Raw genomic sequence first — 272,726 nt, 5'->3', positions numbered from 1 at the left:
CACCACGGCACAGGATTCGGTAGAAACTCTTCCCAGGCCACCCCACGCGAAGAAACGAGTTTCTGAATAAAAGGACCAAAGCCACGAAGACCCGGTCTGGGGAGAACGGGGGGCTCAGGGGGACAGCGGGGGGGGCGCAGGGGGAGAACGGGGGCCGCAGGGGGAGAGCGGGGGGCGCAGGGGGTGAGCGGGGGGCGCAGGGGGTGAGCGGGGGGCGTGGGGGAATGGGGGGGAGCAGGGGGAGAGCGAGGGGTATGAGCGGGGGGCGCAGGGGGTGAGTGGAGGGTAAGGGGTGAGCGGGGGGCGCAGGGGGAGAGCGGGGGGTAGGGGGTGAGCGGGGGGCTCAGGGGGAGCGGGGGGGCGCAGGGGGAGAACGGGGGGGCTCAGGGGGAGAGCGGGAGGGCGCAGGGGGTGAGCGGGGGGCGCAGGGGGTGAGCGGGGGGTAGGGGGTGTGACTCCACGTGCGAGGCCCGGGGCCGGGGAGCCCGCGGGTTCCGGGGGAGGCCAGTCACGCGGCCGCAGGGTGGGAGGCGCTCGGCGGGGCCCGGGCGCGCATTCCGGGGCGGAGCCAAGGCGGAGCGGCCTGGAGGGCGCGGGGGGGAGGCGCCCGGGGGCCGAGGGAACGCGGCCGGCGTCGCGCCCTGTATTTGCATATGGCTCCTGGGTCTCGCGCGACGCAGCCTCTGATTGGTCGTCTTCGCCGGCGCCGAGGCGTAGTTGACTTGCGCCGGAACAGTCCAATCGTAGCCCGCCTTCCTCGTGGAGGGCGGGGCCCGTGGGCTCGTCCAATGGGAGGCGGCGTTGTTGGCGGCCACGGCGGCGCTATCCCAGGAGCAGGCGAAGCCACGGCCGCCGCTACAGCCGCAGGAGGCGTGAGGTGCGGACGCGCGTCCTGGCGCGGTAACGGCGCGGGGCCGGGGTTCGGGGCCGGGGGACGGGCCGGCCGCCCTCGGGAGGCCGCGGCGGCTGGGGCGGGGCCGAGCGCCCGGAGCGGCGGCGGGGAGCGGGCCGCCGGGAGGCCGGGCGGCGGCGGCGGATGTTCCCTCCGCTCCGCCCGCCCCGGCGCGGCCTGAAGGTCAGGAGGCGCTTTGTTCCCGCGCGGCGGCCCCGCGGAGGTTGACGTCGCGGGCCGGGCCCCGGGGCGCGCGGGGCCGCCGCCGGGCCTTTGTTTCCGGAACTGGCGCTGCCGCCGCGGGGAGCGGGCCCGGCCGGGCGGCCCCGACGCCCGTGGGCGGGGCGGGTGTGTTTACGGAGGCGCCGCGTGGGGCCGGCCGCGGAGGACGCGGGGCGGCCGGGGGGCGCTCCCCGCCCTGCCTTCCCGCCCGGCGGCCCTCGCGCGCGGCCGGAGCCTGTCCGAGCCCGGGCTCCGCGCCTGAGCGCCTGCCCTCCGCGGCCCCGGCGGCCCCCTCCCCCGGGTCTCCGCCCGGGTCTCGCAGGAGCTGCCGGGCGGATGCTCCGCTGCCCGCTGCCGCCGCGGAGGGAGGGGGGGAGGGAAGTTTTGCGGGTTCCGGTTCCCTCGCGCACGGAGCCCCGCCGGCGCCGGTGGGTCAGCGGGGGAGCGGCCGGGAACCCGGCGCCCGGGTCGGGCTCCGCCAGGGGCCCCCCGGAGGAGGCGGAGCGGGTGCCCGGAGCCGCGGGAAAGGCGGGGCCGGGGCCGCTTCCCTCGCCCAGGCCGCCGGGGGCGGGGGGGGGGGGGCAGAACCCCAGGGAGTGAGCCTTCTCCGCAGGGGCTGCTGTCGGGCTTGTTTGAGGACAGGGAACATGGTGTCTTCGAGGATCACTGGGGGAAGGAAGGCCTTTCCGGTTGATGAAAACATAATTGCAAACCCGGTTTCATAAAGTGTATAGTGGCGAGGGGACGGGCAGGTGGAAGGGCAAGGGGGGTGGTAGCCTCCCAGGCTCCCCGGGGCGCCTCTTCTCAGGGCATGGCGGAGCGCTCACCCTGCAAGTGTTCGGTGTGTGAATAACCGTGTAAGCACCAGGGCTGTCCCCGACGCCCGTTACACACACACACACACAGACACAGCGCTCACCCTGCAAGTGTTCGGTGTGTGAATAACCGTGTAAGCACCAGGGCTGTCCCCGACGCCCGTTACACACACACACACACAGACACAGCGCTCACTCTGCAAGTGTTCACAGTGTGAATAACCACACACACTGTCCACGACGTCCCTTACACACGCGTGCGCGCGCACACAAACACGCTTGCAGACCTTTTTCTCGTCTGGCCTTGTGAGTGATGTGAACTGTCTGCATCACAGCATCTAACACTTGGTGAGTTCTGTGGTTTTTCACAAAACAGATACAGAATAGCGATTGTTTGCAGAAGTTGACTTTTACCGTGTTTGGTCTGATGACCTCCATAGACTGAGTTCTGGAGAGGAGTGTTCTTTCTGTGGCTTTGTGATGGGCCTCGGGTGACCGGCTCCTCCTGGAGTGTGCTTGAGGTTCCGCCTGTGCCGGCGGCCGGTGGTTCCCATGCCCGGAGGTGTTAGCCACCCCCGGGACCAAGCCTGCCAGCTCCCGCCCCTGCGGCTCCCATTGCGGCCGGTTGGCTGCAGGTCTTTCCCCCTTTCCTCCTAAGCAGGGATGGTCTCTGGCAGAGGGGGGACCTCACATGCGTGTATGAAAGCCTTGTGGAGTCCAGAAGTACTTATTTCTTAGTTTTTCCCTTTCTGTTCTTCCTTCAAAGTTCTCAAGTGTTCTAAAGCTGTTTTGAAAAGCCATGTGGCCAGAGGACCCTCCTTATCGGGTTTGTTGGGGAGAATAGTGTCTGGGCAGAGTGAGGAACTCGGAGGAGGTCTGAGGTTGCTGGGTAGGAAGGGCATGCTTGGTTGTGGTGTGGTTTCTTGTTTTTATCCTCACCTGAGGATGCTTTTCCATTGATTTTTAGAGCGAGTGGAAGGGAGGGGGAGAAACATCGATGTGAGAGAGAACACATCAGTTGGTTGCCCCTCTCCCCATGGGACCTGACTAAGGCTGGGGTTTGATCCTGCAACTGAGGTACGTGCCCTTGACTGTAATCAAACCCAGGACAACACTAGCCACCGAGCAGAACCAGCGGGCCTTTTTGTTTTTGAAGGGGCATGCATGTAGGCCTCCAGAGTGAAAGGCTGTCCTGCCGCTAGGGTGACCTCCGAAGGAGGAATCATTGTAGATCGCTGTCATCGGGGCTCACCTAATGGGATCTCCTGGTTTATCAGGCTTGTCCCTAAGCTGCATCCTGAGATGTGTCCATGAGCACGTAGTAATGGGGAAATCCTTACTAATGGGCCAGACAACCAATGATTCTCCTCATTGATGTTTCTCTCCCTCTCTCTAAAGCCAATGAAAACATTAAAAAATAAGGTTGTTTTTAAGATGTGGTTTCTGTGTAGTAGTTTTGTGGAACAAAGATCTTTGCACTGAAAGTGTTTGTGTATAATAGTAGGTTATAAGCGTGCAGTGTGTTCTGATTTAGAACACCTGCTTGCCCAGTTCTCACCAGTTCGCTCTGTGCTTCCATCCCTTCCCGGTCAGTGATGAACCTTCTGGGTGCTAGGACCTCACGCTGAGCAAGCAGACCTTCCCTCTTGTGTTTCCACAGCAGACGGTGTGGGGGCTTCTGGAGGCAGAGGGTAGGAATGGGGATGGGGCCCTGGTGTTAAATAGGGTGAGCGGGTGTCAGGGTCTGCGTACTGGATTAAGACTTCCGGAGTTTGCCTTCCTCAGCCACGTGCTAATGAGCTCAGCACTGAGCCGAGGAGGAAATCGGAGGATAGCAAGGAAGGCCATGTGCCTTGAGTAAAAACAGAGTTTTGGTTTTTTATTTCCTTCCTGGAGACAGGGCTCGGCCTCTAGTAAGTTTCTGAAAAAGACAGTCCACGCGTGCCTGGTGGCAGCGTGACGTGGTGCGCAGACACGGCTGCCTGTGCGGCTTCAGAAACGCGCTGGGGCAGCCCGGCTGCTCCGGGTCCCTGCGCTCGCTCTTCCAGGTGACACTCGGAGCAGTGAGCGGCAGCAAGGGGGGCCGACACGCTGGGCCTCTGTCCCCGCCGAGGCCCATGCTGGGCGCGGGCTGCTGCGCTGAGCGAGGGGCAGGCCCTGCCCTCAGGGAGCTTGCTTGTCAGTGGGAAGGCGGCACCATCGATGACCTGTCTTTTAAAACATGGGAAGAAGTGGCTTCAGACACTCACAAAGCAGTCATCTCCTGTACCTAAGGCACAGCTGTGTGAAGTCATTAGTAGTCTGTTATTTAATTAATTAGTTGTCAGTTCCTCTGGAAAAATAGATGTGTTTTTTAAAATTATTTTTTAAAAAATGTTTTTTTTGCCCTGGCTGGTTTACTTCAGTGGTTAGAGCATCGGCCCATGCTCCGAAGGGCCTTGGGTTTGATTCCGGGTCTCGGTGAGGATTAAAGATAGTATCTATAGATGTAGGTAAGTATGTTTTTATTGACTTCAGGGAGAGACATAGAAACTTCTGTTGGTGAGAGAGAGATGTGCGCCCCCTACTGGGGATTGAACCCCAAACCCCGGCATGTTCCCTGACCGGAATTGAATGTGTAGGTGCATGGGATTACGTTCAACCAATTGAGCCCCACGGCTGGGCTATATGTGCTTTTTGAAATGAAATCTTTTGATAGATGCCCGAAGAAGGAGGTGTGTATATGTTGAATTAGATTATCAATCATTACTTAGGGTTGGAATCAGTTTGAATATAATTTCAGTCTGAATATGTTTAGGTCCTAGAAACCTCTTTTTTGTTGTTAGTCCTCACCTGAGGATATTTTTTCTTTGATTTTTAAAGAGAGTGGAAGGGAGGGGGAGAGACAGAAATTTCTATGAGAGAGATCAATTGGTTGCCTACCACACATGCCTTGATCCTGGATCCAACCCATAACAGATAACGTGCACTTGACCGAAATCAAACCTGCCTTTGACCAGAATGGAACCTGGGACCCTTCAGTCCTCGGGCTGAGGCTCTATCCCCTGAGCCTGGCTAGGACTCTTGTTAGAATTGGTAAGTGAAGGTTATGCTTAATGAGAACATTGACCACTGGTTTGGGAGCTTAACGTAAGTTACTTGGTTCTTGACATTTGTTTTCACTGATCTCTGGCTTACTGGTTCTCACACAATTACCTTCAAATGCTAAAGAATGCAGCGGTAGATTGGGTAAGGACCAATGATTGGAGCACCGCAAACGAGAGGGGCTGCCCCGGCGGCCAGTGGGCCAGGCTTTGTGGTGCTCCCCTCAGAACAGGTGGCTCCTTGGTCCCTTTGTGTGGTCCTGGGCCCTGGGCTGCTGGGACTCCATGGTGCGGAGGTGGGATCCCCATCCTTCACTTGGGTGAACCCAGCAGCTGTGCTACAGGCTTACTTTAATTCCATCTCAGTGGATGAGAATTGTAGACTAACGGGATTCTGGTCTGTCATTGGAGGTGATCTGAACCCGTTAACTGCCACGCATCCAAAACGGAAACCATCCCCACACGCCACGATGTTTTAAATTTAATTTAAAAAATCAATTTGCAATGAATATTATGAAAATAAATATATTACTCACAATTTGAATGTTCTTGAATATTTTCAGCTGAAAATTCTCACAAAAAATGATTTTAAAGTTGGTCAGGGCTGCCACTTAGGGAAAACTTTTATAGGCGCGTGTGGGGAGTGGGGAAGGTCCGCCGCTTGCGTCTGCTTATGGCGTACAGTGGGCTAATCGTTCATCTACCTCATGAAGAGACATCGGGGCTCTTTGACGTGATAAGACATGATAACGTGGTAAACATGTCAGTTGTGTTCCCCAGCTCACACTTCCTTTCTCTCTCAAGTGGCCCTATTGGAAATAATATTTCTCTAGCAGTAGACTAGATGATTTCAGTTTAGAGTTAAGGATTCAGCATAATGCTGGATAATTTGCCACGAAAATTTAAAAAAATTTCCCCTTGAAGAGTGTGTTGTTTGAGGTAAAAGTAGGACCGTGAGTTTGAGGACGAGAAGCACAGGGCTTACCGGTGCCTTCGTGCAGCGTGTGTGCCCGTCCACACGTGGAACGCGGGCTCGTGAGGGAGCCCGAATGCCGGTCTGCATTCTTCGAAGTCTTAGAACGTCTTTGCCTGCATCCCTTCCACCTTTAACTTGGCTGCCCTTTGGAAGGAGGAACATCTGATGAGGCTCGGGGCTGTGTTTCATAAATTGACGTCAACCTGGCATACTGAATTATTGTTGTGAATCCTCACCTGAGGATGCTTTTTCCATTGCTTTTCAGAGAGAACGAAAATAAGGGAAGGATGGGGAGGGAGGGAGAGAGAAGCATCGTTGTGGGAGACACATTGACCAAGCCCACGGCCCTTAAGTTTGTGGGCTCTAACCACTGAGCACACTCAACGGAACCATAGGGGTTTTTTATTTATTTATTTATATTTATTTATTTATTTATTTTTAAATTTTACTTTATTGATTTTTCACAGAGAGGAAGAGAGAGGGATAGAGAGTTAGAAACATCGATGAGAGAGAGAATCATCGATCAGCTGCCTCTTGCACACCCCCCACTGGGGATGTGCCCGCAACCAAGGTACATGCCCTTGACTGGAATCGAACTTGGGACTCTTCAGTGAATGATGCTCTATTCACTGAGCCAAACTGGTTAGGGCATGTCTGTGTGTCTTAAAAAAAAAAAAAAAAAAAGTTCTTGCCAATAAATGCTTTGAATTGCTCTAAAGTAGTTGGCCTGGCATAAACATATATTCCTGTTGCCAGAACTTACAAAGACAAGGCAAATTAGAATTGCTTTTATTCTGAAGGCTGGTCATTTTAGTCCCAACAAGAGAAATGTTTGTGAGTCAAGTGTGCACACACTGACAAGTACATTCCCTAATGTGGGGTTTGAGCTTTGATAAGTGTGTGCACATGGGTGACGGTGCCCCATTCGAGATTTCGGACTTTTCATCGCCCAGAAAGTCCCTCTCCCCTGCCGCCCCAGTAAGTAGCTGGCATCCCCATGGACAGTGCTAGTGGAAGGGTGCATTTGACAAACGATTTGTTTGATTGCTGAGGGGTGGTAACTGTTTCAACTCTTCCTTTACTTGCAGGAGATAAAGACATTCAGATGGCAGATAACAGGTAAGCCAGAATGAACATTCTAGTGGTGAGCTGCAGGCAAGCCTTTGGTTCCTGTGGCGGCTGACAGAGCCGCGGGGGGCGCTGTCCTCCAGCTGGGGAAGGTGGCTAGTCTTGGTCAGCAGCCGTGCAGACCAGGGTCCTTGTTGGTTGGGTAGTGGGTTTGGTTTCAGAGCAGGGAGATTATTTGGGGAAAGAAATGGTAGAGGAAAGAATGTAGAAGCTTTGACGAGGGTTGGAAATTAGAACTGTTGGGAGTGGCATGTGGGGGCCCAGGGTGAGGATGGGGTGGTTAAGTTATGTACCACATGTGTCTGTAGTTCTCGTCCATCAAATCTGAAGTCTCTATTGACGCCTCTGACGTGTTAAGTGTGAAGAACGCCCTGTGCTACTTAACTTTGGGGCTTTGTCCACAGTAACCCTTCCTTACGGAACATGTTGCTCTAGCTTTTCAGATGGGGCTCCTTCAGATTCCTCGGAAGCTGCTAAAGATGCCAGTGCTACAGGTCAGTCCCCGCGGGAGGGTGTCCCCAGGAGAGCTGGCGGGCAGGCGGGTCTGCGCCCGGGATTCGGCACCATCTGCGGCGGGAAGAGCAGCTGCTCTGACAAAGGGCTCCTCAGAGCCGGGGAGAACCTGGTGATGAGATGAGAACCAGGACACTGCCTGAAAGTGTCACGGGCGGTTCAGACTTGGCAGAGGTCACGCGCCTACCTCCTGGCGTCAGCGGTGACTCATGAATGACCAGGCTCTTTCCATCCGATGGTTCTGAAGCAGATCCCAGATCCCCATTTTTGCACAAGTTCACAGGACCCTTTCCCCTTCCAGTTCCAAAAGGCCCCCTGAATTTTTTTATGGATATATTGGCTAAGATAGTCGCTAAAACAATTTAGTGGAAATCCCCGAACACTGGGAGGATTCCTCATAAGCACCACCAGAAGCACATCGATGCGGCGGTGTGTGGGGTCGTGTCTGTACCTCCTCTTACCCCGCGGTTCCTCACGGCCCTGCTCCCCGCAGGCCTAGCTCGTGGGAAGTCTCCCAGCCCCTTCCCCTCAGCGCAGTGGCACGGTGCCCGGCGTCTTGTGGAATGCCCGTGCTCTGGACTGCTCTGCCTTCCCTCCTGAGAGTCAGGGAGAACTTTTTGCAAGACGGCCACATGGGGGACCTTGTGCAGCGGAAAGTGCAGTTGGGCCGTGGCAGGTGCTGGCGTTGGTGACGCGTTAAGACAGCGTCTGCCAGGCCTCCGTGGTGAGGGTCCTTCTGTTAAAGGCCGCGCTGGCCCCGTGGGCCGTTCTCCCGAGGCGCTCCCCTGGTGTCGGCACCATGGTGATCCTCGCTGCATCGGTAATGGCCTGGGGCTGTGCCGCCGCAGACCACAGCTGTTACTGTAGGGACGGGGGTCACTTGCCTGTCAGTGTTGAGAGTTGCTATTGCTACTCTCTTGGGTGCACGATTTGTCCCCCTGAAGAGTGGGTCCTTCAGGCTGGCTGTGTCCCATTACTTGCAGTGCTTTTTTGGAGTAGCTTTGTGCACAAGCCATGGTCCATTTTCCTTTGAACTTGCCTTGCCCCGACTTGGCTCTGTCAGTTGTCTAGGGGCTCTGTCTTTGTTGGTGGGAGAGAGAGAGAAACCAAAGTGTAGGTGAGAGGTGTGTGCACACAGTGTACGGTTGTGTGTGGACACAGTTGCGGATGTTAAACACAGCGCTTCCTGTGGTGGTTGCGTGTAGCTAACTGGTGGCCTGCTTGGTGCGCTCTGCTTGCCCACGCACGTTCCCACCAGGGCTGCTGCGCCCCGTGAGTCTGTCTGGCTGCACAGTGGCAGGAAGAGGGGCCAGCTCAGCAAATGAGTCTGTGCCGTGACCGCAGTGGCCCAGGCGGTCACAGTGCAGCAGGGTGACGCTCCCCTCCTGCGAGGGCCATGTGGCCTCTGCGAGGAGCTGGTCAGGACAGCGGTGCAGGAGGGGGTGTGCGCAGGAGGATGGTGCCGTGAGACCAGAGGGCACTTGGGAAGTCGCACCAGGGAACTGATGGGTGAGGCCGGGCTTTCCGGGCTGTGTGCCGGGCACACGTGGGCACTGACTCACTCTGAGGAGCCGTCGGTTTACCCCTGTCCTTGGCTTCTGCGCCCACGTGGGACTTGGGGCGTGGAGTCAAGGTGATGGGAAACGGCGGTGTCCTTGGTTGGGAGATTTGGAGCTTACGCAGCCACGATGAGACCAGAAGTCTCTAGGGCCCTCTCAGGCTGTATCACCCGCTCTGGGGATGAACAGACTATCCGGTGCCTTCGGAGGGCACCTCAGGTGGTGTTTTCCCCAGCCACAGGCCATGTTTAGCAGCTCAGTAGGTGAGCAGGCTCAGAGGCGGTGTGGGGATGGGGCTTGGCTGCACGGGTGGGCGTGTGGTGATTGTTCCGCCTTGTCTCCAACGTGCAGAGAAGCTCACCGACCAGGTGATGCAGAACCCCCAGGTGCTGGCAGCCTTGCAGGAGCGGCTCGACAGCGTCTCCCACACTCCTTCCAGCTACATCGAGACGTAAGTGCCTGGGCGTGAGGCGTGGTCCACTTCCGGGAACGGAGGAGGGAAGCGACTGCCCTGTCCTTAAATTGGAATGGTGCTTCCATCCGGCAGAGCCTGCTGAGCCAGGCTCTGGTTCCGGCGAGGCGTGCTGGCTCGGGTTCAGGGTCGGGCCGAGGGGCTCAGACCTGTAGAAAGCACGCAGCAGGAGGGCGCTCTGACCACTGGGCCCGTAGTGGCGATTGCAGCCTGTGAGCCAGCAGCACAGGGACGGAGTTGGCTGGACCGGGTGCCGGTGAGGGCGGAAGGCTTTCTCTCCTGGTGGCTGTCAGCTGCCAGCCACTCCTCCCGGACTCACCTGCCGCGCCTGCAGCACCACCAGCGGCTCTTCCAGGAGAGGCGTGTCGTGGAGCCGCCAGCAAAGGCAGCGCTCTTCCGGCCGGTGGCCTTCCTTCTGCAGGACGCCCCACTCTCCGAGTTCCGGTGCACGGCTCCCCGTGTTGCAGGCTGTTGGGGGGAGGGGGGCCTTAGGTCCGCTTTGCCCAGATAGAAGGCCCTTGGCAGCTGGCTGGAGCCTCTGCAGGCTGTCAGTGCTTCAGAGCGGGGCCAGGGTTTGTGGGCAGACACGCTGCACGGGAAGTGCCTGTTGTGGGAGGCTGCTGTTCTGTCGCTGCCTCCGATGGCCAGGTCACAGCAGGGACCAGTGTGCTTGGGGCCTTCGGCTCTCACTGCACGAGGAACACAAGTTAGAAAGTGATTTCAAGACGTGTAGCTTGTGCAGGGAAGCGGGCGGGGCAGTGCGTGTCCTCTTGTGAACCCGCTGCCTGTGCCCGCCTCCCGCACTCGGCCGGGGCGTGACCCCTCACGCTCAGGTGGCCTGGGTACGGCTTACCCAGCGCGGGGTCCTTGGTGAGCCACAGCAGCAGGACAGCAGTGCTTTGTCATTGACGTTCCTTTGGACGTTGAATGAGACTGGACAGCCCTAGCTGGTGTGGCTCAGTTGGATGGGTGTTGTCCCCGTACCCAAAGGTTGCTTGTTCGATACCCAGTCAGGGCACATGCCCGGGTTGTGAGGTTAATCCCTGGTGGGGACATGGTGGAGGCAGCCGATCAGTGTTCTGCTCTCATCAATGCTTCTCTTACTCTCCTTTCCTCTCTCAAAATCAACGAAAATATCTTAAAAATTAAGAGGGTTCTTCTGTGTTTGATTTTTATTTTGTGAATTATTTCCTCAGCTTCCTTCACACTGTTTTTTCTCCCTGTTGGGATGTGTGTCCCTCTTAAAATACATTTCTATTGATTTCAGAGAGGAAGGAGAGGGAGCGAGAGAGAGAAACAGGAGTGATGAGAGAGCATCGTGGCTCGGCTGCCTCCTGTAAGTCCCCCACTGGGGATCGAGCCCACCACCCAGGCCTGTTCCCTGACCAGGAATTGAGCTGTGACCTCCTGGTTCATAGGTCTACACGCAGCCACTGAGCCCGCCGGTTGGGCCTTTGTAAACGGTTTTAGCTCTTTTTCATAGCAAGGATGTTAATTCTGTGTTAACCTAAATTTATTCTATAAAACAGAAAAGCATACCACTTTGGTTTTGTAAGCATGTGGCAGTTTCTTTTCTGCTTTCTCTTTAGTTTACCTAAAGCTGTGAAAAGAAGAATCAACGCATTGAAACAGCTTCAGGTGAAGTGTGCTCACATAGAAGCCAAGTTCTACGAGGAGGTCCATGACCTGGAGAGGAAGTACGCGGCACTCTACCAGCCTCTCTTCGACAAGGTGGGCGCCCCCGCTTCGCGCGGCTCAGACCTGCCCAGGAAATGGCCCCGAGCTGCGCTTAAGTCCCAGGCCGAGTCTTAGAAGGCTTCAGCCTTCTCGTGGGCCTGCCTTTCCAAGTGATAACTAAGAAGATCTGCTCTCATCTAGAGAAGGGAGTTTGTCACTGGTGACGTGGAGCCGACAGATGCGGAGTCGGAGTGGCACAGCGAGAACGAAGAGGAGGACAAACTGGCTGTAAGTTGTGCTCTCAGTGAGCGCCGCCTGCGTTCTCTCCCGGTACAAGTCTGACCTGGCGGAGAAAGCTCTCTCGGGAAGTGCTGCTTCGCCCCGAGGCCAGGCGCTGGGGTTCTTCGTGGCTGGATACCGAGCAGCTGCGGGCCTGGCGTCTGACGGCGCCATCAGCTCGTGCAGTGGCCCAGGCAGTCTCCCCACCCCGCTCAGTGACCTGAACAGCTCTGCACTGTCTGCATTGAGATCCCAGAGCCAATGAGCGAGGTTGTCAAGCCTCAGTGACAGGCTTCGCCAGGCGTGCGGTGCTGGGCACAGCAGGCGGGTGTGGTGAGGAGGGTGTATCGGGAACTCCCTCACCACTGGCCCCGTTAGGTCAGTGGGTTACTGGTCCTTTCCGTGACGGGCCCGTCCTTCACATGCTCGCAGTCTTTTGCCTGCCGGTCCCGTTCCAGTGCCATCGGTTCACTGTCAGCCTGACCTTGTGTTTGGGAGACAAGGAGCATCTGTCTGGAAAGCTCCCTTTCAGGGGCGTTTTGAGGCGTGTGCTAGTTTTGGTAGCCATGTGTGTGGGTCTAAAGACATGCAGAGCCTGACCTGCTTGTAGCTGTGGCTGCCGGTCAGTGTCCTTGTGAATCAGGTCCTTCTGTTCAAGAAAAACCTGCCTCTGCCGTTTCCTGGGCAGGTCCCCGGGGCACAGCCCTTGCACCTTCCCGCGGCCTGTGCACACGTCTCCCTCCCTCCAGGGCCCTGTGTCTACACGGGCACTGGCCTCTCTGGTCACCACCTGGTTGGGCACATGCCTCCGGCTGCGGTGGCGGGTAGAGCCATCTCCCTGGCCATGGTGCACAAATGGCTGGCGGTTCTGGTTGCAGAAGCCACTGGAGTTCATTCCAGGTGGGGGCCTTGTGGGGCCAGCACTGCATGGCCTTTCCGGTATGTGGTCTTTGACCCCTCTTTTTCCACCAATTTAAATTCTTTGGCCGAATTGTGTCTGGGCCGAGTGCCTTGAATGCTTTGTCTCGGAAACCTTTACATCGTGCATGCAGGGTCAAAGGACACGGGTTTGCGATAGTGTCTGTGCGGGTTCTGGAAGGGTCCTCTGCGTCAGCCGTGGAATGTTGGTGAGTTGCTGCTGTGTGGTGACTACTGTCCTCACCGTTGCTCCTAGGGAGACATGAAAAGCAAAGTGGTCATCGCGGAGAAAGAAGCCGAGGCGGCGGAGGAGCCGGCCCCCAAAGGGATTCCCGAGTTCTGGTTCACCATCTTCAGAAACGTGGACATGCTGAGCGAGCTGGTCCAGGTGAGCACGCTTCTCCCGGGCGGAAGGGTGGTCTTCAGACGGGGTGAGCTGCTCGCTGGGGTTCCTCGGTGGTGCACTGTGGGTGGAAGGCACTCTGGCCCCTCCCAGGAGGGCTGTTCTGGTGCGAACCCAGTCACACCTCTGCTACTGCCGCCTGAGCCGTTGCCCTGCGGCCGCCTCCTGGGAAGGGCTGTGGCCTCAGCCAGAAAGCCTGTCAGCAGGTTCCAGCCCCCTTCCATTTCTTGTTCTTCCTTTTAAAAAAGTTCATGGCTTTTTTTTGTCTTTGTTTTGTTTTTTAACATTGATTTTAGAGAAGAGGGAGGGAGGGGGGAAGAAAGAAGCATAAAGATCAGTTTGTTCACGTATTTCTGCCTTCATTGGTTGCCCCTTGTGTGTGCCCGGCTGGAGACGGAACCTGCAGCCTTGTGCACTGACCCTGATCACCCAGCGAGGGCAGCCCTTCTCCAGCTCACTGATGTGGACGGGGGCAGTGAGGGCTGTGAATGTACGCGCGCGCTAACACGTGCTGGTTACACTTCTCCGTCGGTGGGCATTTGAACCGTGAAGCACGCCCGTCGGGCAGTGTCCATGGCAGAGACTCAGGAAAGGGTGTGAGGGTGCGTTTCCTGCTCTCCTTCAGCTGACAGGCTGCGTCTGAAGCACGTGCCTGCTGTAGCCTGTGTTCCTGCCCGAGCCCCTTCACACAGAAGTTCAGGTCGGATTTAGGAAAACCAGATCCTGCCACGCGCCAGAAACTCATTGGGAAGATTTTGTGCTCTGTGCAGACCACCCAGGCTGCTTTTTAGAATCACCTGGGCACCCCTGCCCCCAAAAAATGATTTCATTGATGTCAGAAAGGAAGGCAGAGGGGGGGAGAGAGAGAGAGAAACATCAGTGATGAGAGAGAATCATGGATCACAACCCGGGAATTGAATTGCGACCACTGGTTCATAGGTTGACATTCAACTACTGAGCCATGCCATCCGGGCACCTGGGCAGCTTTTAAAACAACAGCAAAGAAAAACAAAACAAAATTCAGTAGCAGCCTCCATGCCTCTGTCTCCACGTCACTGGCAGTCCCCGGTGTCGGTAGAAGTTCCCAGATTCTGGGGTGCCCCGGGGCGGGAAGTCCCTACGCAGAGGACTGGGTGGTGCTCAGACCTCGGTGGGTGTGCCATCCCTGCAGCACGCAGGCCTGGTTTCTCGGGTCTGGGTGGGCCTGAGGGACTGCTTTGCGGTGTGCCACTGGTGGTACCCGTGCTGCTGGGTGTGTGGCAGGCTTGTCAGTAGCAGAGAGGTGTGACTGGGTCCGCACCAGAATTTGGGGCCAGTAGGTGACTGACTATAACCTGGCTCCTGGTGCTGGGGTGGCGTGGCTGCTGCCTCCATGCAGCTCCTGGTGTTGAGGGCAGTAGGAAGCTTAGGCCTGCTTCCGAGAGGCGTCACCTTCATTCTCCCAGCACCTCTGGGGTCACCGCCTACTTTCCTGTGTGCAGCGTGTCTGAAAGCTGCGGGAAGACCAGCTGGCGTGTCCAGAGCGTTTCTCTATAGGAGGGAGAGGGAGAGGTCGTTGGCACTGACCTGACAGTGTTTGTGGCCTGCGGTGCCATTCGGGTCAGACGTTAACTCCCGAAGATGGGCTCAACGAGTGCTTGGTGCTCGGCATGGGGGTGGCAGAGCGGGTGCTGCAGGAGGATTGAGAGGGTCTGGACAGCAGCTCCCGCTCAGCCCTCGTGCCCAGGGCTGGGCTTGTGGCCCATTCGGAGCTGTCATCGGGCTCAGTCGGGACCACCGCGGAGTTCTTGTCCTCGAGGCCGGAGGGGCACGGTGTCATTTCATGGCCGGGACATGGCAGAGGGCACTGCGGGTGAGGGAGAAGTGGACGGTCCCACATGAGGGCAGCTCGCTGGCAGCATGCTGGTGGTGACGTTCCCCTTGGCCTTTGGCATGAGACACGGCACACCAGTGACGTGCAGTCTGAGCCGGTGTTCTCTGGGGGCAGTTCTGACATCTCAAACTGCCGTGGCTTTTGTCTAGACGTGCTATGGGCCTGGCTGTTGCTGTTTTGTTATTCTATGTCTATGTCAAAAGAATTTGATATTGGGAACTTGATATTTATCAGGCTCGATTCTTAGAACTTGGTGGAACCTCAAGAGATCTTTCAGTTCAGTCCCCAGGCTTCAGGGGCAAAGAAATAACTGTTTGCTCTGGCCGGTGCGGCTCAGTGGTTGGCATATCAACCTGGGCACAGACAAAGGTGGTGGGTTTGATCCCTGGGTGCATGTGGGAGGCACCCTATCAATGTTTCTCTCTCTCTCCCTCTCTTTCCTCCCTTCCTCTCATAATATCAAGAAGTCACGCAAATGGAGCACTTCTGGTTAGAATGTGGTTGTGGGTTTCGAGTCTCGTCTTCCTTTTCTGTTCTCTCTCGGACTTCCTCAGAGGAAGACGTTGGTAAACTGCGTTTGAGTGACACTCAGGGTAAACTTGTGCAGCCAGTGTTGGAAGCTCTCGGGTGATCCCTGGGCTGCAGGCCTCTGGCACGCCTCGTGGCTGTGTTGTGGGTTTGGGAGATTTAGTGCCACCTGCTAATGGCGGTGGGATGGGAGTTTGGTTGATCCAGGTGATTCTGTGATTCTGTCTCTTCAGAGTGCTCAGGATCAGAGTGCTGGCTGATGGCACCGAGCCCCAGCACTGCACTGTGAGAGCAGCCAGGCCCTGGTCTCAGTGTTGAAGGCACTGCCCCTCAGACCAGTTGTCAGGCAGCAGCTTGCGTGGCTCCCAGGAGTCATTCCTTGGCAAGAAGAGGACCCACCAGGGCCCCGCGTCCACCACCCAAAGGGACACAGCAGCAACGCGGCAAGGACGGGTGTGGTCTCAGAAAGCTCAGGTTTCTTCTTCTCTTTGTGCGTAGGAATACGATGAGCCAATCTTGAAACACCTGCAGGATATTAAAGTGAAGTTTTCAGACCCCGGACAGCCTATGGTGAGTACCGACGGCGCTCCTGGGGGGAGTCGGGGCGTCAGGCCACGGAAGGTAAAGTAGGGGCTTGGGTCCAGGCAAGAAGACAGCCCATCACTCATGTGCGTGACATGAGCCAGATGCCTCCTGAGGATTCGGGCAGCCTGGCAGGGGGGGCAGATGCAGGAGCCGGCAGGGTTGGACTCCTCCGTCCCACATGGTGTCCACTTAGGTGCCGTGGCTTCTCACTAGCTCGTGCCTCTGCCATCCTGTCCCTGAGTGGCTCCTGGGTTTTTGAGGATCTCGTGTCTTTGAAATGGTTTGAAAGGAGGTAAGGATAGACTGGTTGAGTGTGAGCAGCACTGGACAGGGACCTCCCAGTGTCTGTTCCCCCAGCACCTGCAGAGCACCTGGCCCGGGCCTGGGTTGGAGCTCATCTCGTCCATCAAGAGGTCATGGTTTCGATGCCCAGTTAGGGCACCACCCAGGCTAAGGTTGGATCCCTAGTCAGGGCGTGTGCGGGAGGCAACTGGTTGATGTTCCTATCTCACATCAGTGCTCCTCCTCTCTCTCTCTCCCTCCTCCCCCCTTTCCTCTTTCTCTAAAAAAGCAATAAAAACATCCTCGAATGCAGATAAGACTAAAAATATGATCCCCTGCCCTCACTTGTCACAAACCCCCCTTTCCAGGTCACCGAGTGTTAGTGCGTGTGGGGGTCTGCCTGCCAGTGAGGCTCAGCCAGCTCCCTCTTCTCCGGGAGCCGGCTCGCAGGAGCGCTGTTCGTGGCCTGTTGGTCTGGCTCCATTCCGGCGCCACAGCAGTCCCCACGACACGCGGCTGACTGGCTCATGGTGGCTCTCAGGTTCGGGTCTTGGAGACAGCACCTGTGCTGTGGGCTGAGGGCCTTGGCCAGGAGCTAGCCTGGCCTTTGTCCCTCCTGTCACAGAGCACCAGCCCAGGTAGGGGACGGGGCCAGTGTGACTGGGAGTTCTCTTCCTTAGGCTACAGGTGGACAGGGAGACATGCCTATGTATGTCCCTTCCCCTCCCTGCTGTGCTCCGGGAGTGACATCCGCCCTCCCTCTGCAGGTGAGGGGTGGGCCTGAGCCACAGATGCCTCTTCAGGCTGAGGGCCACTCTGGTGTCCAGGCGACTCCTTCCTCCTCCGGCAGCCTCTGGGCTAGCCTGGGCCCTCCTCTCAGCCCCTCCCAGTCTGGGCTCCTCTGTGCAGAGGCTTTGTCAGGGCGCCCCCCGGGGACCGCCTGTGGCCATGGCAGTCTGATAGATGTGAATGCTCTTTCCCGTGTGAGCACTAAGATTCCGCGAGTTTTTTCCTTCCAGTGCTTTCTCGCCTGTCACTCATCTGGATTCACTTTATTGGCGTTTCCTTTTTCGTTGGTTCCCTTCCTTTCTCGCAATGTGTCGGATGTGGCTCCCCGAGGAGGAGAGCCCGAGCGGGGAGGCCATGAGCCAGTGTTCCTCGTGGTCCTGGTGCTCACTCTGGAAACTTGGGAAATCAGATGGTCTCCAGCGCCTAGAGAGATGCCCCAGCCCGTCTCCCTCAGCCTCGTCCTGTCAAGTGTCTGAAATACCTAGGACATTAGAGCCCAAAGAGAAAGCCCAGCTTCAGAATGGAGGGCCCAGCGCCCCGCCCCCACCTCCCTTCCCCTCTCCGCGGCCACTGCCCCCACGCGGCAGCCAGGGGCGTGAAGTGAGGGCCTGAGACACTGTTTGCTGCTCTTCCACACCACGCGCTCGCTGGGTGGGACGGCATCCTTCCTGCACCTGTTGGGGTAGATGGTTCCTTCGCATTCCCTGTATGCCCACCCCGCCCGCTCTGAATGGCTGCATCGTGGTCAGTCAGCGTCCTGGAACCCGGATCTTTGTTGAAGCTTCTGACAGGCTGTTCGTGGAATGCCTGGGCCAGTGGAGGTGAGCATCAGTGAGGCCCAGAGGCCGTCAGTCTGCTCCTGCTGGCAATATGTCTTTGCACTCCCTTTTTGTAATAGCGATCTTTATTGGTCTCTATTTTGGAGTAACTCCAAGCAGCACAGAGAATCTTCTAGTCTCGGTGTGACTGTGGCGAAGACAGCAGCAGCGACTCTACTGCTGGGTAGAGATCACCATTAACAAGTGTGGGATCGGGCACGAAGGCGGAGGCCTCACCCTTGGGCCTTTTTGTTGGTCCGTTAGACACTAGTTCACCCCAGTGTCTTTGGGTCACTCTGTCACGTGTCAAACACAAGGCCCGAGGGCCAAATCCGTCCCGCCAGGCCTTCCTTGCAATGTGGCCCGCACCGCGCTGTCATCACTGCACTCCGCTGCGTTTCCATCACAATGACAGTTTATGACTGTTCAGTAAACTATTCGGCCCGCGATTTAGGCTGGATTTTAGATTTTGGCCCCTTCTCTGATTGAGTTCGACACCCCTACTAAACAGGCCACGGGAAAGGGAAAGTCAGAAAACGGGAAGAAGAGAAGTGACACTGGGTGGTAGGACCTGAGGGGAGGGGAAAGGGAAGAACTCTCCCCGACAGACTGGGTGCGGAAGGACCGAATCCCACACAGTGCTTGTTCGCCCTGCGGGCCCACGTTGTGGGCATGGCCCAGTGGTCCCTCCCATCTCCGTCTTTACGCTGGGAGGGAGGGACAGGGACCCGGTTCCCACGGCGTCCTCCCTGTCCTGCTGAGCCTGGACCCGCCAGACCAGTGTCTTGTATTTGTTGATCATCCTTCCTCTCCAGCCCCCGTGGCTCTGAAAGGCCAGGGGACATCTCCTGGCCAGACCCTCTGCCATTCCTCCAGCACTGACTGGCGCTCCCGTCTGTGCGCTTCTGCTGTCGTGGCCTCTCTCCCTTCACCCCTTCTTCGGAGAAGCCTGTCTCACTCCCCTTTTGTGTTCTGAGTGCTGCGTCCATGGATCAATCTTCAGTCGGGAGGGGGGTGTCATTTTCACTGCACAGATGAGGAAGGCGCAGAAACTTCCCAAAACCACACAGTGACCTGAGCAGTGGGGTTGCCCCCGGCAGTCTGAACTCCGATGTGGCCTTCACAGCCGCTCGTTCCTCAACCAGGACAGGCTTCTCTGTCCTTGGTCAGCGGGCGGAGGCGAGGGGACGCGCACAGCTTCCTGCGTCCACTCAGCATCTCCTCGAGTAGAAGGCCTTCCTCAGGACAGGAATGAGGTCACAGGCGGTGTCTATTTCATTACTTACTTAGGTATTGCCTAGTCACCTTCAGAAAGCTATTTACAGCCCAACCAGTGTGGCTCAGCCATTGAGCATTGATCCGGGAAGCGAGGTCACTGGTTGGGGTCCCGGTGGTCGGGATGCAGGCTCGATCCCGTGTGGGGCATGCAGGAGGCAGCCGATTCATGATTCTCTCATCGTTGATGTTTCTATCTCTCCCTTTTCCTTCCTCTATGAAATCAATAAAAATGTATTTTTAAAAAACGTATAGGCCTGGCTGGTTTGGCTCAGTAGCTAGAGTGTCAGCCTGTGGACTGAGGTTTGCTGAGTTCAGTTCAGTCCGGGGCACATGCCTGGGTTGCAGGCTCAATCCCCAGTTGGGGGCAAGTGGGAGGCAACTGATTGGTGATTTCTCGCTCATCATGATGTTTGTCTCTCCCTTTCCCTTCCTCTCTGGAATCAGTAATAATAAAGGAATATGCAAATTGTCTAGGATGCCATCACGACTAGTAGGTTGCCTGTGGCGACAAGGCCGGCAGGGGAGTTAGTGAGGGACTACCAAACGACTAAACAGAAGGCTGTGGGGTGACAAGGTTGGCAGGGGGGAGGGTAGAGGGGGGTAATAGGGGTGACCAGACCATGGGGGGCAGGCAGTTGGCAGGACGGAGGACAGTTAGGCAATCAGGCACACAGGCAGGCAGGCAGGTGAGCAGTTAGGAGCTAGCGGTTCCGGATTGTGAGCGGTAGACATCCCCTGAGGGGGACCCTCCTATCCCCGTGCATGAATTTGGTGCACCGGGTCTCTAGTGTGTGCGTGTGTGTGTATGTATGTGTGGTACATATAAAAAACATACTGGAAATTTGTAAACCCAAAACTTGAAAAAAAAAAAACAATTTGTAAAGCTATTTACCTGTGTGAGTGCTCTTGGTTTCCCAGAACAGTAGTAGACTACGTTTTATTTTACTTTTCATTTGCTCCGTGCTCCTGAGTGTGCGTGACCTCCGTGCAGGCCATGACTGCTGCTCTGCACACCGTGTCCATTCTCCCTGTGTGGCGGTGTTTACTGTCCTCCCCCCTTGGGGTCCTGCCACTTCCACTGCAGAGCAGACAGCTGAGCTCTGCCCGCACCCTGGACCCTGCACCCGGGGGGGAGAGGAGAGGGCGGGCTGTCGATGCCCAGCTTCTCCCTCAGACCCTCCACCCGCCAAGCACTCCCCCTCCACGGGGGGAGCCCCACAGGACAGGAATGAGGTCACTGGCTTCCCCTTGTGCCGCTGCTTTTGGCGGTAAAGACTTTTTTCTCATTCCGTCGCCATGCTGTTGGCTCCTGCCTGTGTGTGCTGCTGAGGGAGCTGGTCCGGGAAGCACTGTGCTTACCGAGTCCATCCTGGGTGTCTGGATGTCAGGGGCGCTCACTCTGCGTTTCTGTCTCAGTCTTTTGTGCTAGAGTTCCACTTTGAGCCCAACGACTACTTCACCAACTCGGTGCTGACCAAGACCTACAAGATGAAGTCCGAGCCGGACAAGGCTGACCCCTTCTCCTTCGAAGGCCCCGAGATAGTCGACTGTGACGGGTAAGGAGCGCCGTTCGCCGGAGGACTTGGTCAGAGAGAAATGGGCTGAAGCTGGAGGTCTGGAACTTGCCCAAAGCCAGGAGACCACAAGGAAGTCGTTTTCTGTTTGCGGATGTGATGGCGGCGCTGAGGGATGGATCACGTGGTTGCGAGTGAAGGCTTTGGGGCAGTGGTCCGGCTCCCTCGTTTTCGGGAGGGGATCGGTTCCCCAGGCCCCAGAGTGAGGCGTGGCCGTCAGCCCGGTGGTGGTGGTGGTGGTGGTGGTCAGTGCAGGGCAGTGCGGCCAGCGGCTCGCTCTGCAGATTCGGGCGCCGTGCTTGTCCTTGGACTCTGGGATGTGCACCTTGGCGGCCTCAGGGTGCCGGTCGCCAGGGAGAGCGTGTGGTCTGAGTCACTCCTCCCGGGCGTGTGAAGTGCTTTGGCGCTTGTTTTTTAGCGGTTGAGACGTTACTTGACTCACTGAACCTAGTGCTCGTCCTCACAATGCTCCCTGTTGGTGATTCAGACTCAGGCCCGGCTGGGCTCACACGGCCAGGGCAGCCCTCGGGAGATGGGCATGGCTCTCCAGGCTTTTAGTGCTGCCAGGCGCTCCCTGTTGGTCCGCGGTGATTCAGCGGTGAGAACGCTCGCTGTGCCCTGCCCGCCCTCAGCATACCAGGAGTTGTGTGTTGTGCACGGCCCTTCCTACTTTCCCTTCTCCAGCTTGTCCCGCTCAGTTGCCTTGAAAATTGGGGTTTGAGTGGTGACTTCATGGGGATGGGGGGTTGTCCAGGGGCTGCAAGTGAGCGGTTCTGGAGGTGCCTGGGGTTCTTTGCAGGAAACACGCTGCAGCCTGGGCTGACACGCACACGCCTCCAGCCCGCGGAGGGCCAGGGCGCTGGCGCCCTTGGCTGCAGAAGCCGCGCTGGCGGCAGTGCTTCCGGTCCGGGTGAGGTCAGGGTGAGGCAGGCTGCCGGTTTCGGTCTGCCTGCAGGTGAGCTTCCTGGGTGTGGATACGTGCCTGCAGGTGGGTTCGTGAAGCTTCAGCTTCAGCTTCAGCGTAGTGTGCTGTCACCACATGTCGGCTCTTCTTGTGGAGTGTGTTGACGGCTGTCTTCCCCGCAGGTGCACCATCGACTGGAAGAAAGGGAAAAACGTCACCGTCAAAACCATCAAGAAAAAGCAGAAACACAAGGGTCGAGGCACCGTCAGAACCATCACCAAGCAAGTCCCCAATGATTCCTTTTTCAACTTCTTCAGCCCGCTGAAAGGTGAGGTGGCCACGAGGCTGATGGGCAGGTGGCCCTGCTTTCCAGAAGCCCCTGTCCCGCTGCTTGGCTCTTACAAAAGACCTGCAGGGCGGCGCCTCTCACTGACCGGAGAAACGGGAGAGGGTTTTGGTTTTACAAGAGAAGGTGAGAAGGGACATAGCACGCAGCCTTCCTTTGCACAGGCCGTTGCTGGGACGGGGCACCTCGACCAGAGAGCCCCTCCCACAACCACGCTCAGCACCGTCGCCCCCAGCCCCAGCTCTGGCAGTGGGACCTGGGCTTTGCCGTGGCCCTACGCGTTTGTTAGCAGGACGCACACTGAGGTGGGAGCAGAGCCTGAGAGCTCCACAGGGGGACGCTCTCATGAGGTCGGGCGGGATTTCCATCCTCGTGAGCAAAAGAAAGACGGTGCGTGCGCTGATCCTGCCTGCAGCCGCCATCCGCACAGGCAGGCCGAGGACGCCTTGAAAGCTGCCAGGCTGGTGCCAGCAGCCAAGCGGGGACCCGTGGGTAAATGCGCCGGGTGGCAGGCGTGCAGAGCGCGTGTATCACGGCATTCTGTGTTCACCTCGTACGGGGCTGTTTTAGGCTTTGGGTGCGATTTGGTGTGATTGGAGATTGGTTTTTGGTTCTGAGAACACTGAAGACATTTCCACCTAAATGAACGATAATTGCTGCTTGGCTTTCCGCTGGCCGCCTAAGAACATGTCATAGGAACCCTCTGCTTTGGATAGCGGGACCTGTGCCTCTGTAAGAGCTCGAAGCCTCAGAGCCCAGTTCTGGTCCCTAGGCGAGCTGGCTGCTAAGGGAATGGACGGCGCTGTGCCACAGGCACTTGTGCTCATGAGGTGCCGGGGGCAGCAGGGGTCCTTGCAGCAGGAAGGGAGGCCGGGACAGCACCCCAAGCTCCATTGTAGAAAGCTCCGAGTGCCTGCAGGGACCTCCCACGCCTCCCTCTGTCCCAGGCTGCTCGCAGCTCGGCTCTGTGGCACAAGCTCGCAGCTCGGCTCTGTGGAGTGTGTTCACTGCGCACTGCGGTCACTGGCGCAGCTGCCCGCCTCTGCCTCACCTGGGCCGCGGTGGGGCCGGCGTTTGGAAATGTGCCTGTCGTGGCGCTCGGTGTCTAGGTCACCATCGGGAAAACTTGGGCCCGAAGCAGAGCTTGGAAGCTTCCGTTCTGCGTGGTTGCCCCGAGTTGTAAAATAAAGGTGGTCCAAGCAGGAAGGCGAGCTCTGACTCTGAGAGGCAGTTACTGGACATCTGAGTGTCGTTTCCGGACCCTGAGGACGTGAAGCGGAGCAGCCGCTGTGCTCACGCGCAGACACCCATTGCCTCACCTTCCCCCTGCAAACCAGCTGGCGATGAGCTGCCAGCTCTGCCGCAGGACACACAGTGCTCAGCAGCTCCTCAGGCTGAGCCTTTCCTTTTTTTTTTTTTACCGAGAGGAAGGGAGAGAGGAGAGTTAGAAACATCGATGAGAGAGTCTTCCATCAGCTGCCTCTTACACACCCCCTACTGGGGATATGCCCACAACCAAGGTACATGGCCTTGACTGGAATCGAACCCGGGACCCTTTAGTCCGCAGGCTGGACGCTCTATCCACTGAGCCACACCGGTTTTGGCTGAGCCTTTACTTTTGACCTTGTCTCTGAGCCCAGTGCCCCTTCCTCCCACTCCCGCTCCCCACGCTGTCCTGTCTCCTCGTCATTGTGGATGTTTTCTGTGGCTTGTCTTGGGGCCCAGAAGGTGCCAGTGAGCGGGCTGGGGTGTGAGAACAGCCATAAACGTGGCCCCTTAGTGTCCCTGTGTGGGAGGTCCCGCGGAGCCTGCGTGGAGTTAGGACACCGATGCGCTTTGATTTTGGGGAGTTTCCTTAAAATACTTGGTGAGGTCAAATGGAACCAAGGACACTCATGGGCGGGGTTGGTCCTTTGTGGGTGGTCCCGAGAACTGGTGGCAGCACGGCTGCACTCCTCATGGGGCGAGCTCTGGGATGTGCGTCATGACTCCATGTTGCTGTGGTCACAGCAATCACACGAACATCCCTACCCGTGATGAGCTCCATGAAAACGGGGTGCGCGAGGGGCAGGGCGGGGTAGCCAGAAAGACATCAGAATGGATGAAGTGATTTTTGAAATGAAAGAAACAAAATGGCCAGTCCAGCGGCCTCTGTCCTTAAACCTACAAAACGGGTCCAGAAGTCAAGTTGGGGAGGTCCGTGGGCTGATCCCGAGCCCTGAGCCCGGGCCCCAGCCCTGAATCTGAAACAGCCTGGGGAGAGGCGGGGACTCCAGAGGGTGGACAGGCAGGAATGAGGCCCGCAGTTCAGGGAGGGCCTCGCCCAGCACCGCTGAGATTAGGGATTCCAGTCCCTTGATCAATTGGATGTCACTGGCCTCACTGAGGTCTGGTTCCTGATCTGCCGTCACCCTCAGTCCAGCACAGTCTGTGTCGTATGTGGAACCGACTCAGCGTCATGGTTCGTGTGGAGCTGAGGTGCTCTGGGTGGGCAGGGATAGTGCCCCGGCCCACAGGGCAGTTTCTCCCCCACAGCAAGGGGGCAGCATGCTCGCTCCTGCCTCCTCGCAGACGGAGCGCAGTGCTGACCTTCGGGAGCCTCCCTGACCTCTGCTACCACACAGCCCCCGAGGCTCTGCAGGACAGGAGTCACAGCCCACTCGGCACAGTGCTCCGTGGCCACAGTCCGCGCCACTCGGCATGCCTTCACCTGCACGTTTAAACAGCCATCAGGGCCTCACGGGGTTGGCCTCCTGCAGCTGGGTGCCCACCTAGGGTGCGGGGGAGCGGGCATGGGTGCTGTGGGCGCCCACCAGGAGGCACAGGTTAAAGCTGAGCTGGAGGCGCTCCGCTGGCCGTTCTGTTGCTCGGTGTAACGGTGTGTTCTGTTTTTTCTAGCATCCGGGGACGGAGAATCGCTGGTAAGATTTGTGGCGTTATTGAGGGCTCCTACTTGGCTGATAGATCTGTTTCCTAATTAGATACCTACTTGCTCTGCGAGCTGTTCCTCTTCCCTGAACCGGGGGTGGGGGTGGGGGATGTGTGTCCACTGCCCTCTGCCCTGGGACACAGCCCGTGTTGCCCATATGGCTGCACTTCTGCCTCCTGCATTGCACTCTGTGCCTTTAAAGCAGCTGAACTTGGGGCGCTGTCACCCGGGGGGGGGGGGGGGAGACATGGAAACGTGGGCCAGTCCCACTGAAGGGAGTGACTGTGCAGCTTCCCTCTCAGGATGAAGATTCCGAGTTCACGCTAGCCTCTGACTTTGAGATTGGACACTTCTTCCGTGAGCGGATAGTGCCGAGGGCCGTGCTGTACTTCACAGGGGAGGCCATAGAGGATGACGACAATGTATGTGTCTGCGGAGCCCGGCCCAGGACGCGGGCGCTGCTGGTGGCGTTGGGGGACGAAGGGAGAGGAGAGGTCACCGCTGGGGGGAGGCAGGCGTCCGGGCAGTCCCTGTAAGCTTTGGGTGACTGCCGAACAGGAGGGACCCTCGTCCGCGGAGGTCTGACCACACCACGCAGGCAGCAGCAGCAGCAGAGCCGGCTCCTGCCGGCCTGGGGCTCTGTGACCTCGGGGGTGGTCCCGCTAACGCAGAAAGGTCACTCACGGAGGCGAGCCTCCCAGCCAGAGGGGGGTGGCCCTGAGCCAGCCTCCCAGGACTACCAGTCCCGGGTCCGCACCTGAGGCGTCTCCTCCAGAACCCAGGTTGCCATGGGTCCTGATTATTGGCCCCAAAGTTCTTTTTCATTGAGTATATAAACGTATATATCATTGACTTCAGAGAGGAAGGGGGAGGGGGGGAGAGAAACACCAATGGTGAGAGTCATTGATTGGCTGCCTCCTGCACGTCCCATGCTGGGATTGAGCCACAACGAGGGCATATGCCCTGATCAGGATCAAACCCTGACCCCCTGGTCAACACTCAACCATTGAGCCACGTGGGCTGGGCACCGAGTTCTGTTGGGTAGCATGTTGCTCCGGGGCGTTTCCGTGATGTTGCTCCCTTGCTTCTAGAGCACTGGTGGCTCCGTGCCTCAGGCTTCCTTGCTTGCGAGGCCGGCTCCCCGCTCCTGTGCTGAGGGCCCTGCTGGGCCGTGTGGTCCAGGCTGGAGGGCGTGGTGGGCTTGGGCCGTGTCCACAGCTCGGCCTGTGCTGCGCCACCACAAGTGCTTGCTGAGACTTAGGATTTAGGAAGTGCTGGTCACAGGAAGTGGAGGCGGGAGTTCTGGGCTCGTCCTGGGCCTGCGCCCCACATAGGACCAGCTCTGCCAAGTGTGAGACGGGTTTGAGAGGCCTCTGCGGATCTCCAAAGGCGGCCCCTGAAAGGGTGCGTGTGGAAGCTTCGGAAGCCCACCCCTGAGCCTGTCGGAGACAAATGACAGTGTCCTGGTTGGGCCAACCCCCAGCAGGCAGTCTCCTTTCTTCACCCCTTATTCGTCCTCTCGACCGGCATCCCATTGATGGGCAGGGCTTGTGAGCAAGCATTCCTGCAGACTGGCCCTAGCCAGCCATGGCGCTGGTGCCCAGGCTGCCCAGCAGCAGGTGGCCTCTCAGCACTTGGTCTGGTCATGCTGCCTTGTGCTCCGTCCGAGCAGGATGGCCTGCCTTCCTCAGGCCTGACCGGGACGGGGGTGGGGAGGGGAGTGGAGGTGGCCTGGACAGGGCACTGTCTGGGTCGGGGTGCCATCACACTTTCAAAACCTAAACGTGTGTTCCCTTCTTTTTCAGTTTGAAGAAGGTGAGGAAGGAGAAGAGGAGGTAAGGCCAGCTTGTATGTGGCAGCTCAGTGCCCCGGGCGGGGGGACAGCGTGTGAGCCCCGGGCCCTGGTTACATCCCTGGGTGTGGCATGTCAGACGTGGGCCCTGGTGAGAACGGCAGGAAGGTGGCAGATGCCCTCGCAGGGTCCCGGTGACCCTGTGTTTGGCTGATGAAATGCTTCTTAGGAAGTGGTGGTTCAGTCCACAGAAGCAGCGCGAGGGTGGTTTAGGGCTAAGCAGCAGAGGATACGGGGAACGGAATAGTCCAGAGGGGTCAGTAGTGTGGGGAGCGGTTGCTTTCCTCCGAGCGGAAGTGATGCCTGTCCATCCTCCGCACAGGAGCTGGAAGGAGACGAGGAGGCGGAGGAAGAGGACGATGCTGACGCCAGCCTCAAGGTGAGTTGCTCTGGGGCTGCCCGACCATGCGCTGTGCTGCTGAGCACGCCCACCCACATCGGTGAGGAGCCCGACGTGGCCCCTCCCTCCAGTTAGAACGCGGGCGGGTGTCGGGGACTGGGGCGGGACTGCTCAGCGCCTTGGACGGCGGGCGAGTGTCCAGCGCCTGCCCCCCAGCTCCTCAGGCTGTGCCCCTCTGGTCCCGTCCGGGGACGCTGTCACTGACGCACAGGCACTCAGGTGCTTGCTTTTGGAGAGGTGCGAAGATGGCACTTCGTGGGGGGGCAGGGTGTTATTTTTAAATAGCGCAATGAAAACGTAAGTGTAACTTACACCTGTACTTGGGTGAGTGCTGAAAAACTATGGCTAGATTTCTCATAATTTAAAAGTAAATGAGGAAGCTTTTTTAAAAGTGACAACATGAGTGGACAGCCCCGTTAACTTATTGTAAGTCCGGAGCTGTGCTCCTGCTCTTGATTGGCTCAAACTCAGGTGCTTTGCCACTTGCCTGGTGCTGACTGCAGGGCGGCCCTCCTGGGACTCGATCTTGTCTGCGCAGGAGCCTCTGCAGTCGTCCCTCCCGACACCTGCCTGGGCAGTCGCACTCTGGTTCCCGTGTGCGTGTCCCGTCTTCCCGGTGCAGTGTGCCCGCGGCTGTGCTGCAGAGCCTGTCTGTCGCTGTCTGTGCACCGCGTGTCCCTGTGAACCATGCTCACTGGAGTGCCTGCGGGGACGAGGGGGGTCAGGGTGTAAATGTGCTCCCCGAAATGAGCATTGTGTCGGGTTGGCCTGTCCATCATGGCAGCTGTTCCATACACCCCTGTGCTCGCCTCTGAGCCATAGCGGAGAGGCGCGCAGACCTGGGGCCGGCTGTGAGCGCGTCACCTTGGGGGACAGGAGTTGCGGGGTGTCTGAGTTAACAAAACTGGGTGGTGGTGACCCGACACTGCCACGCCGAGCCCCAGATGTGTTCTCTGCCCGTCTCACTGGCAGCGGGCGCTTGGCTCCTGTTGTTTCCTTCTGGTGTCTGTCCTCCTGTTCCCACATCCTGTGTCCTGGGGGCACGGTCACCACGCGGTCACATGACCTGGCAGAGGTAGAGGGTTGTGGCACTCACCCCATGACGTCTCGAGGTGTCTGTTGGGAGCGGGTAGTGCTGTGAGTGCTGGAACTGTCAGCCGTGAGTCAGACTCAGGCTTGTCCTTGTGAGCCCTCTGTCCCCGTCCCCCTGTCCCCCTGTCCCCCTGTCAGGGGGCACCTCTGTAGAGGCACTTGCCAGAGAGAGTGCTCAGAGGAGCCAGCACAGCTGTGTGTGGAGGCTCTGCTCTCGTAGCTGCCGCCCTTCCGTACCTGAGACGGGGCTGCTCCCTCCTGTAAGATGGTGTGCCTTCGTTTCCCATGCTGACCGTGCCTTTCAATTTTCTCCCCGTTTAGGTGTGATTTTTGTCTGTTAATCATGCGTTTCTAGGTAAGGTGGAATTCCATTCATTCCTAACTTCCAAACTGTTGATCTGTGCTTTATGACAGTGCCTGTTGTGACTGGGGCAGAGCAGGCTGCTGTGCGGGTGCCCGCGCCAGGCGGACACGGCCTCCTGACCAGCCGCCTTGTGGGGGGCTGTGTGCGCCCAGCGAACCGGCTGGCCACAACCACGCGTGGCTCCTGCTTGCCGAGCCCAGGGTTTCTTGCTGACCACGCAGCCAAGGAGCAACTGGTGTGGCGTTTTTCTCGGTGACAGGACTGCCCTCCAGGAAGAGGACAGGGGAGGCCCTGGGAGGTGGGCAGTCTGCAGGGCACAGAGCCAGAGGCCAGCGGTCCTCCTGGAGGCGGCACGCTTCCCCGCCCCTGCCGCTCCCTCAGGCCCTGTGCCCGTGCCACCCCGCCATGTTCCTGGGCGTGCATCTGTCCATGTGCAGCCAGTGGGTAGTGAGGTGGCGGAGCTTGTGCGTTTCTTATCTGGAAAGCGTCTGCCCGTGTGGGGTGGCATTAGCACGTGTGTTGCGGTCACTGCAGTTCGGACTCAATGCCAGGTCAGCTGTTGGTTTCAGCAGCAGGAGCAGCAGCAAGCCAGGGCCCCTGTCCCGTGTGGGCCGTCGTCACCGTGCTCCCTCCGGGCTCGCCTGGGACACTCACTGCTGCCAGGGCTGGGGCGCAGCGGGGGAGGTGTTGGGGCCGGAGGCAGGCACGAAGGCAGCAGGGGCCTTCTGGGAAGTCGGGGTCTATGGCCAGAGGCAGCTCAGACAGGACGTGCCTGTGAGAGCCGGGACCAGGGCTCCCTGTAGGAGACGCAGGTGCTGGTGTGAGTTCAGGTCGGCGCCTTAGAGGGTCTGTTGCACTGTCCTTTCTCGCTCGTGGGGCGCAGACCGGGCTGAAGGTAGGTCTGGGCGCTAGCTAGGGCAGGGCTGATCACATGACTGCGCCCACGTCTGAGGAGCTGTCTGCCAGGTTGTGCCCGAAGTCACTCCCCTCGTCAGCTCCTCTGAGCGTCACAAGCTGTACAGCCTGGGCCTCTGAGCAGAGGAGCGGTGTGACCACAGCGCCCCATGCCCAGCGATGCGGGCGTCTCTGTGCTCCTGCTCGGGCACTTGTCAGCCACCCAAACCCGTCTTTGGTCCCGGGATTCGCCACGTTTTTGACTGTAAGTTTGTGCCTTTGGAATGCCAGCTCCTCTCCCTTGATCATCAGCATGGAGTGGTCACGCTGCCGTCACACTGGCATGAAGCAGGAGGCTCGGCCTGCAGCCGTGTTGTCCTGTGTCCACGGCCCTCCTGGCCTTGGTGTGGGTGCAGACTCTTCCCCCATCTCCACAGCCACGCTGGGGCTGCCTGTGGGCCAGCGGCAGTTCGTGCTCCCTGCGTGATACAGTCCGCCGCGCCCCTCCGCAGCTCCCTGAGCACTCTGCTCGGCCGCAGCGCCGGCCCGGCCCACGGTCCCCCTGCAAGGACGCTGCTGGTGCCGAGCTCTCGGCCAGGACCGCTGGTCAGGCTTGTGGCTTTGGTGTTCGGGGTGAGCATGTGACGGGCCGGGCCCCCAGCCCTGGGCAGGGCCAGGCAGACACGGGGCCAGCCTGTGGGTCCTGGCGTGTCCTGTGCTCTTCCCATTACGTGTGCTCATCGGGAGCGTGGACCAGGGTCCGAGCTGCTGCTTGTCTGTATGCCCCCTTACGGGCCTTTCTCAGCCCTTAACTGAGATTCCAAAGGCCAGCTGGAGCCCAGCTCCCACCTGAGAGTGTGGTGGTGTGGTCCCAGGTGCTTCTTCTCAGCCCCGGTGCTGAGTCCATAGGCGGGCCGGTGGGTGCAGGGAGATTGGCAATCTTAGCTCGGACGGATGGGGGCCTGCTCTGTGCCCTACCGCGTTCACGGGCGCGTGCGGTTTCAGTGGCAGGGATGCACACAACACGTCACATTGAAGTGGTTCCGGGGTGGGGGACCCCCTCTAGCTTATCTGAAAGGCTAGCATCCCCCCTGGGGCTCCTGGGGTGGCACAGCTTGTCTGTGGATCTTGGTGCCATGGCTTTGCGGGCATTCATCATCAAGGAAGGGAGAGGCAGCCCTCCTGGGCGTGGGGCTGGGACAGGAGCCCCTTAGGACTCACCGGGCAGTGCCTGGGCACCCAGAGCTCCCAGCTGCTCCCAGCCTGCCAACGGGGTCTCCTGTCACCTGCTGACGAGTGAGCCGCTCTGCCCGGGCCTCCTGCTGCCTTGCCCAGAACGAGAGGGTCTCAGGCGTCTTGGAACAGAAGAGGCAGCTCTGCTGTGACATTCTCTGGGCAGTTGGCTTATGTTTGCTGCTTTATAAAATGTAAATGTTTTGACTTCAGAGAGGAAGGGAGAGGAAGAGATAGAAACATCACTGATGAGAGAGAATCTTGGATCGGCTGCCTCTTGCACACCCCACTCTGGGGATCGAGCCCGCAACCCGGACCTGTGCCCTGACCTGGATTCAATCTGGTGACCTCCTGTTCACAGGTCACAGTGTGTTGCACATGTGGTGTTGGTGGGAAATGGCGGGGGCTGTGGGGGCTGTGGACGGTCCCACAAGTCTTGTCTTTCGTTGACAGAAGGAGCCCAGCCAGCCCTCGGAGTGCAAGCAGCAGTGAGCAGCGACCTGTCGGCACGCCCACACCGGCCTTCTTCACGTGCATGGTTTTCGCTTCGTTTTCCTCTTTCCTTATTATTTTGCTTAACCTGTACAGCGGCCACTTACACGCGTTTCAGAAGTAGGAGGTTGAATCTAATCCCGCACCCTCCGCAGCCTTGGGTGCAGCTCAGTAGACTTCCCCAGGCCCACCTTTGGGGGGGCCCGTAGACCCCGTGGGGTGGGAAGGTCCCCGAGCCCAGGACAGAAGTCCGGGAGCCTCTGCTCCCATCTCGTTTGAAGACACCACACGCTCTGTCCGGCCCAGGTCCTGTCTGGCCTCGCGGGCCGCAGAGCCGTCCGTGCTGCCGGCTCTTCCTGGGTTTCCTTTCCTGGGTGGGGTGGGGTCCGGCGCCCACAGTGCTGAGGCGTTGGCCTGTGTGGTGTGTCCCCATATTTATTTGTTCCTCGTGCTGTGAGCCTCGGTGGTGCTGGCGCCTGTCTTCAGGTTTCTGAGACCATGTTTGTGATGGAGACCTGGGGAGGGCGGGGAGGAGGCCTGAGGGGGGAAGCCCGCCCTCCGCCACGCCAGCTGGGCGAGCCGTCTCCCGGACACGGGCTCCTTGGCCGGCCGTGCCGTGCGCCCGTCTTCTGTGGGAGGGCTGGGCGGGCACGGGTCCTCGTGTGTGCGTGTCGCGTCTCCTCAGCCCGTTTCTCAGCCCCACGTCCATCGTGTCTTAAAGCCCTGGGTTCAGAGCGACCTGCTCTCGGCTGGCGTGTGGGCTCCGAGCGTGTGACCTCGTTCCCTGGTCCCTGCAGCCAGCGACTCGGGGCCACAGGGAAAGTGCTCAGCCTTATTACTTAGATACATTTGTAACTGAAGATGCTGTTTTCAATTTGTACAGACAGTTAGAGTATCTATTAAAGTGGTGAAACCTGGGCCCGCGTGTGTGTCTCTGGGGAAAGGGGAAAGGGGAAAGGGGATGGGGCGGGTGGTTGCACCCTGAGGTGTGGCCAGTCCGAACCTCGGTGTCTGGTTTTCCTCCTGTTCCTCAGGCTCATGTTCTTACCTGCTGGTCTCCAGGCCATGGGGCTCCCTTTGCTGGCTCCTCGCCCTGCACGAGAGGGCGGGCTCCCCCGGGAACCCCAGCCTGAGGATGCCGCCCCCAAGGGCGGGCTGCAGAGGAGCCTGCGCTGCCCACAGCCTGGGCGCGCGAAGGGAGCTGGCTGAGCACCTGGCGCACAGTCTTTGGGGTCAGAGCGGCTGCCCAGAGCTCTGTCCCCGGCCGTCTGCAGGGAAGCCGGGCTCCAGGGGGAGCCGTCTCCGCTGCCCCAATCACGGGTGGGCTCACGTGCCACAGAGCGCCGCCCGGACGCAGGGCCTCGCCAGGGGAGCGGAAACGGAGTGGTCACGAGGGCTGGGCAGCTCAGCGTGACGGGCTGAGAGCGGCTGAGAGCGGGAGGCTGCAGCTGCTGAGCTCCCCGTGACAGAGCCCCCGCCCTCATGTGCTGCAGGCGAGGGCGCTGCGGGCACACGCCGGATGAAATGGCCAGGAGACCGGTCAGGTTGGCTCCTGCCTAAACGAGTGCCGGGGACGAGAGGGACGGTCTCGGTGTGATGGCGTGCAGGGGGGAGGGGTGGGCCTCGTGTGCACACTGTGAGGCGCGTGTGCACAGGGATTCCATGGGGAAGCCACAGGTAAACAGGAAGCTGGAGGCAGTGGGCTGCCAGGGTCAGGTGGCAGGACAAGCAGGTGCTGGCCGCTCTGCGTCCTCCGTGTGAGCCGGGCCCTGTGGGGGCGAGGACGGGCGCAGCTGCTGCCAGGCTGTTCCTGCACCGGACGGGGACAGGGACGGGCCTCCAGCGCCAAGCCCAGAGGCAGACCTCTCCCTGGCCGCCCACGGGTTCAGCCTCCTGCACCAGGCCCTCACGACGCTGTCCTCTGCCCGCCCACGGCTCCCCCTCCTGGACAGTCTCGGTGGCCAGGGGCCCTGGCCCTGCCCCGGGGGAGGCCTCCAGGACGCCGCATTGTGGAGGTTGCCCTGGGCCTTGGCACGAGCTGGGCAGTCATGGGCATGGGAGGTTTGCCCGGAGTCCCACCGGGGAAGGTGACGCTTGTAGCACTTCCGGGTGGCCACCCGCCTGGCCTAGCTGGGCCCACTGGGCCTGGGAGCTGCAGCCTCCGGCCTCAGGACCCCCTTCGCTCATCTGGTGCTGCTGTGCCTCTGTCCCCAATGGTCCCTGGACAGCCATAAGCCCAGCCACCACTCTGGGCCCAGACATCAGAGCTTTCTGGTGACGGGAGCGTGTCCAAGGCCAGCTCCCATCCCTGCGGCCCTCGGGGCCGGGGTGTTGGCTGTCACAGACTGGCCTGGATCCCGCTTCCCTTTCTGCACTCCTGGCATCCTGCTGGGAGGGGCTCGCTGCTTCCCCCAGGTGCCAGCAGTTAAAGGTGGGGTGCTAGCAATGCTGTGTACCCACAACAGAGTGGCCCCAGCATCAGGACCCCACGACACAGGAAAGCATGACCCGAGGGACGGGCTCCTAGGACCTGCTCAGCACCTGCTGGGGTGGGGCCTGTTCGGGAGGGAGTGCGGCTTCTGGGTGTGAATCACACCTCATCGGAGCCTTTTTCAAAAGCCCCACTTTGGGCAGATTCCACTTAAAACACTGGCTTTCCTCTCCAGGGGTCAGGAGTTGTGGTCACTTGCAGCCTGACAGCCTCCGCCCACCCCTGCGGCTCCTGTTGGCTGGTCTGGTGGGCCAGCCCGGCCCCTCCATCCCCTCAGCCCAGGGCTCCTGCTCCCAGGGGGGTTTGCGGAGGCTCCTTGGCCACCAGGGAGGTGGGCGGGGAGGGAGGCTGGGCCCTCGGCTTCAGCCAGGCCTGTGCCGGTGTCCGTGTGGCTGACCTCTGCCCTGCCCTGCCCTGAGGAGGCCCCTCCGCTCAGAACCTGGGTCCTGTCTCCCGGTCCCCCTGCTGCAGAGCCCCTGGTGGACCAGGGCTGTGGGCGTGGAGTCGTGCCGGCATCGTCCATGTGGGCTGCCCTCGGCTCCCCGCCAGTGTTGGCCGCACCTGGACTTCGGTCCCTTCCTGTCAGTGACTTCCCAACCTCCTTCCTCGAGGGGCAGACTCGCCCTCAACCTCAGGGCAGGTCTTGGGGGGCAGGGGAGGCTGAGGAGCATCTGGCCCCCCACCAAGAGACGCAGTGGTCCCCAACAGCAGGACTGCACCCCCTGACCCCCCACCAAGCTCATGCTCAGAGCTGGTGAGGGTCTCCAGGCACCTTGTCAGCCTTGGACCCCTCCAGCCTTTCCCAGGTCCCACGACAGCTCCCCGGCACCCCTCCCCCCAGGCCAAGTCACCTTGGTGCCCCAGACACGGCTCCACCCGCCCCAGGTGTCACCACTGCGTCACTGGCCCCGCCTGGCCATGCTGACTGCTGTGGGCGCGGCCGGATGTTACTTTCCATGGCAACCTAACAGGCCTGGCCCTGAGCCGCCAGCCGCCTGGGCTTGTGGCTCAGGACCGCCTCCAGGCCGGAGACGCAGGCAGAGCCCGGGCAGCCTCCGCTCCCAGGCTCCCAGGAGCCGGGGACCTGCCTGTGGAACCACCCCTTCCCCCGGGAGCTGGGGACCCGCGGGGAAGCCCCTGGAGCTCAGACCCAGGGCTGCCTCGGCACACAGTGCGCCCTCTTGGGGGACAGGAGGGCTGCGTCTCCCTGCTTCCCTGGCTCTGACCAGAGTGAGGTCTTGGAGGCAGCGAGGTGGACACTTTAGTTCCCCCTTTTCCCCAAAAACGTTTTCTGAGCACCTGGGGGCACCAAAGAACAGGACGTGGCCACTGCGTCTCTGGAGCTGACTGGGGCATCGCTTTCATTGGCCCCCAGGGCCTGGTGAGGTGGGCCCGCCCTCAGACTCCAGCGGCGGGGCTGGGAGAGAGCAACAAGGGACACGGCTTTGAGGAGGCCGGGCTGAGCCTGACCCCGGAGCCAGGTGGAGCGGCCTCCCCTTTCTGCCTGGGCCGCCGCCTCCCCGGCTGCACCTTCCAGCAGAGGGCGGGCCTGGACCGCAGGCTGGGCCCCGTGGACCGTAGCGCACCGCCTCTCGGGTGCTGCAGGGCCAGGCAGTGTGGGCTCTCCCTGCCTCCCCGTTCTCCCTGCTCCCCTCCTCTCCTGGCGGTGGGTGGGAGCAGGTCTGAGAGTTTGCCCTGGCAATCTAGGAGGGCTCCATGGGGGAGAGGGGCTTCCAGGCAGGGGACCCCCATGGCAGACAGTCTGCTCCTGCCCTCCACACAGGAAGGGGGTGGTGCCCAACCCCAGGCACAGCCGCTGACGCGCGCAGCCTCGGGGCTTGGCTGCGTCACTGTGGAAGTGGCCTCACACGGAGTTTCGAAGAGGCGTCTTCCTCCTTCACGGCCACCTGAGGCCTCCCCGCTGGACCGCCCGGGGTTCGAGGACCAGTGTCACTGCCTGGGGAAGGTCCCACTGAGGAGGCGAAGCCCAGTGCACCCCTAACGCCCCCACCCCAGAAGCCAGCTGCAGCGGGCCGTTCCCTGCCTGGCCTTGGGGTTCGGCGGGACGGATTGGACTTGTGCTGGCTGGCTGTGTGACCTCGGACCAGTCTCTCAGGCCCTCATCTTGTTCCCAGGAAACCCAAGAAAAGAAGCCCCACAGCCCGGCGTGGTGGAAAGGGGGAACTAAAGTGCCTCCAAGACCTCACTCTGGTCGGGTCTGTCGGGGCCTAGATCCCTGGGCGGCTGCTCCCCGGAGGGGGAGGGTGGGTAGGAAGGGGCAGTCCCCGCTGGGCAGCTATCCTGATGGTCCTCTAGGCTCCTGGCTGTCCAGGGAGGGCCCCCACCCCCACGATGTTGGACCAGCACTTTGCCTCTGTCTCCCAGGAAGTGGGCGGAGGCAGGGCCCTCCCCTCGCTCCAGGGTCAGCTTGGCCGAGCTGCACTGGGACGGAGCAGCTTCAGACACGGCTCGGACATGGCGGTCAAACCCGCTTCCTCTCTCCCCAACCCCCAGGTCTCAGGCCTGGGCGGGGCTGCTGGGAGTGAGGCTGCCTGGGTGGGCCTGGCCGGTGCCCACCGGCTCCCTCAGGGTCCTCTCCCTGGGGACCCTGCCCAGGAGCCTCTGAGAAGAGCAGTGGGCTCCCCACCCCACGGCCTGTCCTCCCAGCTCCCGCTAACGCCCACTTGTCAGCACAACCCCCAGCTTACCGCCACCCCTGCCAGAGGGCCAGGCCCACGCTGAGGAGGGAGAGACCTGGCCCCGCTCTCCCAGCCTCCCTCCCACACCCCAAGCCCCGCCTCTGGTTTCTGGTCTCCCCATTCCCTGGGGCTTCTTTCCCAGGGAGCGTGCCCCCGCGGGGCGGTCTCGGGCGGTGCACAGAGGCTGGGCGTGTGCACAGCGACCCCACTGACCTTCACGCCCTGCTCCCCGCTGCCGGGACAGTTCCTCCAGGCCCCACCCCACCCCCACGGCCTGCAGGCACCCCTCTCCTGCGAGGACTAGGACAAGAAGGGCCTGCAGGCACAGTAGGACCTTAAGCTGAGCATCCGGTCTGCCCAGAGCTCAGGTTCCAGCAGCTGGCCCTTTGGGGGGTGGGGGGGTGGAGGGGGGCAGGCTGGCACGCTGGTGGACCTCAGGGGGTCCCTGCAGAGCGGCGGGCACGGGGGTGGGGGTGGGGGCCAGAGTGGCTCCCTAGGGACGGTGACAGCAGCACCCCTGGTCTGTGCCTGGTGTCCCACTGTCCCGAGGACCAGGTCTGCCCAGCAGCCTGAGACCCGCTCAGCTCGGCACGGCTGCGCTGGCCAGGGCCGGGGTGCTGGGGTGACGGGGTGCTGGGGGTCCGCAGGCTGGTGGAGCCTTTAGCGGGGGACTCACCCACACCCCAGTCAGCCCTCTAGCCACACAGTGAGCACCACTGGCTGCAGTGGACACAGACCTGAGCCCCCACGTCCCTCCAGGGTCTGGACCACCCTCGGGTCAGGGGCAGGAGAGGCACAGCCAGAGCCCGGGAGGGGAGGAGAGGCTGGTCCAGTCCAGCCGCTCCTGCCCCGGGCCGGGCTGTCCGGGCGGAAATGCCTAATTCTGTGGCGCCGGCACCTGCATTTCAGTGGGACCCGTCCCGCTCCTGCCACTCCCGCCGGGTCACCGCTTCCGTGGGTGTGGGAAGGTGGGGCCCGGCGGCTGTGCGCCCCAGAAATCCCCTTGACTGCCCTCCGCCCTGGGGACGGGAGGGGCCGCCCGGATTTGCTCCCGCTCGGCCTAAAGGAAGGAGGTGATGAACGCCGCCCGGGCGCCGGCTGCCGGCAGTGACTCAGCCGCCCCCGCGGCCTCCGCCCGGCGACCGGCCTCCCCGCCCCTCCCCCCGGGCTCCGGCCTCCCCGCCGCACGTGCGGCCCCAGCGGAGCCGTCCCCCCCCCCTCCGCCCCTCCGGCTCGGGGTCCGGGGAGAGGCGGCCCCGCCGGGACAGGAGGCTGCGCCTTCCCCCACGTCCGCAGGCACCGCGCGGGGCTGCGGGAGCCCTTCCCGGTGTCCCTGTGCGCTCCGCACCCCGACCCCGGCCCAGAGCGCCTGCTGCCGGGGGCCGGGGGCCGGGGGCCGAAGCCAGGGGGGTCTCCCCGGGAAGGGCCCCGGGAGGAAGCGGCCGGGCGGGTGTCCGCGCCTGGAGGGCGGGGATCCGGGCGCCCCGGGTCCGCCCGGCTGCGGTGCTTCCCGGCCCCGGGCGCTGAGTCACCGCGGGCGGGGCGGACCTTCCTCCGCGGGCCGGTCCCGGGGGTGGGGACCGCGTGTCCCCCGGGGGCCGGGGCCGGGGTCGGAGGGGCGCCCGGCGGTTTGCAGACAAGAAGGAAGGGTGACCCCCGCGGGAGGGCGAGAGGGCTTGGGGGCGGGGCAGCGGGGCGCCGCTGGGCGTGGCCTGCGCGTGCGGGGGCGTGGCCTGCGGGCGGGGCTCTGAGTGGCGGAGCCTCCGGGGGCGTGTCGAGGGGCGGGGCCTGATCGGGCGGGGGCGGGGCCGTTATAAAGACCGCGCGCCCCGGCGGCCGGGCCGCACTGCTCTCGCCTCCGCCGCCCGGCCCGCTGCTCGGCTCGGCCCCGGCCCCCGCCCGCCGCCATGAGGATGCCCGGCCCCGCGGCGCCCCGGGCGCCCGGCGAGGTGCTGCGCGAGGTGCTGCGCGAGGGCGAGCTGGAGAAGCGCAGCGGCAGCCTGCTGCAGCTCTGGAAGCGCAAGCGCGGCGAGCTCACGGCCGACCGGCTGCGCCTCTTCCCCGCCGGCCGCGGCGCGCGGCCCAAGGAGCTGCGCTTCCACTCGCTGCTCAAGGTGGACTGCGTGGAGCGCACCGGCAAGCACGTCTACTTCACCCTCGTCACCACCGACCGAAAGGAGATCGACTTCCGCTGCCCCGGCGAGAGCTGCTGGAGCGCGGCCATCGCGCTGGCGCTCATGGACTTCCAGAACCGCCGCGCCCTGCAGGAGCGCGCCCCGGCCCCGGCCCCCCGCGCCCCGGCCCCGGCCCCGGCCCCGGCCCCGGCCCCCGAGCCCCGCGCCGCCCGCGCGTCCTGAGCCGCGGAGAGTGCGCCGGACGGCGACGCCGGGGACCGCGCCGTCGACGTTCCCTTTGGAGCCTCGGGGAGCCGCAGGGGGCCGGCCGGACCCGCCCCGGCTTGGCGCAGCCCTGACCCCCTCTCCCCGCAGGACCCCGCTGGACGGACGAGCCCGCAGGAGACGCCGAAGCCCCGCTCCGCCGCGGCGAGGACTGAAGGAGGGGCCGGCGGGGCTGCCCCCGCAGGGACCTCCCTGCCCGCCGCCCCGCGCGGCCGCCCTAAGTTATTGACTATGTATTTATTCTGGTGGCTGTTTGTCGTTAAACCAGGTCTTTTGTCTTAATATTCTGTTTTTTAAACCAGTGCCATTCCAATAAACCACTTGGTGGGTTCGCTTTTCTACCCGCGGGCGCTGTGCCTTCCTGGGAATGGGGGCCCGGCCGCGTCACGGGGTGCGGCCCGCCGGGCAGGGCAGGGCAGGGTGGAATGAATGGGCCGGTGGCACCTCCTCGCCCGCAGCCGCCCCAGAGGCAGGAAGTGCGCCTGTTCGGCCGGGCTGACTTCCGCTGGGGCAGGCGGGGCAGGGCCGGGCCGGACGGGCAGGGCCGGGCCGGACGGGGCGGCGGCAGCTTTTGCTCCGGGAGGTCATGTACCCGCCACTGCGGTCAGGAGCCTCCCCGGCCAGCTGCCGTCACGCCCACAGGCCACCTGCTCTGCCCTCGGACCCCACCCGTCTGGCCACACGCTCCGGGTGGTCTGGCCACCACGGAGGCCGGCAGAGCGGGCAGTGCGGGATGTGGCCGAGCAGAGGCCTCCGAGGGGCCCAGGGCCAGTGATGGGCGTGGGAGGGGCACCTGAGGAATCTGACTCCCCTGGGTGCTGGGCCCAGAGAGGAAGCCGCCTCCGGCCAGGCACGTTCTGGAACACGGGGAGGGGGGGGGGGTGCCTCAGAGGGTAGGGCGGGCCGGCCGCATGGCCCCGGGCCCCGGAGGGACCCCCCTCGTGGGGACGAATGAGCAGCCGGAGTGGATTCCGGGCCCCAGAGGGGTTCAGAGCAGCCGGACTTGTCTGGTTGGGGCTGGAATCGGGTTTAATGGCTTTGAAGGCAGCCTCGGGGGAGGGCTGGCCTCTGGGGGAGGGTGGCCTCGGAGTGGGGGGGGAGGGCACCGTCAAGGTTGTTGTCGGTCACAGCAGCCCCTCGTCTCCCTGCCCGAGCCCCTCCCCGGGAGGCAGGGGGGGGCAGGGGGAGATGGTGCACCCAGGCCTCAGGCCTCAGGCCTGGCTGCCCGGCTCCCCACTGGGCCCCCCACGGAGGGAGGCCCTGTGCCCAGGCCCTTCCCGAGCCCCGAATTCGTCTTCCTGGGAGCAGGACAACTTGGAGAATTTGTGGGGCGTGCGGGGTCCCTGAGGGGGCGCGTGGGGGCCGCGTGCTCCCAGCTGGGGCAGGAGGAGGGAAGGGGGCAGCAGGCTTCCCCTCTCTGGGGGGCACTTCTCACGGGAGGTGGGGCTGGACTTCAGGGGCCAGGCCCCCCCCCCCCCCCCCCCCCAGCGCAGCCGCAGAGACCAGGCGGAAGCCGTGCGGAGTTGGTTTATTGCCCGTGGTGCCCGGGGCCACGGTCACCGCACTTTGTCCGCCTTCCGGGGCGTGGGCTGCCGGCAGAGGGCCAGGAGGACGAGCAGGTTGACGGCGAGCTGCACGTGGCCGAAGGCGGGGACGCCGAAGCCGCGGTACAGCAGGCCGCCCAGCGTGGGCCCCAGCGTGCGGGTCAGGGGCTGCACCGCGGCACAGAGGCCCAGCATGGTCCCTGGGGGGGGACGGACGGGTCAGGCCTGGGTCCCTCAGCGTCACCCGCTCACTTCCTGTCTCCCCACCCCTCCCCCACGGCCTGTGGGCCTGCTCCCTGCGGCCACTCAGCCGTGAAGGGCCGGACTGGACCGGCCGCCCTGGGCCGGAGAGTTCCCACGCACGCCGGGGGGTGGGGGGCGGCCTGGGCCCAGTCACGGGGTGCCCCTCCCCAGGCCGCCAGGGAGATGGCGATGTGTGCAGCCCACAGAAACGGGTGGGGGTGCGCCTGGCGGTAAAGGTGAGCGGCCAGTCGGGGGCGGGGCCTGGGGAGCAGGGTGGCCACCGTCTCAGGGTCCCCCACGGCCCCCCACAGGGCCCGATGGGAACACACCCCACAAGTCCCGAGGGCTTTGGGGGCTTCCGGCGGGCACCCCCGCATCTGCCCCCCTCCCGGCTCCCCCGCTGTGGGCAGCACGTGGTGGCTCCTGTCCCCAGCCGGGAGGTCAGCGCCCGGGCCGATGGGAACCTGGCTGGTCGGGAGCCGCCTGGGAGCTGCGCAGGCTCAGGCCGGAGGGAAACTGCGGAGCAGCCTCTCCCGCCGCCCACGTGCCCCACCCGGCCGCCACGGAGCAATTTTCCGCCCCCCTGTGGCCTGGGGTTCCCAGGCTGGTGCTGGGAACCGGCCCGGCTCCTTCTACGCCGAGGGTGCGGCCCCCAGCTCCCCGAGGCCGGGCCTGCCCTCACCTCTCAGGCCTGTCCCCGGCTGCTCCTCCCGCCTCCCACGTGCCAGCCGCCCCCTCCGGGAAGCCCTCCGGGCCCCCCCTGGCCTCCCGGGACCCCAGGACCACAGGCCTCCGCCAGCACTTCCCTGACTGACAGACAGACGCACAGACCGAGCGTCAGCCAGGCTCCCCGAGCTTTCTGCCCCCGCTGCTGGGGACCCCTTCACCTCAGACAGCCACGGGAGCCCCCGACTCGGCCTGGAGCGGGTGGGGCGGGAGCCTGGCCCTGTGAGCCGAGGCTGCCCGGTTAACCAGCTGGCATTCACACGGGCACCTGGGCACCGTGCTGGGGCGGGACAGGGCCTGGCCCCCTCGGCCTCCCCCTCCCCGTCCCCGCGCCCCGCCCACCGGGCTGCCTCCCTGACTGGAGCCTCTCCCGCCCCCACTCCACATCTCTGCTCCTGGGCCAGACGCCCCTCCCTCCGTTCCCGCAAAGCCAAGCCGAAGCCACCTCCGGGGAGCCCTCCTCCCACCCCAGGTCGGCCTAGACTGGGCTGAGGGTCAGGAGCCGGCCTGCTGGTGGTCCGCCTCTCACCCACCCGGCCCCGAACCCGGATGGCTGTCGCCGGAGCCGAGCAGGTCCCGAGGTGGCCGGGCCGGGCCGGGCCTCCTCTCCGGCGGCCGCTGTGCTCACCGGTGTCCGAGGCCGAGACGGCCTTGGTCAGCATGCTGTCCGTCACCACGTTGAGCAGGCACAGGCCGAAGACCAGGCCGGGCATCAGGAGGCAGAAGTGGAACACGGTGGACATCAGCGCCTGGCACGGGCGGGCGGGGGTTTGGCAGGAGGCTCCGCCCCAGGCCCCATCCCGGGATCCTGGGAGGGGGTGGGAGGGGGTGGGAGGGGGTGGGAGAGAGTAGAAGGGGGTGGGAGGGGAGGGAAGGGGGTGGGAGGGGGTAGGAGAGGGTAGGAGGGGGTGGGAGGGGGTGGGAGGGGGTGGGAGAGAGTAGAAGGGGGTGGGAGGGGGGACGGGGTGGGAGGGAGGAGGGGGAGGGGGGAGGGGGAGGGGGAGGGGGAGGGGGGATGGGGTGGGAGGGGGGACGGGGTGGAAGGGAGGAGGGAGAGGGGGGAGGGGGTGGGAGGGGGGAGAGGGAGGGGGGAGGGAGGGTCAGGGAACAGGCCTGGACCGGCCCCCGGTGCAGCTGGACGCTCACCATGGCCAGGCCCACCAGGCTGAGCACCAGCACGCTGGCCCGGACCAGGGCGGCCTCGGAGAAGCGGCTGCTCAGCCGGCCGATGACCAGGCCCTGGATGACCTGGGGGGAGGGGACAGGAGGAGGGTCAGGGCTGCCGACTAGGAACCAGGGGGTCAGGGTTCGGTTCCCGGTTGGAGCACAGGCCCGGGTTGCGGGCTCCATCCCCAGTGGGGCAGGCAGGAGGCAGCCGGTCAATGGTTCTCTCCTCATGGACATCTCTCTCCCCCCTCCCCGAGGCCAATAAAAACCTCTTTCAAACCATCCGTGTCCTCTGAAAACCCGCTCCCTGGCCCTCGTGCACAGCTGGCAGGCCGGCCGGCGTGTGGGCTGGAGCCTGACCGCACTCCACAGGCTCTCCCACAGCACGCGCGCTCCTGGAGCCTGGCGGGGGGAGACCTCGTCCGCCTCCGGGGGCCCTGCGGCCCCCTGCAGACCCCCCAACCCCCTCGGTGTCTTGTGGAGCCCGGCCCTCCTTCCCACGCCCACACCGGCCGCCTGGGCACTCAGAGGACTCTGGACAGGAGCCCGTGGGGGGCAGTGAGTCCGAGACTGGTGAGCCGGGGGGTGGGGGGAGGGGAGCGGGGGGAGGGGAGCCGGGGGGAGGGGGGAGGGGAGCCGAGGGGTGGGGAAGGGGAGCGGGGAGCGGGGAGCGGGGAGCGGGGAGCGGGGAGCGGGGAGCGGGGGGAGGGGAGCGGGGGGAGGGGAGCGGGGGGAGGGGGGAGGGGAGCGGGGGGAGGGGAGAGGGGAGCCGAGGGGTGGGGGGAGGGGAGCGGGGGGGAGGGGGGAGGGGAGCCGAGGGGTGGGGGAGGGGAGCGGGGGGGAGTGGGGGGAGGGGAGCCGGGGGGAGGGGGGAGGGGAGCTGGGGGGAGGGGAGCGGGGGTGGGGGGAGGGGAGCCAGGGGTGGGGGGAGGGGAGCCGGGGGGAGGGGGGAGGGGAGCCGGGGGGAGGGGGAGGGGAGCCGGGGGGTGGGGGGAGGGGAGCTGGGGGTGGGGGGGAGTGGGGGGAGTGGGGGGAGGGGAGCCGGGGGGAGGGGGGAGGGGAGCTGGGGGGAGGGGAGCCGGGGGATGGGGGGAGGGGAGCGGGGGAGGGGAGCGGAGGGGAGGGAGCCGGGGGAGGGGAGCCGGGGGTGGGAGGGAAGCGGGGGGAGGGGAGCCGGGGGTGGGGGGGAGCGGGGGGGAGTGGGGGGAGGGGGAGCCGGGGGGTGGGGGCAGGGAGCCGGGGGGAGGGGAGCCGGGGGGTGGGGGAGGGGAGCGGGGGGAGGGGAGCCTGGGGTGGGGGGGAGCGGGGGGAGGGGAGCCGGGGGGTGGGGGGAGGGGAGCGGGGGGAGGGGAGCGGGGGGAGGGAGCCGGGGGTGGGGGGAAGCGGGGGAGGGGAGCCGGGGGGGAGGGGGGAGGGGAGCCGAGGGGTGGGGGGAGGGGAGCCGGGGGTGGGGGGAGGGGAGCCGGGGGTGGGGGGAGAGGAGCCGGGGGAGGGGGGAGGGGAGCCGAGGGGTGGGGGGAGGGGAGCCGGGGGTGGGGGGAGGGGAGCCGGGGGAGGGGGGAGGGGAGCCGGGGGGAGGGGGGAGGGGAGCCGGGGGGTGGGGGGAAGCGGGGGGAGGGGAGCTGGGGGTGGGGGGGAGCGGGGGGGGAGTGGGGGGAGGGGAGCCGGGGGGAGGGGGAGGGGAGCGGAGGGGGGGCTCCGGGAAGCAGGTGAGGAGGCGGCAGCACAGGCCCAGCTGCCCGGAGGCTGAGGCCCCCCCCCCCCGCCCCGGCTCCCCTCCCCCCGCTCCCCTCCCCCCTCCCCCCCCGGCGCCCGGCCTCACTCACCATCAGGAGGACCCCGAAGGCGGACATGAGGTAGCCGGCCTGGGCGGAGTCCAGCCGGAAGAAGTCCATGCAGATGATGGAGAACATGACCATGAAGAGCCCTGGGGGGTGGGGGGCAGGGCAGGGGTCAGGGGTCAGGGGTCAGGGGCAGGCTAGCGGGGTCGCCCACAGGACCGTATCGGGGGGAGCGGGTGGTGCCTGCTGGACCAGGCGCTGCCTCAGTGTGGCCAGCCCCCCCGCCCCCGGCTGTGCGATGAGCAGGAAGGGGCTGGGGGCTGGGCTCCCACAGGGGGCGCCCCAAAGAGGGCAGACGGGAGCCTGGGGGCCGGGCTGAGGGACCTGTGCCAGCCCCGCCCGCCGGCAGCCGGACTCACCGGAGGGGAAGCCGGAGGCCACCTTGACCAGGAACACGGGCAGCACGCCCGGCTGCAGCAGCAGGCGGGAGACCGCCCGCAGGTCGAACACGCGGGCCGCGGGGCCGCCTGCCGTGAGAGGAGCGTCAGGCCCCCGTCCCCCGGCCTGAACGTGGGGCTCTGCTGACTGGGCACTGCCCGCGAGGTGCCCCGCGCCCGCACCCCCCCGCCTGTGCCCGCCCGGCTCTGGGGGGCGGGTGTGGGTGGCCAGGAGCCCAGGCTTCGGGGGAGCGAGGCTGGGACTCACCGGGCGGGCCTGCCCGGGCGCCCTTGGTGCTGGCGGGGATGTAGGTGACGCTGAGGGCGGCTCCCAGGAGGTTGGCCACGAGAGCCACGAGGACTGGACACTGAATCCTGGGGGACAGCAGCGTCACCTGGGCCTGAGCCTGAGCACCTCCCCACCTGCAGCCCCACGGAGGCCGCGCACTGAGCGGCCCGCACCCCAGCCCGGGGCGGCCGGAGGGGGCTGCAGGCGCACTTCTTCAAGCTCTCACGGCCCTCCTGACCCCACCGCCCTCCTGACCCCACCGCCCTCCTGACCCCACCGCCCTCCTGACCCCACCGCCCTCCTGACCCCACGGCCCTCCCGACCCCACGGCCCTCCTGACCTCATACCCCTCCTGACCCCACCGCCCTCCTGACCCCACCGCCCTCCTGACCCCACGGCCCTCCTGACCCCACCGCCCTCCTGACCCCACGGCCCTCCTGACCCCACGGCCCTCCTGACCCCACCGCCCTCCTGACCCCACGGCCCTCCTGACCCCACGGCCCTCCTGACCCCACGGCCCTCCTGACCCCACCGCCCTCCTGACCCCACGGCCCTCCTGACCTCACGGCCCTCCTGACCTCACCGCCCTGATGACCTCATGGCCGTCCTGACCCCATGGCCCTCCTGACCTCACGGCCCTCCTGACCTCACGACCCTCCTGACCCCACGGCCCTCCTGACCTCACGGCCCTCCTGACCTCATGGCCCTCCTGACCCCACGGCCCTCCTGACCCCACGGCCCTCCCGACCCCACCGCCCTCCTGACCCCACGGCCCTCCTGACCCCACGGCCCTCCTGACCCCACCGCCCTCCTGACCTCATGGCCCTCCTGACCCCACTGCCCTCCTGACCCCACCGCCCTCCTGACCCCACGGCCCTCCTGACCTCACCGCCCTGATGACCTCATGGCCGTCCTGACCCCACGGCCCTCCTGACCTCACGGCCCTCCTGACCTCACGACCCTCCTGACCCCACGGCCCTCCTGACCCCACGGCCCTCCTGACCCCACGGCCCTCCCGACCCCCACCGCCCTCCTGACCCCACGGCCCTCCCGACCCCACGGCCCTCCTGACCCCACCGCCCTCCTGACCTCATGGCCCTCCTGACCCCACTGCCCTCCTGACCCCACCGCCCTCCTGACCCCACCGCCCTCCTGACCCCACGGCCCTCCTGACCTCACCGCCCTGATGACCTCATGGCCGTCCTGACCCCACGGCCCTCCTGACCTCACCGCCCTCCTGACCCCACGGCCCTCCTGACCCCACGGCCCTCCTGACCTCACGGCCCTCCTGACCCCACGGCCCTCCTGACCCCACGGCCCTCCTGACCCCACGACCCCTCCTGACCCCACGGCCCTCCTGACCCCACGGCCCTCCTGACCCCACGGCCCTCCTGACCCCACGGCCCTCCTGACCCCACGGCCCTCCTGACCCCACGGCCCTCCTGACCCCACCGCCCTCCTGACCCCACGGCCCTCCTGACCTCACGGCCCTCCTGACCCCACGGCCCTCCTGACCCCACGGCCCTCCTGACCCCACCGCCCCTCCTGACCCCACGGCCCTCCTGACCCCACGGCCCTCCTGACCCCACCGCCCTCCTGACCCCACGGCCCTCCTGACCTCATACCCCTCCTGACCCCACGGCCCTCCTGACCTCACGGCCCTCCTGACCCCACGGCCCTCCTGACCCCACGGCCCTCCTGACCCCACGGCCCTCCTGACCCCACGGCCCTCCTGACCCCACGGCCCTCCTGACCCCACCGCCCTCCTGACCCCACCGCCCTCCTGACCCCACGGCCCTCCTGACCTCACGGCCCTGATGACCCCACGGCCCTCCTGACCCCACGGCCCTCCTGACCCCACCGCCCTCCTGACCCCACGGCCCTCCTGACCTCATACCCCTCCTGACCCCACGGCCCTCCTGACCCCACGGCCCTCCTGACCACACGGCCCTGATGACCTCACGGCCCTGATGACCTCACGGCCCTCCTGACCCCACAGCCCTCCTGACCTCACGGCCCTGATGACCTCACGGCCGTCCGGCTGTGGCTGAGGAGCCAGTGACGCGGTGCCAGGTGTGTGGCCTCAGCGGCGCCCCTGCGCCCCCACAGGCAGCCTCCCCCCAGCTGCCCTCAGCTCCCCACGGAGGTCAGAGGGGCGCCCCACCCTCCCCCCCAACTGTGCAAGTGTCAGACCCCCCCAAACTGCACACACACATGCACACACACAAACGGCACACACACACCAAGAGGGAAGCCAGTGGGGACGAGCTCCCGGCCCCCCTCGTTCCTCCGGCCGGGACCTGCCCGGCTCACCCGGGTGCAGCCTGACCCCTCCCGCCCACATGGGCCTGGCTCTGCCCCTCTACCTACACCCCTGCCCACGAGGCCACTGCCCAGGCTCCCCCTGCCCGGCCACCGCGGCCGCTCTGTGGCCTGGCGGCTGCAGGTCCAGGCTGGACCCGGAGTGGCCCGCAGGGGCCGGCCTGTGACCGGGCAGGGACACCGGACGCTGCCCCAGAGACTCGGGGCAGATGCCCCTGCAGGGCCGGAGTCAGGCCTGCTTTCCCTGCCGGATGCAGGGGGAACGTGGGGGCAGAGCGGCCCTCAGACGGCTGCTTTGGGGGCTGGTGACAAGCAGGGTCGGGGCGGGGGCCAGGCCGCTTCTGGGGCCCCGATGATGCCTCTCGGGTGGCGGAGACAGAGGGGCCGGGACCCCCACCTCAGAGGCCCGGCCCCAGGCTGATGCGGAGCCGGAAGGAGGGACAGCCGGGCCTTTGCTCAGAGGGACTCGGGCGCCCAGGGCAGTGTGCTGGGACCTCCCGGAGCTCAGACCCAGGGCCGCCCGGATGGGTCCGGCTCAGGGGCCTCGACAGGTGGGTGCCGGCTGCCGGGCAGCGCCTTCCCCACGACTGTCCATCGCCGGACAGGAGGCTGCACAGACAGCCTCTCGGACGCCACGGAAGGGGGACCTCCCTCCTCAGACACAGAGGAGGGGCGGGGTCAGGCCTGCTTTCCCTCCCGGGACCCCCAAGGCTGCACCGGTCTCCGGGGGCTGCCTGCTGTCCGAGGCTCCTTGGGGCCCACAGGACAGTCCGGAGGGCGGGGCCTGGCCGCCTGCCCCAGTGACCGCTCCAGGGCCGGTCGCCGTGGAGCCAGCTGCCCCCCAGCGGGGCCGAGGCCTGAGGGCGGGCAGTGCCGGGCCCCTGGCCTGGCTGCAGGGGGCCTGGGGTCCCCCCTCCCAGCGGAGGGCAGGCGGGGGTCAGCTGGGACGGGGTCACCGCCTGGAACTCCAGGCCGGACCGTGGAGGGAGGGCCCCAGGGGGAGGCGACTCCCTCCTCCAGCGCCAGGTCCACACACAGCCCCCACGTGGCAGCCCGCTCCCGGCCCTCTGTGCCGCCCCCTCACTGCACCCACAGGCCCCCCGGGCGCCCACACCCTCACCCGGCCTGGAGCCCTGCACCCCAGCCTCCCCCGGGGACGCCCGACCCCCAGCCCCTCACCCTGCCCTCCCGCCCTTGATTGCACACCCAGCACCCGGCACCCCGGCTGTCTGAGGGCTGGCACCCCAGGTGTCTTAGGCCTGGCACCCGGGTTATATGAGGGGCTGGCACCCCGGCTGTCTGAGGGCTGGCACCCGGGTTATATGAGGGGCTGGCACCCCGGCTGTCTGAGGGCTGGCACCCGGGTTATATGAGGGGCTGGCACCCCGGCTGTCTGAGGCCTGGCACCCCGGTTGTGCGAGGCCTGGCACCCGGGTTATATGAGGGGCTGGCACCCCAGGTGTCTTAGGCCTGGCACCCGGGTTATATGAGGGGCTGGCACCCTGGCTGTCTGAGGGCTGGCACCCCAATTGTCTTAGGCCTGGCACCCCGGTTGTCTGAGGGGCTGGCACCCCGGTTGTGTGAGGCCTGGCACCCAAGCTGGAGGCACAGCCTGGCACGGCCGCGGTGAGCCACCCAGCACCAGGCAGGCAGGTGGCCTGGCTGTGGGTGAGTCACTCCTGCCCGGAGGCCGGCAGGACAGCCGGATGCCGGCTTGGCAGCGGCAGGGGAAGCCGGGTGTTGCCGGGCGGAAACCTGTCGCGAGATAAGGGTTTCCCACGCCTTCGCCAGCCACCGGGCGGGCCGGCTTCCAGGAGGGCCGGCTCTGCCTCCTGGTGGAGCCGGTGCTCCCTGGCCCCGGGCAGCCGGTCGGAGCTGGGTCGCTCGCCGCCGTACGGGCACGTGGGCCCAGCCCCTCCGCCGTGGCCCGTGGCCCGTGGCCCGTGGCCCGTGGCCCGTGGCCGACGCCACCCGCCCCACGCTCTCCCTCTCCCGGCCGAGACCGTGGCCGGCGGCATCTGCCGGCTTTCGACGTCGGCTGGGCACAGAGCCGGATCCCAGAGCTGTCCCTGCCCCCCCCCCCCACCAGGGACCAGCCTCCGGCCCGAGCTCCCCCTGAGCCAAACCAGTAATGCCAGCGCCCGCCTATGCCAGCGCCCGCCTATGCCAGCGCCCGCCTATGCCAGCGCCCGCCCACCCGCACACAGCCCGGCCGGCCTAGCCCGCCTCCTCCCCCCCTCCCGAGGAGGAGGCGGGGTGGCTGGGCCTTTCGGGGGGGGGGGTGAGGAGGGGGCTGGGAGGGGGGTGCCAGCCCTGGCCACGGGCATCAGGCACCTGGAGCCGGTTCCCTGGGCCCTGGGTAAGGCCTGGGCGCTCCACCGGGAGCCTGCCTCCCGCCATCAAAGGAAACTCCCAGGACATAAAGCGCCTTAGATCTCAGGATGAAAGAGGGAAGCGGATGGAATGTTCTGGAAGCCGCTGGCAGGGAGAGAGACCTGGCCCCCGGGCCAGCAGCTGGGCTGGAGAGGAAGCGGGTGGCAGGGCTGGCACGGGGGCGCTGCCCAGGGGAGACCACCTGGCAGCCACGGAGGGAGCCAGAGGGAGCAGGCGCTGGGCTGAGGGACCGGAGGGAGCAGTGCAGCGGGCCTCCTGCCCGGCTCTCAGCCCTGCACCCCTTTCTCTCCTGGCACTGGGGGCCTGCTTCCCTGGACCCCGGCTCAGCCCAGCACGGCCGAGCGCTGCCTGTCGGGCAGAATCCGGGGCTCCCCTCCGTGACCCCCTGCCTCGCGGCTCCCATGGACCTTCTCCTCGGCCCTCCGGTGCCTCCGCAGTGACCCCACCACCACCACCCGAACCGGCTCCCAGGGCTCAGAGCCACCCGGAGCCGGCTCCGCCCGCCCGACTCCCTCCACCACCGGCCCCCACACATGCACCCCCCATCCCCGCCCCATGGGCAAAACCGGGCCGAACCGGCCCTCTGCCCCCTCCCCACTCCCCGCACCCCACCCCCAGCCGCTCTGGCCCAGGCCACCCTGTCCTGCCCGGGGCAGCCGGCAGCCCCTGCTGCTCCGTGCTCTGCCCCTCCCCCCAGTTCTCAGCACGCAGCCGGCTGCACCTGCCCGCTCACGCCCGCTCACGCACGCTCACGCCCGCTCACGCCCGCTCACGCAAGCTCACGCACGCTCACGCCTGCCCGGGCTCCGGGCCTTCCCCCCCCCACCCCCCGCCCTCCTCCCTCCACGCCAGTCACACGCCTCCTGCCTCTGCCCTCACCTTCCTCTTTTAACGTTTGTCTTGATGTCAGAGAGGAAGGGAGGGGGAGAGGGAGAGAGATGGAAATGCTGTGATGAGGGAGAGCCGGACTGGCTGCCTCCCGCCCGGTGAGGGAGGTGGTCACACCCGGGCGTGCGCCTGGCAGGGGACTGAACCGTGACGCTCAGCCACGGAGCCATGCGGCCGGCACCCCCTGCAGCGAGGTGACCGCTGTCCAGGCGGCCCTGACCCCGCTCCCCGGCCTGGCCTGCAGGGATGTCACAGTCAGGGCTGTCTGAGCCACAGCCGGTCTGCCGGCCGCTCGGTCCCAGGACCTGGGTCCCCGGGCGCCGAGTGGGTGTGCAGCAAGCATTGCAAGGAACAGAACGGAGGAGGAGGCTCAGCAGAGGGGACTCCCGAACCCAGGCCCCGATGCAATGCTGGGGGCACCCCAGGGGGCCACCATTCCCTGGTCGCACCCGGGCTCGGCCATCACCAGCCGCCCGCATGGTGGGCGCGTGGCCTGGGGAAACGGCCCCCGGCCCCCCCCCCCCGGGGCCTCGGGGCTGGCACAGGGTCCGCCAAGACTGGGGGCCACGCGTCAGGGTCAGCCAGAAGCCAAGCAGAGACCCGCTGTCCTGTGTGCGAGAGCGTGTAAGGTGGGTGTGTGCATGTGTGTGGGAGCATGTTCAGTGTGTGTGTGTGTAGTTCCGACACCAGGACATCTGCCTCCTGGAGGCAGCCCTGGGCAGCTCAGCCACCACCCAGACCGAAGCCAAACCGGGGCTGGATGGAGGTGGGTCGGAGGTCAGAGGTCAGCCCCTCCTGGAGGAAGGCTGGTTTGGGCGGGGGGGCTCCTGGGGCGGGGGGCGGGGCGCAGGGGGACACTGGGCTGCTCGCCCGCGGCCTCTGCAGGGCCAGGCACCCCGGCCACGGTGAAGCTCTTCTCCCGGGAGGGCGCCGGCAGAGGCAGTCCCTCACAGGGTGGGGGTGCGGCCTGGACGGTCCCTGTGGCCGCCTGCGGGGACTGCTGGCTGGGCTCTCCGGGTGCAAAGCCGGTGCGCATGTGTGCGTGTGTGTGTGTGCGTATTTGTGTGTGTATGTGTGTGTGCACACGTGTGCGTGCATGTGTGTGCATGTGTGCACACGTGTGCGTGTGCACGCACGTGTCCGTGTGTGTGTGTGTGTGCACGTGTGTGTGTGCGTGCGGAGGGGACAGCCCTCATTCCCGTGGTCAGCAGCCGCCCACCAGCTCCCTCCCGTCCGGGGCTCCCGGCCCAGCACCCCGTCCGGTTCCCGACCCTGTGACCCTGCGACCCTGTCCGGCTGGGCTGCCCCCACCCCGTCCCCCGCCCCCTGCAGCCCCTGAGGCGGGGACGGGGATGGCACCCCCTGCCGGCTGCCGCCCGCCCCCCCGGCCGCGCCGTCCACTCACCCGCAGGTGGCGCTCAGGGTCCCGCCGAGCAGCGAGCCCAGGATGGTGCCGACGCCGAAGCAGAGGCCCAGGCGGCCCAGGGCTGCCGGCCGCTCCGCCGGGGCCGACAGGTCCGCCACCACCATCTGGGCGGCTGGGGGGACGGGGGCGTGAGGGGGCCAGGCCACCCCACCTGCTCCCCGACCCCCACAGGCCACCCCCCCTGCTCCCTGACCCCCACAGGCCACCCCACCTGCTCCCCGACCCCCACAGGCCACCCCACCCTGCTCCCCGACCCCCACAGGCCAACCCCCCTGTTCCCCGACCCCCACAGGCCACCCCCCCTGCTCCCCGACCCCCCACAGGCCACCCCACCCTGCTCCCCGAGCCCCCACAGGCCACCCCCCCCTGCTCCCCGACCCCCCACAGGCCACCCCACCCTGCTCCCCGAGCCCCCACAGGCCACCCCCCCCTGCTCCCCGACCCCCCACAGGCCACTCCACCCTGCTCCCCAACCCCCCACAGGCCACCCCACCCTGCTCCCCGACCCCCCACAGGCCACCCCCCCTGCTCCCCGACCCCCACAGGCCACCCCCCCCTGCTCCCCGACCCCCACAGGCCACCCCCCTCCTGTCCGCTCTCAGCGCCCCCGGTCAGCGCCCACCTGGCAGCGTGTGCAGCAGCAGGGCGGGCAGGCGGGAGGCAAAGAGCAGGGCGGTGCCTGGCAGGCTGGGGCTGCAGGCGGCCGCCAGGAGCAGGTAGAGTGCCGAGCCGGCCAGGAAGGAGGCGGTGAGGGCGGCCCGCGCCCCGCGCTGGTCTGCAAACCTGGAGGCCCGCACCTGAGACCCTCCTCTGCCCGCCCCCCGCCCCCTGGGGGCGCCCGGGCTGGCCTGGGACCCCACCTTTCCAGAGGGGCCTGGCCCTGCCCGGCGCCCCGGCCCCTGAGCGGGAGACGCGGAATGGAGGGGGCGGTGTGTGCGTTCTGCAGAGCCTGTCCTGTGGGCCCCCTCTGGCCGCCCCGCCTGTCTGCGGCGTTCGCTGCCGGGGGAGTCCCTCCCTGCGGACCCCAAGGAGTGAGCGGGAGGGCGAGGCCAGGGGGTCCCCGAGTCTCCCCGTGAGATCCTCTCTTCTCTGGTGGGAGTCCCGGGGGCACCCTGGGGTCGGGGTGCCTCAGTGGGCCCCTCTGTGGAACGGGAGCTGGCGCCCCCCCGGGGGGCCTGGTAGGGCAGCCTGTGGCCTCGGGGGGACGGTGGCCCACCGTACCTGCCGAACATGGGCCCGCTCAGCAGCTGGAGCGCGCCGAAGACCGTCTGCAGGTAGCCGAAGGCCACGGAGTCCAGGCCCAGCCTGCGGGACAGGTACTGGGACACGGGGTGGGTGTTGGAGGGGCCGGGGTCTGCCCCGGGGCGCAGAGCTGCGGTGAGCAGGTACTGGGACACGGGGGGCGGGCGTTGGGGGGGGTGTTGGAGGGGCGGGGGTCTGCCCCGGGGCGCAGAGCTGCGGGTGAGCAGGTACTGGGACATGGGGGGCGGGCGTTGGGGGCGTGGCGTTGGAGGGGTGGGGTCTGCCCCGGGGCGCAGAGCTGCGGTGAGCAGGTACTGGGACACGGGGGGGGGGGCGTTGGAGGGGCCGGGGTCTGCCCCGGGGCGCAGAGCTGCGGTGAGCAGGTACTGGGACACGGGGGGCGGGCGTTGGGGGGGGTGTTGGAGGGGCCGGGGTCTGCCCCGGGGCGCAGAGCTGCGGTGAGCCGAGTGCCCGCTGAGCTCCGGGCGGCGCCCCGCCCGCCCCCTCTCACTGAGGCCTGTCTGGGGAGCGGAGGGCAGTGACCAGTGTCGCCCAGGAACGGGGGGGGGAACCCCAGTCTCCTGGCCGTCAGCCCCGCCCCAGCAGCTGCTGTGCTGGGCACCAGCTCTCCTGGGGTTCTAACTGCACCCATCGCTCCCCACCAGCCCCCGAGGCCGGTGGCTGGGCCCCGTTTTGCGGTGAGGACGTGGGCCTGCCCGGCCACCCCATGCTGAGGATGGGGCCGTGGGCGGAGGCAGCTGGGCCTGAGGGGGGGTGTCGAGCTCACGCTGCCCCAGAGCCCCTGGCAGTGCCAGGATGTTGGCACTGGCGATGCCCGTTCCCCCCAGGCCCGGGCGGGGACTGGCAGGCCAGACAGGGGCACTGGCACCCCAAAGCCCCGGGCTGCCGCTGGCGGGGTGAGCCTGTGGGAGGGCCCCTGGGTGGCCTGGGCAGAGGAGTGTGGCGAGGAGGCGCGGAGTGGGTGAGCGGGGGTGTGAGTGTGGGGCGGGAGGGGCGGGCCCACAGGCAGAGCCCAGCGGCCGGCCCGGGGGAGTGGTCGGAGGGCAGTGGCAGGCCGTGCGTCTGAGCCCAGGACGTGCTAATGGGGCGCCAGGAGGCCGGTCCCGGGTCCCTCGCCCGGCGAGAGGGTCCGGGCGTCAGGCCCCGCCTGCGGGTGCACAGGGGGTGCGGAGCGGCTGAGCCCGGGGCCGGCCGGGCGGGGCTCACCGGCAGCACGGAGAACTGCATGAAGAGGCAGGTGAGGTCCAGCGTGGTCAGCAGGTAGGTGAGCAGGAGGACCCGGGGCCGGCTCAGGGCGCCCGGCCTGGAGGGGGCCCGGCCCTGGCCGCCGGGGGCCCCGGCACCCTGCATCCTGGGAGCCTGCAGGGATCAGTCGCAGGCTGGCAGGGCAAAGTCCGCGGTGCCGGCGAGGTGCTGAGTCACCGGGCGCAGGCGGAGCTGGCCCCGGGCCTGCGGGGCCTGCAGGCGGGCGGGTGCCTGGGACCCACCTGGCCCAGCACCTGGGCGGCCGGGCCGGTCTCGCCCTCACACCTTCCCTGGGGGTGCTCAGGGCAGGCCGGGGTGTGCTCACTGCCCGCAGTGGGTGCCTCCTGCCTGTGGATTGGGGTCCCCGTGCGGGGGTGCGGGGCCCTGAGGCCCAGTGCACCCCACCATGAAGCTGCTTCGAGGGGCAGGGCCGCTTTCTGGCCCGGTGACCGGGGCTCGGCCTGGCACCGTCCGGGGCGGAGCCGCCCGGTGAATCTGACCCGGGCCCATCGGGGCTGGGTGCGGGTCCCCTCCCAGGGAGACCTGAGACTCCAGCCCACCCGGGGGGACCGGGACACCCACTCTCTCGGGGGCACCCCGTGTCCGTGGCCGCCTCGCTCTCACTGGCCCAGCCTGGCACACACCCCTTCCCCCTGCGGCCCGCCCCCGGGCACCCCGCCAGCCTCCTCCCTCCGCCTGACTTTGCCGGACTGGCCTGGCTCCGTTTCTCCCGTCGCCAGGGGCGGCGGGGCCTCTGACCTCTGACCTCTGAGAGCACTGGGTCCAGGCCCGACGTGGGGTGCAGAGGGGGCGGGGAGGGGGGGGCAGGCTGGGAAGGATGAGAGGGATGGAGGGGGGGCACAGAGCCCAGAGGAGGGCCAGGGAGACGGGAGCATTTCTGGGAATGTCCCCCCCCACCCCAGGAGGCTGTGTGAGTGGCAGGATCACCGTTTTCCCGTCACACGTGTGACGCCCCGGGTTGGGGCCACCAGAGCCACTTGCTTCAAGAGGTCCCTCTGGGTGGCCGGGGGGCTGGGGCTGGGGACTGGGAGGCTGGGGGGCCGGGGGCCGGGGGGCTGGGAGGCTGGGGGGCCGGGGGCCGGGGGCTGGGGGCTGGGAGGCTGGGGGGCCGGGGGCCGGGGGGCTGGGAGGCTGGGGGGCCGGGGGCCGGGGGCTGGGGGCTGGGAGGCTGGGGGGCCGGGGGCTGGGGGCTGGGAGGCTGGGGGGCCGGGGGCCGGGGGGCTGGGGCTGGGGCTGGGGACTGGGGGGCCGGGGGCTGGGGGCTGGGAGGCTGGGGGCCGGGGGCTGGGGGGCCGGGGGGTCGGGGGCCGGGGGCTGGGGGGCCGGGGGGTCGGGGCCTGGGGACTGGGGACTGGGGGGCCGGGGCCAGGGGGCTGGGGGCCGGGGTCAGGGGCCGGGGCCGGGGGCCGGGGGCCGGGGGCCGGGGGCCGGGGTCGGGGGCCGGGGAGCTGGGGCTGGGGACTGGGGGCTGGGGACTGGGGACTGGGGGCCGGGGGCCGGGGGGCCGGGGGCCGGGGTCAGGGGCCGGGGGCCGGGGTCGGGGGCCGGGGGGCTGGGGCTGGGGACTGGGGACTGGGGACTGGGGGGCCGGGGTCAGGGGCCGGGGGCCAGGGGCCGTGGGCCGGGGGCCGGGGGCCGAGGGCCGGGGCCAGGGGCCGGGGCCGGGGGCTGGGGGCCGGGGGCTGAGGGCCGGAGGCCGGGGACCGGGGGCTGGGGGCTGGGGGCCGGGGCCGGGGTCGGGGGCCAGGGGCCGGGGGCCGAGGGCCGGGGCCGGGGCCGGGGGCCAGGGGTCGGGGGCCGGGGTCTGGGGACTGGGGTCTGGGGTGCCGGGGTCGGGGGCTGGGGGGCCGGGGGCCGGGGGCTGGGGTCGGGGGCTGGAGGCCGGGGGCCGGGGGGTCGGGGGTCGGGGGCCAGGGGCCGGGGTCGGGCGCTGCCAGCCACAGGGACCCGGGCAGCACCCAGACCCAGCTCCCTGCAGGCGGCGTTCCTTCCTGCTGCCTCCCCGGCCAGCAGCTCAGAGCCAGGCCGCGGGCTCAGGTGTGAGGACCCAAGGCCCCCCCCCCCCCGCCCCGCCCCGTGTGACCTGCAGCCGGCAGAGCAGAGAGCCCGGAGGGACGGGGCGAGGCTGGCAGACGCGGGAGGGCCAGGCAAGTGCCCGGAGGCGGAGGGAAGGCAGAGGCCCAGGCGGCGAGGCTGAGCGGAGCCTGGGCCCCTGCACCTCTCAGCCTGGGCCTGGGCGAGAGGCAGCGTGCAGCCTGAACAGCGCCCACAGTCAGAGCGGGGTCCCCCCCAGGACTGAGCGTGAGCCGCCCGGCCGCCATGCAGCCGGCTCTGGGCAGGGGCGTGGCGGCAGCATCAGGTGTCCCAGCCCAGGGCTCCCGGCTGCTTCCCACGGCCTGCCCGGCGGGGGGCACAGGGCTGGTGGGGGGCACAGGGCTGGCGGGGGGCACAGGGCTGGCGGGGGGCACAGGGCCGGCGGGGGGCACGGGGCCGGCGGGGGGCACAGGGCCGGTGGGGGGCACGGGGCTGGCGGGGGGCACAGGGCCGGTGGGGGGCACAGGGCTGGCGGGGGGCACGGGGCTGGCGGGGGGCACGGGGCTGGTGGGGGGCACAGGGCCGGCGGGGGGCACAGGGCCGGCGGGGGGCACAGGGCTGGCGGGGGGCACGGGGCCGGCGGGGGGCACGGGGCTGGCGGGGGGCACAGGGCTGGCGGGGGGCACGGGGCTGGCGGGGGGCACGGGGCTGGTGGGGGGCACGGGCCGGTGGGGGGCACAGGGCTGGCAGGGGGCACGGGGCCAGAGGGGGGCACAGGGCTGGTGGGGGGCACGGGGCTGGCAGAGGGCACCGGGCCGGCGGGGGGCACAGGGCCGGCGGGGGGCACGGGGCCGGCGGGGGGAGTCTCCAGCGCCAGGCCGGGAGGGCAGGTGGGGGAGGCGGGGGGGGGCTGGCTGCTCACCTCCCCCTCCTCCTGCCTCCTGCTTCCGCGGGGCCGGTGGTGGGTGAAGCTGGAGGGAGCAGTCAGGTCTGGCTGGTACTTACTGCCAAGAACAGGCCCGGGAGGCGGGAGTGTCCTGATGCCAGCAGAGGGGGAGCTGGGGCGGCTGGGGCAGGAGCACCAAGCCCTGGCCCGGCCCCGCCTCCTCGGGGCCAACCGGCTCCCTGAGCCGCAGGCCGGGCACACTGAGGCCTCTGGGGGGCGCTGGGAGGAGGGCTTCTCGGAGGAGGCACTGGGAAGGGCGTGCCCGGTGGGGGGAACGGGGAAAAGCCAGGCGTGTGGGGCTGGGAAAACCCCTGTCTGACGGGGCGGCCGGTGTGCAGTGCGGGAGGAGAGGGCGGTGAGGCCCGGGGCCCCGGACGGGCTGGGAGACGGAGATCAGGGTGAGCTGGGCTGGGGGAGGGCGGGTCCCCGGAGTGTCCCAGAGCCGGAGGCCAGAGGGGGCCCACCACGGCCAGCCTTGCCACACGGACAGGCCTTACCGAGCGCCACGCTGTGCTGTGTTCGCCGTGGCTCCGCCCACCCGGCAGCTGGCATCACAGTGCGGGGAGGGCCCTGCGCGTGCACGCCCGTGTTTACCTGTGCGTGCACGCCCGTGTTCGCCTGCTTGAGCACGCCCATGTTCGCCTGCGCGTGCACGCCCGTGTTCACCTGCGTGAGCACACCCGTGTTTACCTGCGTGAGCACACCCGTGTTCGCCTGTGCGTGCACGCCCGTGTTCGCCTGTGCGTGCACGCCCGTGTTCGCCTGCGCGTGCACGCCCGTGTTTACCTGCGTGAGCACGCCCGTGTTCGCCTGCGTGAGCACGCCCGTGTTTACCTGCGTGAGCACGCCCGTGTTCGCCTGTGCGTGCACGCCCGTGTTTACCTGCGTGAGCACACCCGTGTTCGCCTGCGTGAGCACGCCCGTGTTTACCTGTGCGTGCACGCCCGTGTTCACCTGCGTGAGCACACCCGTGTTCGCCTGCGCGTGCACGCCCGTGTTTACCTGCGTGAGCACGCCCGTGTTCGCCTGTGCGTGCACGCCCGTGTTCGCCTGTGCGTGCACGCCCGTGTTTACCTGCGTGAGCACGCCCGTGTTCGCCTGTGCGTGTACGCCCGTGTTCGCCTGTGCGTGCACGCCCGTGTTCGCCTGCGTGAGCACGCCCGTGTTCGCCTGTGCGTGCACGCCCGTGTTCGCCTGTGCGTGCACGCCCGTGTTCGCCTGCGTGAGCACGCCCGTGTTCGCCTGTGCGTGCACGCCCGTGTTCGCCTGTGTGCGCGGCGTGTGGCTGGCTCACGGTGACCCCGATGGCACAGGCACACGAGGCTCGGTGCAGCGCCGAGCGCGCCCCTGACCTGCTCTGAGGGCAGCGGCCGGACGCGGGGAGGGGGCAGCACAGGCCCTGCTGCCGCCACGGGGGCAGACGGTGCGAGGGGCCTCTGCAGGGGAGGAAGCTGGCCGGTGCCCTGACGGGCGGGGCCTCCAGCCGCGGAGAGGGGGCAGGGCCGGGCGGGGTGGTCCTCGGAGCCCAGGCCCAGCGGCTCCTGCAGGGGCCGTCCAGCTGCGGTCCAGTTGGAGGTCCGGTTCTGACCTCCGTCCGCCACTCAGCCTCTCCAGAGCCTCGGCCGCTGGGCCTCTGCGGGGATCCAGGAAGAGGCGGGAAGGACTTCGGAGCAGGAGGTCTCGAACCCGCGCACCCTCTGCACCGAGGGCCCCGCCTCGCCGGCCCGGTGCCTCCCTGCTGGACGGCGGCCTCAGGGGGCCCGGCCTGGCTCCTGGTGGCCGGCACCTGACCGCTCCCAGGTTCAGCAGCCGCACCACCTCTGCTCGGGCCCCGGGGACCTGGGGGGCAGGCGGGCGGCGGCCGCCGCTCAGGGCCAGGCAGCCTGGGCTCACTCACAGTGTGCAAACCGGAGCAGCAGGAGGGACCCCTGGGACTCCGCCCAGGTCGTAGCCCTGACCCGCCTGCACCCCGGTTTCTTCGCCCATTTCTGCCCCACTCGCCGGCCAGAAGCCCCTGAGGGAGGGCTCCTGAGGCCTCCGGGAGATAGGTGGACATGGGCGAGGACACAGACCAGACCCCCCAGGCCAGGCCCCGACTGCACAGCCGAGGGGCTGCCATGGTGGTGCTGCCAGCTGTGGCCACGCTGGGACTGGGCCCGCTGGGCCGGCCGGCCGTGTCCTCTTCGGCCTCAGTCTCCCCATCTGTGAAATGGGATCCCTGTGAAGGTGGAATGAGATAATTCACACAGGGGCCGGGTACGGGCACCTGGCACAGCGGGTTCTAACCAGCGCCCGCCTGGGCTGGAGCCGGGCCCGTGTGAGCGGGTGGGGGCCGGCTGAGCGTCAGCCTCTGCGCCAGACTCCTCTGAACCCGGCTTTGTGCCGGCTGCTTGTCATGCAGACCCTGCTCCGTCCACTCCCACGGCCCCGGGCTGTCGCCGGGCAGGCCTGGCGGTGGCGGGCTCTCCCGCGTGGCGTCCCTGGGCTTGGCGAGCACGCCGGTGCCATCACCGGCAGCTGGGCCTGTCTCCGTGCCGGCCGAGCTGCCCGCCCGTGGGGCTGGAGGGGGAGACGCGGCTGGAGGCGGGGCTGCCTCCCAGCGGGCGCGGCCGGGCACCGGCGGTCACGGGCCTGAGCTGCAGCGGGAGCCTCCGAGGAGGGAGCGGAGGCCGAGGGCGCAGGCCGGGAGCGGCCGCGGCTCTCCTGGCTCCTGAGCCCACGCTGCCCTCGGCCAGCACCGCGCTGGGCCCTGCCCGCTCCCCCGGCTGCGGGGCTGCCTGCCGGCAGGGAGCGGGCCACCAGCACCCTCGGGGCTGCCTCAGCACCCCCATCCTCCCAGACTCCCCGTTCCTGCCCCCCCCCACCTCCCAGGGCCTGGGAGCCTCTGACGTCCCCTCGTGGGCCCCAGCCCTGCCCGGCCTGCCCACCAGCCCCATCACTGCCTCCTCCATCCGCCCCGTCATAGGACCCGGACCCGAGCTGGACCCTCGGGGCACTGGGCCTTCCCGGCGCAGCCGCCCCTGGCCAGAGCCGGAGCCCCCTCAGCCAGCTCCTCCCGGCCGGCCTGTGCTGCAGGCCTGTGTGCCCCTCCCTCCTGGCTCCTCCTCGCCCCAAACCGGGGGGCCCCTGCGGGTTCCCCTGTCCCTCCTGCCTGCCGTCATGGGCGGCGCAGCTGAGGGCTCCAGCCTGTGCACCTGGCTGTGGGCAGCGGGAGGGGGACCCCGGCTTCCTGCTGCTGGGGGCTCATTTGGGGGGGGGGTGGCAGCGGATGTGGAGAGTGGGGCACACATAGCCCTCAGGCCTGCTTGCCTAGGGACAGAGCCCCCATTCACAGCACCTAGGGGTGCTGCGCCCCAGGCCCAGCTCCCAGCTCACAAGTGGGAGCCGGGGTTTGGGGTTTCCACGTTGGCATGGGAGGCACTGAGCACAGGTGCTCAGTGCATGCCCCCCGCGGTTGCCCAGGCCCAGGCCGGGCAGGCAGGGGGCAGGGGGCAGGGGGAGGGGGCAAGGGGCCAGAGGGCAGGGGGCCGGAGGGCAGGGGGCAGGGGGCCAGAGGGCAGGGGGCAGGGGGCAGGGGGCAGGGGCAGGGGACAGGGGGAGGGGGCAGGGGGCCAGAGGGCAGGGGGCAAGGGAGAGGGGACAGGGGGCCAGAGGGCAGGGGTTTGGAGGGCAGGGGGCAGGGGGCCGGAGGGCAGGGGGCAGGGGGCAGGGGACAGGGGGAGGGGGCAGGGGGCCAGAGGGCAGGGGGCCGGAGGGCAGGGGGCCGGAGGGCAGGGGGCAGGGGGCAGGGGACAGGGGCAGGGGGCAGGCGGCAGGGGGCAGGGGGCCAGAGGGCAGGGGGCAGGGGGCCAGAGGGCAGGGGGCAGGGGGCAGAGGGCAGGGGGCAGGGGGCAGGGGGCAGGGGGGAGGGGACAGGGGGCCAGAGGGCAGGGGTTCGGAGGGTAGGGGGCAGGGGGCCGGAGGGCAGGGGACAGGGGGCAGGGGGCAGGGTGCAGGTACAGGCAGGAGCTGGCACAGGCCTGGCTGCACTGACACAGAAGGAAGGCAGAGGGCGCTGGAGGCCGGCGGAGGGGGATCCATAGGAGGAAAAGGAAGAGGAGGAGCTGGAGAGGAGGAGGGAGAAAGGAAGGGGCGGGAGGGCTGGGGGGCTGAGGGGAGGTGGGAGGGGAGGTGGGAGGAGAGGGGGAAGGGGAGGGATGGGGACTGGAGAGGGGCGGGGCTGGCCTTCACCTTCAGCGTTAACCTCGGCCTCCGCGCCCCCCCCCCCCTCCTTGGCCCCCTGGCCCGGCCTACCCTGCTATTCCCACTGAGGTGTGAGGGACAGCCCCCAGCACCTGGGGTGTCATTCACTCATTTATTTATTCATTTAAATGAATCTGCCCCCGCACAGCCCTGCCTGGCCCCATGGGCAGACACCCCACCTTGGACTCACAGAGAGCCAGGCCCTGGCCGCCGGGGGCGGGGGCAGTGCGGGGTGGGGGTCCTCAGTCCCCGGGGCGGGGCCCAAGGCTGCTGGCTGCGCTGCCGTCTGCGGACACCAGGGGGCAGCAGGCGTCCAGCTTTGGGCCTCAAGGCCTGGGGCTGCTGGCGGGCGGGGAGTGGCGGGACGGGTCTGGCAGGCGCCCGGGCTCCAGGGGGAGGGAGGGGATGGCGCCCCTTCTGCGGAGCCCCCAACCCTGGGCAGCCCTGCCCCCGCCCCCCAGGACCGGCCAGAGCTGCTTTGACCTCCTAGCCTGTCCCTCCACACTCGGCGGGGGGAGCTGGCAGGATGGATGAACGGGGTGGGGGGGCGAAGGAGTGGGGAGGCCTCCCGATCCTGACCGTGGCCGTGGGCGTGGCCGTGGGCGTGGCCGTGGGCGTGGCCGTGGGCGTGGCCGTGGGCGTGGGCGTGGGCGTGGGCGGCAGAGCCTGAGCCTGCTCTTCCCGGACAGACTTGTCCTGAGCGGGCCAGGTGTGGGCTCACCCCACGCCCACAGTCTCCGCGGCGGCTCAGGGCGCTCTGGGGTGGGGGACACCGTGTGGGGGTCTGCCTGCTCCTCGGACCACGGGGCCAGGTCCCCGCTGGGGGGAGAGCCTCTCCCTGCCTTCCTGGCTCTCGGAGCACCACGTGGCGGCACATGCCGCCTCAGAGGGGTCCCCACGGTCCAGGAAAAGCAGACAGAAAGTCGGGGTGCAGTGGTGTGAGGTCCAGGAAGGGGCATCGGCCTGGCCCAGGCCCATTTGCTTCCCAGCAGAGTGAGCCCCCCACAGCCCCACCAGCCTGCCCTGTGAGGGGCCTGGGGAGGGGCCTGGAAGTGGGGGTGCCGGTGGCTCAGAGCCGGCCATGCCGCCTCTGAGGGGGTTCCTCCTCTGAGCCCGCGCCAGCCCCAGCCCTGGACGGCCTGCGAGGACCAGGGTCCAGGCCTCCTGAGACGGTCAGCGTTAAACCCAGAGACGTTCCCACCCAGTCTGGAGGGTCCCCACTGGAGACCCAGGCCAGCAGCCGGGGGGGCGTCCCCGCTGGGGAGACCCAGGCCAGCAGCCGGGGGGGGGGTCCCGCTGGGGAGACCCAGGCCAGCAGCTGGGGGGGGTGTCCCGCTGGGGAGACCCAGGCCAGCAGCCGGGGGGGGTGTCCCGCTGGGGAGACCCAGGCCAGCAGCCGGGGGAGGGGGGGTCCCGCTGGGGAGACCCAGGCCAGCAGCCGGGGGAGGGGGGGGTCCCGCTGGAGACCCAGGCCAGCAGCTGGGGGGGGGGGCGTCCCGCTGGGGAGACCCAGGCCAGCAGCCGGGGGGGGGGGGGTCCCGCTGGAGACCCAGGCCAGCAGCCGGGCGGGGGTGGGAGGGTCGGGGGCAGGGACGCTCTCCCTGCAGGGAGGGCTGCTGGGTCCCACTGCCCCGCCCCCAGCCCCTCGATCGGGGCGAGCCGGAGGCACCCCAGCCGGAGGCACCCCAGCCGGAGGCACCCCAGCGGAGGCCGCCCTGTAACCGGAGCCCAGGCCGGCCTCCCCGCGGCGGGCGGCACCTGTGGAGGACGTGCCTGGCAGCCGCCGGGAACAGCTGTCCGGGAAGGGCCGGGGCGGGTGCGCTGAGCGCGGGAACCGGGGGAGAGGCTCCGGCCACGCTGGGCCCGGGCCAAGCAGAGCCCCCGCCGCGGGCTGGCGAGCGGGAGGGCTCGGAGCGGCCCGCCTGGCGCTGGGCCGGCTGGTTAATCTGTGACTCCCCCCCCCGCGGGCCTCCGGCCCATTTCAGGGAGGAGAAGGGGGCCCGGGGCCGGGGCCTTCCCAGGGGGGTCTCAGAGGGCCCGCAGTCCGGGGCCTATGGAAGGCCCGCTCTGGGGTGCGGCTGGAGGCCGGGGTGGCCCTCTGAGGCCGTGTGGGTGCCCCTCCACTGGGGGGGAGAGGATGGGGGGAGGGGGACAGGTCCAGGCCTGGGGGGGAAGAGGAGGGGGGAGGGGGACAGGTTCAGGCCTGGGGGGGAGAGGAGGGGGGGAGGGGGACAGGTCCAGGCCTGGGGGGGAAGAGGATGGGGGGAGGGGGTCAGGTCCAGGCCAGGGGGGGAGAGGAGGGGGGAGGGGGACAGGTCCAGGCCTGGGGGGAGAGGAGGGGGGGAGGGGTACGGGTCCAGGCCTGGGGGGGGGGAGGAGGGGAGCCTGGTCCCCTCCATCCGGGTGGGAGGTGCCGGGGGTCAGCCATCCTGGGCAGGGCTGTGCCCCCGGATGCCCAGCCCGGTCTGGGGCTCAGGGCTGCCGGGGGAGGTTATCGGGGACCCTTGACGTTCTTACTGCGTTCAGGCCCCCAGGCCTCGAAGTCGGGGCTCCAGGCTGGGAGAGGCTCAGACCTGCTCCCTCCAGCTGCCCGGACTCCGGTTCCTCCCCCACCAAACAGGCACCCGAACGCCTCCCCCGGGGGTCCGGAGGGTCCGGGGGCGGGTGGCTGGGTGTCCAGGTGCGTGTGATGGTGAGGCCTCTGCAGACCGGCATGGCCTGGACGGTGTCAGAGGCTGCCTGGCTGGGGTGCACACACACACACACACACACACACACACACACACACACACACACACACAGACACACACATACACACTCACAGACACACACACAGACACACACAGACACACACAGACACACACAGAGACACATACATACACATACATACACACACATATACACCCTCACAAACACACACACAGACACACTCACATGCACACACATACACTCACACACACATACACACACTCACACACAGACACACACACATACACTCACACACACATACACACACTCACACACAGACACACACACTCACACACAGACACACACACTCACAGACACACACACACTCACAGACACTCACAGGCACAGACACACACAGAGACACACATACACACAGAGACACACACACGCACACACACAAACACACACACTCATACATATACACCCTCACAAACACACACACAGACACACTCACATACACACACATACACTCACACACACATACACAGACACACACTCACATACACACACACACACATTCACAGACACTCACAGACACAGACACACACAGAGACACACACAGACACACACATACACACACACACAGACACACACACTCACACACAGACACAGACACACACATTCACAGACACACAGACACAGACACACACAGAGACACACCCACACATACACACAGAGACACACAACACGCACTCACACAAACACACAGACACACACACTCACAGACACACACAGACACACACATTCACAGACACACACAGAGACACACCCACATATACACACAGAGACACACACAGACACACAGACACACACACACTCACACACAGACACACACAGATACACACACAGACACACACACTCACAGACACACACACAGACACACACAGAGACACACCCACACATACACACAGAGACACACACAGACACACAGACACACACACACTCACACACAGACACACACAGATACACACACAGACACACACACACACAGACACACACACACACACACACCCCGCAGGGTCCCGGGCCCAGGAGGGGGTCGCAGCCCAGCGGGTCTCCAGAGCAGCCTGGCAGGGCTCCCCGGCGAAGGGAGGTTTGGGGGCTCCGAGAGGCGCCGCGGCGGAGTCGGCCGCCAGGGGGCAGCGTGCGGCCAGGAAGGTGCAGCCAGCACTTGGGCGCGGGCTGGTGATGGACCTGGGTCTCAGGCTGAGAAGGGAGCGGATCCCGCCATCTCGGGCGCGGGGAGCAGGACGCCCCACAGGGGCCTTCCCGGCCCCGGGCCGTGTCACATGAGAGTAAGTGTGTCCGTAACGGATCGAGACGCAATAAAAGTGTGTTTCTGCTCCGGCTGCAGGCGGTGTGCGCGCTCTGCTCGGCGGTCCTCGGGGCTCCTGGGCGTCCCAGCCGCCTCCCCGTCCCTCGCTCCCCCGGACCGCGGCCACCCCGGGGCCAGGAGGGGGAGCTGCTGGTGGCCGCGGAGGGCTGGGGCGCTGGGCCCCTCTGCTCAGGTTTTGCGATCTCGCCTCTTGGCCGAGGGACGCACACGTGGCCTCTCGGAGCTCCGGAGGAGGGCTGTGGCCCGCCCGCGCCCACCACTCCCGTGGGGGGGGGGGGAGTGAGGAGGGCACGGGCCAGGTGCCGGCAGGGCCGTCACGCCCCACAGAGAGCTCGGACCCTGGCCGGGCTGCGGTACCGTCTCCAGCACAGACAGGATTCCCTTTGCTTCCTTCCCACACACTTTTAATGACAAAAGAGAGCGCAGTGTTTGTGTCCAGTGTGGTGTTTGCTTGCCGGGCCCCTGGGTGGCCTTCACGCCCCCCCCCGCCCCCCCGGCTCTGCCCCTGCCTTTCGGGGAGGGCCCAGCGCGTCCCGGGACCGGCAGGTTCAGTAAGCCGGTGACTGCCACTCTTGATTCGATTCAGAGTCTCACCAAAGAGGGGGTCACCTCTCTGCTGAGAGAGGAGGGTCCCACGGTGCCCAGAGAAATAAGCTGAGAAGCCGGCAGCCTGAGAGGGTCGCCCCCCGGGCTCCTTCCTGGCAAAACGGTAAAACGGGCGAGGCCTGCAGGGCGGGTCCCTCCAGCCCCCGGGCAGGGCTCCGTGTCACATGCTGCCGCGGTCACTGTCACAGGCTCACGGGTGCTGGGCGGGCGCCTCAGGCACAGGAGGGGCCGCCCGGTCTGTCCGCCCGCCCGCACACCTGCCCCCCCTCCCCCCTCCCCCCTCCCCCGGGGTGAGGGCGCCAGTCCGGCCGGTCCTCCCTCTGGGCGGCTGTGATCCCGGCCTGGGCGGCGGGGCTGTCGTTCTGTCTTTATCGTTCTGTCCGCTCGGAGGAGGGTGCAGCTCCAGTGCGGACAGAGCGGGTGGCAGGGTGGGGTGGGGTGCCCTGCCCTGTCCAATAGCCCACCCCGCGGTGGCCCCAGGCAGACCCAGGCCTCAGAGGTGCCACCCGGTCAGTGACAGATCCAGAGCCTGTTTCCCACCCGCTGGGCAGGGCTGGGGGGACCCCACGGCCTCGAGGCTTCAGCCCGGGGCTCGGGGTGTGCCCAGGGCCAGAACTCCAGGAGTCAGCGCCTCCCGGTTTCGGAGACAGACGGGCGCGGGCCCTCCCTCCCTCCCTCCGGCTCCCCCTCCTGCCCCAGGGCCGAGGGCCGGCAGGTGTGCCAGGGCCCAGGTGCGCGGCCCTCCGGGGACCCCAGCCCGCGGGCGCGGCCCTCCGGGGACCCCGCCTCGCTGCCGCCGGCACCAGCGCCCCGACAGCGGACTCGGGGTGCCCGGGGCGACGCTCAGCTGCGGCCGGGCGCCCTCGGGGGCCATGGGTGCGGGCCGGGCGCGGGGCCCGCGGTGCCAGGAGGGCGGAGGGGGGCGCGGAGGGACGGCCCCGCCTGCAGACAAAGGAGCCCGGGGGCGGCGCGGTGCGGGGTGCGGGGGGGATGGGGCGAGGGGGCGGGGCGCGGGTGTCACGTTACCGCCCGCAGCGCCTTTCCCTCGGCCCCGCCCCCCGCGCCCGCGCCCGCCAATCCGGCCGCCCGCCCCGGCGCCCCGCCCACCGCGGGGGGGCAGAGGCGCGCCCCCGGCCAATGGGCGGCGCGCGGGGCGGGGAGGGGCGCGCGGGGGGGCAGGGCGCGACCAATGGCGTGCGTGTTGTCGGAGCCGAAAATACTACTTTATGCAAATGACGGGGGGCCCCGCGGGCCGGGGGGCGGTGCCCGCGGGTATAAAGGGGCGCGCGCGGGCCGGGGCTGCACAGGCGAGTGCTCTGTGCTCGGTGCTGCCGCCCAGCCCGGAGCCACCCTGCGAGCGACCACAGCCACCGAGGGGGCGCGGCCGCCAGCCGACCTCACCGCCAGCGACTCCGGAGCCCTGCCCGGCCCGTCCGCCAGGTACCCGCCCGGACTCCCGCTCCCCGCTCCCCGCCCGCCCGCCCCGCCCGCCCCGCCCGCGCCGACCGCCCTGTCCGCCCCTGTGCCCCGCAGCTCCCGCAGCATGGAGCGCCTGGTGCCCCGCCGCGCCCACCCGCCCGCGACGCGCAGCAGCGCCTGCCGCCGCCTCTTCGGGCCGGTGGACCACGAGCAGCTGAGCCGCGAGCTGCAGGCGCGCCTGGCCGAGCTGAGCGCCGAGGACCAGCGCCGCTGGGACTACAACTTCCAGCGCGACGAGCCGCTGCGCGGCCCCGGCCGCCTGCAGTGGACCGAGGTGGACAGCGAGTCGGTGCCCGCCTTCTACCGCGAGACCGTGCAGGTGGGGCGCTGCCGCGTGCTGCTGGCGCCCCGGCCCCGCCCGGACGGCGCGGGCGCCCCGCCGGCCCCCGCGCCGCCGGCCGCCGAGGAGCCGCGCGACGGCGCGGGCGAGGCTGCGGGGGACGCCCCGGCGCCGCCCAACGGCGACCCCGAGGTGTCTCCCCCGCCGACCCCGGCGCCCGAGGCCGCGCAGGAGACCGCTGAGCCCGAGGCGGGCCCGCCGCCGCCGCGCGACCCGGAGCCCGAGCCCGAGCCCGAGCCCGAGCCCGAGGCCGAGGAGGACGAGGAGGAGGACGAGCCCGAGGACGAGCCGCCGCAGATCTCCGGGCGCCCGGCGCAGGGCGCCTCCGTGATCGTCCCCGTGGCGCTGCCCGGGGCCGCCGTGGCCGTGCTCGCGGCCCCCGCCGCCGTGCCCGCCGCCGGGGCCGCCGGGGCCGCTCTGGGCGCTGCCGCCAACGCCCCCGGGGCCCCGGGAGGCGCCGCGGCCGTGAAGAAGCTGCTGGTCGGGCCTCTGATCTCCGGTGAGTCCGCGCCCCGCCCTTTGTCCGCCGCGGGGCCCCCCGGGGCCCCCCGGGCCCCCCTGACCCGCCCTGTCCCCCCAGACTTCTTCGCCAAGCGCAAGCGCTCCGCGCCCGAGGCCAAGGCCAACGAGGGGCCCGGCGGTGGCTGCTCCGCCCCTGGCGGCGGCCCCGGCGTGGGCCCCGCCGAGCAGACCCCGCGCAAGCGGATGAGATGAGGTGAGTGGTGTCGGGGCGCGGGGGCGGGCTCGGGGTCCCCAGGCCGCTCACTCTCTCCCTCTCTCTCCCGCCCGCAGCCTCTCCCCCAGGAGCCCGGGACCCTCTGACCGCGGACAGGACACGCCGCCCCCAGACCGGCCAATAGCAGCTGCTGGCGAGCAGCGATCGGTTTTGTGTAAAAGTCTGACAGCCGTGCAATGTATTAGTCACTTCTCACCCAAACGTGCCGGCACCGAAGAGTACACTGGTCCCAAGGTGGAAAGCTTTAAGAGTCATTTATAAAAAAAGGTTCAATCTCTGCTGAAACTCAGCGCAAAAAATGATGAAAAAAGAGAAAAAAAGGATAAAAATGTATATTTGTACAAAAAAAAGTTAAAAAAAAAAACTTATACTAACTTATATTTTCTATTTATGTCCAGGCGTGGCCGCTCTGCCCGCGGCAGCTTGGCCGCTGGCTTTGCTAAGGCACGCACCCACCACCGGGGCGGGGGTCCCCAGAGATCCATCCCACAGGGGCCCCCTGGGCGGGCGCCCACCAGCCCGGCCCGCGTGCCCGCCACCGCGCGCCGCCCACCGCGCGCCGCCCTCCTAGCTTGCAGTCTCTCCCCCCAGCTCTCGCCGTCTGTCTCTGTCTCTTTCTTTCTTTCTCTCTTTCTCTCTGAGTTGATCCCCCACACCTGACATCTCTGAGAAAAAGTCCTGAGCCGGCACACCTGCCCGGCCCCTGTCCGCTGGGTCCCAATAAAGAGGCCAAAAAATTGCTGCAAATCGTGTGTGTGTGCGTTTGTGTGTGCGTCCACTCAGCCCCGCCCGGCAGCGGGGGCACAGATACTCACCGGGGGCAGCCCAGGCCCTCCACTTGTCCCCCCCAAACACACAAAGCGGAGCCCCCACTGCTCCCTGAGGTGCTGGCCTCCCGCAGGCCGGAGGGCGGGTGGGGAGGGCAGAGCAGCGGCTCTGAGGAAGGACCCACCAGCCTGGCTCCCAAGGGCCCCTCTTTGTCTCACCATGAACCGCGCGGGTGGCTTGCCGCGGGAAGGGGGTGGGGGGCCGAGGACGCTGGGCGGCCAGCAGTTTACAGTTTGGGGCGATGACCCCTCCCCCACCCAGGGACAAAGGCTGAGTCCACCCTGGACTCCAGAGATGGACATGAACTCACAGCTAATCCTACAGTGCCCGGCCCGGCCCCTCTGAGCATGCCCACCCCATGAGTGGGCCCCTCACCCTTGAGCCGAGAGGCACCCACCCCATGAGTGGGCCCCTCACCCTTGAGCCGAGAGGCACCCACCCCATGAGTGGGCCCCTCTCCCCTCAGCCGAGAGGCACCCACCCCATGAGTGGGCCCCTCACCCTTCAGCCGAGAGGCACCCACCCCATGAGTGGGCCCCTCACCCTTCAGCCGAGAGGCACCCACCCCATGAGTGGGCCCCTCTCCCCTCAGCCGAGAGGCACCCACCCCATGAGTGGGCCCCTCTCCCCTCAGCCGAGAGGCACCCACCCCATGAGTGGGCCCCTCTCCCCTCAGCCGAGAGGCACCCACCCCATGAGTGGGCCCCTCTCCCCTCAGCCGAGAGGCACCCACCCCATGAGTGGGCCCCTCACCCCTCAGCCGAGAGGCACCCACCCCATGAGTGGGCCCCTCACCCTTCAGCCGAGAGGCACCCACCCCATGAGTGGGCCCCTCACCCTTCAGCCGAGAGGCACCCACCCCATGAGTGGGCCCCTCACCCTTGAGCCGAGAGGCACCCACCCCCTGAGTGGGCCCCTCTCCCCTCAGCCGAGCCGCCCCACCCCCACGAGCGGCCCATCCCCCGGCCGCTCCCGTCCACCTGGCCGCAGGCGGAGTCAGCCCTGTACCCGGACTCCAGGCGCCAGCGGGCGGGGGAGGGGCCGCTCCCGTGCAGGCCGAGCACAGCGGCTGCCGGACAGGGTGGCGGGAGGGAGAGGGGGTGTCCCTGAGGGTGGGATCTGGAGGGTGGGCACCCACAGTCCCCTGTGAGGGGGGTCCCATGGGCCCACTCTCCCTGCCCCCCGCCACCTGCCTCCAGCTGCAGAGGGCGGGTGTGGGGCTGGCGGGGACGGGGTGACACACTCTTACCTGGGGGGGCAGGGGCAGGGGCTGGGGGCTGCCGGGAGCCTGCCCTCCAGAGGGAGAGAGCACGGGGTTTGGGGTCTCACAGGTGACTCGGGGAGCCCTTCCCCCCTTGCGGGCTTCAGCCCCCCTTTCCAGGTCCTGGGGGAGGGGAGCTCGGGGGTCAGGAAGCCCAGAGGGTCTGAGGCCAGCGCCCACACGGGGTCTGCCTGTCACAGGGACCCCCGCTCCTGGCCCGTGAGGAGGAGGAGGAGGAGGAGGGGGAGGAGGATGATCAGGACGAGGCCCCAGTGGCTCAGCTGAGCCCCGCTCTGTGCCCTCACTGCGGTCAGACCCCGAGCCCCGGTGCCCCTCTGTCTGAGGAGTCGGGGGGTCACTGCCCAGGAGGAGCCACTGACCGGCAGGGCCCAGGGCTTTGTTCAGGCCGCCGGCTCTGCTGCCTTAGGGCCGCCGGTCCTGTCCCTGGGCGGGGCCGGTGGGGAGGGCCAGTCCCCCGGACGCGGCCCCGGGGGCTCAGGGCGCTTCCTCCCGGAGCGGGGGGCGGGGGTGCGGGGCCCGGGCGAGGCCGGTGAGGAGGCGGTGTCCGGGCCCCGCGGGGAGGGTGATCGCACCCCCGACCTACAACCCCGAAGCCGGGCCGCCAGAGGCCACGGCAGGCACAGGCCGGGCCACGGCGTGCGGGGGCGGCCGCCGGGGGCGGGGCAGAGGCCCCGGAGCAGCGGGCGTCAGGCCGGCCGGAGCCAGGGTGGGCGGCGGCTCGGACTCCCCCGTCCTCTGGGCGCCCTCCGCCGGGCCTGGGCGCCCTCCGCCGTCCTCTGGGCGCCCTCCGCCGGCCTCTGGGCGCCCTCCGCCGGGCCTGGGCGCCCTCCGCCGGGCCTAGGCGCCCTCCGCCGTCCTCTGGGCGTCCCCCGCCGGCCTCTGGGCGCCCTCCGCCGGCCTCTGGGCGCCCTCCGCCGGGCCTGGGCGCCCTCCGCCGTCCTCTGGGCGCCCTCCGCCGTCCTCTGGGCGCCCTCCGCCGGGCCTGGGCGCCCTCCGCCGGGCCTGGGCGCCCTCCGCCGTCCTCTGGGCGCCCTCCCCCGTCCTCTGGGCGCCCTCCGCCGGGCCTGGGCGCCCTCCGCCGGGCCTGGGCGCCCTCCGCCGGGCCTGGGGGCTGGGCCTGCAGGCGCTTTAGAGGCCCAGTGGACGGTGCCTTTCGGGGCGCCTGTCAGGCCTCCCGCTCCCGGTCCCCCCGCTGGCCCCGGACCTTCCCGGGCCCTGGGTGAGAGGTGGGGTTTTGTCTGCAGGCAGCGGGGTGCCCTGGAGGCACGGAGGTGGGGGTGAGGGGGGTGCAAGCTGGCTGCTGGGTGCGGGGACCTGGGACGGAGTGGGGGGTGCTGGGAGCGGGGACACGGGGACCAGGGACCAGGGAGGGGCTGCTGGGTGTGAGCAGGGTCCGAGGGGAGGGGCGCGCAGTGGGCAGGGGCATGCGGCTCGGGACCAGCCTGGGCCACCCCAGCTCCGGAGCTCAGCGCCCCCTCCCCCCTGCGCCTCCCATCCACAGGGTCCCCGAGGCGGCCCAGGGCCACCTCCTGCCCATGTATGCAACACACGGACACAGAACCACACCCACACACCCACACACATGCACACACATGCACACACACACGCACACACAGGGACATGCACACACAGTCACAGACATGCAGACACTGTGCACACATACGGACACAGAACCACAAACACACACACACACACACACACACACACGCACGCACAGAGACATGCACACACGACAGACATGCAGACACTGTGCGCACACACGGACACAGAACCACAAACACACACACACACACACACACACAGGGACATGCACACACAGTCACAGACATGCAGACACTGTCCACACACATGGACACAGAACCACAAACACACACACATACACACAGAGACATGCACACACAGTCATAGACATGCAGACACTGCAAGCACACATGGACACAGAACCACAAACACACACCCACACACATACACACACGCACGCACAGAGACATGCACACACGACAGACATGCAGACACTGTGCGCACACACGGACACAGAACCACAAACACACGGACATACACACATGCAGGCACACACACATGCACACGCGTCCAGCACTCTGACATGTGTCTTTCTTTGATGAGGGGAGCCGATAGGGTTTGGGGGGTCACCGTCGTGATGGGCACCCTGAGCCCTGGGTGCGGGGCCGTGTTTCGGGGTCACACGGGGATCCCCCGGGATGTGCCCTTGGCGTGAGGAACAGAATGGCCTCGGTGGCCTGGGCGGCATCAGGAGGAATGACCCAGCCTCTGCCGGTGCCGAGAGCCTGGGGTGGTCCCGCCTCGGCCACCACCCGGGGCCGCCTGGGCTTCCCCCTGCACGGCGCCCCTCTGAGTGCGGGGGGGGGGGTGAGCCCTCTGAGTGCGGGGGGGGGGGGGGTGAGCCCTTTGAGTGCGGGGGGGGGGTGAGCCCTCTGAGTGCGGGGGGGGGGGGGCAGGGGGGCAGCTGCTTTGCTGGGGCCGAGGCCGCTGGCACCCAGGGAGGGGACCCGCCTGCTTCTCCAGAGCTGCAGCCGTGTCCGCCGGGCACCCCCCGCCCCGCAGTGCCAGCCCGGCGCTCAGGGCCGCCCAGCACCGCCCGGCGTCTCCTTCGGGCTCACAGGACAGTCCCCCAAATGAAACACAAAACAGGCTGTCCCATGGCGGACAGAAGGCCACGGAGCATGTCCTGACAAGTGCCCGCAGAGCTGGGTCATCGCGGTCTCCAGGGACCGGAGAGCTGGTCCTCGCTGTCCCCGCCCAGGCCCCGGCTCTGCCTCCCGGCGCCGCCCGCAGCCCCAGCCCCAGCCCCAGCCCCAGCCACCAGCCCCAGCCCGCAGCCCCAGCCCCAGCCCCAGCCCCAGCCCCAGCCCCAGCCCCAGCCCCAGCCCCCAGCCCCCAGCCCCAGCCACCAGCCCCAGCCCCAGCCCCCAGCTCCAGCCCCCAGCCCCCAGCCCTCAGTCCCCAGCCCCAGCCCCAGCCCCAGCCCCAGCCACCAGCCCCAGCCCCAGCCCCCAGCCCCAGCCCCAGCCCCCAGCCTCAGCCCCAGCCCCAGCCTGCAGGCCACAGCCCCCAGCCCCAGCCCGCAGCCCCCAGCCCGCAGTCCCCAGCCCCCAGCCTCAGCCCAGCCCCAGCCTGCAGGCCACAGCCCCCAGCCCCAGCCCCAGCCCCAGCCCCAGCCCCAGCCTGCAGGCCACAGCCCCCAGCCCCAGCCCCAGCCCCAGCCCCCAGCCCCAGCCTGCAGGCCACAGCCCCCAGCCCCAGCCCGCAGCCCCAGCCCCAGCCCCAGCCCCAGCCCCAGCCCCAGCCCCAGCCCCCAGCCCCAGCCCCAGCCCGCAGCCCCCAGCCCCAGCCCCAGCCCCAGCCCCAGCCCCCAGCCCCAGCCCCAGCCCCCAGCCCCAGCCCCCAGCCTGCAGGCCGGTTCTGTTATCTGTGTGTGTGTTGCAACCGACAACAGTGCGATGTGATGTACAACACACACCTGTCTACACACACACACACACACACACACACACACACGCTGTTTTCCTCTCCTCGGCAGCTCCATGTTCTCTCAGCAGCAGCAGGGTCTCGGTATCTCCTGGAGAACATTCCGGGCCCTGGCCACAGACGCTGAGCCGGCATCAGGGTGTGCCTCCGCCTGTCCGTCTGTCTCTCCCCAGCAAAGCAACCCAGACCCGCCCTCCCCTGGCACCCAGCCTTGCCCGGAGCGAGCGGGCATCGGCGTGCAGGGGCCGCGTGGACCCCCTCAGGGCGGCGGCCAGCTCTGTCCGGACACGAACCCTGGCCGTCCCAGGCCACCACCACGCCCTGGTCACCGAGACCCTGCCCGGGCCGGCCCCCAGCCTGCTCCCTCCCCGAGCTCTGCGTCTCCCGCTGGGCGGGCCGTCCCTGCAGGCAGGGGACACGCGTGTGCCACGCGGCCCGGGGTCAATGCGTTTCCGGCCTCTTGTGAGCTGTCTGTTCCCTTTGGAAAAGTCACAGACAGCCACGTAACACGTGCACCCCACCTCCGGCAGAGGCAGGAGCATGTGCTGGACTGACCGGCCAGGAGCGTGTGGTCTGCGTGTGAACACGAGCCACCCCTTTCCTGGAAGCTGCCTCCTGCCCTCGGCTGCTGCCCAGGGGGGATCTGGGTCTCAGGGGCTCCTGGGGGACAGGAGGCCATCTGGGGGTACAGGGGAGGCGGGAGGCCGTCCGGGGGGTCCTGGGGGACAGGAGGCCGTCCGGGGGGTCCTGGGGGACAGGAGGCCGTCCGGGGGGTCCTGGGGGACAGGAGGCCATCTGGGGGTACAGGGGAGGCGGGAGGCCGTCCGGGGGGTCCTGGGGGACAGGAGGCTGTCTGGGGGCTCCTGGGGGACAGGAGGCTGTCCGGGGGGTCCTGGGGGACAGGAGGCCATCTGGGGGTACAGGGGAGGCGGGAGGCCATCCGGGGGGTCCTGGGGGACAGGAGGCCGTCCGAGGGGTCCTGGGGGACAGGAGGCTGTCTGGGGGATCCTGGGGGACAGGAGGCCATCTGGTGGTGCAGGGGAGGCGGGAGGCCGTCCGGGGTTACGGGGGCTGTGGCAGGGTCTGGAGCCAGTGGTTGCCTCGTGGCTGACGTGGCCCCCACCGGAGTCTGTCCAGCCCCGCCTCCTGGGGGCGGGGGCGGTGGGGACCTGGAGGGGGTGTCTTCCCTTCCCAGGGGCTCAGACGCGGTGAGGGGGGAGCGCCTCGGTTTCCCTCTGGCGCGGGCCCTGGAGGCACCGGGGGCTGCGTGGCCACAAAGCCAGCAGGCCTCACGCCCGCCCACAGCCCGCGCCCAGCGCCACTGCCGGCCTCCGGCCCGCGTGGGTCCATGCCGAGCCGGCCGCAGCTCTGAGGATCCGCGATGCTCAGCCCCAGACGCTCCCCCCCAGCCCCGAGCCCGCACTCGGCATGGGGGTCAGGGGCCGTGGGGCAGGAGTGAGTGCCGGTCACCCCGTGTCCCCTGACTGCCGCTCTAGGCCGGGGGGGTCATGCTGCACCCCGACTCTCGCAGACAGCGCCCCTGTGGGCAGGGGTGACAGCCTCTGCCGTCGCCCCTCGTCCAATGCCCACACATCCTTCCACCTCGGCTGCTGTGCTGGGGGCCCTGTGGACCCGGTGAACCCCAAAGGGCAGCGGCTGTGTCAGGGCTCTGCTGTGCTCGGGCCCAGAGCCTGTGCCCAAACAGGAAAGAGAGAGGGAGAGAGAGAGGGAGAGAGAGAGAGAGAGAGAGAGAGAGAGGGAGACCGAGAGGTGGGGGAGAGAGGGAGGATGGAGAGGGAGAGAGAAAGAGGGAGAAAGAGGGAGAGGACAGAGAGAAGTTGGGGCATTTGTTTCTGCCAAGTCTTGTTTTTTCTTGTTTTCTTTTCGGTGGCTCATTTCAGGGGTTTCTGTTGTTAATTCATCATCTGCTATAATTTTAACTGTTTTTATTGTTGATGGTGTTACAGATATCTCCCTGCGCCCCCATGTTCTCTCAGTTTACACCTGCCTCTCTGGGGGCCCCTCGGAGGGCTCCCGGCCGGTGGCTGGCTCCCACTGCCCTCCAGCCTGCCGCCCGGAGACGCAGGGCCCCGCCCGGCGGGGACGGCGCCCGGGGGGGGGGCGGCCTGGGTCCGGCCGTGGGAGCGGGGCGTCAGGGCCGGAGGCCTGGGGGGAGGAAATGACGCGCTGGGCCCGGCACAGGAGGCGTGCGGAGGCAGCATGCGGAGGCCGAGGTGCCCGGCAGGAAGCGGACGGACAGGAAGCAGAGGCATTCTCCCGGCGCGGACTAGGGGCGGAAACGCGGCCAGGGGGCGGTGAGGGTGGCCGATGCTCCAGGCGACTACAATCGGGATGGAGACCCGGGCGGGGGCGGGAGAGCTGGGGCGACAGGTCACCCGGGCGGGGACGGGGGACCCAGACGGGTGTGGGGCCTCCGGGGTGCACCTGCAGGGGGTGGGCAGAGGTGCCTGCTCTGAGGGCGGGGCGGGCTTGGAGGGTGAGGTTCTGCGAGGGCCCCTCCCACCCCCCTGGATTGGCGTCGCCGTGCACCGCGTGGGCCATCAGCGCAGGCCTGGCTGGCCAGGCCCCGGCCCGCACACGCCTCTGCCTGGAGGAGCCCCGCTGAGTCTGAGGGCAGCAGTGCAGGGCCCTGCCCGGAGCCGTCCTGCTCCCTCCCCCCGGAGGGCGGCTGTGCCGGGCGGCAGGGGGGCCACGCCTGCCTGGGCTCCGAGGCGGCCGGTCTGCGGAGCCGAGCCGCCGGGGGCTGTGGGAGGAGGCCGCACCCCAGGCCGCCTCTCCGCGGCCGGGCGGGTCCTGGGCACCCGGCCTGGGAGTGCCTGAGGCTCCCGCCGGCCTCGCTGTGGTCCCCACCTCCAGAGGCAGACGTCCCGGCCGGAGCGCTCCAAACTCCAACGGGCCTGGGAGGCGAGTGGCCAGCCTCTGAGGGACAGCGGGCAGCGGGCAGACCCCTGGGCCTGGCCCCCGGACAGGGGGAGGCTTGGCATGCCCTTATGGAGAGCCAGGCCCTGGGCCAGGCCTGCAGCTTGGGCACGAGGCCGTGTGGTCAGTCCGGTCCCGGGGAGCGGGCACAGAGCTGGTGATGCCCCGGGCCCGGGGGCAGGGAGCCCGGACCCCAGGAGGGCGCTTTCCTGGTGCCCAGCGTCCGACCAGCATCAGTCACAGCGGAGAGGGCCGGGGTCCCAGCGGCCGGGGTCCCAGCGGCCGGGGTGCCCGAGGACACCGGCCTCCGGGCACAGAGGGCCCGGGTGCGGCTCCGCAGGAAGAGGCACCGCCGCTGTGCCGGGCGGAGGGAGCGCGGCCCACGGAGGGCGCTGCGAGGCCTGGGCGGAGTCCCCTCCACAGGGCGGCCGAGGGGGGGGGTCCGCAGGGAGGGCGGCTGGACGGCCATTCACGGCCTCTCAGGGCGCAGGTGCCTCCGGGGCCGGCACTGTCCGGCCTCCCCTCTCCCGGCGCAGCGCGGGCCTGGCAGGCCGGGCCATCGAGCACCGCGCGCCTGTGGGTCTCCGTGCTCGGCCGGTCCCCTCGCACGACTGGCTGCCTGCTTCCTGCTCCCGCGCCCTGACCGCGCCCTGGGCCGTGGCGCTGCTCCTCCTGCGCGGGGGCCGGACCACGCCCTGCGTCCGTCCGGGCACACAGGGCCCTTCTCCGGCCCCGCGGCCAGACGGCCGGTCTGTGCCAGGGCTCCGCTCGCTCAGGCGCGGTCTGTCCGCACCAGGGACAGACTCTGTCCCAGCCACGCAGAGGGAGAGGCCACGTGGAGGGAGAGGCCACGGGGAGGGAGAGGCCACGGGGAGGGAGAGGCCACTGGGGACAATCAGACTCTGTCCCGGCCACGGGGAGGGCGGCCACGGGGAATGTGGCCATGGGGAGGGGGTGACCACGGGGAGGGAGAGGCCACGGGGAGGGAGAGGCCACGGGGAGGGAGAGGCCACGGGGAGGGAGAGGCCACGGGGAAGGAGAGACCATGGGGAGGGGGAGGCCACGGGGAGGGAGAGGCCACGGGGAGGGAGAGGCCACGGGGAGGGAGAGGCCACGGGGAGGACGGCCACGGGGAGGGCGGCCACAGGGAGGGGCAGCCACAGGGAGAGGCCACGGGGAGGGAGAGGCCACTGGGGACAATCAGACTGTCCCGGCCACGGGGAGGGCAGCCACGGGGAATGTGGCCATGGGGAGGGGGTGACCACAGGGAGGGAGAGGCCATGGGGAGGGAGAGGCCACGGGGAGGGAGAGGCCACGGGGAGAGCGGCCACAGGGAGGGGCGGCCACAGGGAGGGGCGGCAACGGGGAGGGTTCACGTGAGCAGTTCAATCCGCTCGGAGCAGCTAGTTGCCGCCGTATGCGCCGCCCAGAGCCCATCGTGGACTCTGTCAGCGAGGGAGACAGATGTTCCCGGCGGCAGGCGTCTGTCCTTGAATCGCCCGGGCTTTTTAATATGAAATGAAGCCGCCGGAGCCCGGCGCCTTAGCAACAGCCCCGGGCAGTGCTGCCCTGTGGCCGGCCTCCCCGTCAGGTGCAGGGGGAACCGCTCACGTGGACGGCTCCTGCGCTCCTGGGGCGCCCTGAAGGGTGGCGCTGCTTGTGGGGTGTCAGGAACGGGCCGGTCAGAGCGGGGCTGAGCTGGGCGGCAGTGGGTCTCCCAGGCCATTTACTGAATGAATGAATGAATGATTGAAGGGAGGAAGGAATGAATGAATGAAGGAATTGAAGGAAGGAAGGGAGGAAGGAATGAATGAAGGCGGGATGGGAGCAAGGTGGGGGGAGCGGGTAGGGGAGGTGGGGGGGCGGGAGTGGGAAGGCGCAGATGGCCCGGAGGCGCCCGCCGCCTGTGAATGCTCAGGTGCAGGAGGCACACAGACGGGGGGGCTCCCGGCCCGCCGAGGGGCTGGTCAGCTGACGCCTGCTGCCCCGGGCCGGGGGGGCCCCATGCAGCCCCGCCTGAGCGAGGCCCCGGTCCCCCAGCTCAGGGGCCCCCAGGACACCCCTCCTCCCAGCCTCCTCGCACCCCAGCGCCTCCGTCCCCCCTGAGGGGTCCCAGCCGCCCGCTCGGCACAGGGCTGGTGGCCGGGCCGGCACTGGGGCTCCCGTTTCCGGGGTGCGGGGCTGGAGCCGCTGGGCGGCGAACGCAGGCCGAGGAGGTGTCCACGGCGGGGGCAGGGCGTCCATGGGCCGCGGGCCTGGCCTGGGCCTTCCCCCACTGCCCGGGGGGGGGGCTGGGGGGCTCCTGGGGGGGGTAGGATGCTGGGGTGTCAGTGTGCGGGCGCTGCTCCAACCGAGCCTCACAGACCGGCGGCTCCCGGCCTCTCTGCTGGGCGTGCGGGGCGGCTCCTCCCGGGCCCCAGGGGTCCCCGGCGTATCCTGACCCCCTTCTTCCGACTCCGTTTCCGCTGAGTCACCGCTGAGGCCCAGCTGCCGGCTGGGGCTGGGGCTCCACCAGGAGGGTCTTAGGGACACAATCCAGCCACCACCCGGGGGCAGGGCGCCCAGGGTGAGCGCTCTGTGCAGCCCCAGGACTGGCAGTGTGAGGCGGGTGGGCTTGTGGCCTAAAGGCCCCCTCCCCTCCCCTCCCCTCCAGGGAGACAGTCTCCTGGGAGATGGGGGTCCAGAGCCCCCCGCGCCCCCCACACACTGGGAACCGGCCCCGGCCCGGGGGTGCAGGGAGGGAGGGAGGGGCCGCCGGCCGCCAAGGGCCCAGCCCCTGCCGGCCTCTGAGCCGCCCCTCTGCCCGCCCAGGCCCTCAGCCCGGCTCCCCTCATCCCCTCCCTGCCCTCTCCTTCCTTCTCCTGTCACATTCCTGCTCTTCCCCCAACCAATTCCCAGAGGCCAGTGAAGGCCGGTGGAGGCTGCAGCCGAAGCCTCATTCACTTGTTCACTCACTCACTCATTCACTCATTCATTCTCTCCTCCCCAGAGTGGGCCCCGCCGCCGGTGCTGTGTGGCTCGAGGGGTCGGGCCTCTCTGGGCCTCCGTGGGCCTCGCGGTCCCGGGAGAGCGACACGGCGCTCACACACGTGGGCACCGAACACGCCACATCACCGCAAAGTAACGAGAGCCACGTCCACTGTGGGATCTCGCTGGAGCCGAGAGGCCCCGGGGGGCTGGCACGGACAGGCCAGCCCGGCCTCTGTCCCTGGGGGTGCAGGCGGAGGTGCCCCCCCGGGCCCCGGCCCCGGCCCCGGCTGGCCACGTAGCCACACCGGGGGCCCGAGGCTGATGCCGGGGCCTCCGATGTGTGTTAATCCCGGTGAGAAGCCCCCGTGTCCTCCTGGCTGTGAGTGAGCGAGCGGGACTCAGCGAAAACCCCGACCACGCGGGCATGGACTGAGGCTGAGGACGGCCCGCGGCTGGGCTCTGCACGATTTGGGGCCACGTTTACATTCTCGGCCGGAAGGACATGCTTGGCGCAGAGTTTAGAGCTTTAGGGTAAATAGACGCACGCATGCGCACGGACGGGCGGCTCGAATTTCAAAATATTTGACCGCGGGAGCGCGTCGCAGGCCGCCCGCGGCGAGGGATGGCGCGGCCGGGGCCGGGGTCAGCGGCCACTGTTGTTGGAAAGGGGCAGCGAGCCCGGCCAGCGTGGCCCAGCGGCTGAGCATCGACCTAGGAACCAGGGGGTCAGGGTTCGATTCCCGGTCAGGGCACAGGCCGGGCTGCGGGCTCCACCCGCAGGGTGAGGCGTGCGGGAGGCAGCCGGTCCACGACTCTCTCATCACAGATGTTTCTCTCTCTCTCCCTCTCCCTTCCTCCTTGACATCAGTACAAATATTGAAAAGAAAAGTGGCAGCAAGAAGAAGAGGGAGACACAGGGTCTCCCTAAGAAACAGCGCAGGCCCTGGCTGGTTTGCTCAGTGGATAGAGCCGAGCTCTGTGGCCCCTGGAGGGTGGCTCTTCCACAAAACACCACGGCCTGGGCGAGTCTGTTTGAAGAAGTGGTGTTAGAAGACGTTTAAGTTTACAAAACGTGGCTCTCCGAAGGAATGTCCACCGTTGTGCTGCTGGTCTTTGGCTCTGAGGCCGGTGAGTGTGCTGACGGCTGGGACAGAGCATCGGCCTGTGGCTGAAGGGCCCCAGCTTTGATTCTGATCGAGGCTGTGGGCTTCAGTGGCAGGCTCCTCCCGGCCCAGGCCCTGGTCCGGGGTCGTGCCAGAGGCCATGGATGTGATTCTCTCACGTGATGTTTCCCTTTCTCCCACGCTCCCTGAGAATCCACGGGAAACACCCTCGGCTGAGGACGAGCAGCAGAGATGGCCGAGGGGCCCGGCGCGGCAGCCGGCGAGGCAGCGGCTTTGGGGCCAGGACAGCTGGGGGGGAGCCTCCGGTTCAGACGATGGCGGGCCGAGGGGGCAGGCCGGTCTGCGTCGCCCGGTGCACCGTCCTACAGAGCCGCTTCCTGGAAAGACGTGGCGGGAGGCACGGGCCACCTGCCCCTTCCACAGCGACAGGAAGCCGCCCCACCCGCCCCTGTGCCATGGAAACTTCCCGGCTGTGCGTCCCCGCCCGCGCTGGTCCGCGGAGCCCGGCTGGGGTGGCTGGCCGGAGCGGCGGGCAGCGAGGAGCGGGCACAGGCGGCGCAGGGAAGGCCCCGGCGGGGGGCCCAGGGCGCGGGGCTGGGCTGTTGGCAGGGGGACCGGCCCCTGGCACCTGTGGAGGCTGCCAGCCCGTCTGCGCGGAGGGCACAGACTCCGCACCCCAGGCGGCCATGCGGCCGGCACAGGGGCCGGATCACAGCTGCGGGGGCAGCTGCCCGAGGATGCTATTCCATCGGCTGATAGAGGGCGGGGTCCCCCGGCGCTCAGGGTGGGCGGTGTGCAGAGCCTTCCCCTCCTCGCCGTCCTTCTCCCTCCCCTTCCTTCTTCCTTCCTTCCTTCCTTCGCTCCCTCATGCCTTCATTCATTTGTTCATTTATTATTCATTCATTCATTCTCTCCTTCATTCTTTCTCCTATTCAATCTCTCATGCATTCATTCCTTCTCCCATTCATTCCTTCATTCATTCTTCTATTCATTCTGTCCCAACGTTCTCCCCGCCTCCGTCCTGCAGCTCCCCTGCCTCCCCCTGCGCCCCTGCGTCAGACCAGAGCTGCAGGGGTGGGGGAGCGGAGGCTGGGTCCAGGGATGGAGCAGGAGGCGGGCTGAGCACCAGGGCCTCTGTGCTTCCCGGGGCCTGGGGGAGGGGCGCCCTGCATTCCGGCTGCTCCGGCTCCGGGTTCGGGCTCCGGGGGAGGCGGCCCGTGCCCCCAGGACTGCCAGGCCAGCCCCAGTGCCTCGGGCGGGGTCCTGGCCTGGGCAGGGCCCAGCCGCCTCCCAGCCGGGTGCGGCGCCCCTCCCCCCCTCGCGCCCCTCCCCCCGCGCCCCTCCCCCGCCCGTGCCCCTCCCCCCGCGCCCCTCCCCCCGCGCCCCTCCCCCTCGGAGCTCTGTTTGCAGAAGAAAGCGGCCAATTTGTCGTCATTCAGTCACTTCAGACCCCGTTTGGGAGAAATGAAGAGAGAAAAGCGCTTCGGAGCCCTCCCCAACCCCACCCACACCCCACCCCGCCCACCTTCCCCACCCCCACCCCACCCCCACCCCCACCCCCACCCCACACAGGCCCAGGTCCGAGGCGGCAGCCTCGTCTGCAGGGAGCACGCCGAGCCCAATTAACCGAGGGGGTGGGGGCCCCGGAATTAGCCTGTCCTGGCCATCTGGCGCAGGACCACAAAGGGCAAGGCCGGGGCAGGGCGAGCGTGCGCCGCATTGACCTGCAAATGAGCTTGGTCTGCCGTGAGAGCCGCTCCCCTGGCCGCCCTCGGCCTCGAGGCCCGGCCCCCCCACCGGCCCCATCCTTCCCGGCGGGCAGGGGCCCCGTCCTTCCCCCTCGGCCACGGCCCCTCCCGCCAGACCCTCTGGGCCGGGCAGGGCTCTGAGACGCGGCCGGGGGCGGTCTGGGGTGGGGAGGTGGGGAGGTGGGGGTTGATCCTGGGACATGCTGGCCCCCGTCCCGTCCCCAATGCCAGCCTCTGGGCAGCGACTGGAGCCTGTTCCGCCTCGAGGGACTCGGGAGTCTATGGCGAAGGCGTGATGGGCTCTGGACCGGCTGCTCCCCGGGCCGGGGAGGGCTCTGGGACCCCCTGGGGGGCAGCGTGGCTCCGGACACCCCCAAAGGCCGGGGAGTGTGGGGCGCCGGGGGCAGCCAGGGCCTCTGGGGCCGGTGGCGTCTCGGCTGCGTGATGTCCCTCCTGGCCTCCCTGCCTCCCCCACGTCCTGGCTCCTGGCTGCCCGGGGGGTGGGGGCGGGGCCGGGGCCTGTTCGGGGTACGGGGGTGGGGTTGGGAGATGCCGGGGCCGAAGGTGGGTGCTGGGTCAGGGTCCGAGGGGGCCCTCGGGGAACCCCTTAGCAGGGCCAGAATTCTAAAGCTTCCCCAGAAACAGACACCGGCTGGGCTGTCTTCCCGGGAACAGGAGCCGAGCGGGGGCGAGCTCGGGGCTGAGCGTCGGGAACCGGGAACCGGGAGGGCGCCGGTTTGACTTCCCGTCGGGTTGCCTGCCCGGGTCTCAGGCCCCACCCCCAGCGGGAGGCGGCCGGCCGATGTTTCTCTTTCCTCCATGTCTCCCTCTCTTCTCCCCTCCTGAAATCAATAAAAACATGTTTAAAGAGACAGTGAGCTGAATGGTGAGCAGGTGCCACTCCAGGGAGAATTCGTCAGCCGACTAGTTTTCCGGGAGTCGGGTCCCGGCCAGCGCGGAGGATGGAGCCTGTGGGCTGGGGGTGGGGGGCCATGGTGTGGGGCGGGGTCTTGGCCTGTGGGTCTCCCCGGAGCTGAGGAGGGGGGGAGGGAGGAGCCTCCGCCTGCAGTGCAATGGCCTCCGCGCCGGGCCCTCAGCCTCTGCCCACCAGAGGGGCCCCACCTCTGCGCCTCCCCCAGGAGGGACAGCGATCCGGCAGGCGCTCCCCGGCCTCACCCGCGGTGGGGACATGAGGCTCGGCTGACTCGTGTGGACACAGCGTGGACCGGCCCCTGTGCCCACGCGGCTGCTGGCCGCCTGAGGCTGGGAGGGGCCCAGGTCTCAGCCCCGTCCCCCGCCTCAGGCCTGTGCAGGGCACCAGGGCGGTCCCCCCCCCCCCCTGGCCTCTGGGCAGCACTGGCTCTGGGAGGCCGCTGCTGGGTGTGGGGTGCCCGGGGGGAGGTGCCCAGGACTGGGGGGCCCAGATGTGGGGGGCCCAGATGTGGGGGGCCTAGGCATGGGGAAGCCTAGCTGGGCCCAGGTGTGGGCCAGGGGCGGGCAGCGCCAGGCCGGCGGCAGTGCCAGCGTGGTGAATGGGCCTCTGTGCCCCCCCCCCCCCCGGCTGGCATCTGCCGCCGGATTCCGTTTCCTGGAAGTGGTGCAGCCACAGGTGGATCTCCGAGGCCGGTGACCTCAGAGCGAAGCCGGGGAGCCGGGAGCCGGGGGGGGGGGAGCAGGGAGCCGGGGGGGCCGGGAGCCGGGGGGGCTGGGAGCCGGGGGGGGGGAGCCAGGAGCCGGGAGCCGGGAGCCGGGGAGGCCGGGAGCCGGGGAGGCCGGGAGCCGGGGGGGCTGGGAGCTGGGGGGCCGGGAGCCGGGGGGCTGGGAGCTGGGGGGCCGGGAGCCGGGGGGGGGGGCCGGGAGCTGGGGAGCCGGGAGCCAGGGGGGGCCGGGAGCCGGGGGCCGGGGACAATGGCTTTTCCCGGGGTCGGGGCTGCAGGCAGCGGGAGGGACCGCCCGCACCCTGAGGCCTGGGCACCGGCAGGGAGGGGCCGGCGCGGTGCCAGGCCTTGGCAGGGCTGCGGGCGGCGGGCCAGTGGCCCAGGTAACCGCAGCCGCTGGACGGAGGTCTGTGTGTCGTCAGGGCCCGGCCTCACCTGGAGGCGGGGGCGGGTGGGTGGCAGGAGGGGGTGGCTGACGGCCCTGGCCTGGCCCCCTGGCAGCTCGGGGTGCACAGGTGGAGGGGGGGCTGGGTGGGGTGGGGGCAGGGAGCTTGGCGTCGGAGCAGCGCCCGGCCCCGGCCCCTCTGTGGTCCTCCCTCCGTCCGCCTGGCAGCGTTTCCAGCTGAGTCACTCATCCATTTGTGCATCAGTCTGTCCACCTGGTGCGGACACCTGGCCGCTGGGGCAGCGCCTGCCGTGCCAGCCGGGGGGGGGGGCCCGGAGCCTCAGGCTCTCTGGGGGGGATGGGAGCCTGGTCTCTGGGGGGGATGGGAGCCTGGTCTCTGGGGGGGATGGGAGCCTGATCTCTGGGGGTCCCTGGAGCCTGGGGGCCTCTGGGGGGGATGGGAGCCTGGTCTCTGGGGGGGATGGGAGCCTGGGGGCCTCTGGGGGGTCCCCGGAGCCTGGGGCCCTCTGGGGGGGGATGGGAGCCTGGTCTCTGGGGGTCCCTGGAGCCTGGGGGCCTCTGGGGGGGATGGGAGCCTGGAGGCCTCTGGGGGGGGTGCCCGGAGCCTGGGGGCCTCTGGGGGGTCCCCGGAGCCTGGGGGCTTCTCTGGGGGGGTGCCCGGAGCCTGGGGGCCTCTGGGGGGTCCCGGGAGCCTGGGGGCTTCTCTGGGGGGGGTGCCCGGAGCCTGGGGGCCTCTGGGGGGGATGGGAGCCTGGAGGCCTCTGGGGGGTCCCCGGAGCCTGGGGGCCTCTGGGGGGGGAATGGGAGCTTAAGGGTCTCGGGGGGGCTCTTGGGGTGACTAACGTGCTCCGAGGGGGTGAGGGGCAGAGCCACGACCCTGGCTCAGCTCCGGGAAAGCAGCTTTGGTCTCAGTGACCACACCTGGGACAGGGGCCAGCCCGGCCTGAGGACCAGTGGGCGGCCGCGCACTGCCCCCCGGACGGCCCCGGGCCCGGCTCAGGCTGGGAGACCCTGGGCGGGCAGGGTGTGTGTGTGAAGGGCCAGCCCTCTCCCAGCCATGGGGGCAGGGGCGGGGCCAGGCAGGGGCGGCGGCCGGGCAGGGGCGGTGGGTGCAGGGCCGGTGGGTGGCCGGGCAGGGGCGGTGGGTGCAGGGCCGGTGGGTGGCTGGGCAGGGGCGGTGGGTGGCCGGGCAGGGGCGGTGGGTGCAGGGCCGGTGGGTGGCCGGGCAGGGCCGGTGGGTGGCCGGGCAGGGGCGGTGGCCGGGCAGGGGCGGTGGGTGCAGGGCCGGTGGGTGGCCGGGCAGGGGCGGTGGGTGCAGGGCCGGTGGGTGGCCGGGCAGGGGCGGTGGGTGGCCGGGCAGGGCCGGTGGGTGGCCGGGCAGGGGCGGCGGCAGAAGGACAGATGCACGGGGGCATGGGAGGGACCAGCCTGGAGGGGACCGGGCGGGGGCGAGGAGAGGGGCTGGGAGGTGTGTGACGAGGGGGCCAGGAGGGCGGGCAGGGGTGCGGGTGGGGTCACTCATCCGATGACAGGATGGACGAGGAGCCTGTGGTCCTTCTCCGACGCTCGGTGCCTGACCCACAGCTCGCGAAGTTGGGGTGCGGGGACCCCTGAGGCTGAGAGGAGTGAGGGGCTCTGTCTGAGCCAGCGTGAGAGCCGGAGGCCCGGCTTCTGGCTCCGTTCTCTCTTCACACCCATGTCCGTGGAGGCCATTCCTCCACCAAGTGCGCATGTGTGTGCATGTGTGTAAACATATATGTGCATGCATATGTATGTGTGCATGTATCCTGTGGGTGTGGGTATGTTTGTGAGCATGTGCATAGACGTGCATGCATGTGTGCATGTGCGCATACAGATGCACAAACATAAATGCATGCACACATGCATGTGTATGTCAGCATGTACACACACATGCACAGTGCACACACGTGTACATACACACATGAGTGTGTATATGCATATGTATATATGCACATGTGCGCGCACACATATGCACATGTGCATATGCACACGTGTATATGTGTATGTGTATAAACGTGTTTGTGTATGAGTGTAGGTGTGCGATTGTATGTGTGTGTATATGTGTATTAGTATGTGTGTACTGAGTGTGTACGAGTGTGTGTGAGTGTGAGTGTGTGTGGAGGAAGGTGCCCGGTGAGTGGCAACTGAGGCTCCCCTGAGGGTGCTGCCTCATTGGGGCACTAGGAAACCTGGAGTCGGGAGGGGGGAGGGGGTGACAGGGGCCGGGGGAGGGGGTGACAGGGCCCGGGGGAGGGTGACAGGGGCCGGGGGAGGGTGACAGGGGCTGGGGGAGGGTGACAGGGGCCGGGGGAGGGGGTGACAGGGCCCGGGGGAGGGGGACAGGGGCCTGCGGGGGAGGGTGACATGACAGGGCCCGGGGGAGGAGGTTGGACAAGGGGCCGGGGGAGTGTGACAGGGGCGGGGGAGGGGTGACAGGGGCCGGGGGGGGTGACAGGGGCCGGGGGAGGGTGACAGGGGCTGGGGGGGTGACAGGGGCCGGGGGAGGGTGACAGGGGCCGGGGCGAGGGTGACAGGGCCGGGGGGGGGTGAGGGACAGGGGACTGGGGGAGGGGTGAGGTTGACAGGCGGTGCACGGGGGGGAGGGGGTGACAGGGGCTCGGGGGGAGGGTGACAGGGGCCGGAGGGGAGGGGGGGGAGGTGGACAGGGCCGGGGAGGGTGACAGGGGCGGGGGAGGGTGAACAGGGCCGGGGGGAGGGTAGTGGACAGGGCGGGGGGGGGGGGTTGACAGGGGCGGGCGGTGGCATTTTCCTGAGGGACAGGTGGGGGGCGGGGGGGGGAGCGTGGCGTTTCCCTGAGCCGCAGGTGGTGGCGGGGCTGAGGGGCATGTGGGGGCCCCGGCCTCGGGCAGACGCCTGCCTTTCCCACCAGGGGCCTCCGGCCGCCCTCCTGCCCTCGGCTTCCTGGCGCTTTTCCTCCGGCCGCTGCGCAGGAAGTCCTGCTTCTCCTCAAGGCCTTCCCGTAGGTTCCCACACACAGGTGCTCCCCGGCCTGCCCGCCTCAGTTTACCCTGTGCCAGAGGCCGCTCTGCTCTAAGGGTGCCCTCCCCTCTACTCGGTGCCCCCAGCCCCGGCGGCCCCTCCCCGTCCCTCCCCGTCCCCTCCCGTGTCCCTCCCCGTGCTCCCTCCCCGTTCCCCTCCCCGTCCCCTCCCCGTGCCCTCCCCCTGCTCCCTCCCCGTCCCCTCCCCGTGCTCCCTCCCCGTGCTCCCTCCCCGTGCCCTCCCCGTCCCCTCCCCCTGCTCCCTCCCCGTGCTCCCTCCACGTGCGCCCTCCCCGTGCTCCCTCCCCGTGTTCCCTCCCCGTGCTCCCTCCCCGTGCTCCCTCCCCGTGCTCCCTCCCCGTGCTCCCTCCCCGTGCTCCCTCCCCGTGCCCTCCCCGTGCTCCCTCCCCGTGCCCCCTCCCCGTGCTCCCTCCCCCTGCTCCCTCCCCGTGCGCCCTCCCCGTTGCCCTCCCCGTTGCCCCTCCCCCGTGCTCCCTCCCCGTGTTCCCTCCCTGTGCCCTCCCCGTGCCCCGCCCCGTGCCCTCCCCGTGCCCTCCCCGTGCTCCCTCCCCGTGCCCCTCCCCGTTGCCCCTCCCCGTGCCCCCTCCCCGTCCCCTCCCCGTCCCCTCCCCGTGCTCCCTCCCCGTGCTCCCTCCCCGTCCCCTCCCCGTGCTCCCTCCCCGTGCCCCCTCCCCGTGCTCCCTCCCCGTGCTCCCTTCCCGTGCTCCCTCCCCGTCCCCTCCCCGTGCTCCCTCCCCGTGCTCCCTCCCCGTGCCCTCCCCAGCTGCCGCGGGGATGCTGCTCGGAAAGGCCGGCCGCCGGGCGGGACGCGGGGAGACGTCAGAGCGGGTTGGCGGGGCGGGTGCCGGAGGGCAGGCCTGGCGGCCAGGAGTCGCTGTGGCCTCCAAGAGACAAGATTTCTTTTTTTTTAAATGCGTTTTTATTGATGTCAGAGAGGAAGGAGAGGGAGAGAGAGAGAAACATGAGTGATGAGAGCATCATGGATCAGCTGGGGATCGAGCCCACCCCTGGGCCTGGGCCCTGACGGGAATCGAACACTGACCTCCTGGTTCACAGGTCGATGCTCAACCCCTGAGCCGCGCCAGCCGGCGACAGACAAGAGTTCAACTCGGTCCCAACACCCCCTCCCCGAACCCGGGTCCCCAGGAAGCAAGGCCACCTTCCGGGGCCTCGGAGGGCGGGCGGCTCAGGGGCCGGCCCTCTGCTCCCCGGGTCTGCCCTGGCCCGGCTCCCCGGCTCCTGGCGGCGGGGTGGGGAGGGGAGGGGCTGGCGCAGCGGGGGAGGCGCCGTGCTGCCCGCCGGCAGAGCCGGACTCAGTGGTGCTGGGGGAGGGTCTGGCAGAATCAGGCCTGGAGTCCCGACGAGGGAATCTAGGCTCAGAGAGACCCCCCCACGGCCGGGCCTGGGGTCTCGGAGGGGCCTGGGCTCAGGGCCTTGGCCTGGAGGGGCAGGTGGCCGGGCCGCTGTGGGCCCGTCTCGGCCTCTGCCCGGGCCTGGCCGGGAGCCGCAGCCCCGCCCCAGCAGGTGAAGCAGCGGCAGCTGGCCAGCGAGGTCGGAGGTCGCCTGCTGGAGGGCTCGCTTGTCGCCAGGCGGGCGGGCTGTTGCCGAGGCTGCACTGCCCAGGGGCCTGGCAGGGCGGGGGGTCTGGCGGGGCGGGGGGGCTGGCGGGGCGGGGGGGCTGGCAGGGCGGCGGGGGGCCTGGCAGGGCGGGGGGGCTGGCGGGGCGGGGGGGCCTGGCAGGGAGTTGGGGGGTGCTGGAAGGGCCGGGGAGGGGGGCTGGAAGGATGGGGGGGCTGGCAGGGCGGGGGGGCCTGGCAGGGCGGGGGGGCCTGGCAGGGTGGGGGGCCTGGCAGGGAGTTGGGGGTTGCTGGAAGGGCCGGGGAGGGAGGCTAGAAGGATGGGGGGGCTGGCAGGGCGGGGGGGCCTGGCAGGGCGGGGGGGCCTGGCAGGGAGTTGGGGGGCTGGCAGGGCGGGGGGGCCTGGCAGGGAGTTGGGGGTGCTGGAAGGGCCGGGGAGGGGGGCTGGAAGGATGGGGGTGGAAGGGCGGGCGTCTGGTCCAGGCTCAGAGGGAGTGGCGCTCGGTCCCGCCGCCCAGCTGGGCGGATGCCTGGTGCGCTGGCTCCCGGTACCGCTGGGCTGAGAGGTGCCGTGGGCTCCAGGTGCAGCGGGCCGGGAGGTGGTGTGGGGAGCCAGGAAGGGTCCGGCCGGGACGGCCCACGGGACCGTGTGTGACTCGGCGCTGGCAGCTCCGGCCTGACGGCACAGGAGATGCTGTGGGCCGGCCTGGCTGGGCGCTGGGCGCGGGCAGCCCCAGGGCTCAGAGGGGATGGGAGGCCACGCGGAGGGTCGGCAGGCCAGGCGGGTGCAGGGAACAGTGGCGCCCGGACGCCTCTGAGGCCCCCTGGGTGCCCAGGCGCTGAGTTCACACCCTCCTGCCCCAGCCCTCCCCCCCCGGGGGCACTGGTCCTGCCCCCTCACGCACAGGGCTTCCCTCCTGTCCTGGCCACGCCGGTGCCCGTGGTGCCACCTGCCCGCCGGCCGGGAGGGCACACGTGGCGGGATGTGCAGAGGCGGAGGGTGCCCGGACGCGCTCGCCGAGAGCCCAATTTGGAGACAAAGGCCGGGCGCGCGGACCAGCGCTGTGGACGCTGCGCGTGAGCAGCCGGCGGCCGCGGAGCCACAGAGGGCGGGCAGGGCCCTGGCGGCGGGCCCACACGCCACGGTTGTCCGGGCGACGGCCTCTCCGGAGAGGTCCGCGGGCCATTGTGCAGCACAGGCCGTGTCACACCCCAGACGGCCACGGGCTGTCCCCGCCGAAGTCAGCGGCCGGCCGGGTGAAGGAATGCGGGCGAGGCGGGCGCCGGGGCCATCTGTGCTCAGGCGCCCGCTCCCGGGCGTTAACGAGCTGACTCCGTCGTTGGGCTTTATTTCAGGTGGATGCTTTCACACCCGGAGGCCGGCCGGGAGCACGGCCCTCGGTGGGCAGACGGGCCGGGCGGGGGCGGCCGGGGCCCGAGGCGGCGGGTCCGGGGCTGCCGTCCACCTGGCCCGGGCTCCGAGGGCCCTGCTCCCAGCCGGCCGCTTCCTGGGGTTTCCGCAAATGTTTACCAACACGGAAACGCGAGCCTGCCTTCCAGCAATTGTGTCCGCCCCTCCCCCAGCGGGCCCCTGCCCCGCACCGCCTGCCTCAGTCCCACGGTGGGTGCCAGGCCGGGCCAGATGCCCACAGGGGGAGGGCCCAGATGCCCACAGGGGGAGGGCCCAGATGCCCACAGGGGGAGGGCCCAGATGCCCACAGGGGGAGGGGCCAGATGCCCATAGGGGGAGGGCCCAGATGCCCACAGTGGGAGGGCCCAGATGCCCACAGGGGGAGGGCCCAGATGCCCACAGTGGGAGGGCCCAGATGCCCACAGGGGGAGGGCCCAGATGCCACAGGGGGAGGGCCCAGATGCCACAGGGGGAGGGCCCAGATGCCCACAGTGGGAGGGGCCAGATGCCCACAGGGGGAGGGCCCAGATGCCCACAGGGGGAGGGGCCAGATGCCCATAGGGGGAGGGCCCAGATGCCCACAGGGGGAGGGCCCAGATGCCACAGGGGGAGGGCCCAGATGCCCACAGTGGGAGGGGCCAGATGCCCGCAGTGGGAGGTGCCCAGATGCCCACAGGGGGAGGGCCCAGATGCCACAGGGGGAGGGGCCAGGTGCTCAGGGGCAGCGGGAGGAGCAGGGCACACAGGGTCCCTCCCGGCTACGCCCAGCCCATGGCCCTGGCAGTGCGGCCACGGGCCTAGAAGACAGGTCCCTGGCTCGGCCCCTCGGCCCCCGCCCCGGAGGCAGCGGAGGCGGTCACAGGGCTGTCGGAGGCTGGGACCACGGCCCCACTGGAGGGGCGGGAAGAACCTTCCAGCAAGAGTGCGGCTGGGCCTGGGCCCGCTGGCCACCGTCCTCCCTCCCTCAGTGCTGTGGGCAGCGCGGCCAGGGGCGGGGCAGCTCCAGGAAGGTCCGGCCTCACGGTGTGCCTGGCGGTGTGGACAGCAGGGGGAGGGCTCTGGGGGGCAGCTCCCAGGGCAGAGCCCCCCAGGAACGAGGCCGGAGCAAAGTGAGATCACCTGGTGCCGCCACGTTTATTAGGAGAAGCCGGCAGAGAGAATCAAATCACACCGTGAGGCTCATTAACACAGACTCAATCACCACAATTACTCTGATTTCGGGGCCGGGAGGCCCCAGGAGCCGGCCCCTCTTCTCTCCGGATCGGGCGGCCACCCCGTTCCGCCAGGCTTCCTGCCCAGTGAAGCGCTGGGGACGGGGACAGGGCCGGCCCCTCACAGTCCTCGGCCCGTCGAGTCAGCAGCTCGGAGACCGAGGCCCAGGGCCCAGGCCCAGGGGAGACGGAGGAGTCCTCTGAGCGGGGCATGGGCATCCTTTGATTGGCAGGAGCTGGGCCCGCCTGCCCTGCCCTGCCTGTCTCCTACCTGCCCCCGGCTGCCAGGGCCCGTCTAGGCTGACCTTGGCCTCCCCCTGGGAAGTGCCCTGGGCCTGCCGCCTGCCGCCTGCCATACCTGGGAGCAAGTGATGCCAGCATCCTTGCCCCGAGGGCCGCCTGACCCCGGCCACTGGGTCCCAACCACCACAAAAGCCACGTGGGCCACGGTCCCCGAGTGGAGGGTCACCGTCCCAGCCAAGGCTAGTTCCCGCCGGCAGGAAGCGGGGCCTCCGCCGGGCGGCAGCGTGGCCCACGGTGCCAGGGCCTCCCAGGAGGTGGCCCACGTGGGAGGCGGGGCGGGCTGGGGCCTCAGGACCCCTCCTCAGGGCCCCTGCGGGGCACGGTCAGCTGCTCGTAGGTGGGCAGGGCGTTGCTGGGCAGGAAGAGCTGGGCGTCGATGGGGCCCCGGCAGGGCTGCAGGGGGGCCCCGCCGCCGGGGGGCTGGCCGCCCGGGGGGCCGCCCTGGTGCAGGGCGAGGAGCTGGTGGAGCAGGTCCGTGATGAGCACCAGCCGCTGGTCTAGCTGCGTCATCTGCGGGGAGAGAGGAGGTCAGCTGTGCGTGCCGGCCGCGTGTGTGTGTGAACCGGCACCTGGCCCAGCGCCCTGGCCCCTCCCTCCGCACGCCTGGCGGCTGGCGTGGGCTCTGCCTCCGTGGTGGCACCGGGGGAGACCGCCGGGCCCCGGGGGATGGCCACACCTCCAGGGTCCGGTCCCCAGGCCAGAGGGCCGCGTCTTCGATTCCCCCAGACAGACAGGGGCCATGCCCTCAGCCCCCCAAGTGCTGCCGCGTACCCCGTTCTCGGCAGAACTGTTTGGAGGCCTGAACTGAGGTCTATACCACGCCCACCCCAGGAGAAGGCCTTGCCCACCCAACCCCACAGCCCCACCCTGGACCCATGCTGGGAAGACAGTGATGGGCTCAGGAAGGGGGGGGGAGAGGCGTGGGGGAGACCCCTGGGCGGCCCCCTCAGCCCAGGGCCTGCTCCTGCCCTGGAGGCCTGAGTGTGTGTGCGGGGCCGGCTTAGGGGCACACCGGGGCTCCCTGGCCCCACAGCCGCCTAACCGCGCAGGCCCGGCTCCGAGCACCGACCGGTTTGGCATCAATTAACGTGCCGAACGCTTTGCAGACGGAGCTGTGGTTTCGTAAATTTTCACTTGACGGCACTTGGACATGTACTGAGGCCCCAAATGTACACGTGGGTGTGGAGAGTTTGCAGGGTGCTTTTGGGGGAGGGGACGGCCGTGGTGGGGTGCAGGCAGGAGTGGGGCTGCTGGGCGTGGCTGGAGAGGCACAGGCCAGGGCCACTGGGGGGCAGGTGTGGGGGACACAGGGTGGGGCAAGCCCTGTGGCGCCTCCCAGCTCCACCCCAAGGCGTGCCCCCACGGCCTGGGGCCTTGTCCCTGTCTCCTCAGCGGCCGATCCCACTGCCGTGTGTGGCCTGAGCCGTGGCCGTGCAGGCCCCGGCCAGCTCTCCTGTTCCCACTCAGGGAAACACCACACCGCTGCCCATCGCTAAGGAACTGTTTCCCGAGGCGGCACGTGGTCTTCGAGGACAACCCTTCGTTTCCCGGGTTATGTATCGCCTTTAGGTTTTGCTGAGCCTTTATGTATAATATACATTTATATTATTGACTTTTTACAGAGAGAAAAGGAGAGGGATTGAGAGCTAGAAACATCGGTCAGCTGCCTCCTGCACGCCCCCCACTGGGGATGTGCCCGCAACCAAGGTCCGTGCCCTTGACCGGAATCGAACCCGGGACCCTTCTGTCTGCAGGCCGATGCTCTATCCACTGAGCCGCACCGGCCAGGACTTTGCTGAGCTTTCGATGCACCTGTCGGGAGCTCATTCTCAGACGCTCGTCCAGCATCACAGACTCCTCTCCCTCCTGCCGAGAGTACCAGCGCCTGCCAGCTGCCTTCTCCTCCTGGAGGCTCTTCCTGGTGTCCCTCGAGCTTCCAAAGGGCAGCGTGTGGAGGCCAAGCTTCCACGGCGCAGGACGGAGCGCGGGGCTGGGTATGGAATGCTCCCCTCGCAGAGCCCGGAGGCTGCCTCCCCCCGCGAAGGCTCTGGTGGCCGCCCTGTGGCTCTCACGCTCTTTCTCCCTGGACACGGGGGTGGCCGGGCCCCCGAGGGCCTTCTGGGGAGCGAGGAGAGGGGAGGGGAGGGAAGGGAGGGGAGGGACCTTACGGTCTAGCCCAAAAGCGTTCGCCGAGTCCCCTTTGTTTTTTATCACGAAAACTTATCCCTCACCCACAGCTGCTCCTGGTGTCCCCAGTACGGAACCTCTCAGGTTCAGCTCCTCTGGGGACTGAACCTCCGTCGTGGGTGGGGCTGGGACAGACAGCACCGGCGTCAGAGGCCGGGGTGTCTGGGGGCCGCTGCTGCTCAGAGGAGGACAGGGGCTGAGAGTTGGACTGGGTGGAAGTCTGGGTGGGAACGGTTTCTCTCCTCTCTCTGCTGTGTGCTGGCTCCCTCCGCCCCGGCCTGCCCGGCGTCCGGGCTGGGAGCTGTCCTGTCCCCGGCTCTCGCTCCCTCCTCCTCCAGCCTCTTGCCGGCCCTCCCTGGTCTCCACGGCCCTTCCGCCCCCGTTTCCCAGCTCTGTCAGCACCGTTTGGCTTCTCGCTCGTCTCTGTGCTCCGTGGGCCCGGCCAGGAGTGCGGGCGGACAGGGGCGGATTTGCCGTGTTATCCAGGGGCTGTGCAGCTTCTGCCCCCGGCCCCAGGGCTCCCGTTACCGTGGCCTCGCAGTGGTCACGTCCCCCTCTTCTCTCCCGACTGCCCCGATGTCCGGAGGGCGGCCTCGCCTCCTGCCCACCACGCTCGGGGTCTCCCCACGGCCCCCCACGGCCCCTTTGTCCACTGGCCACCGTGTGGGGGAAGGGGGGCTCCCTCTGCTGCTGCCCTCACCACTCCCACATGCTGGTGTCTCGGGAGCATCTGGACCGGCAGCGCCCCCCGGAGATGGCAGCGTCTGCCGCGCACGCCCAGGTTCTGCCGGAGCCCGTCCTCCCGGCCCCCCGCCCGCAGCAAAGGGGCGCGCGGAGGGAGCCGCTTTCCCAGGGGCCCTTGCGGCGAGGTGGGGGCCGTTCCATTCTGGTCAGTGGAGGAAAGGGGGGGCCGGCAGGGGGGCAGCTTAACCTCTGTGCAGCCCTCGCCCCCTCCCGTGGCGGCCACGGGAGCGGCCACGGGAGCGGCCACGGGAGCGGCCACGGGCAGGGCCTGTGCTGCAGCCGGTGAGACGCAGGGAGGCCGGGGGTGCGGGGGCCGCGCTCCGACGCCTGGGCCCTGAGCGCGCCCCTCGGCCGGAGCCCCGGGGAGGGGGCACAATCCTCTTGACCCGGCGACACCGACGGCACCGGCTCCGCAGCAGCCGGGACCAGCCCTTCGTCCGAACCGCCCGCGCCCCCCGCCGAGGGCCTCGCCGGGACCGCTCTCCGGGCGCCGGGCGCCCACCGGCATGTCGTGGGCGGGGAGGGGAGGGCGAGGGCTCGGCGCCGGAGCGGGCCGCCGGCACGGCTCCGCCCTCGCCCGAGAGCCACGGCCTGGGCATCGCGGAGCCGGACGCCGTCCGCGGGCCGGACCTCGCGGCAGGCACGTGGCACCGACGCCGAAGGCCGGCGAGCGGGGCCGTGGCCGTGGCCTGAGCGGGGCGGGCAGGGGGGGAGAGACGTCCACGGAGAGAAACCAGCCTGTGCCCCGCCCGGTCTCCGGCGCCGGGACACCCCTCCTCGCCCCCTCGCCCCCGCCCTGTGCGCTGGGCAGGAGCACGGCCCTCTGGGCGGCCGGCGGCCCTTCCTCCGTCCGGTCCCTGCAGGCTCTGCTCCCACGTCACCTCCTCGGGGACCCCGTCCGCCACGGCTCCTCTCACCGCCAGCCCTTCCCCGTCTGGGGCTCAGCACCGCCCCGCCCCACCCCCGCCGGCTCCGCCGGCTCTGCCTGCGCTTCCTGAGGAAGGGGCTGGTGGCCGGGCCTGGCGCCGCTCCAGGCGCACAGTAGGTGCTCCTGCCGCTGGTCCCCGGTGGAGGCGGGGCTGGGCCCTGAGCGGAGGGGCGCCCGGGGGACCCCAGCCACCCTGCACCCGGCTCTGCTCCCCAGGGCCGGGGTGGCAGGCTGGGCTGCGGCCAGAGGCATTTCCATGGGAGGGGCGCTGGGCTGCACCCCCTCCCGGGACCGGCAGGGCAGGGGGGGGGGGGGGACGGGCCCAGGGCGGGGGGGGGGGGGGGGGGGGCTGGCGGCTCGGCACGCGGCTCTCCGGTTTCCGTGCCTGCCTAACCGCACAGCCGTTTCCATCTGCGCTGCCAAGCGCGCTGCCGGCCCGGCCGGCTCCGATCCTCGGCGAGGCCGCTCCCTGCCAGGCAGCCCGGGGGCGGGGGCGCGGGCCGCAGGGTAAGCTGCCCATGCCCGGGCTCCACTGCCCTCGGAGAGTCCGCTGCGGCCGGCGCCCCCGCCCCCGGTAATTACTCAGGCCGTGGGCGTGCGCCAGGCGTTAGGTAACGGCTGCATGCCCCCGAGAGCCATAACTCAGGCCCTGCACATGCTCGCAGACAACAAAATCGCTTCCAGGACAGGGGAGCGGGCCTCGGGGAGAGGGTCCGGCCAGGAGAGGCAGGCCGGGCGGGGGGAGGGGCCCCAGGGGTGCAGCCTGGAGCGTGGGAGCGGGAAGCATCCGAGGAAAGAATGCGTCCGCCGCTCGCCGGCCCCCACACGCCCCACGCCGCTCGCGGCCACCCTGAAGGCGGTCCTTCCTGACGAGCCCGCGGGGCATGCAGGGCTCACCCACTGGGCGCCCGTCCGCTCCCGCAGAGGCCCTCGCCCTCCCGGCCGCGCCACACGCTCCCCGGCCCCTGGGCCGCGTGGTGCAGGCAGCCAGGGGTCATCTGCTGAAGATGGGACCTCTCCCTCACTGCATGAGGCAGGCGCCCGGGGCCCTGGCGGGCACACCCGAGGCTGGCACGGTGGACGGGGTCCCCTCCCCCTCAGGACCCATCGCCCAGAGGGAGCTGAGCAGAGTGGGCAGAGGGTGCAGACCCTGTGGGCTGGGAGGGCCTGCCTCACCCGCCCTGGGGCCACAGCCCGCATCCAGGGAACCCCATCCCGGCCTCTCCCCGCCCTTCGGCATTTTCTCCTCCGGTGGCTCTGGGGAGGAGCCTTTGCCAGGAGCCCGGCTGTGCCCACGTGCAGGCCCGTGTGGGCGGTGGAGCTGGCCCCTGGCACACCCTGCCCCTGCCCCGAAGGCCCCTCCTCACAGCACCGTGTGCCCCTCGGAGCCCTGGTGACAGGCGTGTGCCACGTCCCGCTGGGCGCAGGTCGGGCGGGTCCGCGTGGAAGAGATGGCGGCGCTGAGTCAGACGGAGCCCAGAATCCCACATGGCCGTTCCCGCCCGGCCCCTGGCCCCGGGGGTCCTGCCTCGGCCCCCAGCCTCCTGCCCATCGCCTTGTGCCCCCGGCCTCCACGCGGGCCCGGCTCCAGCATCAGTGCCAGCTCCGCCCTCTCCTGTGAGCTCACACCTCACTCCCCGCGGACGCCTGATCGCCAGCCTCCGCCCGCTCCTGAGAGAATGCCCACAGCTCCCTGGCTCCTCCTGGGACCCCCCCTCACCCCGAGCCCCACCACCCGCCTCCTCCGTGGTCCTGCTCCCTCCTCCCAGGACCCGCCCTCCCCCTCCCCGTCTCCCGTCCCCAGGGTCCTCCCACATCCCAGCCAGACAGTGCGCTGCGGGGAGATTAATTATGTGAGTGTGAGTGAGTGAGAGTGTGAGAGTGTGTGTATGTGTGAGTGTGTAAATGTGTGTGTGTGAGTGTGTGTATGTATGAGTATGAGAGTGTGAGTGTGAGAGTGTGAGTGTGAATGTGAGTGTGAGAGTGAGTGTGAGTGTGTGTGAGTGTGTAAATGTGAGTGTGAGTGAGTGTGTGAAAGTGTGTGTGTAAATGTGAGTGTGTGAGTGAGAGTGTGTGTATGTGTGTATGTATGAGTATGAGAGTGTGAGTGTGAATGTGAGTGTGAGAGTGTGAACTTGCCAGTGGTTGTGTGTGTGTGTGTGACTGTGAATGTGAGTGTGAGAGTGAGAGTGTGTGTGAATGTGTGTGTGAATGTGTGTGTATGAGAGTGTGTGTGTGTGTGTGAGTGTGTGTGTGTGTGTGTATGTGTGTGTGAGTGGGAGTGTGAGAGTGAGAGTGTGTGTGTGTGTGAGTGTGTGTGTGTGAGTATGAGTGTGTGTGTGTGTGTGTGAGTATGAGTGTGTGTGTGTGTGTGTGTGAGTGTGAGTGTGAGAGTGAGAGTGTGTGTGTGTGTGTGTGAGTATGAGTGTGTGTGTGTGTGTGTATGTGTGTGTGAGTGTGAGTGTGAGTGTGAGAGTGAGAGTGTGTGTGTGTGTGTGTGTGTGAGTATGAGTGTGTGTGTGCGTGTGTGAGTGGGAGTGTGAGAGTGAGAGTGTGTGTGTGTGTGAGTGTGTGTGTGTGAGTGTGTGTGTGAGTGTGAGTATGAGTGTGTGTGTGTGTGTGTGAGTGGGAGTGAGAGAGTGAGAGTGTGTGTGTGTGTGAGTGTGTGTGTGTGAGTATGAGTGTGTGTGTGTGTGAGTATGAGTGTGTGTGTGTGTGTGGGAGTGTGACCTGCTGGTGAGTGTCAGGGGAGAATGGGTGCTCTGGCAGCTTAACCGGGAAAAGGCCACTGTGGCCTCGGCTGTGCCGTCCCACGGGGGCAGGGGTGGGGGCGGAAAGGAGGGTGGGGAGGGGCAGCTACTAGGCAGGGCCCGATGGCCCCGGACCTGCTGGCGGGATTGCTTGGTTTGTCACCTCCCACGTGGCTGTGCCCCTCCTGCCCTCCCTCAGGCCCGGGCTCCGGCCACGGACCTTCCCCTCCTCAGTCCACAAAACAGGCCCCGAGCCCGGGCCTGGTCCTCAGCCTGCTCCCCGCCCCTGTGCGGTGACCCCGCTGGCTCAGCCCCTCCCAGGTCTCCCTCGGAGCCGCTCCCATGTCTGGGGAGACGGGCCTCCTGGGTGCGCCCTCCCCGGGCGGCTGGGCCCGGTGCTCCCTGACCGAGCAGCACGGCGAGCCGGCGTGTCTGAGCCGCGGGGCCCGCGCCCTGGCGCCGCCGGCAGAGCGATCCCTCCGAGCAGCCGCGCGGGGCCCTCGCCGGCGGGTGCTGCAGGACGTGCGGACGTGGTGGCTGGCGCCTCCCCTCGCTCGTCCCGCCCGGAACGGCCCTTGGACAGGGAGCTCCTTGGACGCCGCTCCCGCCTCTTGGCTGGTCTCCCCAGTTTCCATTGCTCTGTCTCTAGGCCACTTTCCGGGAGATTTACTTCAATTTCTTCTGAGTTTTTTCACTCGGCGGCATATGCAGTTCCAGGGGCGGCTTCTGGGCTCCGACGGGCCTCACCGCACCGCGTGCTGGCCGGACGGCCCCTCCCTGAGCCAGAGGAGGGGCGGGCGCCCACCCTGAGCCTGGCTCCAGCGCCAGCACCACGTCCGCGCGGCCTCCCAGCACCCCCTCTGCGAGCCTCCTTCTCCGCACGCTTTCGGGGCTCGGTGGCCAACGCCCTGGAGCCCCTGCCCTCACTGCGCGCCCCACGCCCAGCCCTGTCTGCCCGACCCTCTTCCTCTCCCTCTCCCTGCCCTCGCCCCAGCCCCGGCTCAGCCCCCGCTTCCTCGGCCGCACCAGCCAGGCCTGCTCCGTGCCACCCTCGGGAGCACCGTGCCTCTCCCGCCGGCTCCACTCGCTGCCTGCGGGGCCGCAGCTGCTTCCTGAGGATGTCTCTGCCGACTTCCCAGCCGGGGTCACAGCCCTGCTACGTGCCCGTGGCGCCCCTTCCGGCCGCCAGCCGGGGCTGACTACTGTCCCCCTCCCGGGGGCAGCCCAGGGGCAGGGCTTGCCGCCTTGCCCACGGCGTACCCTGGCGGCACCACGCCTGGGCTGGCGCCCCCATCCTGCTGCCGTGGGTAGGCCCCCCACACTCCGGACCATGCGTGGCCCCGGGCTCAGGGTCTCTCGCCGACACCAGGATCTCTGGAGGCACAGGACGGCTCTGCCTCCCGCCTCTGCCAGCGTCGGAGCTGCTGCCGGCCTGGCTCACGGCTGCCCCGCCAGCGCCCTGTCCCTCTGCACCTCGCCCCCATGGAGGCCCTTCCCGCCTCTGACCCTCCTCCAGGCCCAGTGAGGTCCTGGGGCACCCCGGCCATGCCTGTCTCCATCCCGACCCGATCCTGTCTCCATGCCTGTCTCCATCTCCATCCCGGTGCACGAGGCCCAGCTGGGGCTGCTCAGGGATGGGTGCTCAGGGATGGGTGCTCCAGGCCGGTCCAGGGCTGGGCACGGCTCCGAGGGACGCGCCTCCTGAGGAGACGCCGCGGGCCCGGGAGGTGTCGTCCGGGGGGCGAGGGAGGCCAGGGCAGGTGGCCGAGAACTGCCCTGGATGACAGGGGCAGGGAACAAGGACGCCAGGGGCCATGGACGCCGGGGCCGGGGGGCCTGTCCTCCCAGGGCTCGGCCTGGCGTCTCCTCGGCTTCCCGGGGACTCTCCTTTGCTCGAGCTCAGGCCCAGTGGCCTCCATCCCCTGAGCCCCTCAGCCTGGGCCGACGCCTGCCGTCTGAGCAACAATTCAAAGCACAGGGCCCCCTCCCCGGACCGCGTGAGCGCCTCGGCTGGGGTTGGCCTGGAGGCCCGGGGGCACCGTGCTCCCCAGACTCGCCCGTGAGTCCTCAGCCCCACACTCGCTCTGCACAGCACCCGAGGCACAGCCGGAAGCAGGGGCGTGCTGCCCGCCCCCCCCAGTCACAGGAGCTCACACCCCGAGAGAGGAGTCACCGCAAAGTGAGGCCCCCCCCCCCCCCGGAGGAGAGCCCCTGCTGCCGGCGAGGTCACCCTGAGGAGGCTTCAGAGTAGGTCAGAGCTGCGAAGGGTGGGCGTCTGCAGGAGGAACGGAGGCCTCAGACCTGAGCACCCCTGGGGAGAGGAAGGAGGGAGGAGGAGAGGCGAGGGGGTGGTGGCTGGAGGTGCCAGGCGGCGGTGAGGGAGGGGAGGGCGCTCACACGCGGAGCAGAGGGACGAGGAACCCTCCGCGCCAGCAGCTCCCCGAGTGGAGACATCCCAGTGGGAAAACCAGAGAAACGGCACAGCCCGCCCGCACGGCCCCTCCGTCGACGGGAAGGCCCTCCACACGGCCCGGAGCCCAAGGAGAAGCACAGCCAACAGCCCAGACCTCGGGGGGAAATGGGAAATTAGGAACAAAGAGAGACGCGCAGCGCTGGTACACCGGGAAGGTCAAAGAATGTCGCTCTAAACAAGAGCAAAAAGAAGATAAAATAGGAAGTAAATTCATCTAGAACAGATCCACTGCGAGAGCACAACATACCAGAACCTGGGGGTGCTGCCAACGGGTGTGCAGAGGCACGCTGGCAGCCGTTTCAGAAAGCCAGAAAGGTTGGAAATGAACAAGCTAAGCTCTCCACTCAAGAAGCAAAAAAAAGGACACGCAAATGAACAAACACATAAATGAACACATGAGTAAGAAAGGATAAAAGAGGAAAAATGGTTATGAAAATGGAGTTGGTCAATAAAACCAAATGCTGGCTGGTTTTTTAAAGAAAATATATCTTATTAATTTTTGCAGAGAGGAAGGAAGAGGGACAGAGAGCTAGAAACATCAATGAGAGAGAAACATCGACCAGCTGCCTCCTGCACACCTCCTACTGGGGATGTGCCCACAACCAAGGAACATACTCTTGACCAGAATTGAACCTGGGACCCTTCAGTCCACAGGTTGACACTCTATCCACTGAGCAAAACCGGTCAGGGCAATGCTGACTGTTAGAAGAACAAATAAAATAGATGAATGTTAAAGAAGCAATGAAACAAAATTTAGGAGTGAAAAGAGAATAGTAACCACAGATATAGGGTGAATGACCAAGTACCGTATTTTTCGGACCATAAGACGCACTTTTTTCCCCCCAGAAGTGGGGGGAAAAAGTCCCTGCGTCTTATGGTCCAAATATAGCCTACACATAGACTTTAAAAAAAAAAGTTTTTTTACTTGCCCGGCTCTGTGTGGTCTCTGTGTGCTTGCCTGGCTCTAAAATGGTTCTAAATGCTGCTGTTTACTTTACAGGGTTGATTACATGTGTTTATGACTGTGATGTTGGGTTTTAATGCACATAAAATATTTTAGGACACTATTTGTTTCAGAATCTTTTTTTCTTCATTTCCCTTCTCTAAAAACTGGTGTGTCTTATGGTCCGGAGCGTCTTATGGCCCGAAAAATACGGTAATTGTGATTATGATTTTTTAATCTGATGTCCATAAAATTCAAAATTTGATATAATGGATAATCTCAAGGAAAAATAAAAATTACATCCCAAGTGACTTCTGAAGCAGAAAATCCTAATGAACAGGAACCCAATGGAGAAATGGAAATGATCGCCTGCCCCGCTTTTTGGGAGCGCTTTCTGCCATGCTCTCAGTGAGCAGGTAACATGGGCCCACACAGGATGCTTCGGGGCACAGGCCAAAGTGGGATGCGGCCCAGCTCATCGCAAGAGCCAACACCAGGCCCCAAATGGGCAGAAAATCCTAGGCAGGCCACGCCCGGTCACAGACACAGAGGTGCAAACACTACGTTGTGTAGAAGCGAGGAATCCAGCAGCCCAAGAGCGTCCTGACTGTGTGAATCCCTGGAATGCAAGTTTGCCTCCGCCCTAGGCTGTCCGGCCGCTGGGGCGTGGCCAAGCTGGCTCCTGCTGCCTCAGGGGCCTCAGGTCCTCAGAGGCCTCCTGCTGGTTCCCTCGAGGCCCCTCATGCTCCTCCTTTTGTGACACTCACGGCAGCCCCCTCGGTCTCGATGCACACACACCTACGATAAAGTGTGATCCACACACGAGCCCAGTACGAGGTTACTGACAATGTCACTGACATGGGACGTTCCATCAGGCGCTGTAACACGGAATGTGACTGTGGTCTCCCCGCCCCGGTCCTCTGTACAGGTCTCAGCCACACCTGCTCCTGAGGGGGTGCGGCCGGCCCTCCCTTGCAGAAATGGTGTCACTTGTTTGGGGGGAACGGGGTGTCCCTGCCGAAGGCTTCCTGTAGGCTCAGTGCTTCTAGAACAGCACAGCGCTGTCCGTCGGACGCGCTTCTTGTCTGTCTCTCACCCACAAACGGTTTTCCCACTCAAACTAGGCACGTCTCACACGTCTCTTTCTCTCCTCACAATCTCACCACAGACCCCCGAGACCTCAGGTTTCTTCCTATATCAAGAAGGTTCATCTTTTCCCTTATTATTATTTAAAAAATACACACACACACACACACACACACACACACACACACGGAGTGGCCAGATTATGATGACCTCCGAATGCATAATAATCTGGCCACTCAGTGTACATCTCATCTAATAATAGACACACATGTAAATTGACCATACCCCCACCCTGCCCACCAGCCAATCAGAGTAAGTATGCAAATCAACCCACCAAAGATGGCAGTTAATTCGCATACACAGGCCCTCAGCAAAGGGGATGGTGGGGGTGGCATTTTTCCGCCCCACCTCCCATCTCTCAGGGCCTCTGGGCAACGTGGGGAGGCAGGACAGAGCGAAAGAGGCGGCTCTGGGGCCAGAGGAGAAAGGCAGTGCTGGCAGCCAGGAAAAGGAAGGCCCATTACTGGGCTCTAGTTTGTATGTGTCAGAGGCCCGGTGCCTGAATCCGTGCATGGGTGGGGTCTGGCCAGCCTGGCCGGGGGGAGGGGACATGGGTGGTTGGCCAGCCTGCCTGCTGGTCAAACTCCTGGTCGAGGGGACAATTTGTCTATGAGCCTTTTATTCTATAAGACAGACACAGAGTGGCCAGATTAGTATGCGTCATCTGGCCGTGTATTTATTTATTTTTTATCCTCACCCGAGGATGTTTTCCCATTGCTTTTTTTTTTAAAGGCGAGTGGAAGAGCGGGAAAAACAGAAACATCGATGTGAGAGAAACACACCAATTGGTTGCCTCCTGCACACGCCCTGACCAGGGCCTGGGCCAGGGAGGAGCCTGCCATCTCCTTGACCAGAATTGAACCAGGGACCCTTTGGCCTGCAGGCTGACGCCCTAGCCACCGAGCCACACGGCCAGGGTTCCTTTTCCCTGAAAGGAAGTGCCTTCCGGCTTCCCTGGGCGACTCCAGTCTTCAGTGTGCCCGCGGCCGGGACCCGATGGCCCAGCAGCGGGGGTGGGGGGGCGTCTGTAGCCCGGAGGCACAGGACGGGGGGGGGGGGTGCGTGGACACTCGGCGTTTGGGTGGGATATAGCCGGGCATCCCAGATGTCATCACGCGACTCAGAAGGGCGCACGATGGAAACTGTAAAGGCTTATCTGGAAATTTCCTTTTCGCGATTTAGACCACGGCAGGCCACGGCGGGCCATGGTGACGCCTCGGCGGGGCGCTGCCCGTGTGCTGTGTCCTGAGGCCGTCTCTTCCTCCCAGGCCACAGCCCGGAGCCGGAGTCTGCCGTCCGGGCCGCACGGACACCGGGGGATCTTTTCTTTCTAAAATACGTGGTTTTTTTAAAATTGATTTTTGCAGAGGAAGGGAGAGGGGGGAAGAGACAGATACATCTGTGATGAGACAGGATCACAGATCGGCTGCCTCCTGCACGCCCCACACTGGGGATGGAGCCCACAACCTGGGCCTGTGCCCCGACCTGGCATCGAACCCTGACCTCCTGGTTCCTGGGTGGACGCTCAGCCCTGAGCCCCCGGCCGGGCGGGCGGGGCTGGTCTTTCTGACGAGCAGGAGACGCCTGAACCCTAACCCTAACCCTAACCCTAACCCTGAGCTGGAACTGGGAGCCCAAGAGGAGGGGGCTGGCGGGGCTGGGCAGCCGCTGGGCCACTGCCGAAGGCGGGGCCAAGCCCTCCGGCCCCTGCCTGCCAGCGTGGAGAGGCCCCGGTCCCCGGCACGGCCCTGCGGGGGGCGGGGGGGCAGGAGAACAGCAAAGCCAGGCTGTCTCCCGCAGTTGTGGGACACGTGTTGGGGCGGCTGTGCTGGCAGCTGAGCCCCCGGGGCCCGGGGGGCATCGGGCTGGGCGGGGGGCTCCGAGCAGCTGGTGCGGACAGCCCGCGGCTGACAGGTGGGCGGAGGGGGGGCTCGGCAGCTGGGCCGGCGACAACGAGCGGGCGGGCTGCCCTCGGCAGATCCAGCCCCGGAGCTGTGTGTGCGCGTGTGTGCATGGGTGTATGCGCACATGGGTGTGGGCACATGAATGTGTGCGTGTGTGCATGGGTGTATGCGCACATGGGTGTGGGCACATGAATGTGTGCGCGTGTGCATGGGTGTATGTGCACATGGGTGTGGGCACATGAATGTGTGTGCGTGTGTGCAAGGGTGTATGCGCACATGGGTGTGGGCACATGAATGTGTGTGCGCGTGTGTGCATGGGTGTATGCGCACATGGGTGTGGGCACATGAATGTGTGCGTGTGCATGGTGCGGGGCTGGGGACCCAGCGTCGGAGCAGGGCGATGCGGCCGTGGCCGAGGGCGGTGCCTGTGGCAGCCTCGGCGCTGGGCCCCGAGGGCAGCAGGCGGCTGGGCCCCTGGGATGCGCAGCCAGAGGGGGTGGGTGGAAAGGTCAGGGACGTGCTGGCACCTTCAGTGGGGTGCGAGTGGAGGGGGACCCCGTGTTTCCTGGGCCGGCTCTCCATGACAGAGGCTTGGCGGTGGAGGGACGGTTCTCTGACTCGGGCCCGTTGGCATGAAGCCGCGGAGAGGGCGCGGGGACGAGGTCTCTGACCGCTGGGGACTCCGGGCAGCATCTGAAGGGTTCGAAGGCTCCCATGAGCCGGGATCTGCCTTCGTCACGAGAGGGAGTGGCCCTGGGTGACGGGGCGGCGCACCCCGCCCGGGTGCGTGGCTCCCACGGGCGTCCGGAGGCTCCAGGCACCGATGGGAGCCTGCTCCTTGGGTTCGGGCGTAGGGCTGTGCCTCCGTCCTCCCCCGCCAGCCGCACTCGGGGGCCCTGGGGTACGCGAGGCTCGGGTGGCGCCCAGAAACTGGCGGCGGCCACGGAAAGAGCCGCCGTGAGTTCTGTCCAGCGTAGCTGGAACCATCTGACTGCGACGGCAAAAATGCCGGCAGCACGGCTGCAAAAACACTCGTGGGAGGCGCGGGCCGGCCGGAGGGCCCTTAGCCCTTGGGGGGAGGCGAGAACCTGGCCCGAGGGCCCTTAGCCCTTGGGGGGAGGCGAGAACCTGGCCCGAGGGCCCTTAGCCCTTGGGGGGAGGCGAGAACCTGGCCCGAGGGCCCTTAGCCCTTGGGGGAGGCGAGAACCTGGCCCGAGGGCCCTTAGCCCTTGGGGGGAGGCGAGAGCCTGGCCCGAGGGCCCTTAGCCCTTGGGGGAGGCGAGAACCTGGCCCGAGGGCCCTTAGCCCTTGGGGGGCGGCGCCGGGTGCAGAGGCAGAGGCCGGGCCCCTGCGGTGGCTGAGGCTCAGGACGAGGCGCGTTCGCCCACAAAGCGGCAGAGAAAGCCCCACGGTGACCCCCCGAGTGGGGGAAGCTGGGCCACACCAGACGTGAGCCCGAGCAGGGCCCGCCCGGCCACGTGGCCCCGGGGCGCCGGCCACGGACGGACCGGTCTCCGGTTCGATTCCGTCACGGGCGGCAGCTCGGTTCCAGGCTCCATCCCTGGCCCCGGCTGGGGTATGCGTGGGAGGCACCCGATCGGGGCGTCTGTCACACCAGCGTCCCCCTCCCACCCCCCCTCCCCCCTCCCTTCCACCCCCCTCCCCCCTCCCTCCCCCCCTTCCTCCCTCCCTCCCCCCCTCCCTCCCCCCCCTCCCTCCCTCCCCCCTCCCTCCCTCCCACGCATCCTAAGCATCAACGGAAACACCCTCAGGTGAGGGCTAGCCTCAAACACAAAAAGACGAGCATGTCCCGTCAGAGGGGCTCAGAGGGGAGAAACATGGAAGATACAGGGGGTTCCCCCAGGGAGCGGCCGAATAGCCCAGCACCCTCAGCTCAGGACAAGCCCCTGCCCCAGCCCCCGCCCCATGGCCAGCGTGCTGGCGCCACAGTCCAGCCTGGCCACGCGGCCTGGGCTTGGCGACAGCAGGGGCGTGTCCGGCGGCCAGGAGCGCCTGGTCCCACACAGTCCTTCCCAGGCCCCGCCTCGGACACACGAGGGCGTGGGGCCTCTAGGCCTGTACCCTTCACGCCCCAGCACTGAGCAGTACTCTCCCCTCGAGGGTCAGCACTGCCTCTCCGAGCCAGTGTGGCCGGGCGCTGACCTGAGCCTCCGTCCCCTGCACGCGCCTCCCGGCCTCACTGCACACGCCTCCCGGCCGCACTGCACACGCCTCCCGGCCTCACTGCACACGCCTCCCGGCCTCACTGCACACGCCTCCCGGCCTCACTGCACACGCCTCCCGGCCTCACTGCACATGCCTCCCGGCCTCACTGGACGGCCTCCCGGCCTCACTGCACACGGCGAGGCCGGGAAGAGGAGCCTTAGCCAAAGGCGTTTGAGGGGCCTCTCCCGAAGCGGCCCCGGCTGCCAGCTGTCGGCGCCCATCTGGGGCGGCCCTCGCCGGGTCCGCCTGCCAGGGAGCTTGGCCAGGCCCTGCCCCGCCCCGCCCCCCACCCGACAGGTGTGGGGTGACTCAGCCTCCCTTCATGTTTCTGCTCAGGCAGCTGTTGAAGACCCCTGGGCGGCCTTCCTGCACGGAGGGCAGGGGGCTCAGCCTGAGTGTCTGGGGCCCCCTCTTTGCCCCCAGCACCCCCGTCCCCGGGAGAGTTCTGGCCTCCTGCACGCCTGGACCAGCCCGGGAACAGTGCTGGGCGTGGTGGCCTTCAGGCCAGGCCTTCTCCTGGGGCAGCAGCCGGGACAGGAGGCCCGGAGAGGACAGGAGGCCCGGAGAGGACAGGAGGCCCGGAGAGGACAGGAGTCCAGGGAGAGGAAGAGGGAGGAGGAGAGGAAGAGAGGAGGAGAGAAAGGGAGGAGGCGAGGAAGAGGGAGGAGGAGAGGAAGAGGGAGGAGGAGAGAAAGGGAGGAGGCGAGGCGCTGGGGGGGCGTTCCTGATCGGTACCAGCGTTGGATCTGCAGGGAGGCACTCAGACCGCCTGGGGGGGGCGGAGCTCCCTCAGAGCCAGAGATGCCCACCGAGCCTCCGTGGGGGGCCTGGCGTGGGGGGCCCCCGGGAGGCGGGTGGAGGGGCCCCCGGAGGGCGGTGGAGTGGCTGTGGGTCGCCCGGTCTCCGTGGGGCGCAGGTGGCGGGAGCAGAGCGGGCTGCGTTCGGGAGACCTGCCTTGGCAGGACGATGAGGGCGCACCGGCCTCGAGGGCGTGGCACCCACATTCCTGGGGGGCATCCTCGCTGGAGGCCCTCCGCCTGCTCACCCACGTTCGCCGTGGCTCCCTCCCTCGCCCGGCGGCCCCCCAGCACCCGCCCCACACAGGCGCCTGCCCGCCCAGCGTGCGGCCTTCCTCTGTCCAGTAAGCAGCGGCCACGTGTGCGTCCGTGGCAGCGACAAGGAGATCCAAGGGCGTTGGTGGTCGGCCACGGGCCTCGGAGTGACAGCCACCACCGCTGACCACAGGCCCGAGCGAGTGCCGGTCCCCTCACCACGGGGACGCTGCCACGGGCCCGACGTCGGGTCAGAGGGGCCCCAGGACGGGCCCGTGCTGTGGGCTCGGGGTCAGGGCCGGGAGAGGAAGGTGGCTGCAGGCTGTGGCTGGCCTGCACACGGCGGCCATTGGCCCAGAGCGGCGGCGAGGAGGCGGGTGGGGGAGGAGGAGGCACCCACCTCCCTGCCCAGCGCGGGGGGGCGTGGCCGGGCCGGTCAGGGTCCCGGGACCATGTGGCCGTGGAACGGGCCTCCGCCCGCACTGGGTCACATGACCCCCGCGCCAGGAGAGACGAGGGCGCGGCCTGGCCTGCGCTCACGGCTCAGGCTCTGTCCGGCATGGGACTGTCCTTCCCTGGGAGTGGGGAGCTGGGAGCGGAGGACAGCGTCCTGCACAGCCTGTCCGCTCCGGGCCGGGCGGAGGGCGCCTCCGGGAGGGGACGGGCCCGGAGGGTGAGGGCCTCAGCCAGAGCGCTGGCTGCCATCCAGGAGCGGCTCCTGTGCCTTCACAGCACAAATATGTCACAGGGAGTAGCTGGGATGCAGTCATGCTAAAAACATGAGACATTTGGGTGTCCTGCGTTGTTCTTGCTAAATCTTCACGCGCACACACACACACACACACACACACCCCGCCCCCGTGGCCCTGCGGCTGAGCCTGCAGCCTCCCAGGACGCCGGCTGAAGCCTGTCAACCCCCACACCTCACCCCCGTCCCCCATTAGCTGGCGAGGTGAGCCTGAGCTTCTCCTGGGCAGGCGGGTCTCCCCTCCACGCCCGCCCAGAAGTCACGCACGGTCCGGCTGGAAAGCTGCCCGCCGCCCGCGTGGACTTGCCACCCCACCCCTGCTGGTCAGTGAGGGCCCCGGGGCACCACGTGTCCGCATCCATGTGAGGGCATGGCCACGGCCCCCAGCACCTCCGGCCCCAGCCCGCCCGCAGCTGCCGAGGACCCTCCGTGTAAGACGCGGAGACTGGGGGCTGTTTGTTACGCGGCTCAGCTGACCAGCGCGTGGGGTTGGGCCCGGCGCCTGTGACCCTGCCTTCCCTCGGCGACGCTGACGACAGGCCAGTCCTCAGGGCGTGGCTTCTCCGTCTGCCCAGCCAGGGCCTGGGTCACCCACTGCCGTGCCCCCCCTCGCCCATCCCGCTCCGGCTGCCGGAGCCGAGGAAGGAGGCGGCCCCGGGAGGCTGTCTGTCCTGTGGTGGGAAGCCTTTCACCGGAGCGGAGCGCCAGCCACAGGGGGACGCGGCCCACACCGAGGCCACGGAGAGGGCGGAGACACGCGTGCCCGGCGAGAGGGGGCGCCCCGAGCCGGCCGGACCCCCTGGGTGGGGCCCGTGTGCATGGTGTGGGCCGCCAGCCACGGGTCTGGAGCACACAGGGGCGTGCGGCGTCTGTGGCCCACAGTCACCGTGACGGCGGAGGTACCACGTGGCCACACTGGGGGGGGGGGCGTGCTGAGCGCCTCCCCAGCCATTTCCATTCATCCTGCTCCCTGGGAGGTCCCGGCACATTCCCCAGAACCGGCTCCTGAGCCGGGGGGCGAGGGAAGGAGGCAGAGTGGGTGGGGAACTCCTGGCTCCCTTTTCTGGAGGGGGAGGGCCGGCCTCCGGACTCCTGCAGCCTGGCTGCCCTGGTGGCTGCCCCACCACCACAGGGAGGGCGCGGCCCCCGGGGGTGGCCATGGCGCTGGGCACGGAGTGTCCTCAGAAGTCCAGGCCCAGGTGGGGCCTGAAGATGGGCCGGGAACCCCCCCCCCCTCGGTAACCCCCGGGGCGGGGCTGCCTGGCAGAGCCCCCCTGTGGGAGCCATCGTGGGCCACACGGCTCACAAGGCCCGTTTTCTGCACCGGAGCCTGCACGGCGGCCTCTCTCCAGCCCCTCCTGCTGCACCACCCTCTCCCGCCCGCTGCCCCCGGGCTCCCCGCCGCACGCCGCCACCTTGCCCCCCTCCCCCTCCCCCTCCCCCGCAGCCTGCCCTGGCTGGTGTCTGCTCCAGACACCCCCACAGCAACCCCAGCCAGGAGCACTGCCGCCCTCTGACCCCGCCCGCCCCACCCTGTGCCCTGCTCGCCCCATGGCTTCACCGAGGCCATGGACCTCAACCCCGCGCTGGGAGCCACCACACCGGCGCCCGTCCCCAGCCTGCACGCCCTCGCGGGTCAGGGAACACGGAGCAGGACGAGGCCAGGAGCTGGGCTTGGGGACCGGGAGGGGACCCGGGGGAGGCCAGCGTCAGCCTGTCCCAGGCTCGGGGCTCACACCCGTGCGACGTGACCTGAGCTGTGGACACGGGCCAGGCCTTCATGGGAGGCTCCGAGCCGGCCACGGAAGCCATGCCCGGGTGGCAGGCCGGACAAGGGGGGGCACCCGGATGAGGACGTGACACTGCCCAGTGGACAGCGTGGGCATGGAGAGGCGTGGGACCACGTCCGCCCTGTCCCTGGGTGGTGGCAGTGCCCAGGCCAGGGCCACGTGCAGGAAGGCCACATTGAGAAGTTGCCTGCAGCCCTGTGAGGGCCGGAGCAGATGGAGGGCTGGGCCAGAGGGCCTCCCCCCCGCCCCCACACACACACCAAGGACTCTGAGCAGTGGGCTCCCGGCACCGGCCAGCGTCTCCCAGCAAGCTCTCCACAGCAGCTGCCTCAGCACCCTGCCGCCAGGGGTCCCCTAGGAAAATGGCTGCACCCCCTAATGACAGCCACACACCCCGAGTGCCAGCAAGCCCACCGGCCTCCAACCCCAGCCAATGTCTGCAAATGCTCAGAGTGGATGGATGGATGGATGGATGGAGGGAGGGATGGATGGATAATGGATGGATGGAGGGATAGATGGATGGATGGAGGGAGGGATGGATGGATAATGGATGGATGGAGGGATAGATAGGTGGGTGGAGGGATGGATGGATGAGTGGAAGGGTAGATGGATGGATAGGTGGATAGAGGGATTAATGGGTGGGTGGAGGGATGGATGGATGGGTGGAGGGATGGATGGATAGGTGGATGAATGGATGGGTGGGTGAAAGGATAAATGGATTGATAGGTGGATGGAGGGATGGATGGGTGGGTGGAGAGATGGATTGGTGGATGGAGAGATGGATTGGTGGATGGAGGGATGGATGGATGGGTGGAAGGGTAGATGGATGGATGGGTGGATGGAGGGATTAATGGGTGGGTGAAGGGATGGATTGGTGGATGGAGAGATGGATTGGTGGATGAAGGGATGGATGAATGGGTGGAGGGATGGAGGAAGGAGCTGATCTGAAGACGAGAGATGCCTGGGGCCTGTGGAAGGACCGGGAGCCACCAGGCCCAGGGAGAGTGCAGGCCAGGGCAAGTCCCCAGGAACAGGACGAGGCCGGAGGACATCAGCCAGAGGGCTGCTCATCTGCCAATCAGATACCCGAGGAGGCACATCAGGGCTGTGATCCAGGAGCAGAAGGAGAGGAAAGTGTGTCATGAAACATGCCTCCAGCCAGGCAGGAAGAGATGCGAGAAGGACAACAGAGGAGGTAGCACAGAGGAACCATCAGAAATGCCAGGAGAGCCCAAACTGGTTTGGCTCAGTGGATAGAGCATCAGCCTGCAGACTAAAAGGTCCCAGGTTCGATTCCCGTCAAGGGCATGTACCTTGGTTGCAGGCACATCCCCAGCTGGGGGTGTGCAAGAGGCAGCTGATCAATGATTCTCTTTCATCAAATAGAATCTTCATCGAAGTTTCTAACTCTCTATCCCTCTCCCTTACTCTCTGATAAAAAAAATCAATAAAATATATTTAAAAAAGGAAAGAAATGCCAGGAGAATCTTCCAGGGCTCCAGGGCTCCTGTCCCACCATGGCCCAGCACAGTCAACGGGCGAAGTCACCCACCCAGACCGCTGAGGCTGGACGCACGTGCTGAAATCTCCCAGGAACAAGCAGAACCTCACACACAGCGGAGCGCCCCTGGAGCAGGACAGAGGAGCCCCATGAGGTGCCGGAGACCAGGGATGAACCCTCTGAAGGAAAATCACTTCCAACCCGACATTCTATACCCAGGTCACCTACCCACAGGGCCCTGGCCGGACCAAGGCTGCACTCAGACGTCTGCGGACTCCATGGAAACGGAGGGGACGCAGGAGGACGGACACAGCAGAGCGAGGGGGCAGCAAGTCCAACCGACCAGCCCCAGAGGCAGTGGGGCTAGGCAGGAGTCCTCAGGAAAAAGCCCCGAGTGGAAGTGGGGGACAGGGGATTGTGACTAGGACTAAAGCGTCACCTGAGTCGGGACCCGGCTGTGATCTGGCCACTGGAAGGAGGATGGGAAAGCGGGCAAGAACTGCGGGGCCTCCTAGAGTCACTCCCTTGAGGAGGAAATCCGACGAATCAGAATCAGAACCGAAACAAAGACCTAAGGACCCTGGTGAGCCCGACTCCACTGGACACCGAGCCAGAGGAGCCGGGCATGGGCAGCGCCGGGTGTGGAGTGCCGGGCCAGCGTCACGAGAACAGGGACGCGAGGGGCATGCCCTGGAGGCAGGAAGGAGGGTGGGCGCAGCCCCAGTGCCGTCCAATACCACGCAAGGCCGAGAGGAGACCACGAAACCCAGTGACCCCGGCTTCTCACATTCTAGAATTTTCCCCCAACCTGAAAGTGTATAGAAACAGACCTCTCCTTAGGTAAAAACAAAAACAAAAGAACCACCATTTATCTGAATTCAATTGTTTTTCACTTTTTTTTCTGTGAAAATGAATAAATAAAAAAATAACTGTGCCATATTCATAATAGTTGCTGATGGTGTATCTCTTTATTAGTCCATCCACCCACCCACCCATCCATCCATCCATCCATCATCCATCTGCCTATCCTCCATCCACCCATCATCGATCCTTCCACCCCATTCATCCATCTACTATCCACCCATCTATCCCTCCATCTATCCATTCATCCACTCACCCATCATCCATCTATCCACCCATCCTTCCCCCACCTATCCATCATCTACCCCTCTCTCCCTCCCTCCCTCATCCATCCCCCTTCAATCCATCCAATTCATCCACCCACCCACCTACCCACTCACCAACCCAGCCACCCACTCATCCACCCACCCACCTACCCACCATTTTACAAACACACGTCCGCCTGCCTGTTCACTCCCTGCCTGTCCATCCATCTGCCCTTATCCAGGCGGTAGGCCTGGAATGATGGGAATTTCTGGGACAAGGAGGGGCCTCGTAGGGGGAAGGGAGGCCTTTCTGCACTGGGCGAGTTTTCTAGAAATTCAAATAGAACTAAATGGTCCCCAGCCATCTCCCTGCTCCCATTGAAAAGAAGGAAGGAGCGTCATGTCGTCGGCCAGTCCTGCCCGCTCCCGGGAGAGCGTGCCCAGCTATTAATAGCAGCCCTGGGAGCTATTTCCAGCCCTCCCCGAGGTCTCCCCTGCCCGCCTGTCAGGCCGGTCTGTTCCCGCGCAGCAATTACCCGGGTGGTAATTATGGGGTGTACTTCTGACGGGGCAGCTCCTGAACGCCGGGAACGCCGTTCTGTGCGGCCCCTCCAGCCCCATCCAGGTCCGGGCCACGGCAGGGCATGGCGTGGCCACGGCGGGCAGGCCACGGGTGGAGGTGGGGCGGACGCAGGTCAGCCCCCGTGGCTCCCGGTGGCTCAGGCAGATGGAGTCAGATGTCAGTCTGGCGCTTGGCAGTGGGCGGGGAAGACGAACCCACAATGGTGCCCGCAGCGGTGCCCATAGGGGGGGGACTTCCACCTTGCCACGTGCCGGGCGCCCGGCCAGGCGCTCCGCAGACAGGGCTGCAGGTGATCCTGGCCGCAGGCCGGGAGCACATCCCTCTCCCTCACCCAGGCTCCGGCGGCGGCGGGCGCGTGCCGGCCGCACAGCTGGGCGGGGGGCGAGGGTCCACGCTCAGCCCTCCGGGCAGCCCCACCCCTGCTGGGGGGTCACGGGGATGCAGGGCTGGTAGGACGAGCAAAGGGGGGCTTCCAGATGCTAATGGGGAGCACCAGGGGCCACGCGGCCAGGGGCACAGGCACAAGGGGGCGGGAGGGGTAGTGTGTGAGAGAGCAGTGGGCAGCGGGCAGTGGGCAGCGGGCAGTGGGCAGAGGTCAGTGGGCAGCGGGCAGCGGGCAGAGGGCAGTGGGCAGTGGCCAGGCAGAGAGGCTGGGACAGAGGGCCAAGGAGCGCTGACGAGCGGGGGTGGGAGCTAGGCCCAGGGCTGCTACCCCAGCTGCCCACTAGCGTGTTGGGCCCACTGGGCCCTCACAGCTCCCGGGGGGGGGGGTGTCGTTGCTGGCCCCCCAATCCTGGCTGAGCCGGCTCAGGAGCCATGCTGGTCCCTTCGCTGCAGAGTGGGGGGCGCCAGGCAGGTCAGGCTGAACTGCCTTCTGGGCCCCAAAGTCCAGGGCCATTGTCCCTCACCCCCTAGCCTGCGGGGGCTGTGGGGTGTGGGGAGGTCACCACCCCCGTCTGCCGCCCGTTCCAGGCGGGTGGAGGGCCGGGGGCAGAGAGAGGTCACGGGGCCAGTGGGGAGGCAGGAGGGAGGAGAGGGGGAGCGGGAGCTGTGGGGGAGGACCGTGGGGGGTGGGCGGGTGGCGGGGGAGGGGAGAGGCCCCAGGCTGAGGCGGGCGGGCGCCCCTGGCAGGACCAGGTCGAGCCGACCCTTCTAAGGATTGCGCCCTCGCCGGTGCTGAGCCCCCCGCCCCTCCGGGCGCCCCCCGCGGGGGCCCCTGCAGCCCTGGGCAGGGGGCCCGGCCAGGCAGCGGGGCCCTGAGCGCGGAGCCGGGGAGCGCTCCAAGCAGAGATTTATTAGTGAAACAAAAGCACATTTTTTCGGGCAGGACTGTTTGTGCAGTTACCTCCTGACACATCGCCTTGGCCGGGGGCCCGGGTGGGCGGGGGGCCCGGGGCGGATGGGGGCCGGGGCAGGCAGGAGGCCTGGGGCGAGCGGGGCCCGGGGCGGATGGGGGCTGGGGCGGGCGGGGGCCCAGGGGCCCGAGTAGGGGGGCCCGGTGCAGGCCGCCATATCTGGTCCCTGACATCAAAGTGGGGGGTTGCAGGCACAGACTAAAGCAGCCCTGACCCAGCAGGAACGGGGACCCGGCCAGTTAGCTCCACGTGGGGGGGCACGGGGGTCACAGCGCCCTGTGGAACCCCGTGAAACATTTTGCCCAAAGCTCATTACGGTAATGAACCCGCGTTCTCTCCTCCCGATGCTGATTAGCAGACTCCGGAGGGCAGAGCCGCGGAGGGGGGGCCCCTAATTGTTCCTGTGGCTTCGTCTGCGACGGGCCTGTGGGCGCCCTCGGAGGGACTGAGACTCCCGCGCCCGCCCCTCGGCCCCTCACCCAGGCCCCGCTCTGCCACCCTCCTGGCGCCGAGGGCACGGTCCTCCTGCCGCTGGGCCCCTCGCCCACCTCCAAACTGGGGGCTGGCACCCAGACCCGGGGCGTCTGGGCTCCTGGGAGGGCAGACAGGGGAGGGTGGGTCCTGCCAGCAGACAGACCACCCGCCGGGCCCAGGGTCTCCTCAGCGGGCACCCGAGCCTGATGCTCCCATGCCAGTGCCGCGCGGGGGCCGCCGAGGGAGCAAATGGGTGCCGGGTGGGAGGAGGGGAGAGCTGTGTCCCGGAGCAAGTTGCGACTCTTGACCTCTACCTTTGCAGGCTGGGGTAGCCAGACGTAGGCTGTGCGTGAGTGGACGTGGTTGTGCACCAATAAAACTTTATTTATAAAAACAGGCCGAGGGCCGATTAAACCCACGGGCTCAGAGGCCCGAAGGCAGGGGCCCTTCTTTTGTGAATGTCTTTTCAGGCTCTTTGCCGCCCTTAGTGCTCCTCTCAGAGATTAAAAAAATAATAATAACAAAAAATAAGTTTTTATTGATTCCAGAGAGGAGGGGAGAGAGAAAGAGACTCATCAATGATGAGAGAGAAGCATGGATCGGCGCTTCCTGCACGCACCCTACTGGGATGGAGCCTGCAACCCGGGCCTGTGCCCCAACCGGGAATGGGAATCAAACTGGGACCCCCGGTTCCTAGGTCGGCACTCAGCCCCAGAGCACACCAGCCCGGCAGGAGCGCCCTCTCGACTCCGCCCTCACGCCCCCTATCACCGCACCCCACGGTCCCCTTTCTTCATCACTTCCCTCCCTTCCCCAACAGTCGGCCCGAACCCGCCCAAACCAGGCAAACGCGCGCCCGCCACCGCCGGCTGGCTGCAGAGGCGAGCGCTCCAACCACGCGGCCGGCGGACACGTTCTCGGGGACGGCGAAGCGTCACCCTTCGTTTTCTCGCCAAAAGGACCCGCGTCGCCTTTGTGTCGCAGCGAGGCCTGAGCGAGCCCTGGGACTCTGCCCGCGGGGATTAGAACAGCTTCCAGCTGCCGTCCACACGCAGCCAGGAAGGCCGTGATCACGTTAACGAGGACGCGGACGGGCGTTTGGGGAGCTCGGGCGGCATCTCTGCGCTCCCAGCGGATCCCTCGGGGCTGTTTTAAGGTGACCCCAGCTGGCGAGGGGGCCGAGGAGCTACGAGCACCCGAGGAAGGCTTTGGTGGGACCCGCCTGGATGTGGGCCCGTGGCTCCGGCCCCAGCTGTGCCCAGTGGCTGGCAGCGAGCCGGGCCGCAGGTGGGCCCGGAAGCTTCTCCCAGGCCCTCCCCCTTCCGACGGCAGAGGAGAGGGGCGGCCAGGGCTCGGCCTCCGCCCTCGAGCCCCTCAACCACCGGGGCTCCGAGCTCCAGGCTGCCTCCACCCCCGTTCCCGCTGAGCGCGTTCTCCGAGGCGGCCCAGGCGGGCGCAGAGCGGACGAAGGCTGGGGCGGGCGAAGGTGCTATGGTCCCGAGAACGGCCGAGCAGAGGCAGCCGGGCCGGCGGCAGCGGAGGATGGGGAGCTGGGCCGGGCTGGATGGCCACGGGGCCCGGCCACGCCGAGAAGGGGCCCTTGAGACCTGCACGGAGTGGCCGGCGGCGCAGGAGGCCAGGCCCTCAGGCCCAGGGTGAGGCCGAGGGGGATGGCAGCAGAGCCAGGGAGGAGCAGCCGACAGGGCGGGCACAGGACGGGGGCCGGGGAGGGAGCCACACGGGGACCTGGTTGGAAGACCTGGCGTGAGACCTCCCCGAGGGATGGGAAGGTGGTCCTGTGGCCTGGCCCTGGGGGCGCGGAGGAGAGGCTCACGGGGCCTGGCCTGTCAGGTCTGCAGCCTCATCATGGCCAGCGGGCGGGGCCCGCATGCTGCCTCCCTCCCGGGCCGCCCCCCGCCCCCAGCAGGCAGCCCCCGTAAACCCCGGGCTGGTGTCTGCCGGGCGAGGGGCGCGTCACCACCAGCTCTGCAGGTCCCACCGCCCCTCGCTGGCCCCGGGGCGGTGGTCAGGCCGAAGCCAGTGAAGGGACAGAGGCCCTGTCGTGGGCACGGAGGCACCGCCCTGCCCCTCGCTCTGTCCCCACACACCGACCGTTAGGGATGCCGGCCGGCTGGGGAAGAGGACAGCCCGCAGGGAGGAGCGGCCGGCGGCCGGCTCCTGGGACACCAGGAGGCCTGCCCACGGCCCAGGCCTGGGCCACCTTGTGGGGGCAGCTCCCGGGCCCAGCACGGGGCCAGGGAGGCGCTGGGCGGTGCCTCCCGCGGTCCTCGTGGTATCAGAGGGGGTGGGCGCCAGGGAAGCTTACGTGAAACGGCATCACGCGTGGGCAGGGGTCTGTCCTGCCCGAGGTGCCTGTGGGGGTCTCCCCAGGGACAGCCAGGCCCCCTCGGGGTTTATGGGGCCAAAGAGCCCAGGGGCTCCCCTGCTACCCCTACCAGGCCCCGGGAGGGGGAGACGGGCAGGGACCTCAGGGGGCACTGGGGGCCTAGAGCTGGTCTCCCCCCCTCGTCGGCAGACAGCAGCTGCAGCCACCATGTCCCCTGCTCCCCCACCTGTCCCTGGGAGCCGTGGTCCGAGGGCCTCCACCCAGGAAGGCCCCCTGGATGTGGGGGTGCCATGCCGACCCCTCCCGTCGGCAAACACACCTGCCTGGCCAAGGTCACCTGGGGAAGTCTGGCTCCCAGTCGTGAGCTGGGGCCCTCCCGCCTGACCCTCAGTCACATCCTCAACCCTTCCCTCCCCCCTCTGGTCTCCCTGGTCCCTGGCCCCTCCCTCCCCCCGCCCCCCTCGGGGAAAGGAGGCCCCCCCGGGGGTCATGGAGCCGAAGAGCTCTCAGTACCGAGGTTCCAGCCGCCCCCGGACACATCCGAACAGCATGTGGGATCCCGCCGTGTCCACCTCCAGCCCCTCCAAGCGAAGCGCCCGCCGAGGTGCTCATAGCAGAAGCCAGGGTCCCCCTGGACACCCCGACCCGTCCCTGCACTGCACTGCGAGCTGTCCCCCGCAGGGCACCCCAATCCCACGGGGCCCTCTGCTCCCAGCCCCACCCTCACCGGCCTCTCCTCCTCTTCCTTTCTTTTGCTTTAAAATATATTTTATTGGATTTTTACAGAGAGGAAAGGAGAGGGATAGTTAGAAACAACGATGAGAGAAACATCGACCAGCTGCCTCCTGCACACCCTGCACTGGGGATGTGCCTGCAACCAAGGTCCATGCCCTTGACCGGAATCGAATACAGTTCCCTTGAGTCTGCAGGTCAATGCTCTATCCACTGAGCCACACCAGCCAGGACCTCTCCTCCTTTCCCAGGCCCCTCACTCAGCTGGCGGGTTGGCCACGCCCAGGCCTGCCTCCCCGTCCGCCTCAGGGCCCCGTGCCCCAGGGCCTTGGCACAGGCTGCTCGGCCAGACCTCCCCCAGCCCACACCCCCTTCACCCCGTCCACACTGGGGGCTCCAGGCCCCTGACCTCAACCTGGGGAGCCCTTGCCTGCTCGAGACGTCCCCTCCCTCCCACCTGTCCCACCCGTCCTGTTTGCAGGGGTGCAGCTGGGGCTCATGGGCCTGGACCAAAGTGTCATGTGGCAGAGGGACCCCTTCCTGGTGCCCCCCCTTTCTGCGCCCCGGGCCAGGCCGGAAGGGCCTCGTTTGTGGGGCACCCCTGGTCGGGGGGGAGGCGGGGAGGGGTGTGCAGGGCTGAGAGGATCCCTCGTGGGACCCGGGAGCCTAATTCCCACCCTGGTCCTGGGCGTGGCCGTTCTTATCAAAAGGGAACACCACGAGGCCGCAAAGCCGAGATGCGTGTGCGTGCCAGGAGCTCCGGACGGACCCTGCGGTGCCCTCAGCGTGGCCAGGGGACCCCCTGCCCCGGGAGGCGCCCTGCCTGGCGGGAGCCGTGGTCGGTGGGGAGGGCAGGGTGGGTCCTGCCGGAGGCGGCGTCCCCCGGCGGGTGGCAGGCCGCCGGCCACCTCTGCGCCCACACAGACGGCTCTTTATGTGCGAGCCGACCTGCGGCTCCGGCCGTGCCGCTGACCAGCCTGGGCGGGTGGTGGGGGCAGGAGGCGGAGAGGTGGGAGGGGGTGCGCCGGCCCCACGGGTCCCCTTGCAGCCACACGGCCCCTCTGCAGTCAGTTCTGCAGACGCCGGCCTCGAGCAGCTAAAAGTACAGTCGGACGAAGGCCCCCCTCGGCCCCTGGGCCCCCGCCTCTCTCCAGCCGGAGACTCCGGTGTCCCCCAGGGCCTGGGGGCTGTCCACTCTCCCACCTGCCTGCTCCTACCCGGCTCCTCCTGGACCAGACGCTCTGGCCACTCGCTGTCCCGCTGTTGCTCAGACAGACCAGGCAGGGCCCACCCAGGGCCTCTGCACTTGCTGTGCCCTTTGCCCTTTGCCCCGACACTGTTCCCTGGGACCCCCATAGGCCTGCTCCCCGCTCCACCCACCCCTGAGACCTTCCTGCAGACCCACATCCCTGTCTCCTCCCCAGAGTCGGGCCCTCATCCGACTCCTTTTGCCTTCCAGAGAGTAGGGGCCACGTAGGGGCCACGTAGGGACCTCTTGGGTCCCGGACGGAGCCTCTGCTGGGCTTTCCCGGGTACCAGACCCTCGGTGCCCCGCACAGGGTGCCAGTGCTCCCAGGGGCTCCTGCTCCCCGAGGAGGAGCTGGAGGTCAGAGCGGCCCCGGTGGAGAAAGGTTCCCGGGAGCAGGCCCTCCTGGTCGCCCTTCCAAAGGCGGGGAGGGGGCGAGCCGCCGGGCCAGGCCGCAGGCGTGAGGGAGGGAGGCGGTGGAGGGCGGGAGCGGACGCATGAATGGGGCCGGTGGTGAGGGCGCAGCGGATGAGGCGCGGGTGGGGAGGCAGCCGCTGCCAACGCAAACAGCCGGCGCGCCTCGGCCCGGCCTAATCCACAAAAATTTCCATCTGTCCTGCCGCTCGGAGCCTGGGCGGCCGGCGGCACAATGACAGCTCAGAGGCCGGCGGTGGTGGGCTCGGCGGCCATCTTGTGCACACAGTCCGGGTCCGGCGGAGGGGCCGGGAGCGGGGGTTGGGGGCCGGCTCTCCTGCGTGGCTTCGTGGCCGTGGACCTGCCAGCTTCCATCCCACCGGCCAGGGTCCCCCCGACGGCCCCCAGTTCCCACCCTGTCCCTGCCTCGCTCTGCGGACCCTGGAGGCGGGTGACCCCAAGGGCCCGCTGCCTCCTGCAGGCCCGGCCGCGGCCAGTCGCACACACGCACGGCAGGGCCGGGCAGGCTGCCTGTCCCCGCCGTCCCCTCCTGCCTCTCGCGGGACGGCTATTTTTGGTGGCCACCAAGCCGCTGCTTAACATGCAGCCTGGCCGGGGCGGCTGTGCCCTGACCGCAGGGGGACACGCCGAAAAAAGAGCCGTTTTCATCAAAATCCGTGCTGTTCTGAGGCTGGCCCAGCGGCCGGCGAGGGTTTGCCGCAAAGACCAGGCCGGGCCCGCCCTCGGACAGGACCCCGGAGCCAGCACATCCCCCAGGAGCACCCGCCGTCTGCGCCCCCCGCCCCCCACGGCCTCGCTCCGCAGTCAGCCCCCAGGAGCGGACGGACTTGAGCTACATTTAAAAAATGTGCGTTTCCTTTCTGGCCCAGCGCGGGCTATAAATAGAGCCGTTCAGGGCGGCCTGGCCGGGACTGTCCCCCAGACCGGCCGGCGGAGAGGCCCCGGGAGAGAGGACGGGCTGCCGCGGACGGGAAAGGCAGGGGGGCAGGCGCACTGGGGAAACTGAGGCTCGGACGCATGCAGCTTGTCCAGGGTCACCACCACGGGGGGGACCAGTGGCTGCCGGCGGCCCCCTGCCTCCCGCCCACACCTGTAGCTCTCGGAAAAACCTCCAGGCACCGCAGCGGCTTGGGGGGCGCCCCTCGGTGGGAGGACGGTCCAGAGGCCTCCGAGGCCACCTGACCGATGCCACATGTCTGGGATGGGGCACCACGTCCCCGAAATGGGCAGGAAGGCGACCTGACCGTGCCTCGCAGAGCTCAGATGCACAAATGTGCTATGCGCGCTGCGGCCTGTGTGCCCATGTGGGGCAGGTGCGGGCGTGTTGATGTCTGTGCACTTCCTGGCCGCGGGGAGGTGGGTACCTCCCATGGAGGCTGGGGCCGGAGCCGGGCCCTGGGCAGGCCTGGGGGTGCCACAGCGAGACCGACCGGCCCCACCTCCAGGGCCCCACGCGCCAGCCCACGGCTCGGCCTCGGCCCAGCCGCCTCTGGGAGGGGCAGCCGCCCCAGGTCCCAGGGGCCGGTCTCCTTGGCGCTCACGGGCGCGGGGACTCCCCGCCAGCGCCCGCCGGGCATGGGGGTGGCGGCGCTCCTGTGAAGGAGGCCTTCACGAGGGCCTATCTTTGGACCCGGACAAACGGGGCTTGTGTGGTCTGACTGGAGAGCCGGCACCTGGGACCTCGCTGTCCCCAGCCGGCTCCTCGGGGAGAGAAAGCACAGGGCCCAGAATAACCGGCCCGGAATAGCAGCGAGGGACGCTCTGAAGGGAGCCTTTGATCAGCCAGGCCCACCGCCTCCTTACGGCCTCACTCACCAGCAGCTCACCAGCAGCGAGGGGGGGGTAGAAAGTGGGGGGCAGGCGGGTGGGCGGGAGCAGGGCCGGCGGTGCCCCTCGGAGGCCGCCCGGCTCTCTGATGTAACCGGCCGGCCGGGGGAGGGTGCTCCGGGGGAGCCGCCGGGGGAAGCCACGGCCCTCCCCTCGAGCCAGGCGCGTAAGGACCAGAATTCCACGTGGACGGGCCTCAGCACCTCGGGAGGCCTGGCCATGGGCTCCGAGGCCTCCGGGGAGGGAATCGGGGAGACCGGGGGGTGAGGGCCCAGGAGGGGGGTGTGAGGACTAGTCCCTGTTGGGAGAAGGGGGTGAAGGGGAGGCCGGGGCCCGAAGGTGCTCCCCCACCCGGCCGGCCCCTCGCCCTGCGGCAGGTGCTCACTCATCCTCCCAGGCCTGGGTCTGAGGCCGGGACAGCTCCAGCCTGTGAGGACAGGAGGGCCGAGGCTGCCCCGTCCGCGGTCCAGCCCCCGCCTGCTGTCCAGAGCACCCAGCTCAGAACAAATTCAGATTTAAAGTCAGGCCCTGCCTCAGGCGCTGGGGGCATACGGTGTCAGCGGTGTGGCCGTTGCATGCAGACCAGCTGGTCCTGAGGAATAGACTGTGAGACACAAAAGAGGCTGCGAGGTGGGCACATTGAAAAAATAAATTGAGCCCTGGCTGGTGTGGCTCAGTGGATAGATCATCGGCCTGCAGACTGAAGGGTCCCGGGTTCAATTCTGGTCAAGGGCATGTGCCTTGGTTGTGGGCACATCCCCAATGGGGGATGTGCAGGAGGCAGCTGATCAATGTTTCTCTCTCATCAATGTTTCTAACTCTCTATCCTTCTCCCTTCCTCTCTATAAAAAATGAATAAGATATATTAAAAATAAATAAAGAAAAATAAACTGATCGTGTGAAACTCAAGTAACGGTGAATCGTGGGGTTAGAACACACACAGCTGCACGAACACATGCACCATGAAGCGTGTGCGTGGCCGGAGGCCGAGGCGGGCGGCTGTGAGGTCTTTGCTTGGTTATCCGGGTGCAGCCAGCACTGAGCTCTGCTGCACATCCAGGCAGAACTTTCTAGATTCCCCTCTCCAGGAATGGCAGCAGACTCTGTGGCTTCAAAGCGGTGGAAGGAGGAATGGAATGAGGAAGAATCGTTAACCCAACAAGAGGCAGGTAAGTGGGGCAAAATAAACACAAAAACGTCAAAATACTCAGCAAGACATTGACCCAAACGTATCAGAAACTACACTGAGTGCAAACGCTTTAACTGATTTTTAAAACCCAAGGACTGTTCACAAAAGCCACCCAAAACGTGTGTGTGAAATGAAAGGAAGGTAAAAGCCTGACACCAAAATCAGAAAGAAAAAAGAAAAGAAAAGAAAAACCCACAAGAAAACTACAGGTCAATGTCCTTTGTAAATAGCCCAGGTCGTTGTGGCTCAGAGCATTGGCCTGTGGACTGAAGGGTCCCGGGTTCGATTCTGGTCAAGGGCATGTACCCTGGCTGCAGGCTCTTCCCCGGCCCAGGCCCCGGTAAGGGTGCGTGCAGGAGGCAGCCCATCGGGGTGTTTCTCTCACATTGATGGTTCCCCTCTCTCTTCCACTCTCTAAAAGTCCATGGAAAGTGTCCTCGGGTGAGGAGTAAGTCTGCATATAACATCCTTACAAACAGACACACAGACATTCTAAACAAGACGGCACACACCAAACCAGCAACCGATAAAGGAGTCTGTAGCCCTCTGCCGAGGGGGCGCAGGAGGCTGGTGGAACACCCCAGGTCCTGACCGCATTACCCCCTTCAGAGGATGGGGGGCAGAACCCGCGGGAGAGCCACACCCTCCCGGGAAGAGGCTCCCCCCGACAGAGACTCCGGGGAAGCCCAGGCTGCCCTCACACGTGGTGGCGAGAGACTGAAAGCTTTTCTCCATCTGATTTCTCCTGGCCACTTTCTGTCCACATTCTGCTGGAAGTTCAGGCCAGTGTAAGTAAGTGGGAGGGGAGGGGAGGGGAGGGGAGGGGAGGGGAGAGGAGAGGAGAGGAGAGGAGAGGGGAAAAGAACAAGAAAGTAAAGGCGTCTAGCTAAACTGGTGTGGCTCAGTGGATAGACCTCGGTTTTGGGCACATGCATCCTCACCCCAGCCCTGCAGGGTTTGTCCGTTTGTTCGTCTGCTTTGTAGAAATGGACGGAAATGATTCTGAGATTCACAGGACTATCCTGGCCAGTGTGGCTCAGTGGGCAGGAGTGTTGTCTTGTACACCAAAGGTTGTGGGTTCCATTCCCCATCAGGGAGTGGGCAAGAGGCAGCCGATCAATGTTTTCGCCTCTCCCTCCCTCCCTCCCTCTCTCTCTCTCCCTCCCTCTCCCCCCCCTCTCCTTGGGTGAGTATTAAAAAAAAAAACAACTCAGCCCAGCATGTGTGGTTCGATGGTTGAGCATCAACCTGTGGACCAAGAGCTCGATTCCCAGTCAGGGCACAGGCCCCGGGTTCAGGCTTGATCCCCAGTAGGGGGCGTACAGGAGGCAGCCCATCCATGATGCTCCCTCATCATGGATGTTTCCATCTCTCTCTCCCTCTCACTTCCTCTCTTTCCAAAATCAATAAAAACACATTTAAAAAAACAAAACAAAACAAAAAAAACTCATAGGCCTTCGAAACGGGCCAAACAATTTGGCAAAGAATGGAGCTGGAAGGCCTTGTCGCACGCCCACCGACAATCCGGGCGCCGTGGCGTGGGACTGAGGACGGACCCGCGGGCTCGTCAGGAACGGGGCCGTGTTTGTGCCGAACTGGCTGCTGACAACTCAGCGGGAGGACGCGGCCGTGGAGTGTGGGGGCTGACGGGCCGGGCGAGGGGCTGACGGGCCGGGCGAGGGGCCGGAGAGAGCACACGGCCGTGGAGTGTGGGGGCTGACGGGCCGGGCGAGGGGCTGACGGGCCGGGCGAGGGGCGCAGAGAGAACTTCCCCGGACTTCGGCTCCCTAGGCTCCCACGCCGCCCGCCGCCCGCCGCCCGCTGCCCCCCTAAGAGTTAACACTGCCAACCTCCCAGAAGAAAACGCTCACTACCGGATCCGGCGGCCCCTCGACTCGCCATTCACGGCGGGCCGTGCGGAGCGGCCGTGGGACTTCATTAAAATTTAAAGCGTCTCTGGCCCAAAAGACACGATTAAGTGAGTGAAAGGGCCGCCCCGGAACGGGAACATTTGCAAGTCATACGTCCCATAAAGGACGCGGGCCGGCCAGTAAACAGCTCCCGGCAGAACAACGGGACCCACCGCTTAATTAGAGCATCGGTGCGAGAGTTGAATAAACATCGCGGGGAGCGGCGTGAATGGCTAATCAGCACATGAAAAGTTGCTCAACATCGTTAGCGGCCAGGGCGCTGCGAATCGGGCCACAATGAGATGCCACGGCACGCCGGCCAGCGCCCGGCACATGAAAGGGCCGGCCGGCCGCGCCGAGACGCGAGCGGGGACCCCCCGCACGTGACGGGTGGGAAACCGGGGCGGCCGGGCCTTGGGAAACGGGGGGCCGCCTGCCAGCCAGGGGCGCAGAGCCCGCCCCCCCGCCGGCCGCGTTTCCAGGAGCGGCCGCACCCCGAGCGGGCGGGCGGGCGGGCGGGACGTGTGTCCGCACAAACGCGGCTCACAAAGGTCCCGCGGCCGGGCCCACAATGGGCCCCGGCTGGGAACAATCCAGCCGTCCATCACCGGCCCCGGCTCCCCCGCGTGCCCGGGCGCACAGCGGGGCGCTGCTCTGCATTCCGCGGGCACGGCGCGGGGGTGCGCGGGCCCCCGGGCCCGGCCCTGTGAGAACGCCGGCCGGGCACGGCCAGCGTTGGACGCCGTGTGTGGGACGCGGCCGGAGGAGGCGCGGTTCCAAATGGAGGGACCCCGAGACGGAGCCGCGGGGGAGGGGGCGCTCGGGGCGGGAAGCGGCCTTGGGAACCTGCTCAGGGCGGCGGTGGGAACACTCTGAGCTGGGCGGAGGCGGGCGGAGGCGGACCGGCCGGCCTCACTGAAATGCATGGCACGCTCGCCCTGGGCTGCTTCGCGGTGCAAACAGAGTCCATTTTACGGCGTCCACGGGCCCCGCGCAGGACAGACAGGACGGAGGCCATTAGTGATGGCGGCGCCGGGTGGGCGGGGAGCAAGGCGCGGAGGCCAGGCAGGCGCTGCGGCCTACCTGGGCGGCACCCTGCGCGGAGGGAGGAAGCGGACATGGCAGGAACGCGGGAACACCGCCCGGGCCCCAGGGCCGGCCTCTCCGCAGACGGAGGGGGCGTGAGCCCCAGCGGGACCACTGGCTCACGCCCCCTCCGTCTACGGGGTCGGCATGCGGGCCCAGAAGGTTGTGCTGAGCGAGCTCAGTCAGGTGGCCGATGCCAAGGCCACGCCGTCTCACGCAGAAACGCGTGGACACAAACAGCCATGTGGCGGTTGCCTGAGGGGGCCTAAGTGATGGTGGTGACAGGAGAGGAGTGGATGCCCTGGCTGGTGTGGCTCAGTGGGTAGAGTGTCGGCCTGCAGACTCAAGGGTCCCAGGTTCTATTCCGGTCAAAGGCACAGGCCCGGGTTGTAGGCTCGGTCCCCAGGGTAGGGTGTGCAGGAGGCTCCCCATGGATGTTTCTCTCTCCCTCTCCCTGCCTCTCTCTGAAGTCAATAAAAACATATATATATTTTTTGTGATGTGACTTTGGGTTGGGGGCACACGTGCACTATACAGATCTTGTCTCATAAGAACCCACACCTGGGACCTAGGGGACCCCAGTAAGCACGGTCATTCCTGGTGGACAGCGGGGCCAAGACCCAGCGGGCAGTGTCCCTGCCCACCCCCCAGGTCCCCGTGGGCAGCAAGGGGGTGAAGATGGCACAGTCTCCCCAGACAGGGCCGTGCCTGGAGGGGGCCCCAGGACAGCGGCCTCCCCTCGGCCGACCCCGGACGGGTCTTGGGGCCCCCGGGGCGCAGCCCGGTGCAGGTGAAGGCGGAGTGGACGGGCCGTGCCCTGCCCCCTGCCCCGCTGCAGCCCCCAGACACGGGCCAGAGCCAGGCGTTGCCGGGGAAACGAGGGCAGCACCCCCGGCCCAGCCGAAACCCCTCTATTTTTAGGCCAGGACGCGATAACGCAGCCGAGCTGCTTGCAGATAAGCCCGCTCCCACGGACTTCAAAGGCGCCGGCCGCCCGCTCCCAGGCCCCGGAGGCGCACGGTCCCACCTGGGGCCCAGCGGGGTCTCGGCCGACCCCCCCGCACAGCCGCGCCCCCATGACACACCTGAGGTCCCCGGTGCACGGGCTGGGGGCGAGGGATGCTACCTCGGGGAGGGGCCTGAGGGCGCTGGAGCCACCGCAGCAAAGAGGTCACAGGTCAGGGGTCAGGACACCAGCGGCCTAGGCCTCCTGCCGCGGACGATGCCCAGCGGGGCGGGAGGGGCACCCAGGCGCCTGGAGGGCGAGCGGCCGCCGTGGGGGGCTCCGTGGGGGCCCCGGACTGGCCGCCACGGGGAGGGCGCCGCCCGGAGCCTGGGCCTCGGCCTACCTTGTCTTCCACGCGGCTCAGCCGGGCGCCGATGGTGTTGCTGCCGCGGTCCTTGCTCTTTTCTGGAGGCAAAACGTTGTGTCAAGGATGTGCGTGTTGGGGGCCGCCATGGGCCCGCCATGTTTGGGGAGAAGCGTGACTGAGGGAGAGGGAGCCCACGGGGGAAGCTGAGCCATGACCTTCTGCGGCAAGAACCTCAGAGGGTGGGGTGCGGAGGGTGCAGCGGGGTGCGGTGAGGTGGGGTACAGTGAGGTGGGGTGGGTATAAGGGGTGCAGTGAGGTGGGGGGGTGCAGTGAGGTGGGGTACAGTGAGGTGGGGTGGGTATAAGGGGTGCAGTGAGGTGGGGTGGGTATAAGGGATGCAGTGAGGTGGGGGGGGTGCAGTGAGGTGGGGTGCAGTGAGGTGGGGTGGGTATAAGGGGTGCAGTGAGGTGGGGTGCGGTGGGTGTAGTGGGGTGCAGTGAGGTGGGGTACAGTGAGGTGGGGTGGGTATAAGGGATGCAGTGAGGTGGGGGGGTGCAGTGAGGTGGGGTGCAGTGAGGTGGGGTGGGTATAAGGGGTGCAGTGAGGTGGGGGGGTGCAGTGAGGTGGGGTACAGTGAGGTGGGATGGGTATAAGGGGTGCAGTGAGGTGGGGTGCGGTGAGGTGGGGTGCGGTGGGTGTAGTGGGGTGCAGTGAGGTGGAGTGCAGTGAGGTGGGGTGGGTATAAGGGGTGCAGTGAGGTGGGGGGGGGCAGTGAGGTGGGGTACAGTGAGGTGGGATGGGTATAAGGGGTGCAGTGAGGTGGGGTGCGGTGAGGTGGGGTGCGGTGGGTGTAGTGGGGTGCAGTGAGGTGGAGTGCAGTGAGGTGGGGTGGGTATAAGGGGTGCAGTGAGGTGGGGGGGGGCAGTGAGGTGGGGTGCAGTGAGGTGGGGTGGGTATAAGGGGTGCAGTGAGGTGGGGTGCGGTGAGGTGGGGTGCGGTGGGTGTAGTGGGGTGCAGTGAGGTGGAGTGCAGTGAGGTGGGGTGGGTATAAGGGGTGCAGTGAGGTGGGGGGGTGCAGTGAGGTGGGGTGCAGTGAGGTGGGGTGGGTATAAGGGGTGCAGTGAGGTGGGGTGCGGTGAGGTGGGGTGCGGTGGGTGTAGTGGGGTGCAGTGAGGTGGAGTGCAGTGAGGTGGGGTGGGTATAAGGGGTGCAGTGAGGTGGGGGGGTGCAGTGAGGTGGGGTGCAGTGAGGTGGGGTGGGTATAAGGGGTGCAGTGAGGTGGGGTGTGGTGAGGTGGGGTGCGGTGGGTGTAGTGGGGTGCAGTGAGGTGGGAGGGGTGCAGTGAGGTAGGGGGGTGCAGTGAGGTGGAGTACAGTGAGGTGGGGAAGGGGGATGGCCGTGGCCCCTCCTGCTGCACCTCCCAGCGCTGTGGCCTGTGACCCCGAGACTTGCTGTGGGAACCCACTGCAGGCCCCCCCCCCCCCGTGGGAACACCCGCTGCCTGGGTCCTGCCTGTGGGAGCTGTGATTCCCTGTGATCTTGGGCAAAGGCGGCCTCGGGAACCTGCCCCCAGTCCTCCCTGGAGTGACCGCACCCTGTCCGGGGCCAAGCTGGGAGCCGGGCTCGCCTCACCCACTCCCGCCGCCGGCCGGACCCCTGGGTGCTGGGTGCGGTGGGCGCGAGGCCGCTGTGCTGGGCTCTGCCCTCTCCCTGCTGTCACAGCCTGGTACCCACCGGGGTGACCCCGAGGCCGTCTGCGGGGGGGGGAGGGTGTGGCGCCCCCGTGCCCAGGCGCCCGTGCCCGGACCCACCTGAGACGGCGATGAAGAGGGAGGGCTTCCCGATGGACTGGTCCAGCCTGGGGAGGGAGGGGACAGCTCACGCCGCGGCAGCAGACAGCGTGTGCCAGCGAGACCCACGCCGCCCGCCGCCTCCAGACAAGGTGCGAGGAACGGACGGAGCTGCCTGGGTGCCCCCTCCCCTGGGGGGCTGGGGGACCAGAGTGGGGCCCGGGGGGGAGCCTGGCAGGGTGTGCGGAGGGCTGGGTCGCCCACCTTCGCTGCAGCTCCTTGATGCGCACCATGAGGCTGAGGTGGCCCTGGGAGTACTGCTCGATGACGTCACGCACGTCGTAGGGCTTCCGGGCTTGCTGCGGGCACAGCACTGTCACCCGCCTGCCCCGGGCACCGTCCCCCCGCCCGGTGCCCTCCCCCCGCCCGCCCCGGGCACCGTCCCCCCGCCCCCGGGCACCGTCCCCCCGCCCGGTGCCCTCCCCCCGCCCGCCCCGGGCACCGTCCCCCCGCCCCCGCACTGTCCCCCCGCCCACCCCCGGGCACCGTCCCCCCGCCCACCCCCGGGCACCGTCCCCCCGCCCACCCCCGGGCACCGTCCCCCGCCCCCCGGGCACCGTCCCCCCGCCCACCCCCGGGCACCGTCCCCCGCCCCCCGGGCACCGTCCCCTCGCGGACGGACCGGGGCTCCGGGGGTGGGAGGAGGGGCCGCAGGTGGGCAGGCACCGCTGCCGGGGTCGCCTCTGTGGGAGCCGGGAGCCCCGTTGCTCTGAGCCGAGGGGAGGGCGGGCGCGGGCAGGGGGCGGGACTCACCTGGAACTTCTTCTTGGCCACGAAGTACTGCATGCGGCGGATGACCTTGATGGCGGCCCGGTGGTGCTCCCGCAGCCTGGGGGGGGGGCGGTGTCAGTGCCCGCCGGGCGCAGCCCTTCCCGGTGCCCCCGCCGGGCAGCGCCCGGGCTCGCCTGCTGCCCTAGCTCACAGCGGAGCCGCGGACACGGCTCTCTCTCTGCGGCCGGAGGACCTTTCAGCCGGACGCTCCGCGCCCCCCTCCGGGGAAGGGCGTCTGGACAGTGTGTGGGCTGCAGGACACGGGGCCGAGGACGTCACTACTGAGCCGCTCGGCTCTGTTTCCAAAGCTCCTTCTAGAAACGCCATCAACAGAGACACCACAGCCCACGAAATGCGATCGCAGAGAAAAACGAAGGGAAGGACTCGGGGTCCGATGTTTATTCCAACCAAACCTTCCGCTGAAACTGCCCAAAGCCGGAGCAGCCGCACGCCCCCCCCCCGCCCCCCCGGCTGCTGACCCCCGCCCAGCAGAGCCGCCCGGGAGCGGGGACCAGCCCCGAGCCTGCGGTGGCCGCCCGCCCCCGTGTCCTCACGGGGCCATGGCGTGGATACAGGCGGAATGGGAAGCAGGGCCCAGGGCCTGGGATAAGCAGGGCGCCCAGGGCACACAGACATCACGGATGTGAGGGGACCCCAGAGTGGGGGGCTCCCGCCTGAGACCCCCATCGCCTCAGGTCATCCCGTCCCACCCTGGACCCACCCTGCCGGCACCTCCTGCAGCCAGAGGGAACCGGTCCCCTTAGAGGAGGAGGTGCCAGCGCAGGGAGCCCCGGCATTGTCTCAGCCCCCAGAGATCGAGAAACGGGGGCTGAGACTCGATCCGGGAACAGATCCCAGAGGGGGGAGGCTCAGGGACGTACGTGCTCTTGAACTTGAGATGACCTTGAACTTGCTGAGAGGGCAAGAATGCGGGGGAGGGCCCGCTGTGTGTAGCTCAGGTGCCCTGGGGACCCGGGAGGACGGAGCCGCTGGCCAGGAGCCCGCTCCGAGCAGTGCACACGAGGGCGAGGCCACCGACCACCCATCCCGAGCGGCCAGCGTCTCGGCAGCCACGTGGGCCCCCCTCCCCGCCCGCCACGCCAGCAGCACCGCCTCGCCAGCGCCGTGTTCAGCCACTGACGTGGGTGTTTGCTACAAGCAGGGACTTCCGGTGACGACACGGGGAACAGACTGGGACCTCCTGGTGCCCAGGTCGCGCTCAGCCCGGCCCTAGGGCTTCGATAACCGGGATGAACAGGTTCAAGGGTCTCGCTGGAGAGAAAGCCGAGCGCTTGGCAGAGAAGTAAGATCCCTGGGACCCTGACCGGAGAGAACCCCAGACACAGGGCCATCGCGGGCGTGGAGCGCGGCGGCGCCCGGACGCAGAGCAGGGCCGGCGTGGAGATAAGGACACTTGTGAGCGGATGAAAATAGCCCGGGAGCGGAAAAAAGCGGAATGAACCGCGAGGAAACAGCGCAGCCGGGAGCCACGGCCACAGTCCTCCCCTCGTCAGGGCGCGGGCCCAGAGACACGGGGCGTGGGTCCCGAGGACGTGGGGGCGGCCGTGCCCCCCGCTCCGGCTGCTCTCGACACCCACAGGGAGACCCCGGCCCAAGGAGGCTGAGCCGAGGAGGAGGCCCGGGCGTGTCCGGAGCAGGAGGCCGGGAGGGGGCAGCTGGCTTGTCAGCGGGAGGAGGAAAGCCAGATGGCATCTTCAAAGTGCTCAGGGACAATTATCAACTCAGCGTTCTATACCCATCGCACGGGCCTCGTACGCGGGGGTGCGAGTGAGAGAAGCCAGGCCCGGAGGGACAGACCTGCCGAGCCCCGGGAGGTCCCCTCGGGGTCAGAGCCACAGAAACAGGAAGCGGCGGGGGCGCCAGGCGGGAGGGGCCGGGGACAGAGCGTCAGGCGAGGGTGCAGGGGGGGGGTAGGACCGTGTGAATGCGCCTCTTCCTGCCGAGCTGTGCACTGAGCCGGCTCAGACGGGGCCTGTGTGCGCTGTGTGTGTACAGACGAACGGACACGCACAGAAAGGTGCAGCCCAAACCGAAGCTTCCAGGGAGCGGCCTGAAGAAGGAATGGGGTCCCCCGCCCCCCTGCCCCCAGACAGAGAGAAGGACCCCAGAGGAAGCGTGGAGGCATGGGGAGGGGCTGAGCGCTCAGGGTGGGACGGCGGGCAAGGAAGCTCAGGTGCGTGGCCCCGGCCACCATGTTTCCTGAGGTCAGGCCTGGCTGGTGTGGCTCAGTAGGTAGGGTGCCGGCCCGTGGACAAAGGTCCGGGCTCAGTTTCCGTCCGTCCAGGGCACCCAGCTCGGTGGCAGGCTCCTCCCCGGCCCGGGCCCTGGCTGGTCTAAGGGGCTGCGGGCGGTGCCCGGTCAGAGCCGGTGTTGCCGGGGGAAGCCCACAGACAGGCGCCTCGCGGGCCGCGGAGCAGGCACTCGGGATGCGTGGTGGCTGACGCCCGTCTCGGGGTGAGGAGAGGCGGCCTGGGGCTCCAGATGTTAAAAAAAGAGCGAATTTAAAAGCCAACCACAGAGACAAGAGCGTAGCCAGGGCGTGAACACCCGGGGGCTTCAGGGCATCCGGCAAGGGAAGGGCCGGTAGCTCACTGCGACGGACTGGGACGGCGGGAATCAGAAAGGAGCCTGTCCTAGACCGACAGGTGTCTTTTCAAACCCGCCCAGAGAACCTGATGTACAAAAGTAATTCTTACAGTTTAATGTATTTTATTGGTCTTTCACAGAGAGGAAGGGAGAGGGATAGAGAGCCAGGAACATCCATCTGCTGCCTCCTACACACCCACCACTGGGGATGTGCCCGCAACCAAGGCACATGCCCTTGACCGGAATCAAACTCAGGACCCTTCAGTCCGCAGGCCGACGCTCTATCCTCTGAGCCACACCGGTTTCGACAATTCTTATGCTTTAGATTAGAAGTAGATGAATAACACACAATATATGAAAGGAGACACAAACAAGGGGATAAAAATGTCCAAATGGTCCAATCGCAACGAAAGCCATTAAAGCGGAAATGGGACCATCTCCCCATGCCCACGCTGAAACCTTCCCGTTCTGACCGCGAACCTCCGGGTGGGCATCCGGGGACCCGTGTAACCCGACCGCGGGCGGCCAGCCGGCTCAGCACCGGAGGACCCGTCGTCTCGCTCACCACCTCGACGGAGCCCGGGAGGGGAACATATAACCAACTCAAAAGATGCAGAAAAGCGTCTGATACAGCGGAGGCCCCACTCCCCACGAGAAGCACGCCCGCAGGCCGTGGGGCGAGGGCAACAAGCCGGACGCCAGGCCGAGGAACAGACCCAGTGCTGGCCGCCCGGCTCCTGGGCAGGCACGCACCTGAGACGGGCCGGGGGCTGCGCGGCTGTGAGGCCGCTTTGACATGGGCCCCACGTCTCAGCCCGGGCGGGCGTCCAGGGCAGGGCCGGGAGGCGGGCTGCGGCGTGATCGGAAAAAGTAAGCCCGCCGCGATCTGCCAGCGACGTCTCCGTCGGCTCGGGACCCTGAAGAGTTTCCGGGTAAACGGTTCCGCCGCCAGACGAATGTGGCCGGAGCGCCGGCCTTAAAGGCGACAAACAAAACCCGACTGTGCTCCCGGGCTGGCGGCGGCAGCGGCGTGGAATGAAAGGGCGCCACGGCACCCACCCCACGGAGGGCCCCCGGCTATTGAAACCGGCGGGCCGGCCCGCGCGCCCGGCCTGAGCCGCGGGACGTGATGTGTGTGCGAACCGGGCGCTCTGTGTGTGTCTGGAGCAAACTCCCAGGATTCAGTGCGATTCCGAGGACTTCAATGGCTTTTCTTCTCTTTGCTAATCCTCCCCCGAGGACGTGTCCCACTGAGGTGTGGGAGGGTGGGAGGGAGAGGGAGAGACAGAGAGGAACGTCGATGCGAGGGAGACACCCCGATGGGCTGCCTCCTGCCGGCGCCCCGACCAGTGCCTGGGCTGAGGAGGAGCCTGCCACCGAGGTCCATGCCCTGGACCAGAATCGGACCCGGGACCCTTCGGTCCACAGGCTGGTGCTCTATCCACTGAGCCACACCAGCTGGGCTTTTTTTTTTCTTTTTTTCCTTTCTTCTTTTTCAGAAAGGTTTCAAGCGGATTCTGAAATCGTCATGGAAAAGCAGAGGCAGAAGGCGCGGAGACCGCTTTGAAGAACCTCCGAGGGAGCAGCTCTCCGAGGGGCCGGGGACTCCCGCGTGGTGACACCTCTGAGCTTGTGAGCTCCTCTGGGTGCCCCTGTGCCCCCACCTGCCGCCCTCCGGCCCCAGCGCAGGCCTCTGCCCCATGCTCGGTCATTCCTGCCAAACACGCTGGACGCTGCCCTGGCCCCGGACTCCGGGCGGCGACCTGGGAGTGCCCGGGTGGCCTCTGGGGCACACGTCCCCGAGGAAGGACCCGCTGTGCCACTGGAGCTCCAGCTGGGAAAGGAGCCGGTTACGCCCAGGGGGTTCTGTGCCCTCGGCAGAGACGCATGGCAACCATGGTTAGGAGGTGACAGGTGAGGGCTCTGGGCTCTGAAGGTCAGGACCCACCTGGCATGGCCACCCAGCCCAGCCAGCCCAGCCAGCCCCCAAGCAGCCCCCAGCCAGCCCAGCCAGCCCAGCCAGCCCAGCCAGCCCCACCCAGCCCAGCCAGCCCCCAAGCAGCCCCCAGCCAGCCCCACCCAGCCCAGCCAGCCCCCACCCAGCCCAGCCAGCCCCCAAGCAGCCCCCAGCCAGCCCCCAAGCAGCCCCCAGCCCCAGCCATGGCGAGGCCTGCAGGAGGCTCCGAGGGCAGAGAAGGCTTCATGCTGACGGAGGCGGGTGACTCTCATGGAGCCTGGGGTGCCTTCCTGGGGACCCTGGAAAGAGGGCCCAGCCACCGTCCTGGGACAGCTCAGGGGTGCACGTGTGGTCTTTGTCCCCCTCAAACATCTCCCGACCCCTGTGGGGTGTAGGAACCATGCTTGGGCCCGACCAAGTGGTCAGTCTCCAAGGCCCTGGGAGAGGAGACGGGCAGGTCGGGTGTGGGGACCAGGCCACAGGACAGTGTCTGCCCTTCTGTGGTCTGACAACACAGCAAAGGCCCAGGCTCCCGTCCGGGGGGTGGGCGCGTGGTCCTGTGTGCCCAGCCTGGACGGGGCTCTGGGTGTCTGTGTCCGGCCTGGCTGCTGGGAGCTTGCTGCCCTGCAGTCTCCTCCCCCCACCCCCCGTCCCTGTCCTTGACCTGCCCTCCAGGTGGCCTGGCCTCCGGCTCTGGCTCTGCTCTCTGCGGGCGGCCGGGCGGGTGGTTTGAAGTCGGCCGCGGCCCCAGGTACATTCTTCAGCTGGAAGCAGGCCCCACGGCGTGCACGGTGCAGCCACCGCTCACACGGCCCCCACCGCCTGGCTCTGGCGCCAGAAAGCCGCTGCCGCCAGGCACCGCCCGCATCTGCCCGGCCATGGCCCTCAGCGCCCGGGGCCTGTGCTTGGCTCCTGCTGACCCCGAACCAGACTGGGTGGCCCCAGAGGCCGTGTAGCCACCTCTGAAGGGTCCAGCTGGAGCCGCTGGTGGAGGGTCCACCCAGTCGGGGGGTGGGCTGCCACGGTTCCCCCACAGCCTTCCTGCCCCCACAGCCATGGCCACAAACCCCTGCCACACCGCAGCCACGCTCAAGCCCACCCACCAGGCACAGCCCTCTCCCTCCTCCCTGCCAGAGCCCGGCACCCATTCCCATCTGGCTGCGCCCCTCCTGTGAGCCAGGGCCCCACTGTCCTGGCACCTGGAGTCCTGCCATGACAGTATAAGGTGACCGCCATGTGTCCAGTGCCCCGTGGGCCGGGGTTTCACCACCCTGAGGCCATGGCCTTGGTGGGACATGGAGCTGGGAGCGTGTTGAGAAGCCCTGGGCTGGGCTCGGCTCCTGTGGGTGGTGAAACTCAGAGGCTCGAGCTCAGAGGAGCTGGCGTCTTTGTCTGGGCCTCGTCCCCGGAGGGGCAGGAAGAGGGCGGGGTGTGCATGGCAGCCGGGGGGACCCCATTAAACCCAGGGGGATGCTGAGGCGTGTGCTGCAGCCTGTCAGCCTCACTAAGCCTGGGAATGGCGGGTGGGTGGGCTCCCAGCCGAGAGGGAAAATGAGGGGAGTGTTTTGGCAACGGAGCCGGGTCCCCGCTCACAGCCCTGGGGTGACCGGACCCCCGAAATGACTTCCTGGGAACTTGTTGATTAAAACAAAGGAGAGGCCGAAGCCGGTGTGGCTCAGTGGACAGAGCGTTGGTCTGCGGACTGAAAGGTCCCAGGTTCGATTCCAGACAAGGGCATGTACCTGGGTTGCGGGCACATCCCCGGTAGGCAGCTGGTCGATGTTTCTTTCTCATCGACGTTTCTAGCTCTCTATCTCTCTCTCTTCCTCTCTGTAAAAAAATCAGTAAAATATATTTTTAAATAAATAAATAAATAAATAAATAAAATAAAATAAAACAAAGGAGAGACAGTCCCTCACGTCGAAGAACTATCTGGGAGCCTCCTTCCTTAAAAAAAAAAAAATGTTTTTATTGATGTCAGAGAGGAAGGGAGAGGGAGCGAGAGAGAAACAGCAGTGAGGAGAGAGGATCATGACCGGCTGCCTCCTGCACGCCCCCCATGGGGACCGAGCCCACCACCCGGGCCTGTGCCCCGACCAGGAATCGAACCGGGACCTCCTGGTTCCTGGGTGGATGCTCAGCCCTGAGCCACGCTGGCCGGGCCGTGGGCTCCTTTGGAAGTTTGTCTTCAGAGGGCATTTCCGAAAGGCCTGGGCTTGTACACGGGCCTGGCCCCTACGGCTGGCTCAGGCCCCCATGGCCGCTCGGGTCCCGGGCAGGAGAACAGAGGACGCGGTCGGGCCCGGGCCAGCCGGCTCCTGGGAGCTGCAGAGGCCGTCCCTCAGGTCCTGGGGCTGCAGAGCCCAGGCCCCCCCCTGTCTTTGGCAGGACAGAAACTTGGTGGGCACACTGTTCAGCCCGGTGAAGGCGCAGAGCCCTCTCTGGGGCACTTGACACGGATTCCCTAACCTGCTCCCTCCTGGGTTCGGCCTCCAGCTGCACCCCGAGCCCCTGGGGCTTTAGGCTGAGTCGGGGCTGCTTTGTTCTTGCAGAGCCTGAACCCCCTGAACATCACGGCCTCGGTGGGGTGCTGGGAGGCCGACCCCCAAACCTTCCCCCCAGAGCCCCACTCATGCTGACTGTGGGCCTGCACGTTCCCCGAGGCCGGCTTTTCTCACGCCGCATTCCCAGTGCTGGGCGCGCAGCGAGTGTGGGCACAGGAACGGCGGTGCCAGGCGGCGCGGGGCCAGGCCAGGGGCAGGGTGCTGGCTGCCAGGGTGGGGGTGGGGCGGCCCAGCGGGCACTGGCCGAGGGGCGGAGCTGGGAGGGTCTCCCCAGGCCCCCCCACCCCCCCAGAGGGAAGGAGAGGTTAATAAACCAATTACTTTGGTCAACGAAGCAAAATAAGTCCCATTACGGTAATGAGGGCCCCGCGGCCGGGAGGAGGCCATGAGCAGCTTTGTCACCATCCGGTGACTCCATGGTGTGGCTCCGTCCGCTTCCAAAGCTATTGCTTTTAAGACGGGCTCGGTGCCAGGCTAATGCGATTTGCATACCCACCAAGGGCCAGGCCCGGCTCAGAGGTGCCAGTGAAAGAGCCCAGACCCCCAGGGGCCGGGGGGGGGGCGGCACCCCCTTTGGGAAGGGCCATGTGTGGGTTCCCACGTCGGGCCTGACACTGCTCCCTGCTACCCAGGCCCCTGCCTCTGGGGTCCCTCCTGGGGTCCTCCCATCCCCAGGCTCATGGAGGCCCAACCTGGCGATCCAGGCCCACAGCCAACCCCTGGTGGGTCCGAGGGGAGGGCGGGGAGGGGAGGAGAGCCATTGGGGGGGGACGCCTGGCAGGTGTGGTCTGGCCAGGCAGTCAGGGCAGCCTCCGGGGCAGGCTGTGCAGGGAGCGTGTGCCCTGATGTGATGAGATGAGAAGGGGCCACTGTGTTCTCCCCAAACCCAGAACCCCAACAGAGCACATGCTGCAGATACGGCCCCGTCTCCTTGAACCCCCACGTCGGCCAACCAGGGAGCCTGAGGGACCAGCCCTGCCCCGGGGCCCGAGAGGGCGGGAGGACGGGGGGGGGCGCGGGTCCTGGTGGGTCCTGGTGGGTCCTGGGGAGCCGGGTTGAGTGTGGGCATCAGTTCACAGGGAGGCGTGGCATTGGCCTGCCCGCTGGGACAGCGCGTCTCGGTCTCCCTGGCATGGGGTGCAGACAACTGGGCGAGGGGGGGCCGTAGGGGGCCTCAGCGCGACCTCCGCCAGGATTCCGTAATCCCCCCGCTGTTTCCCCCCACCGACCCTCCATCGAATGGGCACCCCACCTGGGCCCAGCTCCCACCACAGGCCACCGGGAGCTCCGGGGGCACCAGGCCGGCAGGGCTGGCAGGAGTAACGCCCACAGACTGTGAGAGGCCCGGCCACCTCGAGGGCCCGAGCGGTGCGAGCTCGGGGCACGAGTGCGTGTGACCTGGACCCCGTCGGCCGGTCGGGGGGTCACGGCCGTGCGAGCCCGCCCACTGGGGTCTGCCTGCGCTGGGAGGCCTGGGCGCCGGGTGTGGGGCTGGGAGGAGAGCGTGGCTTGGCCGAGCCCCTCGGGGGGAGAGTGCCGTGGGCGTGGTGGTGGTGCGGGGAAGCTGACCTCCCGAACACAGCCGCTGGAGTTTGGATTTCTGGGCAGCTCTGTGCATGGGCTGCTCGCACCGTGGAGGAAGGGAAAGGCGGCGTGGCTCTGGTCACACACTCAGAGATCGCCGGGGGGCATGCGGGATGACAGGCAGGGCAGGAATGGGGACAACAACGCAGATACCAGAGCCGCGGCCATCTCGGAGCGATCGCAAGGAAACCCAGATAAAACGAATTCCTGGGACGAGATAAACGTCAGCCCTGCTGTGTGTGGAAACAGGATTTGCATAAATATGTATTTACTGGTAAATGTGGAGACCTCCGCAGAGGTCACCTCCGAAAGGGCACGCCCGCCGCCGCATAGCTCTGAGGAGGAGCGCCCCCTCCCGGCCCCAGGGGGACATGCACCCGCATCGCGCCTCCTCTCCAGAGGGGCAGGGAGACACAGGGAAACAGAATGACAGGCACATATGAACACACGTATGAACACAGACTTAAGACCCAAACAGAAACCCAGCCATGTACTTAGAAATAGATGCCGATCGGGCCCAGGCCCGGAAGGCACGGACAGTTTGACACCCCCAATCTATGGAGGGGAGCCGCCCCCCGGAGGGACCAGAGGCAGGATCGCCGTGTCAGCCCGGGAGGGGTCAGTGACTGAGCTCAGAGCTTCCCGAGTCCTGCCTGCGGGCACAGGGCCGTGAAGGCCTGGCCGGGGCTGTGGGGTTTGGAGGAGGGGCTGGAGGGGGAAGGGATGGGGGAGAGATCCGTAATACTACCAACAATTAAAATATATGGAAATGCCCTGACTGGTGTGGCTCAGTGGATAGAGCGTCGGCCCACGGACTGAAAGGCCCCGGGTTCGATCCTGGTCAAGGGCGTGTTCCTTGGTTGCGGGCACATCCCCAGTAGGAGGTGTGCAGGAGGCATCTGATCAGTGTTTCTCTCTCATCAATGTTTCTGCGTCTCTGTTCCTCTCCCTTCCTCTCTGTAAAAAAAAATCAACAAAATATATTAAAAACATACACATGTGAAAATAAAATGAAGTCAGCTTCTACAGTAAAAGAGAGGACTTGCCAGGAGAGAGAGAAAGGAACGTTCTCAGCTTGGCGGCGGGTAGACCAGACCCCGCCATGAACCACACACTCACAGAGAAGCTTCCGGTGCCTTTACAGCGGGACCTGGTGGGGGATAGGTGCCTGGGGCCCGCGCCTGGAACGTGGTCCCAGAGATTCCCGTCAGAGGCCGCAGGGAAGAGACAGATGTGCGGACGGAGAAAGGGGCGAGGGTCTCTGGTGGCAGCTGGTAACACCATCTGCTTCAAAGACCAGCGAGGTCCACGGGTCCTTATGAGGATGAACCCCACAAGTGGGGCGCGTGGCCGGAGAGCGGGCCCGCCCACTTGAGCCGGTGGCTTTTCTTGATTCCAGCCAAAACATCCCCGGAGAAGCCCGGCCCACATAGCACTGGAGGGGGAGTCAGCCAGACCGAGGGGCCGCTGTGTGGGGCCCACACAGGGTACTCCCGCCACCGGGCAGACCAGGACCCAGCCTGTCTTGAGTGCAGGGACGCACACACTCATACATCCAACCTCATGCATACACACACCATGCACACAAGCTCATGCATACACACATTCATGCACACAAGCTCACACACACACACACACTCATGCACACAAGCTCACACATACACACACACACTCATGCATGCATGCACACTCATGATGCTGGAGGCTTCCATGTTCCCCAGATGTAACCTGGGCGTCCACTGAAATAGAGACACTCAGACCCGGCCGGTGTGGCTCAGGGGTGGAGCACTGACCTATGAACCGGGAGGTCCTGGTTCCATTCCTGGTTAGGTCCATGAGTGGTTGGTTTGATCCCAGTGTGGGGTGCAAGGAGGCAGCCCGTCCCTGATTCTCTCTCCTTATTCTTATTCTTCTCTCTCCCTCTGTGAAATCAATAAAAGTTTATTAAAAAAAAAAAAAAGAAGAAGACGTGAAGAGCCCTAGCCTCTTGGCTCAGCGGTTGGAGCGTCAGCCTGCAAACAGAAGGGTCCCAGGTTGGATTCTGGCCGAGGGCACATGCCTTGGTTGCTGCTTGATCCTCAGTGGGGGGAGGGAGTGTGCAGGAGGCAGCCAATCAATGATCCTCTCTAATCATTGATGTTTCTATCTCTCTCTCCTTTTCTCTTCCTCTCTGAAATTAATTTTAAAAAAAAAATATATATATATATATTTTATTTTTTTTTAAAGAAAAGACATGGAGGAACTCAGTGAACTTGATCGTTGCCACAGGGGAAAACAGTCTCCAGTTTGGGGAGCCTGAGCAGGGGTTCGACCGGGGGGGGGGGGGGGGGCAGAAGCAGGGCCAAGGGGCGAGGGGCGAGGGCCGTGGGGCTGCTGGCCTGGGACCTATTTGCAAACCAGATCTGCATGGCGCCTGTGGGCCCAGACCTGCTGTCCTCAGGGTCACCAAGAGGTGTCGCCCCCTCGTTCAGAGGGAGCCCAGGGTGGACACAGGGCCTGCTAAGCAGGCAGGACGCAAGCCACGCCTTGGGCGGGTCCAGGGGCGACCCCAGCGGCAGACCTTCCCCACACGTTCACTCCATCCAGAGCCTGGACCACGCCCCCCGCCCCTTTTCCCATTCCTGGTCTCCTTCCTGCACCCCGGGGCCTGTCAGCGACTGAGGCAAGGGGAGACACAGGGCGACACACAGCAGCCACAAGAGAGAGAAGAGCGGCCCCCACAGGGTCCCGGAGTTCCAACCGGACAGACCGTGTGCCGAGCCCGGCTGGCTGGGCCCTGAGGCCCATGGCTTAGGGCCGTGGTCGGCAAACCGCGGCTCACGAGCTGCAGGCGGCTCTTTGGCCCCTTGAGGGTGGCTCTTCCACAAAATACCGCGGCCTGGGCGAGTCTGTGTTGAAGAAGTGGCGTTAGAAGACGTTTAAGTTTGGAAGAAATGGCATTAGAAGAAGTTTAAGTTAAAAAAATCTGTCTCTCTTTGTTCCAGATGCACTGCCAGTGCCCACTGCAGACCCTGTAGCCCCGGAACTCAATGTGGGTAACTGCTAGTATGTGTTATTTAATCTCCAATACATGTTTCCAAATGAAATGGCATTTTTGGACTGGAACCTGGATTCTTTGTCCACCAGTGTTGAAGAATGAATCCATGGACAGAAGATGGTATAGCAAAGGTGGAAATTTATTAAAGAACAAATACTCTCATATAGGGAGGGTAGAGTTCCATAGAACTGACGCCTACATGGGAAAGGGAAAGGGTCCCCCGCCCCCCCCCAATGAGTCTCTCTTCCCTATGGCTTATAAAAGCTACAGAACCTGGTGCCTTGATATCCCTTCTGATTGGTCACTATTCCGAGACTGGTCACTATAGTAACTCCTGGGCTCAAAGGTTGAACCTCACATGGGACAGGTAAGGTTCTCCCCCTCCTTTATTGAGTGATGAGTGTGCGGGCCATGGGTTTAGGGGACCCCACGGGGTGTGTCCCACGGGGAGGCTGGGTCCTCACCATGTGGAGGACAGCTGGGAGCCCAGGCCTGGCTGGGGCGGGAGGGGTGCACACGCAGCAGCAGGCCCTCCCCCAGCCCCGCAGGGTGTCCTGGGAAGACACCTGAGTCATGGCCCTGAAGCATCTGGCCCCACCGGCCAGGCCGGTGAGGTGGGGACATTCCTTTCCCGGGGCAGCGGGGGCCTGACAGGCCTCCGAGGCCCCGCCCAGAGCAGCAGCCTGCAATGCGGGCAGGGGACTCGGAGTAGCTGGTAGGACAGCAGGGCGGGGTTCGTGGATTCCTCCTCAGCTCCGTGGACCTGGAGAGCACCCCCTGACCAAACCAGCGGTGCCGCCATGGCCCATGGCACCACCATGCCAGAGTCTCCGGGACCCCTGGGCGTTTCCTTAGGCCAGTGGTCAGCAAACTCATTCCTCAACGGAGCCACATAACAACAGCACAAAAGAAATTGAAATTTCTTTGGAGAGCCAGATTCTTTAAACTTAAACTTCTTCTAACGCCACTTCTCCAAAACAGACTCGCCCAGGCTGTGGTATTTTGTGGAAGAGCCACCCTCAAGGGGCCAAAGAGCCGCCTGTGGCTCCCGAGCTGTGGTTTGCCGACCACGGCCTTAGGCAGAGAGAGAACTCGGGTATGAGACGCACAAGGTGTTTGTCTTCAGGCTGCCCCACCAGGTCCTGTGAGTTCTCTCCTAATCACTCTCCCCGGCCTGGGCCTGGGCCTGGGCCTGGGCCTGGCCTGGAGACACCCGGGCCCCATCTCCCCTGAGGTGCCCCACGTCCACGTGTGCAACCCCACGCCCTCCCGGGCCCACGAACTCTCCCTACAGCCACTGCGGCCTGTGCCCAGGGGCTGCTGGGCTGAGCAGGGCGCCGCCCTCGGGACGCCATGATGGTTTTACGTTGTTGAAATCACACTCACTGTTTATTATGTGACACATTCTAGGTCTGAGCTTCTTCCTGCCCATTCGTCACACATCACGTAAGTTAAGCGGTTTGCACATAGGCATTATGGACATGAGAGTAAAGTGGGGAAAGCAGAGTGGGACCCATCGGGGGAGACACCACGGAGGCCACCATGTGCCTGGCCGGGTCGGTGGGGAAGGGGCGGCGAGCAGGGGCTTGAATCCCGCTTCTGAAGCAGGGTGAAGGCCGCCCCTCGGCGCCCGGGAGACCAGGGGCAAACCCAGTCCTGCATGGCGTGGCGTGGCGTGGCGTGGCCGGGGCATGGCTGCCGTGGAGCAGAGGCCACGCCGTGTCCTGAGGGCCGGGGAAGAAAGTCCCGGTCCCCGGTGGAGGACGTGACTGGGGCTCTGGGCGCGAGCTCACCTCCCGGTGACCTGCCTGGCTCCGATGCTTATCGGGGCCTGTGTGGCCAGGGCCGGACAAAGAATTCGCTGGAAGCTCGGAATTCTTCCTGGGGCTGGGGGAGAGCGCCCCGGGCCTGAGCGGCCGCCCCGCCCGGATTCCTGCTGGCGCCCTGCGACCTGGGCCTCCTCGTGGCCTCGGTCCAGTCTCGCCCCCCCCGCCCCCCAGCCCGGAGGCTCCCGCCGCTCCCCGGCCCCCGGCCCGGCCCGGCTGCTTTCCTTGGCCCCGGCTCCTCGCTCCTCCAGCCTGAGCAGGAGGTGGGGGAGGGGACGTGGAGCCAGGCCCCTTTCTCGTGTTTGCAGAGCTCAGAGGAGCAGGCCCCTGGCCGCACACTCGCACCATCAGCCCAGGACACGAGTCAGCAAACACCCAGCTTCTCCAGGGACGGCTCAGTGCCAGCTGCCCAAGGGGCAGTGTCCCCCCCCAATGGGTCACAGCGGACAGACCCCCTGCGGAGGGAGAGAGGGGCTCAGTGGACAGGGGCTGGCTCTCTGAGACGGGCTGAGGTCCCTGGAAAAGAGAACCCAGCCCCAGCTGTCCCTGCGAGGAAGCTAGTGGTGGCAGAAAGTTCTGGATTGTTCTACCAGTAACAAAGGCCTAAAGGGGGGAGGGCACAGACCCAGATGGAGCTCCCCCAGCTCACAGGGACCCCTTCCAGGCCCCGGTTTGCAGCCGCCCCAGGTCTCTGCAGTTCTCTCTGAGGACAATGGCCCCCAGTGTCCACGTCCTGACCCCTAGACGCCAGGAATGGATTTGGCCACATAGCCCAGGGGAAGACGGGGTGTCCAGGGTAGGATGGGGAGCTCAGAGGAAGATGGGGTTCCCAGAGGAAGACGGGGTTCCCAGAGGAAGACAGGGTGTCCAGGGGAAGACGGGGTGTCCAGGGGAAGATGGGGTGCCCAGGGGAAGATGGGGTGTCCAGGGGAAGACGGGGTGCCCAGGGTGCAGATGGGATGGAGACTGTCTGAGTGGGGCCCAGTGTAATCACAGGGACCCTCACACCACACCGCCCACCCAGGTCCAGGAGGACTTCAAAGTCGGTGGCCGCCGTCCCCTGGGCGGGCGGTCCCCTCACGGGGGGCGGGGGGGCCGCCTCGGCATCTGCCTCTTGGGCCGTCGCTTTGCACACCTGTCCGCTGTTTACCTAACGATCTCCTCCAGCGCCGCCGCCCTTATCGGAGGGTTTGAGAGGGGAACGAGTGCTCAAACACGGCGGAGGAGCCCACGCCGGCCGGGCCTGGGGGCCGCGGGGCCTGGGGGCCGCGGGGCTGGGGCTGCCAGGTGGCGGGGCTGCGGGAGGAGGGGGTGCCGGGGCCTGGGGTCCCTGCTGTGCAGGACTCGGGGCTCCTCCTCGGGCTGAGACCAAGTCCTCGGACTCCCGGGAATGAAACGCTGGTCATGGAGCAGCCGCTCTGGCCCGTCCTGTTCGGTTTAAAGACCCCATCCCACTGTGTTTTCAGAGCAGGCAGGACAACGGGCCTTTAGAACGTATCTATTTTTCCCCCACTGATCTCAGAGACGGAAGGAGAGGGAGAGAGAGAGAAACATCAATGAGGAGAGAGAACCATGGACCGGCTGCCTCCTGCACCCCCCACACTGGGATGGAGCCTGCAACCCAGGCCTGTGTCCTGACCGGGAACTGAACCCTGACCTCCTGGCTCCTGGGTCGATGCTCAAACACGGAGCCACGCCGGCTGCGCTGTGGGTTCCTCAACCTTAGGCGTCCTACGCCAACGGAGCTACCGCCTGACACCCCCATCCTCCGCCTGAGGCACACGGTCCCCAGAGTGGCCTCTGGGCCCCCGGGCGGCCCTGCAGGCAGCGGACGCACACATCCGGGCTCTGCCGTTGGCTCCAGGCCACGTCCGTGTCCGTGGGCAGTTGTGCCCCCGGGTCTGTCCTGGCGGGAGACGCCGAGGGAGCGTGGAGGGGCGGTGGGGCTCCCGGGCTGTGCGGTGGGGCTGGGCCTACCCCTCAAGGGTCCGAGCCGGGGGCTTCCTCCCGGCCCCCGGGTGCCACACCCCCACCCGGAGCCCAGCCAGGGAAGTTGCCCTCTGACCCTCGGGACCTCCCAGGCACAGCCTTGGGGACCGGGACCGGAAGCTGCAGAGGCCCCGACAGGCCGGCCTGGCCCTCGGGCCCCGCGGCGGCTCTCGGGTTTTGAAACTCCAGGGCGGATGGAGCGGTTTCCCAGCATCCTCAGAGCCCGTCACCTCACCGCCCACCAGAGCCGGGCCGGGACTCGGCAGTCCCAGGCTGCACCCCCGGATGTGGCCCGGGAAGGGCCTCCAGGGGCAGGTGGGGGCTGGGCCTCAGGACGCCTCCCCGGCAGCTGCAGCCCTTCCTGGCTCCTGCCCTCCTGCCCCTGCCCCTCCTCCTGCCCCTCCTGCCCCTCCTGCCCGGAGGCTGGCTGCGTATGGAGGGTGCCTCTGGGAGGCCTGGCCCGATGGGACGGGTCCTCGTAGAACTCGCACGGAGACCACATGGGGACACAGGGAGGGGACACAGGCTGGGGGACGGCGTCCACAGCCCAGGAGAGGCCTCGGGGAGCCAGGACGGGGCAGTGCCTGTGGTTCCTGGTGGTGCAGCAGGGTCCCAGCTGAACCCCCATCCCCGTCCCCTCGCCCATGGAGCCACGGCTCACCCCGCCCACGCTCAGGGAGGCCTCGGACACAGGCAGTAGCATGGATAGTGGGCAGGATGGCACTTCTGGGGACCCCTGTGCTGATCTAAGCTGAGAGCCCCGAAAAGGCCGGTCCCACCACTCCGAGTCCCTGGGGAGGAAGGCCCAGGAGGAGAGACGGGGAGACGCCGCAGAGCGTCCTGTTGGAGACTGAGTCCGGAGGGGGGCTGGGGGCTGCCCAAGGCCCCGCCCCACGGGCCTGGCTCGGCAGCTGCCGGCAGCCTGTGGGTGGTCACTGGCTCCCGTGGGAGCAGCTCTGAGCGGAAAGCCGGCCCTCCACCTCGGCATGCCAGGCCAGGCCAGTGGGCCGGGGGGTAGGCGGGGGACCACAGGGCAGGGGTCCCCTCCCCAGGCCGGGTGGGTGGGACGGGCCCGGCGGCCAGGCCAGCCCTCGGTGGCAACCACAATAAATATGTTTGTTCAAGGGGAGCCGGCCCGGGAGCCGCGCGCCCCGGCCGGCGGAAAGAGGAGGCCGCCTGTGCCGGCACACTGGCCCGATTGTTCGTGCTCACGCAACGGCTGCCCCCGGCCGGCGAGGTCAGACGCCCCCTGGCCCCGTCGGAAGCGCCGGCCTGGGGCCCCTCGCTCGCTCCCAGCTGTCCGCAGGTCCGTCCGCATCACCTCTGGGGCCTGGCACGGAGGAAGGTGCCAGGCAGCCCGGCAGAGGCGGGCGGAAAGTGAAGGCCGGTAGGCCTGCCTAGCCCAGGCCCCAGGGCCCAAGGGGCGAAGCCGGGCTGGGCCGGTGGCGCCGCTGCACAGGGGCTCCCCGTGGGGGCGGCTGGCTCCTGGTTGAGTCAGGCGGCACAAAGCATGGCGTTTGGGCCCAGGGGTGCCAGGGTGAGGGGTGGAGGGACCCGGAGTGGGGTGGCTGGCTGGTGAGGGGCAGGGAGAGCACAGGGGGAGCGGGGAGGGGCCAGTGGGGCTGGGGCAGCCTGAGCAGCCGGCCACAGTGGGACCCTCATGGCGCCTGCTCCTCGGGACCAAGCCCAAACCCGACCAGCAGGGGAGAGCGAGCTGGCCCAGCTGCTCACTCGTGGCCAAGAACGTGCCCACAGAAACCTGCCCTGGGGACGCGCACAGGGGCTGCTCTCCTGCGGATTCCAGACCCAAAGGCCTGGTCCCCCTCCCGGGCCCTCAGCGCGGGCCTCCCGCGGGTGCCATCGCTCAGCCTCAGGGTGCTGGGGTCCGGCCTCCGCCTGCCCGGGAGCAGGCACCGGGACCTGTGGCCTCCCTCCCGCCTGCCAGGGCCACCAGGGTGGCGGGGAGAGGACGCCTGAAGGAAGGGGCGGCTGCGGCTGTCCTGGCGGTGACGTCGCAGGAGGCTGCCACCGTGACCCGCTGACCCGCTTCGGCTGAGCGACTTCCTCCCTGATGTCTCTGCACCAGGAGCCCCAGGGCCGCTCGGGACAAGGGTGGGTGGGGGCGGGGGGAGCTCCCAGCAGCCTCCGAGGGCCCGGGGCCACAGCGGCTTCCGGACCACAGTGAGCACGCTCCGTGTGCGGCAGCCGTGTGCCCTGTCTTCCCTCCCAGGCTGGCTCCCCGGGGGACTGTCGGGGCGACTCCCGGCATCGACCCGGGGCCACGGTCCCCGGGGAGACGGCCACACAGGGCCCCGGGGAGGCCATGTTTGGCGACGGGTCCTTGAGGACACAGGGGGAGCCGGGGGTCCTGCCTGGGGCCGAGGCAGGGCCACGGCCAAGGGAGGAGGGGACCCCGCTGAGAAAGCACCCCCCGCCCCGGCATCCTTGCCCAGGACTCTCCCACGGACACACGCTGGAATGCCTGCATTCCCGAGGGGCCCCACACCCGCATTCCGGCCGTTGGACAGGGCCCTCCCGGAGACGATGGTGGCCACCAGGCCCCGAGAGCCTCAGCAACCCTCAAGCTGGGAGCCCCGCCCGGGGGTCAGGGTTCCACTCCCGGTCAGGGCACAGGCCCGGGTTGAGGGCTGGATCCCCAGTGTGGGGCCTGGAGGAGGCAGCCGGTCCATGACTCTCTTCCTCTCCCTTCCTCTCTGACATCAATACACACATATTTTGAAAAGTGTCGGGAAACGCCCTCCCCTGCGCCTGGGCCGTGCATGGAGCCGAGGTCCGGGTCCAGGGGCCCCTGGCACGGGCACGGCCTGCCGGCCTCTCCTCCCTGCGGCCTCCGCGGCCTCCGGGGCTGGGGTAGTGGTCGGCTCGAGGCCCCGCGCTCTGGCAGGGAGCTGAGCGCCCCGAGCACGAGGCACTTCGGCCGGCCCTGTCCCTGTGGCGGCCGAGCCCAGGCCGGCTCCCGGCACAGCCTCCCAGGTGGGCCCTGGAGCAGCCTGCTGTCCGGCCTGGCCCCGGCCCTCTCCACCTCTGCCAGCCCAGGCCCGGCAGCACCCCTGGCGGCCCCTCCCCGTCGACTTCCCTGGGACCTGGGCCTCCTGGTCCCGTCTGCCCGTGGCTCCCCTCCCAGGCCCCCCCCCCCCCCAGTGCCCCACAGCCCCTCGGCGGCCCAGCCTCCACTCTGCAGCTGCCAGGATGGTGCCCTCGGGGCAGGCCTGACGGACAGCAGGCTTCCTCCAGACTCAGGGCCCCAGCCCGAGCCCGCCCTCCGCCCGCACCACGGACCTCCCTTCCCAGCCGGGCCGAACCCCCTCTCCTCGACGCCCCCTGACCCAACTCAGAACAGGCCCTCCCATAACCCATCGTACATGGGAGGAGCTGGGGCAGACAGACCCGGAGGGTGCTAGGGCCGTGCCTGTGCCCCCTGGAATGCCGGCCCCTCAGTCGGCGCCAACGCTGGGTCCACAGGTGCTGAGCGGTATCGGCTTTGTGTCCAATCGCACTGTCCCCCCACCCAGTGGGTCCGCTCGTCTCTTTAAGGACTTTCTGTTCAATCTGATTTCACCCACAAGCAGCTTGGGCAGCCCCCTCTGCAGGGTGGCACCGAGGCGGGGGGTCTGGTCCCCACAGAGTGGCTCTACGGGTGCTGGGCAGGAGGGTGGGGGTGGGCCCAGCCGTTCCCTCCGCCGCACACTCCAGGCCAGACGGCGCTCGCTGGGCCCTCTCCCCAGGACGGGCGTGGGGTCCCCGGCCCGGCACCCTGCGGCCGTCCGGGGTGGGCGGCGGATAAATGGGCTATTGTCTGGCCGGCGCAGTGGCCAGCCGGGCGCACACAAGGGCCCCTGTGTCCGCCGCAGCTCCCAGCAGCCAATCAACACCTTATCGCCGGCATTAATCACCCGCTATCGCCCCCGATCGGGCAAACACTTCTGGGGAGTTCAAGCCCCCGACTTCACAGAGGTTTCTGTGTAATAATAGCTTAGGTTTCTGGCGGGTCAACAGTGTCCATGGGGCTGGCCCCCCGGGGGCGAGGGTCCGGGAGGCGCCGAGGGGCGAGGGGCTGCCAAGGGCCTGCACCTGCCTGGGAGGGCCCTCCTGGGGCGCCCCCGCACCCCTCCCCCCGCGAGCCTCCGGGACCAGATGGCCGCCTCCCCTGAGCCAGCCTCTGGGAGGCCCCTGCCCTGCCCTGTCCCCTCCAAGGTCGACAAGGAGTGGCTTTATAGTCCCTGCAGGAAGCGCCAGGACAAGGTCCCATCCTGCCTCAGAGCCCGTCTGGGGCACAGACCTCATGGCCTGGGGGGCAGGCGTGCAGAGCTGAGGAAGCACACTCTGCTCAGAGCTGAGGGCGAGGGGGAGGAGCGGGAGAGGGAGGCCTGCCTGTGGGGGGCATGAGGGGTGCATGTGGGGCCCCTGGGGCTGGAAGGCCTTTAGAGGCTGAGGGACAGCAATGCCCTGCAAGGCAAGGGGTGTGGGAGGCCACAGGAGCCTGGGGCTGGCAAGAGATGTATTTATTTACTCATCTTTATTTTAAAAATATAGATTTCTACTGATGTCAAGAGGAAGGGAAAGGGAGAGAGAGAGAAACATCGATGATGAGAGAGAATCATGGACCGGCCCTCCTCCCTGGGTCCCGGGACCCTCTGCCAGGACACCAGCCCTCACAGGCCCGGCGGTTCCGACCCCGCCATGGGGGTAAGCCCAGGGGGTCCTGGTCCCCATTAAGCTCCGGGTTCTGCCCCCTACAGGCGAGGAGAGGGACCTCGGGTGGAGGTCCACATGGCCCCGTCCCCGTGACCTGGGATCTGGGCCCCGGTGTGTCTGCCAGGCCTGGAGCTGCCTTCTCCCCCCTGAGCCCCCAGGGGCCGGCCTGCCCCCCGCTCTGTGCCTGAGCCCACGCCTGTGCCCACGCCCCTGCCCAGCGTGCCGGCCGCGCTCTGACTTGGCCGGGGGCATTGTCTGACCTCAGAAGTTGGAACAAACAGGCCCGCCTGGCGGGGAGGGTCCCAGGGGCTGGGCATCGACCCAGGAACCCATCAAGGGCACAGGCCCAGGTTGGGGGCTCCATCCCAGTGTGGGACATGCAGGAGGCGGCCGATGGAGGATTCTCTCTCCTCGTGGATGTTTCTCCCTCTCCCTTCCTCTCTGACTTCAGAAAATATGTTTTTTAAAAAGAAAGAAGTTGACGCAAATGGAGCACAAGCTGGCTGCAGGTATGCTTCAAGGTCCTGCAGGGCGTGGTCAGGGCCCCATCCCCCGGGGACGGGAGCTGGGGGTGCAGCGCTCCTGCGGCCCGTCTGCCTCATCCACACCACGGCCACCTGGGCCAGGGCCAGAGCAGGGCCCCGGCCCCCCCGCCGGGTGAACCAAGCGCTCTGGAATTCGTGAAGAAATCAGGGGTCTCTCGGGCTGTTTTTCTTGGCGCGGCCTTATCGCACGAGTGGGGACGCCCGGAGGTTAGGGTTTCAGCCGGCTCAGCAGAATCTGAGAGGCGGGGGAGGGAGGGGGCTCCCCCTCTCCTTGACCTGCAGGCCTCAGGGAGCCTCGGGGCAGGAGGGCGCACGGAGCAGGGGACCTGCCCCCACCTTCCCGAGGCCCCTGGGTGGAACTTGGGGTCCAGAGCCTGGGGGTGAAGGGCCGGGCCAGGGGGCCTCGAGTGGCTGGTTGTCGGGAAGCTGGGTTGAGGCCTGGAAGCAGGCCTTGTACGTGGGACCCTTACAGCATGGGGCCCCTGCTTCAGTGCCTCGCAGAGAAGACCAGGGGCCCCCGGACAGACAGATGGCTCCACGAAAAGCCGTTCTTCCGAGGCAAGAGGGGGCTGGGCGGCCGCTCCCCACTCCCGGCTCCCAGCCTGGAGACATGAGTACCGCAGGATCCAGCTGTGAGCAATAAGCAGCGGTTGCTCTTTGAGTTGCTAGGTTCAGGGATGGTTTGTTTGGCAGAGGAGCTAGCTGATACATTGTGTCTGAGCCTCTGGCTGATACATTGTGTCTGAGCCTCTAGCTGATACATTGTGTCTGAGCCTCTAGCTGATACATTGTGTCTGAGCCTCTAGCTGATACATTGTGTCTGAGCCTCTAGCTGATACATTGTGTCTGAGCCTCTAGCTGATACATTGTGTCTGAGCCTCTAGCTGATACATTGTATCTGAGCCTCTAGCTGATACATTGTGTCTGAGCCTCTAGTTGATACATTGTGTCTGAGCCTCTAGCTGATACATTGTATCTGAGCCTCTAGTTGATACATTGTGTCTGAGCCTCTAGCTGATACATTGTGTCCGAGCCTCTAGCTGATACATTGTTGTGGCTGAGCCTTTGCAGTGTGTACTCGACCACGCTGCCTCCAGGGACCACCGTCACACCAGGGACCGAGCTAGGACCGGGCCCAGGCCTGGGACTGTCTAGGCGGGGCCTCCAGATGTGCCAGGCGTGTAAACAGTGCTGTTTGATCTTATGTCCCTCCCCTCCCTGTATCTAGCGAGAAGGGTATCATGGTCCACGCGGCACAGAGGACACGAAGTCTGAGAGGGAGGAACTTGCTGGGGTGTGGAGGGCTAGTGCCCCCCTCAAGAGGCCTCCATGCCCAGGTTCCCTCAGGAGGCCACTGAGATTCTGTGACCCCTCTCCTGTCCCCCAGAACATGGGACAGCATGCCACATCCCCCCGTCGGACATCCAGGTGGACACCAAGCTCCGTCAGCAGCCATGCCCACGGGGCAGGACGAGAGGCGGACGCACCCAGAGCCTGGCTCTGCCTGGGGTGGCTCCTGGCTCACAACCTCTGGGCCCCCATCGCCTACAGAAACCATGGGGAAGACACCGCCCCTGAGTGGCCACTCCCATTGCTGCTGAGGAGAGGACCTCATTGAGGGATGGGAGACCCCTGCCTCACTGGGCGCCTCCCTTCCTCTGCCCCTTCCCCGCCCCATTGTACATGGGGGAGAAGCTAGGAAAGACTTGACCACCGGAATGCAAATCCCTCAAAATATTTCCCCGTGCAGCCTGCTAATTCCACCCGCACAGCGGCCAGGAAGCGCGGGGCACGCCCGGGGCTGGCGCAGGGAGAGGCAGCTCAGGAGGCCGGCCGCTGGAATCCGGCCCTGGATGCGGCGCCCAGCGGAGCGGGCTCGTTAGTGGCCGTGAACAAAGGCCTGGAGGGCCGGGGACCCCTGTGTGCAGCCCCCGCAGGGAGCCTTTCAACCCCTAAGTGCTGCCTCTTAACTCGCCCCCTTGCCGCCCCCCCTCCCGGCCAGCCGAGGCAGGAAATTAGCCGGGACGGGGCTGCCTGCTTTGTGCTTGTCCCCTTGTCCTCCTGGAGTGGCTCTGGCCCCGCCGCCCGCCCGCCAGCCCCTTGACATTCAGGAAGAATGACCTGCGCGGCCCCTCGGCCCCTCCCGCCTGCCTTTCTGACTCTCAGCAGCTCCGGGAGACAAAGCCCCTCTCTGGCATCCCGGCCTGGCCTGGCCTTGGCCTTGGCAGGTGCCCGGACCCCCTGCGGCTCCCGCTGCAGCGGGCGGGGCCAGGGACCCGGAGAACCACTCGTCTCCCTCGGGCCGCGCCCCATCGGCCTTGGGGTCTAGGCCAGTCTCCAGTTCCCAACCTCACCCCATCCGAGGAGGAGGACCAAGCACAACTGCCCCTTATCCCCCCTGCCCCATGGCAGGACCTCCAGCTGCAGGAGAGACCCCAAGGACTGCCCGGGCGGCCCCTTTTCAATGGCCAAGGAGAGGACCCCAACCTCGCTGCTTTGAGAAGCGCCCTCGCTCCCTGCAGGAGCGCAGAGCGAGGAGCAGGGCTGGCCGGCTGCCGGGTCCCCCTCCCCTCGGCCGGGCTGCCTCTGCTTTGGGGGCTCGTCCACTGCCAGTGGGCTCCTCTGGCCTCAGCTCCCCCGCCCACACACACAGGCCTGGGGGCTGCGACAAGAGTGTGTGCCTGCGTGTGCAGAGCTGCCTGCATGTGCCAATGTGCCTTCCTAGGGACCCTTCCCAAAGAGGATTCCATGTATGCAGACAGCCCGGACACGTGTCTTTGAAGTTCACCTCATCCATGTGGAGCCTCCCGGGCCCCCTAAGGGCCTGGGGGGTCCCCTGCAGACCCCCAGGCAGTACCGCTGGCTCTAGTTTGCCTTCTCCGAGCTCAGGGGCCAGGAGCCAGGGTGCCGTGGCATTCGCTACTGCTGCCTCTGCAATGGCTGAAGGGTGAACCCATACCCACGGCCATGACTGGGAGTCGCAGGCATGCTTACCGTCTCATCAGGACGGACGGACAGAAGGATGGACGGATGGGGAGACTCGGGGGTCACACAGCTCGAGGGGCTTCCACCTCGGAGGCCACGGGCCCTGTGTGCCAGCAGGCGCTCGGGTGGGGAACGGGGCAGGTGACCCCACACAGGGCGGCTGGCTCAGCACGGCACACACATGCCGGCGTGCTGTCAGGGCGCTCCCTCCGTGGCAGGTGCGTGTGCCGGCCGCCCACGCGCTGCGCGGAGCTCCCGGGCCAGGGCTGCCGTGCCAATGCGTGTGGCCTGGGGGGAGAGGGGGCACAGGAGCCGTGGCTTTGGCTGGCCTGGCTCCCCTGGCAACTTCGAAGGTGCCCTGCAGCCCATGCCCTCCTTCCTGCTGCTCACGGGGTCCCCGGAGCTATGTCCCAAAGGAGGGTGCTGGGGAGAGGGGTCTCCGTGAGCGAGGAAGGTGGACAGGGGACTGAGGAGGGCAGTCCCAGTGCAGGGGTTCAGGCTGGGCAGGAGTGTTGGGGTCCCTGTGGGGTCTGCAGGGGCTCGGGCAGGGGGTGCAGGGAAGGTGAGTGTGTGTGTGAGTGTGTGTGAGGGGGCAGAGTGAAGGGGAAGGAGGAGGGGAAGGGGGAGGAGAGGCAGGGCTGGGGTTGGGAGCTCTACCCTGAGGGCGGGGGCGGTCTCAGGTCTGAGTCAGGCCGGCCTGTAGCCCGGCAACCTGGAGGTCACCTTGAGAAGGATCAGCTGCCACAGAGGCCACACCCTGTCCCCACCTGGATGCGCCTTCAGCCTCAGGACCCCAGAGGCCCCTGACTCAGAAGGACACCCCCCACCGGTGCCCGCCCCCAGGGGGGTACAGGGGTCTTGGGGCAAGTGAGGTGCGGGCAGGTCCCCAGGGGGCCCAGTGGGCTCCGGCCTCCCTCCCTCTCCCCTGAGCACAGTCTTCCTGCCTCTCCCTCCCAGCCTTCCTGAGGGGCCTCCCAGCCCCCAGTCCCCCGGCTGAGTGCCTTTTAGAACAAAGTGAGAGCCAGCGCCTGCGACTTTCCTGAGGGGGGAGGGGCTGGGCAGGGGCTGCCACTTCCTGTTGCTCCCCTCCCCCGCCGCCTCCTCCAGCCAGCAGGGGCCTGCCGGGGCCTGCCGGGCCGGCGGAGCCTGGGGGGGAGGGGGAAAGGGCAGCGAGCTGGAGGAGGGGAGCTCGGGGCCTCCTCCACGCTGAGCCCAGCTCTGCAGGAACACTCCTGTGGAGGACCCTGCTTCTGCAGCCCAGTCCGGGCTGTCAGCATTCCTGGGGGCCTCCCACTCCCCTCCCCCCTCGCAGCCTTGACTGTGGCTGCAGGACCCACCTGGCGCCCCCTGAGGCCAGGGACACCTCCCCCCTGCAGGGTGGCCACACTAGTGACCCTGCAGAGGGTGAGAAGGACCAGGGGGCACTGCCCAGGGTTCGACCCCTCCCCCTGGACCCAGGCCGCTGGTTTCGGTGCCCCCGGCCCAGGTCCCAGCCGGCGGGCGCTCTTGGCCGGTCCTGGCTGATGATTAACTCGGGGCCCAGGTGCTGGAGCCGGCAGCCCTGCAGGGCGCGGAAGGCCCCAGAGGTCAGCCCGGGCCCCTGACCGCCGAGTCCCCGGAAGCCGGTGCATTCGCTACGTGCTGGGAACTCGGTCTCCATGCATCTCATTTCGGCTCCGCGGGGCCCGCGCCCCCCAGTTGCCCCTCAGGGACATGAAATGCCAAGCTGAGAACACACAGCGTCGGGCAGGGGATGGAGGGGGTGTGAGCCAGGCTCTGCACCATGAGTGGCAGGTCCAGGGGGAAGGACAAAGACCCGCCATGGTCAAGGCCAAGCCTGAGGCCTAGACAGCCGGCCTGAGTCCAGACAGGCTGGAAAGAGGAGGCCGTGTGCCCGGCCGGAGGGCTCAGGGGCTGAGCCTCCACCTAGAACCAGGAGGTCCCAGTTCTATTCCCAGGCAGGGCCTGTGCCCGGGTTGGGGTCCTGCAGGAGGCAGCCAGTCCATGATCCTCTCTCATCACAGATCTCTCTCTCTCCCTCTCCCTTCTTCTCTGACATCAATAAAAACGTATTTAAAGAGGAGAGAGGAGTGTGTGTTGCATCGTGACGCCTGGGTGGGACGGTTTCCACGCAGAGGGAGCGCCCTCTCCGCACCTCCTCCGGGCCCTCGCCGGCCGGGGCGCAGGCTGCTGCACCCAGGACAGGCCTCAGTCTCCAGGCAGCCCCCGCCGGCCTGGGTCGGACAAGCTGACGAGAGGCTGTTGGCAGCTAAGAAGACCCTGCCCGCCCGGTCCGGAGGGATGTTCGGCAGCTGACCTCAAGCCCCCGGAACCCCCTCCCTCGCTGAGGACCGCGCTCCTCCTGCCTGCCTGGCTGGGCCGGGCACCATCGGTGCAGTGCGCAGTGCTCAGTGGCCTCTGGCTCTGGCAGCCCCGAGCCCCGTGAGTGTGGACAGAGGAACAGTGCTTGGGGGACAGACACCAGGCCTTGCCCGGTCCACCAGGGGCACCAGGGCCCACCCCCAGGAGCCCCCGCCGCAGCCCCCGGCTCAGTGGGAGCCTGAGTCTGGGGCCGGCGGGGGCCTGGCCTCGGGCAGCCTGGAGATAAGAGGCTCTGGAGGCAGCAGTGGAAATTCACCAGGCCCCAGAGCCAGGCCCGTGTGCTGACGCCACTCGGCTGGCCCGGGAGGCGCTGACGGAGGAGGACGCCCGGCCATTCCTAGATAGCCATCGCGAGGGTGGCCCCGGCCCTGCCCCGCATGCCTGCAGCCAGCTGGCCTCGCAGCCCCAGTCCCTGAAACCACCGGGGGCGGGGGCAGGTGAGCCGCGGCGCGCCCCAGGCTGGGGCGGGGGTCCTGGGCCTTGTGCTCCTTGATGATCTCCCAAACGTGAAGAAGTGATGGGCAGGCTGGGGCCGTGGCCCGTCGTGCGGCCTGGCAGCTGAGACAGACGATGTGGGCGAGGAAGGGTGTCTGACCTCTGAGCATGGACGGCAGAGCGAGCCACCACGCCCGGCCGCAGGGGTCAAAGGCGGTGCGCGGCCGGGGCGGCTCAAACCCTCAGAAGCAGGCTTTTCAGGGAGGGGGTTAAACCCCGGGGTGTCTGGGAAGCCCTATGTGTGTTTTGTTGTTGTTTTTTTTAATATATTTTTATTGATGTCAGAGAGGAAGGGAGAGGGAGAAAGACAGATGCTTCCGTGATGAGAGAGAATCATGGATCGGCTGCCTCCTGCATGCCCCCCACGGGGGATCGAGTCCACAACCCGGACTTGGGCTCTGACCGGGAATTGAACTGTGACCTCCTGGTTCCTAAGGTGGACGCTCAGCCATGGAGCCATGCCGGCTGGCCGGGAAGCCGTTTTACCTCAGAGAGTCAAGCCCAAAATGTGGGAAGGCAGCTCCCTCCCCACCGCCATCCTGGGCAGGAGGGGAGGCAGAGCAGGCGGCATGGGCGTGGTTTTCCTCATCCCGTGGGGTCCCCCCTGCAGCTGCCCGGAGCCCCTGACCAGCCCCTCGGAGCCCCTGGCCCTCTCGCCTCACCCGCCCTCCTCTCGGTCCCCCTGTCCTGCCGAGGCAGGGAGGCTGGAAGAGGGTCCCCCTGATTGCGCTCTACCCCCCACTGGCCACCAAAGAACCTGGGGAACCGCAAAGCCCACTGTGCCCACCCCTTCCCCCCCCCCCCCCCGGGCAGGCCTTCAGGCTGGGCTCCCTCATCTCCCCGGAGAGCGGGGGTCCCGGGGAGACGCGAGGGGTATGGGGTGGTCGGTGGAGCAGGGCTGGTGCCTGAGCCCCCCTCTGAGAGCTCCTGGGACGGGCGATGCCGGGCCGGCAGGCGGCTGTCACCACTTGCCAAGTGTCACTCAGCGTCATTATCGCTGGCCGCCGACCTGCTCTGCCTCGGCCACACCCGGCTGCTCAGGGCCACGTCGGGGGCCCTGTGCCCTGCAGGGGAGCCGGGTGCGGCCTTCCCCCTGTCCCGCCACCACACTCAGGCCTTCGAGAAGCAGCGAGAGGAAGCCCGAACCCAGGGCCGGGGCGGCCTGGGTCCACACGCTGCCCTCAGGACCCTGCCGGGCCTGGGGACCCCGTGCTCGGGTGTGGGTGGTGGCGCCCCCCTTCCCGCGCCCCCGTCTGCCCGGGGCTGGGGAAGGACAAGTGGGGCTCCTCCACCAGGACCGGAGGGGCCACGCCTGCCACGGGTCCCAGCGGCGGGAAACGCTCAGGAAAGAGGCCGCAGCCCCTGGCTCTGTTCTCTCTGCAGCGGCCACCGTGGGCTGGGGCCACAGGCCAGCACCCTCCCCCCGCCCCGGGGTGGACATACAGCCTCGGGTGCCCGGAGGAGCGGGAGAGGGGCCGGAGAACAAAGGTGCGGGGTGCGCTGTGCAGCATCGCTGTGCGGGCCGAGGGGTGTCTGCCCATCTGGAAGCAATGTCGGTAATGCAAGCCGGCCAGGCCGCGCCGCCCGGATACGTGAACCCGGCCGCGGAGCAGGGCTTAATGGGCACTGGCCTGGCAGCCAGAGCACCCATTCCTCCGGCCTTCACCCTCACTGCTCCCCCGAGCCCCGCCCCTCCTCTCCCTGGTGGGACGCGGGGCTGCAGATCTGCCACACACCCCCCCCCCCGACTCTGAGGGGAATGAAGTTGGGGGGGGGGGGGTCTGCAATGGCTGCGACCAGGCGGGAACCCCACGCCATCTCCCTGGACCATAAACCTGACAGTAAAACCACAGCGGGAAGGTGGCGGCCTTGGAGAGAGCACCCAGAGGCTGAGCGACGTGCACCATGGGGTCCCCCCTCCCCCGCTTCCAGGGGTGCAGGAGGCGTGAGGGCAGAGCCCTAGCAGGCCGGGGAGGGGGCTCCACGCAGAGGCCACCGGACAGGACCCCGCTCTCCGGGTCTTCTGTCAAAGGCTCCTGAACCCCCACCCCAACAGGAAACCCCAACACGGAACCCTCACCACGTGCTGAGCATCACCGTGCTCACCCGCCTCCGGGGTGCCCGCCAGGTGGGGCCTGTGCTCCGGTCCCCACGCCACTCACCATCCGGGGACTCTGACCACAGACTAGCAGGGGGCAGAGGTGCTGAGGCCCGGCCGGAGCGCACACGGCAAAGCCGGGAGGGAGGCCGGGAGGAACCCGTCGCGGCCTCGGGTTTGCAGGGAGCTGCTTCATTCACACATGCTCACACACGCTCACACATGTGGCGGCGGCACAGACACGCCGGCTCCGTCACCGAGGAGCGTGTTTGTGAAGGAGAGGGGCCGGGAGACGGAGGGGACGGGCTGGCCGGGGGGTGCCCAGAACCCGTCAGGAGCTCTCCTCGGAGGACGGGGAACCCGGTTCCAATGGACAAAGGCCTCTCAGCTACAAGACACAGGCGTGGACAGAGGACAGCCAGCATCCCCAGGAAATGCAGTATCAGTGGCCTCGGTCCCCCGAGACCTCCCAGGGGCCTCCTGCTGCTGCTCTTACAATGGAAGTCTTGCGGAGAAACCAAGATGGCGGCATAGGGTAGACACCCGAATGCAGCCTACCACGACAAACTTGAATTTAGAACTGGAAAACAGGGGAAACAGCACCCTGAGGCGCCGGACGGCTGGCTAAGTGGAGGCTCTGCCATCTGGGAAGGAGAGAGAAAGCACGCTGAACCTCAGGAACTGTGAAGAGCGCGAGGAGGAGCGGGAGCCGCCACCGGGCGCCGGCAAGGGGCCGGGCGACAGGGCCCCCGGGGGGAGGTCACTGGGCCCGCGACTGCTGACTGCGGGCCACGGAGCCGAGGCCGGGGGCTGCCTCCCGGGCGGTGCCACCCCGGCAACAGGCTGAAGCCGCACAGGAGGCCTGCTGAGCTTCCAGGACGAGGAGGAAGAAACCGAAGAAGTTTTCAATGTGAAGAAGTCAAGTTGTAGCAAAAAGATAGTAAAATTACTTAAGAAAGAATACAAAGAAGATCTTGAAAAATCAAAGATTAAGACAGAACTCTACTCATCAGCCAACATTGCAACATAAATGCGTTTTAAAAAAAAAAGACAGAATGTTGGAGCGGCAGCCAGGCCCAGAGCGGCCAGGCCCAGGGCAGTGGCAGCGGGGAAAGGTGGGCGAGAGACACGGAAAGGTGCTCCTACCGCCAGCCACCATTCCACGCGTGGTGGATTCCAGAGATACGTGCAGACCGCGCCCATAAAACACGCACGCACACGCCTTATACCCCAACGCTCACGTCAACACCATTCCTCGTGGCTAGGACGTGGGGACAGCCGAAGCCCGTTGCGGGCGGGCGGGTCAGAAAAGGTGGTTTGGACGGACAGTGGGGCGCCGTGGCCACGGCCACGGCGGACACCTGCCACACGCGAAGCGTGGACGGACCGTGAGGAGGTGCTCCGTGAGAGACGCCGGTGACCAGGACACGCGCCTGTGAGTGCGTCTCTCGGAACTGTCCGGGGACAGGCAGGGACCCGGGCCTGGGTGGGGGGGAGGGAGGGTGACGGCTGTCGGTGGAGGGTTTCCTTGGGCGGGTGGGGCTGGAAATGCTCAGAGCCAGAGGGGGGTCTGGCTCGCAGCTCCGCAGTGAAAACCGCTGACTCGGCTCTTCAGGAAGGAGCCGCATGGGACGTGAGGGATGTGAACAAAGCCGCTCCCAACGCAAAGCCCAGCACCGAGCACCACCCCCACCCCCTGGGCCCAGCGCAGGCCTGAGAGCCGCCCACCCCACCCCCGCCCCCGCTCCAGCCGCCCCTGGATGTGGGGCCCGGAGCCCCCGCAGCCCCGCGGCCAAGCCCGTCCACGTGCTGCTGGCGGGGCCAGGTCGGAGCTTTCTCAGGGAGAGGCCGCCGGGCGGGCGGGCGCGGGGAGCCGTGTGCAGCTGGGAGGGGGCGGGGGCCTGGCAGCGGGCGGAGATGGAGGCTCCCACGCTCCAGGGCCAAGCTGACGTGACTAAAGCTAAACAGACCCCGTGCCACTCGGGGCTGCAGCTCGTTCTGCGCTGCGGAGCCCCTCGCCGGCGATGGCGGGGGGGGGGGGGGCGGGCGGCCCCGAAGGTAATTTGCACACGCAGTTTATGAGGCCCCTCGGCCCTTTTTAAACATATGCTCCTCTGATTATAAACAGCTGATGGCTCACAAGATTCAGATTTTCCAGAAAGCCTTCCAGGGAGAGATTGCTCTCCGAGCGAGGGAGCGAGCGGGGAAAGGTGACGGGGGCTCTTTGCTCACAGGGGGGATCCGCCCTCCCCCTGCCTGGGGTCCCCCTGCCCCCAGCCTGCACAGGCCCCCCTGTCAAACGTTTGCTGCCATCCAAGCGTCCAGAGGAGGGCTTCAGCCACTGCAGGGCTGGGCAGGGATGGGGTGCAGGGAAGGAGGTCTCCGCTCAGAGGAACCCCCTGCATCCTGGCGCTGTGTGATGGAGGTGGAGGCCATGACAGTGCCCGCCCTGTGCCCGCCCAGAGGCCTCTGCCTGACCCCTTGGGGTACCACCTCCTGACTCCAGTTCCCCCTCCCGCCCCATTGGGGGACTCGGTCCATCTCAGGGGGAGCAGGAGGGAGAGAGCGCTCTCCTGCCCGGGAGGGCCCCGGAGGCTCCCCAACCAGCACACAGCGAGGGCCCGGGGTGTTCCTGGGGTCCCCAGTCTCACGGCCTTTGGGAGAGTCTTGGGGAGCCGGGCTCAGCCAGGTATGGGTCAGCTGCCCACAGGCCTCCCCCAGATCCCTGTCCTCTCTGAGAGAGGGCCCTGTACGGGGCGGGTCCAGGAGGAGAACCGGGCGTGGAGGACAGAATGCACACTCGGAGCGTGGGAGCGCCACGTGCATGCCCGGCAGAGGCACCTTCCCCCCAGCCCCCACACGCCCCAGCCCGGTGGAACACGGCCAGGGGCTGTCACAGCTAGCGACCGCCGAGTAACAAATGACCCCACCACGTCCAGCTTAGCACCACGACCTTTGTCATCTCCTGGTTCTGAGTGTCAAGAACCCGGGCGCTCGGGGTCTCTGTGAGGTGGAGGCCAGGGGATGGTTTCCGGGGGCCGGAGGCTCCATTTCCAAGACGGCTCCCTCTGGGGCCCTCACCACACGGCGGCCATGTCTCCCGGAGCCAGGACGCGAAGGGAGTGAGCGAGAGGGTCTGTTTCAGTCCCTCAGCCATGTCCACTGTGAGTCTTGGTCAGAAGCAGACCAGGAAGCCCAGCGCCAACACGGGGGGAAGGCCACAAAGGCCTGGCAGCAGACCTCGGATCTCACCCCACGCCGCTGCCCGCCACCCAGCCAGACAGCTGTCTCCTCGTCCCCATTGTTTTCGGCCCAGTGACCCCGTCCTGGGAGCCACCTGGCTCAGGGCGGACCTTCGCGTTGGTTCCGGGCCTGGCGGGCTCCTGGGAGGACGCCTTCCCTCCAGACCAGCACAGAGCGTGGGGCTGCAGGGGGCTGTCCACACACGTGGTCTGGCCTCCCGCTGACGTGGATGGACGGCCCCTCTGTGATGGAAAAGAGCATGGACCCCAGAGAGGCAGGGGGGCCTGTAGCCTCTCTCCCAGAGCATGACTGGTTGGGCCTCAATGGCCTGGGACTGGAGTGATGGTGGATATGGCAGGCCAGGCGGAGGGGCGGCAGGCCCTGGAATGGGCTGCCCTGGGGGAGGGGAGGGGGGCGCGTGGCCTCGGAGGACAGTGGGGGACAAGGGTCTCCAGGCTGTGGGTCTGGCAGGTCCGGTTCATTTTGCTCCCACCCCCCACACTCTCTGCCTCCCCCCTCTCTCCCTGGCTCCACTGGCCCTCCCAGCCCCTCCCCTTCCCAGCTCCTCTAGTTCTCCTTCCTTCAGCAGCCAGAGGGGTCCTTCTGGCGGGAGCACTGACCCCCAAACCTCCCAGAGATGCCCCACCACCTGCACTCCCCCCAGTGTGGAAGGCCCATGGGGGGAGGGAGGAGCTCTGCAGAGGGAACACCAGCAGGGAGATTTGGAGGTCAGAGCTCCGGGGGAGGGTGTGGGTGCCCCCTGGGAGTGCAGGGAGAGCTGGGGGCAGTGGGCCCACATGCAGAGAGGAGAGGAGGGAGTCTTGGCCGGGTGGAGCTGAGGGTGGAGAGTCAGAGGGCGGCCTAGGTGACGTGCAGGTGCAGGAGGCCCAGAGGCCCAGGAGGAGGAAGGTTCCAGAATGAGAACATGGGAAGCGGGGTCCATGGAGAAGCTGCAGGACGGAGGGTCACGGAGGCCTCGCCCAGGACAGCTGCATAGTGTGCGTGTGTGGGGGCCTGCGCCAAGAGCTGAGTGGGGCCGGGGGGAGGGGGGGCGAGGAGGGGCCGCTGGGACTGGGCAGAGGGAGCCCGGGAACCGGGCAACTGTGCCGGGGTGCCCAGGCCCCTGGTGCCCCCCACTTCGGAGAGTAGCGTGGCACTCAGGCCCTTCCAGGGGCGCCGGGCCGGGCAGCCACGTGGCCGGCCTCTGTGCCCGGGGGAAGCGTGTTCTGGGAACCTGGCTGAGCCCGGAGCTGGTTCCGCCCCGCGCCTGGGGCGGGGGGATGAACTGCAGCCCAGAGAAGCTGGGCCAGGGCCTGCCACGTCTCCGCTCACGAAGTGAGGGGCTCCCCCTCCCCCTGCAGCCTGCGGGGATGGAGGAGGGCTGCTGCCTCCCCCCCCCCACCAGGCCCGGGGGCTCTGGGCCCATCTGCACTTCTGTGCTGGCGAAGGCAGGGAATTAGCTCAGCCACTTCCTCCCCTAATCCCCCACCCCCACTCCGAATACCTCGGAGGAGAGAGAAACGCCGAGTGGACGTTTTGAGCCTAATTCTCTTCAGCTGTGCGTGCGTGTGCGTGCGTGTGTGCGTGCGTGTGCTGGGCCTGGGCGGGGAGGGTCCTTCTGAACCCGGCGCCGGTACTGGGGGAGCGTGGGGAGCGCCGGTCAGCCCCGCCACGTACAGATGTACAGATGAAACAAACCAGGCGTCCGCTGTCGCCCGGGGAGCTGGGGGTGGCCGCCAGGTGCCAGCCTCCGCCCTGGGCGCACACACAGCCTGCACCCAGGTGACGAGGGCCAGGCACCCATCAGGGCGTTCAGGACCAGAGGGCCCCCGGGGTGGCTGGGAGGAGGCACGCACTACCGAGAGAGGAGCCTGCTGCGCCTGCACCCCTCCCCGAGTCCTGCTGACGTGCCCCCGGCCAGCTCCGGCTCCCCTGCCCCGCAGCCCGCAGGCCTCCCCCGCTCCCCCAGCCAATCCCCACTTGTCTCTTGTCTCCCAACGAGACAACAAACCCTCTTAGTCTCGGCTGTTTTCCCCGTCTACCCCAAAGGACTGCAGAGGGGGTGGGGGGCAGGGGACCCACAACAGGTGTGTGGGGCTGGCTGTTGGCACTGTCTGATTGACAGCACCCTGTGTGCGGGGAGGGGCTGAGGGAGTGAGGGCTGAGGACGCCAAGCCACCCTTCCCTACAACCATGGCAAAGTGGGCAGTGGCAGGCTCCCTGGGATGGCCCCTCGGGCGCACCGAGATCTGGGGCCTTGGGGTTCACCCTGAGTGTCCAGGTCCGAAGGTCTAAGGTTGGAGGGGCGGACGGAGCAGGCACCGTGGCATGCAAACACCCTGAAAGGAACTGGCTGCCTGGGAGGCGTGCCTGATCCGGGCCCACAGGGAGGGCCCCACGTGTGTGACATGTAAGGTCACATCCATGGATGTCCACCATGTTGGGGACCCATTCCCACCAACCTACCAACACCCTTGTCACTCTGCTCGGAGGGAGGAGGGCACCCTCCACCCCACCCCACCTCCTTGGATGAAAGAAAAACTGGGCCCAGCCGGCACGGCTCAGGGGTTGAGCTCTGACCTCGGAACCAAGAGGTCAGGGTTTGATTCCCGGCCAGGGCACAGGCCCGGGGTGCAGGAGGCAGCTGATCTGTGATTCTCCCTCATCATGGATGTTTTTACCTTCTTCTCCCTTCCTCTCTGACATCAATAATATACATATATATGTATATATAATAAAAAGGGAAAAAAGAAAAGCAGAAACACAAAGGTTGGGGGGAAACTTGAGTTTTTGAGTGAGGGTGAGGTGGTCCATCAAGTGCCACAAAGGAAGCCACTGACCAAGCCCCTGGGCTCCCAGGGCCCCCAGGGCCTGAGAGGGGAGAAGGCCCAGGACTAGGAAAACCTCTCCAGTGCTCACGGCTGGACTGTAAGCCCCACGTGGGCAGGGGTTTCTGTTTTGGTGAAATCTGTGGAATCACTCTGAGCTCCTTTCACTCCCCTGGCGTCTGCAGGGAGGAAGAGGCAATCACGCCCGCAGGGATACTGGGAAGGGAGGCCCGGGAGGCAGCCATCTGGCTGAATTCCTCTTCTCACAGCAGCAAGGGCCGGGCAGTGCCTGTGGCCGCCCTCACCTGAGTCCCCTCCCTCCCTCCCCCTGGCACTGCTTCCCCCATGGTCCCTCTCATCCTTGCTGGCCATGTCACCTCCCCCTGGCAGGTAGGGGTCCCACATGGCAGAGCATGGGCCTGGACTCTGGCCCCTCCTGCCATCCTCGGCCAGGGCCAGGTGGCCATGGGAGTGGGGAGGAAGGGGCTGGATGGAAGGGGAGTGGGCAGCTGAGCGTCTGTCCCTAGGAGGCAGGAGGCAGTGGGCACACGCCACTATCCTCTCAGAGGTCACATTCGAAACGCAAGTTCAGAGCTAACATTATTCAAGACGGTGACAGCAGAGCATCGAACCCGAGGCTGGGGCCCCTCAGAGCATGGAGCCACACGTGAGGGTGCTGGTGGCACCCTGCTTCTGGGACAGGAAGGTGGCAAGGGTGGAAATGACCCTCTGAGCTAAGGGCCCCCACCCAGGCTTGCTGTCTGGCCTTCCTGTGGGCTCAGCAGGGAGCGAGGAGACCACCCATCCGGGCATCGTTTCTGAAGGCCAGAAAGTGAGCACCCCTCCCCCCCTTCAGGCTGGACCACAGGAAAAGCACTCAGTTGTCCTTGGGGAGAGTCTGGGCTCTCTGTAGACTTTTATTTCCGGCAAAAGCTTTGAGATGAACGGCTACGTCGCCCACCCTGGGTGGCTAGCTCCAACCTCCTTCCAGTGGAGGTGGCAGTGCCTGGCACCCTGGATGAGTTCAACGGCCATGCAAGATAGATGGGTGGATGGGTGGACAGATGGACAAACAAATGGGTGGATGGATGATGGCTGGCTGGTTGGGTGAATGGGTGGATGGATGGATGAACAGGTGGACAGGTGATGGAGGAGACAAATGGATGGATGAATGGGTGGGTGGGTGGATGGACAGAGAAAAGGGGGGGGTGGATGGATGGATGAATGTGTGGGTGGGTGGTTGGATGGATAAATGATGGATGGATGATGGATGGATGGATGGATGGATGAATGGGTGAGTGGGTGGATGGACAGAGAAATGGGGGGTGGATGGATGGATGAATGTGTGAGTGGGTGGGTGGATGAATGAATGGGTGGATGGATGGACAGAGGAATGGGGGTGGGGATGAGTGAGTGGGTGAATGGTAGAGAAGATAGTCAAGAGATAGACTTGGCCTCCAGGCCTGGGGCAATCAGGAGGAGGCAGTCACATGCAGGGTTGAGGGGGTCAAGGCGGGAGGCTGACCTCCTGAGTCCCCTATCCCATAGGGCCCATGGAAGGGGACCTGAGAAGGTCCTGGAACCCCCTACAGGCGCCCTGCCTGTGGGAGCGCTGGCGCTTCTCCTCTGAGGGTCTGACCCCCAAAGGCCAAACAGAAGGACGCCTTCAGGAGCTCTGCCACGTGTCCCTCTGGGACACCAGTCGCCCACCTATCCCGTCACATGGCCCCACCCTCGTGGGCCCTGGGGGAAGGGACTGTAGCGGCAATCGGCGCTGCAACTGGTCCGTGGGGTCCCTTGGGGGCTCGGGTTGGCGCAAGTGGAGCGGCCAGTGCAGCAGCCCCTCCGCCCAGCGAAGCCGCGCGAACAGAACCCGTGATCTCGTGATCTCGGGACCACTGGGTGGGGGTGGGGGTGGCGCTGCCGCTGAGCCCAGGGCGGGAGGCGGGCGCACCACGTGGTACTGGGCTCGCCCAGCCAATGCGTGCCTGGGTAGCATAGGCAGCGACCCCTGCTGACCAATGGCAGAGCGCGGCACTTCGCTGGCTGCGGGTAGCCAATCCGTGTCGCGTGAGGCAGCAAGCCCACCCCGTGGACCCGACCAATCAGCGGCAGGGTGGCCGCCACGTCCCTCTGGGCAGGGGCGCCGCCGGCCCCGCTCCGCAGACCGTCTCCGCCCGCCACGCGGGCAGCAGCTCGCTCCTGCTCCTCCGTCCGAGCCGTCTCCCTCCTCGTGGCCGCCTCCGCGCTCCTCGTGGCCGCCTCCGCTCCCGGGCTGGCGGGCGGCGTAGGACGGGCGGCGCCGTTGCTCCGAGGTGAGCTCCGTGGCGGGTGCGTGGCGGCGGTAATCCCCGCGGTCCAGGCTGCCAGCCTCCAGCCTGCCCGCCTGTGCGCCCCGCTCTGCGTCTCCTGGGAACGGGGGCACCGGGTCCTGTCCTGGTTCCGAGTCGTGGTTTCGATTTGGGGTCGCGGGTCCGCCGCGTGGATTTGAGTTGGAGTCCGAGCCTGGGATCGGGTTCGGCATCGGAATCCACTTCGGCTTCTGGGGAGGGGACCCGAGGATCGCGATCAGGGTCGGCGCTCTGGGATCCGAGCCCCGCTTCGGAGGTCCGAGCCTGGGATCCGAGCCCGGGATCGGGGTTCGGCATCGGGGGAGCATATGCTTCTGGGTCGGGGATCCGAGGATCGCGGTCGGGGTTGGCGCGCGGGGTTCTGAGACCCGTGTCGGAGGTCCGAGCCCGGGATTGGGGTTCGGCGTCAGGAGATCGCGGTCTGGGTCTGCGCGCCGGGATCTGAGCCCGGGATCGGGTTCGACATCGGGGGAGTTTGTACCTTTGGGTCGCGTATCCGAGGAACGCGGTCTGGTCGGCGCGCGGCGTTCTGAGCCCCGAGTGTCGGAAGTCCGAGCCCGGGACCCGAGCCGGGGATCCGAGCCCGGGATCGGGGTTCAGCACTGGGAGAGCTCATGCCTCTGGGTCTGGGATCCTAGGATCGCGGTGTGGGTCTGCGCGCTGGGATCCGAACCCCGTGTCGGAAGTCCGAGCCCGGACCCCAGCCGGGGATCCGAGCCCGGGACCTGAACCGGGGATCCGAGCCCGGGATCGGGGTTCGGCAAGGGGAGTTTGTGCTTGGATCGCCGTGAGGATCGCATCGCGGACTGGGTTGGCGCGCGCGGGGTTCCGAGTCCAGCGCCGAAAGTCCGAGCCGAGCCCAGATTGGAGTTCCGCATCGAAGCCGCCTCCATGCTTTTGGGCTGATCTTGGTCGGGGTCGGCGCTGGGGATCCGAGCCCGGGATCGGGGTTCAGCGTCGGGAGCTCGTACCTCTAGGTCGGGGATCCGAGCCCGGTGCCGGAGGTGCGAGCCCGGTGCCGCGGTCCGAGCCCGGACCGGGGTTCGGCGTCCAGAGTTCGTGCTTCTGGGCTGGGGCTGCGAGCCTCGACTCGCCTCGGGGTTGGCGCCGGGGAGCCGCGCAGGAATCCGGTCGGCGCCGTAGTCTCGGCGCCGGCGGGGCCTGGGTCCGAGGGGGAGGGGAGAGGAAGGGGGATGGAAGACCTGAGTCGTGGCGGCCTCTGAGCGGGGTCTGCAAGCGCCGGGGAGCCCCCTCTGGACCCCCAGGCGCCCTGGTGGGCATCTGAGCGGGCGACGGGGTTCCCAGATGGAGTTGGGGAGCAGCGTTGGGAGCTGCAGTGAGGCTGCTGCGTGGTGGGGGTTCTGGGTCCGAGCGGGTGGAGCTCCATCTGGTCTGGGATGTAGGGAGTGGCTGGCCAGCCGGTCTAACCCCGGCAGAGCCGGGGACAGCCCCAGGCAGGCCCCCAACCGCCTTTTCTGTAAAATGGGAGGCCCTCCTTCCCCCCAAGGACTGTACTGGCGGGAAGAGAGAATTCCCCCACAGGGGCCGCGCGCCTGCCCCCGGCCGAGTGTCTCAGAGGAGGAGGAGGTTGCTCCTTCTCTGAGATATAACCAATGTCCACTTTGGGGTGCCTTGGCCAGACTTTGGGGGTGCACTGACCAGTCCTCTGGCTGCACCGGAGCTCCCACGAGGCTCGGGCTGTTTTGCTCTCTGCTGCGCCCCGCACCCACCAGGGGCCCGCGCGCAGGCAGCGGGATTAACCAGATTTCTACGGTGTCTCAAGTGATCCCTTTCCGCACCTGTTCCCACACACTCAATGGGAGAAATATGTAAGGATTGGGTTGCTTGGTAAAGGCTCCATTTTAACGTTTCCAAACATGCTGGGGAGAGGCGCAGGCCGGAGGGGCCTTAGAAATCACAAATCACAGCCCTTCCGGATTCCAGCCCCGGAGTGGGACAGGAAGTCAGGAGCCATCTCCCTCGTGGACATGGCGGCCTGGAGGCCATGCCCAGCCCAGCGAGCGGAGCCGGCTGCCCGCGTGTTCAGCGGCGTTGGGCCGGGTGGGATTTCTCCCAGGAATGCAGAGGATCCAACCTCAGAAACTCGACCCGTGCAGGCGCCGTTCGGGGAGGGGGAAAGCCAGGCCTCGCTCCCAGCGGCGGAGAAATTATATGATAAAGTTTAATGCGTATGTGTGGTTGGGAGGAGGGAGGGGAGCCCGTAGCCGGCCAGAACTCGGCGGGCACTTCCCTAACTAGATCATGCTATAGACCAAAACTTTGTTTTTAGCAAACTATCAAGAAACCCAGTGTTTCTAGTATCTGTTCCTTTAAGAGAAGGAGCAGGCCTGGGTGGCTGTGCCCAAGCACATGGTGGGGAAAGGGGTGGGGGGCCGCCCGGACATGGGTGCTGGTCTGTGCTGGTTCTGAGGCATCAGTCTCAGAGCTTTGCCTCTTCACCAGGATTGAGGTCCCCACAGAGCTTCTGGGGCTGAGTCCGCGGGCACTGAACTGCGGGGAAACGGCTCGGCCGAGCACAGATCCCAGGGCCCGGGGGAGCACCGAAGGCGGGCGCTGTTGGGAAAGGGGTTCTGGCCTCGTGGGGAAGGGCCTTGGGGTTCCCGGGGGCCACACTTTGCAAACCCATGAGCTACATGGAAAAAAATTAATATTTCAGACTGAGAAAGAGGCTTTGCCGGCGCTTTTGGCTACGAGGCCCGTGTTGGTAAACCCTCACGGTGTCGCCAGCTCCTGCGGCTTTAAGGGGAGTGCCGCATCATTCCTGCCCCAGGCCGAGGGGCTCCAGCCCCCCTGCGGCCCCGCGGCGTCTCCTCAGGGTTAGGAGGCGACCGCTAGACCCCTCTCCCCCAAAGCATTTCCTCTGCGATAGGACCGCATGGAGAAGGGAAGTTAGGCCACACGGGTCCAGGAGGGAACAGAGCAGACGCTTTACGGGGAAAAGTGTAAAATTCCGTGGAAACGTGTCAAGGAGGAGCTTTGGGTGTGGGGAGCGCCTCCTCTGGGCCCCGCACGAAAACGATGCCGGGTCTCCCCACAGCTCCCCGCCATGTCCAGGTGGAGCTTTTGAGGAACTTGACAAACACACTCTGAGGCGGACGGGAAAGCAGCGGGAGTGAGCTGGGAGCCAGGAGAACAGAGGGCGCCTTGTCCCCGCAGAGCGCGGGGCCCCTGCCAAGCCTCAGGAACGGCGGAGGCGGGGCCGCGGCCAGGAGCGCCCTCGCAGGCAGGCGGGTGGGCAGCCCCGCGCGCTTGCGTGTGCGTGTGCGTGTGCGTGTGTGTGTGTGTGTGTGTGTGTGTGTACGGTGGCGGGGGGGGGGGGGGATCGGAGCCGGAGAGAAAGTTGGCTCTGCCGCCTCGGGGGACCCCCATAGATCACGGCTGGAGAACTCGGCCCCGAGGGGAGAAACAGAAACGGGGAGCCCTGCCTGACCCGCCATTGAGAGCAGACTCTAAAGGCACCAGCGATCTCAGCCCCTTAGGGGCTCGGTGTTTACCCAGGGGGAGAACGTTCTGGAGAGCCATTTCCCGGCTCAGGGTGGAGCCAGGAAGCGAGGCTTCAGGCTAAAATGGACGGACGTGAACAGACGCACGTTAAGCCCTCCTGTTAAATAAACCCAGCGCGTCACAGCCCGGGCCTATGTTCCTACCCGCATGGACACGCTTGCCTTATCTCCCTCACGCGTGTCCCTGTGCCCAGGTAGCAGATGGCTAATTAAAAGATATTTGATTTAAAAAGAGATACTTGAAGCGGCTAACGTGGATAAGGGGCCGTCGCTGGAATAGACCAGCAGGCCCCACACGTCCATTAGGAAGAGACCGGAGATAGCAGAGGCCCCAGTGACATTAATTGGCGGTTCTCGGGGGTTAACAGCGGCTCCAGAAAGCCCCCGGGCTCATCAGTAACCAGCGAAGAGCCGGGGAAGCAGAAAAGCGCAAGGGTGGCCCCGCCAGGCGCTGGGCCGCGGGAACAAGCCGCCCTGTGTGCTGCAGGTGGGAGCGGGCGGGCAGCCGGTCGGGAACGCCGGCCAGCACTTCTTCCTCAAATAAAATCTTTAATACCTGCAGCCCAGCAGCTTCCCTCCTGGGTAAACAGCCGAGCGGGCGCCCAGAACAACGAGGGGCTGTGTGCGCTGGGCGGCGGGCGGCGTGGGGGCGGGGAGCGGAGCGGGCGCTGTGGTTAGGAGTGCATGCTCTCTACAAGACGGAGACTTGTGCAAACACGGCGGCCTCGGCCTCGCACTCGGGCCGGCGGCATGGGGGCCTCGGCCCACGGCTCCGCGTTGAAAGGAAAGCGAGGAGCCACCCGGCCGGCCATGCTGAGAGGGGAGGGAGCCGGACCCGGACCCGGGCGCGGGGATGCCGGTGGGTGTAAGGGACAGAGCTGGAGGGGGCAGTGGAGAATGGCAAAGCGGAGGAAGGGACAGAGCGATGCCGCCCAGGGACTCTCCCATGGACTCAGGAGCGTAGGCTGTGGCCAGCCTCCCTCCCTCTTGCCCCGGGGAGGCCCAGAGCGAAAGAACGAATGAAGGAATGCTCCCTTGCCCCCTCCCTGACAGGCACCCTCTAGTGGCCTCTCTAAGAAATAAAACTCACACCCCGTCCTTTCACAAGCTCGGCCCTGCCCTCTGCCCTCCGCCCTCCGCCCTCCACCCCCCACCCCTCTGCCCCTTTCTCAGACCAGCCACGTGCCTCAGGGCCTTGGCACCGGGAGTGCCTGGGGACCCAGGTCTGCAGCGTTTGCTGGAGGAGAAGTCCCACCACGTGGACAGGAGGGAGCAGCCTCTTACCCTGTCCTCCCCTCCCCCAGGGCCCCTCTGGGCCTTTGCCCCCAGGGCTGGGTCGCTGCTGGGAGCCGGGTAACCCAGGGTTCCAATCCAGCCTTCTGCCCATTTCTCAGACCAGCCATGTGCCTCATGGCCTTGGCACCCGCTGCCCCGTCCCTGTGCCTGTCCTTCCCGTCCTTGGTCAGGGAGACCTCCTCTGACCTGCCACCCCGTGGGCCCCTGCGGTCACTCGCGAGGCCGGTGCCACAATCGGGCCTCACAGAGCACAGGCTATGCCACGCCACCGAATGTTCTAGTCCCCGGGCATCTACGCATTCCGTGCCCTGTCTCCGTTGCCCGAAGGGAGGCCCGAGAGAGCGTCCGTCCTGCGCGGCGCCTGCCCGCAGCGTGCCTATGCGTTTCCGATTATTGAACAAAGGAGGCGGCCGGCCCGGGAAGGGTCCGCTTTACTGTGAGTGCGGTCCGCAGTGCGCAGTGAGGACCCAGCCCTCAGGCTGCGTGGCGGGCCGGCCGCGGGCGAGGGCTGCCTTCAGCGTAAGAGACCTAGCAGCCTCTCCCCGCAGTCCCCGGCAGCACCCCCACATGGTGATCATGAGAATGTCTCCAGCGGCACCAGGTATCCCCCCGCCCCGGGGGGGGGGGGGGGTATCAAGGGCATCGCCTGAGACCGGCTCCTGGGACGGGGATGGTTGTGTGCTGGCCCTTTAAATGAAGCCAGCCCCAAGTGCACCCCAGCGCACCCAGCACACTCAGCACAGGGCCTCACCTCTCCAGGAGAGAGACCCTGCCCACGCCTGGCCATCGGAGCACCCTTTCCCATGGCCAGCAGCCGGCCATAGAAGGGTGGCGAGAGCCCAAGTCCATGGTCCCTGGGCCGCCCCCGACGGCTTCATGGGGACCCTTTGCAGATGCAGCCCTAAGCGGCATCTGGCTTGGCCCCTGTAACTTGTCCAAATTAGAAGCCCCCCACCCCCGTGCCCCCAGGGCAGACTGAGGAGCGAGTGCCTGGGGACCCAGGTCTGCAGCTTTCGCTGGAGAAGTCCCGGCCGCAGAGCCCGCCACGTGGACAGGAGGGAGCAGCCTCTTACCCTGTCCTCCCCTCCCCCGGGGCCCCTCTGGGCCTTTGCCCCCTAGGGCTTGGATGGCTGCTGGGAGCCGGGTAACCCAGGGTTCCAACCCAGTCCTCCCTCGGAGGGCACCCCCTCCCCCAGTGCGCACTGGCCCCCCAGCTGCACCCTGTACCCCAGCATCTCCCAGAATCCCCCTGGCTGTGCCTGGGCCCGGCCCTAGTTTGCAATGTAAATGCCGCCTCCTTCCCGAGGAGTCCCTGCTCCTCCGAAGCCTGGGGCTGGCTCACCCTCCCACTGGCCTCAGCCAGAGAAACCGATCTAATGGGCCTTTCTCCTGCTAATTGTGGCCATTAGTGTCACGAAGGAGGGCTCCCTGGGGGGCCGTGCCTCGCACGCAGACCGCTCAGGCCTCGGCCCACAGACTGGGCCTTCTCTCCGCATCCGCTTCAGGTGGGGGTGTGGGTGGTGGTGGGTGGGAGGGGGCCCCCCCTGGTGCTCACGGGGTGGTGGCAGTGTGTGCTTGCCCAGCTCAGCCTGGGTGACAGTGACCTCCTGGCAGAGGGGCTGGTGGAGCCACGGGCCTGGCGGGCGGTGGGAGAGCAGCCAGTGGTCCCCTGGGCACACACAACGTTCGCAGTGTCGGGAGCCCTCCCTGCCCTCCCCCACGAGGGAGCTCACACCCCCACCCGCGCCGCGCTGCACTCGAGCCAGGCCACGTGGTGGAGGTCCTGCCCGCTGGCTCCAGGGCGCGGTCGGTCATCCACGTGGCTCCTCCACGAGGCCGGCTCTGCCCCTTACAGACTCGCCCTCTTCTGAGGCGAACGCCCCGGGCCCAGGCAGGGTGGCCCCAGGGAGGGATTTGATCGGAGCAGGGACTGAGCGGCCCTGCCTGGTGGGGCGTGTGGCCCAGAGGGGAGAGACCCCAGTGTGTGTGCTGCACCCCAGGGCGTGCTCCTTGGGGAGGCGAGGGCCGGGGAAAGGCTCCGTACAGGCATTCGTCAGGGGTCCCAGAGGCCCTCTGAGACAGGGGGTGGGCAGAACAGGGTGCAGGCTCCGTTGGGAGGAGCCGGCCGAGGGCTGAGCGGAGCCAGGCCTCTGAGGGAGATAAGACAGGAGGGGATCTGGGTCCCGGGGACTTTGGCCTCATGCTGAGGCCCCCCGGCTCCCGAGGGGAGTGACTCAGTGGGGTCTGATTCTAAAGGGTGTGTCTGATTCTAAAGGGCCACACAGTGCCAGAGGCGGCAGCCTGAGGGCAGAAGGGAAGGGCGAGGGGGAAGCGGGTAATGCGATGCGGGTCCCCCTGCACGGCTGGAGGGGGTGGCAGGGACACTTGGTGGCTCGGAGTGGGACGTGCTGGGGACCATGGAGTGGCTGAGGGGCAGGGGGGTGTATGGGTCTGGAGGGTGAAGTCTGGGCACACAGACACTGGGGAGCCAAGGACGCACAGACACTGCAGTCCCTGTGGGGCATGCCAGGGGGGGCACTGGGTCAGCAGCCTGGCCTGAGGACGGAGCTGGGCGGCCGCAGGAGGGACGGCCCCCTCCTGGGGCACGGCCTGCAGAGGCAGCCCTGGAGCTGGGCTCCTGGCACGCGGACCCTTGGAGACCACCGGCCCAACTGGGGCCCCGTGGGAGTGCCCCCCCCCCGGGTGTGGCCCTGCCCAGCACCTTCCCCGACAGAGAGGGCCCCTCCCCTGCCGCCCCGCCTCCCCTGCGTCCTGCTCCCCTCCTGGCGCCCCTGGATCTGCAGGGCCTCTCCGTGTCAGCACGTGCGGGAGGAAGCGGCGGGGGAGGGGCGGCCCGTCCTCCGAGTATTTCATAACCCCGGGTGGAGGGTGGAGGGTGAGGGTGAGGGTGGGGGTGGAAAACCCCCCGTGCGAGCCAGGAGCCAGCCGCTGAAACGGCCTTGAGTAGCTGATGAGAAACAAAGGCGTCCCGGGCCACGGTGGGGAGGGCGCCCCACGCGGGCGGCAGGGCCGGCGGGTCCGTGCCGGAGCCCCGGACCCAGAGCGAGGAGGGGGACGGCCCGCGTGGGGGGCGGCAGCTCCGGGCTCAGCCCGGGACTCGCTCAGACAGGCTCCGTGGCTCCAAGGGGTTAACTGCACAGCCTCCCACTCCTCCGCTCGCTAATTTTTAAACGCAGCTGAGCTCCGACAGGGCCGGCGCCCCTCCCACAGCCCCGAGAGGGCCTCCGCGCAGCCCCCACCCCCACCGGCAGGAATCCACGTGCACTGAGAACAAAGACTGCAGCCCCTCCCCGCTCAGCCCGCTCCGAGGCCTCAGCCTCGGCTTCCCCCCCAGCCTGCCCCCCAGCCTCGCCTGCTGGGCTCCCACGAACGTGGCTCCCAGATGGAGCATCGGGGCTGACCCCCACAGCCTGGGGACGCGGGGGCGTGGGGGGTCCCGGGGGCCTGGCCCACAGCCCCCACAGCCCATCTCCTGACCCCCAGCCGGGCGCTCCCCCCTGAGGGCTCTGGGCACACGCCCGTCCTTGCCACCACATGGGCTGGAAACCCCTCAAGCCCCAGCAGCCGGCCCTCGCCCCAACACGGCCCGGCTCACTCACCGACACACATGTCCAGGCCAGCACCCGCTCCCCCTGAGGCTGGGTTCCGTCCCCTTTCCCTGCCACTCTTGTCCAACCACGGCCCCATCCACCCTCTCTGAAGGGGAAGCTGAGGCCCAGCCCCGGCCTCGCTCTCACCATCCACTCCCTGCCTTCACCGCTTGGCGCCTTCGCCTCCTCACCTCTGAGCACACCGAGTCCCCTAACAGCCCCGCGAGGCTCACTGGCCACACGTGTAGACACGGCAGAGCCGCCAGGACACGGCCTTGTGGCCGGTCCTCTCACGCCCGGGAAGGCTGCGGGGCCCCGTCAGGCCCTGTTCCCACCTTGGGGGAGAGGCCCTGTTTGTTCTGGGGAAGCAGCCCGGAGGGCGGAGAGGCAGGCTGCCCGCCGAGGCTCACACCCTCCCAGCCCACAGGGGCCAGGGCCCCGGCTGCCCACCTGCCCGGCTGTGGCCTGTCCCTGTCCCAGCCCCAGCCCCAGCCCCAGCCCCAGCCCCTGAGGCCACTCCATAAGCCATCACCCCCCTCTTCCTGCATGGGCCACTCCGGAGCCAGTGCCGCCCCCAGCTTCCTGCAAGCCTGTGGGACTGGGCCCATCTGGGTGCAAAGGTCAGCGGCCCCCTGCAGCCACTCACTCCCCGGCCGGCACCCCTGCAGGCCGCTCGCCCCGCAGCCCCTTCCTCTGCTGCCAGGCCGCAAGCTGTTCGCTGGGCTCGTCGTCTGTCCCACCCGTGCGGGTCCAGTGCTGGACGCGGGCCGTCAGACGGGGTGCCCCCATGACCCCCAGGCTGGTAGAGAAGGCAAGGGAGGGGAGGGAGTTTGTGAGGCGGATGGCTAGGGGCCACCCAGCTGGCTGGGGCCTCCTTCTGGGAAGCAGGGCCTGGGGAGGCAGCGTGGACGCGGTCCTCGGGGGCCTGTGTGCAGGGGCCCAGCCCCTCCCCCTGCCCCTTTCCCAAGGGGAGCTTCTCCCACCCCTCTTCCCAAGGCCACCAGAAAGCCCTCAAGCTGTGGGGGCGCCCCGAGAGGCTGGGGGGATTATCTGCTCGGGGCTGATAGGATGTCCCCCAAGGGCCGACTTCAAAGCGGCTGCTAACTCCGCATCAAAGCCGGGCGGAGCTGTTTGAACACAGAACGGGGAGGGGCCTCCCGTCACCTGCCCTCCCCTCCCCCTCGCGCAGGCTCTCCCGGCAGGCGGCGGGGGCCAAAGCCCCCCCAAACCCCCCCCCCCGGCAGGTGAGCCGTGACGGAAGGCATTGCTGCTCCTCGAAGGCCCGCAGAAGGCGCCCCAGCCTCGCTGGCCTCAGGGTCCCCTGCAGGGCCCGCTTCCTGGTCTCCTCAACATGGTTTTGGGCTCGTCCAGAGAGAGGGGTCCTGCCCCACAATCGGGGGCACACTTTCCTGGACCCCGGCCAACCCGCCCCTCCCGGTCCCCTCAGGGCAGGTCACTGGGGCGCAGTGGGGGGTGGCCAGCAGCACTGGCGCCTACCACGCGGCAGCACCAGGCCGCCGGGTGCATCCGGCTCCAGCAGAGGAGGCGCGTGTCACTGGGGGCCACCGGTCTCTGCCCCTTGTCCTCGTCGGTGACCCCGTGAGCCGGCGTCACAGCCAGCAGCCCTCCTGGCCAGGGGTGGTCAGGCCAGCTCGGCCCCACTCGGTCCAGTGCCATGTGTGGGGACGGGGCACCCGGAAGGCACTGCACACAGAGCCCATAAACGGGCAGACCCCGAGAAGGCCCCAGACGAGGGCCGTGTCCCCCACACGGGCAGACCCCGAGAAGGCCCCAGACGAGGGCCGTGTCCCCCACACGGGCTGGCGTGGCCTCCCCCCAAGCAGGCCATCAGGCAGGGGGCCTGCGAGAGTGGAGGCAGACCCTCCCCTCCCTCCCCTCGTCGGCTGGGATTTTTCCACCGCCTCCTTCCCCGCCCGCCCGAGGGGCCCTGCCTGACCCCGGCATACCCGGCCCCAGAAGCACAGCCAAGCGCAGCCGAGCGAGCGTGTGAGCAAGCGTGTGCCGGGACCGGTGTGACCCCTCCCGCACACGGAGACATCAAAGGGAGCAGGAAGCAGTGGGCCGCCGACCCCCAGCAGGCGGGGAGGGCAGGCCTGAGAGCCTGGGGCCCGGGCCTGGGGATTTTCCATCCACTGGGGTTTCCGCACGACACCCCTGCCCAGGACACCCCTATGCAGGACACCCCGCCCAGGACACTCCTCCTCCGGCTGTGAGGCTCCGCGGAACTCGTGGGGTCAGGCGGGGGTAAGGCAGGGGCTCCCAGCGGGGCCAGGGGCAGCAGGAAGCCCTGTTGGCCGGGGGCATTAGACACTGTCCGGGACTGGGACCCGCAGGTAGAAGGCCACAGAGTTTGCAGAGGGCAGAGCGTGTGGCGCCCACAGGCCAATGGACGGCACCCTGGCCTATAAGGCCCTCCTGGACCTGGGTGCTAATCCACCAGGCCCTCTGCCTGTTGGGCAGGTTGGGGAGAGGACCCCAAGAGAACATACCAGTTCCCGGTTCCCAGGCAGGCAGGCTTGCTCCCTGACCAGCCAGGTCCAGGGGATCCACGGAGAGACCTCTTGCAGGGGCCCAGCCCAGGCCCCAGCCCCAGCCCCAGCCCAGGCTTCAGGCCTCAGCCCCAGCCCCAGCCCCCAGCCCCCAGCCCCCGCCCCCGCCCCCAGCCCCAGCCTCAGCCCCAGCCCCAGCCCCAGCCCCAGCCCCAGCCCCAGCCCAGGCTTCAGGCTTCAAGCCTCAGCCCCAGCCCCAGCCCCAGCCCCAGCCCAGGCTTCAGGCCTCAGCCCCAGCCCCAGCCCCAGCCCCCCGCCCCCAGCCCCAGCCCCAGCCCCAGCCCAGGCTTCAGGCCTCAGCCCCACCCTCAGCCCCAGCTCAGGCCTCAGCCCCCAGCTCAGGCCTCAGGCCTCAAGCCTCAGCCCAGGCTTCAGGCCCAGCCCTAGCCCAGGCCTCAGGCCTCAAGCCTCAGCTCCAGCCAAGCTTCAGGCCTCAGCCCCAGCCCCCAGTCCCAGCCCAGGCTTCAGGCCTCAGCTCCAGCCCAGGGCCCACCCTCAGACTCAACCCCAGCCCAGGCTTCAGGCCTCAGCTCCAGCCCCAGCCCCACCCTCAGCCCCAGCCCAGGCTTCAGGCCCCAGCCCCACCCTCAGCCCCAGCCCCAGCCCCAGCCCCAGCCCCACCCTCAGCCCCAGCCCCAGCCCCAGCCCCAGCCCAGGCTTCAGGCCTCAGCCCCAGCCCCAGCCCTAGCCCAGGCCTCAGGCCTCAAGCCTCAGCTCCAGCCAAGCTTCAGGCCTCAGCTCCAGCCCAGGGCCCACCCTCAGACCCAACCCCAGCCCAGGCTTTAGGCCTCAGCTCCAGCCCCAGCCCCACCCTTAGCCCTCAGTCCCAGCCCCAGCCCAGGCTTCAGGCCCCAGCCCCAGCCCAGCCCCAGTCTCAGCCCAGGCTTCAGGCCTCGGCCCCAGCCCCAGCCCTCAGCCCTCAGCCCTCAGCCCAGGCTTCAGGCCCCAGCCCCAGCCTTCAGCCCTCAGCCCTCAGCCCTCAGCCCTCAGCCCAGGCTTCAGGCCCCAGCCCCAGCCCCCAGCCCCAACCTCAGCCCAGGCTTCAGGCCCCGGCTGCAGCCCAGCCCCAACCTCAGCCCAGGCTTCAGGCCTCGGCCCCAGCCCCAGCCCTCAGCCCTCAGCCCTCAGCCCTCAGCCCTAGCCCCAGCCCTCAGCCCTCAGCCCTCAGCCCTCAGCCCAGGCTTCAGGCCCCAGCCCCAGCCTTCAGCCCTCAGCCCTCAGCCCTCAGCCCAGGCTTCAGGCCTCGGCCCCAGCCCCAGCCCTCAGCCCTCAGCCCAGGTTTCAGGCCCCGGCTGCAGCCCAGCCCCAACCTCAGCCCAGGCTTCAGGCCCCAGCTGCAGCCCCAGCCCTGGCTTCAGGCCTCGGCCCCGGCCCTGGCCCCAGCCCCAGCCCCAATCTCAGCCCAGGCTTCAGGCCTCGGCCCCAGCCCCAGCCCCAACCTCAGCCCAGGCTTCAGGCCTCGGCCCCGGCCCCAGCCCCAACCTCAGCCCAGGCTTCAGGCCTCGGTCCCAGCCCAGCCCCAGCCCAGGCTTCAGGCCCCGGCTCCAGCCTAGGCTTCAGGCCTCGGTCCCAGCCCAGCCTCAGCCCCAGCCCAGGCCACCAGCCTGGGAGCCGGCACTCGGCCCCGGGGCAGGCGAACAGGCCGGGCTCCATCTTCCAGTAAGAGTGGGGGGCTCACATCTCCTTGACCTGCCTTACTTGGGGCGACTCATTCCGGGGTTCTGCCCTCCCAGAGCTGAGGCTGCCAGGCCTCTCCCAACTCCTGCCCCCTCACACACCAGGCCTGGCCGGTCCCCACTTCCCCAGGACAATGGACGGCACCTGGCCTGCAAGGCCCTCCCAGACGTGGTTGCTGACACACCAGGCCCTTTGCCGGAGGGAGCACCCCCAGCCACTGTGGGGTTCTCTGGGAGGTAGAGAGCGGGTCAGGATGCCTGTCCACGGGGTGCAGCTCTGTGGTGGGAGCTTGGGCCCAGGCTGGAAGGGCTCCAGGACACCCCAGCCTCGAGCCCGGGTTTGCAGCAGCCATGCTCTGCGGGCCGGAGCGTGACCCCGGCTGGTGCGCTCGTGTGGAAAGTGCTGGCAGGCCGGCCCAGGGTCGGGTTACGGCAGCTGTCCTCCCGGACACCGGCCTGTTGTCCGGCCGGAGCCAGGCTGTCAGGACCAGGCGGGTGTCTGCGGGGGCTGTCTCAGGGCAGCCATGGATACTTGGTGCAGGGCTCGGGCGCCGGCCTCCGGTCGGGGTGAGGTGCCTGCTCCACACGGAGAAGCCAGAGCGAGTCCCCCGGCCAGGCACCAGGCTGGGGAGGGGGCGCAAGGGGAGGGCACACCCAGACCAGGGCATTATGGGGCGGGGACTTTGCTCCGAGCACCAAAGGGTTGAGGTCACTGCCAGGTGGGGCGGCGGGGGCAGACGGGCAGGCACAGCTGTGCCTCAGGGAGGCGCCCGGCGGGGTTAGGGTGAGGAGGACTGAGCACCCATACGTGTCAGCACCTCCAATTTGCTGGGGGCTGCCATCGCCCAGGTGGGTGGGAGCCGAGGGGCCCAGGGGCCCCAGCGGCCGAGAGTGAACAGCCCGGGGCTGGGCAGGCGCGTCCAGAGCCCGTGGTCTCCCGTGACAAAGGCCAGGTACCTGCCTGGTGGGAATAGCCGGCCCTCGCTCCCTGAGCCCCAGACCAGACCCAGGCCCAGGCTCAAGGCCGAGCCCACTGGGTGCTGAGGGAGAGGCCATGGAGGTCTGTGGTCAGCCCCAGCCTCAGCCCAGGCTTCAGGCCTCGGCCCCAGCCCCAGCCTCAGCTCACGGGGTGACCCCACTGCCTGGCCTCGGTGAGTGCGGTGATCCTGTGGGGTCCACGCCGCCTGCTGGTCTGTGCCCACAGGAAGCCCCCGCCCCCGTGGTCCGGCTCTCACCGCTGTCCCCAGCAGCCCGCGTTTCAGACCCAGGAGCCACGGTTACGTGCTGCGTGGAGGGGAACACCGCCCATCCTGGTGTGGTCTCTCTGGAGGGGCCGCCCTCCATCTGCCTGTGCCTGAGGCCAGGGGGCAGGTCTGGCCCGGGGCTCCTCATCAGGAACGCCCGGCCCTGGGGCCTTCGGCCGAAAGCTGCCTCCAGGACATGGAGGAGACGCGTGGATTCTAACCCTGACGACCAGGAGGAAGAGGGGAGGTCAGCTAGAATGTTCTGGAACACAGTCGGGCCCACGTGGGGAGCAGAGGGCCCACGGGACGCCCACGCCGACCTGGGCCTTGCCTGGCACCAGCAGCTGGCTGGGCCCCGGGGCCCATGCTGGGCGGCCTCCCTGGAGGCAGGGGGCGGGGGGAGCAGCAGGCGGCCACTTCACTCCCTTTGGCGAGGCCGTGCGGCCAATGGGAGCGGCCAGCCCTGGAAAGGGCCTCTCGAGAGCCTGAGAGCCAGGTTCCCAAGGTGCTCCCGTCGCTAATGAGCGCTCGCTCCAAACAAGGGCGATAGGGGGGCTGCTGTTGACTGAGGGCGCGGGTCCCGGGAGCCGCTCAATGGGGAAGAACAAAGGCCACGCCAGGTCTACCTGGGGCCACGGGGAGGGTGGCCTTGGGCCATCGCCGAATGTGGGGCGGGGGGAGGGCACCCGGAGCTGCTGTGAGTGTGGGGCCGAGGTGGGGGGCCCAGGCCCCGGCCCCTGTGCCCGGTGGGAGGTGAGGAGGGGGGAGGGGGATGTGGGAAGGGAGCTGCTCTCTCTGCAGGCGGCCTTGGCCTGGCCAGTGTCAGGGCGGCCTCCCCACCCGCTCGGCGGTCCGTCTCTGCTTCCCCTCACAGCTCGGTGTTTACTCGGTGCTAAGCCTGTGCGTCCACGGGTTGTGTTTTAGGAGGAAAACAGTCTTTGATGGAATCCTCTGCTCTCCCAGCCCCGGCTCTGCGGCCCAGGATGGGCGGGTGCCCTCCCTCACCCAGCTCCGCCGCCCCGGGCGTGAGCTCTCGGGCCGCCTCCATGCCCCCCATCTCTTGCCTTCAGGGCGCTCATGGAACTTTCTGGGCGCCCGGGGAGACTCCAGCTCAGGAGGACTGGGGGCCCTGGCTGTCAGGCCAGTAGGAGTCTTGCCGTTGGAACGCGGGAGCCAGCTTGCTCCCAGGAGGCAGAGTGAGGCTGGGACAGGGCTCAGGGCTCGGCACCCACAGACGGAGCGCTTGCCCAAGGACGTGAGGGCAAGGACTTCCCCCACCGGGAGGAACCCTGTGTCTGCGACGGGGAGGGGCCTGCGGAGGGGGTGACACAAGCCAGACACACGACAGGCCCTGAGCCGCCACTTCCCCAAGGATCTAAATGGTCCAGGAGCCCAGCCTACGGCCTCACCGCTGCCCTGGGGAGGCCTCAGGCCTGCCCACCCTGCGCCCGCCTCCTGGGGGCAGCTCCGAGGGTGGGTCTGAGGGAGCTTAACAGCAGCAACTAAGGGATGGAGGGGGAAGGGCTTGGAGGTGACGGGCATGCGGTGGCCCAGACCACGGCCCCCAGAATCACTGGGTCCAGCGCAGCCAGGGCACTGGGGGGAGGTCATGACGTGTCCACCAGAGAGCGCAGACCACAGCCCGAGCTAGGCATTCCGTGTGGCCCACGAACGAGTGATGGAGACCACGTGGCCTTGGGCAGCCCGGCCCGGCTGCAGGTGTGCCAGCCCCTCCGCGCATCACGTGCGTGTGTTAACTTCGTACACACCTCACGTTGGTCACACTCAGGGGAGCAGTTTAACAAAATTAAAACAAACACCCACCTGCAGAAAACGCCCCACGAGCTGCTAAAAGCAGAGAAAAGCCGGGACGAGGCCTCTTCCACAGGCCGGCTCCTCCATGGCAGGAGGGGTGCAGAGGTGCCCCCGGAAAGAGAAGCGGGTGCATTGAGCTCCGTGGGCAGGTAAAGCCTCACTGACCGTAAACGGCCATTAAAGCCCCTTCTCCTCGCCCCCGAGCTCCACGGCCCCTCACTGGGGGGTGGGAGGGCGCGAATGTGGCTCTCCTGGGGGGGCGCAGGTGCGGCCTTCGGCCCTCACTTGGCAGGGTCGACCGAAACCTGCTGGGAAGGGAGGGTAGGGGGGCAGGGGAGATGAACCTCTGGAAGGGAACCCATCGCCATGGAGACCAGAACATCATGCCAAAGAGCCTTGTTTGGGAAGTCACCCCGAACAGTCCCGTCGGAGCTGGGGCACTCGGACGGCCCCTCCTCCAGGCGGCGCTGTAGCCACGGGGTTTCCTCACTGGAGGAGAGGGGGCCACGTGATGCAGTGGGCACACGGTGGCACCAGCAGGCCCGGGCCTCCTGGACCTGGCAGGCAGCCCTCCGTCCCTCCCCATTTCATCTGCTCGGCTCCCAGGCGCTTATCTGGCCTGCCCGGCGCTCCCGCTGACGGCGGGCTTAGCTCTGCCTAATCTCCTAATCTCTGCCGAGAGGCCCTTCAGCCTCACTTCACTCCATGAGCCCTCTCATCCCGGCGAGATTTACGACCCTTTTCTCCAAGTTATTTACTTTATATTGTGCTTGTTCGATAAGGGACGGCTCCGTCTGCAGGGCCGGGGCAGGGTGCGCGGACAGAGGGGCGGACGGCGGGGACTGACTGCATGCCCGGCCGCTCACAAGGCTCAGGGGGGCCCGTGGCTCGTACCCCTTGCTGGTCCATCCACAGGGGCAAAGCCACGGACCTCTGAGTCCCCTCTGTGCACAGGGCGTCCATCCTACACAAGCAGACAGACGTGTCCATGCGAAAAGCTGGGAAAACACACTAGGTCCTTGGTTGGCAAACTCATTACTTCACAGAGCCAAATACCACAGGACAATGGTTGAAATTTCTTTGGAGAGCCACATTTTTTTAAACTTAAACGTCTTCTAACACCACGTCTTCAACACAGTCGCCCAGGCCGCGGTGTTTTGTGGAAGAGCCACGCTCAAGGGGCCAAAGAGCCACATGCGAGCCCTAGGGCATTGTAAACGGGGGGTGGGGGGGGTGGAGATTAAGGTTTGGGGTGGGGCAGCCTGGCTCCCCACATCCCCCCTGCGCCCTGGACCCGCGTGCCCGTGACACGCCTGTGGGTCACGGGGAGGCGGCTGCGGGACCTCTACTTCGGTCACTCTTGGGAGCGGGCTGAGCACAAAGGGCTTTTTGACAGACAGGCTGGGCCGAATCCAGCAGCCCGGTGGGCTCCCAAGCGCCCCCTTCTGGGCAGAGGTGCCCTCCGCCCGCTGCAGACGGCGGTTCTCCCCGGGGGCAGGCAGCCTGACACGTGCGACCCCGGGCTCGGGGAGAAGGGTGGCTCTAAAGGTGAGCGCGGGCCACGTCCTGGCTGCTGCGTCTCTCCTGTCTGCGTTCCCCGGTCGCTGCTCCTCCCGATGGCCGTGGGGGGGATCGCACACTCCTGGTGGCTCCGTGGCCGTGCGTGGCCGTGTTCACGTCAGTGCGTCCTAACACATTCACAGTTCCAACTCCCCGGTCTCCACGGTGACTCGGGCCCCATTTGCACCCGTGCTGTCTGTGCCTCAGACCCTGCTCTGGGACGACCAGCCGGCTTCCCCGTGACGCCCGGGTGTCCAGGGCAGTGTCCGATCAGCGTGGACTGAGGAGGGCAGGTTTCTCTCGGGGGGCCAGAGGAGGCAATGGGGAGATGGCGCGGGGGACCCATGTGGGAGAGGCCCATACTAGCCGCGCTGGGGGCTCTGCCCGGCGCGGGGAGGCCCGGCTCCGCCGTCGGCAGAGAAGCCGGCGGGACGAGTGGCTGAGGCCGGCCGGGGAGGCTGGAGAAGCTGTGCCGCTGGAGCGCAGGGTGCCCAGCGCCATGTTTTACAGGCGTCAGGTGACGGGCCTCTCCCGGCTGGTGGTACGAGGGTTTCCAGGAAGCCGGCCTGGCACCGGCTGGATCGGAGCAGCGTTAACGAGTTAACTTCAGAAGGAAGGAGCATCGGGAAAGGTTTAAGGTTCAACAAATGTTCTGAGTTATTTTGCAAGGAGCCCTGGCTCTCAGAGGCAGCGGAGTGCTTGGCCGGGCCGTTCTGAGCCGGAGCCCAGTTCACAGCCCCCCTCCGGGCACTTGTCTGGCCCCTCGGACGGACGGAAGGCTCCCCACGTGCTCCCCGGTGCCGGGAAACTCCCGTGTCGCCTGCCCCGCCTCCCGAACGCTCCTGCCCGGCCCGAGCCCAGCCCCTGGCGGGCACACGTGCGCATGCAGCGCACCTTCCCTGGCAGGAAGCACCCTCTGCCAAGAGCGCATGGAATTTGGTTTCCAGAGGTGTCCTTGGCCCCGTCCGCCGCCGCACGCGAAGAAAGGTCCCAGTGTGTGCCTGGCAGAGGGAGAGGGGCCTCCGTCTCTGCTCAGGGCTCTCGGGCCCCAGAAAACCCACAGCTCCCCGGGCGCTGCTCAGCCAGCCACGCCGCCTCGGCGCATTCCTTCCCTTCCTGCCCGCACTGGGTGGCCCGAGACCCCGGCCAGCCCCTCCGAGGCTGCCAGCACCAGAACGAGGGGCCGCGCCCCAGGCCCACGGCCACAGAAACCTCAGGCCGGCTCCCGCCCTGCCGCCTCGCCGAGGAATACAGGGCTCCCTCTCGCAGGAAGCCTGCTCGCCCGATACCCCACGCTGCCCTCCCCACTTGAGGGCCCCTATACCAGCAAGAAGGCCTCCCCACCCTCGCCCCCGCCCCCGCCCCCACCCTCGCCCTCGCCCTCGCCCTCGCCCCCGCCCCCGCCCCGTCCAGTCTAGGCCTGCGTAGCACCGAGATCCGGCATCCTCTCGGGTGAAACATTCATAGGCTGAGGCCCAGGCTGACGCCGACACCGACCTGCCAGGGAGATACCAGCCCGTGTGTGGCCGGGCGGTGGACAGGCTGGTCACACTCAGCCCCTCGGGCTCCTGGGCAGACCCCCTGCAGGTCACAGCAGTAATGAGGACTGTGATGCCCAGGGGTGTGGTTGCGGCGTTTCAGGGGTTCAGGGGGACCTGGTGCCCTGGCGGCACCTGGCCCAGCCCGCTGTCCAGGCAGAGCACCTGTAGACAGGCTTAGCGGCACCCCTGCCCCTCACAGGAGCCCAAACAGCTGGAAGCCCCTGCCCAGCTGCCAGCGGCCCCGCCTCCCACCCCAGGTCTGGCTCCCGGGCCCCAGGCACCCATTAAGGACCAGCCCTGGTGGCTACAGACCCTGACCCCTGACCCCAGGGAAACTCGTGACCTGGTAGTTTCAGAAGCTCCTGGCCCTATGAGGGTGTCCCTCAGGCCCCTCCTCATTTACGCGGGGGACCCCAACCTCCAGAAATGGCCCCAGGCCAACAGCCCGATGGAGGAGTCACTCTGCCCCCCTCCCAGCCCCACGGGGGTGGGGTCGCCTCCTCTCCCCGGTCCACAGCCTCCCCGAAGGTGCAGTGGAGGCCGCTCCCCTCTGGGCCTGCTCCCCACGGCGGCCGCCCACGTGCTCGGTGGACGAAGCGGAGCTCCCAGAGGGTGAGGGCCCTGGGGGCCGCCCGCAGTTGGGCCGGTGCCACCGGCAGCCAGCCTGAGGGCATTCCCTTCCCAGTCCCGTCCCCTTCCCGCCGAGCCGTCCGCCTGGCGTTTCGTGGAGTCCGGGACATTTCCTCCCCCACTCCGTGCCTTTCGGGGCCGGCTGAGCCTGGTGGGGCTGTGAGCCCTGCCGGGCGGGGAGCCTGTGACGCAGCTCCCCGCAGCCCTCCCAGGGCCGCCCGGCACCGCAGGCAGGCAGAGGTGGTCGAGCCTGAGGAAGAGGGGACACTGGTCTCTTCTGTTCCTGCGAGCCCCCTCTCCCGTCCGCTGGACACTGGTCCCAGCACGGCCTCCCTGCCCCCCCCCCCCGGTCTGCGGGGCGGGAACAGAGCAAGGAGCCAGCAGGGGGGCGCTGCCTGTGCCGCCGTGGCTGGTGGGCGTGGGACCCGAGCCGCCGAAGTGTCCAAGCAAGTTGTCCCACCACGAGCTGCCCCGGGCCCCACGGAGCCAGCGTGGGGCCGAGCCTGTGACATTTGCCCCGTTTCCACAAGGCACGGCCGGGCTGGCCCTGGCCTCGCTGACAGATGCAGAATTCAGGAGACATTAGCAGCGATGTGGACGAAAGCCAGGCCGCAGCGGCCTCGCTGGAAAGCAGAAACGGGAACGTTTTGGCGTGAGATTCTGCAGGGTCCGGGAGAAAGTTGAAGACATGGAAACTCTAATTAACACACATGAGGCTGGTTTTGCTCAAGGACCTACGGGCTGTCACGGCGCAGGGGGCCCGAGGCCACAAGCTCTCCAGGCGCGGTCACCTGTGGGCCCGGGGTGCACAGAGCCCGCCGAGATGCTCCCCTGCAGGGCAGGCGGGGGGCGGGGTGCAAACAGGAGCGAGTGCCCCAGCCTCTGGCACCCTCTGTCTCGTAGCCCCTGCCACGGACGGTTCCGGATGCCTGGGTGGGGTGGGGGCTGCATGAGCTGAGCCGTCCTCCTGCCCAGGCCTCTCTGCCCAGCTGGCCTGGCCCTGGGTCGGCGCTGAGGCTCCCGGAGCCCTCGCCCTCGCCCTCTCCTCCTTGGGATGTGCCCGCTGGACCCATGGCAGGTGGGGAGGGGACTGTCTGCTCGGGAGGCTGAGCTACCGCGGCCTGGGCTCTGAGGGTGATGGGGAAGCAGAGGCTGAGGAGCCACACGTGCCCTGCTCCCCAGAAGCCCAGGGTCGGCAGGGAAACACCCTAAAAAGGCCTGGTCCCGTGCTGACAGCTCGGGGTGGACCCAGGGCCTCGTGCGGGAGGACACGCTGCACCCTGGCTCCTGGGCCTATGCTGAGGGCAAGCGGTGCCGGGGGGGTGGGGGGGGAGAGGGGAGTAGGGGGAGGAGGAGGAGGAGGAGGAAGAGGAGGACGACGACGATGATGACTCGCTGCCCACCCAGTTCCTTGGGCGCCATGAGCTGGGCCCAGGGCCGGGCCCTCCTCCCTCCGCTGTGCCTGTGCCCTCGGTGGGCAGAAGCCCCAGAAGCCTCCCTGGCTCTTGTGGGTGCAGGGCTCCCCTCCTGTGGAGCTGGGAGGGGGCTGCCCATTCCCACACTGTGCCTGACCTGTCCTGCCTCTACCTTTTACTTGCCCCTGGCAGCCCTGAAGCCAGGCTCGGAGTGGGCACCGGAGCGGGCATGGGCACAGGCAGCCGGCCGCTCCCTCTGGCCCGGGGGGGCCTGGGAGACGGCCAGAAGGGGGTGCGTGCTGCACAGAGCCAGGGTGGCCGACGGCACTGTCTCCTCAGCCCCCTGGGCCCCAGCTCCGCTCCCAGCGGCTCCCCAGTTTGCTGCCAGTGACCCCGGAGCCCCTGCCCCTCGCTTCTCCCAGTTCCGGGACCTTCCGTCATCAAGGCTGCAGTGACCTCACCTCCCTGGGGCCCTCGGGGCGGGGAGAGCTGGAGATGGAAACAAAATGTGTCTTTATTTATGCTTTTAATTTGGGTTCTGGAGCCGGCCCAGCGTGCAGTACATTCTGCATCAGAAAGCGCTGAGAAAACGGTCTGCTCCCAGGACACTCTCCCCCCCCCCCCCACTCGGCCCCTGTGAGACCCCGCGTGCAGCCCCATCGCTCACGGGCATGTGGCTCTCCCCCGGGTGGGGGCCGGGAGCGTGCTGTCCCAGCAGCTGGGGCAGGTCCGTGGGGCTCGGTCACCAGGCAAGCCGTGCCGGAGGCGCAGGAATGCAGGCACCGAGGCCGGCGCCCCTCCCTGACCGAGGTGGGGGCAGGCCCGAGTGAACACGATGCCCGCATGCAGCCGTGGGGGCGGGTATCTGCCCGGCCCATGGCCCCAGAGCATGTGCCTGCACCCTCCCCTCACCACCAGGGCTCCCCTGAGGGGTGGCACCCCGCCTGCTATGCACCCGACCCCTCCCATTGTGGCCTTGACCAGACCACAGAGCCTGAGGTGGCCCTGCACACAGGCCGTGGTCCCGTCCTCTTTCCCCGCGCCCACAGACCCCCTCACCGAGCCCCATGCCCCTTCCCACTCGTGGGGTGACGACGGGTCCTGCCTGCTTAGGCCCAGCCAGCGCTGGACAAACACCCCCTCAATTCCCCAGCAAGCTCGCAGGCCATGGTGCTCCCCCCGTCCTCCCACCGAGCACACAGGCCATGGTGCTCCCCCCGTCCTCCCAGGCCATGGTGCTGTGCTTTGGGCTCTGGTGCCCTACGTGCAGGCCTCGGAGCCAGGGTGAAGCGGGTGCTCTGCCCGTGGGCGCCGACCTGGCCCTGCCAGGCTGTCAGCTCAGCTGCCACTCACACCTCGGCTCCCACCCAGTAACCAGGCCGCTGGCGGGTGGTCTCAGGCCGCGTCCAAGGTCGGAGCCCCCTCCCAGGCCAACAGACGCAGGGGCACATGGAAAAGTCACCGTTTGCCAGGGACCAGCCCCCCACCCAGCTGGCAAACACGGGGTCTCCCGTCAGCCCCGTCACACAGGGGCCTCAGGGACGGCCGGCGGGTCCATCTGGTCCCAGTACCACGCTGAGACAGCCACAGCCGTCCCCCCCCACGGCTGGCGAGTGGCACTCACTGCGACACGTGGGTGATGGGCACCAGCAGCGTCTCGCCCTCCAGGTCCAGGTCCTCGGCGAAGCTGTTGGTCCTGGTGAAGTGGGGCACGCTCACCTCCAGCAGCGTGGGGCTCTTCTTCCCTGCGGGCGGGAGAGCCGCCGTCAGGTGGCAGGGACCAAGGCGGCCGAGGGCCCGGGGCGAGCCGGAGCCGGAGCCGGAGCCGGGCCTGGGTGCCTACCCGGCCCGCCATGCCGGCACGGACACCCTGAGCCCTGGGCCTCCCCACGCACAGACCAGAAGTCCCAGGGGGCGGGGCGGGGACCCCACAGGAAGCCCGGCCCCAAGTTGAGGCACCCACGGGCCTGGGCTCCCGTGGCTACTAGCAGCAGGGGTCACGACACCTCTGAGGACAGGGCCCTAAACTCCCCCAGCTCCGCACCCGGGCCTTGGGCTGAGAGTCCAATCAGCGCAGTCCAGTCAGAGGCATGACCCCCCCACACACACACACACACACTGGATGAGAGTCCAATCAGCACAGTCCAGTCAGAGGCATGACCCCCCCCCCCCAATTGGATGCAGGTGGCAGGGTGCTGACACCACTGAGTAACCGGGGGGGGGGGGGGACCCTCAGGCCAAGAGGCCACATCACCACCTGCACCCTGAGGTGCAGACACCCCCCTCCCAACCCCCCATGAGGGCCCAGGGTCCCTTGAGTTTCAGTCTGGACTTGTTTTAAATTTGAAGTTTTTTAAAAATATATTTTTTATTGGTTTCAGAGCGGAAGGGAAACGGGCAGGAAGGGAGAGAGAGAAACATCAATGGTGAGAATCATGGACCGGCTGCTTCCTGCACGTCTCCCACTGGGGATCCAGCACGCAGCCTGGGTGTGGGCCCTGACCGGGAATCGAATGTGACCTCCTGGTTCTTAGGTCAATGCTCAGCCCCTGAGACGTGCCGGCCGGGCGCTAAGTTTATGTACAGTTTTCCCTGTAAAAGAGGTGATGACTCCTTGTAAAAGGTAAAGATTCCCGGGCCCTCAGCCCTCCCCCCAAGGCCATCGGTGTCAGCCGCCAGCCGGATTCCGGCCGCTTCCTTCTCTGCGTGCTGAGGCTGCAGATAAGCGTTCACCCCGTGACACGATTATCTTTGTTACTGATGCTTGTTTCAGAGAGAGCCAGAGAGAGGAACATCTAGGTGAGAGAGGAGCACGGATCGGTCACACACACACCCCCCCACTCCCCCGTACACTCCTGACCAGGGCTTGAACTCTCAGCCCAGGCGTGGGCCTGACTGGGCACTGGTATGCCGGACGGCGCTCCAACTTACTGAGCCACCCAGCCAGGGCACAGTGTCTGCTTTTAAGAGTGTATACCTTTCTTTTGCTTTTTTTGGAAAAGGGAGGTTTTCCCACCCAAAGTAATGCAACTTTCCCTAAATGTATTTGTGACTTGTGTGTGTGTAAACTCCATGTATTTAGCACCACACCTAACACTGGGAGGTCAGCCATCAGACAATGGGAGTGTAAGAGCTGGTGTTGACCTCTTCCCGGAACCTGGAAGTGAACCCAGATGTTTCCCCATGGAACCGGGGACACTCTGGGCCTCGGACGTGGCCCTGAACTCTGGGCAAACGGAGGAACTAGACTTGACCAAAATGAGAAGCATTTTCCCCGACGAAGACGCCGTCCAGGGAAAGAGCTGGCCGCTGACGGGAAACCTGGGTGTGTCCGGCCCAGCCAGCGACCTGCCTCAGGACCTGAGGAGGCGGTTTGCTGGCGAGAAGCAGACACTCCGCCGGCGCACGGCTCCCTGCTCTGCCCAGCCAGCCTCTGCGGTTCCGAGGGAAAAGCCCATCACTCCCGCCGGGAGCCCACCACGCCCAATCGGAACGCTGCATCTCCAAATGGCGCTGGGTGCTTATCGGCGAGAAGAGCCAGCCCCTCTGACCGGCCTAGCGACGAGAGAACGGAGCCCGTGTGCCGTGTGCCGCATGCAGCGGTGCGGAGCGGCGAGCACGCTGTTGGGCAGCGCCCTCGGTGGGACAGGGTTGGACTGCTCCTTAGGAGTCAGACGGCCACTTGCCGGGGGACCGCCATCCCTCCTGACACCCGCCCAGTGCAGGGAGCATCTCGCACACGGCAGCCCAAACCCGGAACCGGCTGCGCCGTCCTCGGGGGTGAACGGGGGCCATTCAGAGCGCTCGGCCACCGGAGGAACCAGCCAGCGGAGAGCCTCACACGCGTGTTCAGAGCAGAGAGCTGCATACTGTGTGGCTCCGTGGACGTGAAGCAGATCGCGGTCTGCCGTGTTTGGGGAGGGGAGTCCTCGGCCCCAGAGGGCCGAGCGCAGGAAGCCTTAGGCCCAGGGCCTTCTGGGGGCTGCGGTGGCGGGCCCGGGACACGGCCACCCCACCTGTGCGTTCATGCCCGTTCACTGTCTGCTCGGGGAAGGGGAAGGCGCGCTGGCCACCGCGCCTCAGGAAAGCGCTGGACGCCGTGGCGAGGTGAGGAAAGAGCTCGTAAACACAGGATGGGCTTGGGAACGGGCGGCTCCGAGGTGCCGCGTTCGCACGGACCAGCAGCTCGCAAAGGAGGGACGGTCACGGCGGCGGCTTCCCACGGTCGGAGATGAATAAACCAGCGGGCGGCGTGCCTGATGGACCCGGTGGGCGGAAGCACCAGCCAGGTACCACCTAGCCGACGTGGACACGGGCAGGCCACGTGTGGACTGATGTTCTGGGAGCAGCGGCGCCCCTGAGGTTTCTGACCCCCAGGGTCGGCCCCCCGTGCGTCTGGAATATGCTCACACTGGGTGGCACGTCCATGAGGGCACGTCCGGGAGACCCAGAACCCCATGAGCCAGCAGCGCGTGTCCGCGAACATGACGACCTGACTTGAGCACAGAGGGGCGAGCGGCATTGGGTTTCAGCTCCACGCTCACTCCCGGCCCGACAGCCCCGGTGTGAGGAGAGCCGGCGGGAGAGGGTGCGCCTCCCTCACGGGTCCCGAGCGCGGGCAAGAACGAGGAAGACGGGCGCGGAGAATGCGGTGGGACCTGCCACCTCCAGGATGAACGGGAAGTCGTAGGTGCGACTGGAGGCGCAACTTCAAAGCGTCTCCCGCAGATGTGTGTCCCTCCGCGGCCGTGGGAACGGGCGTCCCGATTCCGATCGCCCTCGGGGCCGATTCCCCCGCTGCACCAAGCTGGCTTCTCACGACTACACTGTGCAAAGGGGGGTGCAGGGTGGGAGGGAGCCTGGCTGGACCCCTCGCCCAGGTGGGTCCAGCGTGTTGAGGCCACGAACCATGACGTGACACAAGGAGACGAGCACCTCCCTATGTGGGCATGTGAGAGTGGCCCCTTCCTCACCATCCACACATACACACACACACACACACACACACACACACACAGTCTCGGTGCCCGGGCAACTGGAGGCGAACAGAGTGACACCTGGTGACCATCTGGATGCAAGAAGCAGGAGCCAGAAGGGACAGGCCGGCTGTTTGGGGCGCATGACGAGCGGCCATCGAGCCCCGAGGAGGAAGGCTGCCCCAGGCCCGTGTCCCCGATCCTCGTCCGAGCAGAGAACAGTGGCCACTCAGTGAGAAGTGGGAGCCGGGCCCGGGCGCCCAAGGACAGGTGTGCCCGATCAGCAACCAGGGACGTAAAGAGACGGGGGGCTGCCTCGTGGGGTGAGGGGTCGCCTCCCAGCAGGAAGCTGTGAGCTCCACGCAGGAGAGGGCCTGGGACCTGCGGGCGCCCCGCCCGGCGTGCGGCTCGGTGCCCTGGGCTGTGTCACGGCTGTCAAGCGGCAGGGATTCCAACATTCTTCAAAAAAGTAAAAAAGACGACGAAGAGGGACAGGCAGGCACATACTTTCCCGGCTGCATCACCACAGGAGGGACGCAGGCGGCCGGACAGGAGGCCCCTCTCCGAGGCTCCGATGACAAGTGCCATCCCCACGCCCACGGGCAGGGCGAGCTGCTGACCCCGCGAGGCCCCCCTGGCGCACGTCAGCCGGGCGTGGGCGCGGCTGCACCTGCCACAGAAGAATGTGCGCCGAGTGGTCTAACCCTGGGAATGGCATGCGGGGCCCGGAGGGCGGAGGGGCGCGGGCTCCCCAGCCACAGGCTGCTCGGAGAGGCTCCTAAGCCCGAGTCTAGGGTCTGCGGCCTCCGCCACCCCCGGTGGGCGATCCCGGGCCTCTGCCCCGACAGACCAGGGCCACAGACCCTGCCCCTGGCTGTGGCTGCAGCCTGGCCAGGACCCTCAGAACGATGCCAGGAGGGCTCAGATGTGTGTGTGGTGGGGGGGCCCTCTGCAGGGAGCTCAGGTTGGTGTGGACCTCCTGAGGTTTGGGGACAGCCGGCCCTCCGAGCTGGCGGGGGGAGGGGGAGGTCTGGGGGGGGGTCCAGGGCTGCTCCTCCTGACACCCCGGCCGCACACAGGGGGGCACGGAGCCGGGCCTCCTCAGAGGCGAGCCTGCATCCTGGCGACTGAGGTCACCTTCCTAAGACGGCCCATTTCGGATGCTCTCACTTCCTGGCTGCCGGGGCCTCGTCGAGGCCGGAACCGGGGCCTCTGCTCGGGGCAGAACAAAACAATTCTGTTTTCTAGGAAAAGGGGAGGCCGGGACGGCGAGCCCAGCCTCTGGCGTGGCGACGCCACAGCTGGCGCCCCGGCTGCCAAGTCCCACCCACTCTCCCGGGAGCCGGAGCCGGCACTGCGGCTGCCTCCCGGCCAGGGCCTGCCGGGCGGTCCGTGGAGCGGTTTTCTTAGATGCGGGCACGGAAGAAAGACTGGAAGGAAACAGTTCACTGTCCCGTGTGCGGGCCGCTCTCTCCTTCCGAGCGCGTCCACGCCACATCCTGCCCCATCCTGCCCGAGCCTTCCTTTTTTTTTTAAAGAATCCTCATGGGAGGGTATCTTCCCATTGGCTGTTAGCGAGAGTGAAGGGAGGGGAAGGGATGCAGGTAACATCGATGTGAGAGAGAATTTGATTGGTTGCCTCCTGTATGTGCCCCGATGAGAGCCAGGGAACCTGCAACAGAGGTACATGCCCTGGACCAGAATCAAACCTGGGACTCTTCTGTCCACAGGCCAACGCTCTATCCACTGAGCCACACTGGCCAGGGTGCCCGGTCCTTTCCAAGCCAGAAAGCACTGGGGAGACAGTCTCACTGCTGGCCTCACCCCCACCTCCCATCGGCCTGCACTCCCTGTCCTCTGGCTGCACCAAGGCCTGACACATGTGGCCCCACTTCCTGCAACATCCACAAAGCCCCGGCCCCAGCCCCAGCCCCTGCCCCAGCCCCTGCCCCTGCCCCTGCCCCTGCCCCCGCCCCAGCCCTCCATCACGGCAAGCCCGCTGCACCCCACCACCAGGACACCCCTGGTTCCCGGAAGTGCAGGAGGGGAACCCTGCCCCCCTCTGCTTCCCTTGTCTCCCCAGCTTCACTGTCACCAGAGCCCCAAGGCTGGCAGCCTGGCCTTCTGGTTTCATGTTTGTTTATTTTCCAAAACCTTCAGTGTTGAAAGCACCACCCCAGTCCCTTCTTTCCCCAGGTGGCCCCTCGGCCCGCCCGCCTGTCTGTGTCCATGGGTGACGCATGCATAGATGCATACGTGGCCTTTGGCTGGCCCTTCCCCTCCCCGCCTTCAAGGTGACATCCCCCGAGGCGACTCCTCCGAGCAGAGGGGTGCGGAGGCGGCCCCAAGCCCCGCCCTGCCGCCCTGAGTTCCCCGGAGTCTTTCTGGAAGCTTCCCTGGCCCCAGCGCTCTCCTTGGTGACCGACTAAGACCTGCCTAAGCTCCCCGTGTAACCCAAGTCCTCGCTCGGCTTCCCAGGCTCCGAGCGGCCCCCCCTCCAGACACAGGCTTAGGTGTACCCAGCCTCCAGGTCTGCTGCTGCCCAGGCGGCCTCCCCCCTCCCGTCCCTCCAGGCTGGCACAGCGCCCCCTGCCCCCGGGGATCAGCAGAAGCTGCTCCTGTCCTTCCAAGTAAAGCCCCTTCCCTCGCGCCCAGACGCCCCCTCCCCGCGGATCCTGCCCGGGAATGAGCCCCCTCCCCGGGCATCCGGACAGCTGCAGCTCGGCCTGCGTGACATTGCTGAGCCCCGGCCCCCATCAGCTGCCCGCCCGGCTCAGACCCCGAGCCAGCGGGCCTGCCACCACCTGTGCCTCCACTCAGGGGCGGGAAGGAAGGGGCACGGGCAGAGGACCGAAAGCCATTCCCACGCCAGCTGCCAGGAGTGGGCGAGGGGGCGAAAGCGAATCCACAGCTGGCACAGGGGCCCCTCACAGAATACCTTGCCCGGGGACACCTGCTGTTTGTGCCTGTCCCGCCGCCAGGCCCGGCTGTGGGAGCACCCCTCCCCTGGGGCTGCACCCTTCCCTGTTCCCGCTGGACCGGCACCCATGCTGCCCCCACAGGGCACTGGGGCCCAGCCTGGCCGTCCAGGCAGAGGGTGTGGGGCTCGGACAGCCCCTGACCCCGGCAGCAATGTTGGAGAGAATGATGGCCCTGTTCTGGGGTTGGCTGAGTCCCCATTTCCTTCCCTTCTGCCCCTGTTGGAAAATGGCCGCCTGGGGACAGCCTCAGGGCAATGGGGAGAGGGAGGTGGAGGTAGACAAGAGAGGGAACATGGGGGCAGGAGGGGGAACAGGGGCAGAGGAATGAGGGAACAGCAGGAGAGCAAGGGGATGGGGGGAGACAAGAGAACGAGGGAGCGGGGCAGGAGAAGGGAACAGAGCAGAGCAAGGGGCAGGAGAGAGAACATGGGGGAGAGCAAGGGGCAGGAGAGAGAACATGGGGGACAGGAGAGGGAGGGAAGGGAGGCAAGGGGGAAACGGCGGGTGTGGGGGAGACATGAGGAGGGGAGCAGGCTAAGGAGAGGGCCCCAGCCCGGGGTCCAGCTGCGCGGGAACAGCTGGGCCCAGATGTGCAGCCAGAAAGCGTCCCTTTGTGCTGCGCTGGCTCCAGCTTGTTACCCAGAGGCCTCGGGAATGTGTGACAGACGGGCGTGGCCCGGGTCCAGGCTGGGCCGGGGTCGGGGTTACACACAGCTGAACCCGCACATTTCCTGGCTGGGCTCGGAGGGGCGCGAGGAGGGGGAGCTGGCAGCAGAGGAGCTGGGGAGCGGGCCCCTCAAGCTGCTGGCGTCGCTCGGGCGGCCCTCCCCTCCCTCCCTCCCCCTGGGGCCCTCCCACCCTGTGAGGTGATGCTTGGAGCAGACCGTGGGACACGCTGCGTGTCACGTCCCATCCAGCCATGCAGAGAGCACGTTCCACATGAGTGGGGCGGCGAGGCAGCCATCACCGGCGACCTGGGAGTCCTGGCCAGGCCCATGGAGGACACCAGGGTCTCCACACCACGATGGGGCTCCGAGGGCCCTGCCCCTCACAGCGAGACACACACACACACGGGAGGGAGGGGAGCGGGTCTGTGGGGCCCAGGGTGAGGCCGGGCAGCGGGGTGCCGGACCTGGGGAGGAAGTGTGGCAGGAGCCATGCAGCCTGCCACGCACGGCGGCGGCGACCTGGGGGTCTGCGCCAGGAAGTCGGTGCCTGGGCCCCCCAACTGCCGGCCCTGCCTCCCCACAGCCGCGGCCCCAGGAAGCGCTCACACACAATGGAATCTGGGTTAAGCGGCTCCTCCAAGAGCTGAGCTCACAGGACATTCCCAAGAAGCCCCTGGAGAGGTGGGAGGGCGTTGCTGGGCCTGGGACGGGGAAACAAAAGAGTGGCCTTGGTTTTGGAGGCGAAGTTACGGAGGGAGAAAGCAATGCCTCTAATCTAATTAGGGGCGATCTTTTCACCTCCGTCCCGCGCGGGGAGCCTGCCAGGCCCTGCCGCAGCAATCGGGGCAATTAGGGCGGGAGGAGCCGCGGAGACGCTGCAGATGTTCGCGGAGTGCTTGGCGGGGAACGAGCTGCAGGCCGGTTCCCAGCATCCGGCCCAGGCCTGGCTACCAGACCCAGACATCTGCTCGGCCCCCCTCCCAGGCCCCGGGGTGCACGGGCCCTTCCCAGGCTGCCTCCCAGCCCAGCCAGATCCGGGCCCCAAGGTCCCCCAACACCCCCCCCCTCCCCAGCCAGAGCCTGGACGCAGCCAGAGCCCCCCCTCCCAGCAGGGGGAGGCTTCGTGTCAAAATTCTGTTCACAACGCTGTCAGGCAGTCAGCTGGCCCACGCCCCTGGCCGGGCCTGCGGGGCAGGCAGAGGCCGGGGGCTCCAAGGGGAGCGCGGTGCCGAGGTCCTGGCCCCTCCCCATGCATGGGCGCCACGTCCACAAGATACCCAGCGGACCCGGAGGAGGCGTGGCAGGAGCAATGCAGCCTCCCACGCACAGCGGCGGCGACCTGGGGGTCTGCACCAGGAAGTCAACGCCCGGGCCCCCCAACAGGCCGGCCTGGCCTCCCCAGGCTGCGTGGCTTTGTCCCCACCCATCAGCCCCTTCCTGGGGCGGGGGCCCGGCTGTTGGGAGGGGTGCCGGATGATCGGGGTGAGGGTGATGGTGCAGGGAAGGGCCTGCTCAGCACAGGGGTGTGGGGTGCCGGTCCCTGGCTATGGGGACACGAGGCCCAGCAGGACTGGCTCGGGGACATAGGAGAACAAGCTGTCCCTGTTCTCTGGGGCACAGGCCGCATGGCTCCTCACTCCCTCCCTCTGTGCTGAGGGTGCCTTGCCTCGGACCTGCCAGATGCCCTGGGTGCACCCCTGGCCTCCGTGGCCTGGCCTCACAGGGACGCGGTTACACAGTGAGGCCCCCGGCGCAGCGCTTGGCGGACACAGACACGCCTGGCCCCTCGGCAGAGGCCTGAGCCTTCCCCGCGGCCGCGACGGGCTCTTCCTCAGCCCCAATCTGCACGCGGCCCCACGCCGGCTCTGCATCCGGAAAGCTGGCCGAGGGGGACAGGAAGCCGGGGCACAGCGGTGCATGGCGCCCTGCCTCCAGAGCTCCCGGCAGCGGGGGAGAGCCAAGGGGAGGGGTGAGGCGGCAGCGGGCAGCAAGCATGGCAGCGGAGGGGGCTGGAGGGAAGGCAGGAAGCTGCGAAGTCCAGGAAGCTGACCGGACCGTGATGGGGCGGATCACACTGCCCCGTCCCAGGCAGGACTTGGGAAGCCTCCCGCGGGTTTAGGGGACAACCGCAGGCTCGCCCTGCCTCCAGGTTTCCATCACCCCTTTCCCTCCCCCCAAAGCATGAATCTGACAGGAGGGCAAATAAAGCTGCTCATGCACACAGCCCACAGCACAGACACATGCAGGACCACACATGCCTGGAGGGGGGCGAGCCGGGTGCCCGCGCCCGAGCCACCTGCCTGTGCCAGCCTCCGCCCGAGCGTGCGGCGTCCGAGCGTGAGGAGAGTGAGCGCGTGCCTTGGAGGGCCGTCCCTGCAGGAAGCGTGGGGAAGTAGGGCGGAACCGGCGCCAGCAGGACCAGGAAGCAGCCAGAGGTTGCAGCCACCGGCTGGGAGGCAGCCACGCCACACGGGCAGCCCCACGGCCTTCCTGCCAGCCCTCCGACTCCCCCTGCCGCGGCTCAGTGCCCTCATGTCCCGTGTGGAGCCCTGGCCCCGGGCTCAGGAGCCAGCAGAGCCGTCTCAAAGGTGTGTGTCTGTCCGGGATAATCTGGGGGTGGCCTAGAGGCCTGACACCAGTTGATTGCCATGGATTCACCCAGGGCAGCAAGCGTCCCTGTCCCTAGCACTGCAGGGGCGGGAGGGCCATCAGCGGGCCCTGGGCAGGGTGCACGTTCAGAATCATGCTAAGACTCCACGCATCACCTGTGGCCGACCTCCACGCCCACCTCCATCAGCAAGTGGAGGCTGAGACAGGTTTGCCCGCAGACTGGCCAGATCTGACGGGGTTGCCTCAGCACTGGCTGATGTGCAACGATGGGCAATTCTCACTCTCCACCCCTCCTCTCTCCTGATGCCCCAGAAAGTCTCCGTCAGAGGACGCCCTGGAATTCAACCGGGAGAAGCTGACTTCGAGAACATGGATCTCACGGAAATAGGAGTCACTGAACCAGCAGTTGCAGCTCACAACAAGAAAAACCTACTGGGGTCAAACCGTTTTTGGCTCAGTGGATAGAGCATCGGTCTGCGGACTGGAAGGTCCCAGGTTCAATTCCGGTCAAGGGCATGTACATTGGTTGCAGGCACTTCCCCGGTAGGGGGCATGCAGGAGGCAGCTGGCCGATGTTTATCTCATCGATGTTTCTAGCTCTCTATCCCTCTCCCTTCCTCTCTGTAAAAAATCAATAAATATATATTTAAAAAGAAAAAAGGGAAACCTACTGGGGACAGGAGAGAATCTGGTGTTTGGAGTTATTACACTTACTATCATCTCAATAAAAAATGCAGAATGTATGAGCCATTCACAGAAGAAATGGACAAACAGTCCCGGCGGAAGTACGGACCTTGAACTTCCTGGACAAAGACTTTAAATCAGCTTTTAAAAATAGGGTCAAAGAAAATAAGGAAGAACTGAAGGGAACCAGGAGGACAAGTGGAGACTATCCACAGAGAAGTAGAGGTTATAAAAGGGAATTATGCAAATTTTGAAACGAAAGTATAATAACGGACGTAGAGAACTCACTTGGGTTTTATTAGCATTCGTGAATGGGGAGAAGAATCTGGACCTGAAGCTAGTTCAATTTACACGATCCGGTATGAGGGGCAGAAAGAAAGGATAACATACAGCTGCTCAAATGCCATACCCTCAAATATGCCAACACATCCATAGTGGGAGCCCCAGAAGGCAAAGCGTGGGGGGGTTGGAGGAGCAGGAAGAACATTTGAGGAATAACTGCTGACATTCCCCTGGGCTGGATGGAAAACAGGGCGCTGCCCCTCCAAGGATTGATGACTTCCAGGAGACCGATTGCAATCACCTTGTTGGAAGATAGAGCCATGACCAGCGTGAGCGTGACTCATTGCACATGGGACACTCCAGGCTTTGCGTTGGGAAGCACGTAGGCAGAGAAGGCTCGTGACTGGCTTTGGAAAGTGCTAGGGAGGAGAAACTAAAGAATTCCATGTCTCACAAGGTTATCTTTCAAGAATGAAGGAAAAAATTACGACATCCCCAGGTGACCATCGCCAAGGGACTCTAGGATGAGTGGACTGGCCCTGCACAAAGGTAAGGGGAAGGCCAGCCCAAGGTCACTCAGAGGCACACAAAACAAAGAGTTCCAGCCACAGGCCACTACCCAGCTCAGCAGGAAGCCAGCATGACCTCAGTTTCGGCCCATAACCTTCCTTGTTCCCTGTACGACTTAGAAGACAGATGCATCAAACAGTGCTTACACATCCATGCTGCTGGCAGTCTGGTGCATAAAAATGCAACGTGAATGATTACATGAGGGGCTGGAGCCCTAGCGGAGCCAGTTTGCTATTGAAGCGAAGCAGGTAGGAGTTAAAACTAGGTTTCGAATAAATCTAGGATGTCAAAAGCCACTACCTGGAATACACACAGAGTTGAGAAGAGAATCACTATTGGGCACTATTCAAAAAATCATTTCCACATGCGAGAAGGCAGCAGAGGAGGAAATGAGGAGTACAACCCACAAAAAAGCACAAGACACGCAAAAAACGGGGCAAGATGCTCTAAGTCCTTACCAGTAATTACTTTAAATGTAAATGGGGTATGTTTTCCAACGAAAACAGAAATGGGCCGAGTGGATTAAGGAAGTCTCGGACCCACCCTGTCCACCACCTGCTCATGCCAGGCCCCGGGACACAGGCTCGGAGGGACAGCCGGGGGGTGGTTGCCCTTGCAAGCCTTCCTCACCAAGGCGCTGGGAGGCTACATGGACATCGGGGAACTCGGTTCAGTAAAACATGGTAACGGGAGAGAAAGGGCGGCTGATAAAAGGATCCATTTACTCATAACATTTACATGTAACAACAGAGCCCCCAAATATTGACAGAATTGGAGGGAGAAAAAGTCCAACAGTTGGGCACGTCAACACTCCACACTCAACTGTGGATGGAACGGCCAGACGAAGTCAACGAGGAAGCAGGAGACAGAACGGCTGTAAACCACCCAGAACTCACACGTGTGGGACCCTCCGCCCGGCGGCAGCACACACACCCGTCTCCAGTGCCTGTGAATGTTTTCCAGGGAAGCTCCCCTTCGGCCAGAAAGCAGTGCGTTTTTAGAAACTAAAACCATACAAAGGATCTTCTCCAACCAAAATGGAATGAGGCTGGAAATCAATATTAGAAGGAAAACTAGAGTTACAAGTATGTGGGAAGTAACACACGCTCTGAAGATGAGTGGGGCAAAGAAGACATCACAGAAGACATTTAAAGGTGACTTGGAATAAAGGAAAACGAAAACCACATACCCAGACTTACCAGGCGCAGGGAAAGTGGTGCTTGCACGGCTCCACATCCCCATAGGAGAGGAGAGAGGACTAGGATAGAACAGAGTCCAGAGCACCAGAAGTGGGTTATTGTAAAAGATAAACGAAAATCGGCAAACTTTCACCCAGGCCAGTGTTCGGCAAACTCGTTAGCCAACAGAGCCAAATACCAAAGTTACAACGATTGGAATTTCTTTTGAGAGCTACTTTTTTTAAAACAAAGTTCTTCTAACGCCACTTCAACATAGACTCGCCCAGGCCGCGGTCTTTTGTGGAAGAGCCACACGCAAGGGGCCAAAGAGCCGCATGTGGCTCATGAGCTGCGGTTCGCCGACCACGGATATAGGGCGACTGACTAAGCAAAAACAAGAGGCGATGCAAATAAGGAAGGTCCTAACCCGGAGCACGGACATTACAATGGACTCACAGGAATAAAACAATACTGTCAAAGAATACTACAACTGTACGACCATCAGCCACCCAGCCTGGGTGGAACAGACACATTCTTGGTGACACGTGAACTGCAGAAACCGCCTTCAGAAACAGGTTCTGCACTGAGATCTGGTGAGGAATTTCCATCCATTTTCAAGCAGCTCTGAGGGGACAGAAGTCCCACCTCTGGTGAAAGACCCCAACAATTACGGAAGCATTCGTCCGAGTCTGGGCAGGACAGAGCAGCGGAGACATGTTGCTGCTCATGAAGTCACCATTCCTGACAACAACGCCCGATGAGCCCACCGCCTGACGACAGCCCGGCCCCGGCAGCCCCTGCCGAGCCCCCGCCTCCAGGACACGCCAGCGTGCCCGCGCTCCTGGCACAGTCAGAGGCCCCTGCGTGGTGACCAAGAGGGGTTAGTTCGGAAGTGGAAGGGCTGTTCACCACAAACAGGACCTTCTCTGTAGACACAGAGGAAGCATCGGACCACCTTCCAGCACAGAAACACACAGTGAAGGACGGGAGGGAGCCCGTGTGACAGCGGTCCGAGAAGCCCGCCGCCCGCCTCGCCTCCCCGAGCGGAACCAGAGGAGGACGCCCACGGGCACCGGGCCTCTCGCAGGCCCTGGGAGCTTCTGCCGGGCAATTAGGTGGAGGGGCCGAGCCCGAAGGAGAAGGAAGGTCCTTTGTGTGCAGGTGAAGGGCTCCCGTGCACAGAAAAGCCGGGGCAGCCACAAAGGAGCCACTAGAGCTAACGAGCAACCAGCAGCGCCAGGCACCTGCGTGACGCACAAAAACCGTTTGTGTTTCTCCGAGGCCGGGACGGGGACAATGGGCTCCAAGCACAATCCCAGGGAGAAGAAAGGACCAAGGAACGCAGTTAGCGTGGAGGGGAGGCCCCTCTCCGCCGGAGGTGAAGACCGGACAGACAAAGCCGCCGTCCGGCCATCGCCCGCCCCCTCAGGCAGGAGCAGAGCCCCCAGCGGCCTGAGTGCCCACGGCCATGTTCGCAGCCGTGGAGACATGGACCCTGGGATGCTTATGGACTTGGAGGGGGGGTGGGGGAGGGAAGGGGCTCCAAGTCACTGGAATGACTGGAAAGCACCAAGCTGGGACTCACACTTCCCGGTTCCGAAGCTTCCACAGAGCTGAGCATCTCAGCCATGTGGCCCCGGCGTCAGGACAGACACATGGACAGAAACCACCGGGATCGAGGAAAGAGCCTGAGACCCACCCTCAAGCACAGTCGGTGGGTTTCCAACGAGGGAGCCCAGGCCACACACGGGGGAGCGCACTGCCTCTTCATGGCCGTCCAGGCAAAGGGAGGGAGGCGGGCACTCACTCCACAGAGAAAAGTGGCCTCAGAGGCCTGAGCATCGGCTCAAACCACCGCCCACAGAGGAGACTGGCTCGCTCACCGTGACCTCGCCGCGCTGTACATCGCGGGATCTGGGGGCCCCGTGGCCGCACCTAAGGCCACTGAACAGTGGCTCGGAAACAATCCATCTCGTTACGCGCTCACTTAGAAAATGGGGCCCAGGAGCCCTAAGAGTGTCACAGACAAAGGTCCAGCAGTAAGGGTCAGCATGGCAACCCCGTCGGCTCCATGCGGTGCCAGTACCTGTGACAAGGGAGGGCGAAGGGACGGACGGCAGGGGCAGCCCCTTGTCCCTCGGGGGAGGCGCGGGCGCGGAGAGAAGGGGCCGCAAGAAAGGCGAAGAGGGAGAGAGCGGGGAGTGAGAATCCCGTGGGACCTCAAGACAAAGACACCCACTCCTTCCCCGCCCCCGCCCCCGCCCCAGAGGAGAGAAGCTGCGGGGACGGGCGGGGGAGGACCCGACGGAGGAGTGCTGACCTGGAGCTTGGCACCTGCCATGCGTAGGACCTCAGCGAGCAGGCAGAGCACATGCTCACCACTGCTGTGGGGGCACCGCGGAAGGGCACGCTCCTCCTGCCAATCACAGTCCCCAGGCACCGCCCACGGCACCAGGGACAGTATTCTGACGGCGAAACGCCCTCCGCCTGACCAGTGGTGAAGACACAGAGACAGAAACGAGCCGAGAAATAAGAACGTGAATGCAACAGGCGACGGAGACAGAGGAAAGGCCCGAGAACAGCCGAGATCACGAAGATACGAGAGAGACCCAGATCGCGGGTCCACGTGGCCAGGGAGGGAGGGAAAAGAACGGGAAGGTGTCAGACCGCCTAGAGAAGTCCGTTCCGTGAACGAGCAGAGGCTCGCTCACACCGAGGCCCCGCAGCACGAGGACACAGATCTGAAACGCCGGCACAGCACCTCGTGGTCAGACCACCCGACTTTCCCGCGGAGACACGGGGCCTCCCGGGGGAAGCAGGAGTAACTGATGACACGCGAGCTTCACGCTGACTGCGGGCCGGACAGAAACAGCGCCGGGCAGGGGACCGTGGGACGGTCTTCAGGATACTGAAGGACATAGAAACCGACGGGTGACTTGGCCTCCACTCAGTGTGGAGGGCCAGAGAGACTGCTCACAGAGGCCCAGGGGATGCGCCCACAGGCCTTGTGAAGAATGTACTGGGAGCTCTGCAGAGCGGTGGGGACAGTCTTTGTACTTCACCCAGAGTGGGGAGGCCCCGGACGGAGTCGTGGCTGAGGAACAATATCGGGACGGCATAGGTCCTGGCGAAGCGGGAGGAAGCCAGACCCGGAGAGGAAGGGGCGGGAGGAAGCACCACTCTCCACGGCACAGGAGGGCGACGTGCACGCATCCCAGGAACACGCAGTCACGCGTGGCCACCCAGCATCCACCGAGAAGTAAATAAAACGAATGAACGAAGCACGATCACGAAGCCAGAGGGGACACGGGCTCACGTCCGTAAGTGCCTCACACACAAGAACGCGGCTGAGGAGGCAGCGCCAGCGAGGGCCTGGCACCACGGAAGGAGTGTGATGATCCGGGCACTGCCTGCCACAGGTGATCACGTCACAAAATGAAAACCAAACATCACTCGTGAACACACGGGCACACATACGTGCCTCCTACACACATTCACACGGGGCAGTGAGTGAACTCAATCCACGCAGTAAAAAGCAGCCAGACCCCGCGACGGGGACGGGGACGGGGACGGCTGGCCAGGTGCACGGAAACATCCAGAACGCAGGGGTCATGGCGCCAACGGCAGGGAAGGAGCTTGGTGCTAAAAGCAGTGAATGAGGCGAATAGGAGACTTTATAACGACGGCCCGAAGCCACGGCTCGTAACGCGGGGAACCACTGTGAGCCACCAGCAAACACCGCAGCAGCCGCTCAGCTGGGACGCCGACGCCAGGAGGGCCACGCGGCAGACGCAGCAGGCGAAGCGGCCAGCACAAAGGTCTGTGAGCGGCACGGGTTGCGAGCAGCCTGCGGAGCCCCCCCTCCCTCGGTGCACAGGAGGACCGCGTGGGAGCACTGGGAGAGGTGACGAGGGCAGAACCGGAGCGGAGACCCGTTTGAAACATCAGGACCATGGTACCTGGGGTCGGACACGAACAGAGCCCTCTCGGGAGCGCAGAGGCAGCACCGCCTTGCAGGAGAGACACTGGGCAGAGCCTCTGGCTGGGAGGGAGCACGGACTTCACAACGGCGGCGCCCGCGCCTCCGGGAAAAGGGAAAACACGCGACATGGGTGCCTTCCGTGCAGGAAGCTGACCTCGTCAGACATTAAGAGCCTGAACACACTCATTCCCCAAAAATATAAATAAATAAAAACCGAACAAGGAGCGGCGCAGGAGCCGCCCTCAGACAGACGGCGCCACGGCCGGTGGCTGCAGGCTCAGCCCGGCCTCTGCGGTCAGAAGTGCGCTCCCGGGCGGGCGGCGAGGCTGCCCAGCACCGAGCACGGTGGGCGGGGAGCCCCGCTCTGAGCACGTGCGCACCGATACCCCTACGTGACGGGGAGAGCGCGGAGAGGAGAGGGAGGCCGCCATGGTTCCCGAACGCGAGGCAAACCTCTGCCAGCTCTCCCAGACTCACGGGTTTAAGAAGAAGCACGATCACCCCCAAGAGCTCATCCACAGCCCCCCAGACCCCCGTGCCCTGCCTGCTGCGGAGGAAGGCCCCCCCATGTGACTGCAGCCCAGAGGCCAGGAGCGAGCCGTCCCTCGACAGCAGGCACATGCAAACCACCCCGTGCACCCTGCACGGTGACGAGACTCTGGTGCGGGAAGAACGGCTTTGTGGCTGCCCCGCTGCGCACCTCCCACGCCCTGCGGGAGCGAGAGGCCGCCGTGCCGGAGACGCCGGCTCCACGGGGCGGCAGCTAAGAGGGTGATTCACCGTCGTGGCCCTTCCACGTTTGCAGTTTCTCTCAGCAAAGTCCAGATGCCATTTTTTCGCTATCAGATCAACACGAACCCCAGGTCTCGCTGACATTCCTGTGGCTGCCTGCGTGCGGTCCCGCTGCCCCGGGAACGCGAGGCCCCGTCCCTGCGGAGTGGAATGCGCAGCATGAACAGAACTGAGGCTGTTTGTCCTCCGACCCGCAGGCCCGGCTCTAGGAATTCACCTCAGGGAGGTGCCTCCAAACATGTGCAGAAAATAAACACCCATGGCTAAAAAAATACGAAGTCCCCCAGGTTACCAGCCCAGCCTGACCTGCGAGGATGAAACATCAGAGGGGCCGGCCCGGCCACAGGAACGGCCACGCTCGCACACGTGCACACGTACAGGCACGCTCACACCAGGGAACACCCCCCCCCCCCCGCCCCCCAGGAAGAGCAGCCGCTGGAGGGAAGGGAGTGAACTCCGTGAGCGGACACAGCGTGGGTCTGGGGGCACGCCGGGCACTTCTAGAACAAACACCATGGTGGTAACAAGCGAGGGCGATGGGAAAGCGATCACATGGGTGGTCAAGGACACACGGAGCCTCAAGGATACACAGGCAGGAGCACGGACGTCAGTTACCCCCAGGGCCAGGCCGGGCGGGCTCTACTGGGCTCAGCCAGGCTCAGCCCTCAGACCCTCCCTGTGTAGTCAGACGGACGTGGGCCCGTGTTCTAGACACTGAGCCACCCCATCTCTCCCTGGACGCTGTGAGGCCTGCACAGCAGGAAGGACTGGTGCAGAGAGACCCGTGTGCTGCCGGGACTCGACCTCTGACCTTTGCACAGTCCCTCGGTACACGGTCGGGCCCTGACTCCGGCCTCAAACAAACCTCTGAGCCGTCTGTCTGAGCACGAGCCGGCTAACCCGGCGGCGATGGAGGAAGCCAGGCCTAAACATGCACAGAGGAGGGCCTAAGCCCTCGGCCGACACGTCGGCGGCCGCCCGCGCGGGAGACGGACTGCAGAAGCCTGAAGGGCCGTGAACTTGGTCTAAACAAGCTTCCCAAGCGCAGAGCGTCCACGAAGGAGAAAAGTCAGAGAACGCCAGGACAGCGGAAGTCCTGAGGAAGGAATCACTGAGAAACGGTTAAAATAATAGTAATAATAATAGAAAACGATAGGAAAAAATAGCAAAGTTTCAAAACATAGGAGGGACCTGACATGCACAAATATGCCACCGATGTGTTTCCATTCTGTACACGAGGCCCCCAGGGCCCTCAGGAATGCCAGCAATTCGCTGTGAAGCTCACACGGCCCTGGGGCACCCCACGCCGGAGCCCCGGGCTGCGCCCTCCGCTCAGCCCAGCAGGCGAGGCCCAACCGCAGGGGCACGTGTCACGCCGGCGACGCCTCAGAAAAGACAAGAACAACTAAAGTCACTCAAAAGGAGGGAATCAGCGGGGAGCAGCGACCTGTCCCCCCGAAGGCCGAGGGTTCCATTCCCGGAGAGGCCCTCGCCCGGGGGGCGGGTCCCATCCCCGGTAGGGCGTGGATGGAGGCAGCCGGCTGGCGTTTCTCTCTCACATAAAAACGTCCATCCCAGGAGGAGGGCGAAGACAACGAGCGCTCAGGGAACACTTCACACAACGTCACCTACGTCACGCGGACGACCTGGACTGGACGGGCCGGTCAGAAAGCACTGTCGGCAGCGCGCACGCGCGCACGTGCGCACACGCATGCGCGCAGCGAGAAGCCGGAACTACGCACGCGCGCACGCACGCAGCGAGAAGCCGGTGTTGTGCGGCCCGGGCCTCGCGAGAAGTCCCGCTAGTGATTTGAAGGTTCCTGCTCGCTTCCTCCCTGGCTGCTGGGAGGTCTGGCCTCCGTTGTAATGTAAGCGACACGGGACCATCTGGACCGGAAGTTCCTGGCCGGCCCTGGCGGAAGCACATGCTCCCCGAGGCCCCTCTCCCGGGGCCGGGGCCGGAACTCGGGGCAGAAGTTTGGGGGAAACGGACCAAAGGCACATGTCCAGGCTGCCGGGACCCTCGGTGCCGAACCAGATCCTGCCCGGCACGCACCAGCCACACGCCCAGAGCGCCTTGTCCCCGCCCCTCCCCATGGGATGGAGTGCCCCCGGCGGGGCACGGGCCCTGGCATTTCCACGGGCCACCAGCAGCCCAGAAGTGGGGGCGCCTCTGCGTCTGGGGTGCCCTTGGCCTAAATGTATCAGGGGGATGTTTGCACAGCCCCGGGGACATGCTGAAACCACTGAACTGCACACTTTAAATGGGCAAATTACACCTGAATGAAGCTGTTAACCGCAACAAACGAAGAATCGGAGGGACATTCAGGATCCGGGTGAGGCGGGGACTCTGAGAAGCACACGGCGTCACGCGGCTGACGCTAAGGCTCCAGGTGCCTGGCAGGAAACCTCAGCTGGGCCGCCGCCGAGGGGGGGACCCTTTGAAATGTCAATGCCGCAGAGACGGAGCCGAGCCGGCCCGGCTTAGACGGGGATCAGGAGGCCTGGGGGTGGAAGGCGACCCGGCCCCGGGCTGGATCCACAGGGGAGGCCGTCGCCATGCCAACGGGCGGGGACAGGTGAGGGTCGGGGGTCGGGTTAGCACTCCCTGCTGAGAGGGAGCGCGGTGCTCCTGTATTTTTCAGCAAACACAGCACAGCTGTTTGGGTCCATGTCCTCTCCGAACACCAGGGTTCGGGGTGCACAGACGGGTCTGTGGGGAAGCAGTGGGGTCAGGGGTCACCGTGAGTGAAGCACATCTGATCTCATTCTCCGGGTTCAGCATTTTTCCTGAGAAACCGTGCACCCCAAATCCCCAAACCCTGCCTGGCGGTGTGGCTCCGTGGCTGAGCGTTGACCCATGAACCTGGAGGTCAGGGTTGGATTCCCGGGCAGGGCATGTGCCCAGGTTGCCGGCTCCATCCCCAGTGTGGGGCGTGCAGGAGGCAGCCGATCCATGGTTCTCTCTCATCATTGATGCTTCTCTCTCCCTCTCCCTTTCTTCCTCTCTGAAGTCAGTAACAATAAACCCTGGGGTATCTGTTTATTCAGTGATGCCTGGACACAGGTTAGTTGTCATAACCTGGGGGGGAGGGGAGGTGTTGCTGGGACCCTGATGGGCTCGCAATGCTGCCGAACAGCCTACGACCCACCAGCAGCCCCTTAGCAACGGCTGACGTGGTCCCAAACATCGCTGGTGCCTGCAGGGGCCTCGCCCATGGGCTGAGAGACAAGACTATGGATGGCGTGGGGGAGCCAGGGAGGGCCTCACCCGGTGTGACTGGGGTCCCCGTGCAAAGAGGGGACAGGACACACACACACACACACACACACACACACACGACTGGGGTCCCCGTGCGAAGAGAGGACAGGACACACACACACACAGGGGCCGCGTGTGGACACAGGGGCGGGCCTCAGGAGGACCCATTGGTGAGCCGGGTCTCAGGCCCCAGCCTCCATCCCGTCGGGATGGCCTGAGCAAACGTGTGCGTCCGGGAAATCGTCCCCGAAACACACGGACGTGTCGCAGGGACGCGGGCGCATGAAGGCGCCTAGAAAACTGCCCGGATCCAGGCGCCGAGGGGGTTTGCCGCCACCGAGTGCGGCGCCGGGCACAGAGGGAACCGTAACCGCGAGATGCCTTTGGAAGGACTCCCAGGCAGCGGACAAAGCCTCGCTCTCTGTGAAGTCAAAGGAAGGACAAAGCCGAAACTGGTGTGGCTCAGTGGATAGAGTGTCGGCCTGCGGACTGAAGGGTCCCGGGTTCGATTTTGATCTAGGGCATGTACATTGGTTGCTGGCACATCCCCAGTCGGGGGTGTGCAGGAGGCAGCTGGTTGATGTTTCTCTCTCATCGATGTTTCTAACTCTGTTCCTCTCTCTTCCTCTGTGAAAAAAAAAAGAATATATTTTAAAAAATAAAGGAAGGAAAAGCTCTGGGAAGAGGGGCCTGACCAACGGAAGGCCACACTGGGGAAGACCGAGAAGAACCAAACTGTTTGGAACGAGCGGCTCCCGTGTGCGTGGAGGGACGCCACACGGTCACGGAACGGGGGGGAGGGGGGGCCCACATGCCGACAGCGTGTCCCACTGCCCCGTGCATTTGGAATCGAATGCCGAGCCCTCGTTCGATCACGTGCGTGCAGTTCATCGCGTCCGTGAGCCCTGGGACGGCTCAGAGGGAGGCCCCGGCAGACGGAGGACAGCCCCACTGCAGAGTGAGGCGTGTGAGCTACACACTCTCCCCGCGAGCCAGTCACATCGGAAACAAATGACAGCGATAAAACGCGGACTTCTTGGCCGTTAAGAAAACATCTCTTAAAAGAACCTCAGATCAAAGAGGAAAATCAAAACACAGAATAAAAGCTGCCGAGAAAGCCATGAACAGGGACGTGTTCCAGGGTGAGCTCTGTGTCACAGCTAATGCTGCAGCCAGAGGAGAACGGATGGCCTGGGGTGCCTTTTGGAAGGAAGACTTTCCATAAAAGAACGGAGAGTCACTCGGAATTAAGTCTGCAGGGAGGACGGCGTTACCCAGGAGGAGGGGGAGAGGAAACAAGGCGAAAGAGGCGGCGTTCTGGCAGGCCGAATGCCCGATGAAGCAAACCTCTCCTGAGTTTGGTGCGGTTTTCTTTTCTTAAATAAAAGCAAAGCAGTAAAGCTCGGAGGAGGGGAAAGAGAGGCAACAGCCACAGAGGAACATAAAATCATCCAGAGGAAACGTGTGTCTACCATGTGGTGACACCGAACCCTGAGGAACGGGACCACAAGGAGTGAATTACCCAGAGGTGCGGCGAGCCGATCGGGGCAAAATCCGTAAACCGGGCGAAGAGAGACCGTGGCCCTTGAAGCCGGGCTGGGCTCTGGCCCCGGGACTGACCTCTTCCTCACTTCGGGGGGGCGGCTCCCCGTCCTCCGTCTGTCCTGGGGCACAGGGGCAGGCCCCCTTCTGTCAGCACCCACTCGGCATGCCTGACGACGGGGCCTTGATCCTCCAGCCCTGAGCACTGTCATTTTGGGGGTCAGACAACAGGGGCGCCCTTCCCCAGGCAGAGGGGACAGTGCAGAGTGGACGGACTAGCAAGGCGGGCGTGACGGAGGGGGGAGGCTGGCTCACGCCTGCTGTTTAATACACGCACACACATGCACACGTGCACACACACATGTACACACACACGTCGGTGTCTGGGTAACAGACCCCTGAGCGGACGTGCGCTCCGGCGGGCTCGGAGGACGCCTGAGCCTGTGACGCCCACGGAAGCGGCCTGTCCCTCTCGGGGAGCCGCGTCCGCACGCACACCGGTTCCCACAGGAGCGCGGAGCCCACCCACGGGCGCTCTCAGATGCCTGCTATTGAGCCATCAGATAAGCCAGGCATCCAGCGCCTTAATTTGTATTTCCCTTATCGTAATGCGGCTTATCAGCGCCTTTTCATCCCCAAGACTGATTGGTATTTCCTTTCCTGGGAACGGCTTCTCGCCGACGTGAGCCTCCCAATGATTTACGGGAGTGTGCGGCGCGATAACGCGCCGCTGCGCCATTCCCAGACCAGGTCTGGCTGTTTGCTCGCTGCAAGACGTTTTCCTTTGTGTGTTTCTCCCCGTGGGCAGACGGACCCGCCGTGAGCTGCGTGTGTGTTCGAAGGATACAATCTGGTCACTGTCGACGCACGACGAGACCGTTGCCACAGTCAAGGTCACGGTCGTACCACCCTCACCCCCAACCCCCGCTCGGGAGTCCTGTGTCTGTGTCCCGTGGACGCCTCCCCAAAACCGTCCCCAGGCCCCCATCCCTAGGCGGCCACTGAGCGTGTCCCTCTACGGCGGTCTGCGTGTCCTGGGTCTTACAGAGGTAAAGTAGGACAGTGTGTGCTCTCTTTTTTTTTTGGCCTGGCTTTTCTCACTCCTAATTACTCGGAGCCCTCTCACTGCTCAGCCAGTCAGAGCAGGTCCTGATTCACCAAGGTTGTGTGTCTGACCCCCCGTCAGGGCACATACAAGAATCAGTCAATGAATGAATGCGTCAATACATGAAACAAACCTCTCCCCCCTTCTCTCATCAATAAAAAATAATGGTTACTACTTTGAGTTTCACCCAGGCTACTATAAACATTAATAGTTTATTCCTTTAAAAATATATATATATATTTGTATTGATGTCAGAGAGAAAGGGAGAGGGGGAGAGAGAGAGAGAGAGAGAGACACATCAGTGATGGAGAATCACTGATCGGCTGCCTCCTGCACGCCCCGCCCAGGGGACCGAGCCCACAACCTAGGCCTGTGCCCTTGACCGGGACCCTTCAGTCCGCAGGCCGGCGCTCTGCCCACTGAGCCACGCCAGCAGGGCCAGGGAGAGTGTGTTGCTTTGTTCCTGAGCTGCACAGATTTAAGGAAGTGTTCAAAGCTGCCGGCCTGTGCGTTTCCCGTTTTCCTAAAACCACCACGAGCTCCGTACGGGGTGGGGGCACGCGTCTCCTCGCCCCCCGGCCGGCCAAGTGCGGGAGGGGGTGGCGTCCGCCTGACCTCCCGTCCGCCCGCCCACGGTGCACCTGTCGGCCGTGGGACGGAGCCGGGGCCGCCCCTGCCCGCATGCCAGGCCCTCCACGCCAGGCCCCGGGCGGCCCTCGGGGTGAGGCTGGCCGCGGGGGCTGCGACGGGACAGCCTCACCAGGGAAGAGGACGGCCGTGCGGAGCCGCTCGCCAGGCGCCGACCTCCGGGCACGGCGCCTCATCAGCATGCGGCGGGCGCGCCTCGCCCAGCAACGCGGCTGAATGGACCCAGCGCCGGCCCGCAGTTGGTGACGGGGAGGCCTCTCCCGGCCCGACCTGCCCATTAGCATCCGCAGAAAAGCCCCCATTTGCATCCCGACAATGGCCCTGCCCCAGCCCCGCCGCGGGCACCGGGCATCTGTGGGCACAATCGTCCTTTGTGCCCGCCCCGGCTCACCGGAGCCACAGCCAGAGGCACGTGATGTGCCCGGCTCCCACGGTGGTGCCCTCCCCCGGCCCCCGGCCCCCAGCGCGCCGCCCGCCTCCTGCAGCGACGGTCACGAGGCACAGAGGACACAGCCGGTCCTCTGCCCGAGAGCCAGTGCTGGTGGCCGGCCCCGGTGCCCGTGGGTGCGGAGGGTGGAAGACGGGCTCGCCACGCTGGGACGATGGCCCGTGGGTCCCAGGACCCGCCCGTGAGGGGAGGGGGCCTGGGAGGGACAGCGAGCGGAGTGCCTGGTGCCAGCCCCTGGTAGGGGTCCGTATTGGGGGCACCCCTCTCCTGACCGGGGCACCAGCCACCATATGACTCAGGCGCCCCGGAGCCTGGAGTCCAGGACAGAACGGGGGTTCCCGGGGGGGTGCAGGGGGCAGGCCTCCTGCAGGGACTCTGCGCCCTGCTTGAAGCAGGGACAGGGCTCTGAGGCGACGTCGGGCCCGGGGACCCTGAGCCCACCAGACAGTAGGGTCCTGGGACGGCGGGTTTCGGGGACGGCGGGGACAGCGGGGTCCGGGGGCGGGCGGTGTGGCGCGGGGGGGGCGGGGCCCGGGGACCCTGAGCCCACCGGACGGCGGGGTGCGGGGGCGGCGGGGCGCGGGGGCGGCCGGGCCCAGGGACCCTGAGCCCACCGGACGGTGGGGACAGCGGGGTCCGGGGGCGGGCGGTGTGGCGCGGGGGTGGTGGGGCCCGGGAACCCTGAGCCCACCGGACGGCGGGGCGCGGGGGCGGCGGGGCGGGCGGTGTGGCGCGGGGGCGGCTGGGCCGGGGGACCCTGAGCCCACCGGACGGCGGGGCGCGGGGGCGGCGGGGCGCGGGGCAGAGTGGGCAGGGGCGCGGGGGCGGCGGGGCGAGGGGCAGAGTGGGCAGGGGCGCGGGGGCGGCGGGGTTCGGGGGCGGCCGGGCCCAGGGACCCTGAGCCCACCGGACGGCGGGGCGCGGGGGCGGCTGGGCCCGGGGACCCTGAGCCCACCGGACGGCGGGGTGCGGGGGCGGCGGGGCGCGGGGGCGGCCGGGCCCAGGGACCCTGAGCCCACCGGACGGCGGGGCGCGGGGGCGGCGGGGCGCGGGGCAGAGTGGGCAGGGGCGCGGGGGCGGCGGGGTGCGGGGGCGGCGGGGCGCGGGGGCGGCCGGGCCCAGGGACCCTGAGCCCACCGGACGGCGGGGCGCGGGGGGCGGCGGGGCGAGGGGCAGAGTGGGCAGGGGCGCGGGGGCGGGGGGGTGCGGGGGCGGCGGGGCGCGGGGGCGGCCGGGCCCAGGGACCCTGAGCCCACCGGACGGCGGGGCGCGGGGGCGGCGGGGCGCGGGGCAGAGTGGGCAGGGGTGTGCGCGGGGCGGGGCTCACCGGCGCTGTCGTAGCCATCCACGGAGAAGGGGTCCAGCCGCCGCTCCTCCGCGGCGAGCTCGCACGTGATCTGAGGGACGGAGAGCGTCTTCTCTCCCAGGCTCAGCCCATTGTCCTTGTCCGGCTTGAACTTTTTCCTCTTCACCTGAGACCACCACCACAAAACCAGACGATGACCTGGTGGTTCCCGGGCGTCTCCCGCAGCCTTTCCACCCACAGGCCGGGTCCCAGCACCCCCACCCGCAGGGCCCGGCCCACCACCCCCCACCCACAGGGCCCAGCCCACCACCCCCCACCCGCAGGGCCCGGCCCCAGCACCCCACACCCACAGGGCCCGGCCCCAGCACCCCCACCCGCAGGGCCTGGCCCAGCCTCAGCCTGAGAGCTCACGGCCGGGGCAGGTGGACAGGCGGAGGCAGAGGCAGACGCGGGGCCTGGGGACGGGGCTGGGGCCCCGGAGGCTCGAGCGCGTGAGGGGGTCTGCGGGGCCGGCCCAGGCGCCCGGAGGCCGTGCCCGGGGGAGGAGGGGCGTGGGGCCTGGGGAGGAGGTTCCGGCCGAGGGACCGGGCGCAGAGGCCGCAGAGGGAGCTGGACGCCGAGGCGGGTCCCCTGGGAGGGCCTGGGCCCAGGGGGACCCTCCACTGCAGCCAAGCCTGCCCGGAGCCCCCCGCTATCCCGGCTGTGACTCAGCCCAACGCCGGGCCCCTCCCGGCCTCTCCCACTGCTGTCCGCCTGGGCCCCGCTGGCCTGTCCCGGGGTGGGGGGGGGGTACCATGGCCGACTTCTTGGGCCGGGGGCTGGGGGAGAGCAGCGCATGGCTGTGGCCGCGGGGCAGCTTCCGCACGTAGATCTTCCAGGTGGCGGAGTCGGGGTTCTCAGCCGCGTAGCACCTCCAGGCCGTCTGCAGCCGGGGAGAGGCTGTCATTGCCGAGCCGTGGGGGGGGGGCTGCCGAAGCTGCAGCCGATCCTGCCGTGCCCCCGCCCCCACCGCGGGCAGCGGGGCCTCCCTCCCGGCCCTCGCCCCAGCCCCCCGGGCGGCGGGCAGCACACGCCCGCACCGGGGGCCGAGGCCCAGCCCGGAGGCCGTGGCTGGGTGCTCCGGGGCCTGGGGCTGCCTCTCCCTGAGCCCGGCCCAACCCCTGGCCGAGGGCAGGCCCTCACCTGGATGAGCGAGGCCGCCGCCGGGATCTGCCGGTTGAAGTGCTTCTGCCGCTGCTTCTGCTGCACCTTCAGGGCGAAGCCGGAGCCGAGGATCCCCTGGGGGAGATGGTGCTCAGCCCCTCGGCCCAGGCTGCCGGCCGGCACGGCCCACGTGGTGCCGCCCAGGCAGGGGGTGGCCGGCGGAGGAGGACCCTCTGCACCCGGGAGGCTGACGGGGGGACCAGCCTCACGCAGGGAGACCCCCGGGCAGAGGGTCCAGGCGCCCGGGACATGCACACCCAGCACTGCACTGTGGCTGTGACCGTGCGCTTCAGTACAGTATCCACAGCTCACACGCAATGTGTGCGCACCACACACACACACACACACACACACGGGACACGGGTACAGACACCACACGTGCGGGTGCAAAGCACGTGCAAATGCATACGATGCATGCACCCGTGACACACACACATCCCACATGCATACCCACACGGTCACACAGCACACCGTGTGCGCACACACACGCAGAGCGCGCCTGACTCACCCTGGGCCACATTCACCCCTGGCTGTGGTCTGGGAGGGACGTGGGCCCCTCCCAGGCCACAGCGCAGGGCACGTGCTCCCTCCCCGGGGAACCACAGGGCAGCTGCTGTTGGGGTTCACCCTACCCCTTGGGGCGGAATAAGCAGGCTGCCCCCCAGTGTGCAGGGAACGGCCCTCTCGGCTGCCTCTCCACAGGGGCCCGGCAGGAAGCTGGGCGTCTCGTGTCTTCTCCAAAAGCAGTCTGCTAAGCAGGACCCTGCGCACAGCGGGGACGCTGCTCACAGTGGGGCCTGCTCACAGTGGGGCCTGCTCACAGTGGGGCCTGCTCACAGTGGGGCCTGCTCACAGTGGGACCTGCTCACAGTGGGACCTGCTCACAGTGGGGATTCTGCTCACAGTGGGACCTGCTCACAGTGGGACCTGCTCACAGTGGGACCTGCTCACAGCGGGGACGCTGCTCACAGTGGGGATTCTGCTCACAGTGGGACCTGCTCACAGCGGGGACGCTGCTCACAGTGGGACCTGCTCACAGTGGGACCTGCTCACAGTGGGGCCTGCTCACAGTGGGACCTGCTCACAGTGGGACCTGCTCACAGCGGGGACGCTGCTCACAGTGGGGATTCTGCTCACAGTGGGACCTGCTCACAGCGGGGACGCTGCTCACAGTGGGACCTGCTCACAGTGGGACCTGCTCACAGCGGGGACGCTGCTCACAGTGGGGATTCTGCTCACAGTGGGACCTGCTCACAGCGGGGACGCTGCTCACAGTGGGACCTGCTCACAGTGGGACCTGCTCACAGTGGGACCTGCTCACAGTGGGGATTCTGCTCACAGTGGGACCTGCTCACAGTGGGGATTCTGTTCACAGTGGGACCTGCTCACAGTGGGGATTCTGCTCACAGTGGGACCTGCTCACAGTGGGGATTCTGCTCACAGTGGGGATTCTGCTCACAGTGGGACCTGCTCACAGTGGGGATTCTGCTCACAGTGGGGATTCTGCTCACAGTGGGACCTGCTCACAGTGGGGATTCTGCTCACAGTGGGACCTGCTCTAGTGGGACCTGCTCACAGTGGGACCTGCTCACAGTGGGGATTCTGCTCACAGTGGGACCTGCTCACAGTGGGACCTGCTGGCCTGGAGCCTGGGGGAGGCTGGTGAGCACCTACCGCTGGGAGCGCGAAGAATGAGATGGCGAAGACGGAGAAGCAGGAGGCGATGGTCTTCCCGACCCACGTCTGGGGCACCTTGTCCCCGTAGCCGATGGTGGTGACTGTGACCTGGGAGGCGGGAGGGGCAGTGGTCAGCGCCGAGGCCCCAGAATCCGGGCACGGGCATCTGCCCCCTAAACCACCTCCACCCCACGAGCAGGGGCAGGCGGTCTCTGCCGGACTCCTCGTGTGCTGCCCTACTAAGCGCTCTGCACACAATGGGGTCCTGCCCGGCCGGTGCATGCGGGGTGGGCGGGATCTCCACCATGTGAGCTGCTCCTGGGCCCTCGCTGGGTGGCACGGCTGGCGCCGACGGGAACCGGGCCGCGCGGACACCAGGCCTCCGCCTCCTGCCCACGCCCCCTCACCCCGGGGGCTGTCCCAGGCCACCTACTGAGCACGGCCCCCGACAGGATGACACCACTTCCTGACGCCACCAGCACCACATGTTTCTGTCCGTTCCTCCCCGAGATGCTGCCGCAGCCCGTCCCCCTCCCGTCTGGGGCCTCCGTCCCTGGCTGCGGAGGGACAGTGGGGCTGGGGCTGGGGCTCCAGCGTGAGCGGACGGGACGTGCTATGGGGACTCTGGAGCCACTGGCCCGGCCCCGAGCTGCCCACTGAGTCTGGGAACCCCAGGGCCTGGCTTGAGCCTGGGCAGGGATCTCGGGGACGAGGTGGCAGGGGTGGGGGCACCCACACCTGGGCACAAGGCTCGGGGTGCCCCGAAACTCAGGAAACATCACAAAAACATAACACGGCCTTCGAAATGACCAAAACCCCAGCAAAAGCCCACAGGGCGGGAGGCCGGGAGGGAGGGCAGCGGAGGGGTGGGGCGAGGGGCACAGAGAGCCCCCGCCCCCTGCAGGCCCCCCAGGCCAGCCAGCACAGCCGGGGTCCCCGGGCCGGGTCCCCAGCCCCCACGGAGAGCCGGCCGGTCACAGACCCGCTTTGTCAGGTTAACGAGGTCCCGCCCAAGGAAACGCGGAGCGGCTGTTTGTTTTTCCGGAGCCGCAGACCAGGCGGCTCAGGAGCGGCCCCGCCGCCCCCGGCTCGCCCCCACCCCGCCCCCACCCCGCGGCGGCCAGAATGCCGAGCGGCAGGTCCGCGGGCCCGGCAGCCGCTCCAGGGCCGCGTCCTCCCACGAGCCCCTGCTGCTCCCTTCCCTCTCGGAGGACGGGACGCGAGGGCCCCACGCGCTCTGCTGAGGCCGCCCTCCTGGGCCGAACCCGGACCCGCTGGCACGCCACGGGCTGACACGTCCGGGAATGGCACGGCCATCTTCCCGGGGGCGGGGGGCCCAGAGCAGGGCCCCCAGGGCTCCCACGGTGGCATGGCCCCTCGCGAACTGGCACCGGTGCCCTGAGCGAGGGGAACGGAGGCCGGGGCGGCTCTGAGCCCAGCGCCCCCGCGGGGAAGTGGCCTCTGGGCGTGACCGAGGCCGCCCAGCCCCGGACGCCACGCCCGGAGGCCAGGAAGGCACACCGCGGCTCGCGAGCCACAGGCGGCTCTCTGGCCCCTGGAGGGCGGCTCTTCCACAAAACACGAGTCTGTGTTGAAGACGTGGCGTTAGAAGAAGTTGAAGTTTAAAAATTTTGGCTCTCCGAAGAAATGTCAGTCGCCGTCTGTGGATCTGTGGCTCCGTGGACGAATGAGTTTGCCGACCACGGCCCAGAGGGTGGGGCCGGGCTGCCACCCCGGGGACCAGGGGCCTCCAAACCCCAGCTCCCAGGAGGTCCTGGCACCGGCCCCGCCAGGGCTCCTGTGTGCGTGTCTGGGGGCCCGGTCCTCACCCAGGCGCCCACTCGGCCCAGCGCCCTCTGACCCCTGCCCCCCGCCCCCCGCCAGGCCGGAGCCACAGCAGCAGCGAGGAGGGCGGGACGGGAGTCGGGCCGGGAAATGGCGGCCCAGAGGGGGCGGCTGCCTGCTTCCAGGCCGGACTCTAAATTTAGATCCGGGAAAACAGAGGCCGGCGGCTCCGACCGGAGACCCTGCTCGGAACAGAGGCCGAGTGTGAGAGCCGCCACCGCCGCCGGCGCGAACAAACACCCGTTCTGTTCCCGGCGAAGGAGAAGGCCCCACCTCCCACCTGCGGCCGGCGGGGCCGCACGCGGGGGCACTCACCACAGGGCGTCCCCACCTCAGGGGGGACGGGGCCCAGCCACGGAGCCAGCCCCTCGCTGCGGTGGGAACTGGGGACAGCCTCCGGGACAGCCCGGAGGCCACACCCCACTGCCCGGTGCCAGGCAGAGGCCCCGAGGCACCGGCTCCTTCACTCATCCATCCGATCACCCAGCAGCCACCAGGCTGCCGGCCCGCGGGGCGCTCCCAGCCTCCCGCGGGCTCCGGCTGCAGAGGAGACGCAGCGTGCAGCACCCCCCAGGCCCCGGCGCCCCGTCTTGGGTCTGCCCCCCACGACTCAGCAGCTGGTCTGGCTCCTGGGCGGCCCCAGCCTGCAGATCAGAAGTGGCCTGGCCGGGGACCTGGCCTGTCCGGGGTCCGGGGTCCGGGATCCGGGGCCCGGGGTCCGGGGGCCTCACCCCCATGGGGTCGGAGCCCCCGTCTCTCAGGGCTGGGCGGTGGGGGGGGGGGCGGCACGGCCGGGGGGTGGGTGGGGAACACACAGCCGGGACACAGGAAACCGACGCAGAGCAACTGCGGCCACAGGCGCCCTAGCCGGAGCCCCCGCCGGCAGCCTGTCTGTCCGGGACGCCAGGAGCTCAGCCCATAACTCAGCCGGGGCTCGGACAGCTGCGGGCGGCCGCTGTGAATGGGGCCGTGCCCCGCCGGGCGTCAGGGCCAGGCGGCCGGGCCGGGCCGGGGGACAATGCCGGGCCAGGGCCACGGCCCGGGGGCTGCAGCTGGCGGCGGCCGGGGCACCGGTGCCAAGCCGGCACAAAGGGGCCGTTCTCCCGGCCGGCCGCGGCGGATGTTTGCACAGGTGTGGGAGTGGGCGCGCCGCGGTGCCGAGGGCGGGGGAGCCGGGAGGGAGGGGGCGGCACCGAGCCCGGAGCCCGGAGCCCGGCGCCCGGAGCCCGGCCGGCCGAGCCTCCGCCTTCGCCGCGTGCTGCTGGCCCCGGGCGCCCTCCGCCCCTCTCCGGGCCGGTGCCCCTCTGCCCACCACGGGCCAGCTCGCCGCCGAGGGCGAGGCCCACCAGACCCAGGCCCGGGGGGCACAGACCCGTGCCCGCCCAGAGCGGGGTCAGTGCCCTCGCCTTCGCCGAGCAGCCTGGCCTGTTGGAAGCTTCCAGAAAACACAGACTCGCCCGGCGTCAGGAGCTCTGTCTGGGAGCCCGGCCTCGTGGGTGGGGACCCGGGGGCGGCTGCCCTCTACCCCCCCTTCTGAGAGGGGCGCCCGATGGGGGGAGCCTGGCTAGAGGGGCCTCCTTCCTGGGAGGAGAAGCATGTGGGGCTGGCACAGGCCCTGCCCTGCCCTGTGCCCCTGGGACCGGTGTGTCTCCCGAGCCCGAGCCCACCGCCTGCCGGCTGCCACCCTCTCGTCTCCCTGGTCCCAGCACCGGGCACCCCCGGCCCCAGCTCAGGGCTCCCGCTCGGCCACTCGCCGCCCAGGCCGGGAGCTCGCGCAGCCCAGCGGCCGTGCCGGGGAAGGGCGTGGACTCGCTGTGGACCGGCTGTGGGGCCGGAGTCCGGAGAGACCAGGCCCGGGGCGGGGAGCCCCCACCCAGCCCGCCCGCGAGGCCCCACTTACCACGCCCCACCACAGGGCGTCGGCGTAGCTGCCGAACTCCACACGGCCCGCCTCGTTCACAGCGTCCTTCTCGGCCAGGTACACGAAGTAGGAGGAGAAGATGAGGCCCAGGAAGCCGATGTACAGGGTGGTGATCAGCTCCTGGGGGGAGGGCGGCTCAGCGGGCGGCGCGGGAGGCGGCGGGCCGGGGAGGGTGCCCACGCCGGCCTCCAGGCCCCACGCACCCCGACGGGGTCACACCGTCTCTGCCGCCTCTCCCACTCCATTTCTCACAACCCCCGTCCGAGACCGCTGGGGGCCGCCCCTACCGCCTGGGCACACGGTCTGGGCGGCACGGCTTCCCAGGGGGACCCGGGAGCAGCAAAGGGGCCGAGAGCCCCCGGGCTGGTCATGGCCGCTTTCAGGCTCGGAGCCTCGGACACCCCCCCCAGGTGGCCCGTCTCCCCTTCCTCGGCCAACACCCCCTTGTCCCCACCCTGAGAAATGTGGGTGCCGCCTCAGGCAGACCAGGGTGCCAGCCCCAGCCCCAGCCCTGCCCCCGCCCCAGCCCCCACCTCAGCCCCAGCCCCAGCCCCAGCCCCAGCCCCAGCCCCAGCCCAGCCCCAGCCTCAGCCCCAGCCCTGCCCCTGCCCCAGCCCCAGCCCCAGCCGCTGCCCCAGCCCCAGCCCCAGCCCAGCCCAGCCCCAGCCCCAGCCCCAGCCCCAGCCCAGCCCCATCCCCTGCCCCAGCCCTGCCCCTGCCTCAGCCCCAGCCCCAGCCCCGACCCTGACCCCAACCCTGACCCCAGCCCCAGCCCCAGCCCCGGCCCCAACCCTGACCCCGACCCTGACCCCAACCGTGACCCCAGCCCCAGCCCCAGCCCCACCCCCGCCCCCACGCACCTGGCGGTGGATGAAGACCACGGAGCCCAGCAGCCGCCAGGTGCCGCCCTGGCGGTCCACGTGCAGCATCCGCAGGATCTGCAGGAAGCGGATGCCCCTGCGAGGGAGGAGAGCCGGTGACCCCGGGCATCCCGCCGGGCACTGCCCTCCAACCGCCCCTCACTGCACCCACCCCGTCCCCTCGCCTTCCTCCCCGGGGCCAGACCTGCCCGGCCCTCCCCGCCCCCGGCCGCCTCAGCCGGCCCCTCCCGCAGACGGAGGAGCAGACAGGCCCGATCCCTAACTCAGCTCCATGGCCCGATCCCGGCTGTGCCCGCAGCCGGCGTACCTGATGGCCGAGGTGGCAAACACCTGGCCCTTGGAGCCCACGCAGAGCACCACCATGGAGGCCACCACCACGATGAGGTCTGCGGGCGGAGGGTCCTGTCACAGCCCAGCCGCCGGCTCCGCGGGAAGAGCTGGCGACGGCGGGACCGGGGCCCACCCCAGGCCGGCCCGCGGGCCTCTGAGGGCAGCAGGCACCCCGCTGTGCCCAGCGCACCCGAACCCCCGCCCGGGAGCAGCGCCTGAGGGCAGGTCCCCCTCCGGCCTCTGTCACAGGCCGTGGAGCCAGGCCTCCAAGGCGCTCAGGACGGGGTCTGCCCTGCCCGGCCTGCCCTCCCGGGGTGTGGCCTGGGTCTCAGGGGGGGACACTCCGGGGACACTCCGGGGGACACTCTGGGGACACTCCGGGGGACACTGAGGACACTCCAGGGGACACTCCGGGGGACACTCCGGGGACACTCCTGAGAGACACTCTGGGGACACTCCTGAGAGACACTCCGGGGACACTCCTGAGAGACACTCCGGGGACACTCCTGAGAGACACTCTGGGGACACTCCTGAGAGACACTCCGGGGACACTCCGGGGGACACTCCTGAGAGACACTCCTGAGAGACACTCCGGGGGACACTCTGGGGCAGTGAGACTCACCGATGATGGAGATGGGCTTGCGGGCGAAGCGCAGCCGCCCCCACACGCCCACGTACTTGCTGCGGCAGCCGGCGGACCAGAGGCGCACCACGTACTCCGTGCCGAAGAACACCACCAGCACAATCTCCTGCGGGGAGAGGCCGTGAGCCCGCTGCCGCCCCCACCCGCCGCCCCCGCCTGCCGCTCCCGCCTGCCGCTCCCGCCTGCCGCTCCCGCCTGCCCGCAGCCGCACCGGGGCCTGCCCTGCCCGCCACCCGCTGCCCCCGCCCGCCACCCGGCCCGCCGCTCCCACCCGGCCCGCCGCTCCCACCCGGCCCGCCGCTCCCACCCGGCCCGCCGCTCCCGCCTGGCCCGCCGCTCCCGCCTGCCGCTCCCGCCTGCCGCTCCCGCCCGGCCCGCCGCCCACCGCCCGCTGCCCGCCGCTCCCACCCGGCCCGCCGCTCCCACCCGGCCCACCGCCCGCTGCCCGCCGCTCCCACCCGGCCCGCCGCTCCCACCCGGCCCGCCGCTCCCGCCTGCCCGCAGCCGCACCAGGGCCTGCCGCTCCCACCGGCCCGCCGCTCCCGCCTGCCGCCCGCGCCTGCCGCTCCCGCCTGCCCGCAGCCGCACCGGGGCCTGCCCGGCCCGGACGCCGGCTGAGGGCACCCGGCCCCACAGACCAGGCCCTCGCAGGCCCGGGCGGGGGGTGCCCGCACGGCTCGGTGGCTCTGGGTCAGGAGGGGGCCCTGGCCCGGGGCCCCGGTCTCCGGCCGGCGCTCAAGCCTGGCGGCACCCAGGGTCACGCGGCCGCCACGGCCGGGGGCTGGGCGCAGCGGGAAGAGCCAATGGGGTCAGAGGGCATCGTGGGCCCCGGCCCAGGCTGAGGGGCCGGGTCACAGCCGGCTGTGCCTCCCACAGGGAGACCCCATGGCTGCCCGGACTCCGGAGAGGCTGTGGCCCTGCCAGCCTGCAGCCGGGGGCCTGGGCGCAGCGAGGGCTGAGGTGGGCATCTGAGCGATGGCGGACAGACACACACAGGACAGACGGACGATGGGGGGAGGGGGGACTGTGAAGACGGGCAGGGGAGACTCCGGCTCAGAAGGCCCGCGCCACCCACCACACCAGCCAGTCAGGCGAAGTGGCCCCAAACCTCCCACAGTCCCACCAGGAGGAGGCGGGCCCGTGCCTGTGGCCGGCCGGGAGACAGAGGCAGGAATCACCCCCCCCCCCCCAAAGGGAGAGGCCCGGCCCCCGCTTTGCAGGTGAGGTCCATCAGCAGGGAAAGAACCGGCACCCGTCCGCCTCAGACTCCCCCCAAATCTGAAGAAGAGGAGGACGGTCCGGCTTATAGTGAGGCTGGCATCACCCCGGCATCAAAGCCACACGGAGTCACTCCCAGGAAAAAAGAAAGAAGGAAGGAAGGAAGGCAGGAAGGAAGGAGGGAAGGAAGGAAGGAAGGAGGAAAGGAAGGAAGGCAGGAAGGAAGGAGGGAAGGAAGGAAGGAGAGAAGGAAGGAAGGAAGGCAGGAAGGAAGGAGGGAAGGAAGAAACAGAAAGGAAGGAAGGAAGGAAGGAAGGAAGGAAGGAAGGAAGGAAGGAAGGAAGAGAAAGAAAGAAAACCCACACCCAGAGCCGCCTCTCAGGAACGTCGATGTAAAAAACCCCCTAAAGCCCAGACATGCTGAACAGACTGGGATTTACTCTGGAATGCAAGGACGGTTCGGCGCCTGATAGTCAATCAGTACAACGCCTCACCCCGAGGAGTGAGGGGAGCACAGGATCTCAGCACTCAGAGCACGTCCGACGGAACCCAGCACCTTCCCGCTGACACCCCGGCGCTCCTGAAAACCCCCGACGGCGTCTGAACGGGAGAGGCGACGGCTTTCCCTGAGACCAGGACGAGACGGGCGCCCCTTCCACCCCCACTTCCTCTCCACGCAGCCCCGAGAGCAGCCGGAGCTGGGAGGGGCGACGGGCGCGAGGGGTGCCCTGGGAGAGAAGGTGGAGACCCTCTGGTCGGCCGGTGATGGGGACTCATCTGGGGGAGCGACCCCCAAACCCCTCGAGGCCCAATCCACGGGCTTGGCAATGTGGGGTTCGGAGTCTGCACGCAGGAATCGGTGGCCTTGCTGTGTCGGTTGTGCTGTTTTGGCCAACGGCAGGCAACCCAGAAGGAAGTGCCGGCCAATTCCGTGCACACTGGCCTCCGACAAAGCGTGCATACGGGCGTCACTCCGCCACGGAGCGGAGCGGCCTGCGGGCGCACACAGGCTGGGAGAGGCTGCAGCGGCGGCGAGAGGAGACACAGACCAATGTGAGTGCACCAGCCACCGTGGCCTGGGAGGGGCCGTGGCCGAGCCAGCGCCATGGGGACTGAGATTCGGTGCGAACCCTCGGGGACCCCCAAACAGAAGAAAGGCATCCTCCACGCTGATGGAATCTCAAGGGGCACCCAGCAGCCCAGACACGCCGTGGCTCAGACACTCCGTGGCACAGCCACGCCGTGGCTCAGACACTCCGTGGCTCAGACCCTCTGTGGCACAGCCACGCCGTGGCACTGCGCTCAGCCTCAGAGGAAGCACATCCTGACGCCGGCTCAAGTCATGCCGATCGGGGTCAGGCCACCGAAAGCAGGCTCCCTGCCCTTGCCACCCAGGACCCACGTCTGCTCCCAGGGTGACAGCAGCACCCGCTCCCACGCCCGGCGTATGCCCTCCGCCACGGAGGCCTCCGCCACGGAGCCCAGCACAGGGCGCGGGCGCTGCCGGCTGGCACTCTGCAGTGCTGGGCATGAGGGCGCTGTGCTGCCCAGAACCCCCGCCGGTGTGGGGGGCCAGCCCTGTGGGTGACGGGGGGCCTGCGGGAACAGGGGATTCGTGGCGGGGCAAACGGGTGCAGACTCCGTGGCCTCCTGGTGGCACCGTCCCTCCTCCTCCTCAGCTTCAGGGGCAGCGCCCTGGCTGGGAGCTGGCCGAGCCCACAGGGCAGGGGGGCACGTCCAGCCCGGGGGCACCTGACACAGGCACACTGAGAGGAGATGGGAGGAGGGACGGACACGTGGACGGGCCGAGCGACGAGCCGGCAGGCACTGCGTCTCAGGCCGTGTGTGTCCGGAGACCGCTCCCAACGGGCACAGCTGGCCTCTTTCTCTCTCGTTTCAGAGCATTTTTAATTTTTTAAAATATGTTTTATTGATTTCTTACAGAGAGGAAGGGAGAGGGATAGAAAGTTAGAAACATCGATGAGAGAGAAACATCGATCAGCTGCCTCCTGCACACCTCCCACTGGGGATGTGCCCGCAACCAAGGTACATGGCCAGAATCGAACCCGGGACCCCTCAGGCTGCAGGCCAATGCTCTATCCACTGAGCAACACCAGTTTCGGCTTCCGGAGGATTTTTAAGTCACTGAACTCGTCAGCCGCTTCCTGGGCAGGTCTGGGGTGACAGGCGTCTGGGGCGAGACCTCGAAGGAATGATGGCCTCGAGCCTCCGCCGACGGGCACGTGACCCGGTCCGTCCGCCTCCGCCCCGGGACCCGCGGCCCTGCCTTCGGGGTGCCGGCGGAGACGGGGACCCCGGAAGGTGAGGTTTAGGGTAACTCCGAGCAATGCTAATCCCCCAATCCTGTTTGGGTCTGGAATGCCGAGCCGGCACTGGCCGCCGGGCTCCCCGTATTGAAGCGGCCGGGCCCCCAGCTCCGCGACACGGCAGCCGGCTTGCTGGGAGGGATGGGAGGGAGGCCCGGCCTGCGACCTCTGCCTGCCTCGGGCCCGGCAGCATGGCCTCAGCCAGACTGGACCTCCGAGCAGCACCCTCAGCGGGTCCTGGGTACCCCGAGGCCCCGGCTCCTTCACTCATCCATCCGTTCACCAGCTGCAGAGGAGACGCAGCGGTCAGCACCCTGTCTTGGGTCTGCCCCCCACGAATCAGCAGCTGGTCCGGCTTCCGGGCGGCCCGGCCTACAGATCAGAAATGGCCGGGCCGGGGACCTGGCCTGCCCGGGGCCCGGGGTCCGGGGGCCTCACCCCCATGGGTTTGGAGCCCCCCGCCTCTCCGGGCTGGGCGGGAGGTGGGGTGCCAGCACGCCCGGGGTGTGGGGGGGGGCAGCGGCGATCCGGACACCCAGGAGTCAGACAGACTGAGGGGCAGGCGCCTGTCAGGGCTCACTCTCAGGGCACCGGGGGATGGCGATGGCTCAGGGGTTTTGAAACGTGTGGGGACGGAGGGCGGCCGCCTGATCTGCCACTTGGTCCGCATCAGCCCGGGGGGACCTCAGAGCTGGGGTCCGGGGCTCCCCCGCGGGCACGGTGCCTGAGCTGCTCGCCCGGACTGAGCGGGGTCCGAGGCAGCAGCCCCTGGGCCGGGCGGCAGGCACCCGACCTCGAGGATGAAAGCATTGCTTTCACTTTGGGGGTTCCTGATCCTGCCTGGCGCCCCGCTCGGTTCGAGGACAGGCCACCTTTGGGGGGGCAGTGGGGAGGGGGCACTGGGGGGCCGAGGGACAGCAGGCTTGGGGTCAGGGCTGACTGAAGCGGGAATCAGGCTCCAGGACGAACGTCACCGCCGACCCTGGCGGCCTGGGGGTGCCTGGCCTGGCCCCCTCAGACCCGCAGGACCTGTGCGCCCGGTCTCCCCGAAGGCCTCTGGGGTGCGCTGCCAGGGCAGAGGGAGCGGCCGGCGTCCCCGGTCAGCCGGACGGCCGGACGGTGCGAGGCCGCGCGAGGCTGCTCAAAGCGCCCTTTGTTCGGGGTCCCGCCCGCGGCAGCTGCTGCAGCTGCGCCCCCGACAGGCTCCTGCCCCGACATGTGCTGGGCACAGCTGGGCCTCCGCGCCGCCGCCCCCGCCCGCCACGGCGTCGCCTGGCGTGGGCAGCTGCTGGGACCACCCTGGGACCGACCTCCCGGCTCCCCAGACCTCCTCCTCGGCCGCCTCGGCCTGCGGTCCGGGCTGCCCCTGTGACCCCGGGTGTCTGTCCCTGCTGCCCGTGACCTCTGACCTGCACACAAAGGCCGTGCGGCCCCCCAGACGCCACCCGGGACGGCAGGTGGGAGGCGCCGTCAGCAGGCGTCTGCGTGTTGGTGCTCAGACGTGTGTTTTCTGTTACATTCGCCTCTAACAAGGGAACATCACCGTGTGGGAGCCCGTGCTCGCACACCCAGCGAAACCCCAGCCGGCGGCGTGGGCCCCGGGGTGAGCGTCCCCGTCAGGCAGCTGAGGTGAGGGCGGGGGCACAGGGCCCAGCTCTCCCCGTGGCCGGCACCTCGTCCCCGCTGGAGAGAAATGCAGGCCGTTCGCATATAGTGCAAAACCGGGTCCATCAGGCTCTCCCCATCTTCCCCGTGGGCTGTCACGGCACGGCTCCCCCCGTGTGGCTCCCCCCGTGTGGCTGCTCCCACGTGGCTCCTCCCGCGTGGCTGCTTCCGTGTGGCTTGTGGTTTCTGAGCTAATCACACCCAACTTTCTCCACCACCGAGACCCTGCTGAACCCTAACTGCAGAGGGAGCCTGCTCTGAGCTGGGAGTCCCGGCCCTGCCGTCCTGAGACTCGTGCGTCTCACTTAATGTCCTCCCTCTCCCTTCACCCCTCCACAGCCTCATGGGTGAATAAAGCAACATCTCCAACATCACTTTTATAGGGTTCACAGGAACCTGTATAGATGCAGAGGTGGATATAGATATAGATTAGGTATAGATATAGATATGGATGTAGATGTGGTTATCGGTAGAGATGTGAATGTAGATGTAGATATGGATATGGATACAGATGTGGATATAGATGTGGATGTGGGTGTGGATATAGATATGAATGTGGATATAGATATAGATGTGAATGTGGATATAGGTATAGATATAAATATAGATACAGATAGAGATATAAATATAGATACAGATAATGGATATGGATATAGATATGGATACAGATGTGGATATAGATGTGGATGTGTGTGTGGATATAGGTATAGATATAAATATAGATACAGATATAGATATAAATATACAGATAATGGATATGGATATAGATATGGATAGGAATGTGGCTATAGATGTGGATGTGGTGTGGATATAGAACGGAGACGGGGTAGGTAGATACAGACAGGTATGGATGCACAGACACGAGTACGGTAGATAACTTGTTTTTCTGCAGCCGCCTGCGCCTGGGTGTCCCGACTCCCTGCAGCCCCGGGCCTCGCACACACACCCGGTGGGGCCTGGGTGTCCCGTCTCCCGGGCAGCCCTGGCCTCGCGCACACCCGGTGGGGCCTGGGTGTCCCGCCTCCTGGGCAGCCCTGGCCTCGCACACACCCGGTGGGGCCCGGAGCACAGCCGGTGCGCTCCTCGGGCGCCGAGCAGACAGTCAGAGTGAACCCCCAGGCCCCGAGCTGCACAGACCACGGGCGCCCAGCCTCCGCCTGCGCAGGGGGCGCTGTGCCTCCGATGCACCCGCCGGGTCCTGAGCTCGGCATGGGCGGGATAGGAACAGGGTTTCTGGGCGTGCCCGGCCCCGATGGGACACCGACCGCACAAGGAGGGGCCCATGAGCGTGAGGCTGAGCTGGTGAGCTTGTGGGGCGCAGGCAGCCCCCGGGCGCCGCACACCGGCACAAGGGCCTGGATCAGACGCCGTCTCACGCCGGAGGGACTCCCGCCCACGGCCCGGCCTCGGCCTCCGGCTCTCGGGGGCTCCGAGCTCAGGCCGAGGCCGGACAGGGTCCCTGGGGAGTCCGGCCGCGGCCTGAGCTGCTCTCGGGGAGGGTCCCGGCTCGGGAGACGGGCCCCTTCTTATGGCAGGACAGGCTCCGAGGGCAGAGCTCAGCTCAGCACAGGGGGGCCTCCTGGGGGAGGGGCCGCCCCCCGGCCGGGGCAGGAAAGGCCGGGGACGGGGGGGGCGCCCAGGACTCTCAGCAGCGAGAACGGGGGGCTTCGGAGCAGCAGGACTGAGCCCCGGAGCCCCACAGTCCGGCCTCGGGGCCGAGACTCCCCTGATCCCACACGGGGCCTCGCACAGGAGGGGCCGCGGCTGCCCTGCAATTAGTGGTCGGAGCGGAGGGAGGCCCGCGGCCCTGCCCGAGGCAGCCCCTTCCCCGCCGCCCGGCTATTTCCATCCGCAGAACCCCACTACGAGGGCTGTCAGCCCCAAAGGCAGTCCCACCCTGTGGTCGCTCCCTGCTGGGGCCGGGGGGAGGGCAGCGGGCGGTGGGACTTATCGCCGAGAGCCTGAGCTTCTGGAAAGTTCTACCGAAGAATTCACCCAGAACTAGGCGCGCGCCGAACCGAGAGCCTCGGGTGGGCAGCCGGCGTGGCCCCGGGTGCGAGTGGGGTTCCCTACGGCTGAGCCGAGGGCCCCGGGCCCCGGGCCCAGGCCGGAGGTCGGAGGTCGGGCCTGTGTGTGGGGAGCGTGCCCGGGTGCAGCGGTGCCGTGAGTGCACGCGGTGCCCACGCGTGTGCGCCGGGCCGCGCCGTTCCCCTCAGGAGGGCCCGGGCGGAGGGACGGCTCGGCCCGCTGTGCCAGGCTCAGCGAGCAGCCCGGGCCCGGGCCGTGTTAGGCCGAGTTCACGGACAGAGCGTGAGCCGCGGGCCTGCTGGGCGGAGGGCGCGCCCGCATTCCGGCCGGAGAGGGGGTGCGCCCCCCGGCGCAGCGGGAGGGAGCGCGGAGCAGGCGCCCGCTGGCCGGCTCCAGCAGGGAGGAGCCGCATCCGGACAGCTGCATGCCGACGCGGCAAACCCGGTCCCCAGGCCCCGGCCGACATCCATCACGGGCGCCGGAACGTGGGAACGAGCCCCTCCAGACACACAGGCTCCGGGATCCGCTCGGGAACGGGGGGCCGGGCCCGGGGCCAGGAGAGAAACGGGGCTCCCCTGAGACAGCCCGGGCCGGGGGCTCGGGGACGCGGGCGGCCATCGCGCACGGCTCCCCGCCCGCTGGCCCCCCGCCCTCCGGCCCCTCGCCGACGCCAAGAGCAGCACGGCTCCGGGAACACGAGCCGGCAGCTCCCTCGCGGCCGCAGATGCGAGCGGCCGGCCCAGCGCGTTTGTGGGAAATGCGCCCGGCCAGGTGGGGGGCTGGGGAGGTCAGCGAGGGGACATCTGCACCACGGCCTCGACGAGGCACGGGGACGGGGACGGACGGGGAGAGGCGGGGGCGCCGGGGGCATGTTACCAGCAAAGGGAGAAAAGACATGACCATTCCATCCGCGCCAGAAACCGGTCACAAACCCGGCAGCCCGCTCGCTGCCCGCTCCAGCGACACCCCAGCTCACCCACCGCACGGCCAGGCCACGGCCTCCCGGCCAGAACACACACCGGCGTGGCCCAGGGGCTGAGTGTCAACCTAGAAACCATCCCCATCAGGGCACAGGCCTGGGGTGTGGGCTGGATCCCCAGTGTGGGGCGTGCAGGAGGCAGCCTGTCTGTGATCTTCTCTCATCCTTGATGTCTCTCCCTCTCCCTCTCTCCTCCTCTCTGACATCAATAAAAACATCTTTACAAAACAAATCACAACCCAAAAAGCAGAGATGGAAAAGGAGGAAATAAAAGTGACTGGGTCAACAGGATCATCAGCACAGAAAACCCTGAACCAGAAAGAAAGAAAATTTTTTTTAAAAGAAAGAGGCTTGAAGGGCGAGTGAGCTGAGCCCCTGGGTGCCAGGTCCGCCCACGAGCAACCCACAACTGGAAAGAAGCCGAGAGACACCAGTCCGCGGCCGACACACGGACTGCCCCGTGGCACATCGCACACGGCACACGTGAGGCCCGCGCCTTCCCCGGGGAGCGTTGGAAATGCACAGTTGGTGCACCCGGCCTCTGGTTTGCACATAAAACGCAACAGACCTGGACTCACCACGGCCACTGACAGAGAAGCATGAGGTCGAGACGGTTTACAGGCCGCGCCCTGGGGACCGTGCGGCCGGGGCAGGACAGACTCAGACCCGCGGGCCGCACAGAGTCCGGAGCCGGCCCCATCCCAGAGACCGAGCTTTGGAGAAGGGCCACGTGACGTGATGGGCAAGGGCCACTCTCCCACACGTGGCAGCGGCACAGCCCGGCGTTCACACATGTGGCTCACCTCAGCCTTCACTCACGGGTTTGCAAAGAGCAACCGCGGATCCACACGGAGGCTTCCGACTGAAGCTGCAAACGGAAGCGGCCAGAGGGGGCCCGTGCTCGGATAAGTGCAACCCCCCCTTCTCTCTCTCTCCCTCCCTCTCCCTCTCTCTCCCTCTCTCTCTCTCCCTCCCTCTCCCTCTCCCTCCCTCCCTCTCTCTCCCCCTCTCCCTCCCTCCCTCTCTCCCTCTCCTTCCCTCCCTCTCTCTCTCCCTCCCTCTCCCTCTCTCTCTCTCCCTCTCCCTCCCTCCCTCTCTCTCTCCCTCCTTCTCCTCTCTCTCTCTCTCCCTCTCCCTCCCTCCCTCTCTCTCTCCCCTCCTCCCTCCCTCCCTCCCTCTCTCCCTCCTCTCCCTCTCTCTCTCTCCCTCCCTCTCCCTTCCTCCCTCTCTCTCTCCCCCTCTCCCTCCCTCCCTCTCTCTCTCCCTCTCTCTCCCTCCCTCTCTCTCCCTTCCTCCCTCCCTCCCTCTCTCTTTGTCTCTCTGTCTCTCTCCCTCCCTCCCTCCCTCTCTCTCTCTCTCTCCCTCCCTCTCTCCCTCTCCCTCCCTCCCTCTCTCTCTCCCTCCCCCTCCCTCCCTCTCTCTCTCCCTCCCCCTCTCCCTCCCTCTCTCTTCCTCTTCCTCTCTCTCTCTCCCCCTCTCAATAAATGGAAAAAATAAACCTACTAGAAGAATAAACACAATAGAAGAAAATCTCAGTAATCACATATTTGGCAGAGATTTCTGAAATGTGGCATAAAAACAGCACAAAACACATAAAAAAGGAAAAAGCAATATATTTTACTCCATGAAAATGGGTCACTTTTCATCTTTTAAAATACATATATTTTTTATTGATTTTTCATAGAGAGGAAGAGAGAGGGATAGAGAGTTAGAAACATTGATGACACAATCTACAATAGCCAGAATTTGGAAACAGCCTAGGTGCCTGTCAGCAGATGATTGGATACAAAAACCATGGTACATTCACACAATGGAATATTATGCTGCCATAAAAAAGAAGGAATTCTCATCATTTGCAGCAACCTGGATGGAATTGGAGAGCATCATGCTGAGTGAAATAAGCCAATCAATGAAAGAGAAACACCACATGACCTCACTCATTTATGGATAATAAAGAACATTATAAACTGATGAACCAAAAGATAGATATAGAGACAGTAAAGCAACAAGTAGTCTGTCAAATTATAGTGGGGAGGGTAGGGAGATCTGAGGGAGATAAGAGATCAACCGAAGAACTTGTTTACATGCATATTAGTACAACCAATAGAAACATCGACGAGAGAAACATCCATCAGCTGCCTCTTGCACACCCCCCATTGGGGATGTGCCCACAATCATCGTACATGCCCTTGACCGGAATCGAACCCAGGACCCTTGAGTCCGAAGGCCGACACTCTATCCTAGGGGTGTCGAACTCAATCAGAGAAGGGGCCAAAATCTAAAATCCAGCCTAAATCGCGGGCCGAATGGTTTACTGAACAGTCATAAACTGTCATTGTGATGGAAACGCAGCGGAGTGCAGTGATGACAGCGCGGTGCGGGCCACATTGCAAGGCCTGGCGGGACGGATTTGGCCCGTGGGCCTTGTGTTTGACACATGTGCTCTATCCACTGAGCCACACAGACCAGGGCCACTTTTCGTGTTTAAAAGGCACCATTACGTGAAGGAGAAGGAACGCCGTGGGCGGGGGGGGGGGCGTAATCTGTAAAACACGCAGCCCGGTGCCTGAAGGACGGACGGACGGCGCCAGGGGAGACGGGCAGGGACCAGGAACGGTGCCCGCTCATCAGACGCCACACGGAGGGGGCACCCGGGGGAGAGGCCTGCATCACAGCCGCGAGGAGGGAACACAGGACGTGGGACACGCTGCCCGGCCGCGGGGGGCTCACGTGGAAGACGGCGCGTGTGGCTGAGGGCGGAGGCACGGGCAGCCACGGAGGCGGAGTGCAGGTCGGCGCGGGCGGTTCTTAAAGAGGAAAACCAGCCCGGCCGGCTGGCTCCGGGGTCGAGCATCGACCTGGGAGCCAGGAGGTTAGGGCTCGATTCGCGGTCGGGGCACAGGCCCGGCGGGGCCGTGCAGGTTCTCTCATCGCGGATGCCCCCCCCCCCCCCCCGCTCTGAAATCAATGAAATGCACTTAGAGACGAAAGAAGTGAGACCCACATGGACTGAGCGGTGGGCCGTTCCCTCTTCTCATCCATGAAAGGACACACGAGTCCTTCCCACAATGTGGACACGCGTGTGTTCACGGTAGCTCACGACTGGGGACGACCCAAATGCCACCGAGCATGTGGCAGACACGCAGGAACACGCCTGGTCATGAAAAAGAACAGAGGATCGACACGCCACGGCCACGCCCAGCGAAGGAGCCACGCGGGCAGGAGGGCGTGAGCCTGAGGACAGGGAACCGGGACCCGCAGCCAACGCACAGGGATGGGGCCGGCCAGCCGCCCTCCCGAGCGGGGGCGGGGCGGGGGTCCCCAGGTCACGGGGACACTTTGGGGGTCAGGGATGTGCTGGCTGCCCTGATGGCGGCGATGGTCTCGGGGTGCCCGCAGGTGCCAGTGTGAACACCCCTAAAGTGGGTTTGGGTGCAAGTGGCAGAGTTCACACCCCAGAGGCCACGCACCCTGTGCAGGCCCGGGTGGTGGGTCTGTCCGTCCGTACGTCCGTCCGCCCCCCCCTTGGGTTTCAGGAGGACATCAGGTCTGAAAACTCCCTATCGAACCCCAGCTCCCGCCGGGACCCGGTCCCACTTCATCCTGGGGGGTGGGGGGCACTCTCCTCAGGCTGAGCCCCCCGCCCCGGTGCCCCCCGCCCCCCGCGGTCCCGCCCGAGGCCCGACACCCCCAATGCTCCATTCACGGAGCCCCAGGCCAGGGAGGGCGCCCCCACCTGGAGCCCATCCGTCTGGGTGGTCCGGGCGCCGGGCCTGGGAGAGCAACGCCCACACAGGCCGCCCACAGCCAGGAGCCAGGCCCGCGCTGCCCGGCCCCTCCACGGCCGGCGAGGGGACTGAGGGGCGCTCTGAGCTGGGAGAACGGGGCGTCTCACACCTTCCCAGGCAAGGCAGCCCCCCAGCCAGGGGCCCGGGGCCCACAGACGTGCTCACTGCAGGGGCCTGGTCCCGGCGTCTCCCCCTGACCCCACAGGCTGCCTCAGCCCTGGCTCTGGTCCCCCCCCCCCCCCCCCTCTGCAGGCCTGGCCGTCCCCCGGCTCCAGTGTGGCTGCCGTGCCGGCTCTGAGGCCAGTTTGTGAGGCAGAGCTGGGGCCAGGCTGGGGCCGGGCTGGGGCTGGGGCTGGGGGTTGTGGTTGGGGCTGAGGCTGGGGCTGGGGGCTGGGACTGGGGCCGGGACTGGGGGCTGTGGTTGGGGACTGAGGGCTGAGGCTGGATTGGGGTTGGGAGCTGGAGGCTGGGGCTGGGGCTGGAGCTCGGGCTGAGGCTGGGGCTGGGGGCTGGGGCTGGGATTGGGGGCTGGGGCTGGGGCTGGGATTGGGGGCTGGGGCTGGGGGCTGGGACTGGGGGCTGGGGCTGGGGGCTGGGGCTGGGGGCTGGGGCTGGGATTGGGGGCTGGGATTGGGGGCTGGGGCTGGGGGCTGGGACTGGGGGCTGGGGCTGGGGGCTGAGACTGGGGCTGAGGCTGGGACTGGGGGCTGGGGTGTTAGGGCCCAAGCTCCCTCCGAGGTGCCAGTGACGGGGAAGGGAAGCGGTCGATGGCGCCAGGGCCTGGCTCTGTGGGGACGGAGCGGGCGTGGCTGCGGCTCCGAGGGGCGTGCGGCCTCTGCACCTGCACAGTGAGCCCCCTGCGCCGGCCCCCGGGCACCCCGCAGCTCGTCCCATTCTCCGCCGTCCCGGCGCCCGCGGCCCCCGCTGCGCCCCGAGCCCCCGTGTGGTGTCAGCTGCTGCCCGCTCCCCGCAGCCGCTCCAGCTGGCCGGGTCAGACGTGAGAACAAGGCCGAACAAAACGGCCCGGCCGACCCCCCTGACGGCGCCAATGACGGCGCCCCAGCCCCGAGCATAAAGGGAGCACCTGTCCCAGGACGGGGCCTAATCCCTAATCCCCGCCGGGCTGCTCCGGCCGCACTCGCCGGCGGGCGGGGGCGGGAGCCGGCCGGGCGGCCGGAGCCGGCGAGCGGACACCTCCCGGCAGGTGTTGCTCCGGGGAGGGCGAGGGCTCTGAGGGGGCAGTGGCCCCTCCGCCCGCACCGAGCTGGGGCTGGCGCTGGGCCCCCCACCCGCCTGCACCCCAGCCCGGGAGGCCCCGGCTCTGGTTACCGACCGACCTGGAGCTGAGTCATCAATTTCTAAAAAGCGGGAGAGAGGGGGGCTGTGGGGGGAGGTGGGGGAAGAGACCACCCAGACGCCGGGCTGTGCAGGGAGAGACCTGGAAGCCACGCACACGCAGCCTCACGCAGGCACACACGCTTACACACATGCACATGCATGCATACAGGCACACACACTTACACACATACACATTCAGGCACACACGTGCACATGCAGACACACATGGACACACACAGGCACAGAGAGAGGCACGCACATGGACACACACAAATGCACACACGCGCACACATATGCACGTGCGCGTACACACACACACACACACACACACACACACACACACGGTGCCGGCCACGGGCCTGCTGAGTGGGCGCCGGCCTGGTGATGGGCCCTGGTCGGCCCCAGAACGGATGAGGCCCAGAGCTCCCGCCTCCCCCAGACCAGCGGGGGGTGGCTCCCACAGGGGAGGGTGACTCCCACGGAGGAGGGTGGCCCCTGAGGTGGAGGCCAAGGGGCTCCGGGCAGGGAGGCCCCCGGAAGGAAGGTCCAGGTGCCAGGCCGCCCCTGCATTCCCGGGTTGAAGCCGGAAAACAGGAAATGCCATGAAACACACAGGCCGGCCTGCAGTTCCCACAGCTGGGGGCCCCGGCCTCCGGTGGACCCAGCACCAGGCATGAGCCAAGCCCCCCTCCCAACAGGGCCAGCTGAGCACGCAGGCCCCGCGGTGGCCGAGGGGAGGGGGCGGGGCCGGGAGGGGCAGGTGGACGTGCGGCCGACCCTCCCCTCCCTCCCCCGGGGCCCTCGCCGGCCCGGCCCGTCCACCTGACGCAGGCCCTCGCCAAGGCTCGGTGACGTGTTCTCGGGAATGTTCCAAACATTTCCCCGCTTCCTCCTCCCCGCCCCACCCGCTCCCGAACGGCCTGATCGATAGGCCGGTCCTGGCAGCGAGGCCGCGGCCGGCCGGGGTGCACACAGGCCGTCTTTGTTACAGAACAGACTCGAGGACACCGCCCGGGGCAGGGTCCTCCGAGAAGGTTCTGGTTACAGGGCGATCCCGTGTTCACGCTCTCGTCCCCGGCCGCGCGAAGGAATGCCAGCTGTCCCCGCAGCTGCCTCGGCCGGAGCCAGCCGGCCGTGCCCGCCGGGGGGGCGGGGGGGCGTCAGTCCTTCCAGCCCCTCCAGCCCCGGCCCCCTGCTCAGACCCCCTCACACGTGGGACCCGCCCCCGGGCGGCCAGGGCACGGGAGGGGGCGAGGCTGCCCAGGTCCAGCCACCCCAGCCAGTGACAGCCACACGAGAGGAGAGAAAATGGCCGCAGTCCGGACGGCGGGGCCCAGGGCTGGGCGTCCACCCAGGAGCCAGGATGTCCCGTCCGTCCCCGGTCAGGGCACAGGCCCAGCGTGGGCTCACCCCAGGGGGCCCGGCAGCCGACCCGGGACTCTCTCATCGTTAGTGTTTCTCTCTCTTCTCCCTTCCCCTCTGACATCAGTAAGAACATCTTTCTTTTTTTTTAAGAAGAAGTTGCTGCAAACACTGAGCTGGCCCTGGTCCTCGAACAGGACACGCATCAGGGTCAGGGGTCAGGGACGAGTGCCCTGCCTCGGGGACGCGGGAGGCGGCTCGGCTGTGTCCCCGGAACCCCCAGGGCAGAGCTCTCGGTCTCGGTCCCAAAGCCTCTGCTCACGGCCTCATGCAGGGGCCTCGGGCCTCCCTGACCCCACCCGGCAGGCAGGCTCCGGCCCAGCCTCCCCCCTGCCGGCCCCAGAGGCCCTAGCCCCGCCCCGGTGCTGGGGGTGGGCACCAGGGGCTCCGAGGAGGAGTGACCCCAGGCCTGCGGGGCGGCACCGGGCACCGAGGGGGCACAGCGGGGCCTCCTCCAGCTGTGCTCCTCCCCGAGCACGGGGCCCTGGTCTGCCTGCGGGACGCTGCCTGCCACGCAGAGGGTCAGCCGGCAGTGGCCTAGCGCCCACGCGTGTGCCCGCACAGACCCACGCACGTGCCCACACAGACCACATGTGCCCACACAGACCACATGTGCCCACACAGACCACGTGTGCCCACACAGACCACGTGTGCCCACACAGACTCACACGCGTGCCCGCACAGACTCACACGTGTGCCCACACAGACCCACGCACGTGCCCACACAGACCACGTGTGCCCACACCGACTCACACGCATGCCCGCACAGACTCACACGTGTGCCCGCACAGACTCACACGCGTGCCCACACAGACCCACGCACGTGCCCACACAGACCACATGTGCCCACACAGACCACGTGTGCCCACACAGACCACGTGTGCCCACACAGACTCACAAGCGTGCCCGCACAGACTCACACGTGTGCCCGCAGAGACTCACACGTGTGCCCACACAGACCCACGCACATGCCCACACAGACCACGTGTGCCCACACAGATTCACATGCATGCCCACACAGACTCACACGTGTGCCCGCACAGACTCACATGCATGCCCGCACAGACTCACACGCATGCCCGCACAGACTTCCTCCTCTGGGCCCCAGGTGAGGGTGGGGGTGCAGGCGTGGTGCTGGGGTGCCGCGGAGTGAGGGGGAAGGACCCGGAGCCGGCGCGGCCGCCAGGAAGGCCTGGGCTGAGGGAACATCTCAGCCTGCAGCTCCCAGGGGCCGGGACGGAGACAAAGGGGCTGAGGCCGAGGGGCCAGGAGGGGCCGGGGGTCCTCCCGGGCACCCTGAGGTCCGGGGCAGCAGGCAGGCACCCCAGAGGCCACCTATGAAACAGGCGCTCGCCGAGCTGAGCCGAGGGCTGAGGGGGCCCCAGCAGGAGGCGAAGGAGAGGACGAGGCCTCGGGGTTCTTAATGGAAACTCGGGCAGAGCCGGGCCGGAGTGACCTCCGCCCGGACTCACCCTCCTCAGAGAGGGCGCCGGGCGGGGCGCGGGACAGGGCCCCTCCGGGCAGGGAGGGTGCGGGGACGCGCCGGGCCCGGGGGAGGTGGCAGCTGGGAACTGGGGAGGGGGTGCAGCTGGCAGGGCGGACGGAGGGGCCGGCGGCAGGAAGCCATAGCGATGACCTCATCCCCGGCCTCCGGCTCCGGCTCCGGCTGGGCCTGGCCGCCCGGCTCCGGGCGGTTACCTGTTCGCCGGCTGCGGGGGCTCTGGGTGGGTTTGGGGAGAAAAGCGGAGAAGAGTGTGTTTTAGAGACAAAGCCGGCCTCTCCCTGTGGGGAGGGCCTCCCGAGAGCGGGCCTCTGCCCCAGCGGGGGACAGGGCGGGGCACGGAGAGCCCCCCAGCCTGGGACCCCTTCGTGGGGTGCGCCCAGACACACGGCGCGGAGCGTGGACACGCGTGTGCCCCAGCACCGTGGGCAAGCAGGCCCAGGTGCACACATGCACACGCGTACACATGCACACACGCACACACATGCACAGGCGCACACGTGCACACGCGCACACACGTGCACGCGCCGGAGGCCTGGGGCCGTGCTGAGCGCCCTGGCCCGGGAGCCGCGGACGAAGCTGGAGCTGCGACGTGGCGGGAGCAGGCCCCGGGCAGACCCCGGGCGGGGCGCTTCCAACAAAACGCTTTTTCAGCGAATTTGCCTGGCTCAGCAGAACGCTAATCCCCAGGCCGGCCTCCCGGCTGAGATAACAGGCTTCTGGCACGGGCGGAGCGGGAAGAAATATGGACTCTCTGGGAACACAGCGCCGAGCGCATTTTTCCCCATTTTTTCCGCCCCAGCCGAGCCGAGCCCCTCGCGGGGCCCAGCCGCCTCCCCACAGCCGCGGCCTGGCTCCCTGGGCCCGCGCCAGCCGCCGTCCGCGCGCCCACAGCGCCCCCTGGCGGCCGGGCCGGGCCGGGCCGGGCCTGGCGTCTGTGAGGATCCCGCCCCCTCCCCGCCCTGCCTCTGGGGGTCGGCGCCCCCAGACCCAGGCCCCCGGGAAGTGCCCCCGACCCCCCACCCCAGGAGCCCCGGGCCCTGAGACGGTGAGCGGGGCCCTCCTGTCTGCCCCCAGCACCCGTGCCCCTCCCGCCAACACCCTTCGCAGGGTGAGCCCTCCGGGCGCCCGCATGGCCTGGCCGCCCCACGGCACGCACAGCTGCCCCCGGGCAGGGGGTCCCCGTCTTCCCCAGCACCCCACACCCTGGCCGGCTCCCGGGACCCAGCAAGGCCGTGGCCGAGGCCGTCCCACCACCCTCCCTCACAGGAGGGGAGCTGAGGCCAGGACCCCGCAGCCACTGCCTGTCCTGGGGTCACTCGGGTGCGTGGGCCCCGGAGGCCATGCTGGGCTCGGGGCGAGCACCCTGGGCCCGGCCTCCCGCGTGTGGAGGGGGCACTGAGCCGCCCAGTCCCAGCACCCGGTCTGAGAGCAGCGGCGAGGGAGGGGGCAGGCCCCCACGGAGGACGGGACCCAAGGAGGAGGGACACACGGAGGAGGGGACCCCACGGAGGAGGGACCCCCCGGGGGGCCGGTTCGGGGGCTCACAGAGGCAGGGACAGCCAGGCTGCCTGGGAAGGGCCAGAAGCCAGTGTGTGACCTGCCGGTGGGGGAACAGCGGGCCCCGCGTGGGTGCGGGTGCAGGTGTGTGTGTGTGTGTGTGTATATACGTGTGCGCGTGTGTGTATGTGTGTATGTGTGTGTATGTGTGTGTATACGTGTATGTGTGTGTGTGTGTGTGCGTGTCGGGGTCAGGGAGAGTGTGGGATTCGAGGGCGTGGGTGCAGGCGGGCATGGGTGCAGGTGGGCTGGGTGCAGGCGGGCGTGGGTGCAGGCAGGTGCTGGCTGAGCAGCGCCCTGGGGCCCGAGAGGCCAGGCGTGTCCTACACGTGCGGGAGCTGCTGGCGCCATCAGGTCTTTCCAAACACGCGTGTTGTACTGACTCCAGAGAGGAGGGAGAGAGAGGCCTCAGTGATGAGAGTCACGGACCGGCTGCCTCCTGCACGCCCCAGCCGGGATGGAGCCCAACCCGGGCCTGTGCCCGACCGAGAACCGCCCGTGACCTCCTGGTCCATAGGGCGTCGCTCAGCCCCTGAGCCGCGCCGTCCAGACAATCGCGGTTTTTAAAGGAAGACCTGTACCCCTCCTGCCCGTGCACACGCGTGCACACGCGTGCACACCCACACACGCCAGGCCTGCTGTGTGCAGAGGGGCCTGGGGGCAGGAGGGCGCAGGGGGTACCCCCAGGACAGAAGAGGGGATGGGGGAGGGAGTGGAACCTCAGTGGGAAGGGCTCTGTGCTCGGTGCATACCCCCTCGCGGGGCCCCGGCCCAGGCCCCGGCCCCATCCTCAGTAGAGGACACTGTGCCCGCAGTTCAGAGATAGGCCACCAGGGGGCATGCAGACCTCAGAAATGTGAGGAGGGAGGAGGCGGCGCCAGGAAGGAAGCTGGCAGCAGGCAGGGAGCAGGGGAGAGGGGACAGGGAGCAGGGGGCAGAGAACAGGGGACAGGGGAAGGGGGCTGGGGACTCTGGGCAGGGAGTAGGGGGCAGAGGGCAGGGGACAGGGAGCAGGGGGCAGGGGGAAGGAGGCAGAGAACAGGGGACAGGGAGCAGGGGGCAGGGGGCAGGGGGCAGGGGGCAGGGAGCAGGGGGAAGGGGACAGGGAGCAGGGGGAAGGGGACAGGGAGCAGGGGAAGAAGGCAGGGAGCACGGGGAAGGGGACAGGGGAGCATGGGGACCCCAAAACGCTGTCCCTGCAGTCCTGGTGGCCATCCAGCTTGGCCACTGCCTGTCCCTATTTCTACGTGAGCAGCCACAGAGCCGAGCGCAGGGCAGTAACCAGCTGCCAGGACCCGGGGCGGTGGCCCCAGGGCAGCGAGGGACCCCCGTGGGGTCGGCCACCCACAGCCACCTCCCCGCGGCCAGCGAGAAGCGTGTTGGCACCTGCGTGAACCCGGCTCATGGGGGCGCCCACACCAGCCGCTCAGGCCCCCGCGCCCACAAGCAGAGGCATCGGGGTGCCCGGGCAGGACGGGGGCTCCCGGGAAGAGCCAGGGGGCACCGCAGGGCCCAGGAGCCGGGCAGGGAGCCACCAGGAGAAGGAACAGCCACAGCCGTGTCCGCAGCGGGCGGCCCTGGTTGTGCGGTCGCTCGGACCCAGGCCCGGAACAAGGCCCAGAGCGGCCGCGGCCACGGACACGCGTCACCGTGAACACGCCACCCCGCGTCCCGGCCCTGGCTCCTGGGTGGCACGGCGGCCGGGCACTGAGAGCCCGCGGTCTGATTCCCGGTCAGGCAGCCGCTGGCGTCCCAGCCCCCTGGGCGCCACACAGTGGGGTCCCCTGGAGGGGCCGGTCTGTGTCCCAGACCGAGGGCCCATGTGCAGGCCGGGCAAGTCCCTCCAACCACAGCCCGGCCCGGACCACGTCCTCCCTCCCTCCCTCCAGCCCAGCTCAGACCACGCCTCCTCCAGGAGGCCTCCCAGACCACCCCTCAGGCCTGCTGTCTCACTCTCCCATCCTGCCGGTACCAGAGCTGGGGATGGGGACCCCACTCCTCCGGCCCCGACATCGAGGCGAGACCACCGCCCGCGGCCAGCAGGGGGCCCCGGGGCTCCATGCAGGCGGCTCCCCCACCCAGGCCCTGGGCGGCGCGGCGGCCGCTGGTACGTACCATCCAGAAGAGGGTCCCGGTGGCCAGGGCGACGTACTGCTCGATGGTGGACAGCACGCTGAAGATGAGGCAGACCAGCACGATGAGGAAGCTGCAGACAGCGACACGGTCAGCCCTGCAGCTCCCGGGGCCGCCCGCCCCCCCCCCCAGGCGTCCCCCCAGGCGCCCACCCCAAGGTGTCCCCCCAGGCGCCCGCCCCCCAAGGTGTGCCCCCAGGCGCCCACCCCAAGGTGTCCCCCCAGGCGCCCGCCCCCAAGGTGTGCCCCCAGGCGCCCGCCCCCAGGTGTCCCCCCAGGCGCCCGCCCCCAAGGTGTCCCACCAGGCGCCCGCCCCCCAAGGTGTGCCCCCAGGCGCCCGCCCCCCATCCCCTGGCGCCGAGCCCCGCCCCAGCCCCTGGTGCCCACCGGCCGCGGACCAGGCGGTGAGGGCTGCCCAGCCACCCAGCGGTGGGAGCTGACCCCCCGCCAGGGACAGGCCTTCAGCCAGACAGTGCTGAGCAGGAGCCGGGACCCCAGGTCCCTGCAGGGTCCCCATGGCCCTCCCCAAGGACGGACGGACAGACAGACCGCTGCTGCCTTCTGGGCTGTGACCTTTCTCAGCCCTGAAGCCGCCCTGAGGCCGAGGGACTGGCCCCCGGCTCCCAGACCGGCCCCCCCCGACCCCGACCCCGGACTGGCTCCCCCATCCCAGACCCCGGGCGCTGCCCAGGACCCGGGCCCAGGGGGCGCCTGCCTTCGTGTTCCTGACACAAGTCAAAGCATTTCCGCCTCCCTGCCCCCCCCCGAGGCCCTCTGCCACTCCCAGGATCAGGATTCGGGACCCGGGCACCTGGGGGCCAGGACTCCGCTGACCGAGTCCCATCAGCACGCCGCCCGCACCAGGTCACCGTCAGGCGCACACCTCGTGCTGCTGCCCCCCTCGGCCTGCACGCCCACACCTGCCCCGGCCTGAGCTCAGCTCCCCCTGCGGCCGAGGGGAGCCTCTACAGATGGAGGCGCAGGCCGCTGGCGCCCACGTCTGCCATCCTCGTCCGTCTCCCCCCCCAGAGACACCGGCTGGCGACCTGGCTGCGGCCACGGCCAGGGCAGCCTGGCCTGGGGCACCGGAGGCCTGGGCGGGACCGTGAGGGCGGGGAGGGTCCCGGCCCCGGGTGGCGCCGCGGTGGAAGGCGCTGTGCCGGCGGCAGGCGGGACCCCACACGTGGGCCTGGGGCTCGGAGCCCGAGGCCGTGGCGCCCCCTCCTGCCGGCGCAGGCGAGCCCAGCTCTGTCCCAGCCGGAGTCCCGGCTCTGAGGCCAGGCAGCCCCACCTGAGAGCGGGCACGGAGGCCTGGAGCGCGGGGCGCGGCCCTTTCCCAGCAGGCCGTGGGGGGGGGGCCCAGGCTGCCCGCCCCGAGCCCAGGAGCTGCGTGAGCGTGGCAGGAGGAGGCCCTGCCAGGGGAGGGGGCTCGGCGGGAACAATGCCCGGCCTGTGCCAGGGGCCGAGCCGCCTCCCGGCTGTGACCGCAGCCTGGCCCGGACGCCCGGCTTATCGGACATCGCCCGCGCCCGCAGCCCCAGGTGACCGAGCACGCGGCGCCCGGAGCCCTGCCAGGCCGGGGACCAGACTCCAGCCCGGCCCCGCCCTCCAGCCTTGGCCTGTGCCTCTGAGAAGCGGCAGCCGGGGCAGCCAGGAGGGGGCCTCCCTCTGCCTTCACCGCCCCCGGAGGCTGCGGGGGGCGGGGGGCCTGGCGGGGGGAGGGGGGATGGGCTGGGGTGGGCTTCAGGGGGAGGCCCGTCCTCGGGGTCCCCCAGCCGTGCTCCCAGCCGCTCCGTCCCCAGTCCGCCCCCCCCTCCACGCCTGGCTGTGGGCAGCCGATAAGGAAGCCTCACGGGTATATTTAGAAGGTGCCCGAGCACAGCCTGGAGGGACCTTGCAGACGGGCCTTCTCTGTCCAGAGGCACCACGTCCCCGAGAGGGGTCCTGGCCGCCTGCAGGTGCGCCTGCACCCGACACTCCCCCGTCCGGCCTGCCTCTCAGGCGGAGGGTCCGGGGGGCCTGGGCCTGGGCCTGGGCCGCTGCCTCTCCCGGCTCCCAGCGGCACTGAATGGCCAGGGCTGCCCGCTTCCTGCCATAGCACCAGGGGTGGGGGGCCCTCAGGCCGCCCAGAATGGGCCTGCAGGGTCCCTGGGGCGGTGGCCGGGGCAGTGGCCTGGATGGTGGCTCCGGGGGGAGGGGTGGGCAGGGCCGCCCAGCACTCAGCACTGAGGGCCGGGGGTCTGTGCAGAGGCGGGTCCAAGGGCAGGCGTCTGGGCGAGGCAGGCACTGGGCACTGGCTTCCCCGGTCACCCAGGGACAGGCGGTCCTGCCACTCAAGCCGCCGTGTGAGGGTCAGTGTGTCCAGGAAGCGTCTGCTTCCTCCCGGCGGCCGGCTGGGGACACAGCCCGGCCTGGGCGCCTCCTCCGCCTCATCTCACTCTCAGCCGTGCCCGTCGCCCCGCACACACACCGGGCCCCACGCGTGTGCGAGGCCCGGCAGGTGCAGGGCTCTGCAGGCGGGGCCCACGGCCGCCCGGCCTGCCCCCCCCCCCCCCCGCGGAGCGGCCGTGGCCGGGGGGAAGCAGCTTCGGGCGGCGGGGCCTCGGTGCTCCCCCGGCAGGCCACCATTGCTCCATGCCGGACGCAATAGCCATTCTATCTCGGGCTCAGCATCCTCGAGGCCCAGAGGGCAGCCGGCTCCAACCCGGGCGGGTCACCACCAGCGCTGCCAGCGCCACCCAGAGGGAGAAACCCGGGCCACGGAGGGACCCGGACGCAGGAGCCAGGCCTCACCCGCCGGCCGCCGGCCCTGTGGGGGGTTCAGAGACGGAACCAGTCGGTGCCACTCCTCCCCAGGCAGCCCCCGGTGGCACCTGGGCACTCGGAACAAAATACTCACTCCATGCCCTGCCCGCGAGGCCCGTGGGCTCTGTCCCTCATGCCCACGCCAGCAGGGAAGCGCCCACTATGTGCCTGGCACCATGCTAGGCTCCAGGGACAAGCAGACATCGCGGAAAGATAATAAACCAGAAAACCTACGCACAGACCATGCCCGCTGCTGGGAGCTGTCGCAGTGAGTGACAGGGAAGGGGGCTGTCAGTCACAGTGAGTGGCAGGGTGGGGGGCTGTCAGTCACAGTGAGTGGCAGGGTGGGGGGCTGTCAGTCACCGTGAGTGGCAGGGAGGGGGGCTGTCAGTCACAGTGAGTGGCAGGGTGGGGGGCTGTCAGTCACCGTGAGTGACAGAGAAGGGGGCTGTCAGTCACAGTGAGTGGCAGGGTGGGGGGCTGTCAGTCACCGTGAGTGGCAGGGAGGGGGGCTGTCAGTCACAGTGAGTGACAGGGAAGGGGGCTGTCAGTCACCGTGAGTGACAGGGAAGGGGGCTGTCAGTCACAGTGAGTGACAGGGAAGGGGGCTGTCAGTCACCGTGAGTGACAGAGAAGGGGGCTGTCAGTCACAGTGAGTGGCAGGGTGGGGGGCTGTCAGTCACCGTGAGTGGCAGGGTGGGGGGCTGTCAGTCACCGTGAGTGGCAGGGAAGGGGGCTGTCAGTCACAGTGAGTGGCAGGGAAGGGGGCTGTCAGTCACAGTGAGTGGCAGGGTGGGGGGCTGTCAGTCACCGTGAGTGGCAGGACTGGCAGCTGGAGGCCAGGAGCGAAAGCAGGACGAGGACCAGGGGCGGCAGCGATGGGTGCGAGGCAGCCAGGCCCAGAGACCCTGCAGGCGGAGGACAGCCATCTCCGAGCACCACGCCGCCTGCAGCTGCGGACACGGGCTCCTGGCCGGGCCCCAGAGACCCAGGCAGAGTCAGCAGCGCTGACCTTGCGTCCACACCGACGCTGAGGCCGGAGGAGACACAGGCGCTCGAGCCCCAGGAAACTCGGATGCCGGACGCGTCCGGCAGGAGGGACGTCAGCAACGGGTTGTCCGGCCACCACACGGCACCAACGGGCTGCCCACACCCCCGGCCGCCCCGGGAGCCGAGAGCCGGGCCGTCCTCTGTCAGGCCACCGCTGGCCCGGGGCCAGGCAGCCGCGCGAGGAGGAAGCGCAGAGGAAAAGGGGAACCGGCCAGGATGGGCCAGGCCTCGGCCGGAAACCCCGGCTCCTCCACCGCCTCCCGCTGTCCTGTCCCCGGACGGGAGCTGCCACTTCCTGCCGCCCCGGAGCAGAGACATCCCCGCCCCGCCCCGCAGCCCCGACCCCTGGCTGCCCGCTCCCGGCCTGGCCCTCGGCAGGGGAAGGGAGCCCGGTGGGGCTGAGGCTGGGGCTGGGGTCAGGGCCGGGGTCCTGGGAGCAGAGAAGGAACAGGTCTGGGAGTGAGCGGATGGTCAGGCGGCGAGGATGGCGATGACAGTTCGCAGCTGGGAGCTGCTGAGTGGACACGGGTGTTCTCCCATGAGGGGGGACTCGTTAACCCGTGGGGGACCCCCCACGATGCCACGCCCCCCGTGTGCGCTGTGCTCTCTTTCCATCTTGCCGGCCAATCAGAGCGCCATAACCTGACCCTCCTGGTGTCGGACTCGGACCCAGGGGTCTCGGGAGCAGGCGCGGCGAAGGGCCGGCAGCCGGGGACCTGGCCCGCGTCCCCATCACAGGAGCGGCTGGAGCTGCGGCCACAGGAAGCCGGGCTGCGGGGGGAAGGGGAGACGGAGCAGCCGCCGTGGAACCGGGGAGGGCAGCCCCCTTCTGGGCACAGCAGCCCCGGGCGGAAGGCAGGGCCGGGGGCCGGGGCCGTGAGCATGGCGGCCTCGGCCACCACAGCCGTCCGTGGGCAAAGGAACAACACAGTGTCACGAAGGCCGTGGCCGGCCCCCGGGAAACGCGGCCACGGCCGAGGTTTCTGATGCCACGCCCACGGGACCACGGCGGGTCAGAGCCACGGACGGGAGACGGTGGGCGGGGGCTCGATCCCCAGTGGGGGGCGTGCAGGGGGCAGCCGGTCCGTGACGCTCTCTCCTCATGGTGTTTCTCCCTCTCCCTCTCCCTGCCTCTGACATCAACGGGGGCAGGACTCAGTCTGGGACGACAGAAAGTTCCGGAGAGGGCGGTGGTAACATCGGCGCAACACGAACGTGCTCCCCGCCTGAGCCGTGCACGAGGCGGTGGCCACGGCCGTCAGTTCTGCGTTGTGTGTTTCCCCACAATTAGCAATGTCCACGCCTCCCTTCTCGTCCAAAAGGGCGATTGATTGAAGAGGGGAAAAAAGGCAAAAAATTAAGATTAAAAATGAAGAAAATAAAAAGGCCATGACAATGCAGGTGGGCCCGGCCGGCGAGGCTCAGCGGCTAGCCATCGACCCAGGAGCCAGGAGGTCACAGCCCGATTCCCGGAGGTCGGCACAGGCCTGGGTGCGGGCTCCATCCCAGTGGGGGCGTGCAGGAGGCAGCCGGTCCATGATTCTCTCTCATCATGGGTGTCTCTCTTCCTCTCTGACATCAATAAAAACATATTTTTTAAAAGAAAGTGATGGCCCTGGCTGGTGTTGCTCAGTGGGTAGAGCATCAGCCTGTGGGCTCAAGGATCCCGGGTTCGATTCCGGTCGGGGGCATGTACCTTGGTTGCAGGCACATCCCCAGTGGGAGGTGTGCAGGAGGCAGCTGGTCGATGTTTCTAACTCTCTCTCCCTCTCCCTTCCTCTCTGTAAAGAGGTGACACATAATAAGTGAGGTGACTGCGCTCAGGTGGACACATGGCCTCGCAGAGACGGAGAGAGGACAGTTCCGGGGGCGTGGGGGCGTGGGGTCAGGGGTTGTGGGACACCCCAGACAAACAGGGCGAGGCCGAGCCCGTGGGCTGGGCTGGAGCTGGAGACTGGCTTGGCGGGCGCTCTAACCACCGGGCAACACTGGCCAGGGCATCTCCGTTCACACGGCCAAGCACAGCCCTACCCCCACCAGGGCCTTGGCACATGCAGCCTGCTCCGGCCAGAGGCCCTTTCTCCGGGTCTCTGTCCCCGACCGCCGCCTCCCTCAGGCCCGCCACCTCTCCCCTCCCGCCTCGCGCCTCGCCGGGTTCCGGCCCCGCGGGCCCCGCTGGCCGCTGGGTCACCGCCCTCTGCACGCTCTCAGACGCTGCATCCCGGTCCTGTCTCACTGGACGGCGGCGGCGGGCAGGAGGGGAAGCTCGGGGCTGCAGGCCTGCACGTGTCCTGACTCTGCAGACACCAGATGCTATTTTTACCGACGGCGGCCGCTCTGTGATAACCGGCTTCAGAGAGAGAAGACGAGCGGCCGGTGGGGGGGTGGATGCAGGGTGGTGTCCTCAGACGTCCCAGGACAGAGGGACGGACGAGCGGTCTCTCGGTTTTACTGCCCCCCCAGGTCACACGTGCAGGTGCACACGGACGACACTGCTGTCACACGTGTGGCCATGACACGGGGAGACGGAGGCACAAGCAGGGAGGCCAGTGGTCAGGGGGGTCCAGCTGTGGGCCCACCGCTCACCATGACGGCACCAGGTGCTTCCACATACACACGCCAAAAACACACATGGGTGCACGCACATGTGTTGTCACACGTATGCGCTTGTGTACACTCCACATGTGTGCAGTCGCACACACACACGCACACACTGCCCTGGAGGCACAGACAGCAGGCCTTCCGGTGGTGGTCATTTGCAGATTGTCTGCACGTCTCCGCTCAGCTTGTCCGAGATTCATCGTCAGACGACGCACCCCCGGCCGCCTGTCCCCGTGGCAGCGGGCGGGGCCGTGAGCAGCGACCGCAGAGGCGCCCCTGTCCCTGCGCCTCCTCCCAGCCTGGCACTGCCCACACCGCGGGGGACAGGAAGCCGGAGCGGCGGGCACTTCTCCTTCGGCGCTCGGAGCAGCTGAGAGCAGCCCAGGAGCTCCCACGCCCTCTGCCCAGGTCCACCGGCTGCTCCACTTCCTGCGTCATCGCCCGTCCCCCCGGCAGGCTCTCCGGCTCCCAGGCCCAGCGGGGGCGCCTGCCTGCTCCCCGGGCCCAGCGGGGGGGACCTGCCTGCTCCCCGGGCCCAGGGGGGGTGCCTGCTCCCCGGGCCCAGGGGGGGGTGCCTGCCTGCTCCCCGGGCCCAGCGGGGGGACCTGCCTGCTCCCCGGGCCCAGCGGGGGACCTGCCTGCTCCCCGGGCCCAGCGGGGGACCTGCCTGCTCCCCGGGCCCAGCGGGGGACCTGCCTGCTCCCCGGGCCCAGCGGGGGACCTGCCTGCTCCCCGGGCCCAGCGGGGGACCTGCCTGCTCCCCGGGCCCAGGGGGGGCCTGCCTGCTCCCCGGGCCCAGCGGGGACCTGCTGCTCCCGGCCAGGGGGACCTGCCTGCTCCCCGGGCCCAGCGGGGGACCTGCCTGCTCCCCGGGCCCAGCGGGGGACCTGCCTGCTCCCCGGGCCCAGCGGGGGACCTGCCTGCTCCCCGGGCCCAGCGGGGGACCTGCCTGCTCCCCGGTCCCAGGGGGGGACCTGCCTGCTCCCCGGGCCCAGGGGGGGCGCCTGCCTGCTCCCCAGGCCCAGGGGGGGTGCCTGCCTGCTCCCCGAGCCCAGCGGGGGGACCTGCCTGCTCCCCGGGCCCAGCGGGGGACCTGCCTGCTCCCCGGGCCCAGGGGGGGCGCCTGCCTGCTCCCCGGGCCCAGGGGGGGCGCCTGCCTGCTCCCCGGGCCCAGCGGGGGTGCCTGCTCCCCGGGCCCAGGGGGGGGCGCCTGCCTGCTCCCCGGGCCCAGCGGGGGACCTGCCTGCTCCCCGGGCCCAGCGGGGGACCTGCCTGCTCCCCGGGCCCAGGGGGGGACCTGCCTGCTCCCCGGGCCCAGCGGGGGACCTGCCTGCTCCCCGGGCACGGCATCTGCCGAGCACAGGACCCGGACGTGTCCACCCGGACACTCCACGCTGACGGCGGCCCCAGCACCGCCCGGTCCCGCCAGCTCGCCTTCCCGGTGAGGCGCCCCGTCTCCGGGCCCCCGCACCCGAGCTGCCGACCTTGGCATTCTGAGGCGCTCGGCCCCTGCGTGTCCTTCCGCGTGGCCTTGTCTGCTCCTCGGCGATCAGACCGGGCCTGTGTCCGGCCAGGACATGGCAGCCGGGACGGCCTCCGAGCTCCCGGCCTGGGCCTGCCCTTCCTGCCGCCCCCGGAGAGGGGCCCTTCCCCGCGGGAACCGGCCCCGTGGTGGCTCTGAGCCACGGACGGCAGCCGCCTCCCACCTGGCGCCCCGGCCCCCCCAGACACGCCGGTGGGCCGCGGGCACGCGGGCCTTGGGGTCATGACCTAGGCCCGTGGTCGGCAAACCGCGGCTCGCGAGCCACAGGCAGCTCTCTGGCCCCTGGATGGTGGCTCTTCCACAAAACACCACGGCCTGGGCGAGTCTGTGTTGAAGACGTGGTGTTAGGAGAAGTTTAAGTTTAAAATACGTGGCTCTCCGAAGAATGCCAGTCGTTGTGCTGTTGTATTCGGCTCTGTGGCCCGATGAGTTTGCCGACCACTGGGCCAGACGCTCCCACCACGCGTGTGCTCTGGATCCACTGGGCCAGACGCTCCCACCACGCGTGTGCTCTGGATCCACTGGGCCAGACGCTCCCACCACGCGTGTGCTCTGGATCCACTGGGCCAGACGCTCCCACCACGCGTGTGCTCTGGATCCACTGGGCCAGACGCTGCCACCACGCGTGTGCTCTGGATCCACTGGGCCAGACGCTCCCACCACGCGTGTGCTCTGGATCCACTGGGCCAGACGCTGCCACCACGCGTGTGCTCTGGATCCACTGGGCCAGACGCTCCCACCACGCGTGTGCTCTGATCCGCTTGGGCCAGACGCTCCCACCACGCGTGTGCTCTGATCCGCTGGGCCAGACGCTCCCACCACGCGTGTGCTCTGATCCGCTGGGCCAGACGCTCCCACCACGCGTGTGCTCTGATCCGCTGGGCCAGACGCTCCCACCATGCGTGTGCTCTGATCCGCTGGGCCAGACACTCCCACCACGCGTGTGCTCTGATCCGCCCCGGCTGTCCTGCCTCTGCTGGCACACGTGCCGGCCGGCAGCCTTTCTTTTTAAAGATGTTTTTATTGATGCCAGAGAGGAAGGGAGAGCGAGGGCAACACCAGTGATGAGAATCACGGACCAGCTGCCCCTGCACGCCCCTCAGGGGGCGGAGCCGCGCCGGGCCTGTGCCTGGCGGGAACGAAGCCGACCTGGCGGCTCCTGGGTGTTAGTTCTCGACGCTCGCCCGGGCCTCACGGCTGGACGGGCTGCAGTGCTCATGCATCTCGGCGAGGGGTTCACGTCAGCACCATGCTCACAAGGTGAGGCTGGCCGCTCGCCCGTGGAGGGGGAGGGGGGCAGTGAGCGCGGAGGAGAGAGGAGACCTCCCCGGGCCTGTGCTGGGCCCACCCTGCGGCTGTGGGCCCCGTGTGGCTCCGCCCGGCACAGGGGAACCGGGGCTGAGGCGCTGGGCCCCTCCCGCAGGCCTCCGGCTGGCAGCGTGGTGGGCGCACTCCAGGCGGAGAGAGGAGCTTGGCCTGGCACGCTGGTGCCCGTGACGGTCAGGGTGGGCAGGGAGCGGGCAGTGGGGGGGGCTGCGGACCCCCTGCCCCAGGACCGGGGGGGGGTGGGCAGGGGCGGCTGCGGATCCCCTGCCCCAGGACCGGGGGGGGGTGGGCAGGGGCGGCTGTGGACTCCCTGCCCCAGGACCGGGGGGGGGCGCGGGGGGGACAGGGGCGGCTGCGGACCCCCTGCCCCAGGACCGGGGGGGGGGGCGGGGGGGCGGGGGCGGCTGCGGACCCCCTGCCCCAGGTCCCCGGAGCGGGGGGTGGCGGGCGGGGCAGGGGCAGCACTGAGGGCGGGCTCCGGAGGGCGGGGTGCCGGGGGCGCTGGGGCGGGCAGGTTCGGCCCCTCCAGCAGGGGGAGCTGGAAGTCGAGGAGCCCTGTGCTCAGGCCCCACACAGAAGTGACCCCAGGCCTCCGGGGCCTGAACGAGAGAAAACAACGGACACAGCCTCCCGGGGAAATCAGAAGCTCGTGGGCCCTCCGTTCGGCCGAGGGTCCTGAGACATTCCGAGCCACGGCCCCCCTCCCCCCCGAAGGCCCCGTCTGCGGTGGAGGCCTCAGTGTCCCTGGTGCCAGGACGGGCAGTGAGGCCGGTCTGGGTCCAGTTTCCGCAGCAGAGGGCACGGCCCGGCCTGGGGCGGCACTGTGGGCGGCACTGCGGGCGGCACTGCGGGCGGCACTGCCCGGCCTGGGGCGGCACTGCGGGCGGCACTGCGGGCGGCACTACCCGGCCTGGGGCGGCCCGGCCCAGCCTGCGGGCGGCACTGCGGGCGGCACTGCAGGCGGCACTGCCCGGCCTGCAGGCGGCACTGTAGATGGCACAGCCCGGCCTGGGGCGGCACTGCGGGCGGCACTGTGGATGGCACAGCTCGGCACTGCGGGTGGCACGGCCCGGCCTGCGGGCGGCACTGCGGGCGGCACTGCGGGCGGCACTGCGTGGGCAGAGGCCTGGGGGATGCTGGGTGTGTGCCCGCTCGCCGGGCGGCCTGCTTCGGCTGCCCTTGGCCGGGCCGGGAGGCAGTGCCCTCGTGCCAGCCTGGGGCACCCCCTCGTTCCCCGCTCCCTGGGGAAACAGGTCAAATTACCAGCCAGGCAGGTGGCACCGGGGACTGTCCAAGCCAGAGCCACCCGGCGAGGCTCAGCGCCCGCCACCGCCAGCCGGGCTGGCGATGCCCTCCCGGCCCCAGAGGCTCCGGGCGAGCCGTCCGGCCACCCCTCACCCCCCCCTCACAGCCCGCAGGCTGCACGGCTCAGGGCACGCTGTCCGGGTGTGTGTGTGTGTGTGTGTGTGTGTGTCCGCGCAGGGAGCCGGGCCAAGGCGCTGGGTTTGGTTTATTCGAAGCGGCCAGGTCAGGGCCCCGTCGAGAACAGACTGTGCGAGACGCACAGGCCAGGCCCCTGGGGGCTGCCGGACAGTCACTGCCGGCCGGCCGGATGGACTGACAGACAGGACCTGCTGACGGGCCCGAGACAAGGCGCCCCCGAGGCCAATGCGCACCGAGGCCGAGACGCAGACAGGCCCGGTCCTGCCGAAAGGGGTCGGGGAGCGCGAGGCGGGTCAGAGCTCGGCTCGGCCCCTCCGGAGCTCCCTGATGGCCGCGCCCCAAGGCCGTCTGGGGGGGCGGGCGGAAGGCCCCGGGCACCCCGGGCAGCGTGACTTTGAGGTGGCCGAGCTTGGCAGGAGGACGCGATAAGAGCAGGAGGCGGGGCCCGGGGACCAGCCAGCCGGGCCGCCCCTCCCCCGGCCAAGGGCAGCCGGAACATTCCAGCGCGGCCAGGAGGGGCGGACGCCTCACCTCCTCGGAGCTCAGCAGGGACCTTGAGCGGCCGCTGCTCCGGGGAGACGGGCAGGAAGCAGCCCCGTGCCGATTGTGGGGCCTGCAGGGCCCGTGTCCCCGTGTCTCCGTTTCCCCACATCCTGTGTGTCCCCGTGTGTCCCCGGGTCCCCGTGTCCCCACAACCCCTGTGTCCCCATGTGTCCCCGTGTCTCCACATCCCGTGTGTCCCTGTGTGTCCCCGTGTCTCCGTTTCCCCACATCCCATGTGTCCCCGTGTGTCCCCGGGTCCCCACAACCCCTGTGTCCCCATGTGTCCCCGTGTCTCCACATCCCATGTGTCCCCGTGTCTCCACATCCCGTGTGTCCCCGTATCTCCACATCCCATGTGTCCCCGTGTGTCCCTGTGTCCCCGTGTCTCCACATCCCGTGTGTCCCTGTGTGTCCCCATGTCCCCGTGTCTCCACATCCCGTGTGTCCCCATGTGTCCCCGTGTCTCCACATCCCGTGTGTCCCTGTGTGTCCCCGTGTCTCCGTTTCCCCACATCCCATGTGTCCCCGTGTGTCCCCGGGTCCCCACATCCCGTGTGTCCCTGTGTGTCCCCGTGTCTCCACATCCCGTGTGTCCCTGTGTGTCCCCATGTCCCCATGTCTCCACATCCTGTGTGTCCCACCCAGCGAGGAGGGGTGGGCCTCCTCAGACACCAGGGAGGTCAGCCCGTCTCCCCAGGGTGCCCAGCAGCTCGGGGACAGCCGGGCTGGGCCACATGTCGGATTCCCACTCACCACACACACACCGGGGCCTCCTGGACCCACCCCGCTTCCCGGCCCAAAGGCCCCCCATAGCGCTCACCACCCCCACCCAGCAGCTCCAGAGGCTCAAACCAGGGGGGACCCCGCCCCTAAGACGCGCAGGGGCTGTTTGGTGCCTGGGCGGAAACCCGGCCTCCTGGGTGGGCTGCAGGGACTCTGTCCGCTGTCCACCCACCTGTCCATCCACCTGTTCGCCCCCCACGGCCCTGGGCCCGGCTTCCCAGCTGTTTGATTCTCGGGGGGTCACCAAGGAGCCCCCGTCACACTGGGTCCCGAGCTCCACAGGCTGAGCACACCCCTCCTGCTCGCCCTGCGCCCACGGACCTGGAGGCGGGCGGGGAGTGGAGAGGACCCCGTGCCGCTCGGCAATGGCGGGTCCCGGGTTGGGCCACGGCCGCTGATGAGAACGCCCCACAGCTCCCACCAGGCCCCCAGCACAGACCCCGGCCTTCGGCAGGAGCCCAGGCAGGAGACGGTCAGAGGGAGGAGGGAGTGTGAGTCTGAGGGGCACCGAGACCAAGGCCCCCACACTGTCCAGCCCGGCCGCCCCCCTCGGGGCCAGAGCCTGCACCTCGAGCCGTGACGCTGGCCTCGGGGGCGCACAGCGGCCCGCCCGCCTCGGACCCGGGCCCAGGCCGGGCTCCCATGCCCTCGGGGAGATGTGGGCCAGCCCCTGGGACGGAGGAGCCTCCACCTTCTACGTCTTGGGCGTCGACTCGCTGGCCCAGGACACAGAAAAGTGGTGTCACCGGGATGGACCACAGGGCAGCGACCCCCTCCAGCCGGGAACAAGGCTGGCCGGAGCCGCAGCGACCCTCTCCGGAGCCCCCGAGGTCAGTGTGCCGGGGGCTGGGATGGCTCCGTGCACCTGGCCATCCCTGCACCATCCACTTACCTACCTGTCCACCCACCCGCCCGCCCGTCCACCCACCTACCCATCCACCCCACCCACCCGCCCGTCCACTTACCTACCTGTCCACCCACCCACCCGTCCACCCACCCATCTGTCCCCCCACCCACCCGCCCGTCCACCCACCTACCCATCCACCCCACCCACCCGCCCGTCCACTTACCTACCTGTCCACCCACCCACCCGTCCCCCCACCCACCCGTCCCCCCACCCACCCGCTCGTCCACCCACCTACCCATCCACCCCACCCGCCCGTCCACTTACCTACCTGTCCACCCACCCACCCGTCCACCCACCCGTCCCCCAACCCACCCGCCCGTCCACCCACCTACCCATCCACCCCACCCATCCACCCATCCACTTACCTACCTGTCCACCCACCCACCCGCCCCCCCACCCGCCCGCCCGTCCACCCACCTACCCATCCACCCCACCCACCCGCCCGTCCACTTACCTACCTGTCCACCCACCCACCCGTCCCCCCACCCACCCATCCCCCCACCCACCTACCCATCCACCCCACCCACCCGCCCGTCCACTTACCTACCTGTCCACCCACCCACCCGTCCACCCACCCACCCGTCCCCCCACCCACCCGCCCATCCACCCACCTACCCATCCACCCCACCCATCCACCCATCCACTTACCTACCTGTCCACCCACCCACCCGTCCCCCCACCCACCCGCCCGTCCACCCACCTACCCATCCACCCCACCCACCCGCCCGTCCACTTACCTACCTGTCCACTCACCCACCCGTCCCCCCACCCACCTACCCATCCACCCCACCCATCCACTGACCTACCTGTCCACCCACCCACCCGTCCCCCCACCCACTCATCCCCCCACCCACCCACCCGTCCACCCACCTACCCATCCACCCACTGTCCATCCTTCCCTCCTCCTGTCCACCCGCCCACCACCCGTCCACCCACCTACCCATCCACCCCACCCATCCACCCATCCACCTATCCATCCACCCACTGTCCATCCTTCCCTCCTCCTGTCCACCCGCCCACCCACCTGTCCACCCACCCATCTCTCCATCAGCCCCCACCCACCCGTGCATCTACCCATCACCTCTCCATCTGTCTGTGTGTCCACCACCTACACGCCCACCCAGACAAGACCTTCTCCTGCTCTGGCTGTGGCCTCACACTGGAGAGCTGTGTCCAGCTGAGCTCACAGGAGCCGGGCCTGGAACCCTGACCCGTGGGCAGGGCACCCACAGGCCCACGGCGCCACGGCACAGGGGGGACTGGGCAGCCGGAGAGGGACCCCTGCTGGGGGCGCCCCTCCGCCCGCCCTGCTCCCTCCGGCGAGCTGTCTGCTGGGCTCAGCCGCGCCGTGGCTGCCGCCCCCTCCCCCCGTGACTCAGTTTCCCCTCTGCAACAGTGCCCCAGGTCAGCGTCCACCGTGGTCGGGAGGCCCAGGAGGTCGGGCCCGGGACGATGGACCAGGGCCCGTGCCCTCCACACCCTCCCTGCCCGCTGCCCCTCCTGCAGGGTCTGAGGGCACAGGAACCGCCCGCCAGGCGGGCACCGGAGCCACCGGCCGGGCACATGGCCGTCGGCGGGCCTCACTTCGGGGAAGGCAGGCGCTCGGCCCAGCCAACCGCCAGGGCCAGCGTCCAGCACGTCAATGATTAACACCACAAGGTGCCGCGAGCCGCGGGCAGTCCTGGGCCGGGCGGGGGCACCGTGCCAGGCGTGAGAGCCTCGCCCCGTCCTCATCCTGGGACCCTTGGGGGCCCTCGTCCCGGCCCGGTTCTCCGAGCTGCCCCCGAGCTCCGGGACAGGGACGCCCGCCCGGGCCCCGGGCGCCCCAGGCGCCCCTCCCGCTCCCCATCCCCCGGGAAGCCACCGGCCAGATCCGGGAGGCCGGGCGCTGGCGCCGCTGAGCGCACTTCCGAGGCCGAACAATCGGAAGCAGGAAGCAAGCACAGGGGAGCAGAGACTTCCTCCGGGTGGGCCCACTTCCCCCGGGCACCGCGGCCGGAGCTCCCCGAGGCCGCGTCCCAGGGCGCCCGCCCCGGGGGACCTCTGGTCTGCCCGGCACCCCTCTGCCCACACGCCCGGCCCCTGCTGGGAGCTGGCACCACAGGGTGGGAGGCAGCCAGGCAGGGTCCCCTCCAGCCCCCTCCCGCCCGCCTCAAGGAGTTTGGGCCCAGCCAGTGAGGGGGGAGGGACCCCGTGTGCAGGTGACCCACCCCCCAGCGCTGGGTGTCTGCAGAGCCGCGCTGCTGGGGGGCAGGGGGGGCGAGGGAGTCCCGTGAGGTCACTGCACAGGACGCCCCGAGGCCAGCCGCTGGGCCTGGCGGGTGGGGAGGGGGCTTGAAGACCTGCCTTTGGGAACATGGCTCTCGTCTCGGCTGCCATGGAGGCCTGCCCTCCCAGCACGAGGGCAGCGCGCCGGGTACCGGGCATCCCCGAGGCCACAGCGGAGGCCGGCTGCCTGCCCCACCTGCCCCGACGAGGCCCCTCGGCCCCCGGGAGGAGACAGGGCCCTGGGTGCCCAGCTAGTCCCCCAGCCCCGGCCCGAGGGGCAGCATCTCGGCAGGGACTCGGCTCGGCTGAGTGAGGCTCCCAGGACAGAGGGAGGCTGGCCCCGGACCCAGGGCACGGCTGGGCCACCCAGCGCCGGGGCCACCGCGGGGCATGGGGTGGCGCAGGAGGGTCCCTGAGGGCTGGACTTCCTGGTGCCCCGTCCCTGAGCAATGGGGCGCCCTGCCCCGCCCCTGGCAGGCATGCCCCCCCCCCCCGGGCCTGGAGCACCTGCTAACGGCCGGGCAGGTGCTGCTGGGAGGCCCCTTCGTCCCGCACGGCTTCCCGGACGGACTCCCGGACGGACACCCGGCCGGTCCCCCTGAGCCACGCGCACCCCAGTCCCTCTGCTCCGTCCAGGCTCCTCTGAGCGGGACCAGGTGCAACACCAGGCCTTCCCGCCCCAACGCTGAGCCTCAGGGACACTGCCAGGCCCGCCCCTGCAGGAGACCACCCAGGGGCCTGCGGGCCTGGGGGTCGGGGGTCAGAGCACTGCGGCAGGGGCGCCACCCCTCCCGGGCTCCTGAGCCGGGGGCACAGCTGCCCCTGAGGCATTCTGTCCCTGCACCCAAGGGCGCGCTCCTGGCACAGGCCCCTCCCAGAACGGTTAACACCTGGAGTCCTTCCCAGCCGGCTCCCCCAGGCACAGGCCTGGGCAGGGCCAGTGGGGGCTCCCGGCTCAGCCAGCGGGTCCCTCATGCCTCCAGGGTCAGACCTGACGTCTGAACTCGAAGGCGCCGGCTCCCGCCCCCCGCTCCCCGCTCCCGCCTCCCCTCCGGGCCGGGGCGGGGACGCAGGTGGCTCCTCGGGCGGGCAGAGCGGGTCCCGGTCCCCGGACAGGGAGCCGGCTGGAACTCACACGGCGAAGTGGTAGACGAAGCACTTCCAGCCGGTCGGCCGCTCCAGGAAGTTGTAGACGCGGCCCTGGACGTGGGTGCGCGCCAGCAGCGGGCGGCGGGCGCTGTAGATGGAGACGCGCGGGTCCAGGCTGACGGGCGGCCGCGGGCCCGGGGCGGCGGGCAGGGCGCCGGGCGGGCCCCCGGCCGGCCGCTCCTCCGCCAGCTCCAGCGCCAGGGGCGGCCTCCGGGCGCCCGGCCGGCCCCAGCCCCAGCGCTTCCCCTCGGCCCGCGGCGGGGAGGCGGCCATGGCGGAGCGGCCGGCGGCGGGCGCGGGCACTGAGCGGCGCCTCTGGTGCCAGCCTTCCCGGCCGGTGCCCGCCCGCCGGGCTGGGGGCGGGGCCGGAGGGGGCGGTGGCCACGGGTCCCGGAATGGCCTGCCCCGCCCCTGCCGGATGCCCCGCCCCTCCAACCGGCGGCTTGGAGTGCCCTGGCCGGGCGAATGGCTCACCTGCCGGCCCGCCTGTCTGCCCTGCCCCGCTCTGCCCACCTGCCGGCCCGCCTGTCTGCCCTGCCCCGCTCTGCCCACCTGCCGGCCCGCCTGTCTGCCCTGCCCCGCTCTGCCCACCTGCCGGCCCGCCTGTCTGGCCCGCCCCTGCCCGGCCCCGCCCCGCCGCCTGCTGGCCACCCCTCTGCCTTCACCTGTGTGCCCTGCGCTCGCCCGCCCTCGCCCGCCTCCTCCCCGGCTCCACCTGCTCCCCATCCGCACCTGTTGGGGCCCCTGCGCCCACGTGCTGGCTCCCACGGCCCCGCTGACCCGGGAAGGAAGGCACCGCCAGGTGCAGGGCCGGGCAGGGCGCGGGCGGTGAGGGCCGGGCACCCCGTCACCCCGTCACCCCCTCCGAGTGGCTCCTGAGGAGCATCCAGGGGGAGCCGGAAGGAGGGGCGCCCTGAGGCTCTGGGGCCGGACCCCTGGCACCGAGGGGCGGTGTGAGTCCCTGACCCCCAGCTGCCCTGGGGGCTGCGAACACCGGCTGGGGGGGCAGTGGGCCCCGGGGGGGTAGGGGGGTCCTGGGAGCCTGGGGGGGGCCTGCGGGGAGGGTGGGGTCTGGACGGGGTCTGACCGGTGGGCGCGGTGGGCTTGGCTGTCCGGGCAGGGGGGAGGGCATTTGCAGGACCTCAGGGGCGTGGAGAATGGGTGCTGGGTCCCCTTGGCCGGGGGGGGGGGGAGTCCCTGGTTGGGGTGTGTGTTGCGGGGTGATGGGGTCAGAGGTTGGCTCGGCCCCCCCACACTGCCCCTGGCCACCGCTGCCTTGGGGTTTGGGGGCTCCCTGCACGTGGACTGGTCGCCAGGGTGGAGGAGGGTGGGGTGGCCAGCAGAAGACACAGCCTCTCTCCGGACGTGGCTCTGGGCCTGGGGACAACTGCCCCCCACCCCCGCGGGTCAGGTCCCGTAACCCATGGACTCCACGTCCTCGCTGAGCACGGCCGATGCGCGGACTGTGCCCCCAGGAAGGCAGCTCTTGGTTCTTGTTAATTCTCACCAGAGGGTATTTTTTTCCCGTTGCTTTTCAGAGAGGGAGGGAGGGGGGAGGCAGGGGAGATGGGTTAGACCCAGGCGCCTGCCCTTGACCTGGAGTAGAACCCGAGACCCTCTGGTGTGAGCCGACGCTCTGCCCACTGAGCACACTGGCCAGGGCCGAGTCAGCTCCTGGTGGACAGAGAGCGGTCCGGCCCTCCCCGCCGCCCGCGCCCTGGCGCCCGCACCAGCGCCTGAGGAGGGTCCCCTGAGCTGGCGGCCGCGAGTGAGCCAGCGTGGGTGCCGGGCGCGGACGGAGGGACCCTGCTGGGAGCGCAGGGCAGGAGGCAGAGGGGCGGCAGCCAGGGCGCCGCGCGCATTCAGGCCTCCACGAGGGGGCCCGGGGCCGGGGGCGCGCGGGTGCGAGGGAGCAGTGTCCGCAGGGCGACGGCTTCCTCCTGGGCAGGGCACGGGCAATGGCGAGGAGGCAGACCGCGAGGCCGCCTGGCTCCCAGCAGCTCACCCTCCTGAGCCGGAGGCCGAGGGGCTCCACGCGGAAGGCGGCATGTCCCCACCGTCTGGGCACGGCGCCCCCCGTCTGACACAGACCAGGGATCAGCAGGGAAGGCGGGAAAGGGACCCGCGGTCACGGGCTTTGGCGTCACATCACGGGCAGAGAGCACAGCCGGCTTGGCTCAGGGGCTGAGCACCCACCTAGGAACCAGGAGGACACGGTTCGATTCTGGTCAACGGCACATGCTCGGTTGTGGGCTGGATCCCCAGTGTGGGGTGTGCAGGAGGCAGCCGATCCATGACTCTCCTCATGGATGCTTCTCTCTTTCCCTCTGCCTCTGCCTCTCCCTCTGCCTCTGCCTCGCCCTCTCCCTCTCCCTCTCTCTCCGTCTCTCCCCCTCCTCTCCTCCTCCCTCCCCCTCCTCCTCCCCTCCCCCTCCCTCTCCCTCTTCTTCTCTGAAATCAATAAAAATGCATTAAAAATAAATAAATAAACCGCGGGCAGAAGGTGTGTCCGTCCATGAAGGGCCTCCTGGCCTTGGCGTGTGCGGGTCACTGTCCAGTGTCACTGTAATGGGAAAAGAGGCCGGGAAAGGACCATGGCCCCGGCTGAGCGGGAGAGCCGGCTTCGGCTCTGGGAGCCGAGGGAGAGCAGGTGCGGGGGGTGGGGGTGGGGACGGGCCCGCAGGACTGACCAGCCAGTCGCTCCCCGTCTGGGGGCGGGCCCAGAGACGGGAAAATGGGGCATGACTGACAGGGCGACCTAGAAACAGAGAAAGCCGGAGCCGGTGGAGGGGGTGGTGGAGGGGAGCTCCCGATCAACGAGAGCTTTATCGACAACCCGCAGCGAGGGGCCAGCCAGGAGACTCTGTGCTTCTGTGTATGTTTCCAGGTTTTAAAAATCACAACAAGCCCCAGCTGGTGTGCTCAGTGGGTGGAGCGCCTGCCTGTGGGCTGAGGCCCCAGGTTCGATTCTGGTCAAGGGCACCTACGTCGGTGGCAGGCTCCTCCCCGGCTCAGGCCCTGGCTGGGCCTTGTGCAGGAGGCAGCCAATCAATGTGCCTCTTTCCCATCGATGTTTCTTTCTGGCTCCCTCCCTCCCTTCCATTCTCTCTAAAAATCAATGGAAAAATATCCTCAGGTGAGTATTAACAAACAATAGGAATTAAATATAGCCGAAACCTGTGTGCTCAGTGGATAGAGCCTCAGCCTGAAGACAGAAGGATCCCAGGTTTGATTCCGGTCAAGGGCCTGTACCTTGGTTGTGGGCATATCTCCAGTAGGGAGTGTGCAAGAGGCAGCTGATCGATGTTTCTCTCTCATCGATGTTTCTAACTCTCTGTCTCTCTCTCTTCTCTGTAAGAAATCAATAAAAATTTATTTTTATTTTTTTTAAAAAGAGTTAAATATAATTTACTAGAGGCCCGGTGCATGAAATTCGATCCAGATGGGATCGGGCAATCAAACATCCCTCTCACAATCCAGGACTGCTGGCTCCCAGCCCCTTGCCTGCCTGCCTGATCGCCCCCTCACCACTCCCCTGCCAACCAGATCGATGCCTAACTGCACCCTTGCCGGCCTGGTCCCCCCAGCTGCCCTCCCCTGCAGACCTGATGGCCCACAACTGCCCTCCCCTGCCAGCCATCTTGTGGTGGCCATCTTGTGTGCTGGAGTGATGGCCAATCTGCATATTTCTCTTTTATTAGATAGGATAGAGGGAAAGGGTAAACCATAGAAAGGGTTTCTTTAAGAAAATCGTAACAAGCACGGGGGCTCCTGGAGGGGGGCTGTGCTGCGGGAGCCTGCTCTGGGCCTGGCCCTGTCGCATGGGACACAGGGGACGGGGCGATAGGAGGTCCCTGCGAGCTCAGAGGAGCTGGGGGGGGGGGCTGAGAAGAGGGAGGGCGGGTGCACAGGTGGGTGTCCCGGGCTGGAGCCGGCCTGAGCTCGGACGGGAGGGCCCAGATGCAGGGGGAAGGGCAGGGCCAGCCACGGGGGGGGGGGGGGGTGTGCAGAGGGCCTGCCCAGCCCCTGGCCCACTAGCTGCCCCCCAGGTCCCTGCCCCTGGAAAACCCACCTCCTCCCAGGCCTGCGCGGCCCGAGGTCGCTCTGCGGCACATGTGTCAAACACAAGGCCCGCGGGCCAAATCCGTCCTGCCAGGCCTTGCAATGTGGCCCGCACCGCGCTGTCATCACTGCACTCCGCTGCGTTTCCATCACAATGACAGTTTATGACTGTTCAGTAAACCATTCGGCCCGCGATTTAGGCTGGATTTTAGATTTTGGCCCCTTCTCTGATTGAGTTCGACACCCCTACATCCGGGCGGGAGGCAGGGGCGGAGGGAGCGACCGCCCCTCCGGCCTCAGAACGTTCTGGACACTGGCACTGGCCTTCCCTGGGCGGCATTTCTTTCAACTCCTCACCCGAGGACATTTTCCCTTTCCCAGAGATTTTAGAGCGAGTGGGAGAGAGAAGACAAAGGAAGCATCCGTGTGAGAAACGCATCAGCTGGCTGCCTCCTGCGTGTGCCCCGCCAGGGCCCGGCCGGGGAGGACCTGCCCCGAGGTGGCGCCCCGCCACTCAGCGGGAACCTGACCCCGACCCCGAGGCCTGAGGCCGAGCTCCAGCCACACGGCCAGGGCCGGCAGCCTTTCCCTCCCCACCGCCCGGCGTGCCCGCCCCAGGGGGTCTACCCGGCTGCCAGCGTGCGGCCCACAGGCCCACACTCACCCCCAGCCGGGGCCGGGGCTGCGGGGCTGCAGGGGGCCGCCCGTGTTCTCTGCTCTGAGGTGAGGTCATCTGCCCTGGGCTCTGACGCTCCCAGAATGCCCAGGGGCACAGCCTGCTGGTCGGCGGCGGGTGCTCGGGCAGAAAAGCCAGGTGTGGGATTCGGGATCGGCTCCCACCGGGCGGCACATCGCTGGGAATTTGCACCAACTATTTGCACAGCCAAGACATGAATCCAGCCCAGCCCGTGTGGCTCAGTGGGTAGAGCATCGGCCTGTGGACTCAAGGGCCCCAGGTTCGATTCCCGTCAGGGGCATGTACCTTGGTTGCGGGCACATCCCCAGTGGGAACTGACTGATGTTTCTCTCTCATCGATGTTTCTAACTCTCTATCCCTCTCTCTTTCTCTCTGTAAAAAATCAATAAAATATACATTTAAAAAAAGAAAATACATTAAATAAAATTAAAAAAAGACATGAATTCAGCCTGGCCAGTGTGGCTCAGGGGCTGAGCACTGACTAGAAACCAGGAGGTCACGGTTCAATTCCGGGTCGGGGCACAGGGCTGGGGTGACAGGGCCAACAGGATGAATGAGGGAGAGGAGGTGCAGGGTGACTCAGCCAGCGGGCCGGTGTCTGGGGCACCTACGGAGTTCCCAGCCTCCTGGGTGATGCCTGCGGGGGGGCGGGGGGGATGGGGGCGCGTGAGCGGAAGGAGGGGCCCTGCCTCAGGGGATAGTGATCTCGTTCGTGAGACACACAGGCTGAGGGAGAGGCCACAAGACAGCCTCACACGCTCTGCTGTACCCGCCCCCTCCCCCCACGCCCGTGAAAGAGTGTCCTCAGCCAGCACGTGAACACCCCGAGGGGAACTGACTCGCTCATCACTGGGAGCCCAGGCGCCCAGGAGAGGTGATTGGGAGCGTGGGTGCATGGGTGGGCAGATGAATGGAGGGATGGAGGGATGCTTAGAAGGATGGAGGGTGATGGTGGCTGAATGGATGGCTGGGTGGACAGGTAGATGAATGGACAAATGATGGAAGCATGGATGAATGGATGGACAGGATGGATAGGTGAGTGGGTAGATGGATGGATGGGTGGATGGACAGATAGATGGTAAATGGATGGATAAATGGTTAGATGATGGATGGATGAATTGGTAGATGATGGATAGATAAATGGATGGATGGATGGATAGATTAATAGATGGTTGGATGGGTGGATAGATAGATGGTTGGATAGATGAATGATGGATAGTGGATGGATGGGTGGATTAATGGTGGATGATGGATAGTGGATGGATGGGTGGATTAATGATGGATGGGTGGATGATGGATGGGTGGATTGATGGATAGATAGAGAATGGATGGATGGATGGTAGATGGATGGATGGATGGATGATGGATGAATAGATGGATGGATTGTGATGGGTGGATAGATGCATGAAGGGGCAGACTGATGAACAGATGGATGTATGGACAGACAGATGGACAAAGACAAATGGATGAGTGGGTGGATAGATTGGTCCATGGATGGTAGTTGGATTGTGATATGTGGTAGAAGTATGGATGGGTAGTTGGATGGATGAGAGTGGGAGGTGTGCAGATGGACCACCTTCTCCCAATGCTTTGCACAAATGGTACCTTCCCAATAAGGTATTCTGCAACCAACCCATCCTATCTAACAAAGAGGGAATATGCTAATTGACCCTCACACTGTCTCAAAGATGGCGGCACACACAGCCAATATGGAGGGAATATGCTAATTGACTGCCATGCCCTCAAAGATGGCAGCGCCCTCAGCTACAAGATGGCAACACCCACTCCCCTCAGCCCTGTTGGGATGGCAGGCGCGCAGCAAGGCTGAGCCCACCCCCAGGCAGGCCCGGCCGCTCCGCACACCTCCCTCCAGAGTCCCTTCCCTGCAGCACCACAGCCACCCAGGCCAGCCCGCGGCTCAGGTAACCAGGTCCAGCTGAGGCTTGCGCTGCTGGCAGCGGCAGCAGCAGAGGTGTGATGGGGTGTCACCTTCCCCTGATTGCCTGGTTGCCTCCCGCCCCTGAGGGCTCCCGGACTGTGAGAGGGGGCAGGTCGGGCTGAGGGAACCCCCTCCAGTGCATGAATTTTCATGCCCCAGGCCTCTAGTCTATATATATAAAATCCTAACGTGCAAATAGACCAAAGGACAGAACAGCCAAACAACTGGTCGCTGTGACATGTGCTGACCACCAGGGGGCATCGAGGAACATGGCGGGTGTCGGCTGTGGTGGGACGGTGGAACAGGTGAGTGGGGTGCGGGTCGCTGTCATGGGGGTGAACCTCCGGTGGTTGCTAAAAATTCTTTGCTAAAAATCCCTCGGCCCCACCTGCCACTCGCACCCGCTGCCAGTGCCCACCGCCAGCCCCTATTGCTTGGCGCTGTCAGCCGGTGTGAGAGGTGGCTTCTCCGCCTCCCCCTGCTCCTGAGGGGCCATCGGGGCGGCGCCATCGGTGCCGGAGCGGCGGCAGGAGTGGGGGCAGGCAGACAGGGACCGGGCCCTGGGCGAGGGGCTGGGCGGGGCTCAGAGGGTAGGCCGAGGCCGCCCTGTGCCCGCGCAGCCTCGGGCCCACAGCTCTGTTCGAGGCGCGGGAACTCGTGCAGGGGGCCCAGGTTAAGAATAAGATCCCCAGTTAGGTCTCTCCCAGCCTCACCTTCTCCGCCGTTTTAACGTGATTTCTTTCTTCTCTGCTCATTTCCTGTTCACGGCCTGGCCCTGCCGGATGCCGGGCAGAGGGCAGCACAGAGACGGCACTCGATGTTGGGCTGACAGCGACCGTGTGAGAGGAAGCTGAGGAGGAGGCTGGTGGGCAGGGGCCGCGCGGAACGGGGGCCCTGGGTGCCTGCAGCGTGACGAACCCCAACACCTCCTTCCTGCCCTGGCCCCAGGGCCTGCCTTTCCCGCCTCCTCGGGGCCAAGAGGGTGGGTCCCTGGCTGAGGGTGGGTCCCTGGCTGAGGTGGGCTCCCTGGCTGAGGGTGGGTCCCTGGCTGAGGGTGGGCCCCCTGGCTGAGGGTGGGCCCCCTGGCTGAGGGTGGGCCCTCTGGCTGAGGGTGGGTCCCCTGGCTGAGGGTGGGCCCCCTGGCTGAGGGTGGGTCCCTGGCTGAGGGTGGGCCCCCTGGCTGAGGGTGGGTCCCCTGGCCTGAGGGTGGGCTCTGGCTGAGGGTGGGTCCCTGGCTGAGGGTGGGTCCCTGGCTGAGGGTGGGCCCCCTGGCTGAGGGTGGGCCCCCTGGCTGAGGGTGGGCCCCCTGGCTGAGGGTGGGCTCCCTGGCTGAGGGTGGGTCCCTGGCTGAGGGTGGGTCCCTGGTTGAGGGTGGGCTCTGGCTGAGGGTGGGTCCCTGGCTGAGGGTGGGTCCCTGGCTGAGGGTGGGTCCCTGGCTGAGGGTGGGTCCCTGGCTGAGGGTGGGCTGCTGGAAAGCAATGCCAGGCAGACAGAGCGGAAGGACCAGGGCAGCTCCATGGGGCGTGGCCGGGGCCTGGTGGCAGAGGAGAGGCTCCGGGGCTGCTGAGGAAGCCGCTGGAAAGCTGGCTGGCTGGGCAGGGGGCCGCTGGGCAGGAAGCCGCTGGAAGGCTGGCTGGCTGGACAGGGGCCAGCTGGGCAGGGGGCGGACAGGGCAGGTGGCAGGCTGGGCAGGGGTTGGGCAGGGCAGGGGCCGGCAGGGCAGGGGGCGGGCAGGGCAGGGGGCAGGCAGGGCAGGGGCGGGCAGGGCAGGGGGGCCGCTGGGCAGGAAGCCGCTGGAAAGCTGGCTGGCTGGGCAGGGGGCCGCTGGGCAGGGGGTGGACAGGGCAGGTGGCAGGCTGGCAGGGGTTGGGCAGGGCCGGGGGCCGGCTGGACAGGGGGTGGGCAGGGCAGGGGGCAGGCAGGGCAGGGGGCGGGCAGGGCAGGGGCCGGCTGGGCAGGGGGTGGGCAGGCTGCAGGCGGGAAATGGGGTTTTTGTTGGGGTCACAGGGAGCCATGGAGGGCTGTGGGCAGGAGGTGCACAGCCTGGCTCTGGGCTGGGTGGCCAGGGCGGGGTTCGCAGGCGGGGTGGGGGTGGGGGTGGGGGGGAGGTGAGCCGAGGGGCAGGGCTGCATCGAGGGGGGAAGGCAAGTCTCTGAGGGCCTGGGACCCCTCCCTCTCCACGTGCCAGACTCACAGGCCAGCAGGGGAGGGTCCCCAAGACCAGCCTCTGCCCCTGAGAGCCTGGCCCCCAGGCCTGTGGGCCCAAGGCCTGGAGGCCCGTTTCCAGGACCTCGGACGGCGCCCCCTCCTGGGGGCTCCAGGGGCCGCTGCCGGAGGGCATGGCCCTCAGGTGGCCGCGCTGGGACTGACCGAGCCCCCGTGTGTCCAGGGACACAGCCGGCTGGGCCTCTGCGGCCTGGGCCTCCCGGGCCTCCCGCTCCGCCTGCGGTCCTGGGGCGCCCCCTGGTGGCTGGCGGGCCAGCTGCCGGCCAGCCTGAGGATGCTCTGTGCCCCCTTCTCCCCCATTCCCGGGGCGCCCCCTGGTGGCTGGCAGGCCAGCTGCCGGCCAGCCTGAGGATGCTGGAGTGGGGAGGGCAGGGCCTGACTGGGGACAAGGGGACCTGGCAGGGGTTCTGGGAGGGTCTGGGTCTCTGGGGAAGGGGCACACGCATATTACCCAGCCCAGTCGTGTCCTCTGTTAGTGCCCGGGGGGGGGGGTGTCCCCATATTTTCAGGCAGCTGGGGGTGTTAGGAGCCTAAGGGTGAGGGAGGGAGCCCAGGACGGTGGGCTCCAGCGGGCACCTCCCCACAGCGCCCCCTGCCCTGAAGGGGAGGCATCCAGGGCCTGGGGCGCTGCAGGACCCCGGAGGGGTGGGCACCTCTGTCCTCCTGGGGCGCTGGCCCACTTGTTGGAGAGGTAAACTGAGGCTGGGCGGAGGCACTCTGCCCCACCCTTAGGCACAGCCCACAGGGACCATGACAGCAAGCAGCAGCCCGCCCCACAGGGGTCACCTCCCTGGCATTGGCTGCCCAGGGCCGGCCGGGGGGCGGGGAGGGGAGGAGGAGGAGGGGGAGGAGGAGGAGCAGGAGCAGAGCGGGCTCCGGGCCTCCACTGCTCCTTGGAGAGCGGCAGGTGTCGGGCGCCGGGAAGGAGCAGGCAGGTAGGTGCCCCTGCCCTCAGCTCCCGGCGGGGTGGGGGGGCGGAGGGGAGGAGCGGCCCGCGGCCCGGGTGGAGGGGCCCGTGACCCTCAGCGACCTCCTGGGTTCGAGCCCACAGCCGTCCCGGGGACCCCGCGTGTGCCGTGGGTGGAGGGGCCATCGCGGGCGGGGAGGGGGCTGGGCCGGGCCGGCCGGGGCTGGGGTCACCTGCAGGCACTGCCGCACCAGGCCCTCCCGGGCGGCCTGGAGGAGGGGCCGGCGGACACGGCTGAGCCCCTCGGGATGGTGGCTCCGGGCATGTCGGACCCGGCCGCCCCTCCGCCCCCACCGCTCAGGGAACAAGGGGACGCTGAGCACCGCACCTGCTCATGCAAATCCCGGTTTTGCATCTCCTGCCCTCGGCCCATTTGCCTGGCACCTGCCCTGTGCCCCCCACGTCCCCTCCCGACCCCGGAACCGAGGTCCAGGCCGAAGCCGGGGGCGGGGGGTGAGGGCCGCTGGCTGTGGCCTCCACACCGGCTACAGGCGGCTGCCCAGAGAGGAGGGGCCGGGGAGACCCCGGACTGACCCCCTGCCCAGCACACGGTGCCGTGCAGCCCCTGAGCCTGCAGCCCACACCCTCCGGGAGGGGCCCAGAGCTGAGCGCCCAGCTTGGGGCGTGGGGCCCTGACGTGGACAGAAACAGCCCTGCTGGCAGCCAGGCAGGTCAGGGCTGATGGGAGTGAGGGGCGCCCTGGCCCCTAACCACACCCTCGCTGCACAGAGCCCACCCCCCGCCTCGCTGCCTGGATAGTGGGGTAGAAGACTGTCCCCCCAAATTCATGGCCACCTGAAGCCTTACTTGGAGAGAGGGCCTATCCCCGTGAGGGCTCGGATGCCGCCTCCGAGGGGCCGGCTGAGGGCAGGGGTCCCTGCGAGGGGCCCCCGGCGCCCAGGGTGGCCGTGAGGACAGAGGCGGAGACGGGGTTCACGCAGCCCGCACCCCGGAAGGAGCCGGGAGGGCGGGAAGGACCCCCCCCCGGAGCCTCAGGGGTGTGGCCGGGGCAGCTGGGTGCTGGGGGGCCGCCCCAGCCTGGGCCTGAGTCCGCTGGGGGTGGGGGGGGAGGGGGGACTCTCCTCCCTCCCCAGCCCCGGCTCCTCCCCCTTTTCTCTGGGCGAGTCCTCACCTGAGGGCGTTTCTGCTGGTTTTAGGGAGCGGAACTGGGAGGGGGAGGGAAACACGGACGAGGGAGACGTCGATGGGCTGCCTCCTCTCACCCCGGACCAGGGCCCGGGA

General features: G+C 67.3%; 5 protein-coding genes and 1 long non-coding RNA gene across 11 annotated transcripts; 4 read left to right on the top strand and 2 right to left on the bottom strand.

The window, feature by feature from the left end:
- Nucleotides 1-756: 756 nt before the first annotated feature.
- NAP1L4 (nucleosome assembly protein 1 like 4) lies at nt 757-32,087 on the top strand. Of its 4 annotated transcripts, XM_045578258.1 has the most exons (16): nt 880-900; nt 7,077-7,107; nt 7,552-7,610; nt 9,540-9,639; nt 11,250-11,391; nt 11,539-11,625; nt 12,791-12,922; nt 15,837-15,908; nt 20,507-20,646; nt 21,751-21,896; nt 24,813-24,835; nt 25,134-25,265; nt 26,649-26,678; nt 27,018-27,074; nt 28,509-28,542; nt 31,132-32,087. In XM_045578258.1, exons 2-15 carry the CDS (start codon nt 7,094-7,096, stop codon nt 28,512-28,514), a joined length of 1,140 nt encoding a protein of 379 aa, XP_045434214.1. In that variant the 5' UTR covers nt 880-900; nt 7,077-7,093; the 3' UTR covers nt 28,515-28,542; nt 31,132-32,087. The 4 variants fall into 4 exon arrangements, with proteins under 4 accessions (XP_045434215.1, XP_045434214.1, XP_045434213.1 ...); XM_045578259.1 differs by lacking the exons at nt 880-900; nt 28,509-28,542 and adding an exon at nt 757-877; XM_045578257.1 differs by lacking the exon at nt 28,509-28,542 and having other exon boundaries at nt 881-900.
- Nucleotides 32,088-38,235: 6,148 nt separating this feature from the next.
- Nucleotides 38,236-39,098, top strand: PHLDA2 (pleckstrin homology like domain family A member 2). Its single transcript, XM_036428827.2, has one exon. The coding sequence runs from the start codon at nt 38,268-38,270 to the stop codon at nt 38,715-38,717; it is 450 nt and encodes a 149-aa protein (XP_036284720.1). The 5' UTR covers nt 38,236-38,267; the 3' UTR covers nt 38,718-39,098.
- Nucleotides 39,099-40,274: 1,176 nt separating this feature from the next.
- On the bottom strand, nt 40,275-54,690 carry SLC22A18 (solute carrier family 22 member 18). 2 transcript variants are annotated; one of them, XM_036428805.2, is made up of 10 exons: nt 54,446-54,690; nt 53,198-53,295; nt 52,599-52,759; nt 51,956-52,088; nt 44,926-45,032; nt 44,640-44,747; nt 44,266-44,366; nt 42,419-42,520; nt 41,901-42,021; nt 40,275-40,503 (listed from the first exon to the last, which is right to left on the bottom strand). In XM_036428805.2, the coding sequence occupies exons 1-10, from the start codon at nt 54,587-54,589 to the stop codon at nt 40,316-40,318; spliced, it is 1,263 nt and encodes a 420-aa protein (XP_036284698.1). In that variant the 5' UTR covers nt 54,590-54,690; the 3' UTR covers nt 40,275-40,315. The 2 variants fall into 2 exon arrangements, with proteins under 2 accessions (XP_036284698.1, XP_045434217.1); XM_045578261.1 differs by having other exon boundaries at nt 52,558-52,759; nt 53,198-53,281.
- Nucleotides 54,691-67,635: 12,945 nt separating this feature from the next.
- Nucleotides 67,636-69,719, top strand: CDKN1C (cyclin dependent kinase inhibitor 1C). Its single transcript, XM_045578220.1, has 4 exons — nt 67,636-67,857; nt 67,951-68,735; nt 68,817-68,951; nt 69,029-69,719. The coding sequence occupies exons 2-3, from the start codon at nt 67,961-67,963 to the stop codon at nt 68,948-68,950; spliced, it is 909 nt and encodes a 302-aa protein (XP_045434176.1). The 5' UTR covers nt 67,636-67,857; nt 67,951-67,960; the 3' UTR covers nt 68,951; nt 69,029-69,719.
- Nucleotides 69,720-71,383: 1,664 nt separating this feature from the next.
- Nucleotides 71,384-261,881, bottom strand: KCNQ1 (potassium voltage-gated channel subfamily Q member 1). Of its 2 annotated transcripts, XM_045578219.1 has the most exons (19): nt 261,774-261,881; nt 261,580-261,725; nt 245,159-245,249; nt 225,197-225,323; nt 224,552-224,630; nt 224,224-224,320; nt 223,343-223,483; nt 219,595-219,705; nt 217,900-217,995; nt 217,511-217,639; nt 216,739-216,883; nt 191,308-191,428; nt 131,577-131,652; nt 131,028-131,122; nt 130,785-130,831; nt 129,010-129,071; nt 93,242-93,488; nt 72,228-72,232; nt 71,384-71,396 (listed from the first exon to the last, which is right to left on the bottom strand). In XM_045578219.1, the coding sequence occupies exons 1-17, from the start codon at nt 261,864-261,866 to the stop codon at nt 93,267-93,269; spliced, it is 1,878 nt and encodes a 625-aa protein (XP_045434175.1). In that variant the 5' UTR covers nt 261,867-261,881; the 3' UTR covers nt 71,384-71,396; nt 72,228-72,232; nt 93,242-93,266. The 2 variants fall into 2 exon arrangements, with proteins under 2 accessions (XP_045434175.1, XP_045434174.1); XM_045578218.1 differs by having other exon boundaries at nt 261,580-261,881.
- On the top strand, nt 93,399-101,269 carry LOC123651940. The gene is made up of 3 exons (XR_006740953.1): nt 93,399-93,535; nt 96,550-96,553; nt 101,259-101,269. It is a non-coding gene; the product is annotated as an uncharacterized LOC123651940 (long non-coding RNA).
- Nucleotides 261,882-272,726: the final 10,845 nt, after the last annotated feature.

Source organism: Pipistrellus kuhlii, unplaced genomic scaffold (assembly GCF_014108245.1).
Source record: "Pipistrellus kuhlii isolate mPipKuh1 unplaced genomic scaffold, mPipKuh1.p scaffold_m20_p_91, whole genome shotgun sequence".
Classification (NCBI taxonomy): domain Eukaryota; kingdom Metazoa; phylum Chordata; class Mammalia; order Chiroptera; family Vespertilionidae; genus Pipistrellus; species Pipistrellus kuhlii.
Note: the sequence above shows the minus strand (reverse complement) of the source record. Positions and strands in the feature narration are given on the sequence as shown.

Bases quoted from the DNA above. Each gene is read 5' to 3' on its own strand.
- PHLDA2 (XM_036428827.2), top strand. From the start codon at position 38,268: ATGAGGATGCCCGGCCCCGCGGCGCCCCGGGCGCCCGGCGAGGTGCTG.
- NAP1L4 (XM_045578259.1), top strand. The intron at 7,611-9,539 runs GTCAGTCCCCGC...TCCAACGTGCAG, and splicing joins TAAAGATGCCAGTGCTACAG to AGAAGCTCACCGACCAGGTG. The intron at 9,640-11,249 runs GTAAGTGCCTGG...CTTTCTCTTTAG, and splicing joins CCTTCCAGCTACATCGAGAC to TTTACCTAAAGCTGTGAAAA.
- SLC22A18 (XM_045578261.1), bottom strand. From the start codon at position 54,589: ATGCAGGGTGCCGGGGCCCCCGGCGGCCAGGGCCGGGCCCCCTCCAGG. The intron at 44,748-44,925 runs GTGAGTCCCAGC...CTCTCACGGCAG, and splicing joins CGCCCGGGCAGGCCCGCCCG to GCGGCCCCGCGGCCCGCGTG. The intron at 42,022-42,418 runs GTGAGCGTCCAG...CGCCCGTGCCAG, and splicing joins GCCTGGTGGGCCTGGCCATG to GCGCTGATGTCCACCGTGTT.
- CDKN1C (XM_045578220.1), top strand. From the start codon at position 67,961: ATGGAGCGCCTGGTGCCCCGCCGCGCCCACCCGCCCGCGACGCGCAGC. The intron at 68,736-68,816 runs GTGAGTCCGCGC...CTGTCCCCCCAG, and splicing joins GGTCGGGCCTCTGATCTCCG to ACTTCTTCGCCAAGCGCAAG.
- KCNQ1 (XM_045578218.1), bottom strand. From the start codon at position 261,866: ATGGCCGCCTCCCCGCCGCGGGCCGAGGGGAAGCGCTGGGGCTGGGGC. The intron at 217,996-219,594 runs GTAGGTGCTCAC...CATCTCCCCCAG, and splicing joins CATTCTTCGCGCTCCCAGCG to GGGATCCTCGGCTCCGGCTT. The intron at 217,640-217,899 runs GTGAGGGCCTGC...CCCCGGCTGCAG, and splicing joins CGGCGGCCTCGCTCATCCAG to ACGGCCTGGAGGTGCTACGC.